The sequence below is a fragment of the Eschrichtius robustus genome, chromosome 4, assembly GCF_028021215.1.
Source record: "Eschrichtius robustus isolate mEscRob2 chromosome 4, mEscRob2.pri, whole genome shotgun sequence".
Lineage (NCBI taxonomy): Eukaryota > Metazoa > Chordata > Mammalia > Artiodactyla > Eschrichtiidae > Eschrichtius > Eschrichtius robustus.
This window is the reverse complement of record NC_090827.1, coordinates 32,516,241-32,725,736: the sequence shown is the minus strand read 5'-3', so window position 1 is coordinate 32,725,736 and position 209,496 is coordinate 32,516,241. Positions and strand designations below refer to the sequence as shown.

Sequence of the window (209,496 nt, the reverse complement as noted above, 5' to 3'; positions counted from 1 at the left end):
GGCAGAAGACCTCAGACCTCCCAAAAGGTAAGAAACTCCCCACGTACCTGGGTAGGGCAAAAGAAAAAACAGAGACAAAAGAATAGGGACGGGCCCTGCACCTCAGCGAGGGAGCCATGAAGGAGGAAAGGTTTCCACACACTAGGAAGCCCCTTCGCGGGCGGAGACTGCGGGTGGTGGAGGGGGAAGCTTCGGAGCCGCGGAGGACAGCACAGCAACAGGGGTGCGGAGGGCAAAGCAGAGAGATTCCCGCAAGGAGGGTCGGTGCCGAGCAGCACTCACCAGCCCGAGAGGCCTGTCTGCTCACCCGCCGGGGCGGGCGGGGCTGGGAGCTGAGGCTCCGGCTTCGGTCGGATCCCAGGGAGAGGACTGGGGTTGACGGCGTGAACACAGCCTGAAGGGGTTAGTGCGCCACAGCTAGCCGGGAGGGAGTCCAGGAAAATGTCTGGAGCTGCCGAAGAGGCAAGAGACTTTTTCTTGCCTCTTTGTTTCCTGGTGCGCGAGGAGAGGGGATTCAGGGCGCCGCCTAAACGAGCTCCAGAGACGGGCACGAGCCGCGGCCATCAGCGCGGACCCCAGAGACGGGCATGAGCTGCTAAGGCTGCTGCTGCCGCCACCAAGAAGCCTGTGTGCGAGCACAGGTCACTCTCCACACCGCCCCTCCCGGGAGCCTGTGCAGCCCGCCACTGCCAGGCTCCCGTGATCCCGGGACAACTTCCCCGGGAGAACGCACGGCGTGCCTCGGGCTGCTGCAACGTCACGACGCCTCTGACGCCGCAGGCTCGCCCCGCCTCCTCTGTACCCCTCCCTCCCCGCGGCCTGAGTGAGCCAGAGCCCCCGAAGCAGCTGCTCCTTTAACCCCGTCCTGTCTGGGCGAAGAACAGATGCCCTCAGGCGACCTACACGCAGAGGCGGGGCCAAATCCAAAGCTGAAACCCAGGAGCTGTGCGAACAAGGAAGAGAAGGGGAAATCTCTCCCAGCAGCCTCAGAAGCAGCGGATTAAAGCTCCACAAACAACTTCAAGTGCCTGCATCTGTTGAATACCTGAATAGACAACGAATCATCCCAAATTGAGGAGGCAGACTTCGGGAGCAATGACATATATATATTTTTCCCTTTCTCTCTTTTTGTGAGTGTGTATATGTATGCTTCTTTGTGTGATTTTGTCTGTATAGCTTTGCTTTTACCATTTGTCCTAGGGTTCTGTCTGTCCGATTTTTGTTTTTTTTTACTTTAAAAAAATTTTTCTTAATAATTATTTTTTATTTTAATAACTTTATTTTATTTTATTTTATTTTACTTTATTTTATTTTATTTTACTTTATTTTATTTTATCTTCTTTCTTTCTTTCTATTTTTTTCTCCCTTTTATTCTGAGCCATGTGGATGAAAGGCCCTTGGTGCTCCAGCCAGGCATCAGGGCTGTGCCACTGAGGTGGGAGAGCCAAGTTCAGGACACTGGTCCACAAGAGACCTCCCAGCTCCACATAATAACAAATGGTGAAAATCTCCCAGAGATCTCCATCTCAATGCCAAGACCCAGCTTCACTCAATGACCAGCAAGCTACAGTGCAAGACATACAATGCCAAACAACTAGCAAGACAGGAACACAACCCCATCCATTAGCAGAGAGGCTGCCTAAAATCATAATAAGGCCACAGACACCCCAAAACACACCACCAAACGTGGACCTGCCCACCAGAAAGACAAGATACAACCTCATCCACTAGAACACAGGCACTAGTCCCCTCCACCAGGAAGCCTACACAACCCACTGAACCAACCTTAGCCACTGGGGACAGACACCAAAAACAACGGGAACTATGAACCTGCAGCCTGTGAAAAGGAGACCCTAAACACAGTAAGTTAAGCAAAATGAGAAGACAGAAAAACACACAGCAGAAGAAGGAGCAAGGCAAACACCCACCAGACCTAACAAATGAAGAGGAAATAGGCAGTCTACCTGAAAAAGAATCCAGAATAATGATAGTAAAGATGATCCAAAATCTTGGAAATAGAATAGAGAAAATATAAGAAACATTTAACAAGAACCTAGAAGAACTAAAGATCAAACAAACAATCATGAACAACACAGTAAATGAAATTAAAAATTCTCTAGAAGGGATCAGTAGCAGAATAACTGAGGCAGAAGAACGGATAAGTGACCTGGAACGTAAAATAATGGAAATAACTACTGCAGAGCAGAATAAAGAAAAAAGAATGAAAAGAATTGAGGACAGTCTCAGAGACCTCTGGGACAACATTAAATGCACCAACATTCGAATTATAGGGGTCCCAGAAGGAGAAAAGAAAAAGAAAGGGACTGAGAAAATATTTGAAGAGATTATAGTTGAAAACTTCCCTAATATGGGAAAGGAAATAGTTAATCAAGTCCAGGAAGCACAGAGTCCCATAAAGGATAAATCCAAGGAGAAACATGCCAAGACACATATTAATCAAACTATCAAAAATTAAATACAAAGAAAAAATATTAAAAGCAGCAAGGGAAAAACAACAAATAACACACAAGGGAATCCCCATAAGGTTAACAGCTGATCTTTCAGCAGAAACTCTGCAAGCCAGAAGGGGGTGGAAGGACATATTTAAAGTGATGAAAGGGAAAAACCTGCAAGCAAGATTACTCTACCCAGCAAGGATCTCATTCAGATTTGATGGAGAAATTAAAACCTTTACAGACAAGCAAAAGCTAAGAGAATTTAGCACCACCAAACCAACTTTACAACAAATGCTAAAGGAACTTCTCTAGGCAGGAAACACAAGAGAAGGAAAAGACCTGCAATAACAAACCCAACACAATGAACAAAATAGTAACAGGATCATACATATCGATAACTACCTTAAATGTAAATGGATTAAATGCTCCAACCAAAAGACATAGACTGGCTGATTGGATACAAAAGCAAGGCCCTTATATATGCTGTCTACAAGAGACCCACTTCAGACCTAGGGACACATACAGACTGAAAGTGAGGGGATGGAAAAAGATATTCCATGCAAATGGAAATCAAAAGAAAGCTGTAGTAGCAATTCTCATCTCAGACAAAATAGACTTTAAAATAAAGACTATTACAAGAGACAAAGAAGGACACTACATAATGATCGAGGGATCGATCCAAGAAGAAGATATAACAATTGTAAATATTTATGCACCCAATATAGGAGCATCTCAATACATAAGGCAAATGCTAACAGCCATAAAAGGGGAAATTGACAGTAACACAATCATAGTAGGGGACTTTAACACCCCACTTTCACCAATGGACAGATCATCCAAAATGAAAATAAATAAGGAAACACAAGCTTTAAATGATACATTAAACAAGATGGACTTAATTGATATTTATAGGACATTCCATCCAAAAACAACAGAATACACATTCTTCTCAAGTGCTCATGGAACATTCTCCAGGATAGATCATATCTTGGGTCACAAATCAAACCTTGGTAAATTTAAGAAAATTGAAATCGTATCAAGTATCTTTTCTGACCACAACACTATGAGACTGGACATCAATTACAGGAAAAAAATCTGTAAAAAATACAAACACATGGAGGCTAAACAATACACTACTTAATAACCAAGAGATCACTGAAGAAATCAAAGAGGAAATCAACAAATACCTAGAAACAAATGACAATGAAAACACGATGACCCAAAAACTATGGGATGCAGCAAACGCAGTTCTAAGAGGGAAGTTTATAGCAATACAATCCTACCTTAAGAAACGAGAAACATCTCAAATAAATAACCGAACCTTACACCAAAAGCAATTAGAGAAAGGAGAACAAAAAACCCCCAAAGTTAGCAGAAGGAAAGAAATCATAAAGATCAAATCAGAAATAAATGAAAAAGAAATGAAGGAAACAATAGCAAAGATCAATAAAACTAAAAGCTGGTTCTTTGAGAAGACAAACAAAATTGATAAACCATCAGCCAGACTCATCAAGAAAATAAGGGAGAAGACTCAAATCAATAGAATTAGAAATGAAAAAGAAGAGGTAACAACTGACACTGCAGAAACACAAAGGATCATGAGAGATTACTACAAGCAACTATATGCCAATAAAATGGACAACCTGGAAGAAATGGACAAATTCTTAGAAATGCACAACCTTCCGAGACTGAACCAGGAAGAAATAGAAAATATGAACAGACCAATCACAAGCCCTGAAATTGAAACTGTGATTAAAAATCTTCCAACAAACAAAAGCCCAGGACCAGATGGCTTCACTGGCGAATTCTATCAAACATTTAGAGAAGAGCTAACACCTATCCTTCTCAAACTCTTCCAAAATATAGCAGAGGGAGGAACACTCCCGAACTCATTCTACAAGGCCACCATCACCCTGATACCAAAACCAGACAAAGATGTCACAGAGAAAGAAAACTACAGGCCAATATCACTGATGAACATAGATGCAAAAATCCTCAACAAAATACTAGCAAACAGAATCCAACAGCACATTCAAAGGATCATACACCATGATCAAGTGGGGTTTATCCCAGGAATGCAAAGATTCTGCAATATATGCAAATCAATCAATGTGATACACCACATTAACAAATTGAAGGAGAAAAACCGTATGATCATCTCAATAGATGCAAAGAAAGCTTTCGACAAAATTCAGCACCCATTTATGATAAAAACCCTCCAGAAAGTAGGCATAGAGGGAACTTACCTCAACATAATAAAGGCCACATATGACAAACCCACAGCCAACATTGTCCTCAATGGTGAAAAACTGAAACCATTTCCACTAAGATCAGGAACAAGACAAGGTTGCCCACTCTCACCACTATTATTCAACATAGTTTTGGAAGTTTTAGCCACAGCAATCAGAGAAGAAAAAGAAATTAAAGGAATCCAAATCGGAAAAGAAGAAGTAAAACTGTCACTATTTGCAGATGACATGATACTATACATAGAGAATCCTAAAGATGCTACCAGAAAACTACTAGAGCTAATCAATGAATTTGGTAAAGTAGCAGGATACAAAATTAATGCACTGAAATCTCTTGCATTCCTATACACTAATGATGAAAAATCTGAAAGTGAAATTAAGAAAACACTCCCATTTATACCTGCAAGAAAAAGAATAAAATATCTAGGAATAAACCTACCTAAGGAGACAAAACACCTGTATGCAGAAAATTATAAGACACTGATGAAAGAAATTAAAGATGATACAAACAGATGGAGAGATATACCATGTTCTTGGATTGGAAGAATCAACACTGTGAAAATGACTCTACTCCCCAAAGCAATCTACAGATTCAATGCAATCCCTATCAAACTACCACTGGTATTTTTCACAGAACTAGAACAAAAAATTTCACAATTTGTATGCAAACACAAAAGACCCCGAATAGCCAAAGCAATCCTGAGAAAGAAAAACTGAGCTGGAGGAATCAGGCTCCCGGACCTCAGACTGTACTACAAAGCTACAGTAATCAAGACAGTATGGTACTGGCACAAAAACAGAAATATATCAATGGAACAGGATAGAAAGCCCAGAGATAAACCCATGCACATATGGTCACCTTATCTTTGATAAAGGAGGCAAGGATATACAGTGGAGAAAAGACAGCCTCTTCAATAAGTGGTGCTGGGAAAACTGGACAGTTACATGTAAAAGTATGAAATTAGAACACTCCCTAACACCATACACAAAAATAAACTCAAAATGGATTAAAGACCTAAATGTAAGGCCAGACACTATCAAACTCTTAGAGGAAAACATAGGCAGAACACTCTATGATATAAATCACAGGAAGATCCCTTTTGACCCACCTCCTAGAGAAATGGAAATAAAAACAAAAATAAACAAATGGGACCTAATGAAACTTAAAAGCTTTTGCACAGCAAAGGAAACCATAAACAAGACCAAAAGACAACCCTCCGAATGGGAGAAAATATTTGCAAATGAAGCAACTGACAAAGGATTAGTCTCCAAAATTTACAAGCAGCTCATGCAGCTCAATATTAAAAAAACGAACAACCCAATCCAAAAATGGGCAGAAGACCTAAATAGACATTTCTCCAAAGAAGATATACAGACTGCCAACAAACACAAGAAAGAATGCTCAACATCATTAATCATTAGAGAAATGCAAATCAAAACTACAATGAGATATCATCTCACACCAGTCAGAATGGCCATCATCAAAAAATCTAGAAACAATAAATGCTGGAGAGGGTGTGGAGAATAGGAAACCTCTTGCACTGTTGGTGGGAATGTAAATTGATACAGCCTCTATGGAGAACAGTATGGAGGTTCCTTAAAAAACTAAAAATAGAACTACCATACATACTACTGGGCATATACCCTGAGAAAAATGTAATTCAAAAAGATACATGTACCAAAATGTTCATTGCAGCTTTATTTACAATAGCCAGGACATGGAAGGAACCTAAGTGTCCATCAACAGATGAATGGATAAAGAAGATGTGGCACATATATACAATGGAATATTACTCAGCCATAAAAAAAACCGAAAGTGAGTTATTTGTAGTGAGGTGGATGGACCTAGAGTCTGTCATACAGAGTGAAGTAAGTCAGAAAGAGAAAAACAAATACAGTATGCTAATACATATATATGGAATCTAAGAAAAAACCAGTGGCCTTGAAGAACCTAGGGGCAAGATGGGAATAAAGACACAGACCTACTAGAGAATGGACTTGAGGATATGGGGAGGGGGAAGGTTAAGCTGTGAGAAAGTGAGAGAGTGGCATGGACATATATACACTACCAAACGTAAAATAGATAGCTAGTGGGAAGCAGCCGCATAGCGCAGGAAGATCAGCTCAGTGCTTTGTGACCACCTAGAGTGGTGGGATAGGGAGGGTTGGAGGGAGGGAGATGCAAGAGGGAAGAAATATGGGAACATATGTATATGTATAAATGATTCACTTTGTTATAAAGCAGAAACTAACACACCACTGTAAAGCAATTATACTCCAATAAAGATGTTAAAAAAAAATGATGCATTCTAGATGGCCCAGAAATTCCACTTTTAAGAGTCTATATTAAGAAAATAATTGGACAAATATGCATAGATACATAGCCAAACATGTTGATCAGACATTCACTTATAATATTTTAAAGAAGCAAATAATTAAGGCAAACAAGTTAAATAAATGAAAGTCCATCAAATAAATAATATGCAGTCAATAAAATTAATGATATAAATGTCCATTTAAAATAATCTGCGGGAGCTTCCCTGGTGGTGCAGTGGTTAAGAGTCCACCTGCCAATGCAGGAGACACGGGTTCGAGCCCTGGTTCGGGAAGATCCCACATGCTGCGGACCAACTAAGCCCGTGTACCACAACTACTGAGCCTGCATTCTAGAGCCCACGAGCCACAACTACTGAGCCTGCATGCCACAACTGCTGAAGCCCACGCACCTAGAGCCCATGCTCTGCAACAAGAGAAGCCACAGTAGTGAGAAGCCCATGCACCACAATGAAGAGTAGCCCCTGCTCACCCCAACTAGAGAAAGCCCACGTGTGGCAACAAAGACCCAACTCAGCCAAAAATAAATAAATAAATAAATTTATAAAATAAAAATTAAAAAAATTTAAAAAAATAAAATAATCTGGGGATGAGTCTTCCCTGGTGGTCCAGTGGTTAAGACTCTGCGCTCCCAATGCAGGGGCCTTGGGTTTGATCCCTGGTCAGGGAACTAGATCCCGCATGCCACAACTAAAGGTCCCGCACACCTCAGCCAAGATGCTGAGTGCTGCAACTAAGACCCAGCGCAGCCAGATAAATAAAAAAATATTTTAAAAATAAAATAAAATAATCTGAGGATGTGCTCACAATATTGTTATGCACCAAAAGCAAGTTACAAAAGTCTATGTGTAGTGTCAACTCATGTCTGTTTGGAAAGAAAATTACACTATACACTGTAGATTTCAACTTTTAAAATTTTTGCTTATCTGTGTTTTCTAACTTTTCTATAATCAACATGATTTACTTGTGTGACTAAAAATTAAACATCAGAAGGAATATTAACTGGAGATATTTAAATTTGTAAAATAGTTCATGTGACCCCCTCTTAAACACACATACACACACACATCTTATAATATAGATGGTTACTTGTTCCACGTTTTGGTAAAGCCTATATATGATGTGACACCAGCTTCAGGGGGTCCCAATGTAGCCGTAAAGATAGTTACATAGAGATGATTTGATCAGATCTAATCTCTAATGCAGCACTGTTTCATCTAACCACCAACCAGCTAACTTTATTTAGAATTCTGTGATTTTCTATTGGCACATCTGAGATAGATTTTAATTTTAGATTTTGTGTTAAAACCCGAGGCCCCAGCTTGTAGAGAAAGATGCATTTGATAGGTATTCGTGTTTTTTTTTCAATATGTGCCTTCTACCTCAGTGTTCTTTAGGTGAGTGAGGGGTGGTTCTGTGTAAGGGAAGAAAGAAGAAATTATGTTTTTAAAACTTCCGTTCAGGGACAGAATGTCTCAGCTTTCAATTTGATTGACTGAGTCATCCCCATTAAAAGCAAACTGTAATTTTCATTGGAATAGAAATCAGTGTGATTTAACACATTTCTCTTTATGGAAGATTGCATTTCACAGCCTATAAGAGGATTGCACGTGACAAAAAAAAAAAAAAAATTCTCACCAGTACAATTTTATGATGGAAATGCCTATTTAGGTCTGTATTTTACAGAAGAAATAAAAGACATCATAGAAGGGCAGTACATCCTGTAAAAGAAACCTCAGTGATAAATGCTTAAGGAGAGTGCTGAGAACCTTGGGACAAATAAATAGCGAGTCATTTTTCGCCTTTTCCTCATTTCTGATAAAGGTAGCTCGACAGCCAGCTCTCATGCTTATCCTTGGGGAATTAAGTGATCGGAACTCTGTTATTTCTCCTTTAGTGCAGTGAATAAGTTCCTTTGCTCATTTCATGTTTTATATCTAAAGTTTTTCAAAGACTTTCGAGTATTCAGATCATATAAATTTTATGATCCGTAATCTTGTTTGAAAGTTCTGAGAGGCTGGAAATTAAAAGGTAAAGGGTTTAAATATAATTCATCAGTTAGAGGGCTTTGGTAGTAAGTTGTTCTTTTGTGTTAGTACTGGTGCCTAGGTATTCTTTCTTATAAATCATTTAGTCAAACACATATAAAAATGTTTGACGATTTGAGATTCAAGATAGACTATAGTATTTCTCCAATGAGAATGTTGTCAGTATAATAGAAAGAGAGCTGAGTTGTATTATTCTGAAAAGGAAACTGCAATTTTCGCCTCAGGTTGTTTTTTAAATTCAATTTATTTAAACTGAAAAAAACCCCTCACAGTTCACCCATTTCTCCCACCTGCTAACCCTCACCTCTTGCTGCCACCAATCTGTTCTCTGTATCTATGAGCTTGGGTTTTGTTTGTTTGCTTTCTAAATTCCACGTATAAGAGAGATCATATGGTATTTCTCTGTCTCACTTATTTCACTTAGCATAATGCCCTTGAGGTGTAAAGTTAGGTTGTTTATTTGAGACTTTTCTTATTTCTTGAGGTGGGCATTTATTGCCATTAACTTCCCTCTTGGGACTGCTTTTGCTGTATCCCATAAATTTTGATATGTTACATTACCATTTTCTTTTGTCTTAAGGTATTTTAAAAATTTATCTCTTTGATTTCTTCTTTGACACATTGGTTGCTCAGTAGCATATTATTTAATCTCCACATATTTGCAAATTTTCCAGTTTTCTAGTTTCATACCACTGCGGTTGGAAAAGATGCTTGATATGATTTCAATCTTCTTAAATTTAAGTAAGACTTGTTTTGTAGGCGAATATATAATCTTTCCTGGAGAATGTTCCTTGTACACTTGAAAAGAATGTATATTCTGCTGCTGTGAGATAGAATGTCCCATAAATATGGTCTAACATGTAGTTTGTATCCAAAGTTTCCTTATTGGTTTTCTGTCTGGATGATCTATCCATTGATGGAAGTGGGGTATTAAAAGTCCTGAACTATTATTGTATTGCTATGTATTTCTTCTTTTAGGTCTGTAAATATTTGCTGTATATATTTTGTTTTGTTTTTCTTTTTCTTTTTTAATTTATTTATTTTGGTTGCACTGGGTCTTAGTTGCAGCACGCGGATCTTCATTGCAGCGGGCGGGATCGTTAGTTGCAGCATGTGGACTCAGTTGCAGCATGCAGGTGTCTTAGTTGTGGCATGCAGACTCTTAGTTGCAGCATGCACGTGGGACGTAGCTCCCTGACCAGGGATCCAATGCGGGCCCCCTGCGTTGGGAGCTTGGAGTCTTACCCACTGGCCCACCAGGGAAGTCCCTGCTCCATATATTTTGGTACCCCTAAATTTAGTGCCTAACTATTTACAAATGTTATATCTTCTTGTTGGATTGACCCCTTTATCAATATGTAACACACTTCTTTTTCTCTTATTATAGTCTTTGTTTTAAAGTCTATTTTGTCTGATATTAGTATAGCTACTCCAGCTTTCTTTTGATTTCCATTTAAATGGATTTCCATACCTTCTCTTTCAGTCTCTTATCTAAAGTGTGTCTCTTTTAGGCAGCATATATGTGGGTTTTGGATTTTTGGGTTTTTTTAATCCATTCAGCCACTCCATGTCTTAGATTAGAGCATTTAGTCCATTTACATTTAAAGTAATTATTGATAGGTCATGTGCTTATTGCTATTTTGGGAATTGCTTTCTAGCTGCTTTTGTTTCGTTCCTCACCGTTCCTTTCTTCTCTTTCTCTCTTCCTTTGTAATTTGATGACTTTCTTTAGTGGTATGCTTATACTCCTTTCTCTTTATCTTTTGTGTATTTACTACAGGTTTTGCTTTGTGGTTACCATGAGGCTTACATATAACAACTTATATCTATAAAAGTCTATTTTAAGTTGATAACAACTTAATTTTGATCCCATTCTAAAGCTCAGCATTTTTACCCCCCGACATTTTAGGAAGTCTTGAAATAGAAAATCTGAATAAAATTTTCTTTCATAAAAACATATGGATGCAAATAAAATTTTATTTCAAAAAGGTCAATAAAAATATTGATTCTTACCCTAAAAGGAAAAAAGTTTGTATTCTTCTATTTTAAAAATAGAAAAAACCTATTTATTAGGTTTATAGACATGTGTGCAATTTAAAAAAAAAAAAAACACTACTGTTACCTTGATATCAATGTCCCAATCTGCTTTTTACCTATATTTACATGTTTGGTACTAGTACCTGTGGCGATTTAAGAAATACTATTCATAGTGGGGTGTGTGTGTGTGTGTGTGTGTGTATGTGTGTGTGTGTGTGTGTGTGTGTTTCATGAGAGATAAAATGGACAAATGGGTCACTGGCAAAAGAAGAGCATGACTGTGTGGGGGCAAAAGGAACTTCATCCCTAAAAAGAATGAGGAGGCTATTTGAGGCTACTTTACAATCATCAGAGTCCACAACTATATACCACATTAAAGAGTGTTTGCCTTCATTGATATGGCTGCTTGGCTTATGTAAAAGAGGGGAGACCTCATACATTTCCCAGCTAGTAGAGTATTTGAATGCCAAGTCAACTCTCATAATGACTCATTTTATACTAAAAATGATCTTTAAGTGAAAATTTGTGAAGTATCAGTTGCACAAAATATGCATACATACATAGCTGCCATGTTTTGGTCATCTGACCAAATGGCAGCCAGTCATAAGCTGGGCAACAACCTGGTCATTGGATGAAAAGGTAAGGTGAGCCCATCAATTTCTCTCTCATGAGTTATAGGTATGAAATACCTAGATAAACTATTTAGTTAATGGTGGGAGCTATAGCTTGAAAGCAATAACAGAAAGATAAATCCAGAGAGGATCTCATGGGTCATGAGTTATGAGGGAACAGAAACTATGGGTAAGGAGAAGAGGTTGGTTGGTGGAGAAAAGATGCTAGAACAAATATATAGAGAGAAGCAGAGATTCAGAGAGAGTGAGAGAGACAGAGGCAGAGACACAAACTGGTCCCAGAACTTTCTGAAGGGCTCTGGTCCTAATTTAGTCTATTTAAGCCTTACAATAACCTCTCTCTCTTTTTTTTTTTTTTTTAAGGTAAATTAAATGACCTCTGACCTTAATTATCAAAAGTGTCAAACCACTAGGTTTCTTAGCATTAAACAAAACAAAATATGTTATATCTATGTAATATAAAATTGCAACCAAGAAGATATAGTCATTAAAAAACAAATTGTAAAGTTTAAAAAAAAAAGAAAGAAAAGAAAAAAGGAAAAGAAAGAGATTGTCAAAAGTGGTTTTCCATTAGATCTCTTGTGCAGGCTTGCCCACAGCTCAGTCACCTTATTCTGATAACAGTTCTCTGGTATTCTTTTAGGGACTATCCCACACCTTCTGACCCCTCCCCTCTGTCACCACCTTCCCAGGGTAAGCATGTGACTCAGTTCTAGCCAATCAGTGGATCCCAACACCTAGACCACAGTGATAGATAATGGCCATGAAAACATTATATAAATAGAAATTATTTTAATTCTTGAGAAAAAAATGTGACAAATAATGTGTGCAGAAAGAAGGAAAAATTGCAGTTAAGTTTGGGGTCATAATAGTTTCCTAAACAATAAGACCAACTTCCAAGTCAAGTCCCTTCCCTTTTCTGAGCTTCAGTTTCCTTGTATACAAAATGAGGAGCTCAGCATTACTGTACTCAGGGTCTCCTAAAAGTCCTTTCCTTTCTAAATCTCTAAACTTTTCTGAAGTTTAGAAACTCAGGAGTCTTGTAAGTGTTTCCGTTTTGGGCATTTACAGAGGCCCCAGTGCTAGGCCTGGGGATATAAGAATGATCTCACAGTCTTGGCCTCAGGGAACTTGTAGTGGATGAGAGTGAAGTAGGCAAAGGGTCTACTCACCCTTCCGTGTGGTCTAAGTTCTTTACCTGTCACTGTTTCCCAACCGTTACAAGGTTCCATTTTCAATGACAGTTAATCAGAAAACAAACCTCTGCTAATACCTTGCTTCATTTTTCTCCCCTGGAGAAGTTGTTGTCTTTGTTTCTTCTTTGATTCCAGGAACACAGATGCATTTGACAGAGGTCATCTGGCCACAGTTTCTCTAACATGAAGAGAAATAATGTTTTACTCAGTTTTGATTTCCAGGGCATCTCAGAATTCAAAGGTGGAGTGATCCACTGAATGGAGGCAAGGTAGAACTATTACATATAGTTTGCAGAATCTTTTCCCTCAAATCCCACTCTATTTAAGGATGGTCCTGGCTGCAGATCTGTTCAGCCACTTACAGCTGATAGAACAAAACTGTGGCTTCTGTACCATCAATTAACTCCATTACTTGCAGACTAGATGGTTGTGGTGACTGGTTGATCTAGTTTTTCCAGTTGGAGTCGCAACTCAGATCCATTGTGAAGGTCTCTATATCAGATATCAAAGCTACTGCAAAGGCTTGGATCTTTGAAACAATGTTAATGTTACTCTTCCCTATCCCAACTGGTTACCCTTCTCCTTCTACCTCACTGGATACTAGAAATCCCAAATACTCTCCTAGAAATATTGCCCTTCCAGGTTGGACAGGGAAGGTCTGGGCATTAAAAAAAAAAAGTCCTCGTTGACATGTTACCTTCAGCATCTAGAAGGCAAGGGAAGGAGTTGGCTTCTTCAGCATTTTATTAATCTGCTGGGTGAGTTCTCACTGCTGAAACGAGAACTGAATTTTCTACTGGCCTGACCACTCCTGGTGCCGCTGGGCAATGGGAGGGTTAGTAGGAGTAGTGTTCTGCAGCCTTCATGCGCTTACTTCTGGGAGAACTGGGCCATGAAGTTGTGGGCACTGCAGTTGGGAGGTGGGTGTAGGCAGAAATAAAATCCCTAAGACTCCATGGTATTTCCAAGGGTAGGCAAGTCCCTAGAAGACAAAGTAGAGGACTTACTGGGAAAGGGGTGAGGATATGGAGGAAAATACACCACTGTGAAGGTGATAGAGCAGGAAAGATGGAAACATGTAGGAATGGGGATGAGAGTTGCCAAAGACAAACTTACTACCCTCGCAATTTTGCTTCAATCAGATCTGCCCACTAAGTAGTAAACCCACTGATTGCTCCAAAGTGGCCCGTCAGAACCCTACTGGAGTAGAATTTTTCCATGGGGGTGGGGGGCAGTAGGAGATCTCAGCTGACATAAAGACTGTGAAGTCACTTACTGCTATCTTATCTAGGCATCTGTCGAATGCCTCTTTAAGTGGTCTGAGACAATCCTTGGGCTTAAAACCAATGAGAATGAATTGAAAGCTAAAAACACTCACCTATTTTACTGAGGAACTGGTTGGATTAATTAGGTTCTTTATCTGTTATTTCTAGTTCGGGCATATTTGATTGTCTTTTTTTTATTTTAATAAGTGAGCTGTTAACAGTATGGGACTGGCAAACTGCCATAAACTGCTCGTAATTTCTTTGGTTCTTTGCAGTGTTCTTTTACCATAGGTTATCACAATTCATTATCATAATGGAAGCCCTGATTTCCTGGACAGAATGTGCTCTAAATCATCCCCAAAAAACCCAAAAAAACCCCCCAGAAAAAAAAAAAAAAACACCCCAGAAAATAGCTAAGGACTTAAAATTTTTTTTCTTCTTTCCTCTTGGTGTCCAATCTTGTTCTCAGAGCAAATTTTTGTTAAGTTCTTTTTATTATTAATTTTACTTTTTAAAAAAATTTTTATTTATTTATTTTTGGCTGTGTTGGGTCTTCGTTTCTGTGCGAGGGCTTTGTCTAGTTGTGGTGAGTGGGGGCCACTCTTCATCGTGGTGCGCGGGCCTCTCACTGTCGCGGCCTCTCTTGTTGCGGAGCACAGGCTCCAGATGTGCAGGCTCAGTAGTTGTGGCTCACGGGCCTAGTTGTTCCGTGGCATGTGGGATCTTCCCAGACCAGGGATCGAACCCATGTCCCCTGCATTGGCAGGCAGATTCTCAACCACTGCGCCACCAGGGAAGCCCCCTTAATTTTACATTTTAATCTTCATGAAGGCAGAGATTTTGGTATGTTATGTTCACTTGTTATCCTCAGGGCCTAGAGTTGAGTAGACATACAATAATTACACTTTGAATGAATTAGTGAATGAACGCAGGAATTATATAAGTAAGTACCATTTTAGCACCAACAGATAAAAAGTGCTAAGCTAAGACCACATTTTAGGGCTAAGGTAGAGATGTCTAGCCACAGCTTTGAGCAGTATGATAAGGACACTCCAAAAGACAGTATGAAGGCACTTAGTGGAGTTTTTAAAAATGCTAATCATATAAAATAAAAGGATGTCTATGGAAGCACTTCAAAATATTAATATTATATAAATATAAAATTAATAATTATACATATGTATGATTTGCAATCTTGTTTATTTTTTTAAATTTGCAATAGATTTTCATGACTGAAGGCACTGTACCTTGACCAAAGGTGCCAAATGACATTTTTGAGTCTGTGTTAAAAATATGACATTTCCACAAATGCCTAGAGATGTAAAATGTTTCCTAAAGAGGCAGAAGACCAGTCAGTGTGATAATGTGAAGGGAGACTTCCATTTCTCCAGAGCCCACCCGGTAGGACACCAACGGGTACAGAGGCAGCCTCATTAAAATGGCTGGCATGTGCTCCCTCGGCCATTTGAAGGAATTCAGCAATCCAAGTGCGAGCTACATAAGTAAAAAATTTGAAGTCCCCACAAGAAAGTCTCATTTGAATGCTTTGCTCATTGGGAAAGGGAGAAGTCCTTAGGATTGTCCAGCTTCCGCGACAAAGCAGAGCTTAGTAAAGTCCCATCATCTGGGAAGAGGAGACTTTTTGCTCAGCTATCTGAAGATCTCCTGGGTGTAAAAAAGAAGTGAGAAAAAGGTCATCAGATACGTAGGTGGATGGGCTGTGATCACCACTAAGAGACTCGAAATACCGGGGGAAAGCAAAACTGTCTAGGGATAAGGATGGCCTGGGTTGTGTGTCTCTAATTTCAATAATTCTTTGAAAAAATTTAAATCCATCTATTAAGTGTGGATAAATCCTTGAATTCTGCCATGTCCTGTCCTCGAAGAGCCAAACGCCTCATATAGGGACAGCTGTGGTGTGAATTAGTTGCTCTAAGCTTTTGGGCTGCTTCCAACTTCGCTCTTGCTCATGCCCTACAGGTCAAGGAAAGAAGTGATGTAATGCACTTAGCTGGGCCATTTTAATTACCATGGAATGCAGAGGGGGCGGGGTTACAGGCGGTGACACATTTGGCTCATGACTTGCCCTAGGGATGCAGGAAACAAAAACATCGACCACCATTGGCTGCGTCCACTTCCGACCCGCGTCTCTTGCTCCAAGTCTGGAACCTTGAAACACATTTCTTGGGAAGAGGGGTGGCGCTAGCCTACTGAGCGTCAACCATAAACACACAGAGAGAGTGCGCGCGCGCGCGCGCGCACACACACACACACACACACACACACACACACACCCACCGAGGTCCTCCCTGCTGGGATGGGCGTGGGGCCCAGTGCTCGCCACCCGGTCCCCAGAAGGTTCCCCCAAAGCCAGCCGCTGCGGCCCGGCTCGGCGCGCAGGGCCCAGGGAGGATTCGCGTCCGCGGAAGCTGGTGTCACTCGGGCTCGCTCCTGGTGAGCCGCGCTGTCGTCATTCATTCGCAGTGTCCGGATCGTCCTTCCAGCTGGGAGCTGGGCTTCACCGAGGGTGCGAGCGGCCCCGACGCGAAGTGTTAACGCGCGGTGACCTCGAGGGCTCTGAGCTGCTAGAGACGGAGGCGGCCCGGACCCTGGGTGGGCGCTGTGGGAGCAGCCGCGTCCCAGCCCACCTCTGCCCGACCCGCGGGGCCGAATCAGCTGGCGGCGCCCGCAACCCTGCCCGGCGCCGAGCCGGATCCCGGGGCTGAGCCACACCACTTCCTCCTCCTCCCGCTCCCCTTCCTTCTCCGCCTCCCGCTCCTCCCGCTACCGTGGGCCCCGGCCGGGCTGCGGAGCGAAGAGCCTGGGCGTCTGCGGCCGCGGGCTCGCGGAAGGCGGCGGCGCCGGGGCGAGGATGCTGCTCGCGGTGCCCGCGTCCTCGCCATCCTCCCCGGCCGCCCGCGGGGGCTTTGTTGTGACCCGGGCGCCGCGGGCCGCCCCCTGGTGAAGTCGCTCTCCGCCGCCGCACCTAGCTGGCGGGCTGGCGAGCGGACGGGCGGGCGCGCGTGTGCCCGGGAGTGCGCGCCGGTGCGCGCGGGACCCGACCTGCCGCCCCATTGTGCGTGCGCCCGCGGCGCCCGGGAACATGTGGGTGAACCCCGAAGAGGTGCTGCTGGCCAACGCGCTGTGGATCACGGAGAGGGCCAACCCCTACTTCATCCTGCAGCGGAGGAAGGGGCACGCGGGCGATGGAGGCGGCGGCGGCGGACTGGCGGGTAAGGACCCGCGGCCGGTCCCTGCGGGAGGGGGGCCGGGAGCTGCGGTGCCGCCCGCCGCCCTGTGCTGCGGGCACCCGAGAGACGCCGCCCTGTCCCTTGGGGCTGGGCGACCCGCCCCGCTCTGCTGCGTGGAAAGCATCAGGAGTCGTAATTTTCAGACTGAAAGAGATGCTTCTTTTCTCACCCTGTCAGGCGATGGGGCCCTTCGTGTCCCGGGCGCCCCATAAGTGGGTGATGTTTATGATAATGGAGATGAGTGAGTCTGGGGAGGGGGGTAGTATCAGTCCTTAGGAATTGAATGCGGTACTTCCCCTCTCCCCCTTTTAAAAAATATTGCTTTCTATATGGACAAGAGAGGGGAAGGGCGGTTAATTTTTACTTCATTCTCTTTTGGTAATGGCAGGATCAGGTATTAAATGCTCTTTTGTTTCCAGGGAAGCAATCAGTAAGGAGCTGGTGTGGTCATTTCCTATGATAGTTACGCCTGAAGAGAAAAGGAAAAAGGAAGGAAAAGGAATTTTGTTGTTGTTGTTGCATCTAATTAGGCATAACAAAGCAAGTTGTCTGGTTATAAAAAGAATCAGAAGTATAACTGCATTTTAATCATTTTAACTCAGTCTCTTCCCCAAACCCCCTCACAAGGTATTGTTAATATTGTAACTATTACTAAAACCATGCCATATCATTCCACATGGTAAAATCAGATGCCTATCCCAAGTAGTGCCCTATTAGAAAGGTCTTCTTTTATTAAGTAACTAGTTTGCATGGTGGGAGATGACAGATAATCTTGAACTCATACCATACTAGAGAAATTGGACCTTCCCCTCTCCCTCTTGGTTAGAATGAACAGAACTGGGATACTTTTTAGAACGAAAAAGTTAGCAGAAGAAACAGGAGAGGTTTAACCAGGAAAGATATTGTAGAAAAGAGATGAACCTTGACCTCTGCAGAGTTCAGAACATATCCCTCACCAGGAGCTTGCATGCTAGGTAAATTGTTGCTTTCAAAATGCCCTGCTATCAACTCAAAATTCTTGATATAGTGTGTATTTAGTTGTGATTCTAATTTATGAACTAGTTTTCTCAAGAGTAAAATTCAAGTGTCACACGGTACAGCATCTACTAGTTTGCTTGCATATCAAGTCGCCTCTAGATAATCTGATTTTTCTACACTTATTCTACCATAAAAGAAGGGAATCTGCAGAGCTCCAGGTTGTGTGCCAGAAATTCTGATTAGTGGCCTAGAATCAGTATTTTCCAGTTCATTTTGTAGAAGTTGTCTAACTATGTACATTAATATGAAACTTGCATATCTAATATTGGTATCAGCCCAGATTGTCCTTAAGTCTAAAGCAACAATGTAGAGTAGATAGTTTATTGTATTAACAAAGAACATTTCCTGCCTGCAGATAACCCTTCCCACACCTTCAACTACTAAGTATTTATTTTCTAGAGTCATTTGCAATAGGTTATAAAAAATAAGAGATGCAGAGCCTTCTTTTTCTAGTTAACTTTTTTACTGTGTTCCTACTGACTCTTAGAGCTGTAATTAACTGCAGTCCACTTGGAATCTCATCATCGATGACTTATTTCAGATAAACAGCTTCTTAACTGAGAAATCATAGCTATTGCTCTTATCGCTAGAATAATTGAAATCATTGAAATGAGTAAAAATATTCCTGACAACAAAGGCTATTTTCAACCAACATAGGAAAAATGTTTGCTCGGATTGGTTGGTGCCACATCAAATGTATGAGGGGCATTTTAGAAATCCTTGTACAATGTATAGTATATTCTAATTCTAATGTGGGCTCATTCATGCATTCATTAACTCACTCTACCATTTAAAATATTGGTTGGTAACTTCTAAGGTGCCAGTGTCATGAAGCTCACAGCCTAGCAGGAGAAGACAGATGCTGATAAAATTATCCTATAAATTAATATAAAATCTCCATTCTGCAGGGTCCCGGCAGAAAACAGAATCCAACCTAGTTCAAGTGAAGAGAATTTAGTGAAAAGACAACTTAGATGAAGGCAGGGTTCCCAGGACCAGTGAAAGGCACAGCAGTGGGGAGTTGTTAGAGGTGGCAGGAATGATGCTGCTGGAAGAGTTTGGGCCTCCAGAGAAGCAGCCATCCCTAGGAACACAGACCACAGCAAAAGAGGGTGGGAAGGACATGTCCGACTTCTCTCTTCTCCTCACCTCCCAGCTTCTGCCGTTGCCTCTCCTCTGTGGAACCCAGTAGAAGCTGGCTGGATGGACTGTCCTGGTGATCTAGTGCCTAGGGATCAGCCTCCCAGGGATAGATCTGGGAGGTGGGGACAAACTGAGAATGACCAGCACTAACGTCAAAAGGAGACGTTACCCCATTCCGGGTAGGGGTAGGAGCAAGGAAGGATTCCCTGTAGAAGTGACCCTGGAACTGAGAACTGAAGAAAGACAAAGATTGGCCTGTGAGGAGAGGAGGGAAGAGCAAGTGTTGGGTATCCATTATTGGAGATCTTCTGGAAGATCTCAGGACCTTTATATAATGTGCATTATCTGGACCAGTGCACCATTGTCCAGTCATCGAATGGATTACGGATGAGTGGGAAACCCACTCATTGTGAACTGGTCAGGAGTGCTCCATGGTTCACAGTGCTTGGTAAGATGTTAGCACAAAAGCTGTAAAAAATAATGGGCCACAATGAGGATACTTGCCCCCCGCCGCTTTTCAAGTTCTCTTTTTGATTCCAGGCAATATACATGGGTATTGACACAATGAAGTTCTTTTTTAAATTGTAGATGCATTTGATTTATTTATTAACCCCCTTTAACTGAGATTTCATACACATACAAAAAAGTGCACAAAATAGAGATGCAGAGTGCAGTGACTTATCACAAGTAACACCTTGTAACCAACACCTTGTAACCAACACGAGGATAAAAATTGGAACACTGCCAGTGCCCTAGAATCCCCTCTTGTGACCCTCTCCCAATCACTACTCACCCTCGCCCAAAGGTAAAAAACAGAAAACCTGTCCTGATGTTTTTCGGTAAACATTTCCTCACTTTTCTTTACAGTTTTTCCGACAAAGCGCCTATCTCTAAACACAATATTTTGGTTTCGCCTGTCTTTTTGAGCAAGGAATGAATGGAATAATGTAGTATGTATTCACATGTGTCTGGATTCTTTGCTTTGTGATATTTATGAATGTTGTTGCTTGTGGCTGTAGTTTTTTCATTTCCCTATGCTGGGCGGAAAACTATTATATGAGTATAACACAATCATTTATCTGCATTTATCCACTGTTTTGTTGGAGGACCTTGGATGGTCCATTTGGGGTCTATGGATAAGGTGGCTGTCATCCTTGTTTGTGTTTCTTGGTACCTGTGGACATGCATTTCTGTTTTGTCTGTACCCAGGAGAGGAATTGCTAACTCATAGGTTATGTGTATCATCAACTTTAGTAGATAATACCAAACTGGTTTCCAAAGTAGTTGTACCAACATACTCCCACCCACAGCATATGGGAATTTCCCTTGCTCCTTATCCTTGCCAACATTGTCAGTCTTTGTAATTTTAGCATTTCTGGTGGTTTTGCAGCAATATCACGTTGTGGAGTTAATTTGCTTTTTTCCTTACTGATGAGGTTGAGCACTTTTTCATGTTTATTGGCCGTTTGCAATATTTTGTGACATGGTTGTTCAAGTCTCTTGTCCCCTTTGTCATTGGGTTGTTTGTCTTTTTCTTACTGATTTGTAGGTATTTTAAAATATTTTCCGGATATGAGCTCACTGTTGGTCGTACGTGTGGCACAATCTTCATTCTGTTGCTTGCCTATTCACTCTCTTAAGGATGAAAAGAGTTATTTTAATAACCAAGTCCTTTACAGATTCCATTTTCCTTTATGGTTAGTGTTTTATTGTGTTCTGTTCAATAAGTCTTTTCCTATTCTGAGGTTATAAACATAGTCTTCTATATTATTTTCTAGAAACTTTTCAGTTTTAACCCCCAAATTTATACTTACAATTCACTGGGAATTAATTTTTGCATATTGTGTGAGATGGGGTTAAAGTTTTAAATTAAAATAATTTATGGACATCCAGTTATCCCAGCATAATTTACTGGTAAGTGCATTCTGTTCTCACTGCCCTATGGGGCTACCTTGTTCATAATTCAAGTGTCCCAATATGTGTTTGGGCTCTCTAGTCTATTCCTTTTGTCTATGAGAATATTTTTGCACCAATACCACACTGTAGTTTTATAATAGGAGTTTATATTCATTAGATCAAGTCCTCTTATTTTGTTCTTTAAGAGTTTCTTGACTAGTCTCTGTCTTTTACATTTATGCAAAATTTTAGAATCAGCTTATTAAGTTCCACCAAAACAAAACAACAGCAACAACAAAGACTTACACTGTTGGGATTTTGATTGAGATCACATTGCGTTTATCAATAAATTTGGGCAAAATTAATATCTTTATAATATTGAATCTTCTGGTCCATGAACATGGTATATGCCTCTATTTATTTAGAGCTTTCAAAATTTCTTTCAATGATGTTTCATAGTTTTGTCTGTAAACGTCTTTCACATCTTGTATTAGATTTATTCCTAGGTATTTTTTTTACTCTGCTGTATATTGTTTCTTTTTTAAAATTTTATTTTCTAATTCTTTTTTTGCTAACCTATAGAAATATAATTGTTTAAAAATTGACTTTGTATCCAGAGCCTAGCTAACTTATGAAATGAATTCTAGTAATTTATCTGTAGATTCTTATGTATCTTATGTATTTTTTACGTACACAATCATATCATCTGAGAAATTTGTTTTTTTCTAATCTTTTCTGCTTAAAATTTTTTTTCTTTGTCATTTTGCACAGGCAGATTGTACAGTGTTGAATAGAAGTGCTGATTGTACATATCCTTTTCCCTTTTGAGGTCTCGAAAGACTTTCAACATTTATCATTTGTTCATCAACTATGGTGATTTTGTAGATTTTTTTTTTTAATTGAAGTGTAGTTGGTTTACAATGTTGTGTTAGTTTCAGGTGTACAGCAAAGTGATTCAGTTATATATATGTCTATTCTTTTTCAGATTCTTTTCCCTTATAGATTATTACAGGATATTGAGTATAGTTCCCTGTATTATACAGTAGGTCCTTGTTAGTTATCTATTTTATATTTAGTAGTGTTTATATGTTAATTCCAAACTCCTAAGTTATCCCTCCCCTCCTTTCCCCTTTGGTAGCCATAAGTTTGTTTTCTATTGTGAGTCTATTTCTGTGAGTCTTTCAGTTTTGTAAATAAGTTCATTTGTGTCATTTTTTTGGATTCCACATGTAAGTGATATCATATGATGTTTATCTTTGTCTGACTTATTTAACTTGGTATGATAATCTCTAGGTCCATCCATGTTGCTGCGATTGGTATTATTTCATTCTTTTTGTAGCTGAGCAATATTCCATTGTATATATGTACCACATTTTCTTCATCCATTCATCTGTTGATGGACATTTAGGTTGCTCCCATGTCTTGGCTATTGTAAATAGTGCTGCAATGAACATTAAGGTGCATGTATCTTTTCAAGTTATAGTTTTCTCCAGATATATGCCCAGGAGTGGACCATATGGTCCACTGGATCATATGGTAACTCTATTTTTAGTTTTTTAAGTAATCTCCATACTGTTCTCCACAATGGCTGCACCATGTAGATAATTTTTTTTTTCATTTAAAGGGAATTCTTATCCCTAGTTTGCTAAAAGTTTTTAATTATATATGGATCCTGAATTTTTTCAAATGCTTTTCTATATCTATTAAGGTAATCGTATGATTTTTCTCTTTTATTCTGTTAGTGTGATGACATATTAACTGATTTTCAGGTGTTAAATCAAACTTGTATATATAAAATAATCCAACTTGGCTGTGACATGTTATTGGGTTTTTTTATATGTTTATTTAATATCACTAGCTAATCTTTTATTTAGGATTTTTGCACCCTGATAAATTAGTAGAATTTTCCTATAATTTTTGTTTTTCTCATTATCCTTGTCAAATTTTGGTATCAAGATTATACTGGCCTTAAAAATAAGTTGTGGAGTGCTCACTCTTCGTTCTGTTTTCTGGAAGAGTTTGTGTGATAGCAGTATTGTTTCACCTTGGCACATTGGCAAAACTCACAGGTGAAGTTATCTGGCCTTGAAGTGTTCTTTGTGGGTTTGTTGAATGGTATGACAGCTATTCAAATGTTTAAAATTTTTCTTTTACTGTCAGTTTTATAAGTTGTTTATTTCTAGGTTTTATCTTTTTCATCCTAGATCTTCAAATATATCGGCATAAGTTTGTTAATGATATTCTCATATTTTTAATGTCTGTAGGATGTACAGTGATAGCCCCCGTTTTTATTCCTGACATTGGTTATTTGTGCCTTCTCTTTCTTAATCGGTCTTTCTAGGAATTTATCAATTTTGTAAAGAATCAGCTTCTAGACCTGTTGACCTTTTCTGTTTACATTTATTTTCTACTTCATTAATATCTACCATTTATTATTTCCTTCTTTCTGTTTTCTTTGAGTATACATTGTTATTTTTCTAGCTTTTGAAAATGATATTAGTTCATTGATATTCAGCCTTATTTTCTAGTATATTTATTCTAGATAATTTTTCCCTCTAAGCATGGCTTTACCTGCACTTCACAGCTAAGTTTTGATATATAGTGTTTTGGTGGTTATTTCACTCAAAATAGTTTTTTTCCATTCTGATCTTTTTTTGCATGTTATCTTGAGTTATTTAGATATATAGTTCTTAATTTTCAAACATTTTGGTATTTATTTTACTGCAGTTAGAAACCATAACCATATTTATATGATTTCAGTGCTTTGAAATTTAGTAAGATTTGTTTTATTTCCTGTTGATGGTCAATTTTTGTAATGTTACATGTTGTGCTTGAGAGGAATAATGTGCCTTGCAGTTGCTGGATAAAAGCTTTATTTATGTTCAGTGGTTAACTTTGCTGCTTGTGTTCAATTCTTCCACCATAATTGTGGTTTTGACTATTTGTCCTTGTAGTACTTCCAATTTTTGTTTTATATGTTTTAAGGCTGTATCATTAGGAATATATACATTTATAATTGTAATATATTTCTGGTGAATTGAACATTTTATCATGAAATGTTTGTATCTCCAGAATTGCTCTTTGCTTCATCATTATAGTTGCAGCAGATTTATTTGGCTAATGTTTGTATGGTTATCTTTTTCATACTTTTACTCTCAACCTTTCTGTATCCATCTATCTATCTATCTATCTATCTATCTATCTATATATATGTGTGTGTGTGTGTGTGTGTGTGTGTGTGTATATATATATATATATATATATATATATATATACACATATATTTTTTTTAATCCATTTTTGGCCATGCCTCAGGGCATGTGGGATCTTAGGTCCCCGACCAGGGATTGAACCCAGGCCCCCTGCATTGGAAGCATGGAGTATTAACCACTGGACCACCAGGGAAGCCCCTGTATCCTTATATTAGATGTCTTTTATAAGTAGTAGATGGTTGATTTTTTTTTCTTAATCCAGTTTGAAAATCTTCACCTTCTAATTGGATTATTTAGTCAATGTACATGTGACTTGGGTTTAAATTTACTATCTTATTAAGTGCTTTCTATTTTTTTCTATTGGCTCTATGTTCTTTTTTATTTGCCTTCCTTCCTTGCCTTTTGATAGCATATGGGTTTTGGGGGTTTTGGTTTTTTTTGTTTTAAAGTAGAGGGAAGGATTTTTTTATTTATTTATTTTTGGCTATGTTGGGTCTTCGTTTCGCACGAGGGCTTTCTCTAGTTGCGGCAAGCGGGGGCCACTCTTCATCGCGGTGCGCAGGCCTTTCACTATCGTGGCCTCTCTTGTTGCGGGGCAGAGGCTCCAGACGTGCAGGCTCCGTAGTTGTGGCTCACGGGTCTAGTTGCTCCGCGGCATGTGGGATCTTCCCAGACCAGGGCTCGAACCGAGTCCCTGCATTGGCAGGCAGATTCTCAACCACTGCGCCACCAGGGAAGCCCCGTTTTTTGTTTTTTTTTAATGCTTACAGTTTTAAGCCTCTATTAGCTAGAAGTTTTTTTTTTTAATTAATTTATTTATTTTTGGCTGCATTGGGTCTTCGTTGCTGAGCACGAGCTTTGTCGGGTTGTGGCGAACGGGGGCTACTCTTCGTTGCGGTGCGTGGGCTTCTCATTGAGGTGGCTTCTCTTATTGCAGAGCATGGGCTCTAGGCGTGCAGGCTTCAGTAGTTGTGGCACACGGGCTCAGTAGTTGTGGCTCGTGGGCTCTAGAGTGCAGGCTCAGTAGTTGTGGCACACGGGCTTAGTTGCTCTGCGGCTTGTGGGATCTTCCCAGACCAGGGCTGGAACCCGTGTTCCCTGCATTGGCAGGCAGATTCTTAACCACTGCGCCACCAGGGAAGTCCAGCCAGAAGTTTTATATTCATTTCTCTATTCTTTTAGTGGTTACTATGGAGATCATAATGCATTCTTGACTTAAAATATATTGTTAATTGGTATTTTCATTTTATTAAACATTTTTTTAATTGGTACTTTTAATCTCTTTCCAGATAATGCAAGGACCTTGGCTACTTTAACTCCATTTACCCCTCACCCCCACCCCACGCCCTCAATTCATATGCCATTGTTGTAATGTATTTTAATTTTTTATATATTTTCCACACAAGAGCATATATATAATTACTACTATTTTTTAAAGTCTGTATTCAGTTAGACTTCCACATATGTTTACCATTTTTATTGTTCTTTCCTCTTCTCTGCTCTTTTTTCTAGAATCATTTTTCTACTGCCTGTAAAACGTCCTTTACTCTTTCCCTTAGTGAGAGCCTACCGGTGACAGATTTTCTCAGCTTTTTTATGTCTGAAAATGTCTTCATTATGCTTTCATTTTTGAAGTACATTTTTGTTTTGAATGGTTGGCAGTTAATTTTTCAAAGCATGGTTAAGATATTGTTCCATTGTCTTCTGATTTGCATTTTCTCTCTCTCTTTTTTTTCTGGAGAAGTAAACCGTCACTCTGAATTATTGCTTCTGTGTAATAATATGTCTTTTTCTCCAGCTGCTTTTAAGGTTTTCTCTTTGACCTTGGCTTCCTGCAGTTTTACTATGATCCAGCTATTTGTGGATTTTAAAAAACTCTGCATGGGGTGGTAGGACTTTTTTGATCTATTGTTCATTGGCTTTGTAAACTTCATCCAATGGCTCTTCAAATATTGCCCTTACCCCATTCTCTTAGTCTTCCTTTCTGGAACTCCAATTACATGTATGTTAGACATCATTGTATGTTCTATGTCTGTTACCTTCTGATTTTTACTTGCTTCATTTTGGTTATTTTCTTCTGATCTGTGTTCCAATTCACTATCTATTTAACTGTATTTAGTCTGTATAAGCCTACCCATTCTTAATTACTTTTCAATTCTAAGATTTCCATTTGGTTCATTTTTATAATTTCCAGTTATCTATCAGAACTCTCCATTTTTAAAATCATTCTTGAGCATGGCAAGCATAGTTATTTTAAAGTCCCTTTGAACTGCAATATCTTCAGCCCATGTGGGTCTATTCTATTGTCTGTCATTTCTCCTAGTTTTCATTAATGCTATTATATCATCCTGTATGCCTGGTTACTTTTCATTATGTAGGGACATTGTACTTCTACTTTGCAAAAGTAATCTGAAATAGAAGACAGTGTAACAGAGAATTTTTTTCTGCCAGTTGCAAACCAAAATCACTTTATTTTTAGGTATTGATATATTTCAAAACTGAGCTCTAACCTGGGTGGTTTTGCCTACTTAAGATTCACACTTACGATTAGGTTGTGGATCTCTAAGGTCTCAACCCAAAGAGAGGGGAGCATCATTACTTTCCTGCCTCTTTGCTGACACTGATTGCTACCCTTGTCTTTCCAGTTTCTGATTCTGTTAAAAGCACATCCAGACTCTCAGCCACGCAGCAGCCCCTTTGGGAAGAAGCACATGCCTCCCCAAATAATAGTTTCCTCCCATGTAGGGCTCTTGTCTCTGAGCCACTTTCCCAGGTAAAGTAATTTATCTCTTTTTAATTCTTTGATATCTTAAAGTACATTTTTGTCCCATATGTATAGTTGTCCTCAGTAGCAGATAGTTGTGCAAATTACCTTGTATGCCATTATAAAGTGGTGCTACTATTATCTCCATTTCATAGGAGAGGAAAGTAAGGCGTTAAAGAGATGGAGTGATTTGCCACAGATCACACAGCTAATAAGTGGGGGCCTATTTGACTTTGTATTTATTTTTCTTTACAAGACTAATTATAGTGACATAGGTTAACTTTATTTTCCTCACTATCCCCCTTGAGAATCTAATAAAAGCAATTGACTCTACCTCCCTAAGAATGAAAACACTGAAAAAAATTTACATGCAACTCTAGGAGCTTCATGGATCCTGGCAAATTAGAATATGGGTGCTTCAAGTTAGAGGACATCACCAAGAGATTGAGACAATTTCTCATTACCCAAAACCAAAAGTGTGAAATCCTCAATTTCTCATTACCCAAAATCAAAAGCTGTTCTGTTAGAAATGTTTGAGTACTAACTGTGTTTGGAAGGCTGCACTTTATAAAGATATAAAAGAAAGAAAAGGCAAGTTTCTGTTGCTGAGCTATTACTAACCTAGCGATCAAACCTAGATGAATAGGGACTTCCCTGGTGGTCCAGTGGTTAAGATTCCATGCTCCCAATGCAAGGGGCCTGAGTTCAATCCCTGGTCAGGGAACTAGATCCCACATGCTGCAGCTAAGACCCAGAGCAGCCAAATAAATAAATAAATATTTTTTTTAAAAACCTGGATGAATAAGTTTGGGAGAGCTAAAAACATAGGCATGGGAATGATACAAGTGCAGACTAAGACTGTATCAGAATATTTTGATCTGAGATTTAGCACTGGACTGTCCAGGAAATGGACTTTTTGCACCACATGGAGACCATCACAACTAGGGAAACATGACATTTGATAAAGGAAGGCAGTTAACAAGCAGTAAACATAGGGAAAGCTCCCCCTTTCCTGCATAAAGGCAGGAAATCAATTCTCCTTTGGCTAGAGACAGACTTATCAGCCCAGAGACAGCACCAGAGGACTCTGCAAACAAACCTTGTTAAACTATCCCTTATCTTTCTAGTTAAGGAAGATGAGGACTACCTAGCCCTAGTTGGATTATACTCCTAGCCCAAACCCCTTTGTTTTGACAATTCTTCACAAATATATTGTTTCTTTGTCTAAAAGTTCTAAGAGTTTCCTCCTTTGGCCACTTCTTTGGGTCTTCATTCTCTTGTGAAGGCTCTTGTGTACATGTACAGATTCACTACAGTTTGTATGCTTTTCTCCTATTAGTCTGTCTTTGTCAGTTTAATTTTCAGACCTAGCCGGGGACTCAAAGAGGGTGGACGAAAACTTCCTCCCTACACCAGAGAACTCCCAGGAGTGAGAGAGATACCAAAGCGATGTTCTAGAAGGCCTCCTGTTTTTAGGGTAAATGCATTCATCTTGCCAATTTGCAAGGTTTTTTTTAATTAATTAATTTTATTTATTTTTATTTTTGGCTGTGTTGTGTCTTCGTGGCTGTGCGCGGGCTTTCTCTAGTTGCGGCGAGTGGGGTCTACTCATTGTGCTGTGCGGACTTCTCACTGCGGTGGCTTCTCTTGCTGGGGAGCACAGGCTCTAGGCGCATGGGCTCAGCAGTTGTGGCTCGCGGGCCCTAGAGCGCAGGCTCAGTAGTTGTGGTGCACGGGCTTAGTTGCTCCGCGGCATGTGGGATCTTCCTGGGCCAGGGCTCGAACCCGTGTCCCCTGAATTGGCAGGCGGATTCTTAACCACTGCGCCACCAGGGAAGCCCCCAATTTCCAAGTATTAATGAAGTTGCTCTTAGTTGCACTTAGCAGTTAACATTTTTCTTTGTAGATTAATTATGTATAAAAGCCAGTAAAATGTGTGATAGTTCCTAATGGAACCTAATGTTATAACTGTGTGTTGTTGTGGGCAGTAATCTATAGTTGTGTATGGGGTTGGCTCATATACTTACTTAATATGCAAGTGCTGCTAGCGAGAAGCACGGTTAGACAAAAGCAGATGTTGCTTGCTTGTTCCATGAATTCCTCCCCCTCTGCTTGTTATTATCAACCTCAAGAGGATTTTGTCCACAGAATGATTTAGTCACCCATTCCAATTTGTCTTGAGACCTTACATTATTCCACAAAAAAAGCTATAAGAACGAATACATGTAATTTGTGTAGGGTTTGAGATGGCTTTTGACATCTTCCGGGTGTTTGTAAACTGATCTCCAAAAGTAGGGAAGAGAAAATTTACTCCAAGCCTCCTTTTCAGAAAGTTGAGGAGTTGAGGCTGACTTCCTGTTCTAGGGACATGGCATTTGTTTTCTGCTTTACCATCATCACACGCAGAGGGGACACACTTTATTTTTTATTTATTTTTTTATTGGAGTATAGTTGATTTACAATGTTGTATTACTTTCTGCTACACAGCACAGTGAATCAGTTATATGTATACATATTTCCACTCTTTTTTAGATTCTTTTCCCATATAGGCCATTACAGGATATTGAAGTAGAGTTCCCTGTGCTATACAGTAGGTCCTTATTAGTTATCTATTTTATATATAGTAGTGTGTATATGTCAATCCCAATCTCCCAATTTATCCCTCCCTCCCTTTCTACTCTGGTAACCGTAAGATTGTTTTCTACATCTGTAAGTCTATTTCTGTTTTGTACATAAGTTCATTTGTACCATTTTTTTAAGATTCCCCATGTAAGTGATATCATATATTTGTCCTTCCCTGTCAGACTTGCTTCACTCAGTATGACAATCTGTAGGTGAGGGGAACCACTTTATGAAGAGATCGGGTTTTAAATTGTGGGATGGTTCCCAGGCCTGCACACAAAAACCTGTTTTGTAGTTGTGTCCAAATCCGGAATTTGTCACTTGGAACTGAGCAGATTGTAATGCTGACGGCTGTGGTGGGTACCACCTCCGGTCTGGGTCTGGGTCTCAGAGGCTAAGCCCAGGCATGCTTCCTGGCGCCCTGAGTGCACCAAATACCACAGGCAAATTGGGAAGCCACCAAGGTTGCTCTTCTCACTACTTCTTTTGTGTTCTCTACCAGCTCGCAGGGCTCTAGTCTTTTTCAGCCCTTCCCTTAGTAAACATACAACCGGAGTCAGAACCTGATTCAAATCCCAGCCCCATCTGTTACCAAGAGATGTGATTTAGGAAGTGTCTCTTCCTTTCTGAGCTTGATTTCCTTATATAATATGGCTTAATCACCTTTCAGCGCCAGGAGTGAGGATTCTGTGAGATAAGTTATGTAAAATACAGGAAACACAAGGAGCCCTTCATAGGTGATGGCCCATCATTGTTCTCCGATTGCTGATGATCTCTATTAGGTGTTAAGAGGCCATTGGCTCTGAGTAATAAACACCGGTGTGTGAGCAACTCAAGTCTTACAGTTTACAGAGACATTGCATTTTTAAAAGGTGCTGATATAGCAAATGGTTATCTGTCTGAGGTTTAGGCGGCTTAAAAAAAGTTAAGTGAATAGTCAGGCTTTTTGGTGAAGGGAATTTTTGATCAGCAACTTTATTTTTTATTTATTTATTTTTAAACATCTTTATTGGAGTATAATTGCTTTACAATGGTGTGTTAGTTCCTGCTGTAAAACAAAGTAAGTCAGCTCTATGCATACATATATCCCCATAACCCCTCCCTCTTGCGTCTCCCTCCCACCCTCCCTATCCCACCCCTCTAGGTGGTCACAAAGCGCCCAGCTGATCTCCCTGTGCTATGCGACTGCTTCCCGAAGCTATTTTACATTTGGTAGTGTATATATGTCAATGCCACTCTCTCACTTCGTCCCAGCTTACCCTTCCCCCTCCCCGTGTCCTCAGGTCCATTCTCTATGTCAGTGTCTTTATTCCTGTCCTGCCCCTAGGTTCTTCAGAACCTTTTTTTTTTTTTTTTAGATTCTATATATATATGTGTTAGCATACGGTATTTGTTTTTCTCTTTCTGACTTACTTCACTCTGTATGACAGACTCTAGGTCCATCCACCTCACTACAAATAACTCAATTTCGTTTCTTTTTATGGCTGAGTAATATTCCATTGTATATATGTGCCACATCTTCTTTATCCATTCATCGGTCACTGGACACTTAGGTTGCTTCCATGTCCTGACTATTGTAAATAAAGCTGCAATGAACATTGTGGTATATGACTCTTTTTGAGTTATGGTTTTCTCAGGGTATATGCCCAGTAGTGGGATTGCTGGGTCGTATGGTAGTTCTATTTTTAGTTTTTTAAGGATCCTCCATACTGTTCTCCATAGTGGCTGTATCAGTTTACATTCCCACCAACAGTGCCAGAGGGTTCCCTTTTCTCCACACCCTCTCCAGCATTTATTGTTTGTAGATTTTTTGACGATGACCTTTCTGATGGGTGTGAGGTGATACCTCATTGTGGTTTTGATTTGCATTTCTCTAATGATTAGTGATGTTGCGCATCCTTTCATGTGTTTGTTGGCAATCTGTATATCTTCTTTGGAGAAATGTCTATTTAGGTCTTCTGTCCAATTTTGGATTGGGTTGTTTGTTTTTTTGATATTGAGCTGCGTGAACTGCTTGTATATTTTGGAGATTGATCAGCAACTTTAAATCATTCTACCTGCATACCTTTCTCCTTCCTTCCCTTCCTTCCTGGGGATGCACATTTTGAAAGCTCTGCCAGGAAACGCAGACCTCTCTCTCCCTCCCTCCTGGCCTCAGTGACTCTGTGGCAAACTGGGGCCACCAGGGAGAGGACCGGGGTGGGAGGAAGGGGAGGGGCCACCTTTTCCTTATATTTCTATATATTTTTGTATGTAAAGATGCATGGTTAGTCATTCAGGAATTTGTAATTTAGAAATGTCGTCACTTAGTAGCTAGGTAAACCAGAGAACTTATAAAGAAATCATTGACCCACTTTCCCCTTTGCTTTGTTTCCCTTTCCTGTCAGGGGATGTGTTCAGAGGACAGCCAGTCATTTTTCAAGTCATTCTGCAATTGCCTCTGGCTTCTGGTTTGCTCCAAATGGCATTTCACAGGGTGCTGTTGGTTATTTACACTTGCTTTCAGGGAGCCAGGGTTCCTTGGCTGTGGGATCCAATCAAGAGATCCATTAAGGTCCTCCTAACTCTCCACGGGAGAATCTGGATTGGAAACTCTCATTGGGATGAATCAAGTCTTCTACTTTCTGTTTGAGCCCAAGGAGCAAAAGGCAAGGTGAATACCTATCCAGCCCCTGAGGTGAGGTCTGTGAAATGCATGCCCACCTTCCAGCTCCATTATTCTAGGCTTGCTGGGCAAGTATTTGCTAGAGGGAAGGTCAAGTAGAACATTAAGGATTTGATCTGTGTTTACCCTCTAAACACAAAAGGTGAACTCTTGTTTTTCTCATTTCGTTTTTTCTAGATTCCTTGCCTTTAATATTTCTTAATAAGGAAACTCTTTACATTTCAGTAGTACAAATGAATTTTTTAAATCTTTGTGTTAACCTAGGAACCAAAGCAATCTCTAATAAAAGTAAGCAGGCCTTAACAGATTTACATTTGGACTCTTTAATTAAAGCTTTTAAAGGAGAAATCTTTAATCTTTTGTTTACTCCATTGGCATTTTATAATATTTGCATATCTATTACTATAATGAATAATGTAAAGTACATTATTTGTAAAAGCATCTTTGTAATAATTTTCAAATCTATGTGGTCTAAAGGCTAATTTTCAAAGTCGTTGTCGTGGTCATATTATTTTATTAATGCTTGATTGTATATATTTTCTATTATTTATACAATTAACAGAGTATAAAGGCAGAGGAGCTAACATTTGTTGAAATTCTTCTGTGGTTCAGGCATTCTGCTGAAGTTGATTTTCATAACAACCCTGTAGGTTAGTTATTCTTTCCTCTGTTATAGATGAGGAAACTGCCTGCTGGAAAAGTTAAGTTTCTTACTTGAGGAGACCCTGCTAGTAACAGACAGAGCTTGGATTTATACTTAGGTTTGCCTACATTTGGAAAGAAAAAAGGATAAAAAGGGAGATAAAGAAAAAGGAGAGAGGAAGATGAAATTGGAATGCACCCTTTGGAAAGCCAAAGGAAACCGAGGCAAAGTCAGTCCCAGTCTTAGAAATGCAACCTTGAGCGTGGAAATGAAAGGAAGAGGCAGAGCCAGGTGTGGTGTCACTGGCTCGTGGCTGTCATGGTTACAGCTAGCTGACTGTATGCCAGGGAGGAAGCCTGAAAACTCTCTCTGGATTTTCCTAAATAAGGTCTTCAAACTTTCCCCATATCCAGCCTTCTAGTTAAGCTGTCTTTGGGACCATGATATAGAGCCATTCCAAGTTATACAACTGAGAGAGCATTGAACCTTTGGATGGAGGACCAGGGAAGGAAAAGGCCTGTTTGTGTGGTTATTGCACAGAGAAAACCAATATCCATGTTTATTGTGTGGGAGGTCAATCTCAAAAAGATTACGGCTACCAAAGGAGGAAAAATGTATATTTGACATACACTATTGATTTTTATTAATGTAATCTGTGTCAAATGTCATAAAGATTTTTTTGAATTTAGTGTCTGCTTCTTTTTTCTTTGTGGATATAAAAATATTGAGTTTTATATAGGATTGTTGTAATAGTTTGGCTCCCCAAACTATTTTTTTTCTTTTAAAGATACGGTAGAAGAAAAGGGGATTTCAGGTCTTTGAACGACCTGAAATTATATACAAGATTTATGGGAATTCATTAGGAAGGTGTATTTTTCTGGAGCTGAGGCTCCACCACTTTCATTGGCTCCTTAAAGTGGATTATGAATCAAAAAAATGAAGAGCCAATACTCTAAAGTCTTACCTTTCTCAACTCTGAATTTTCTACCAAAGTGATTTTTCAGGAATTCATTGCTATTGCTTGCAGCAGGATTATTATAACTTGTAAAAAGTCTTATACCATTTCCGGGTAATTTTGTTAGCCTTCTGACCAGTTAAAGATGTTCAGTTTGCTATATAGTGTTTAAGCAATAGAAATGTATCACTGCCTGAATACAATGATAAAAATGTTAGTGCTTCTTTCTTTCTTTCTTTTTTTAAATTTTTATTGGAGTATAGTTGATTTACAATGTTGTGGTAGTGGTTCTTTCTTACTCTTATCCTGATACCCATATATGTGGCCCTTCAACTATAGTTCTCAGTTTCTCGTTGTGGGGAAGACCCTAGAAGTGTGTGTGTGTGTGTGTGTGTGTGTGTAGAGGGGGGAAGAAGAGGAGGAGCAGGGTCTAGATAAGCCAGGGGAGGGTCTTGCCTTAGTCTAAGGACTGATGTTGCCCCAGCTGCTCCCTTCCTTGCAAGTGCTTCCATCAGGGAGCCCGCCCTGGGATGCTCTGTCACATAGAGCATACAACTCTGACAGCTAAATCCCCTGGTTCTCCCTTGTTAATTCTCCTTCCCTACAGGTGAATGGAGAGAATAATTGGGTCCAAATACAGAACAGTGAGTAGGCATTTCCCTTTTGCGCTATAAAATTCAGCTATCGTATAATTTACAAGATGTGGACACGACCTAAGTGTCCATCAACAGATGAATGGATAAAGAAGATGTGATTTAGATATACAATGGAATACTACTCAGCCATAAAAAAGAATGAAATGTTGCCACTTGTAACAACCTGGATAGATTTGGAAGGTATTATGCTGAGTGAAATAAGTCAGACAGAGAAAGACAAACACTGTCTGATAGCACTTAAATGTAGAATCTAAAAAATAAAACAAACTAGTGAATATAACAAAAAAGAAACATACAGATAAAGAGAACAACCTAGCGGTTAGCAGTGGGGAGAGGGAAGGACAAGATAGGGGTAGGGAATCAAGAGGTACAAACTACTATGTATAAAGTAAATAAGCTACACGGATACGTGTACGTACGTGTTGTACGATAGTACAACACAGGGAATATAGCCAATATTTTATAATAACTATAAATGAAATATAACCTTTAAAATTCGTGAATCATTATGTTGTACACCTAAAACTTATACAATACTGTACATCAGCTACACCTCAATAAAAATAAATAAATCAAATCAAATCAATTTCAGCAGTTCTGATAGGATGGTATGGCTAATCATTAGGGATCATGCACTCCACCCCACTTATTAAACGATCGTCAGGATATTGACCCTCAGGCTAGGAACTGCAAGCTCCTCTTCCTTCCTATGCTCTATTTTGCAAAAGAACCATCTCTGGTCTCTCAAATAGGGCCCTGCTTGGGTGTAACCTGTGAGCTTTAGGAAGAGGGTGCCATATGCCCTCTGACTTTCACCTATTAATCTGCTCTCACCTGTTTATGCGCCCATCATCCCCTCCCCCCTCATTGTTTCCTTGATAAAAGTCAGTATTCCTCTCTTCTGACAACCCGCATCCTCGTGGCAAATTCCATGGAGTCATCATAAAGGCACCACGTGGTTTTGCTTTTGAAAAGATTCATACATTTATGGGCTGTTCTTTTCAGAGTCCTGCTGTTCTCGTCCATATGATTCCAATTTCGGGGTGTACCCCATGACTTTTTCATAACTTCAATAGCTTGGGTTGTACCCTTGATAGAAATATCTATGATGAATTATGATCTGTCTCTCTTTTCTTAGTGCCAATAAAAACTTTGGCTAGCAGAGGGCACCTCTTTGTTTTATATTTTTTTGGACGTTTCAGTTTGTCACAGGACTGAATGCAATTGGATGTTACAGCTGTACTAAACTTTAGCATGTGTGCTTTTAACGGCCACTTGCAGATTTCTATTTCTGTGTGCTCGTAACCCATGTTTTTTAAAGATGAACACAGGGATTTTATAAAGTCCTTAGATGAATTCATTTTTTCCTTGCTCTTACTCACCAACTAGATCTTTGTCTTACAGGATCCATAATTCCTAAACAGAATGGGAGAGAGTATTTTCAAAAAGCTTTGTAAATGGGGACAATCATCTATGAAAGGGCCTTGGAAATGTCCTTCAAATAGAACGTAAATGTCAAAGAGGGTATCTGGTCGTATTTAAGATCATGTACGGCAGATAGAGTTTGATAAAAAGAAATTCTATATTGTCTTTTATTATAAATTATATTTGGGGTGAAGGAGTTTAAACATTTCTGGTGGTTGTTATCTTAAAGGACTTTCTGGAATGGAAGGAGACCCAGCAACGCCATGGTTTTTAACTTCTTTGAGACTGGTTTTCAACTGAAAATGGACATGGTTCCCCCTACCCACCTCACACGTTTATCGTAAGGGCCAAATGAGATGCTGAAAGTCCTTTGAAAGCCAGAAGTGTCAGGTTTAATATGGTATTAGGATTCCGTGTTTCCAAATGAAGTCCTCTCGTCAGAGTATCATCCATCTACCCAGCAAAACCGGGAACAACTCAATGACAGTATCAAAAGTCTACTGGGCAGCTATCGGCTTAGTGGTAGCATGTACCAAGTAAAAATGGTGTGTAAATAAAACGGCCTCACCCACAAGGAGCAGATGTTCACTGAAAGAAGGAAGGAAAGAATGAGAAGAAGAAAAGGAAGAAGAGAGGGAGGTAGGGATGGAGGAAGAAAGAGAAAAGGAAAAAGAAGAGAAGAGAAAGGAAAAGAAAAATGTTTTGTTACAGTAACTGTCTGGGATGGTAAATTGTCAGGTCCTTAGTTTTTTAAATCTAGGTGAAACTGACTATTTCTTATTTCTTTGGAAGTAGTTTAATACCTTATTTTACATCAATCACAGAGTTAAAAATAAGCGTAGGTAGTTCCAAGTACTTTGAGATTTCATGTACCTTTGGATTCCATGTACCTTGTTACGATTTCATTGCAGGATAATCCAAGTAGGAAACAGAGAAAGCCTGCCTAACTGTTCTTGGGGGGCCTTTTGCCCAGGTACAATCAGAGGAATCTGGCTTTATGGAAATGAGTGCAAATTGAGGTAAAAAGAATTTGATGTTGCTTAGTTTAAGGTAGTAGGGTTTTGTGCTGAAATTAAGAGGGAAAACAAAGATCCAGGCGTTAAGAAGTATCAGATCTACAATCCCTAACACCCCCTGAAGGATCTGGAAAACCTCTCTCTGAAAGACATTTCTTTGGAAACTTTTTCTTATTTTCCTGGGCAAGTCTGGTCCTGACACCAGCTAAATAAAGGAGGGATTAGTACCTGGGTATTTAAGAACTCCTGGCATTTAAAACTCAAATAATTATTTTTGAAGGGATTGAGGAAGGAGGGAAGAGGGCTATTGTCTATATCGTAAAGGGCAATTTTTTAAAACATTAAACATTTAGGAATATTCTTCATTGCACAAAGAACTATCTTTTCCCAAATATTATGAAACTCCTAGCCCTTTCAGTCTATATTTTTTTCTTTCCAGCTTTGATGCAGATGTAGTTTATGTTTATAGAGATACATTTCATTCCTATGAACAATGATTGTAGTTTTTTTTAAAGTACAATGTGATAAATGGAAACTGGCACTTGGCCCCAGTCTCGGGACAATAGGGAGTGGTGGGGACCAGGGCAAATTGGGGAGTCCATGCCCTATCGAAATACCTAGCCACAGGCCAATATTTACATTGCAATTGTATTGTATGGTGTCACCATGATGCATATTGTTATAATTTATAAATATATACTGTCAGTTGAATTGTATCAGTAGGGATGTTCATTCCCTGATATTCATTCAGCATGTTTGAAATTAGCTCCAAGGTGCTACGGATTTAAATAATCACACTTTCCACAGAGAAGTGGTTTTCTGGTAACAGGAATGGAATTCTGGGGCTTGATGGAGTGTTGTGTCCTGTGTCCTGTGGTATAAACAACTCTGGAAAGACTTGAGTTCTATGTTGAAACCAGTTTTAACTGGTAATGGTGTGTGTGGCTGATTTTACATGACCAAGACCAGATTTCATTTCAGCTAATTAAATAAGCACTCAGTGAGATGAGAACTGAGCAATGTTTGTTTAGGACTAGGAGAACATGGGTGAATAAATGATAACAATGTCCTAATTGGGAAAGGTGTTCTGGTTTCCTCAAAGTCTTCTTGTGTTTGAGACATCTTACATTAATGTCTTACATTAAGGCAGAATGTGGTTGCACATTTAAATATATTTGCAACTGAACAAAGGTACTGTTAATGTTTGGTTTTCTTTACAAACAAGACCTATGACAGGTGTCTGACAGGGAAGTCAGCCAGAGAAGATTAAGGTATAATTTACCCCATCCCTCTAAATCCCATTCCCCTTTAACCCATTCCGTATTATATATTATTCATACATTTATCAATACTCTTGAGTTTATATTTTCAGCTGGTACTACCTCTCGGGACAGCAGTCAAGTGTTTAAGAGTGTAGACTTGTGGTTAAGAGCATAGCTTTGGAGCCAATACCTGAGCAGGTCCTACACAGGGCACTGTGCACTTAGAAAAATGCATCCCTTCTGAGCTGTGCCACTGTGAAGACAGCCCCCAGGGCAGAGCTGGGGCTACATTTCAGCCCCACCCATCTCTCTTATCCAGGTACCTTTATGCAATGCACGAACAGCTCAGAGATCTAGAATAGCCCCGTATTTGAGTTTGAAACCCACTTGTCACTTCCAAGCTGGTGTGGTTTGGGGCAAATGGTGTTTCCCTACCTCACACTTCTCATCTGTAAGGTGAGGATGAAAGTAGTGCCTATATATTGGAGTTGTCTATATTTATAGTTGGAAAGTGTTGAGAACAGCCATCGGAACCTAGCAAGAGCTCAATATGTCATGGTGATCGTTATAAGGAGTGAGAGTGGGGAGTTTCAACCTATGGCATTTGGCTCCATTCGTATTGGGTGGTGGTTTCTATTAGCTGGAAGAGGTGGAAACTGAAAGTACTCTTGCTTCTTACTGGATTCAGCCTTGAGGTCCAATGCACCAGTTAAGGAACAGTTTCACTTCACAGTGTAGTGGGAAGAGAAGAGGATTTGGAATAAGTTGGCCTGTCTTCAAGTCCCAACTCTACTAACTTCATGTTTACATGTAGGTATAAGGCAAGAAAAATAATACCTACTCAGGATTTTCTCTAAGATCAGCGAGTAATCTTGAGAGCACTGAAGCGCTCTGCAGATGTTTAGTTTAGTTTTACTATGGGATCGCATAGGGTTTTAGACCAGGTGTTCCTTCCGCAAGACAGGCACCAGCTTGCAAACCGTTTACTCTTTTGTGAATCAGTCGTTTCAGTGGTTTCAAAGAAGAAAATTTCTGGATTTTGACAGTGAGATTCCTCATAATAGTTAGCGACCTTCCTTAATAATAACAATACGTAACACCAGCTGAGCGCTTACTGAGAGTCTGGCACTCTCACTTGACCATCACAATGACCCCAATAAGTAGCACTTAACATTATCCTCATTTTGCGGAGGAGGGTTCTGAGCCTAAGGTCACACACGCAGCCGGTAAGTGCTTGAGCTGGTGGTGTGTGAGCCCAGGGCAGCCTGCCTTGAGTGCACCTGCTTCAGCACTCTGCAGCCAACTTCCCTTTCCCCCTTGCGTTTCCCCCTCAAAAGCTAGTTTAAGTGGCCCCATGGTCTGAGTAAGAATGTGGCTGACCCCCTTTGGATAAAGGGCAGGTGTTGGTGTCATTTAACTTGAGTTCATTGAGGATGGACAAGTAATGCCTGATTGATTGCTTAGAATAGCAGCTCAGAACGTATGCAGGGCGGACAGTGGCTGTTCCAGCAGTGGGAAGGGTGGTCTACAGTGTTCTCCATGTTGAGGTGGGGCACACCCACCGTTCACACGCGCTCCTTGTGGTGTTCAGCTGCTTAGCATTGTTTCGGGGGCCTTGGGGTGCAAGCAGATGCGTGTCCTGTTTCTTGTTGCTATCTCGGTGCCATCAGATCCATTCTTTGTCAGGGTATCTGACATCAGATTTCCTCTGGTTCCAGCAGTTAGAGGGAAGGGCTTTTTCCTGACTAGGTGATCTTGGTCTCAGAGTGGCCAGCTTGCACACACCAGACTGTAGGAGAGACGTTAATCACTGGAGTGGTCTGATGATGACCCTTGCAGGCTTACTAGTCATATCCTGGACTGAAAGTGAACCTCAAGGGTAAAGCTCTGTGAAGTTATGGGAAGAGACCAAGTGGGTGGAGTTTTTTGCTACCTAACTAGGAGTCCATGTGGGGGAAGACATAATCCCTGCCACTCACTAATACCAAAATTTTTAGCCCCAGAGAGGCCACAACAAAATGTCTGGGTGAGTTGGTCTTGATATCCCTCCAAAACAGAGTGCTTGCTCAGATCCAAATGACATAATTGCTCAAAGGGGATTTTCGCTAAGGAACACAGCAAGGGAGAAAACCCTGTTGCATCATTATTTCTATTTTGAAAACCAAAAGGAAGGAGAGAACAACCTGTTAAATGGAACTGAAATTATCATCTCCCTGGTGCCATATTGGGCTCTTGGCTGTTGTGATGGACAAGCTGAACTTTGGGGGTGAATCTGAATGCAATCTTATCTTCACACCATCAGAATCCTCTCATTAAAGCTGTAGGGATTTGTTCAGACCATGCATATCTCTAAGATATTAGGAAAAACACATTAGCCAATATCCATCTTTACCATCCTTACTCTTATGAGAGCTTCACATTCTGAAGTCCAGTGACGTGGTGTTGCTGTGTAGTCACGTGAAAACTGAACTTTCACCTGAGAGAGAGGGTAACCAGTTAATGGCAATTCCATAGCTATGGTGAATAAGGACTGTGTGACATAGGGACCACCCAAAAAAGGAGGAAGAGTAAGAATTAAGGATACCGAGGGACTTCCCTGGTGGTCCAGTGGTTAAGACTCTTGAGCGCTTCCGCTGCAGGGGTCACGGGTTCGATTCCCTGGTCGTGGTCGGGGAACAAAGATCCCACATGCCACGTGGTGCAGCCAAAAAAAAAAAAAGAAAGAAAGAAAGAATTAAGGATACAGAGGGGAACAGAGCAGTGATGCCAGGACCCCAGAATGGCACTAAATGCTGCTGTTTATTTGCCTTACATGTGCCTACATTCTCATCAAAGGAAGTAGATTTCCATCTTTTCTACCACAGCTGACTTAAATTAATTGAAAGCTTTAGGAGCATTTTTACTTCTTACTATTTAAAGTAAAAACAAATAAAAAAATTCTCCACTAACTCAGAAACTGCTTGAACATGAGAGAATTGTTTCCTTTCCCCCTTATATTGGGTTGTAGCCAACGTTCCTGGCTGACCTTGAACGTGGTATCAAAAGAATGTGCTACAAAAGAATGTAGCCAGTGACCTTTATTATCACTATACACATTGAGTGGAAGGTGTTTACCATATTACAGTCTCTCTTAACTTCAGTCATATAGAGTCTACTTGTTTTAGCTTTAGCCTTGGCAACAGGCCAACTGTTAGAATGACTCCTGACACTGAACTTGCAAATGCTTTAAAAATAAATGGCCAAGACAACTCTACTACGTTTTTCCAGTAGACTCTGGTTTTTAAAGAACATCATATATGGAGAAAGATTTTAGTTAGAAAAGGGTACTACTGCTTCTGTGTAATCAAAGAAGGGCGTTAGAGATGTAAAAAAGAGGGCAGCTGATGTTTCAGGGGCATGCAGTAGTTGGACGAGCTTTTTTCTTTTCTTCCTTTCCCTATTTTTACTTTCTGGCTAATTCATCACTCACTTTATTCATTTATTCATCCATTCACTCCCTCCCTCATTTATCTGTTGAACAGGTATTAGGCACTTACCATGAGTTAGGCACTGAAGATGCAAAAATGTATGACATCATCCCTTTGCCTGGGAAACTGGATTCAGCAAGAATCTGCACAGATGTTTAACACTGGAATTAGTTTCTTGGGTTTTGTTAAGACCTAATGAGAGAAGCTTTGAAATGCAGATTGAAGTGTGTGTGCCCTCCATGGGGAATTGTTATTTGTGCTAAATGGAGAATATACCATCATGGATGGTCTACGCTCTCATCCCAGTATATGAGTGGTTTGAGACTGCCCCAGGCTCAGGTTTGAGAGTCTGCAAGTGGGCACAGGAATGGGGCCGGGCTGCTTCACAACTGTGGGCAGCAACGCAAAGAAGGAATCGTTGGTGAAGGCAGACTCAGGGGCCAAAGAATCTGACTCGTCAGAGGCTTGAACAGCAAGTCCAAGGCAAAGAGTCTTAAACTGGAGCGGAGACTAGAGGCACTGCCCCTCAAATGTATTAACTAATTACAGCGGTGTTTGGCAGCTAGTTTTGTAGCTAATTTTGCAGCTGTGAACTGCTGGAGGTCTGTGTACACTCTCAGTCTGAGTTCTCTCCAGAATTTTAAAATTTGATGTTTTCATTTTTATTATGTTAATAATTAATAGTGTGAATAAAAGTCAATGCAAGTTATTCTGGGTTATCGGAATGACCACCCTTTGACTGACACGTGTTAGTGATCAAGTTAGCACTTGGATTTACAACTGTGATGGCTCCATATCAGTTGTTTTTGAGCCATGGAGAAAGTGGCGGAGGCGGCTTGAATAGCACAAGATGCATTGGGCCAAAATAAGGTCAGATGATTTCACAGCACTCTACACAAAGGTGTCCTGAATCTGAATAGAGGAAAATGGCTGTAGAGTCACTGCATTGCGTAACAAAAGGTAACTAAGTATGCTGACTTCCACTCAGCCTGTGCAATATTCCTGCTCCAAGCGACAAGTTAGTGTCAACAAAACAACCCAGTCTTTCACAATAAGTTAATGTGGTTATTTCAGACTTCTATTGGTTTCATAATTTTGCTGTATTTGATTTGTAAACATATTTTGGTTTTATAATTGTGGATGAGTTTCGAGCATGAGAAGTTTATACTTGGTTTAATGTGTGTCGGTGTTTGTCACACCATTTTAAGGAAAGGTAGTACTGAGGGGGTTTGTGAGAATGTTTCTACCTTTAAGGTCCATAATTAACATTTGGGAAACTTTTGAGAAGGCTGTAATTGCTGACCCTTACCAGCTCTCCCTCACGCCTCCTCTAATTCTTGAGGTTATCGATTTATTAATGTGTTGAGCAAAACCTGCCTTTGACACAGTCACAAAGACACTCTCTAAAATTTAAATAAATTTTGAGTAATAATATATTCATATGGTTCAAAAATCCAGAGATTTTAAAAAATATATTTATTTATTTGGCTGTGCCGGGTCTTAGTTGCGGCACACAAGATCTTCGTTGTGGCATATGAGATCTTTAGTTGCGGCATGCAGGACCTTTTAGTTGCGGCATGCGGGAACTTCTTTTTAATAGCAACTCTCAGTTGTGGCATGTGGGATCTAGTTCCCTGACCAGGGATCGAACCTGGGCCCCCTGCATTGAGAGCACGGAGCCTTAGCCACTAGACCACCAGGGAAATCCCCTGAAGATATTATTATAAATCTACTATACTTCAATTTTTTAAAAATGAAAAAATAATTATTGAAAAATCCAAAGATATTAAAAGGTCTACAGTGGAAAATGTCTCGGTCCCATTACTCTTGGTAACCACTGTATTCATTTTTTGTGTATCTTCCCCAGATCCTTTTTGCACATTCAAGCAAATACCAAATCTAGCTTTATCCCACCCTTCCCCCAACCCTTTGTACAGAAAGGTTTCCTGCACCACCAGACTCTTTCAGCGAACATGTATCTTTGTGTAGCAGGACAGAGAATGTCGCCATTCTTTTTTTTCTTTCGTATGGCTGCCTATTATTCCATCAATGTCATCATTTATTTAACTGCTTCCCTATTAATATACATTTATACTGTTTTCAAACATTTACTGTAAAACTAATGCTGCAATAAATAATCTTGTCCATGTCATTTAGCCAAGTGAAACATCTGTAGGACAAGCACCAAGAAGTGAAATTACAGGTCCATTGGGTCCGTGCATTTGGAATTTTGATAAATCTTGCCAAATTACCCTCCCTTGAGGTTTTACCAAGTTTCGCTCTCCCAAGCAATGTGTGAGGAATGCCTGTTTTCCCAGTCTTGTTCAAGAGAATGTGTTATCAAACTTTGGATTCTTGCCATTCTGATAAGTGAAAATGGTGTCTCAGTGTATTTTTAATTTGCATGTCTCTTGTGAGTGATGTTGAACAGTTTTTCATCTATTTACAAGCTATTTCTCTTTCCTCTTCTGTAAACTGTCTTTTATTGTTCTTTGCCCATTTTTTATTGAATGGCTGCTCTTTTTCTTTCCAACATTTAGGAACTACTTTTAGGGACGTGAGCCCTTTGTCCGTGACCTGAGTTGCATCTTTTTTTACCCCTAGTTTGTCTTTTGACTTAACGTATAGGGCTTTTGCCATGTAGAGGTTTGGGGGTTTTATGCAGAAGAATATATATATATATATATATATACATATACATATATATATATTATGTGGTTTCTGAATTGTGAAGCATAGTTAGAAAGGCTTCCCACTCCCAGATTCAAAGGGAATTTTGAAAGAACCTTTCAAAGGTGTTGACTCACCCAAAGGTGTTGACTCACCCAAAGGTGTTGCTGCCCTGGGCTACATCATAGCCCCTTGACCTTGACGCTCACTATGGCTCATCCTGTGTCATTCTTGTCTGTGGCATAGTTTTTGGGAACCTAAAGCTGGACAAGGGTATTTTCAGTTGCCTATCGAACTACGAGCAGACCAACTCTGTCAGATTATATCCTGTTTCTTTTTCTTGGGCATTTTTTGAGAGGGTAGTAAGAGGGAAAGGTAGAGCAGAAATGGCCAGCTGACCCTGGAAACTGTGCAATGACCTTCTTAGTCATGCCTGTTTGCGTCAATCAGGCCATTTCACAAATATTCCATCACTTGTTACTTTTGTGATTTTTTTTAATTAACTTTTTTTTCCAGAAAGTAATGCTACTTGTATAGTTAAAAAAGTAGCACTTTGATCATTAAACTTGACATTTTTATGAAGCCCATGCATTAATATTTTCTGATATCAGTCATTCTAAGAGCCTGTCTAGATTGGAAGGAAGCTGTCAAAGACTGGGAAGTAACGATGTGAATCAGTTAGTTTGAGCCTGGCTCTGTTGGTCATGCCTTCTTATAGTAAACCCTTTAAAGAAGGTTGTAATGATCAAGTTGTAGTATATGGACATCTTTTTCTTTATGCCAGCCACCCAGGGTCTTGAGAAGGGAAGCTGCGAGTGCATGGCATAGAAGGGGTAATTACTAGGAGTTATTAGAGTTTGTAATTCAGGACACCATAACCACTGAGACACAGTAAGGCCTTTGTCATGATTTCCATCATACGATGTAATCTGATAGTCTAAGAAAAATAAAAAGCTCACCCCCCTCCCAAAGGAGGTCGAAAGAAATAAAGAAGAGGGAGACAAGGTGGGGGGGTCAAAGGAGAAAGAGAGGGAATGAGAGATGAGGAGAGAGAACCCCAAAGAGTCATTAGCCATAATTCAGTGACCAGGGAGGAGAAATCACTGGCAGAATCTAATTATCTGAGAAGGAAGGAAGTGGGGGGGATCAGAGACACAAGTTGGGGAGGGGGTGGGCCGGGGAAGATGCTGACAGTTCAGACAAAACGGTGATCGGAGCCTTTTCAAAGTAAAATGGAAACAAACAAACAATTCCAGCATTTAGCAGAAAATAAGGGTTTAATTGTTTTAATAACAGTAGAAAAGTGAAAAGAAAGTATAGAATGGTACCACTTTAAAGAATTATAATTAGGCCAGAATCATAGCGTTATCTATCATATATTAGTTACCAGACTGGTTATTCTCCAGTAAACCAAAGGTTTATTAAGATCAACATAACATTGCCATGACCCAGCCCAATACCAGTCATGTGTTAAGTCACTATGTAAATGTTTCTGGATGAATGAATGATTGAATGGTAAATGAATCGTCTGTTTGGGACATATTTAGGTCTCTGGCCTCAGTTCAGATTGAATAAAGATATTTATGGTCTTGGCTTTATTGTGACCGTGATTTACCTGTTTGTAGAACCAGATGGAAAGGTTATTGGAAAGGATTTCAACGACCACACTTGGGTGCCGTTTACATTGCCCCGGCTCCTTCTCTATCTCTGAGGTTTGGGGGCGGGGAGTTGTTTTCTTTTTCCATTTATGGGAAATGAATGAGTGGAGTTGTAAAATGATCAGTGATCAATGGAACGTCTCAAATGACCAAATACCTTTTTTAGCCCTGGCATCTGTAGTGGTCGCTTTGACAAACAATAATTGATTCATACACCCATGTGATATTATGTTCTCGTCCTTGATTTTTATGTCATTGGGAGCTGTTCATTTTTTTAAAATAAATTTATTTATTTATTTTTGGCTGCATTGTGTCTTCTTTGCTGAGTGAGGGCTTTCTCTAGTTGCAGTGAGTGAGGGCTATTCCTTGTTACGGTGCGTGGGCTTCTCATTGAGGTGGCTTCTCTCACTGAAGTGGTTTCTCTTGTCGCGGAGCACAGGCCCTAGGTGCGCGGGCTTCAGTAGTTGTGGCTCGCGGGCTCTAGGGCGCAGGCTCAGTAGTTGTGGCACGTGGGCTTAGTTGCTCCGCGGCATGTGGGATCTTCCCGGACCAGGGCTCAAACCCATCTCCCCTGCATTGGCAGGCGGATTCTTAACCGCTGCGCCACCAGGGAACGTCCCTGGGAGCTATTCTGATTGTTGAAGGTTGGCCTGAGTAAATCTTTTCTCATCCCCCAAAGGTCCCCTGCTTCTATGAATTGGGCATCAGTTATTACTTCCATTGTTTGAAAAAATAGGCTCTAGGTCTTGTGGGGATCCAGGACAGGGGAGGGATAAATCCTGGGTTGGAGATGGGACAGTCCAGCCCTGGGAGACTGGAGGAGGAATTTAGACCCACTGAGGCTAGGCGCGTTGTCTGAGAAAGTCTCGGTAAAAGGCAGCCAGCTAAGACCAGGGCAGAGGTGAGCAGATGTTAGCAAGTAGGGAGATTGTGTGCTCAGGGAATTGGAATGTTGGGGGCAGGATACCAAGCCTGGTATTCAGCCACAGGGGAATAATTCTAGACACTGGGTCAGAATGATCTTGTTATTAATAGGACCAGCAGGAAGATGGCGGTTCCTCAAATACTCTTTGCCTCAAAACAGATCCTATAGCCAAGTGCCAGGGTTTTATGTTCCTCCACTCCGGGGTTTAGGTAGCTGGAGAAAGAGAGGAGATGAAGGAGTTCGTTTGGACCACAGCAGGCTCACAGGCTTGGGGGCCAAGTCAGGGTCAAAAACAGGCTAATCAGCACCCCAGCTGTCTCACGCTTTCCAAGGTGATGCCTGTTGTCAGTGTTTCATCCTAACTGTGAAGCATCTTTATTTATGAAAATTGCTAACAACTACACAAGTGGGAGTTAAGGAGAATACTGTAATTTTTATAGATTGTCAGTTAAAAAAAAAACAGAAAGGATGCTGTGGGATCTAAAGTACATAAGGACATTGAAATAAAGTTGAAGTTTCTGGAAGCTAGAAGTCCTTATTTTTACTCTTTTTATTTGTACTACTTCCCTCTAAGCATCCTCAACCCCCTTAAAGAAATTATTCTAGAAGCTGATGCAGTAAAATGAGCACAGGCTTTGGAGTCTTACCGCCCTAGACCCACTGACTGGGGCTGCCACCCAAGTGGCTGTGTGCCCGTGTTCTCATCCATCAAATAGGGATAAGAGTTGCATACATGTCATAGGATGTTGTGAGGATTAATTAGAAAGTGCTCTATGTAAAGTGATTAGGATAGCAGCTGACATATGGTCAACACCATTATTGGCTTTGTTTGGTTGTTGTTTTAAGGTCAATTGGAAAAATACACATATGCTTGGCATATACAGTACATTTCATTCCATTTCTTCAACCAGAGTATAAACAAGGCTTCTAGTGGAAACATAAATTCTGTTCCCCAGACCCTTAGGATCTCTAGGGTCTTCTCCACCCTTTGGGCCTAGTTGTCTGTTGCCAGTTAGATGCCAGGGTAATTCTGGAAACTTCCTTCGAAGGCTGGCTGAGCCCTAGCGAGGGCACTTATCTCAGAGAGAAATCACCTTCTAGGAACTAGGAAAGGAGTTGTGTGTGTTGTCTGGGCCACAGTGTCTCCCCTCTGGGTGTCCACACAGGAGCTGGTCTCTGGTCTCAGTCACAAGGGTCCATCATTCCGTTCTGGAGAATAAACAGAAAATACCAAACTGTGAGGCCTGAACTTGCCAGTATTGGTAGAAGCTTTGGGGCCACCTTGGAAACCAGTTCTTCAAAGGTTAGTCCCCTCCAGGAGAAGGTGGATGAAGGAGGCTTCTCCCTAATAGAAATAAAAACAGCAGAGATTTTGCCACCTTCCCTGGGGCGGACCATCTTACCTCCCAAGGAGCACAGTGGCACTCGGTTTCCCTTGCTGCACCTGCCAGCCCAAGGCCCTTGTCACCCTGTGAGTGGGAAGCAGCTTAGTGGACTCTCTAGGCCAGTGAAACGGATCCTGACTTCACTCACTTAATGTCTCTGAGCCTCCATTTCCTCATCTGTGAAATGGGGATTTCATCTGGGTTTTTTGCAAGGATTAAAGAGGTGATTCTGTGTAAGGACAGTTCCTAGTATAAAAGAAGGGGCTCAATTAATCTCCTCCTCCTCATAAAGTTTCCTAACTGGTTTTCCCGCTTCCGTTCCCACTTCCCTAACAACTGCATGCTGCCATCAGAGGGATTTCTACGCAACGCGTGTGACTCCCCAGCCCCCAAAACCTTCCCCAGTAGGGTAAAGTCCAAACAGTGCAGCATGGGGCTGCCCAGCTACAATCTGATCTCTATTCCAAACCCGCAGTCATGCCCCAAACATGCCATGTGCGTTCCCACTGTGCTGGGTCACCTTGCCACACGTGGGCAGCTGCAGCCAGGAATATGACTGAACAATTCCCGAGTGCCAGGCACTGTAAATGTTCCATGCGCCTTATCTGCTTAAATCCCCACCACAGCCCTGTCAGGAAGATACCATCATCTTCATTGCATGGGTGAAGAAATTATGATTTTTTTTTTTTCAAATTATACACCTTGCTGCAAGGTCATGACCCTAGGATGCAGTCAAACTGGGATTCCGTCCAGGTTCCTGGTGCTTTTAAGTGCTATCTTCTACCAAGCCCAACACCAGGACACTGTTCGAAACACTCTCTCACATGAGCATCCCAGCCCTGGTTAATCGCCCTGGAGCATCTAGTCTACGTACCCTTGAACTGACCAAGCAAATGAGCATTTTATTTCTGTGAGTTTTTGTTTTTTTTTTTTAATAAATTTATTAATTTTTGGCTGCGTTGGGTCTTCGTTGCTGTGCGCGGGCTTTCTCTAGTTGCAGTGAGAGGGGGCTACTCTTACGTTGCGGTGCACAGGCTTCTCATTGCGGTGGCTTCTCTTGTTGCGGAGCACGGGCTCTAGACACTCGGGCTTCAGTAGTTGTGGCTCACAGGCTGTAGAGCGCAGGCTCAGTAGTTGTGGCGCGCGGGCTTAGTTGCTCCGTGGCATGTGGGATCTTCCTGGACCAGGGCTCGAACCCGTGTCCCCTGCATTGGCAGGTGGATTCTTAACCGCTGCGCCACCAGGGAAGTCCCGAATGAGCATTTTAATGGTTGCTGTTTGTATGTGCTGCTTCTGTCTTCCCAGTTGGATCCTTGTCTCCCCAAAGACAGCAGAGATAGATTGTGTTTCCAGTGCCCAGCAAAGAGAGCTACGGGAGCTCAGTGTACATTTCATAACGACAAAGATGAAAACCCGGCCTCCAGGAATGAGACCGTATTTATTCCTTCACCTCTTCTAGAGACTAATAACCATGGTGACCACTTAACTAAGATTCAAAACGTAACCATGACAAGCGCTTTTCCACCTACCACTCAGTCTCCTTTGTAATGTAAGATGGAAGTGTTATGACCTAAAGCTCTTTTCATGCTGTCAAATTAAGCATTATTTTAAAAAATCCTGCATACATTACATGGACAAGATACTCCACGGTTTATGTAGCACTTCCTTGAACAGTATGTCATCTGATCTACTCAACAACCCTGGGAGATGGGCAAAGAAGATAAATGATTCTTGACTTAGTGGCAGGAAACTGTGGCTCAGAGAGGCCAAGTGACCTGTCTGAAGTCACACAGCTCGTGAGTTAGGGAAGCCAGAACTTGAATTTGCCACCTCTGATTACTTTACACAACCCTGGGTGGGCCCTGCCATGTTAGAAACGTGCCCATTCCCATCAAGGAGATAGACCACTGCCATCTAAATGTTTCCCTTGTATTGCTGGCACTGTCCCAAATTTAAAGGAACTTAGTTTTTTTAGGGGTTTCCCTGATGATCTTTTTGGAAATTATTTGAAATAGGCATGTTGGTAATTTCCTAATCATTTGGCTTGCTAATTGTTAAAGTGTTCAGTCATTGTGGTTGTTTATTCGTTGGGCCTTCTGTGGAGGGCCAGGAGGCCCGAGAGCCTGGGCATTGGTTACATGGGGGCCCTGATTCACTTTTCCTCGGAGTCCATTCAGAGGAGTGAGGACTGATGGTCAGAGAGCCTAAAACTTTTACAAGGAAGGGATTTTTCCGTCCTAATAAAAATTTTCCAAGAATGAGCCCAAAGAGGATCAAAGATCAGGCAAAATGTCACATGAGTCACCTCCCCATGTACATGGCTAGATGTATTCTTTTCCTATTAAAAAAAAAAGAAAAATATGTACATTGCACTTAAATAAAGTAAAGCACGTTTAGCGTAACTTTATAGACAAACTCTTGGAAAACTACATATTATCAACTCGAATGATGTCAGTATGTAACAAAATTAAACATATAGAAATTTTGTAATGTGCTGAAAGGTTTTTGTGCTTTGTTTAGTCTATCCAGAGCTTTCCACCTATTTTCACATCATAACACACTTAGGAATTGATAGTATTTACAGGGCACATGGGGTAAGTGCCCACCCAGCTGCCCTAAAGGGCTGAGGGGTCTGTGTGCTGCCCCATGTGTGTCACCATCTCCCGGGGCACCACTGGGAAGCCCTGTCCTGATAGAGAATTAAGGGCTGGGCACTGGGGGACCCAGAGCCCTGCTTTGCTGTCTCTGTCTCAGAGAATACACTAGTTGCACTGGTGGAAACCCTGAGTGCATGAAGCACACGCCTCTCCCAATCTTATAATCTTCACGCTTTGACAGAGCCATGGAAAGAATCTGTTTTCCTGATCTGTGTTCTAGATTTCAGAGGCCCTGGCCCTCGACCAGCAAAGAAGAAGTTCTGAAGCTGGAAGTGCTGTGCTGGGATGCCCAACACTGCCCAGTTCTCAGCTGGGCCTTTGCCTCACTCAGGACCTTGTAGCCAGTATCTTCCTTGACGTCCCTGAGTCCCTAGTTGTAGCTGACATGCTGCCGGGAAATTAGTCTGAGAGCCGTAAATGAGATGATGTCACAACAGGAAAAGGGGAGGCATGTCTAAAAGGATAAGGGCTGGTGAATTAGCCATCAAGGGAGAATCACTGGCATTCTGGAATCGTCTATGTAATAGCTGTCGAACAGGAAGCCTGTGCAGTTTGAAGAAGCGTCTTAAATATTGTTCATTTACAACTGGAAAATATTTAAAACTTAGGCTTTTTCTCCCTCTATTTCTCCCTCTTCTCTCTCCCTTTCACCCTGAACCAATACGGGTGACAGAAAGAAAAGTTGGGGCAAAAATCTTCTGTCTGTATCTTCTGGATTCAGGGAACATATGGTGACTCTCTACAGAGTCAGGATGTTTAGGGTTGCATAAAAGAATCTGAGGGAGATAGTGTGGAACTGTTATGTGTTTTCAAAAACTGTACTGGTTGAGAAACATTGGCATAAAAGGAGTTCTTGCCTGTGATTATATTTTTAAAAAGTTTTAAAATACTGATTTTGATGTATTCCTGTTCTTTTGTTGCATATTGTGTTCATTAAATCCGAAGATAGAAATCAAAATTTGAGGGTTTTTTTTTTTAAGAGCCTCCCCTACTCTAAGCTCATTTTAAATGAGCATGCTTTAAATGAGCATAGTATAATATGTGTGTATGCATATATATATATATGTGCATACTATATGTCTGTATATGTATGTATGCATATACATTTATGTGTGCATGTGTCATTTTTGCTTAGAGATTAAGAAGCTAGGTACAGAAGATGTAATTCAGGGTGAAAGAAACAAAGCACGACCTTCACTACTTTCAGTTTCCCCATTCCTTGATAAAACAATAATATGAAAAATAATTCCCCCTACCTTTCATCTTTCTTCATCAGTCTCTGCTTGAAGATATATGAGTCAAGTGACATTGCTGGTATTGTATAGTTGGTTGTCATACTGCTCTCTATGTCTATTGTGTCTGGTTTATAGCATGAAAAAAGAACAATTTCTTGGTAATGACTTAGCAGTCACTTTGCAAAAAAATGCCCCCCCCTGCAGTATACTGCTTTTATTATTGCCAGTGAGCCTTTTTTTTTTTTTTGCCATCCATTATTGATATTTTTCAGAGTAGTTTACAAGGACTTTCCAGGCCATCCCTGAACTATTTCTTAAGAAATCTTAATTGGGTTTAATATATTCCATAAGGGACTCACCTACATTTGCAGGTCATTAACGTATATTGAAAAACACATCAGGTCATAATACACAACTTGACGAAATAAGGGCATTCCTTGCTACCGCACACCTGGCTTTGCAAAGTCAAACCATCTTTGGCAGATTTCCTGGTTTGGTTTCTCCCACTTGTTGGTGCCATGGTGTTCTTTTTATTTTCAGATCCTCCCAGCTTAGTTTTCTCTTTAAAGCTTTATCTGGACCTTAGGTGAAGATTGCTTTCACTCGATTCATCACAAACTGAAATGTCTCTGTGAAGTAGCCCTTAGTCTTGTCCAGGTGACTTAAGGCTAAGCTAGAACCAGGATTCTTCTGAAGAGTGCATGCCAGTGGAGTTGGATGCCCTCAAAGGGGTAAAGTCAAGACAAAACACCCAGTGATCAAGCCAGGCTGCTACTGTACCTCTCTCCTGTAAATAGCCTGATTGTTTTAATTACAGTTCTGTAGCCGCTATTTTTATCTGTTCTGGAGTATTTGGATGCAAGTCTGGAAAGCGTATTATTAAATTGCTGTTAATGCCTTGGCACTTTGTTCTGTAACACTTGCCTTGCCAGCGTACAGAAGGGAACATTTATTCCGAGCCCATCTTAGATGGAGCCAGGGGGGTAGTTAGGGTTTTAGTTGGACACTTTTGGTTACAAGGACCAGAGACTCAAGTTACCTCGGGTACCTAGGTTTCCTTGCCAGGATACATGCAACCTGGAACCGGGCCTGGAGAGCTGACAGAGAGCCTGTGACAGCTGTAAGAAGTGGCTCCCCACCTTTCCCTTGGCTCCCTATCACGGCCCGCTCCTCTGCGCTCTGCATTTCTGCTCTCTTCTCCTGAAGACGCCAGGCTTCCTCAGCCTCTGCTGTGTATCTGTTCTTTTTTTTTTTTTTAAACATCTTTATTGAAGTATAATTGCCTTACAATGGTGTGTTAGCTTCTGCTTTATAACAAAGTGAATCAGTTATACACATACAATATGTTCCCATATCTCTTCCCTCTTGCATCTCCCTCCCTCCCACCCTCCCCATCCCACCCCTCTAGGTGGTCACAAAGCACCGAGCTGGTCTCCCTGTGCTATGCGGCTGCTTCCCACTAGCTATCTATTTTACATTTGGTAGTGTATATATGTCCATGCCACTCTCTTACCCTGTCACATCTCACCCCACCCCCTCCCCATATCCTCAAGTCCACTCTCTAGTAGGTCTGTGTCTTTATTCCCGTCTTGCCACTAGGTTCTTCATGGCTTTTTTTTTTTTTTTTCCTTAGATTCCGTATATATGTGTTAGCATACTGTATTTGTTTTTCTCTTTCTGACTTACTTCACAAAAATATGGAACGCTTCACGAATTTGCGTGTCATCCTTGCGCAGGGGCCATGCTAATCTTCTCTATGGTTCCAATTTTAGTATATGTGCTGCCGAAGCGAGCACTGTGTATCTGTTCTTTAGCTCAGTGTTTCTGCCTCTGTGTCATCTGGCTTGTTTGCTGCCTTCCCTTCTCATGGAATCCTTTCAGCTTCCGCTTCTGTAGCTACTTGGCTTTCCTCTTCCTCTGTCTCAGCTCAGATTCCCTTGAGAGGGTGTGATGGGCCGGCCTCAACTTCCACTTAGGCCCCTGTGTGTTTGCCCTGATCGTAGTCACGGGTGAAAGGCAGCCTTATTTTATACAGTGTGACCCCATGCATGCATGCTAAGGGTGACCAGTTCTTAGGGTGGCTGGTACCCATGACGGAAAGTAGCAGGAGCTGACTGGTTACAGAGTCTCATCTTTTATGAAATCTGACTGGCAGGATCTTCCTTATGATATTTTGTATTCCTTTAGTAGTTCTTTTATTATTGCTTTATTATAATATATGCATCTTGTAAGTAATTATGAATACAAAGTTTTATAAAGTATAGTTCTAACAGCATAACAATTACTTTTGAAAATATAGTTCTAACAGTTAAAAGAGTTCCTAATTTCTTCCCTATGGGTCATCTACCCATACGGATGTCATTCTCCAAAGGGAACCATTATTAACAGTTTGATGTACAACCTTCCAGGCATTTCCAGTGTAGGTATAAACACATATTGCCTCTTTATTTGCCTTGCTTATGTGTAGCTAAATGCAACACTGTGGGTACTTAAAATATAATGAATACACAGTTTTAAAATATAATGAGTACTCAGTGATGAAAGTTGAGAAACTAATTTCATTCATTTCACTTTTATGGTTTTTATTTTGGGACTGTAAACTTCCTGACTTAAAGATAAGCTAGTTATTAAAAACACCCAATCACTACAACCGAGTTAAGCCCTGTGTGTATTTGATACACACAAATATGTATCAATTTGTTGTATTGCTGTGCTTTATATGCTAAAGGGAAAAAAATGAACTTTAAACAAAATTACTAAAAGACAAAGGCCAGACCCCTCTCCATCGGAGAGTGTTTTAAGGTTGCCATTCATTTAAATATTGACCCGAAACTGGCATGTTGCATCCTAGCAACAAGATTACTAACCTGTGGTTGCGAAGAGCAGCTTTAATGTAAACACAGTAACCATCTATTTACTTGATGGCTTACTTGATCTCTCTTTGAGTAAATAAAGCCCAAAGTAGAAGGTTGGAAGTAATTGAGAAAACAACAAAAATTTTTTTTATATCATAAAAGTATTGAATGTACCTTCGAGAAACTTTTGGAAACAGAACAACACAAAAGAGAGTAAAATTGTTTTACCCACCAAATATGTTAATTTTTGTAATCTTTAATAATAATGTTATAATTCATAGCATAGACAATATTATACTTGTAATTTGACAGAGTGGGATCATATAGAACAAAAATTAGAGTTTTGTGGGGTTTTTTTCCACATAACAACACTAGATATGTTTTGCCATCTCATTAAATAATTATTCGAGGACATGAGTTTAAATGTCTAAATATCATTGTATAGATGTACTATAATATATATAGACATTCTAGATCATTTCCTAGATGTAATTTTATTTTTTCTAATTTTTAATTTTTAATTTTTAAAAAAATTTTATTTACTTTTGGCTGCGTTGGGTCTTCGTTGCTGTGTGCGGGCTTTCTCTAGTTGTGGCGAATGGGGACTACTCTTTGTTTGATTGCCAGGCTTCTCATTGTGGTGGCTTCTCTTGTTGCGGAGCACGGGCTCTAGGGTGCGCAGGCTTCCGTAGTTGCGGCGCACAGGCTCAGTAGTTGTGTGCACGGCTTAGTTGCTCCACGGCATGTGGGATCTTCCCAGACCAGGGATGGAACCTGGGTCGGTCCCCTGCATTGGCAGGCAGATTCTTAACCACTGAGCCACCAGGGAGGTCCTACCTAGATGTAATTTTAAATTCATAACTGTTTCTATTTCGTGATATTATTTCATGGTGGAGAAGGGGTTAGGTGAATTAGGAGAAGGGTGGGCAGTCATCTTGGGACAGTAAGTGGCTCCTGCAAATTCGGCCCACCTGACAAAAGGAGTCTGAGGAACATCTCGCTTAGGTTTCCTTGAAGTGGTGGGTGTGGCTTATCTGTTAGAAATAGTGGGCTTCTCACCAATGAATTGCTCCCACCATCACCGAAAGAACTCCTGCGTCCTTGCTCTCATGGCTGACCTTGGCCGGCCTTGAGCCATCAGTTTCAGGTGTTCAGACTTGCCTCCACAGACAAGATGAGAATCAATATACCTTCCCATCGTATACACGGAAGCGGCTGTAAATATAATGAATATGCATCTACCTTCCTCTTCCTGGGTTGAGGGCTTATTTGAGGATTTGGATCACAGAGGTGCCTGGAGTGCTTTTGAATAAATTCAGTCCATTGTCCTCATGGGTCTGTATCAGAGCAGACTTGAATCCCTGAAAAAAGTCTGAGAACAACAGCTTGCCTGTGGAGATGAAATCACCGGGGCACTGCCGGGGTCAGGGCTGGCCCCTGGGTATGTGACCCATGCTGGTGCACAGGGACCTGCATTTAGAAGGGCCCCAGCCTTGGTTTAATGTTCTACTGTGGCTGCCTAGGAATTCCTAAGAATTTTTAAGCAAGGGAACATGCATTTTCATTTTGCACAGGACCCCAAAAATTATGTAGCTGGTCTTAACTGGGGTGTAAAGTAAGGTATGAAAAAGATATTTTAATGGTTCCTTCTCAGACACGGAAGAGAAGGAAAAATCAATTCCACCTGCCCTCCCTTTTTGCAGGAGAAGAAGGTGCATGTGACTTTAAGAGACTGGCCTGCAGGGTGAAATGGAGCAGCTACTGGAAGACTTGGCCTTCAAGGGTGCTTGGAAGATTTGAGCAGCACAGAACTAACTGGCTGCTTGACAGAGGCTCTGCAGGAGAAATGCTCTTCCCATTTCAGTTTTCTGCGCAGTCTGTTTAGTTATAAACTAGCCTGTGCTTTATCTTTCGTGATGGAAAATATGAACGTATATTTTGAGCCCTAACTTTCTGGGTACTTATATAAGCATGAAATTCAAAGACCCTGTGATCCAGAATGAGTTTGAAATACTACAGAGGGGGGTGCCCCGCCACTGGGACCTTGTCATTCTACCCCCTCGAGCCTGCTCCCCTATCGGTAAGAAATGAGTCAAGGGTCTCTTCAAGAATCACCTAATAGACTAGTTCAGATTCTCCACACTTATTTATTTTTATTATTTTTTAAAATTGAAATATAACTGATGTGCAATATCATGTTAGTTTCAGGCTGATTCTTCACCACGCTTTTAAACCTAGGCCCCTTGAAATAAATATACAGCGAAAACCTCATGCCTTTCCCTATTCATGTATTCTTGCTTTCAATTGAGAAATGATTTTGTGGGATTTTATTTTAGTTTGCAGTGGCAGAGCTATAATTTTTTTCATTTCCCAAATAAAAAGTTATATCATAGAATTGAACGTACTCTTTAAAACTATACGTGATTCTAGTAAACGCGGTCCCAAGAATATTGCTGCCCTCCAGCCTCCCCTTCCCTAATTCGGTGCTGTTTAAAGTGCTGGTTTGCAACCTATTTGTTTCAACTGCCTTGAGCTAAAGAATAGAAATTGAGATTAAGCATTTAGAAAGCTAGAGCCATTTGTCTGTTGAATTAAATGATGAAAAATTGGAGGCTTGTATTTTCTTCGTCTCTTTTCATATTCTCTAGCTCTATTTTTGTATTTCCTAGGCACTGTATTTTACAGACGTCTCAGTGAGCAACATACTGGAAACTAAAACCAAACTGATTCTTAACTACAGTTTAAGAACTATCCTAATTGACAGAATCAGCAATGTTTTTCCTACACTAGCAGAATTCTCATTAATCCATCTTTCCACAAACAGAAACAAGTTGTGTGTGTGTATGTGTGTGTGTGTGTAGATGCGCCCCCTGCCCTCTAGTAACTTGTCCTATTTCACGGCAACCGTGATGTGAGATACATCTGGCTGGACTAGGGTCCCGAGAGGCAGCTGTGAAGGTGAGAGGGGAAGAGCTGTGTGTGGCCTTTTTCAACCAATAATCATGGTTTGAACTGTGTTGAGAAACCATTTTTACCTAAATATGCGAGAGGGGTTGGAAAAGAAGCAATACTTATGAAAACAAAAACACTCCCAGACTGTTCTAAGCTGAAAGTAGAATTCCAGTGTTGGGATTGGTCTCTCCCTTTTAGCCAGTTATACCCATGCTTGAGAAAGGCTGTTAGGCTCTTTGAGGTTATGACATTGAGAAAACACATTGCTCAACACATTCTCAAATCTTGGTCTCCTTTCGTTGTCCGATTCTTAGACAAGTTTAATTATTTATGGCCAGTTTGCTAGAACTTGTTATATTGGGTTCTGCGGGGCAGAGATGAATAAGCTCTGAAAATAATTCTTGGTTTCTCCCAATGTCCATCAGGTTGAAAACTTTGTGGCCCATTTTTTTTTTTTTTTTTTTTTTTTTAAAGATTTATTGATTGATTGATTGCTATGTTGGGTCTTCGTTTCTGCGCTAGGGCTTTCTCTAGTTGCGGCAAGCGGGGGCCACTCTTCATCGCGGTGCGCGGGCCTCTCACCGTCGCGGCCTCTCTTGTTGCGGAGCACAGGCTCCAGACGCGCAGGCTCAGTAGCTGTGGCTCACGGGCCTAGTTGCTCCGCGGCATGCGGGATCCTCCCAGACCAGGGCACGAACCCGTGTCCCCTGCATTAGCAGGCAGATTCTCGACCACTGCGCCACCAGGGAAGCCCTGTGGCCCATTTTATAAATATTCAGCATGATGTGCAGGACATTATTCCAGGCTTTGGGAATTCCAAGGTAGATAAGGCTGTGCCTGCTTCAAGGAGCTCACAGCCTGGCGGAAAGAAACTAGTTTTTTTTCCAGTAGGAAACAATGTGATAATCGCCTTAGTAATATGAAGTGCAAGGTGGTTGACAGATCACAGACAAGGGGACAGTTAATTGCCAGGAGATTTGTGGGTGGGGGGTTGAGAGGATGGGGAGAGTGTGGGAAGAAAGCAAAACATGCCTGCGGCTTCCCTGGTGGTGCAGTGGTTAAGAATCCACCTGCCAATGCAGGGGACACAGGTTCGAGCCCTGGTCCGGGAAGATCCCACATGCCACGGAGCAGCTAGAGCCCATGCGCCACAACTACTGAACCTGTGCTCTAGAGCCCACGAGCCACAACTACTGAGCCCACGTGCCACAACTACTGAAGCCCGCATGCCTAGAGCCCGTGCTCTGCAACAAGAGAAGCCACCGCAATGAGAAGCCCGTGCACCGCCAGGAAGAGTAGCTCCCGCTCGCCTCAACTAGAGAAAGCCCTCGCCCAGCAACGAAGACCCAACGCAGCCAAAAATAATAAATAAATTAATAAATAAATAAAATAAATTTTTTAAAAAGCACAGACTCTTTTTAAAAAAACAAACAAAAAAAATGCCTTGTGACCCTTGACCTGGATATTGAGGGAAATGGACATTTTCCAGAAAGAAAAAAAAAGAGAGGACATTCCAGATCAAGTAAAATAACTTGGGTGAAGGCTTGAAGGCTTTAAAAACAGACAAACAAACAAAAAAGATTTATTCAGAGAAGTGTAAAAATTATGATGTGGCTGGATTTTGTATATATATCCGTTAGCAACTGCTTCTGGATGTTATTGTTTAAGTGCTTTCTGCCTATTATCATGTAGCTCACATAAGTGCTAAGACATACAGGCAGGGCTCCAATGACAAAGAGGCAGCAGCAGGTAGAAGGACAAGGTGGGAGCCTGTGACCTACAGAAACCTTACATGGGAGAGAGGCAGAGAGGCTTGCAAATACTGATCTCAAGGTCTTGCCTTTATATAGAACATATAAAGAAGTAAATCCAAGTGTACTGCCCCTCTGGCTTTAGAAATATCAGTGTGTATTTGCTGAAGTGAATCGAAATCCAGTGTCTATCTGAGTGAAAGCCTCTAAATAGTAAACTGAATTTCTGATCTGGAAGTTTCAGCAAATGTCAGCATATTAGGAAAGGCAAATAACTCAGAATACGGAACTGGAATGGCCAATAAACAGGAAGAGATACCCAAACTCATTAATCGTCAGAAAAATGCAAATTTCAACAACAAATAGGTATTGCTTCTCATCCTTGAGATTGGTGGAAAAAAACAAACAAACTGACAATACTAAGTGTTGGGGATATTATGGAGAAACGGATATTCTCTCACTTTCCTGGTACGGGTGTAAATTGGCACAATCACTTCGGAAAGCAGTTTTGTAATGACTAATAAAGTCTCAACACACACCCTATGACCCAACGATTCCATTCTAAAGAAAGTGCTCACATGTTTAAGGATCATGTACAGAGAATGACTGCAGTGCCTATTATAGCAAAAAAAAAAAAAAAAAAAAAAAAGAAGAAGATAAACCCAAATACCCTTCCTTAGGAAAATGGATAAGTTACAGTATATTTGAACAGCGGACTATTACACAGTATTTAAAATGAATGAATCAGATTTGCAAGTATAACCTGGGTAAATTTTACAAACATGGGGTGAAAAAGATTGCAGAACAATATCTACTCTTTATCATTAATGTAAATTTTAAAATATACATCAGTGTTAAATCTATATTCATGTACATACATGGGGGGGTCAAAGTATAAGGACCTGGATGGGAAGAATAAAAAACTGGAGGGTGGTGAATGGAGAGGGAAATAGAATTGAGGGTAGCACAGGGGAGACCTTTACCGTGTATGTTGCATTTTCTTCTAAAAAAACAGAACAGATCTGAAGCAGATAAGGCCAAGTGTTAAAGTCAGAGTGGTGGGATATGTGTTTTGTAATTTTCAATACTTTTCTGTGGTTTTGAAATATTTCATTAAACAGTGGTGCTCAGTACATATTAGCTGTGCCGCGTGGCTTGTGGGATCTTAGTTCCCCGACCGGGCATTGAACCCAGGCCACCACAGTGAAAGCACCAAGTCCTAACCACTGGACTGCCAGGGAATTCCCTAGTGTACGGTACTACTGTAGCTTCCATATCAGGAGACAGCCCACTCCCCAGACCACTCCCGCATGGTCTTTGTAGGACTCTATCTCTGACTGGCTACAAAGCTGAGGGAGTAGAGGGAGACCAAGTAAGCTTTAGGATCTTGTCCACTTTAACATTAAATTATCCCAAGATCATCAGTAGATGGATTGATCATTGCCATGGGCACATCCCTATGTGTCCCACACTCTTCTGATACATCCCTGCCCCCAGAGGGGTGAGGCGCCGCCCAGGAGTGGAAATGACTCTGTCTGCATCACATACCCTTTAGCGCCCACAGCTGGTGGGAGGCCTAAATGTACCAATTCTGCAGAGTGTTTTCTGAATCTCCTTGAAAACAGCAGTTTAATGTTACAAGATGCCCCTGAGCTAATGTAATAGGTAGGTGCAGAGAAGAGTTATTTTGAGGACCATAATTTGACTTAGTTATCTCAGGCTATCAAAGATTGTTTAACACCAGAAATAGCTGACTGGAACAGCTGCTAAAACAGTGCTTTGTGTGGGAAATGATGAGAAGTTCAGTATTTTGACAGCCACTTCAGAGGGATGAGTAAGTAATAAGACTTCTAAGAAAATCCTGATTGCTGCTTTTTTTGGGGGGTGGTGGCGGCAGGGATCGTCTAGGCTAGATTTGAGATTTCCTATCTTCTAGTATTCAGCGTAGACAGAGGGTATAGGAGGAGTATTTTCTCTTTTCCAGAGTCTCGACTCCTTGTCTCAATAGAGATTAGACAGCACAGTAATAACTTATTATTTAGGTTTTCTAAAAATACCTAACTTGTCCTTTCATCAGACGTGTGTTCAGGGCTCGCTGTGCTCCAAGCAAAGTGCGGGGTCCGGGGGTCCAAAGCAATCAGTCAGACCTTGCCATCATGGAGCTCCCAGTCTGGAAAGAGGGGAAGAAACGGAACGAGGCACAATGTACATGTAAATTTAAATAAATGCAGTAGGTATAACAGAAGCAGAACTCAGAGGGAGATCAGAGTTAGAAAGAGGTGGCGTGAGATAATTAGGAGTTTGTCGTTTGAGGTGGTGGGAAGTGGTCGTTGACGGGCAAGCACAACATTCCTGGTGGAGGGAAAATCCTGGTCAGTGCTACAAAGTGAATGGCAGAATGTATTTATTGATTTGACCAACTATGAGTCTCAATTCACGACATTACTTTCTGTTGGGATATCCAGTGCCTTAAGTTTTCAAAGAACTTTTGCAAAATGTTTTTAATTGTATATGCACCTAATGTGAGTATCCCAGTATTATATTGTCTATAATTTACTTCCAAATATTTCAGCACGGACCCTGTGGTAAATATGGGCGAACCTGTTAGTATCCATCTAAATCTTCGTGGACGCACGCTCAGGGTCAGTGAGCTGGCATCTCATCAGAAGCCCTCACTCCGGGGGAATCTCCTTGAAACCACTCTGTTTTCTTTACCTCTGAGTAAAGAAAGTACTTCTTTACCAGAGGTTTTGTTAATTAGGATGATGGATGGTGGAGATGGACTGTAGCTGGGGACATTTGTGGTGGTCAAGATGTGCAGATAGGGTTGGACCGTTTCAGAGGTCTTCCCTCCCTTGTGTTACAGAGTACAGAAGTCTAGTGAGACATGAAAGATGGGGAAACTGAGGCTCGGAGAGGTTGGGTCTGGGAGTTGGCAGAGCCAGGACTGAAGAACTCCAGAACCCGGACTGCCTCTTGTTGGTTGCCCTGCCCAGTGAGCTGCGCTCGCCCTTGGAAGAATCTTTATCTACCCTGACACCCCTTTAGAGGCTCATTAAACCACAGAGGCTAACCCTTGACTGTGACTCCCTAAACCCGGGCTGAAGTTTGTGTGCCCTAGAAACAACGTATGTGATACTTCCAGTATTTTGATTCAAGAAGAGGGAAGTATTACCAACATTCGGTTGTTATGAGGGATGAATTTGTATTTCACATGTCCTTGTATTTCTAGTTAACACAGAGGGCAATCCAGTTTAGCTAGCACTCTTCTGCTTTCCCTATTAATACACACTACCATCTGCAGATAACTGAAGAGTAATTAGAGGTCTTTGCGGTAAATCCGAGTCACCGTAGAGAAAACAAAAATGCGCATGTGTGTGTGGTATTATATGGAAGACGACTCCTTGGAAAACTCTGCAGACTCTAAATATTTGATTTTTGATGTATTTCATACAGGCCAGAGCAAACAAATGAATTCATTTACCCTGTAGCGAAAGTTTGTTTTTCCTGGTGTATGCAGGTCAGCTAATGGTCGCTGTGGTCTGCCGTGAACCTAAGTGGATTCCTGGCCTTGGATAAAGACCAAAAGGACACCTGTAGGGCTGCCCCACGTTAACCTGCCCTAGGCTTCTTGCTTAACCCCAGGTTCGGGAAGGCAGGTGCTATTACAACCACTTTACAAATGAGGAAATGAAAGCCACGAGAAGTTAAATGGCCTGTCCATGTGGCCCAGACCTGGTCATAACAGAGTCAGAGCCAGGACGGAGCTGTGGCAGAGCAAGGGAGGCTGGGGGCCTTTACCTCCCCCTCCCGGCCTCAGCTACCATCAGTTCCATACCAAAGCCATCCTTAATAACCATGCAATCTAAGTAAAAGTAAAATTAAAGAAAGGAGGGTCTTGGCAGGTTCTAGAGAGGTTGCCTAACCCCTCCTTCCAACCAGCCTCTTGCCCCCAAACCTTATTGTATTCAGTCTTTAAGAACAATCTTGTGGGACTTCCCTAGTGGTCCAGTAGTTGCCTCCGTGCTTCCACTTCAGGGGCGGGCATGGGTTGGATCCCTGGTCAGGGAATTAAGATCCCACATGGCGCACGGCGCGGCCAAAACAAAACAAAACAAAACAGCAAAAACAAAAAATCTTGTAATCATCATATCATTTCCATTTTACATCATATCATTTTCCATTTTGTGAACACGAAGACATTGGGAAAAAATGTCCTAAGCTTATTCAACTAGCCACAGTTCCTAACTGGTCCTTCTGAGTCCAAACCCTGCTCTATGCTGGGTTGCATCTGACTTTAGAGTAATTACGGGCATTTACATTATGGAAATCTTTTAGATTCATCTTGCCAAGCAAGGAATCCCGTTTATTTGACTTTGTAGAATTTGTGTGTGTGTATCCTTGTAATTTTAGAATAGTATAGAAAATGTTTGGTGTCTAATCCCAGCTTGGTGCGGATAAAGGAGGCACACCTTCCTGGAGGGGGGATGTTGGCTGAAAGGTGGTTATAAGAGAATTTGCACTCCTGGCAAGAGAAGGCACTGCCTCTTCTTAAGTGAGCATCAGTACACCGGACATTTGTATTTCTCACACATAAATTGCTAAGTTCGTTTGTTGAATGTTCCAGCTTGCCTCGACTTGGATGATGTGAGTGAGTTTCCCCCAGGACCTGGCAAGATCACTGAGGTTGCCGACCGGAAGAACTCAACTTCGTGCTACCACAGTACCTTTCCTGATCCTCAGCCTAATTACTACATCTTTGCAGAGCTGAGTGTAGACCAGGCTTCAAGCATCTCTGCTTATAACTATTGATGTGACAAATGGCAAAGGACTCTGCCGTTGAGATGGAGAAATGCTTGTTTCACAGCCCTGTTCACTTCTAAATGCAGCCTTAAAATACTGCTTGGCCCTCTCCCCTACTGGATTATAAATGCCTTAGGGACTCTGTCTTATTCAACTTCGTGCCCACAGGGTTTGCCTTGAACATAGTAGGCACTTATTGTTTGCTGAGCTGAACCGTACCTTCTCAATACAAAAGAAAAATGAGGCGCACGAAAATAGTACATGGGGCAGCCTGGTACACGGACTCAGATGTACGTCAGTGGTACCTGTGGCTTTGTCAAGTTACTCAAATTAAGGATTTGTTTCTAGGATGCTAAAGGGGAGAAAATAATACACATTGGGTGTAGTGTAGGTAAAGCAGAGACCCCAGGATATCAGTGCTTAATACCTTATTTTTTTTGTTTGAAACAGGCATTTATTAATACTACCGTGTGCCAGGGACTGAGCTAGGAGCTTTGCTGGTTTTGTTTCTGAAACCAGCGCTCTTTTAGCTTGTGCAGTGTCTCTTGGAGGTGGGTGGAACAAGTAACGTAGAGTCACCCTCATCACGTCTGAGAGGAAAGTTTTGTCCAGGTGGGATGCTGTGGGAGAGGGCTTGTTGGCAGGTCCCCCAGAAGGGGAGTGTCCACACTGCTGCCTCTGGGGATTTAGAGGAAACCCTTACTCATTTCTCCCTCTTTTCTGCCCTCAGGCCTCCTGGTGGGCACCCTTGATGTCGTGTTGGACTCCAGTGCCCGGGTTGCTCCTTACCGCATCCTGTACCAGACTCCAGATTCTTTGGTCTATTGGACCATCGCCTGTGGTAAGTGCAGTGTTTGGAAATATGGAAAAAAGTTATGATTAACAACTTTCTGTCAGAGGGGAGGAACATTTAATTGTGAGATGCAATCACTTCGTATTTTAGGGTAAGTAACCCGAGCCATTTCGACAGATGAACCCTAAACCTCAGTGCTTAACACAATAAAGGTTTCTTTCTAACTCTGGTGAAGTCTTGTTTGGATCCTGTGGCCATCTCCATCTGTAGTAACACCCTCTAGAACACAAAGGCTCCAAGGTCAACTTACAAGGAAAGTGCGGGAGGTGGAGGCACACCTGTGTTTCACTTGCTTGACCCAGAAGTGCCACCACTTCCACTCACACCCCATTGGCTAGAACTAGTCACATGGCCCCAGCCTGTCTTCAGGGAAGCTGGGAAATGATGGAGTCCTGGGTGGACTAAGTAATACTTACTTATCCCAGTGCAGTCCTTCCTACTGAGTAGGGATAGTTTATTTCTCCTGATGCTAACCTGTAATAATGTGCTGGGATGGTGGTAAACTGTCATGCTGTTATCGGATCTCTCACAAGAACCGCCAGTCCAAAGTGGCTAACATTTTTTTAGTTATTTGTTTGCATGTGGCTTTTCAAATAACCATAGGAAGAGCAAGGGCACTGAACACTTACCTTTTTTCTTTTCATCTTTTCACCTCCACTTGATTTTTTTTTTTAATTAATAGATTTTATTCTTTAGAACAGTTTTAGGTTTACAGGAAAGTTGAACAGATAGTTTGGAAAGCAGCCAAATACCCTCCACACACATAGTTTCCCCTATGATGAACACCTTAGGACGGAACATTTGTTCCAATGGATGAGCCAATATGGATACATGGTTACTAGAATCCTTAATTTATTTAGATTTCCTTAGTTTTTACCAGATGTCCTTTTTCTGTTCCAGGATCCCAGTCAGTGCACCATTTTATATTTAGTTGATGTATCTCTTTAATCTCCTCTTGGCTGTAGAAGTTACTCAGACTTTCCTTGTTTTTGATGACTCTGCCACTTCTGAAGGATAATGGTCAGGTATATTGTAGAATGTCCCTCTGTTGGAATGTGTCTGATGTTTTTCTCATGATTAGGCTGTGGTGATGTATTTTTATGAGGAAGATCACAGAGATAAAGTGCTGTTTTCATCAGGTTATGTCAAGCAAGGGCACCTACTGTCCAGATGATTGATGACTGATGTTTTTTTTTTTAAATAAATTTATTTATTTATTTATTTTTGGCTGTGTTGGGTCTTCGTTTCTGTGCGAGGACTTTCTCCAGTTGTGGCGAGCGGGGGCCACTCTTCATCGCGGTGCGCGGGCCTCTCACTGTCGCGGCCTCTCCCGTTGCGGAGCACAGGCTCCAGACGCACAGGCTCAGTAGTTGTGGCTCACGAGCTTAGTTGCTCCGCGGCATGTGGGATCCTCCCAGACCAGGGCTTGAACCCGTGTTCCCTGCATTGGCAGGCAGATTCTCAACCACTGCGCCACCAGGGAAGCCCCTGATGATGGTTTTGATCGCCTGGCTGGAGTAGTGTTTTTCAGGTTTCTCCACTGTCAAGTTACTCTTTCCTTCCCCTTCCCATACCGTCCTCCTTGGAAGGAAGTCCCCGTGCACAGCCCACACTTACAGAGTGGGGAGTTTTAACTTATTCAATTATTTTTATCACTGTGGACTCATGAATATTTTACTTTGTACTTTGGGTTACAATCCAATACAACTTTATTTTGTTGCTCAAATTATTCCAGCTTTGGCCATTGGGAGCTCTTTCAGTTGACTTTATTCAGTTTTTAAATTGATCTCTGCTTGGTAGGAAGTGTCGTGCTGGGATCTAAAGATATAAAGATAATTAGATCCGGCCCCTGCTTTGGAGAATACAAGGAAATACTCAGTTCTAGCCCAGTGTGAACAAGTACCATACAGTGCCATTGGATGGTGGGGCTTCCAGCTAAGGACAGGAATCTTGGCCGGCCTTCTACAAGGGTAGGGGGAGTTATGTGGCTGTGATTTTAGGCTGCTGGAAGGCTCTGGTGCCCTAGCAATGCACCCTCAAGGATTTAGTAGCACCGAAATTCTAACATTATAGTTGTATCCCTTTAAAGTTATTCTGGTTCAGATGCAAATAGCCCCATGAGAAACGATGAAATGAATCAGCATTTATACACTCCACTGAATGAAGGAATGGCATCTGGAGTGGGCAGGGAGAAAACCACCCAGGAGTGAAGGGGATAAAGGATAAAGGAAGAGAGAGGCTGGGACCCTGAGGAAGACAGACTTATCAGTGTAACCCCATGTAAGATAGAGTTCCAGCCTTCTGTGCGGTTCATTCAACACAAAGGGAAACACCCAATAGCTACTGTAGAAGGGGAGGTGCCCTGTGGAAGTTGGTTGGGAAAATGTCACCTTTAGTTGGCGAACAATGTAGAATGGTGTTAAAATAGACAGGGGAGCCAGCAACTGAAGAAAGAGAAAGGAGATTAGAAATCAGGCAGAACCACCAACGCCCCTGGACTTAATGAGGGTTTGACACTCTCACTCACCTTCCAGCACTTTCATCACTTGTGCCTGGAGGCTTTTGAGAACGTGTGCAGCGTGGAGGTCCTCAGAGCCCTCTGGTCTCCTGGCCTTCCCAGGTCAATGCACATGTATGGGGCTGTGACGAGCTGGTTTCTATCTGTGACTCTTTTTTTTCCACCCCCTCAGCCCATCCTTTTTTTCTCCCCTGTTACCTGACATCACTACTCCTCACTTTGTTTCTGGGGCTTTGCCATTCTACTGTCGACTTTAAAAAAGTACGCAACGTGAGTGTTGCGAGTTAAGTTTTACTGGGGGCAAAATGAGGACTATAGCCCTGGAGACAGCATTTCAGATAGGTCTGAGAAAGTGCGCCAAAGAGGCAGGGGGGAAGGTCAGTAAAGATGTGATTTTTGTGAAGGGGGAGTACATGCAATCAGCACATATTTTTTTGCAGAAGGTTTCTGCCAGTCTTGTGAAGGTTATTGCTAGTCACAAGGAGCAGACATCGCCATGAAGGATTTTAGTGCTTTTCTGGTTATGAGGAGATGCAAGAATTGGGCTTATAAAATCAGCTCCTGAAAATAGCTATCTGAAGACCTGTTCTGCCAGTTTTTCCCAGAGCACAGAGTGCCTATTTTCTGATCTCCACCCTGAACTCCTTTCAGGGGGTGTTGAAAGTCAGCAGCTGCAGTATAGCACAGGATTTAATACTTGTAGAGGTAGATGGCAAGTGCCGGTGGCAAGTGCCAATTTGTAGTTGGCAGAGGCTCTACAAGAGCCTAGCAGAGGCTCCTAGGAAAGCTCCTGTGGGGAAGAGCCCAGAGTTACACAGCCGAGTTATTCCTGAGTTATTTGCCAAGCCAAGGCTAAGGAACACTGGGCAGTAATTGCTGATGTCATAATTTATACCTCAAAGAGATGTACTTTTGTTTTCCCAGTAAGTGATGCCTATCACAAGTGCATGATCTCATTATAATAAACCCAGAGCGGTTTTAGCTTTTGTATATATATTGATTACACGTAGAGACAGCTCCAGAATTTCCTTGTAGAAGACACCACGGAAGTGACAACCATTGTGAAAGTCCCATTCACCCACTAATTGTTCCTTCTTATCAATTTCTCTCTGAAACCCAAGTGCCTGGCTCCCTTTCATGAGAAGATTTTAAAAGCGGAAGTTGCTACCTTAAAAAGGATTCTTTGATAGGCTGACCTTTCAGTTTGTAATTTTAAATGTTGTTTTTTCGTAAACTACAAAGTTGGTATTTGGTGGGACAGTAGGGCAAGGGCTTTTTAATTTGCTCTAGTTTCGTGAATCGTTGCTGTAAGAGAAGCTTCAGCAGAAAATTGGATGTCCAACTCACTGCCCTGTAGAATCCATAGCTTTGCAAAACCTTTGTTTTATGCCATGTGCCTTGTGAATCTTTGCTTTGTGTAAGTTGAGCTAAGGGCACATCTACCATCAATGTCTTCACCTAGGTCACTTTCTGTAGGAGAACAGTAGTCTTAGTGGTAAATCCCAGTCGTATGTTTGCCTTAGACTTGAGCCACATGAAGCCAGGCAGGACCTAGTTTTGGACCTAGTCTAACTTACTCCCAGTATAGTAATCACCCAGCCCTTAACAGTATGAACCATACAGAAAGAAGAGGGGAACAAAACGCAAGAGTTCTTTGGTGAAACATTATTTTCAGATGCTTCTTTTTATTATCTTCTATCATCTGTATCCAGATTGGTTTGAAGAAATTGATTTTTATGTTTCTTTGGCACTGAGACCTTTAATTGGGAAGGGGAGCCAAATCCCTGCCTAAGTAATGACTCTTTCTTTGCACTGCTACCCAAAATGAAGCCATCGGTCTCTTTGGTGGATATTCCATTGTTCCATCAATTCCAGCCTACGGACTTGCGTTTTCTTCAGTGGTTTGTGCGGTAAAGTATCAGTTTTGCCATTTCTTTTATTTTCTTTTTAATTTTTAATTTAATTTCTTTATTTTTGGCCATGCCACACAGCCTGCGGGATCTTAGTTCCCCGACCAGGGATCGAACCCAGGGCCCACGGCAATGAAAGCACTGAGTCCTAACCACTGGACTGCCAGGGAATTCCCTGCCATTTCTAAGAACACAAAGGAAGTAGTACCATAGGAATTGGTCCAGTCTGCTTTGTTGAGCTGGTTATACTCCGACAATTCTGCCTCTCTCCCACCAGTAATTGACTGAGTATTTCACAGCTGTGCTCTCACGAGGGCACTAGACAGCTGCAGGCGTTCCCCCAACAGCTGGTGTTTTGGCATTGGTACCCCAGAGGCAGGAGAGAGCGCAGTCCTTTGCACCCCTCAAGCTTCAAGGTACTTAAGTAGACAGCAACGCATATGGCTCTCCCCATTAGAAGAACTGGAAGGTTTAAACAATAAAAAGGGTTAAACAGCCTCATGAGAATATGGGCACATAGAAATGCAGGTAGTTCCAAGGATATTACTTAAAGGGCTCTGGGACAGAAGAGTTACAGTTGGAAAGATAGAAGGAAATGTTGACAGTTTCCTCTGGATACATCTGACCTTCCAACAGGACTGATAAAGGAAATGGGGTGGAGGGAGTGTGCTTGATGGACACCTCACTGATAACACAGCCCTGAATGGTACCTTGATTCCCCTGCCCATTGATTAATTTCCCTTTTCTTCACCATCTTAGAAGCTCATCTGGGCCTAGATAGGCATTCATTTTCAGAACGGAAAGATAGATTAGCCACCACCTTTTCCAACACTCAGATTGTGATAGGGTATAGGGCCAAAGTGAAGTGCCCAAGTTCACATTGCTAGTTACAGCCAGTTAGCGCAGGGCTGAGATCAAGTTCTCAGGCCTCCCCGCTCCCAGCCCAGTCCTTTTGAAGCAGCACCATGCTGGCTTTTATGATTAAACATTCTTTTAGTTGGCAGCTGGTAAGACCATGAGTTTAATGAAAGGTTGCTAATTGGTTCTGCTTCTGCTGTTTCTCTACACTAGATAGCGAAATGGTGGGTGATTTACTTGCCTTCCACATGAGATATACCTAATGTAGAGGTTGGTCAATGTTTTTTCATCCTTTCTTGGTCTGTGTACCTCAAGAACTATGCTTGTATCCTTGGGAACACAGCAGCATAAAAAAAAAAGAACGTGCTTTTTTTCTTTAAGCAATCATGTTTATTGTAGGAAATTAGAAAATGTAGATAAGCAAAGAAGATAAAATATTATAAAACAATAATACCACATTATAAATCTTCACCTTCCAGACGTTATATATATGTGTGTGTGTGTGTCTATACAGATATATGTCTATACACATATATATGTGTCTGTATATACACATATATGTATAGATTTTCTATGTCAAGAAATACATGTCTATAATGTCAATTTTAACAGGTAGATAATATTTTACTGTGTTTATAATGTAATTTTTCTAACTTATGTGTTATTTTTTGGAAATCTAAGGTTTTATTCCCCTAATGTTAACTGCATTTTGAAAAACCTTAGTGAATATCCTCTGAACAAAATATTTCCACATTACTTTAATTATCACCTTAGGATAAATTTATAGAAGTAGATATGCTGAGTCAAAGACTATGCATGTGTGTGAACCTTTTAGTGTCGTTAGCCTGACTGCCCTCCAGAAAGATAGCCATTTACATTCTGTCCATCAGGGTAGGAAAGGACCTTGGCATTTAAGTAAAATAAACAAAATAACGACATCAACCACTAATTCTTACTGCCAAGGTTGGATGAGTCACCTGGGCCTCTCTTTTCTCAAAGTGATTATAAAGCTATGAACATATTGTTATGACCTGTAAGAGATTATAAGCAGAGTTATGTAAGAAGCTTACAATAGTTACACAAGGATTGTTCAAGTAAAGGCCTGCTTTACTTCAATCATACCTACGCTTTTCAATCAAAACATAATAGTGTCAGGGCCAGAGAGATGTGTGCTGAACATATGGTAGTCTGGCAACAGTTCAGCAACTGGTTTCTTAGTGCTCTGACATCAGAAGTTAGAAATGTCTTCTGCATCACATTTCAAGAAAAGATCTTTGTGTCCTGCTGCTTATGATGATAATAGCAAAGTAACTGTTTATTTAGTGCTTTGTATGTTCCAGACCTGTGCTAAGGACTTTACGTGTATTGTCTTCCTTAATCTCTAGCACAAACTGCTGTGGTAAGTGTTGTCACCTACGTGTTACAGATGAGGAATCTGGAGTACAGAGAGGTTAAGTAACTTCTCTGTGCTCACAAAGATAGTATGTGGCACGGTAGGATTTGAACCCAGGTGTACTTTTTTGACATCAAAGTCTGTGGTCTGAGCCATTAGGTAATATTGTCTCCCTGATAATCAGACCCCTTATTACTGCAGAGGATCTAACCTCTATGCATACTTACCACACGTCTAAAACATGTCAGGAGGGGCTACTGTGTAGCAATTAAGAGTGTAGGTTATGGAGGCAGAAAACTCTGCATTTGATTTCATAGAAACGTGGAAACCTGTTTCCTCATCTATAAAAGGAGTGTAATTGGACCTACTTGTAGGATTGCTGTGAGCTTGGGTGTCTATAGTGAAAGCATGGAGCTGGGCCTTGGTTAAGCACGAATAAGTAATAGAAAACACTTCATTATCACTATTTAACCTGTTTAAAATTTTAGCTTTAGTTGGATGTGGATTTTTAAAACATGAATCTCCCTTTTGTTTCTAAAACTGTTCAAATCACCACATTTGGGGGCGTTGGATCTCTTGCCCTCTCCAAATACAAGTTTGTCCTTTTTTCTGGGTGTAGAGAGTACAGTGGTGGCTTTGTAAATCCTACAGGGACAGCAGGTGTCACTCCGGTGTATTGGGTATTGCCCTTGACTTTATTTGGTATTTAAATTTCAAAATTATCATCTTTGGGGCTAAGGTTGTATGTGGCTAAGGCCATAAAATAGATGGTTCCCTTTATTTAAGTAGCTTCAAGTGCTATTCATTTGAGGACTGGATAGCTCTGGGATCCAAGCAGCCTGTTCCAGTATCTGAAAATACTGGATTGGTTGCATTTTAATCTCTGGGAGGTTTAGTGGGTTTGTTTTGCTTTGTTTTGTTTTGTTTTCTGCTGTGTCACAAGAGGTTATTATTTTTGCTTGTACACACAAATATATACCTACCTGTGTGCATACACATACTCTTGATCGGTAGGAATTTACCATCTTAGATATTCTGGAATTCAGGTTTTTAAGTCAGTGCTGCAGTCCCAGGGCCAAATTGTATTATTATTAATCATGCATCACAAAAAATAATATCCACTGAATAGCTATCAGTGGGGCTGTAAGCCTTTGTTCTTAATCCTCAGAGGCCAGATACAATAGAATCAATTTTGTGGGTCCGTCTTAATGCTTCTTTCTTTTTATTTCAAGTGGACTTCATATACTTTAAGGTACATCTCAAACCAGATGAGAAATTAGACTAGGCTGACTTAGTATTTTCTTTCCATCATCTTAGATAGTCTTTAAGTTTTGCCCAGGTATACGCACAGGGCCTGTGGCTGGTATTCTGAAAACAAAACAAAATGCAACACTGCAAATGATAAAGATTCTCATTTTTCCAAAATTAATTTCTAAATACCCTTAAGCCCGTCAAGTGTTGATCTGGTTTTTCCCACAGCAGAAAGCTTTACCTTGGATTTCCTGAAGGCTTCTCATACCCAACACAGCTTTCTTTGTTGTTTCAGCTGATTGCACAGTTGGGTCAGCTTGTTTTTCCTGCTGTATCTCTGTAAATGCAGCCTTTCCAGAAAGTTGACTGCCAAATCCTTCCTTTCTCTTCTGAGCGCCTACCACATTTTGCTCAAACTGTTGGGTAAATAGACCAGCCCCCTTTTCAGAGTCGTGGCAAAAGAGCTTCCTGTTATCTCACTTTACACAATAACAAAAGGAAAATTCCAGGCTCTTAAATATGGCAGCACTTGTACTTATTTTCTTGAGAAATGAAAGAGCCATTTATAAGGAACATTGAGGATCCCAACATGTTTCTTTTGGAGTTTCGCTGGTTCCTAAAGGGTGGTCCGGCCAAAGTGTCACTTGCTCTTGAACTGTTAGCAGGACGTTTGCTCTGTGATCTCTGAGAGGTACTGTGGACTTTTTGTTTGTTCTGGGATGAGAAGTGGACACCTGCTTTCAGAGATAATTTTTACTCGATTGGCATCTTCAGAATGTGTCTTGTCTGCTGGGGGAGGGAATCCAGCCCTGCCTTTTAGGTATCCTCATGCTTCCTGTCTCCAGAGTCTGGAGTTTTGAACACCTGTCCTCATTTTTTGTGCATTTAGGAAAGTGTTCAGAGAATATGGTGCATTTGCACAGTAAATATAAATGTAAAACGTACATTTACATTTCTCTCCCTGGAAAGTATCTGCTGGGTATAGATCGGAATCCATAGTTAATTCTTGAAACTACCATTGGCTGATGGCATTTGTGTCTTTTTCTTTCCTCAGTTATGGTGCTAATGGTTTCTTATAATGGTATGCAAAGTTCTTCCTTATCTACACCCCAGTCTTCTGTAACTTTGGAATCTTAGATCTGGATATAACCAGAAGAAACCACTGAAACCTCTTTGGTAGCATAGGAGTGGTCCCAAAGCACCCAGCAATCTGAAACAGTTGAAAACTTAAAGATACTGAGCTTTGACATCCCAGCTCCTCTGTGAGCTGGGAGCTGTGAGCGGCCGGTGATGACTCCGAAAGGCCAGCCTTTTCATGTGACAGTGACAAGTGTGGGAGAAGCAACAGGAGATGGAGGGTAGCAGAGAAGCAGCACAAGCAGCAGCAGTGGGGGGAGGGGGCAGTGGTGGTAATTACAGACAGAAATGTGGGGATTTACATCCCAGGCAATGAGAAGTAGAGAAAAGAGCTGGTAGTCGTGTTAGGTGGTGGCAGGTGGAGACTGTGGAAATGACGGACAGTGGGGCAGGTGAAGAGGAGGAGGTCTTGGGGCAACAGAGAAGGCAATTGAGGGGGGGGGGGGAACAATGTGAGTAGTAAACCTGAACTTCGATACAAGTGTGCTGAGATGGCTACTTGAAGACGGGCATCAGCCATATAGACCTTCCTGTAATAACCATGAAGATCGGAGGTATGAGTGAATGTTTGTTGAATGAGTGCATGGACGCATACACCATTTCCACCATGGCTCTGTGTGTGTGTGTGTGTGTGTGTGTGTGTGTGTGTGAGTGAGTGTGTGTGTGTGTTGGGGGTGATGGGGGGGTGGACCTATATGAATAAGCCAAAAAAAACTGAAGGCAGTGTGTGCCAAGGTGAAGGCACACCTGGTCTGCACTGGGTCTGGTAGCCGATGGGCTTTTCTGTCCAGGATAACCAAGGAACAGCGAGGGTGACTTGTGGTTAGATCCCACCACCAGTATAGCAGGGACTCCAAGGTCAGGTACCTGATGTGATCACCTGGTAAAGGGCAGCACATGGTGGGATACTGGTCAACAGCCAGACCGCCCCGGCTGAGCCAAGGGGTGAGTGCAAACCAGCCTCTGGAAGGCACGTCTGCGATCAACATAGGCAGGGGCGGAGGAGAAGCAAAATCAGAGGCTGGGAATTGTGCCCAGTGGGTCTGCAGAAGTCCTGCAGTCCCGTGGGTGGCCGGAAGTGCCTCTGTCCTGAGGTGTGAACATCTGACTGTTGCCAGTAGGTACAGATGGGACGGCGGATGGAGGGCACGTGGCTGGCATTCACTCTGGACTGGGCCCTGTATGACAGCCAGTCACAGCTGGTGATGGGAGTGACTTGTTTACAGACAAGGAAGGGTGCAATATGCTTTAGAAAATTCTCCAATCCCTATTTAAAATTTTAAAGTCTAAAATGTTTAAAACTCTCTGGCTGACTCATTCCCTAACTATTCCAAATGGGCATTGTACTTTGCGTCTGAGCAGTGTTTTCTACTTTCCAAAGTGTATCTATAGACATTATTCCACGTGATTTTTTTACAACGTTGCTCTGATATGAGTAAGGGGTTGGGTATTTTTATCTGTCTCCATGTTACATGTAAAGAGTTTGAGACAGAGAGAGATGAAGCAAACTGTCTAAAGGCACCCAACTGGCTGGTGGCAGAGAGGGAGGGGGACCCAGGTACCCTGAGTTCTACCTCTTGCCATGACAACGTAGTACTGAGTCATCGATTGCTTTTCCATGTGGTTGACTATGGCCCCGAAAGAGTGAGCCATGGAAAGTGCCTGTGAAGGGCTCCAGACAATCTCTTCTTTCGTGTTTCCGTAGGGCTGCCTCTCCCCTCAGAAATTTCCTCTTCATCCTCTACAGAAGCATTCCATGTAGGCAATTTTTGGTGTTTAGGCTTGAAGTAAAAGAAAATGAACGTGGGCTTGGTTTGGTTCGGTTTGGTTTTTCCTTTCCTCGATCAGCGGATCTGACACCCCTCAAGCCTGCCTCTTATTCTCCAAGAGATTTTCCTTCTCCTCCTCGCAATTCTGAGTATCATTGTGGACACATTTGTACCTTCGACCTTTCCCAGTCAGGAACGACAGTGAGATTCTGAGATATATTGAATTGCTGGTGACGAAGAACAGAGAGAAGCCATTTTTAAGAAATCAATTAAAAGATAACTTGGAAATCTAAGGAGACATCTGAAGGGGTGAATCATTCTTTAATTCTGAATTTATGTATATGATATGGATGATTTCTAACACACTGTTCTTCTGCAGGATCGTTAATGATCCCAGAGCAAGAAAAAAAAATTTTTAAAAAGGAAGGCAATTTATTACAGTGTCTTGACAAACACATTGTGTTGGCATCCCTGTAATGCCCTGCATTTGTGAGCAGAGAGCAGGGTGCCAGGTTATCTATGCTTACGAGGCTGAGGTTCTTTCAGTTTAGAAGTTGCCAGGCGAGGTGACTTATGCTTCTGCTTTCTGATTTGGATGGAAGCTATGAGGATGACCTCATCCCATTACAACTCAGGGCAACTGTGCTGCTGGGAGCCGGGCTGCTATTCCCTAGCGATAGTCCATTTTCACATCTCATTCATAATTGAAGGGAGTGAGGATCATTTTTTGCCCATTATAGGAGGTGGTTACGTCAGCTCTCCAGTGACATACCAGAGCCCTCATACTGTTGCAACTTAACAGCTGTAACCTAGTATCCTACAAGATCTGCATTACCCTGAAAAGTGCAGGTCCTCGGGGGGAGAAAAGGGGATAGGGCTAAACCCAGAAAGTGAACAGGAGAAATGTTGCTGCTTCTACTCTGAAAGACTGTCCAAAAAGTTTCCGGACTCACGTGATCAGATGTGACCATAACACAGTACTTACTCTTTGGGCTTCTACATCCTTCAACGTCTTCTGTGTGTCCCTTCTGAAGGAGAGAAAGCGTTTGAAGGCAGAGCTGGTGGGAGCAGTATTCTCCTTTCATGGCACTGCATATGGATGAAGTGAGCCTGGTTTTTAAAGTATCTTTTACTGGCTGACATTTATTATTATCATTTTACATTCGTACAGGTGGTTCCAGAAAAGAAATCACCGAACACTGGGAATGGCTTGAGCAGAATCTGCTGCAGACGCTTTCCATCTTTGAAAATGAGAACGATATCACCACATTTGTGAGAGGAAAAATACAGGTAGTGGTTTATTAACATGGAATCTTTTTTTTAAAAAAACCTTTTCACTGGAAAGAATTTCAAACTTACAGAAAAGTTGCAAAAATAAAAATTGTATAAAACACACCTGTAGACCCTTTACCCATATTCCCCTGTTGTTAACAATTTATCCCATTTACTTTATTATTTGTAGGCTCCATTACTCTATTTTAGAGGAATTTCCCCCAGATGCTTCAGTGTATATTTCTAAGAACAGAGCTCTTCTCTTAAATAACAACACGGTGTTAACAACAGTTATCGCCTGCAGTAAATTTAATATGAATACTATAATTGTTGGCACGTATTCCAATTTTGTTAAATGACCCACTAATGTCATGTATAGCATTTTTTTCCATTCCAGTGCAAGATCCAGTCTAGGAAGCTATTGGATTAGTTTTTTGTCTCCTTCAGTCTGGATCATTCAATTGCCTTTCTTTGTCTTTTATGACATTACTGTTTCTAAGTGTATGGTTCTGTTTTTTTAATAGGACATTTTTCATTTGGGGTTTTGTCAGATGTCCCTTATGATTTGCTTCAGATTATGCATTCCTGGATGGGACACTTCGTAAGTGATCCTGTGTCCCTTTCAGTCTTTTCTGGACGCACGTGACACCCGTCCACCACCCATTGGTGATATAAACCCAGCAAAGTGCTAGCCAGTTTCTCCCCTGTAGAGTTACTAATTTTACCCTTGCAATTTTCTGTAGGAAGATACTTTAAGGCTCCACAAATATCCTGCTGTTTATCAACATTTCTCCCTTGCTTTAGCATCCATCAGTGATTTTTTTTGTTGAACCAATCTTTGTTGTGATGGTTTACAATATGACGATTGTCCAACTCCAGTGTTCCCTCACATTTACTAGTTGGCACTTCCACTCTAAGCAAGAGCCCTCCCTCTATTTACCTTTTTATCCGTTTATTATTGATATGGACTTGTGGTTTCCTATGTTTTTCAGTAGCTTCTGTTTCATTACTGGGCTTATTTTGGTACTCACCCTCTCCCAGATTTGGCTAGAGCCCCTATCAATTGCCTCCTTTTCTAAGTAAGATAAAATACTGAAACATTCATTATATTTTTAAAATTTTTTTATTTTTTATTTATTTATTATTTTTGGCTGCATTGGGTCTTCGTTGCTGTGCGCAGGCTTTCTCTAGTTGCGGCGAGCAGGGGCTGCTTTTTCTTGCGGTGCATGGGCTTCTCATTGCGGTGGCTTCTCTTGTTGCGGAGCATGGGCTCTAGGCATGTGGGCTTCAGTAGTTGTGGCACGTGGGTAGTTGTGGCTCGCGGGCTCTAGAGCGCAGGCTCAGTAGTTGTGGCGCCTGGGCTTTGTTGCTCCGTGGCATGTGGGATCTTCCCGGACCAGGGCTGACACCTGTGCCCCTGCACTGGCAGGCAGATTCTTAACTACTGCACCACCAGGGAAGCCCTACCCTTTTAATAATCTTTTATTAAATGTCTTTTAGTTGCTAGATACTGGTGGTAAAAACTGTTCGAGGCATTATATTTGTTTCTGAAATGTACATTTAGTGGTCGAGGGACATATAAACAAAATACTTTCAGCCAACATATAAAGAGAACACAGAGATGAGAATGCTAGTCCTCATTTGGGATTGGGTTAGTTTCACAGAGGATGTTTACACTGAGCCTGGATAGGTTGATTTGGGCAGATCGAGAAAGGGGTTTTATGGCATGAGATGCAGATTGGACTTTTTCCCTCTTACACTGATAGCCTGTGGGCATTTTAAAGGTGGGAATGCGTGTAGCCATACAAAATATATCACAGTGTGGAAAGATGCCTGATGGCATGTCAGTTGCAAAGCCATTGTGATAATTCCTGAACTATGTAAAGGGGCTAAAGTTGGCTTCTTATTAGAAGAATAGGCTGGAGACTTGTCTTGGGTTGTGTTTGCTGTTATGGTTGTTGTTTACATAGTCTGTTTTTTACTAGAATTGAATGGTGATGGAGATAATGGAAGACTAAAGCCCTCCTTCCCCTCCCTCCCGCCATCACTCCTTAGTACCACAACTGCTGGCAACTAGGGTGGAAGGTCTGGCAGTGAAAATAAAATTCAGGACATTATATGTATTGAAAAATAAATTTCAATACATCAGGCAGAGAGAATCAAAAGCACTTAATGTGAGGAAGGACAGTCATAGCTGGGAGAAGCATTCATAAGGAGGTGGGAATTAGACCAGACTTTGAGACCAGGTAGGATTAGTGAAACAGACAACAGTCTGATTCTAGATTTTAGGCACTCAGAATGGAAGGACCGCAGGCAAGAAGGTGGAAAAGGACAAAAATGACACATTCAGGCCCTGAGTGTGCCTTAGGCTGACTGAGGCAGAAGAAAACAATTGGGAATCTTGTCAGATGTAGTACAGTGAGAGCAAAGGTTGCAGTGTTGGTTGGATCAACAACGTGCATGGTATAGAATTTTAGATTTTATATGGTGATTATAGGGAAACAGAATTTTGATAATAAGAATTTTGTAGATTTTTAATAAGTTTTATGAAGATAAATTTATAGGGAGCATCCAGCATATACTGGGAGCCTAAGAGCCCAAAGGCAGGAATTCTAGGTATGAGGCAATTGCAGTTTTCTATCCTTGGAATACAGAGGGCTCAGTCATGTCAAGGAGAACCTGAGAAGTTGCCCAAATTCACACAGACATGCAGTGGCACCTTTGGGATCGAAACCCAAGACTTTCATGCTCAAAAGCTCATGCTTTTCTAGCTACCTTGTGATCAGAGAAAATGGAGATGAGGTGAGAGGTATTTGGTGATTACAAAGTCAAGGTGGAGTTCCAAGGAGCGTTTTCTGTCAAAGGATATAGGTAGAAGCCATTTTTCAGGGAATTATGAAGGAACTGAGTAACAATGAAACAGCCTCTCAAGCTACTATAATGATTAAATAGTAGATTAAGCCAGTCACATGCCGTGCATATATTTTATTTCCTGTGCAACTGACTAAAAGTTGTGTGTCTACTATAATTTTTGCTCCAATATTCACCGCATTTCTGCTCAGATGGTGGTTTGTTCCTTTTATCTATGTTGCCTGATGTTATTCATGGCCCTGAGACAGTGAGTCTGTGGCCAGTGTCAGTTAGTGGCATGTGTTTTGGTCTTTCTTCCTCTCTTTCCATTCATGATGAAATTTCATTGAGTTTTTGTTTTTGTTTTTTTATTTATTTGGCTGTGCTGGGTCTTAGTTGCCGCATGCAGGATCTAGTTCCCTGACCAGGGATCGAACTCGGGCCCCCTGCATTGGGAGCGTGAAGTCTTAACCACTGGGGCACCAGGGAAGTGCCAATCGAACCTGAGTCCCCTGCATTGGAAGGCGGATCCTTTTTTTTTTTTTTTTTTTTTTTATTTAATTTATTTTATTTTTGGCTGCATTGGGTCTTCGTTGTTGTGTGTGGGCTTTCTCTAGTTGCAGCAAGGGGGGCTACTCTTCGTTGCAGTGCAAGGGCTTCTCATTGCGGTGGCTTCTCTTGTTGCGGAGCACGGGCTCTAGGTGCGCGGGCTTCAGCAGTTGTGGCTCGCAGGCTCTAGATCACAGGCTCAGTAGTTGTAGCACACAGGCTTAGTTGCTCTGCGACATGTGGGATCTTCCCGGACCAGGGCTCAAACCCATGTCCCCTGCATTGGCAGGCGGATTCTTAACCACTGTGCCAGCAGGGAAGCCCTGGAAGGCGGATTCTTAACCCCTGGACCACCGGGGAAGTCCCTCATTGAGTTTTTGAGAAAGGCAGACGTTGGTTGACCTTTGGGATAAGTCTATCATGATAAGCTAGGAAAAGTAGTAGAACTAGCAAAATCTTTTCATCACCTCATTTGTAAAAGAAAACTATGGGCTTCATTCTAAGTGAACTTAAAAAAATGATTAGTACCAATAAACATATTAAAATCTATATTGCTCTTTAGAAATCTTTTAGTACATAAATGCTGCTTGTTAATTGGCTTAGAATTGGGGAGTTGGCTTTGAAAATAATTCAATTTTTTTAAACTCCAGCCTTAGAAATTTTTCGTTCCTTTCCAATTATGTACAAGATATGGGAAAAAGCAGCTCTAGTCATAGTGATACCAGTTGTGTGTTTTGTGCTTTATCGCTTCTTAGGGCATCATTGCAGAGTATAACAAAATCAATGATGTGAAGGAAGATGATGACACAGAGAAGTTCAAGGAAGCCATTGTGAAATTCCATCGGCTGTTTGGAATGCCTGAGGAAGAGAAACTCGTCAACTATTACTCTTGCAGCTACTGGAAGGGGAAGGTTCCCCGCCAGGGTTGGATGTACCTCAGTATTAACCACCTTTGCTTTTATTCTTTTCTGATGGGAAGGGAAGGTGAGTTCTCTAGAATTTCAGAGGGAAGCTTTTGAAAGTCTCCTGAGGTTTGCCTGCCCTGAACGCACAAACCACATCCAAACATCAACAATAATAAATCTGTAGTTGTAACTGAGCCAGCACTATTTTGTGATGACTTAACAGTTGAATCCAATCATTTTTGGCTCAATGGTTGTAACGAAATTAGTTATGAAGTAGTAAAGATTCACCAAAGGTATAATTCATTTAGTAGACCTGGACTTAAATCCGTAATAATTGTAACTCAGAATTTTTGTGGTCCACGTTTGTCTGTTGAAACTAACAAACAGAACAATGATAAATATGGGCACATAAACTCAAGGGAGGTCAGTGAAATTGGGGGGCGGGGTGTTAGTTTCCAGTATCTTGAAAGGATTTTGAGCAGCTGTGTGTTGACCCAGCCTTGTTGCCTGTGCTCAGCCAAGCTGGTCATCCGGTGGGCGGACATCACTCAGCTCGAGAAGAACGCCACGCTGCTGCTGCCTGACGTGATCAAAGTGAACACGAGGTCCAGCGAGCATTTCTTCTCCGTTTTCCTCAACATCAATGAGACCTTCAAGTTAATGGAGCAGCTCGCCAACATCGCCATGAGGCAACTCTTAGACAATGAGGGGTTTGAACAAGATCGATCCCTGCCTAAACTGAAAAAGAAATCTCCTAAAAAAGTGTCTGCTCTAAAACGGTAGGTGTCAGAGACTTAGAGTCTTTTACAGGCTTTAGAAGCAAGAAACACATCTGTTCCTTTATGAAAGTTAACCTTTTCTGAACAACTTCAAGGGTTCAGAACAGTTTTCCAGGTACAGATACAAAACAGAAAAAGACTACCCAAGGCACTCCCAGTTCATGAAGCGAGGCAGACACGACCAGTTCCAGTACAATGGGATGGGACCTCTTCTGTTCCTAGGAGCAGAGCGCCATGAGCACACACATGGGGAGACGGGCAGAGTGTGTAGGAAAGACCTCTCAGCGGAGCTGCTTGGAGCTGGGCTCTCAAGACATGGTAGACATTACTCATTCAGAGTCAGGAGGATGGATATTTCAGGCAGAGGGAATAACATGATGGGAGAAGCACAAGGGAAAAGCACAGAGGGAAGTTAGTCCATCACATGTGTGAAAGGTGACTGGGCATGAGATGAAGCGAGGCTGCAGAGAGACCTGGAAGTCTGGATCTGGGCTAGAGAGAAGGCGAGGGAAAAGTTGGTGCTCTAAAGTGTGACGGTATGCATGGAATTACCCCTAACTGAGGTGGGGATGAGGGAAGGAAGAGCGTGTCCAAGGGATATGAGGGCTCAGTTTTGATCGTGTTGAGTTGAGTTGACTGGAGGACATCGAACTGGAATTGGCAATCATTGCCATACAGCTGGTACCTGACAAGAAGTCACTGCAATTAAAACGCCTTTGGTGATTTGAGACATGTTTTGATAGAGTGACAAGAGGATGGGCTGCTGCGGTAGGTTGAATAGCACGTGAAAGGCAAGGCAAGGGCGTTAGGACAATATGGATTGCTTTTTCAAGAAATTCAGTGGTAAAGGAGGGGGCTTGCTCATTTTAGAATGAAAAAGATTTGACCAGAGGATGGTATGAAGTAGGCAGATGGGAAGAGTTTGTTGGTGACGGGTAAGTGCAGGGACAGAAGGGAGCATGGAGATAAAGCTAGAAGAAAATGAATAATTTAAAAAGTGACATCTCATAGGACATGGAAAAGGATGCTTATGTGTGCTGATACATCTCCCTTTGAAACAGGAAAGGAAGTAGGATGAGATGAGGGTGGCATTGGCTTTGGAGATAGGAGGGAGGGAATTGGAGGGCCTGTCTTTGCCCTGTGAAGCCAGAAACTGGATCGTCAGGGGGCTGAGGTAGCATAAACGCTTGAGCAAAGAGGTTTAAATAACTGCCATGATGAACAGGAAAAAGGAACTCATTAGGGAAAAGATCATAGTTACCTGAGGACCCAGATGAGGTTAGATACTCTGGTTGTCCTGGAGGTGGGTCGTTCCTGTGTTTTGGGCAGTTTTATTGTCTACTCAGTGTGAACAGTGCGAGTCAGCAGATTCACGTGGCTTGCGTGTATTTGCATTAGGTCGTTCTTAAAAGATAAGGCCCCGAGAGTGGCTCTGGATGAGTCATGGATAAATGTACTCATCTCTTAAGAAATTACTGTATTCTTTTAGAAGGAGAATTATTTCCTGTCCAGGACTTGTTTTCCTAAGATCCTTTGACATTCACAGATACTGATTGCAAAATGGCTACACAAGGGACCTAAATATATTAAAATAATTTCATTATGCTTTTGGGTCATAGTTTGGAGTTAACGCCAGTAGAAAGCCAAGAAGGTAGGAATAAGTCTCACAAGATGGAGGAGGGGAAAGATGGGCTGGGGAACCTCCATTGCCACATCATTTAGAGGTACTGAAACTTTTATTTTGTGTGGGGTGAGTTATTTTTGTTGCTTTCCAGCGATCTGGATGCCAGGGCAAAGAGTGAGAGATATCGTGCACTTTTCCGGCTGCCCAAAGATGAAAAATTAGATGGCCACACAGACTGCACCCTCTGGACTCCATTCAACAAAATGCACATTTTGGGGCAGATGTTTGTGTCCACAAACTACATCTGCTTTACCAGCAAGGAAGAAAACCTGTGCAGCCTCATTATCCCACTCCGAGAGGTAAGTGGCAGGTGAAAATGGAACTTTTAGGGTATCTTAAGAGTTTTACTGGTCATACTTTTCTGTGTATCTTTTACCGGCAGTGAGTTGGCTTTTAACCATAGGTGAGTGTTCATAATTCTTTAGTGGAATCTGCCACTCTTTTATTTGTTGTCATGGCTCTAAGTGACCATGGGACCTGCGAGATATTTTCTTCCAGAGACAGCCTGGTATTTTTAAATGTAGATTTCATTCTTGTTCAGGTAAGGTGAGGCCAACAGAGCAGGAGATGACTGTCATTGAAAAGATTGGTTGTTATACTCACGGATTCCACTGGGGGGGGCACACCATGCCGTGGGGACCACGCAGGGAAGCACCAGGGTGAGTCAGCTGGCAGAGGAGCAGGGGAAAACATGGGCAAGAGCCTTTATTGTGGTTTCCATGGGAAGAAACAGGCGAGGCAGGGTAAGCAGGCTTAGGATTGGCAAGTTGAATAATTTTGGCAGGCTCCAGGGCAGAGGGCCTATCCCTAGTTGTCTGGTACCTGGCCCTGGGGTGATGAGGGCAGGTCAATGTGGCCCTGAGTGTGAAAGCAGATATAGGAGGTCACTGGGGTATGGGCTTGGATTGGTTGGTTTGCCTATAAAAGGCCTGCTCACAGGTGAGTCCTTTACTATCTCCAGGAGTTAGCTAACTCTGGGTCAAAAAGGCCCCAAGATGTGAAAACATCAAATACAGAAGCTAGAAAATGTAGTTACTACACCTGACTCACAGCCTGAGCAGCTTGGTCTTTAGAGGAGACAGTCTAGGTTGTGAATCAGAAAGCCAAGTGTTCAGATCTGTCCGGTTTGTCAATTCCTTGCCTTAGAACCACTGGGACCGCTGGCCACAGTGGCAGATTCCTGAGCCCACCCCAGATCTTCTGGATCTCTGCAAGTTTTGGAGTCTGTATTTTAATAGAGTGCCAGGCTGATGCCCATAGACAGTGAAGACTAAGAAACATTATTATTGTATCTGGGGTGGAGGTGGCTTCTGTCGTGTCCTCACAGTGATAGATTATTCTAGTACTTGTATGGAAGCCTTGCTGTTTGGGGTTGAGAAACAACTCAAAGTTAGGATGTCAAGGGCTGGCAGACGCACAGTTTCTGACCTGGTAACTTTCAACCTACTCTGGTCCTTTTCTAGAAATTAAGACGGTTAGAAGCTTTGGCTATTTAATCAAGATTGACCCTTTATTAAGATTCTCTATAGTAAAGGATTCAAGTTTCCTTCTGCCTTCTTTTCTTTTTTTAAAAAAAATCGTTTATGTAAGCAAATTTTCTTGTTTTTCTTTTTTCTTGTTTCAAAAATATTGCATCATTATCACAGAAAATTAGTAAAAATACAAATAAAAAGAAAACAAAATTCAGTCCTAGTCCCACCCTTCAAAGACGACCATGTTAACGTTCTGCTGTACAGCTTTTCAGGCTTTCTATACATTGCTGTGTATATGTCATTTATATTATTTAGATATAAAACATAAAGATTTTTATTTTTTTCTTAATTCCCTTAACAGTGGGTGTACACTAAACTTTTCCCCATATCATAAAATATTCTTTTACAATGTAACTTTTAGTGACTGCATATTATTCCATTAATGGATATGTATAATTTATTTCTTCTTTTTAGGTTACCTGTGCTTGGACCTTTGCATTGTTCTTAGTTTTCTCCCAATCATATGTATAATTTTCCTTAATTGATAAATTCCTAGAAGTTTAATTGGTGGATCAAGAAGAATGCAAAATGTTAAGCAATTGAAAAATCTAGTTCTCCTTCTTATAGGGTGTGCTAACTGGTATTATAACACATTTGGAGGCCAGGAATTGTTGGGAGTGAATTCTGAGACGGATAATTCATCAGGACTTACAATTGGCTCTGAAAGGCATTTCATGACTTTTTCCAGCAAACTTTGTCTTAGGGAGTTACTAAACTCTGTGTGTGTGTGTGTGTGTGTGTGTGTGTGTGTGTGGTGTAATTGACATAACATATTAGTTTCAGGTAAACAAAGTAGTGATTTGGTATTTGTATATATTACAGAATGATCACCACAATAAGTCCAGTTAACATCTATCACCATATGTAGTAACAAGGCTGCCACTAAAAATGTTCTTCATCAAGTACTACCTGAACATAGTAAAGCAAAGGAGTGACCTGGACTGGCTAGGGAAACCCATCCTGGGATAAAGAATGTACCGTGGATGTGTCATTTATGAATCTGAGTGAGTCATCACTCTGTTTATCCAGAGAGAACTCAGGAGCAGAGAGGGGCTGGGAGCTGCTGTCCAGATGTCTTATCTCCTGTTCCCCACCTCCCGGTTTGGTCCAGGCGCTCTGTGTACGTTTTAGTGTGATTGATAATAGGATGGTGAGAGTTTGGGGGAAGTGAGAGAATAGAGGTTAATGTCCTCAGCCCATCTTCTGCTTGCTAGTTTTCCCCAACAGGCAATAGGGCAAAGATCATTCAGTCACATTTCAGGGTAAGTCAGAAGAGGGACAATGGTAGAGGTAGCATTTAAAAATAAAGTGTGTTGTGGTTGGAGGATGCAGCTTTAAAGAAATGCTCAGTGAGACAGCAGTGCCCTGTCCTTTAACCTGATGGATCGTTGAGGTATATTCATGGTAAATCCCGAACCTCGACTAATGGAAGAAGCAAAGGACTTAATGTAATTTTTATTACCTCTAGGTATGATAATGACAGAAAAACACTAGAACGAGGCTCCCACCCTCCGTCCGGGTCTGTCTGAGTAGAGGTGGTGTCTCTGTGAACTGAGTTAAGCTGATTGGTCAGCAGGAGCCTCCATGGGAACACTGCATCCTCCTTGGAACGGCTACTTTTAGGATTGTGTAGACTAGGAATTGTTGTTCTATTTAATTTTTTCTAAATAAGTAGAAATACTGACTGGAGATTGTTAATATATATTCTACATACAGACTTAAGGTAGACCAAATCGATACATGTTAAATATTTACACAGAATCTTATTGCTGTAGATTTTATAGAAATTACTGAGGCAGCAAAGCAGGAGGATAAAGGGAAGTGATCAAGGTCCCCATTAGAGATTCCAGATGAAGTCTCTCTTTTCTTTCAATTATAAATTACCTTGTAAGTGTTCTGTATGACACACCAAGATTTGATTAAATTTGATCTATTTTAAACGCTACTGAAACTACGCTACAGCAGAACTTTTTTTTTTTTTTTTTTTTATGGCTGTGTTGGGTCTTCATTTCTGTGCGAGGGCTTTCTCTAGTTGCGGCAAGTGGGGGCCGCTCTTCATCGCGGTGCGCGGGCCTCTCACTATCGCGGCCTCTCTTGTTGCAGAGCACAGGCTCCAGACGCGCGGGCTCAGTAGTTGTGGCTCACGGGCCTAGTTGCTCCACGGCATGTGGGATCTTCCCAGACCAGGGCTTGAACCCGTGTCCCCTGCATTGGCAGGCAGATTCTCAACCACTGCGCCACCAAGGAAGCCCCAATTTGATCTATTTTATAACCCAAGTTGGTAACTAAAACGTGTCTCATTATTCTGTAGAATATTCGGATATAGCTGTTGCCCGTTCCTGGTGGCACAAAGCTTATGGGGTAGAATTCTACTAGAACTCATTTGCCAGTGAAAAATAGGTTGTAACCCGTGGGAACCTTCCTAGGTTTTCTGAGGGCGCTTTCTTGCTGTCTCTGTATTCATGATCCTGCCAGATACAGGACTTTGCACTTTGACTTCATCACGATGCACGTGATGTCTGTGTTTTAGGCACAGAACTTGAACCTTTCATTCTCTTGACATCTGTCATTTAATCGCAGACGCCTGGTGACTAAAAGAATCAGAAAAAATCTACTGAGAGAAAAGGAAGTTTTCATCAGTCTTTTAAAATAAGCATTGTTTAACACATGTCTGAAGTGTCATGGGAAAATCCTTTTTATGATAAAGAAGTTGGGTTTTTTCCCCCAATTTCTCTAGCTTCTTTTGCATTGGGAGAAAAAGACACTTTTATGTTCAACTCCAGGTATCTTGGAGATTCCTTTTAAAAAGTGTAAATATATATCTAACTTGTACATATTTATGAAGTCTGAGAACAGAAGACAGGTCCTGCAATTTTTCCCTTTATGGACCCCAGTAATACCTGTTTGCACTTGGGACCATGCAACTTTTTAGGCAGTTCCAAGAAGTTCCTTAGCCTTGAAGGGGAGAAAAGTTTTTAAAGTTCTGCTTGGGAGGAAATGTATTTCACATGAAAGTGCTGATGCAGAGGTTGAAGTTGAACCTGTCTAGACTGCTTACGTGTGGAAATGAAAAAGGGAAAGGAACTTAACTCTACAGAGTCAGAGCTGCTGCAAATAAACCATTTATCTAGGGCTGGCCTTGAGATTTTCTTCCTAATGTGCTAAAGAAAAAAATTGTAATGCATTTATCCTAGTTTCCAGTTGATGAAAATCCTATTATAAACCACCAAACATATGTCGTCATTTCAAAGCTAAAACACATGCCCCTCTTTCCTACTTTTCTCCTGACGTGGTAGACTTACTTCACCACACATGCTATGCATGTGTGCGCGCGCACGTGCACACACACACACACACACACACACACAGAGTCAGCCAATGCAGATAGGGTTGCAGTTAAGCTGTTTAAGTCATGTCTGTTCAGAATCGAGCCTTTAAAACTTTGAAGTGGTAAGAGGTGAGGGATGCAAAGCCCTGGAGTCTAAATGAGACGTTTGAAGGATTGGTGGTGTTTTGAAAGCCATCCCCACATTAAGCTGGTAAAAGGACCCAGTGTCATCGGTTGTTTCTGTCTCTTACAGATGAAGCAACAGCTAGGAGTCCTCCCTCTTATGGGTCCATGAAATTTTAATGAAAATCAAAGAATTCCTTTACGACAAGGTTTCTCAACCTTGGCACTATTGGCATCTTGGGCCGGACTTTGTTGGGGGCGGGCCGTCCTGGGTCCTGTGCACTGCAGGATGTTCAGCAGTATCCCTTCCTCTACCTATGAGATGCCAGTGGTGCCCTCCACTTGCGACTACTAGAAGTGCCTCTAGATGTTGCCAAATGTCTCCTAGGGGGCAAAAATCACTCTCGATTTATAACTACTAATTTATAGAAAGACCAGCAAGATGATTCCAGCTCCAGTTTGATTTGTTACGAGCTGTTTTATTTTATTGGAACAGGGCTAAAGAATCTCAACTTGCCTCAGTAAAATAGAGGAGGTTTCTACAGAGATTTAAAAGCGTTGTGTTCTTTCCAGTGCGGCTAAGAGGTTGCTGTCGGATAATCCCTGGAAAGTAATACTCTTGGTGTCCTGTTTCTTTTCAGGTGACGATTGTAGAAAAGGCAGACAGCTCCAGCGTGCTCCCCAGTCCTTTATCCATCAGCACCAAGAACAGGATGACCTTCCTGTTTGCCAATTTGAGAGATAGAGACTTTCTAGTGCAGAGGATCTCTGATTTCCTTCAACAGACGACCTCCAAAATATACTCGGACAAAGAGTTTGCAGGAAGCTACAACAGTTCAGATGATGAGGTCTGTGGAAGGCACCTGCAGGTGTTTTGGCTCATCTTATTACTCTTCCCCGGGGGTGTTCACCTCCCTGTCTGTTAGTTTGATCTTGAAGCTTTGCAGCTGTGCTAAGATGAACCACCTACTCTGATGTCCAGAGCAGTATCTCATTTAAATCTCATGGAGTTTATGTTTGGGATCATAGAGCCGGACAGAACCTTAGAGATCACCTGGTCTAACCCTCTTCTTTCACTGTTGAAAGCATTATTAAGTAATTTGTCCTGGTTACATAGCAAGTGACTCTGGTCTATATAAGTGACCTTGTTGGGAATGGTGCAGAGGTCACTCAAAACTGAAATACAACATCATTATGATGATTTTATGATGATAAAATACAAATTATATCCCTATTGAATTAGGCCCTAGACGTCCAGGGAAACTGGGGCCCTGAAAGATATGTAATTAGCTCAAGTGATAGAGCAACTTGCTAGCAGCTAAAATACATTGCAAAAATGGTGAGCTCATGAGTAACATCCCTGCCCCTGTCTCCCTGCTCCAAGCTTCTGTAAGCATTTCTGAGGCACCAGAAACTAGAGAGGAGGTGAGGGAGGTGGTCCCATGAGCAGCTGATTCAACCACATCATGCTTTACATGCATACTAATCAGAGAGACACGTGGCCAACCAGTTTGTTGTAAAAATGCATCTAAAATACAGAGGAAACCTATTTTGGGCATTGAAGCTCTGTGGCCCATGACCCCATCTAATCCCCATCAAAGTGCTGGCTTGCTGCCTTTCTCCTGTTTTGTCACGTCACAAGAAACCTCCTGGGAACCATGACATAGCTATTGGTGTCTGTCCAGAGGATGCTGAAGAAGTAGATTCTGTAGCCAAAATGGTTCCAGCATCTTGTTGCTCTCTGCATCGGCAGGTGTATTCTCGGCCCAGCAGCCTCGTTTCCTCCAGTCCCCAGAGAAGCACGAGCTCCGATGCTGACGGTGAGCGCCAGTTTAACCTCAATGGCAACAGCGTCCCCACGGCCACACAGACCCTGATGACCATGTATCGGCGGCGGTCTCCCGAGGAGTTCAACCCGAAATTGGTGGGTGCCGCCTCCTCTTGCCCAGAACTTTCTATATTAGAACGATAACGTTTAAAAAATCTTTTCGAATAAAAGTAAACTCATCAATATGTCAATAGATATTTTCCTACAAGTAAAGGATATTTTGTTGAAGAAGCACAAATGACATGTAAATATAACATATAATGACATGGTTATATGTCATTGGGTTTCAGAGTGGCTTCATTGTGGAAGGAGACGAGTTATAGAGGGTACGGCTGACCTTTTTTTGGTCTTGTTTTTAACTATGGTATAAGTCAGCCAACAAGTAAGTACATAATGTCTCAGGCCACGTTTAAAAAACATCCACTGTTTCGATCTTTTTAAATAAAAGTAAACTCATCAATATGTCAATAGATATTTTCCTACAAGTAAAGGATATTTTGTTGAAGAAACACAAATGACATGCAAATATAACATATAATGACATGGTTATATGTCATTGGGTTTCAGAGTGGCTTCATCGTGGAAGGAGACGAGTTATAGAGGGTACAGCTGACAATTTTTGGTCTTGTTTTTAACTATTGTATAAGTCAGCCAACAAATAAGTACATAATGTCTCAGGCCACGTTTAAAAAACATCCACTGTTTCACTTGGAGGTATAGACATAAAGCCATAAATATCATTTGCATTCTGCTGACTCATCTCAGGTAAGTACACTTCTGACTCTAGGCCAGAAAATTTCATGGCAGATCCACGGGCATACATGTGTCATATCTGGGAAGGACTCCAGAAAATCTGAGTTCTTTGTTCTCATGAATTCTGTCCAGAACTTAACTGCTCCATTCACCAGGGAAAGTGTTCTGACCTTCCATCGAACTTGTCCTAACCATTGTCGAAGTACTTTGGGATGTAGTGATGCTTCATTATCCCTTTCAGGCCAAAGAGTTTTTGAAAGAGCAAGCCTGGAAGATTCACTTTGCTGAGTACGGGCAAGGGATTTGCATGTACCGCACGGAAAAGACACGGGACCTGGTGCTGAAGGGCGTACCCGAGAGCATGCGCGGGGAGCTCTGGCTGCTGCTCTCAGGTATGGCCGGGCTCGGGGTGGGAGCAGTGGGGACCCCGGGGCTGCCCTTCCACCTTCCATCGTGCCTCAGGGCTCTTTCAAATATGTAACCCCCTGATTCAGTGCTAGATCGCAGTTCCTTGCCAGAGTGTTGAATTCCCTCAGTAAAAATACAGGACACATATTCAACAGACCAGATGTTGAAGACACCATCCCTCGAGTCCTCATAACCTCTTCTATTCTTTCACTAACTCTGTTTAGGATAAAACGGAGACTGAAGAAAAAGTATAGTTCTTTGTGATTTTTGGAGTCCTTTTTCTCCTTTCCCAGCTGTGTCAACTTCATTGAGGATGTTTAAGTGTGGCACTCCATCAGAGTCTTCGTTGGGATGGGGAAGAGGGTAGAAATGAAGGAATAAAAGAAGCTTCTCCTTGATTTTTGCCACTTCTTGAATTTGCTGGTTATCACTGGAGACCGGGAAGAGAGACCAGAATCAGCCCTGGGAACGAAAGCCTTCCTGGATCATACACGCCAAGCTGGAGATGCCGGGAAGGACAGAAGGGGACATGTCCTGGACCCATGGGAAAGCTGTGTCCATCCTCACTGGCCCACTGCCAGGCTCATACCCAAATACAACACCGTCAGTTTAAACCTTTGAGCCCTGCTACAGAAGCCAGAGGTCCTTCGGGCTAAGCCCATCATTCCTTCCTCCCAGCCTCAACATCCGGTGTATGCCAGGGATCTATTCTGTCACAAACATCAGAGCATTCCTTTGGGTGTCACCAGTCTTTAATATATAAATCAGTTACTTTACCTGGTTAGAAGCTTGAAATGTAATCATCTTAAATAGGCCCATGTGAAAATTTTTATTTGAATGTGAGGTGGTCTGACACAAGTACTATTATCAAAACCGTTTATTTTAAAAATGACATTAAAATTAAAAGCATAGTTACCAGACTTATAAGAAAACCTTTGGAAAAAAAAAAACAAACCTGTAGCTCTTTCTAAAAGTGGATATAAATGGCAATTGCCTATAATGAGATATATTAACATCTCAGAAGTAGGGGGATAGAATCCTGAAAAATAATTGGTTTTATCTGTTTCATGTAAAACTAGTTTGTTCTATCCTCATTTACATGTCTTGTTTTTCATTTGCTTTACGTGCAGCAGCCATAGCTCCTCATTTAGAAACCCAAATTTGAGTCAAGTCATTTCTAGTTACCAATCCAGCCCAAGAAGATCTTTACCATCCAGGCTGCTGTCTTCCTTGTGTGTGGCCGACAGGTCACCTTGACAACCTGATTCCGATCGCTGACAGAGTAAACAAAAAATTCCATTTTCACTTTATTCAAATTGGAAGTTATTTACAGCCACATTTTAGATGAAAATGAAACACATTAGCCACGGGGGAAACAGCCTACGACAGTCCACAGCCTTGTTATAGAGACACATTCAGAGTTAGACCCAGCGTTTTCTTTAACTGTGATGGGCTATGTGAGGCCAAAGGGTATTGTGGTCTACACACCATCTCTGTTGGGTAGAGAACTGAGCCCATATTTCCACCCAGTGCACAGGGCGTGGGGTTCATATGGAGGCCAGCCCACCCACAGGGAGAGCCCAGCCCCCAGCAGGGGAGCCCCGCCTGAGTCCTGCCCTGCTTCCCATAACTCTTAGGACCCCTGTACCAGGGCCTGGTTCACTGTACCCACTGAAGTGAGGTGCAGGCCAGACGGCAAGAAGTCCTTGCAAATCTCCCTTGAGAAGAGAGCCAAAGCCAGTGTTCAGTTGCCGTCAACCAGACTGCCTTTCCAGGGCAAGTGTGAGTGATGAGGCTGGCTCTCTGGGTGACCACCTGTGGCAAGGACTGGGTCAGCCCAGGGGTCTAATTTCTAATCAGTGAAACGCAGATCAGTTTACCCTGTCATTAAATACGTGTGTGTGTGTGTATAGTGTGTATATATATACATATATATATTTAACATATATGTACCTATTCATTATATAATATGTACATATATGTATGTGTATTTTTATCTGTGTATATATATATATGTGTATATATATATAATTTATACTTACGTAAATTATATTTAACTAGATTTAGATTCAAATGTTTGCATCCAGAGTTTTTCTGCCTTTTTTTTTTTTTTTAAACTTTGTTCTCATAGAATTTTTTTTTTTTTAATTTATTAATTTATTTATTTTTGGCTGTGTTGGGTCTTCGTTTCTGTGCGAGGGCTTTCTCTAGTTGTGGCAAGCGGGGGCCACTCTTCATCGCGGTGCGCGGGCCTCTCACTATCGCGGCCTCTCTTGCTGCGGAGCACAGGCTCCAGACGCGCAGGCTCAGTAGTTGTGGCTCACGGGCCCAGCTGCTCTGCGGCATGTGGGATCTTCCCAGACCAGGGCTCAAACCCGTGTCCCCTGCATCGGCAGGCAGACTCTCAACCACTGCGCCACCACGGAAGCCCCTTTTCTGCCTTTAAGGATCATAAAATGCAAATCTCTCACCGCAGTGCTTCTCACCCACCTCTCCGTCCTCAGCCCCAGCACTGAGGAGCTCCCCTCCATAGCAGAAGCTCGTCACTGCCGGGGATACCCTCCCCGCCCCCTGCAATGCTACAACTCCTCCGTGTATCCTAATATCTCCTCTTACTCTTCAGTATGACTGTTTGTGAGCCCTTCGAAGCTTATGCTTTAGCAAACAGTTTTCAAACTTATTATGAGAAGCAGACCCTCCTTTTTCAAGTGAAATCCTAAGGAAAACCCCAATAAAATACAAGCAAAGCTGCTTGGTTGAGGGAGGGCTGAGGCGGGTGAGGCCTCAGTTCGGCTTTCTCTGCCCACCTCCCTTTTTTTCTCTGAGCAGCCCCTCAGGATTGTCGGTGGAAGTTCCTTGGAACACAGTTTTTAGGTTGGAAACCTCTATCTTAGGGAGGTTTTTTTTTTTAATTCATCATTATTATTTTTTTTATTGAAGTATAGTTGATTGTGTTAGTTTCAGGTATACAGCATAGAGATTCAGTTATCTTTTTTCTGATTTTTTTTCATTAAGGTTATTACAAGGTATTGAATATAGTTCCCTGTACTGTACAGTAAATCCTTGTTGCTTATTTATTTTATGTATAGTAGTTTGTTAATCCCATCCTCTTAATTTGTCCCTCCCCCATTCCCTCTCCCCTTTGGTAACCATAAGTTTGTTTTCTATGTCTGTGAGTCTGTTTCTGTATTGCATATACATTCATTTGTATTATTTTTTAGATTCCACGTATAAGTGATATCATATAGTATAGGGAGTTTTTTTTTTTTTTTAATTTATTTTTGGCTGTGTTGGGTCTTCGTTGCTGCATGCGGGCTTTTCTCTAGTTGTGGCGAGTGGGGGCTACTCTTTGTTGCAGTGCGTGGGCTTCTTATTGTGGTGGCTTCTCTTGTTGTGGAGCATGGGCTCTAGGCAGGCAGGCTTCAGTAGTTGTGGCTCATGGGCTCAGTAGTTGTGGCGCATGGACTTAGTTGCTCCGTGGCATGTGGGATCTTCCTGGACCAGGGCTCGAACCCGTGTCCCCTGCATTAGCAGGCGGATTCTCAACCACTGCGCCACCAGGGAGGCCCCTGTAGGGAGGTTTTTAAACAGCCTCTTATTATGGAGTGAGAAGAGGGAAGGAAGACAGAAGTGAATTTACAATCTCGCCGTGATTGCAACGGACACGTCATCATGGGATTTCATAATTATCTCGCAAGTGTCCTTTGAGGGGAAGGAAGGTGAAGAGTCTGGGTCAGTCAGCTGTGGTTACAGACCAAGGGCGGGGCTTCCACTTTCTGATGTTGCGTCTGTTGGGTATTTCCCAGGTGCTATCAACGAGAAGGCCACGCATCCCGGGTACTATGAAGACCTCGTGGAGAAGTCCATGGGGAAGTACAACCTCGCCACGGAGGAGATTGAGAGGGACCTGCACCGCTCCCTCCCAGAACACCCGGCTTTCCAGAACGAAATGGGCATCGCTGCTCTGAGGAGAGTCTTAACGGCTTATGCTTTTCGAAATCCTAACATCGGGTATTGCCAGGTGAATGTCACAGAGGGGTGAGACTTTAAGAAAATGTTTTATTAGCCAGTAAGTAATGAGAAAGGCGTTATGGCTAAGAGAACTATTACTGCACCAGGGTCTCTCGACCTTGGTACTGTTGACATCGTGCACTGAATAATTCTTTGTGTGGGACGGTCCTGTGCTTTGTAGGATGTTTAATAACAATCCTGTTGAGTAACATGTTTAATAGCAACTACCCACTAAATGCCAGTAGAACTCCCCAACTGTGACAACTAAAATGTCTGTAGACGTTGACAAGTGTCTCTCAGAGAGCGAAATCTCCCTGAGCTGAGAACCACTGCGCTGAGGTTCTCAGCCAGGAGACAAGAGTGCCCTTTCTGGATCCACCACCGTCTGGTGACCTAGCTGGTCACTAGCTGTTCCTGAGCATGCCTGGGCACCAGGCCTGGATTCTAGGTTCCACAGTGCCCCTGCTCTGCACCTCCTAAGCAATTAATGTCCTTGAGAATGTAACATTTATATGCTAAGGTTATATTTTAAGGCACTTTTAAGTAAATGCTTAATTCAGTATAAAAAAATGTTGCCCATATACCCGCTACAATTATCTTATATACTAGGTACAGATACCACAATTTGGGAAGCTCCGAGATAATGTCCTTAGATTTAAAGGCCACATACATACTCAGAGAGACCTTCGCTGACCATCTAGCTAAAAGATAAAGCAGGCTTAATTCCTTTACACCTCTACACAAACATACACACACACACACACAGAGCACAGGTCTGCCTGTACCACATTTTATCTTTCTGATAGCACTTAATTTAAATATACATCCAAATTGATTAATCAACCTTTACGTCTTTATTCTCTCTCTCTGACCCCAGCATTTATGCCCTGTGAGACTTGTCACCGCTGTGTCCCCCTTTCCCCAATATTTAGTCCAGAGCCTGTTACCAAGTAGACCCTCAAAAGAACTTACCTTGACTGAATGACTAAGGAACTAACCATGACCATGATCTTGGGCTAGGCAGGTTAATTCTCAAGTAGAATTTTACTAATGATTTCACTTGGGAAGCTATTGAGTAAGGCTTACAAGAAAGAGCCTATTAGACCAAAATTCCTTTTTTTTTTTTTAAATTAATTAATTTATTTTTGGCTGAGTTGGGTCTTCATTGCTGCGCACGGGCTCAGTAGTTATGGCTCACCGGCTCTAGAGCACAGGCTCAGTAGTTGTGGCGCACGGGCTTAGTTGCCCCACAGCATGTGGGATCTTCCCGGACCAGAGCTCAAACCCGTGTCCCCCGCATTGGCAGGTGGATTCTCAACCACTGCGCCACCAGGCAAGTCCCCAAAATTCCTTTTTTGACATTTATATTGTTGAAGCCTGATGAACACTTACTGGTTTCTAGAAGATCAAAAGAAGTACAGGAGTGACTTCCCTTCTAATATAATAGAGTTCATATTTATCTTTTGATCTTCCTCTTTTTAATTAAGAGGACATTAAAGTAGTTGAGCCTTGAGTGGTTGTGAGCTATCTGATAATATCTTTTAATAAAGTAGGTTACTTTAGAATAAAATCCCTGTTACTTATCACTACCATCCTTATCCAGATGGAAATAATGGGCGAGGACTCGGACTTTGAAAGGTTTCATTGTTCCCCGAGGAGAGCCTCAAGCCATGTGTACTTGGTTTAGACACAATTATGGAAGACTAAAAAGGAACTAGTTACCTCACTGAATTAAGGATTAAAAACACCGAGATTTTTAACAGGTTAAAAGCTTTGTCAAATAGCCTTTGGACAAAGCTTTTTTGAATGAGGGTTTGCGTGCACGGGGGGCTCAGCCCTTGGTGAATATTGGTGTTCACGGAGGCTCTTAACAGTTAACAAGCTCAAGGACTAAGGGCTTTAACATTTTTAAAGGGTTGGAAAGAAGACAAAACTTGGAAGAATATGTGTGTGTACTTGCAAAGCCTTTAAAAGTTTATTATCTGTTTTTTTACGGAAAAAGTATGCTGGACCCTGTGGGACTAACTCAGTCATTTTTCAGGTTAACAAAATTGTTTGTATGTTAAAATGTAAAATGTGTTTGATGACATCTTCTCTCATCCCTTTAGGCCATGAACATTGTCACATCAGTGCTGCTGCTTTATGCCAAAGAGGAGGAAGCTTTCTGGTTGCTGGTGGCTTTGTGTGAACGCATGCTTCCTGATTACTACAACACCAGGGTGGTTGGTATGTGAGGATGCAGTTAACATTTTAACCCTTATCTCATCAGGAAAATGTTTCTAGAGCCGGGATACCAGCTGGAACCCCATTTCCAGTCACCGTTGGTCAAAAGAGTTTCAGACTACTGCAGCTTTCTAAGATGCAAACGAGAGGGCTTGAATCAATATAGATTATACACAAAGGAGCCCCATGGACCTTCTCCCCATGGAGAGAATACACGTGTCTCACTCTTTTAGAAAACACTCAATGTGGGTGTCAGTCTGTGCCATGTGAGAGCTACACCAAGCACACAGATCATCAACCCAAAAAGGTTTAACAATTCTTTCATGAAGAGCATGGAATCTATGGAAAGCAGAAGTATTCAAAAAAGGAGTGGGCAGAATAGCATATAAAAATGTATCCAGAGCTCAGTTTCCAAGGTATTTTTCAGAACTGGTTTCATTGCAAAGCAAACAACGGTGGTGAGCATTTAAACAAATTATTGGCATTTCTCCTTATAATCCCCTCCGGTGTTAGACATTCATTTTAGCGGGATAAGCTTTTCATTGCTAGTGTAGCAAAAGGTATGCTGTATGCTCCCCTCTTGTGTTCTGTTTTCATTTCTAAACTTTTGCACACTAATTTGACTCATTGGAAATACTCTCCAGAAATGTCTACAGCTGGAATGCTTTTAAATTGAAAAAACAATTGTTCAGAGAAATGATTCCTATGTGGGGACCATGCATCCAGAAGAGCGATTTTTTTTTTTTTTAAAGAGTTTGCCAAGAAATGAAGCTACTTAGATATACATTTCATGCCTAACCGAACATCATGTTGCCAACAAAAAAAGAAATTGTGTGCCAGGAGAGTTTTGTAAATTGACCTTTTCAACAGCCTTTAGAGTTCTCATGTTATTGCTCTTTTATGGTAAAGAAGCAGGAGAGGAAGACCCCAGAAAGAGAGGATGTAGCCAGAACTCATCTGGTGACTTGGCTGTGCTGACACCTTGGTCTAGTAACATAGTAATTAGAGTTCTGTCTCAGCAGCAGTTGTGGACTGGATTATTTTCGTCAAGCCATTGGGTTGGGTTCATTAGTGAGAAGGTGCAGTTGGTTGACACATGGCCTTTTGCATCCACCTCCACTGCAGGTGCCCTGGTGGACCAGGGTGTCTTCGAGGAACTTGCCCGGGACTATGTCCCACAGCTGTATGACTGCATGCAGGACCTGGGTGTGATTTCTACCATCTCCCTGTCCTGGTTCCTCACACTGTTTCTCAGCGTGATGCCCTTTGAGAGTGCAGTTGTGGTTGTCGACTGTTTCTTCTATGAAGGAATCAAAGTGATATTCCAGTTGGCCCTGGCTGTGCTGGACGCAAATGTGGACAAACTTTTGAACTGCAAGGACGATGGGGAGGCCATGACCGTTTTGGGAAGGTATTTCTCACTTTGAAAACTACCTTTGGGTTTTCTTCCCTGTCCTTTTTTTTTTGTTGTTGTTGTTGTTGTTTTGGCTGTGCCACGCAGCATGCGGGATCTTAGTTCCCCCACCAGGGATCGAACCCAGGCCCCCTGCATTGGAAGCACGGAGTCTTAACCACTGGACCGCCAGGGAAGTCCTCTTCCCTGTACTTTCCATGTATCTTTTTCCTTGGTTTCACGAGTCTTAATTGGCCTGATGGTAATCATAATGCCCACTTTTCTCTGTGGCTGAGGATTTCTTTTCATATGCTTTGTCTTTAGAAGTGAAGGCAATCAACTCTACTTCAATTTAAAAAATAATACAATTTTTAAAAAAAGAAGTGAAGGAAATTTTATTCTGCTCTTAGGGAAATTTTAGTCTTTTGTTCTGATATGCAGAGTTTGCAGCAAATGGGTGGACAGGTGTAAAGGGTTTCGCCTCCCAGTGACGCCAGATTCAATTCTTCTTCCAGGTATTTGGACAGTGTGACCAATAAGGACAGCACGCTGCCCCCCATCCCTCATCTCCACTCCCTGCTCAGTGAGGATGTGGAGCCCTATCCTGAGGTCGACATCTTCAGACTCATCAGAACTTCCTATGAGGTAGGTCACGTTCCCTGCCCGAGCATCACAGCACTCTGAGTGCTGAGCCCGAGGGGCTTGGCTGGACGTATGCCACAGCTTCCATTGCTAACCCAGGGGCGTCCCTGCTTCCCTCCGCCTTCTGAGAACTAGTTGCCGAAGCAAGCAGCTCCCTGCCAGCTGACAGCTTCGAGCTCCAGAGATGGACACTGAATGGATCTAATACCACAGAGCAATTGGCATGACTGGCTCAGGCCCTCCGGTTCTTGGCTTTGCCCGCCCCGAAGCCTGATCGAGTAGCAGCTCCTATTCAACTCTGGGTGGGTTGAGGAGGGACTGTTGAAAGCAAGCGTGGGGAGGTTGGCCTGCACAAATCAGCTCAGTTCCCATGCTCATGCCAAGTCCTTAGGTCTTCTGGGAAGTACACAAGCCAATCCTCTTACGTCCAAGACACATAGAATACTCTACACCATCCTAGAGAAGAACCAGAGTCGTAGGATTCCTCTAAAATCGCTTGGCCTGGGTGTGGGAGGGTGCCTCCTGGTCCGTGATGACCCCAGATGTGGTCCTGAATCCCGTAAAAGAACTAACGAGCGTCTAGAGGTGAAGGAACCACAGTCCTGTGTACCACATAGCACTTGGGGTTTGTGGCGCCCCCCAGGACTCAGTGCCCATAACATCTCACGATTTGTTCATTTCCTGATCATTAAGAAAGAGCATGAATGTTCCGCTCAGCACACTAGGCCCTCTCCTGATGTTTTGGGATCGTATGACTGGCGATTGTCAGCATTTCAATTAGCAACAGCCTGGATACGGGAGAAATGGTGAGGAAAATCTCTCCTACAGAGAGCCGAAAATTTGGTGCTTTTAAAAAAATCGGCATGGATCCAGACATCTTTTCAGAAATGTGTGTCCTTAACTCAAAATGGGAGAAAGACTGGTAATTTATTATTTCAGAAAATTTTCATTGACACTCCATATACATTGAAAACAAAACATTTTTGGTATGTTTTAGAATCATAAAAGTAATACAGGTTTATTGTAAAAAAATGTAGAAACTTTAGAAAAATACGAAAGAAAAAACTATATCCTGTGAGCATCTCACCATATTTCCCTCAAGTATGGGTTGTTGTTTTTTTTTTGTTTTTTTTAAAAATTTATTTTAATTAATTAATTTATTTATTTTTGGCTGTGTTGGGTCTTTGTTGCTGCACGCGGGCTTTCTCTAGTTGTGGCGAGCAGGGGCTACTCTTCGTTGCGGTGAGCGGGCTTCTCATTGTGGTGTCTTCTCTTGTTGCGGAGCATGGGCTCTAGGCGCGCGGGCTTCAGTAGTTGCGGCACACAGGCTCAGTAGTTGTGGTGCACGGGCTTAGTTGCTCCGTGGCATGTGGGATCTTCCCGGACCAGGGCTCGAACGCATGTCCTCTGCATTGGCAGGCGGATTCTAAACCACTGCGCCACCAGGGAAGTCCTCAAATATGTTTTTATTTTTTGCAACTTACACTTAAAAAATAAGTTTATACTAAAAAGTGTTTTGTACCATTCCATTTTTTACTTAAAATATATCACGAGCATTCTCTGATATTTAATATATTGTTTGCAGGTTTTCATAGATTCTTAATAGTCTGCTTTAATGAGGTGCCAAAAGTTATTTAGCTGATCCCTTTTTGTTAGACATTTATTTTGGTTGCTTCCAAATTTTCAGTACCATATGGCAAATTTGTATGGTATTATTATGTATTTACATAGTATATAATATGTATGATATTATATATTATATGATAAACTAGTGCATAAATAATACATCTCTGAATTTTTTCTTAGAGTCCATTCTTAGGAATAGATTTATAGTAGTAGATCAAAAAGTATGAATTATTTCCAAGCTCCTGGCACACAGTCCAATTTCTTTAAAAATTGTCCCAATTTATATTTCCACTAGTAGAGATTAAGGATGGCTGTCACTTCACTCTTTCCAAAACTGGTTATTATCATAATGCATTTTTTTAAAAATCATTGCCCCAGGACTTTTGGGTTGTCCTCCGTCAGAAATTTTGGATGATTATTTTTCCAGAAAAAGAGCCATGTGACTGAAGGCAATAATTATTATAGCTGTGGGTTGTTTTTCTAAAGGCATCCCCTGAAACCTTTATTTTAAAGAGAATTCTAGACCAAAGTAATAAAGCTTGGTATATGGAAACTCAGCTTTGTTCTTGATAGCAGATAAGCTGAGGTCTTGCTGAGGTCAGCACTTGGCCCATTTTTAATAGGAAAGAGAGGAGAATGGAGACAAGACCAGGGCTGGTCTCCATTTCCATCCTGTCTGCCTGGTCCCTAATGGTGACTCTTAGGCTGCCAAATATCCTATCACAGGACACAGCAGCAGTTTCCTTCCTCTGCCTGGGAAGACAACCCCGTTTATTTATAGCAATGCCTACGTTACCTGGCCTTTCAATACATGATGATTGGTTTTTTGTTTTCTCTTCTCTGCTTAGTGTCACTGCCCTGCTCATAAGTTTCCATTGCCTTCCCAATGCCTTCTAGGCCATCCTAAAGAAAACACCACAAACTCTTGCCTTTCTTTTTTTTTTTCCACCTATTAGATTGATGGTCCTCAATTCTGCCTGTGCATTAAAACCACTTAAAAAAATTTTTTTAAGCCAAGCTTTTAAAAATATACATTCCTAGGCTCCATTCTAGACCAGTCAGCTTTGTACCTCTGGTATGAGGCCTAAGAATAAATATTTTTTTAAAGTTCCCAGGTGATTCTAGAGCCTGGTGAGGGTTAAGAATCACTGCCCTAGATGCAGAATGGGGCCACTAGACACAGAGGCCCATTATAACCTGGTTATACGGCACAACACTGGTGTTCTGAAGCAGGCGACTCATTGCTTTCTGTGCTTCAGGATAATTAGTCAGGAAAATAGAAAAGTAGGAAAAATACCGAAAGCACATTCAGCCTTGAGATCCCTAGGTTGATGCCAGTTGATCAGCTTTCTCCTGATAAGTAGAGATGGTAACTTGATTCATAAAGGCCTTGCTCACTGTGAAGTTCTACCGAGCCCCTCCTGGAAGGAAAGGTATGGACAGTCTGAGAGACAGTTTTCTTCTGTGTGCACCCCGTGTGCAGTTTTGTTAGATACACAGACATAGAAGACAAAGTCCCGGCCTTCAGGTTCACCCATAGACTGAGATGAGCTTCCTGGAAGGCACGGGGCACTTTAATAAAAGACCTTCCAGCAGACACATGACCACCACAGTTTCTTCACATTCAAGACGACTTGCCCAGGGCATCTGTGAAATGTTAAGCGGGGAAAGGAGGTGGCTGATAAAACACAAGGAGGAGTTTGTGCAGAAGGACAGACAGTTTTAAAAGTTCAGAATAAAGTGTCAGCTCCTTAAGGGTGATGATAACAGCTGTCACTCAAGGAGAACCCACCTCGTGTGGGACAGGTGCCGGGTGCTTCACAGCCCCACCAGGTACACGATAACACATTTTAAGGTGAAAATTTAACTTGAGAGAGGTAGAACTAGTTTTCCCAAGGCACACAATTAGGAAGTGGCAGTCAGGAGCCAAATAAGAGCTCCCCAGCATTAAAGCCAGAGCCAAGGGGGTTTGTCTGGATAGAACGGAGATGGACTTGTAGATGTACGTACGGACGGGAGTTCAATTGGTCCAGGAGAGGCTGGTTAGTGGAGAGTCTGAAAACCACCAATTGATTTGCAAGGCACCCAAGAGCCACTGGAAACTGAGGGGAGTTTTTCTTCAAGTACATTATTTCTCAAGCTCCCTGTGCAATAAATTAGAGTGGGGAGAGCTGAAGGAATAGACTAGCGAGGGAGATACTACAGTTTGCCATAGTTACCTTATGTGACAATGGCTTTTCTAGCCCTTTCTGCTTGGCAAAGACCTCCAATGACATAGTTCCCCTGAGACACATAAATTTAGTTACAAAATATGGGCCTGCTCTCTGACAGAGTTATGAAGGTGTCCCGTGGGTATGAATATTGCGGTGAGTGGAGACTTCTTTAAGATCAGAGGGCCTTAGAGGGCAGCCCATTCAGCGAACATGGGGCTCCAACAAGCAAGGTCCTCACACTGACTTCATATCCTGGTCCCCTTCTGTCTTCTCCTTCCTCTTCCTCCTCCTCTTTCCTCCTCCCAACTATCTGTTCCCCCCACGCCACCCCGGCACACAAGGACACATGTACAGACAAGTGCCGTCACCACAGAAGGCAGGGCAGAGTCTGGGGGAATCGCTCCTTCAGCTGTACTGGAGAATCTCTCTGCCATCTTGGTCTCAGCCTCCTATAACTTTATGCTGATTTCTGTAAATCCAAAGACCCACATTCCACCCGTTTCTCCACTCTGTCCCCTCAATCTTCCAAGGCAGAGCCTCACTCTCTGCCTTGGGCATTTGGAGATTTTCTGATACAGAAAAAGACTCTCAAATGTGAGTCTCCTTTCATACCCATATTCGTGAGATAGCTCAGTCCTCTGGCTAACAACAGTGAACCCCATACTATATACTGGGAAAATAAGGGCTCCACAAACTAAGAAACATATTAAAGGCAACTTTGGCATAATTTCCGTGACCTAGTCTTATTTAAAAACAGAAATGAACCATAGAGTCTGGATATTAGAAATGACACTTTCTTTTTGTTTCAATAAGTCTTGCTGTGATGGGCAGATTTGTTCAGGTCACTCCATGGACCTATGGCCTAAACTAAGATTTTTTTTTTTTAAGCTTCAGCATTTAAATATTTCTAAGTCCCCTTGAGGATTTAGAAAGGAGGGGCCTATTGCACTTGATGGAGCCCTTGTGGTCTCTTTATCTGTCTGTATCTGTATCTGTCTGTATCTGTCTTCCATCATCCCCGTCTTCCCAACAACGCAAGGGGAAGCTTTGGAGGATGAAGGAGATCACAGAGATGCTGTCCAGCATGGGGGGGAGAACTCTTGTCCCACCCAGGAGTGATGCTGGGGGTGGGAGAGCCCACGGAACAGAAACTGGGAAATTGGGATAGACTTGTCTCCACCTCATTCTTTTATCTGACTTTTTCCTCGTCCTCAGTCTGTCGGGGGAGAAAGGGAACATTGCACGCAGGGCAGGTGAGATGGTACAAAATGAAGGGCTACAAACCTATCTGTTAGTTGGTATCAGCAAGCAGGGGGGCAAAGCAGCACAAAAAGGACGTACCGCCTGCACTAATGGTCTCTCAGCTCATAAAAACATTAGGCATCAGATTGGAAAATGAGACACAGGCCACAGGAACATTCAGAGAAAAATTGAGTTGGAGAAGAGTTGGAAATGACGATGGATGATTTTACTGTTTAAGGAAGGGGAGCTTTTAGAAAATTAAAATAATCTTAGGCTCCCTCACACCCATCACCAAATTCTATTTGTTAGAAAGAGTATTGTTAAATTAGTGAATTCATTCTTTTGCTAGAACTGAAATTCCTCCGGCATTTCCCTTGTTTTGGGTGATGGAAATGCAGCCTCCAGGATCTACTGAGCCAACGTTTGTTTGCCCTATTTTTAGCATTTCATTCTGTCAGAGCCCCTCCAAAAAGGTGGGTGGTGGAGGAGAGGAGACCACAACCCAGTCCTCCTCATTACCCATTTTCCTTTAGAAATCCTCCGGAAATAACTAGGCAGGAACTTGGAGTTTAGGGTTTCCTTTCAGGTTGGGACCATTTGCTCCAGATGGAAGGGCCATTGTATGTATTCCATTGTGTTCTGTGTTCTACTGTGGCCAGTCCCTGGTCCTGCCTAGCAAACTGCAGGGTCCATTTCTAGTCAAGGAACAGACGTTAATTAAATATAAAACATACCGGGCTTTTTGAAGGTCAGGCTTGGGGGGAAATAACTCTTTCTTTACCAATCTGTGAGGATCACCAAGCCAATGTTTACTATGAGTTGCTATTACCAGTACTTTATATTAATATATCTTTATCTCTAATGGCAATTCTGCAAGGACAGCTTTGGGGCCTCATTTTACAGAGGAAGAAACTGGGAGTCCGAAGACTTGACTGAATTGCCCAGAGTCACACAGCTAATTAGTGAAGGAACAAGAATTTGAATCAAATTTTGTCTTGCTCCAAAATTTATGTTCTTTTCTACCCAGAGATAAGGAAAAACCTATTAGCCACTAGAACAGTAGGTGGTGGAGTTATAAAGCCAATGACTGGGCCTCAAATTGCAGCGCAGCCCCTGTGGGATGCTGGGTAGCTTATAGAACCTCTCTGAACCTCGGTTTTCCCATCTGTTAAATGGGAGTAACAGTAGCAACTCATAAGGTTATTGTAAGGAGCCAATTACATGGCCTTTTAATGTCCCTGCCAGTTGTAGTGCAAGAAAATTTAGTTGCCTTCTGTCTCACAGCTAATGTTTTTTTGTTGATCAAAGGCATACTATAGCCTGGTTTGAAGTAAATCCAGTCTTCCATCTTCAGCATGCACTTTGCAGTGGATGCTTTCCACTCTTCTGTTAGGATCAAAAGAGTTACCTTTCCTGGGAGTTTAAATCCCATCCAAGGATTTAACCCAGAGTGAATTAAATATGGTATTTTTCATCACTAGTGGCAACTCCTACTAACAACTTTTGAATTCTGGCTTCTAAGTGGCAGTAAATACTGCGTCTTTCTATATAATGGAGAGGATTCTGGTCTTTAGAAGATGCTTCTCTGGAGATGAGAAAATTCTTGCATAAACCCTGCGTTTGTTAGGTCAAGACCCTCCCACCACATAAGTGGTGAAAGTTCCACTGGCCAGGCTCCAAAATGTCAGTGTACGCTCTTGTCTTAATTATCGGAAAAGAACGCCTGAGTCAAAACTCAGTTCTCTTTCAAAACAGAGGGAAAGTATTGAATAGATAGAAATAGAAAGCACTAGAAAGGTGGGGTTTTTCGCTGTTAACCCCAATTTGGGGAAATTATAAATTATATAGTTCAGAGTCCACCATGTGGAATAACCTATAGAGAGATGCCGTTTCTGGGGTTGTCAGATAAGATACAGGACTGACATGGCCTGGGACGTACTTACAGTAAACAATTACTCTTGTTTATCTGAATCAACAATTTAACTGGGCATCCTGTATCTCCTGTATTTTATTTTCTGAATCTGGCAACCCAAGGCCTTTATTGAGTACCAGCTGTGCTCCGTAGCACGTCAGGGAGGTGACCCCTGGGGAGTCTCCCAGGGGTGGGGCTCTGAGTGCGAATGCTAGAATCAGACAGCCTGTATTCAAACTGGGCTTCACCACCACGGCTCCGGACACCCGGGCAAGTTAATGCCTAGGTAATGATTTTTGTTAAACTTCCGTTCCCTCATCTCTGAAATGGAGATAAGAAGAGCACTTACTTCCTGGAATTATCCTGAGGATTCAGTGTGTCCGGCAAATACGTGTTCAGCGCTTGCTGTGAATCAGCACCTGTCCTCCACTCTGGAGGACACAGTCTCTGCCCTCACAGTAAGGGGTGAGAGGTATGGTGAATTCAAGTAAGAAAGAACACAGCCAGGGCTTCCCTGGTGGCGCAGTGGTTGAGAATCTGCCTGCCAATGCAGGGTATACGGGTTCGAGCCCTGGTCTGGGAAGATCCCACATGCCACGGAGCAACTAGGCCCGTGAGCCACAACTACTGAGCCTGCGCGTCTGGAGCCTGTGCTCTGCAACAAGAGAGGCCGCGACAGTGAGAGGCCCACGCACCTCGATGAAGAGTGGCCCCCGCTTGCCGCAACTAGAGAAAACCCTCGCATAGAAACGAAGACCCAGCACAGCCAAAAATAAAATTAATTAATTAATTAATTTTAAAAAAAATTAGAAAGAACACAGCCAGGTAAAAAAGGTGGGGATATGCTGTTTCTCTGAGGTTTGTGTGTCTGGTGAAGGGACATTCAGCAGAGACACAAATGACATGGGGGAGCCAATGCATTGTATCTGAGGGAAGCAATTTCCAGGCAGAGGAGGGGCCGGTGCAGAAGCCCCCACTGGCGATGGAGCCACCGTGACGTGCTTGAGGAGCAGCAAGGTGACTGAGGGGGTGAGAAAAGGGTGGTGGCAGGTGATCAGAGAAGCAGCTGTGGGAGGGAGGGAGAGGGTGTAGGGCTTGGAGGCCTTGGTAAGACTTGGAATTTGACCCCAAGTGAGCTGTGAAACCGCTGGAGTTGTGAGCAAGGGAGTAGTACCATGTCTCAGGATTTAGAAGGACCACTCTTGCTTGTAAGGGGAAAATAAAGGGGGGCAGTGCCTCAAAGATCAGTTTCGAGGCTATTGTAAGGCAGCAGTGGCTTGGATCAAGGTGGTAACAGTGAAGGCGGCGAACAGTGACAGGGAATCTCTAGGCAGTAGGTGTGTAGAGGTCTGAAGGCTGAGCCCCGGGGCTCCCCAGGGTTTCGAGATGGAGAGGGTGTGCAAAGGAGACAGAAAAGGAGTAGCCAGTGAGGCATAAACAGAACCAGGAGAAAGGAATTAAATGATGGAGAAATGTCTATTTAGGTCTTCCGCCCATTTTTTGGATTGGGTTGTTTGTTTTTTTAAACAGTGAGCTGCATGAGCTGTTTGTATATTTTGGAGATTAAGCCTTTGTTAGTTGCTTCATTTGCAAATATTTTCTCCCATTCTGAGGATTGTCTTTTCGTCTTGTTTATGGTTTCCTTGGCTGTGCAAAAGCTTTTAAGTTCAATTAGGTCCCATTTGCTTATTTTTGTTTTTATTTTCATTACTCTAGGTGGTGGGTCAAAAAAAGATCTTGCTGTGATTTATGTCAAAGAGTGTTTTTCCTATGTTTTCCTCTGAGGGTTTTATACTGTCTGGCCTTACATTTAGGTCTTTAATCCATTTTGAGTTTATTTTTGTGTTTGGTATTAGGGAGTGTTCTAATTTCATTCTTTTACATGTAGCTGTCCAGTTTTCCCAGCACCACTTATTGAAGAGACTGTCTTTTCTCCATTGTATACTCTTGCTTCCTTTGTCATAGATTAGGTGACCATAGGTGCGTGGGTTTATCTCTGGGCTTTCTCTCCTGTTCCATTGATCTGTATGTCTGTTTTTATGCCAGTACCATACTGTCTTGATTACTGTAGCTTTGTAGTATAGCAATCTACAGATTCAATGCAATCCCTATCAAATTACCAATGGCATTTTCCACAGAATTAGAACAAAACATGTTACAATTTGTATGGAAATACAAAAGACCCCAAATAGCCAAAACAATCTTGAGAAAGAAAAACAGAGCTGGAAGAGTCAGGTCCCCTGACTTCAGAGATTTGTCTTTTTTCATTTGGCATAATTTCTTTGAGGTTCATCCAAGTTATTGTCTACGTCAGTAGTTGTTTTCTTTTTTTTCATTTCTGTGTAGTATTCCATGGTATGGAATGTACAAAGGCACTCTTTAAACCTTCTGTTTAACACACCCATGTGACCGTTTTCCAGATCAATGCCACACCCCAAAAGTGCCCTTTGTGTCCCCTTCCTGTCACTATCCATCTAACCAAGGTTAATAATTCTCCTGACTTTTAGCACCATAGATTTTGTTTTTGAACTTCACATAAATGGAATTATACAGAATGTGCTCTTTTGGTTCTGGTTTATTGTGCTCAGCATTATGATTGTGAGATTTGTCCAAATTGTTCCTTTTCATGGCTGCATTGTAACCCATGGTGTGATAATACCACAATGCTACTGTTAATGAGCATTTGAGTGGTTCTTGCTTTTGGCTAATAGTGGCACTATGAATAGTCTACTCTATGTCCTTTGTTAAAAATATACACACCTTTCTTTTGGGTATATACTTAGGGAGGAATTTCTGGGTCATAGGTATGTATCAGATTTAGTAGATGCTGCTAGATAGATTTCCAAAATGGTTGTACCAGTTGATGCTCTGAGCAACAGCATGTGAGAGTTTTGGTTGCACCATGCCCTTGCCAACACTTGATATTGTCTGTCAGCTTTTCCTTTTTCCTTTAAATGTCTTTAACCATTGCAGCATTGCTTCTATGAGTTAAGCTTCATGCTTTATGCAGAATTTCTTTGTTTTTCTTTTGTACCACTAAGAGAGATAAAACCTTATATATTCTTTCTCTGCCTTCAGATTGGAAGACTTGTTTTGCTTTTGAAATTTAGTTCAACAAACATTCAGGCAATGCTAGGCATCTTGATTTTAAAAAGGTTGCTAGCCCTCAGTGTCTGCCAATGAGAGACAAATGCTACTGAACTAGAGATCAGGACAGGAAGCCTCACTCCAACATTTCCTACAACCTCCCAATTTAATAGTTAGCCTTATATACTTCCTTTCTTCCTGCCAAGAAAGTTCTTCCTTTAAAGCATTATTTCATCCACAAAGGGCCCTTGTAGCCTTATTTAACCCTCTCCTTCCCCATGAACTGTTGATTTGAGGAAGACTCGTGTGGCTTTGAAATTTGGTTCAAATGTTAAGAAGCATGAGACTTTTCTGTTAGTTATTTATGGTTGTTTAATGGCTTCAAAATAAACAAAGGCCATATAGTAAATAAAGGTATAGTCTAGGAGGCCTGTCATTTGGCAAGAAATTTCCCACGGGTATCAGGATTTATCTCCATCAGTCCTGCAGACATGATATCGAGTGCTTTAGCAGATTTCTCGAAATACCAATGTTGTTTTTTTCCAGAAATTTGGAACTATCCGGGCGGATTTGATTGAGCAGATGAGATTCAAACAGAGACTGAAGGTGATCCAGACACTGGAGGATACTACAAAACGGAACGTGGTGAGTCTTTTGAGAAATGGCATGTGACCTTCTTTCTCCATCCTTCCTTACACTCCTACCAACTCAAATTCCTGCTTGACAGACTGAAGATGATTTAAAACAAGAAAATCAGGAAGTTTCCCATTATGACATTTTTGAGTTTGTGAAATTCATTGTGTTTATTCTTCTTATAGGTACGAACCATTGTGACAGAAACTTCCTTTACCATTGATGAGCTAGAAGAACTTTATGCTCTTTTCAAAGTGAGTTTCAAACAAAATTCATGTACATTCAGGGGAAAAAGGAGTTCACTTTAATAACTGAGTTCGTTCTAGATTTTTCTGTTAAATTGTGAAGGGATAGCATGAGTGTCAACATGCATAAATAGGAAGATAGAGCTGAGAGTGTAAAAATAGAGTACTTAATATGAAAAATAAAGATATAACTCATTTAAATGGATGTTTTAGCTTTCTTCCACTCCATATAATATTTTAGCTGTTTCCTTGGTCTTAAGAAAATAGGGCATTACTTTATAATTCTCATTGGAATGATGGCAATCAAGTTTAAATTCTTCCTGAAACTCTTGTAAATTGCAATTTCCTATATTAATCTATATTAAAGCACTCTTAAAAAGAGATATGTAGCTAGAATAAGAATAAAGCTACTCAAATGTCTAAGGAAAAGCTTAGTTGTTAAATTTCTGCAATTTTCCTTTCTAAGTCAGCCCATACCAATCTTGATCCTCAATGAGAAAATATTATGTCAGTAAATAAAGCAGTATAGAATGGCTTTTCTTCCAGAAAAAATACTTTTGTCATAACTGTCATTACCAACATGGTAAAAATGCAGCAATTGCCAAGAAAAAAGTTTTAAAAGATGCCTTTTATGCGGGTACTGATTTTATCACAATCTTTAATTGGCTAGCTTCTTGTGTATAGAGCCTTTTACTTCCAGAACTCAGGAAGACGGTCGAGGACTGCAAATGTATTACAGGAACAAACATAAAGGGACAAACATAAAGATCTGAGTTGCACACTAATAGATCTCAGGACCAGAGAATGTGAGAGCTGGGAATATCTTTGCAAATGTTCCCGCTTGCCTCTTAGCTACTGGAGGCACCACTGTTTTATTTCCTTTTGTCTCACTGGTGCCTAGTTTAGTGTCTCTCCCCACTAGGTGTTCCAAACATGTGTGTTGAATACATAGGTGAATTAGTGATCAGTTTTCCATCTAGTATCATCTCTGCGTGCTTCTGGGACGGGCAGAGAGAGGTTGATGGCTTTGTGCAGCCCAGCAGCGTGACCAACAGAGTGGACCACTGCGTCCCCACCAGGCTGCGTTCAGCACTTGACGGCGAAGTGTCTAGCCTGTGCCATCTCATTTGTGTTTTATTCAGACACGTAAAGCGCAGTAGCTAATTGCTCCGCGTACGTTGGTTTTCCGTAAGGAGGGAGTCCCTCTTCGTTTCGTTAAGCAAAAACTACAGTGATCCAACTTGGATCAAAACAAGAAGATACAATGAGCCAGTTGAGATCATATTTTCAAAGGATACTGAGGACTGGAAGAAATCTGCTTCACAGGGTGGTGCCGGTAGGACCAGGATTGGGGGTAACTGAACGGAAGCGGGAGTAGGCGGCAAGACCACGCACAGATAATGGGAAGCGCTATGACCTTATAAAGAGGAGGCTGACTCTGGAGCACACCCGGAAAAGGAAGACCAGGGCTGGTGGTGCAGAAGTCCAAGATCCGGAGATCACTGAAGACACAGAGGCAGGGGTGCCCTTGTCTTCTTACCCGGGCACCCCTGCACTCTCTGGTCTATGCACCTCCAGGTACCAGGTGTGTCATTTGTACGCCGAGGATATTGCCTGAAGAAAGCTTTCTTTACACTCCAAAACCCTGCTCTAAGGGTGTGTTGACAAACACGAGTTCCCCAAGTCTGCTGAGCGCCCCAAGAGAGAACCCGAGATCCTTGGCTGGTGTCAGGGATGGGAAGGATTCTCAGATACTGTGGAACCCAAGACAAAGACTTCAGTTACCGAGTCTTCCTTGAGTCTTTTGAAGACTTTCATTGGCTTTAATTCATCTGAACGAACGTTTATGGAGGCATTACTGTGTCAGACACGCTGCCAGACTCTTAGTCCTTTATAAAGCCAATTTCTGGGGGGGTTCCTTCGGATACAAAGGAAAGAGACAACATTTGTCTTCCACGGAGCTTTCTGCCTTGGGCTTTGGGCTTAAACTTGGTAGAAAAAGGTGAAAGGTTACCACCCTGAGGCAGATTTGATGGAAAATGTGGTTCAGGGCCCCTATGCCTTAGTTTCTCTTGAACTCCTTCTAAATTAGTCCTGTTTCAATCTCGGGTCCCTAGTGCCCAAATGATGGAGTAGGGGGTCTCATCAAAGAAGAGGGTCATGGTCTGCATGGCTTGTCGTTTCCTGAAGGTTGTGAGCACGGTGAAAGTGCCTGCACCACATTCAGGCCTGGTTCCAGAGGAACGTGAGCGCTTTAGTTAGGAGGAAGTGCTTTGGGTAACCTTCATCCACCGACGAAGCTCTGGTAAAGAGGACCCTTCCTGGGGATGTATCACCAACACCGTCCCACCCAGAGGGCTGCTGGGCGTCACTTCAGAGCACAGCTCAACCTGTGCAGTCCCTCGGACCCTCCTCTCCCTGACGTCACCACCATCACCACTCCTCCCAAGCCCACCCCCATCTCCACCCGAAGCCTGGTGGACCTGACACACTTCCTTTATTCTCCCGAGGCTGCCCTGCAGGAACCTCTCTCTTGCCTACTCTCGCTCCGCTCTTTTTGGGGTTATTAGCTACAGTTCCCAGTAAACAGTGAGGACAAAGACATTGGTCCTCTTTGCTCCGTTCTAAGTGAGAACAACACTGAAGTACTACGCACTCACCACTGACTTTCCCTTCTCAGAACCCCTAGGCAGGGGGAGGGGGAGATCTGTTTTGTAAGTGCCTTTTTGCTATTGCAATATTTATACATGCTTATAATGAAATAGTACAACAGAGAATAAAGTAAAAAGTAAAGTCTCCCTCTGGATGCCCCTCCCGTCTCCCCAGGCTACCATTCTGTGCTAACTGTAAATGTCTCCATACAGGGGAGCTGGGGTGTTCTTCCTGGCCTTTCTGTTAGCTGTTTTCTCTTTGCGGTCTTCCTAGAATGGGCGTATATTTCTACCAGAATCAGTATGACCTCATGAATAAAGAGGCAGCCTTCTTTCCAAGGACAGAAACAAGAAGCCTTTTGTTGGATCTCTGTACTCCTCACCCTAGTGGTTCCTACTCATAATTTTCCTGGAGCTATTTTCAGATGCGTGAAACAGGAGGACCGCACACTTGTAGCCTGACTACTGGATGACTAGGATGATATTAATGTGATTTTGATGACCAGGAAGCAGGGGGTTTACAGGACACTAAACTAGGAGTTTGGAGACCCAAAATCGCATGATGATTCTGCTTTGACTAACTGGTTAGATGACCCTGCGGGAGCTACTTACCCTCTGGGCTGTACCATCCTCACTGAGGACACAAGGTGATCAGATTGCCTGAATTACAGATCCTTTTTTCAGGTTAACATTCTATGTATTTCTTTTAAATTAAAAAAAAAAAAATTTGTTTTTATGGGAGTTACTTCGTAAAATGCTTGTGTGTGGGGGGACGGGCGTGGGGAGAAGAAAATGGGGAGGGGGAGGGTTTTCTTTCTTTTCTCACCTACGCCAGTAATTGAACCGGGTTTTCATGCCAGATGTAAACGCAGAGATGGTTGCCATGGAGTTTGTGGGGAGCGGGGTCAAGTGGAGATATATGTAGAAGAGAAGCCGAGGGGCCCTGGGACCAGACCGCTGCCCCCCACCCCCAGGAGATGCACACGGGTGACCTAAAGCCTTTTTCCAAATTTGAGGGAGGGCCTTTCTTCTTGGTATTTGCTGTGAGATGCAGTCCCCAGTAGTCCTCCTGTTCTTTGATTTTTCAGGCGGAACACCTAACCAGCTGCTACTGGGGTGGGAGCAGCAATGCCCTGGACCGGCACGACCCCAGCCTGCCCTACCTCGAGCAGTACCGCATCGACTTTGAGCAGTTCAAGGGCATGTTTGCTCTGCTCTTTCCCTGGGCCTGTGGAACTCACTCTGACGTGCTCGCCTCGCGCTTATTCCAGTTATTAGATGAAAATGGAGATTCTCTGATCAACTTCCGAGAGTTTGTCTCTGGACTGAGTAAGGACGTGATGTTATTGCATGAGTTGGGGCAGGGGGAGGGGGGAATAGGTCAGTAAGCACCGTGGTCCTCATGGTTCTCTGTGCCGCCCTCAGGACCACAGCCCCGCTCGCTTCAGAAGACAAGGTTTACAGGACAGAGAAGCACATTTTAAGGTTTGCAAGCTAACTGTAAAATTCGTTTTTAGTTAATGGATATATTATATGATTAAATTGTTACCTTCTACATTCGATAGTCCTCAGCACTAGTTAAAATACATTATCAGAGAGTTTGCAAGAATGCCAACTTAAACACGAACCACAAATCACAATAACTTTACAAGGGAAGGAATGTTTGGATGGATTTCTTTTCTTTGTCAAAAAATATATTTACAGTACATATGTTTCATAAAATTTTATAAAACATTTCATAATGTTTTTAATAAAGAGCTGAAAAAAAAAAAAATGCAACAGCCCCGCAGTCTAAATGGAAGTCTTTTCTCTCCATTTTGCGGGGAGGAAGGGCGTCCACCCTGAGAACACACACCCTCACCTCACAAGCAGCACGAGTTTCTGCCTGTCCGCCTCACTGTCTGACCTGTTTCCTGTCCTGTATTCCACTGGACTCTTGTTCCATTAATATTTGAGCAGAAAAGCTACATGGTGGTCAGGCTTGGCCCGCCCAGTACGAGGTTGTGGATATAGCAGGCATTGTGTCAGGCTGCCTGAATGAGATAAGAAGGAAGACTTCCTAAAATTCCAATTGTGCCACTCTGTGACCTTGGTCCATGCACTTGAACATGACCTGTGCCCACAAAAGATGAAGGCGTCAGACATAGAGCCAACGATGATTCCAACAGGTACCCTAAATCATTAAGAATGATGACTGCAGGCTTAAAGGCCAGAGAAAGCTGATGGTTGTTAAAAAAGCAAAGGGGTGGGCTTCCCTGGTGGCGCAGTGGTTGAGAATCTGCCTGCCAATGCAGGGGACACGGGTTCGAGCCCTGGTCTGGGAAGATCCCACATGCCGCGGAGCAACTGGGCCCGTGAGCCACAACTACTGAGCTCTGCGCGTCTGGAGCCTGTGCTCCGCAACAAGAGAGGCCGCGACAGTGAGAGGCCCGCGCACCGCGATGAAGAGTGGCCCCCGCTTGCCGCAACTAGAGAAAGCCCTCGCACAGAAACGAAGACCCAACACAGCTAAAAATAAATAAATAATAAAAATAAAGGAATTCCTTTAAAAAAAAAAAAAGCAAAGGGGTGTAGATAAGGTCCTCTTGATAAGTAAAAACTATTTGTATAAAGCACTCAGATATATCATTCAAAGGGGGTACATGGTGGAAACTAGCCTTTTTTAAGTGCAGGCTCTGTTGTGATGCTTTAGAACTTGTACTTTATCACTTAATCCAAACAACAGACCTTTGAGGGTAATAATAGTGTTGATGACTAACATTTATACAGCATTTACTCAGCCGGGCACTGCCCTCATGCTTCATGTGCATTTAATTTACCTAAAGCACACAACTACAAAGTTGGAGTTTGAACTCAGGCACCCGGGGAGCAGCGTTTGTGCAGTTACTATCAATATTATGCTTTATTACCTGTCTGCTTACTATTAATACCCCCATTGTCAGTTAAAGAGATGGAGGTTTAGAAAAGTTAAGCAACTTGCTGGAACATTCATTTTTAGCAAGTCAGTATACGTCTGTTATTGAACTGAAAAGCACAGTTAGTACGTACTGGGCCCAGGATTCAGATGAGGGCTGCTCTCATTACTCTGTGCTAAGGACAACAAATAGGATTTTTTTTGTTTTTTTAGGGAAGAAGGAGGCATTAATTTTTAATTACAAAAGTAACGTAAATACATTCTGCTTTTCAAAAAAGTGAACAAAATAAAATAAAGTAAAACAATCCAGACAAGGCTAAAGACCCTTTTGACCCTCTCCTGATCTTTTCTGCTCCAAAGTATCTATTATTATCACCTTGGTGTCTATCAAAAGGGAGATTTTTTTAAATTACCCTTGGACAAAAATAAGGAGGAGAAAAAAGAGACAGGTTCTGCATGTAGAAAGGGTTCTAGGAATTTTTGCCGTAAACATCTTTGCTGCAGCCAGTTTTGCTGCAAAGCTAATTGGCCATAAGGCCATTTTGCCATAAGAGATAAAAATAATTGGTTGACAGTTACGACACTAGAAAAAGATAACAAATCAGTTTTTATAAATCCTTCGACGAGCGCGGTCATGCTTCCCATTCGTCAAAACCAAAAGTTTACCAAGCTATGGCAAATATAAAAGAAGCAGCTACTAATTCACAACAGCCTTCGAGAACATTAACGACTGATTCTTTAGCTAATTTGGATACAATAGATTGTCCTCTCAGGCCGTCTTTACCAAATTTATCATGCAGTATTAGACGTTGTTGGCAAACGAAGAATCAAGCTCCTCCTATCCCCCCAAAAGGAAATGGTAATGTGATTCCTGATGGGTATAAGTTTCTTGAAAATGGTGAAAATTTTAACACAGTCTGGCTTAGATTAGCTCGCTGAAGGATTTGCAAAAATCGATATCTTATTTTCTAGTGTAAAGTAACCATCAACCAGTTATTTTTATCTTTTATGGCAAAATGGCCTTACGGCCAATTAGTTGTGATGCAGATCTGCTTCTAGCAAAGATGTTCATAACGAAAATACCAGACACGTGTAGAAAGTGATAGGAATAAATATAGATATTTAATTTACTTAAGCCTAGTCAAACCCCAACAAGGTAAATACTCTTCAAAATCTTCCAAAAAGGAAAGAGGTTCGCAGTCCAAGACAGTGAAAACATTGGAGAAGAGTACTTAGGCTTCTTAAAAATGCAGTTGAGTTCTCTGAGCAAAGTAAACTCCACCCAGATTGCCGGGAGGGGTCTCAGAGGTGTAGTCAGTCATGCGGGTTGATTACAGCTATGGAGACAGACAAGTAGACTAGAAAAGAGAAATTCTGTTCAAGTCTTAAGAAACTAAAGAATGAATTCTGGAAGAGATGGATCAGTAATTTCAATGCTCATCTCCAGAAAGATCCCTCTAGAAATTAATGAACAGACCATCTCTATGGAATTAGAGATGAGGGATTACAATCGCAAGCCACAAATAAGCTGGACCTCCTTTCCCAGTGGTATTGCTGGAAGGCAGCATTTCTAAACATGCCATAGATGTCATGAGGCAGCTGGTCACTGGACAGATAACTCATTATAAACGGAAAGTTGGAGGGATATGGATGTTGGTGATTCAATGACTGGCTGAACCCTGCACCCAAAGCATGACGGTCAATGGAGAGTTCTCTAGTATGCTGGGCTTGGTATTTAACCTCTGTGATTGTTCCCTCATTTGCAAAATAGTTATTGTCAGGACTAAAAGAAACAATTCAAGTAAAGTTCCTACAACAGTGCCTGGCTCGAAAAGTGTTCGTTATCGTTGTCACTACAATTCCTGCTTATCCCCCTCTACCTGACTCAGTCAGGGATTTAAGCTATAAAGGGAGAGAAGCTACCACAACCAAATGTGTTGGCTACACAAAGTGAAGAGAGACAGCCATTGTGTTGGAGGACAAAAACAAGATTTAAAGAAATCAGAGGAGGAAATGATTGGCAAAAACAAACTGATAGGGATAAATCAGAAATCTTAAATTTTAAGAAATGACTGTAAAAGAACTGTCTGTCTGCATATATAGTATGGTGGTTTCAACCATGCGATCTAGGGTCAGACAAATCTGAGTTCAAATCCTGGGCCTGCCACTTGCTAGCTTATGACCTTGAACATTACGTAATATCAATAAGCCCGACTTTTCTCATCTGTAAAGTTGGGATAATAATTGTGACCATCTCGTAGAATTATTGTGAGAAGAAAGTGAAATGCATATGGAAAGTAGTTAACATAGGGTTTAACACAAAGTGAATGGTTCATAAATGTCTGTCATTATTTTCATGGTTAGTATTAGTCAGTGTGTAAGCATTTGGGGGTTTAGTTAACTATGTGGTCAATAAGAAACTCCAGAGTGAAAAGTATAAAGAGTTGAATGCAGACTTTTAGGCTAAGAGTCAAGAACAGTTCCACTATTCTCTGCAGTGGACGAGAGGCTTCTGGAACTCTCTGTCCGGAGGGTTATTGATGGACACATTAACACATAAGGTGAATGTGGGTGAGAATAGGGAAGAGTGTACAAACCATGTCGTATAAGAAAGTTGAAAAAACGTAGAGAGGTACAGCCTGGGGGACATAAAGTTGCCTTGAAAAGATAAGCTGGAGAGGAACAGGACAGCTGTCCTTAAAATCTGAAGGACTGCTGTAATGAAGACATAATAGACCTATTCTGTTTGACTTTAAAGAGGAAGGAAAAGGAATAGTTCTAAACCTTTTTTTGAGTTGTGATCTCTTTGAGATCTGATAAGGACTGTGGAGATCTTCCCAAAAAGTGACATCGGCACGTGGCCACATTTTACATTGTTTGTGGTTCATGGAATTTATGCACTTGAGCCTGCAGGTTAAGGGTCCTGACTAAAGTAAAAATGACAGGAGCCCTTTCAGTGTTTCTAGAACTCCCCAGTGAGATGAGATGCCTCTGGTTGTGATGAGTTTCCCGTCCCTGAGGAGGCTCAGACGTCTCTCTGACGTGGATGTGGATGTGTGAAGAGACCCCTACGTTAAGTGGGAGGCCGGACGAGACAACCCCTGGTGTCCCTGCCAACCAATCCAGATCCTGTGATTCCCCTTTTCCCAAATCTGATTAACCTTCAACTAGGTGCTCTGAGAACACGTATTTACAAAGGATTTTCTGATTCCTGAAATACGTATGGACTGTAAGGGAAAAGTAACAGGATTCTTTGGGTTGAAGCAATGGTGATATAATGGCGGCTAGGTTAGGCTAAATTGAACTGAAGAAATATTTAAGAGACCCCAAAAGCAACTAAAAAAGATTTCTAAAATGAGTAATTTGAAGCACTCTTAAACATGTATTGAGATTATTTCTGAACTCTAGCAAGTATTTAGGGTGTTGAGGCCCAGTCACCTGACTTTTCTTATCAATAACACTAGCTTAATTTGTGCCAGCCGCTATTCTAGGTGTTAACACCTTTAGTTCTCACATTTCATGGGCCCTGATATCAAGACCACTGGTAGTATCTTCTAATTTGTCATCCTGCGTCATAGAGGGGAAACTGAGGTATAAAGAGGTTCACTCTCCCAGGGGCACATAGGAAGTACAAAGCATTTGAAACCAGGTGTCCTGGTTCCAGAGCTTTCAACCCAAATACGTCCTGGCCAAACTCTTTGCCACACGACACCTGGGTTTCAATTTGTAAAAGTAGGTGCTTCAGAGGGACGCTGAGCCTGGGGGGGGATTGTAGCACACATGGTGCATTTCACATTGGTACTTATGTGACTTCTAGGTGCCGCGTGCCATGGGGACCTCACAGAGAAGCTCAAACTCCTGTACAAAATGCACGTCTTGCCTGGTAAGCGAGACACACAGAGTAGCACATATACCTGTGACTCTGGCCTGGCTTGAAGTCTTTTTTGGTGAGACCTGTTTGCCTTTTTTTTTGATGTACAAAATCACTCATTGGTCACTAAGAACAAACTGAACGATACTTTTTACATGAGTTCCTGAATCAGCAGGTGCTTGATTCAATGATCATTCACCTGTCTGAAGTGTGAGTTGCAGTAATAGAAAAGAGCAGGCTTCTGCAAGAGAACGGATAGCATTTGGTAACTCATGGGATTCTGAGTTGAGGGGGAGCGGTGTTACCACTGACAGAAACAGTGGGAAAGATGGTGAAGTTGTGAGTTCAGTTTTAAACAAGGATGGCCTCCAGCTGGAAATATCTAGCAAATACTAAAAAAGAAAGGGAGGGAGGGATGGAGGGAAAGAGAAACAGAGAGAGAGAGGAAGGAAGGAAGGGAGGGAAAAAGGGAAGAAGGAAAAAGGGAGGGAAGAGGAAGGGAGGAAGGAAGGGGGATTAGCTCTGAGGATACAGATAGGGTAAAACTATAGATTTGGGAATTATCACTATAGTGTACAATTTCCCAAAATTTGGTTCCTTAAAGCATCATTCCTTAGGATTTAGGAAAAGTCTCCAAAAAAGGCAAATGTGAAAGGGACACTTCAGTGTGGGGTTGTTATAAAGGAAGGTGGAGTTAGAACTGGAGGGAGACCCTCCCCCATAAGGGTTTTGAGGAGGTGGGCATTCAAGGCCCGCACCAGTGATGGGACCCCCCCACCCCAGCCCACCTTCGTAACTTCGGCTTCTCATGAGCCCCATGTCATTTCTTCAACAATGAAAGCACACTTTCATTGAGTCATGGCCCTGCCAATATGAGAATCATCTCTCCTCCCTCTCCAGAGCCATCCTCTGATCAAGACGAGCCAGATTCTGCTTTTGAAGCAACTCAATACTTCTTTGAAGATATCACCCCAGAATGCACACATGGTAAGTGACTTTCCTCGTCAGGGCCTCTCTGTTTCTTTTCTACAGAGCCCCCTGTTATTGGGAAAAGTTGCCTCCAAAGCTAGGCAATCAAAGAAGTATAATGAATACAGGTGCCTAATATGCTACTTTCTTTTTAAATTTTTGAACTTGAGTAACTACTGGGGAGTGGGTACTTCAGCCCACCGAAAGGACCATGTACGTTGTGTCCTGCTGGCTTAGAAAAAGCGTTACCTGTAGGGCATATACTTTGCTCCCCTCTCCTTGATAGGGAGAAACGTTCATTAAGAACGTCATTCTGGTGTACGCTGCTCTCCAGAATCTGGACTAGCATTGATAAAAGATACGCTGCTCTGCAACAGACGTCAGCAAACTTTGGACCAAATCCAGCCCACCACCTATTTGTACGGCCTGTGATAATATAAAATTTATATCAAAGAATTAATATAAAATTTAAACATTACTGCCTATAAATAAAGTTTTATTGGAACACAGCCAGGAACACAGCCAAGCTCATTCAGTTATATATTGCCTATGGCTGCTCTCACGCTACAGTGGTAGAATTGCCTCAGATGTTTGCCATCTGGCCCTTTACAGAGAAAGTTTGCTGACCCCTGCTCTGTGAAGTTGTTAGATCTACACAGACATGATCTGGCTCATTAGAAATATCTCCAGATTTACATTTGAACCTGTTCTGTTGTGCCATGTGTGGATCTAAGCAGCGTCTGGGCTTGCTGCTGCTGTGCGTTATCTCCATTCTATTGATACTTCATCCGTAGGGCAGGCAGCCTCCTGACTTCACCCAAGGTTGAGAGTCAGCATGGGTTGCTCCTGGGTTCTTTTGCCTCTTAAATCTTACAGTCCCCAAATAAGCACAGCTTAGACCTGCTTTTAAACCGTGAGCACATAAGTGATTGAGTGGAGAGGAGCGAGAGCCAGACAGTCTTCTTATTGGTGATACGTGTTAAGGGCAGGAGCTTTGGACAGGATGCTAGCTCTGTTTGTCTAGATGACCTCAGGCAGCTTCGGGCATCCGGGAGCACCAGGGTCCTTGTGTGGAAAGTGGAGATGAGAGCTGTCACATTGGGTATAGTAAGGACTTAGTGAGATAATGTAGTAAGCCTCTTAGCGCAGTGCCTTAGCACATCCGACAATATTCTTCAAATCCTTAGCAATCATATTTTGGCTGCAAAATGTTAGCCGCATCTTTCTTAGTGGGCACTCATCTCAGAAAAGGAGTCACTTGTTTCAGAAATGCTTCAGGAATGGTTACGTGCCAGTAGCATTTAATAGCCTCAAAAGATGCTTTTTAAAAAATGTTTTTTCTAACTCCAAAAGTACTATTGCTTTGTATCAAAATTTTTTAAATATGGGTCAGAATATATAAAATAAGCTAATGATGTCTTAAAACTGCGTGATATAAAGATAACTATCAATAATAATTAATATCTTAAAGTATTTCTTTTCCTTTTTTATCCATATAATTATAATAATATCCATAATATGTATATAAAACTGGGATCAAACTGCCGATACAGTTTTGTTTGTTTGTTTGTTTTGGCTGAAGGATTGTTTTATGAACAACTTAAAAATAGAACAAGTGTGTTCTGGCACATGCCATCTCCACCTCTTCTGCCTATACAGTTTTGTATCCTTTTTTCACTTAAAATCCAGTGAGCCTATTACAATGTCATTTACATTCTCTGAAAACATGGTTTTTAATTGGCTGTATAATATCCATTGCATGGGGCTTACCATAACATTTTGGAATATCTACTTGTTCCCTAAAGCTAGCTCAACATTACGAGGAGAGGACTTTCTCCACGGCATATATAGTGCATTGTCCTCAGTCTGTCTTAAAAGCTGCTGAGATTTTAATTTGACACTAAATACGTAAAGGTTACATATGCGGCAAACCAGCCACCTTTTGAATGGCTGAGGAAGTGCTTGGGATGCATTCTTGCAGCTGACAAACTGAATGAGAAACTGGGGGGATTGTACACCTCTCCCTTTTGAAGCCCTGGGATGTCCTGTTTTAAGAAGAAAGAAGAAAACTATTATAAGTTGTTTTCTTGAAAGTCAAAAAATGCCAGATTATGAATCTGAAGGAATTTAGTAGCACATGACATTTGTTTTCTTTTATTAACATAGATGTCAGTTTCTTTTTAAAAAGTGAGCTCTTGATCTTTTGCAGAGCCTGACAGAAGATCAATCTCATGTATACAAAGTTAAGATGATAATGTAACAGAGGAGGGAAATCAACATTCACTGGGGCCAGCACCACCATTTTTTAAGTACTGAACACCACATGAAATCATTCCTTTAATTCCTATTTATACACCGAGGCCTGCTTGTGAAAAAGAATTCTTGGGGAATCTTTCACCTAGAGATAGAGTTTTTCGATTGTAAAAAAAAAAAATAGTGCACTACCTAAAAGTTGAGAATTACATTTTATTCGGCAGACATACTGAGGATGTAAGCCCAGGAGGCAGCCTCTCGGATAGCTCAGAGGGACTGCTCTGAAGAAATAAGGGAGGAGAGCCAGGATATATAAGATTTTTTTTCCAAAAAAAAAACAGGTAGTGGGAACATCAAAAGATTAGTGTTTTAATGAATTTAGTGCTTTTCTGTGGATGGGAAGATGCAAGAGTCTGGGCTTACTGAAACCACTCCTTTGATATGCACCTTAGCTATCTAGGGCCAGTATCCTATTTTTCTCCATCCTGAATCCCCTCAGGATGGAGATGGCACAGTTGGGGGCAGCTGCAGTGCTGCTGGCTTGATGGCTGCAACATCCTTTGTTTACTGATCTGGCAGGCAACACTCAGTTGTCAGATCAAATATGAGACACCCAGTAAAATTTGAACGTGAGGTGGACAAAAAATAATTTGCTTAGCGTGAGTATGTCCCATGTGATACGTGGGAGCTCACACTTTAAAAAATTATTTGTTGTTTACCTAATTATTTATGTGCTGGGGTTTTGTTTTTGTTTTGTTTTGCTATGTTAGGCAACTCTACCTAGAGGTTTTTCTGTTTTCTACTACACCTGCTAAACCTATGGGTTCATCATGTAACACTCTCCTTTTTTTCTTCTGAATCTTTCTTGGTAGTGGTTGGATTGGACAGCAGAAGCAAACACGGTGCAGACGATGGCTTTGTTACAGTGAGTCTAAAGCCGGACAGAGGTACAGACTTTCTTTCTCTTCTCTGTGTTTCCCTTACTGCTGGTTCAACAGTTGCTTCTTGACCTTTGAACACTTATTTCTTGGCATTTGGGTTTTAGGGAAGAGGGCAAATTCTCAAGAAAATCGTAATTATCTGAGACTCTGGACTCCAGAAAATAAATCCAAATCAAAGAATGCAAAGGATTTACCCAAATTGAATCAGGTGAGTACTGAACAGTGTAGTTCATGCATTTCACACCTTGAAGCTCTGTTTTCTAGTCATACATAAATGTCGAATAAGTACTCCTCAAGGTGCTTAATTAGTACCTGTTTGGATCTATTTTGTGCATGCTTTTGTGCATTAAAAGTATGCTCTGTTGTGAGAAAATGACCTCCTCAGAGAATATGTGAACCACGAAATACTCAAATTTGAGAATACATGCATTCTCATCCCAATCTTTAACAATACCCTCAGATACTCAGAAGACAAGCTCATGCTGTTTTCAAACCACTGTGCTCAGCTATAAAGGCGTCTGACATATTTTTTTCCTTAAACAGCTGAAATGTAATGAGGGCGATAAAACAATATAAATAATTAAAATACAGGATGCAAATGCTGTTTTCTAACAGAAGAACAGATAAATCATCCTGGTGGGGGTGGGAGGCATGACTTCCGTCCGTGGATACCAGCAGGTGTGTCGCGGGAGAGGGGATTGGAGCTGACCTGACCTTGGAAAAATTGGGCTGCCTGCTGTAGTGTGTAGATTTGAGATGAGGTGAGGTCTGCGATTTACGTAAGATACTGCAAGAAAGGATAAAACAGTTAGTGAAACATTTGTATAACGTGGTCCTTCTTTTTTTTCCTTTTTAATATTTCTTTATTTATTTTGGCTGCACCGGGTCTTAGTTGCGGCACGTGGGATCTTCATTGCGGCACGCAGGCTCTTAGTTGCCATGCATGTGGGATCTAGTTCCCCGACCAGGGATGGAACCCAGGCCCCCTGCATTGGGAGTGCAGAGTCTTACTCACTGGGCCACGAGGGAGGTCCCCGTGGTCCTTCTTGACTCTAGAGTGATAGGTACTATTATAAAGGTGTATTATTTCATTCTTTCTACTTTCATGGATGTCAGAAGTTTTCCCAGTTTAAAAAAAGGAAGCATTTAAAGAGACTTTAAACTACACATCCATCCACCCTAGGGTAGGACTCTTCCGGGGTCTTGTAGGAGTCCTGATATTAAATGGCTCTGCAGTCCGCTTGGGTCCTGCCTCCGTGCTCCTCATGAGGTGGCCACATAACGTGTGTTTTCCCTCCATCCCTTTTCAGGGGCAGTTTATCGAGCTGTGTAAGACGATGTATAACATGTTCAGCGAGGACCCCAACGAGCAGGAGCTGTACCACGCCACGGCGGCGGTGACCAGCCTCCTGCTGGAGATCGGGGAAGTGGGCAAGCTCTTCACTCCCCAGCCTGCCAGGGAGGGCGGGAGCGGAGGCGGCGGGCCCTCCGGTAACCAGGGCGTCCCCGGCGGCGTGCTCTTCCCCACCAAAGGGCCGGGCCAGCCTTACGCGCCGGAAGCCGCGGCGCCCCTCCCGGCCAGCTTGGCGGGGGACGGCGAGGAACGCTCCCTGGGGGGCCAGATGGAGGACATCAAGCTAGAGGACTCCTCGCCCCGGGACCACGGGGCCTGCTCCTCCATGCTCATCTCCGACGACGACACCAAGGATGACAGCTCCATGTCCTCGTACTCGGTGCTGAGTGCCGGCTCCCACGAGGAGGACAAGCTGCACTGCGAAGACATCGGCGAGGACACGGTCCTGGTGCGCAGCGGCCAGGGCCCCGCGGCGCTGCCCCAGAGCAGCAGCCTGGACCGGGACTGGGCCATCACCTTCGAGCAGTTCCTGGCCTCCCTCCTGACAGAGCCCGCCCTGGTGAAGTACTTTGACAAGCCCGTGTGCATGATGGCCAGGATCACCAGTGCGAAAAACATCCGGATGATGGGCAAGCCCCTCACCTCGGCCAGTGACTACGAGATCTCGGCCATGTCCGGGTGAATCCCGCGCCTTCTGTAGGGACACGCAGGACGGGGGCGGGGGGGAGGGTCTTTTTTATGTTCTGTGTTGGGGTTTCTTTCTTCCTTTTAAATTAAATATTTATTAGTACCCGGCTTAAAGCCTAGTGTTTTCATAATATAATAACAATGAAAGCTGTTGGAGAAATACTTAAAACACCTCGATGTAGGCACAGTACACGCTCTTGTCGGGGGGGAGGGGGATTTACCAGAATACGGTTTGATTCAATGAATTCCAAAAGAAAGGTGACTCTGTCCGTGATATGTGTGTATTTATAACTTCTTAATCTTGCTGTTGAGCTGTATACGTAGTGCTGTTTAACACTAAATAAGGCAGCAGACGTGTATTTGGGCTTTTTAAGTAAAATTAGAGCTGTAAGGAACGTAGAATGCCACAAACACAGAATGTTCTTAAATGGAAGAGGCACTGTCAGCTGGGGTAAGTCCTATACCGCTTTTAGGGAGCATTAAAACGATTTTTTAAGATTTGAAATATATTTCATAAAAGTCCTCTATTCAAAAATCATGTTTAACAGATGTTCCCTTTTGAGGTTCTAAGCAATTATGAAAGTGTAAGTGATTTTTATGTGATGCCAGAATAACACCTCTATCTGATCAATTTGGACAAATACCAGGCCAATTTTGCATTTTAAAAAACTGATGATTTAAGTCAGCGGGCCAGAATTCAGGGGAAATGAACAGTCTTTTGTTACAGAGAATCTGAAAGTGGCAACAAAAATGATAAGAGGGCTCAGGTTTTTTTTGGGGGGGTGGGGAGTAAAAATACTGATGCTTCTCATACTAGATTTTCAGCTTCTTGTTACTCTTTGCAAATGAAGCAAAAAGTAAAAGAATAAACTTTACCATTTCCATACTCTCCATAGGTTCAAGAAATTATACCATGTATCACATAGGACCATCTTTCCAGTTAAATCCATGTAAAGTAGAGATAATGTAAATTGAAAAAACAACCTGCAAGATAACGTAACTGAACGTTTAAAGCGGAACTTGTCACTTTATATAAAAGAATAGTATGCTCTATTTCCTGAATGGACTTGGAAATGAAAACTATCGCACCTGCACTTTGTATTGTTGCTTCTTTTTTATTCCTATTATAGTTTTGTCTTTTACAGAAGTTGGAGTTTTTTTCTCTTATTGTTGAATTCATAATCATGGTCACGTTTTCTTTGCTTATGCAGAATATTCCTTCCAATGCATTCCTTTATTTTAGTATCCATTGTGTCTTTATTATAGCTGTTGCTGCTCTTTTTTATTTTGTTTACAGAATGATTTTTTAAACTGTCCAATGAAGTAGTGTTAACCTCAAGTAGGATAAATGTGAACAAATAAAATACATCCGATACTCAGATGTGGCTTTTATCTCAGTGCTTGAGTTCCTGTCTAAGGTGATGATAACATTATTCTTTTGACAGTTTTGCAGGGGAAATTATGTTAGGCAACCATTTTGACTTAGGTAACAAATTTTTGTAGGCAAATATTTTGAGATAAGAAATATACAGTATGGGGAATTCCCCGGGCGGTCCAGTGGTTAGGATTCGGCGCTCTCACTGCTGGGGGCCCAGGTTCAATCCCTGGTCAGGGAACTAAGATCCCGAAAGCCTGCAGCATAGCCAAAAAAGAAAAAAGAAAAGAAAAGAAAAGAAATACAGAAATACACTACATAGTGATGTGCATATGAATGTAAAATAAGGAAGAGAATCATTGTCAGTCATCTAATTATTTAACTTATCCTACATAAGTGATAAAAGGGTGAAAGTCCCTCTGTTTAACCCTGATTAGTACACTGTAACACCATGTGATTATGTATTTAATTGAGTAGTTATTCATTTGATTCGACTCTTAGATGGTTATACATTATTCCATTATTCTGTCTATCACTTAAAGATGCCTCAAGAAATAACTCTATACAGTCTGATACTCTCTCTCACCTCCAGAATTAAAGATGGGTTTGGGAGGGGAATGAGCATGTATTTAAATGTGTAGCCCTAGATAAATGAGAGGAGCCAGAATTTTCCATTATCACTGAGAACGGGATTATAACTGAACAGTGCGTCACCCTGAAAGTGTATGTTCCTATTGACGCTCTGTCATAATACTGTCCTTATTTGTTCAAGCACCTCCTAGTGCTTCTATCCCAGTGCCAATATACTATATAACAGCAGATTCTAGTCCGTTTGTTTCTAAAGGCTACCTATGGAGGAGCCGTGAGCCTTTGAGTTGATTCTTTCCAGCTCAATCTCTGAGACCGTCTTGTCAGTGCCTTCCTCCTCAGCCTCCAGAGGCAGACAGGGCATTTCAAAGAGCATTAAACTTCCTGTCTAGTTTTTAATGGTTGTGTGTATGTCTTTTTAGTATCTTCATGGATTATTCTCTTTGATTTCAGTGTATTGTGATTGACCACCTTCTCTGAATGGCCACTTCCCATCTAGTTCTGTGATGCTAATAATCATTACACCAGCACAGATGATGGGCTCAATGTCTATATCCTAATAGACTTGATCTGGCATCCCAGGGAGCTTCTAGCTCCAGAGCCCTGGGCACTGGCCTCAGTGGAGCTTTCATATATGAAAACTCAAAAGAGAAAGCTACTGCTGGGGGAAAAGGGAGAAACCATTTGGAGCCTGGATGCTTGGGAAGTGAGTGCTCCAGAGAAAACACGGATCTAGCCACATCATCCATCCTGCGTTACTTCAAGTCTGATTCTGGGTAGGAGGGGGATAAGCTTTGTGCAAGTGTCACCAAGGGAGCCACGGACAATGAGAAGGTTCACTGCCAACAGCGTCTTCATCCCCCACCAAGGATGCAGGCTGGGAACCTTGGTGGCCAGGCAGAGGGGAGCCCTTTCCTGTCCCCAGAGATAGAGTAGCTTTCCAGTCCTGGTAGAGTGACCTTGACCTGGTCTCCGATGGAAGCTTTGTAGAGGGGACCTCAACTCAGCTACTTAGTTCATGAATCTAACAGTGAAACTCATGGGGTGTCCTGGCCGATGCCTCATTCTCCTGTACATCCGGTTAAGGGCTCCTCTGTGTATTCTTCACGACTCGTCCTGTAAGGCGGCTCTTTTGTTACAGCATCAGCTTCTAACCTGAAAAGAACAGCAACTGATGTGGTGAGTACAACATTTCACGCTGTTTTCTGTTTTAAAATAACTCTTTTACTTAATGTTTAGGGCCCCGTGCCTTTTGTTTGACATATTCGTGACAGTCTAATTCTTTAAAAAGAAATCTTAGGCAGCCAGACAAAGGGATTTATAGAGAGACACAGAGTGAGGAGAAAAGGCAGGGCCTGGGATGCTCTCCCTGTGGGCTTTGGTAATAGGACCGTCTGCCGGGAGATGGGTCTGCACATCGGCTCGGAGTAGACGGCTGAGGGCCAAGCTGTGGGTTATTTGGGCTTCCTGGATTCACAACTACTTCACCTCACCCTCACAGAGAGGCCAGGACTCTGCAGACGTAAATCCTGTAGCTGTTCTTAGAATACCTCAAGGGCAAAATATCAGCTAGACGGATGCCACATCCTAAGGAATAGGTTGGAGATAATCTATTGTCTAGTGAATTCCCTTATTTCATGACTATCCACCACCTACCGTGTTTCAGATACTGTCATGCACTTCAAAAACTGAATGACTTTGTCCCCATAACCTGTTTCACTTCGTTATTTCTTAACTTGATTAGCAATACCAATATCCATCCAGTACCTGACGCCAGAAATGTGAGAGTCACCCTTGATTCCTCCTGCTTGCCTATGTCCCACCTCCAGTTACTGAGACCAATCCATTATTTCTTCTGAGTGCCTCTTAATCTCCGTTCCTCTGTCTATTCCCAATTATACTGTCTTACTCCAGCCTTGTATTTGTCTGTATGTCCAAGAGGGTTTTATTAGACTCATATATTAATATTTGTTCTATCCTCTTCACTGCAGACTGTACTTAAAAAACAAAAATAGGTTATCCTTAAACAAAAGTAGTAATCTCAACTACCTGCCACATAACAGGAGATCAATTGCCTTTTACTTAAAAGAACAAAGCATGCCTCAACCTTGGGTGGATCAAGCAGGTTCTCAGCAGTTTGCCTCTTCTTGACACCTCTGCGTAATATCTGATGGTCCAACCCTTGTGCCCCAAAGTGTGACTCAAAATGAGACTCATAAGTTTATGCTCTGATGGAAGATTATATGTAGATTTATAGTCCCTGAATCTGGCGACTCCAAGGCAACTTTCCTTAATTGGGTCTGTTTTTTAACAATAGGAAGGCAGTCATTCAGGATAGCCCTTTGGCTATGGGTTAGTCTGAGTGGGATATAGTTACTCTTCCATCCACTGGCAAGCAAGAAAGAAATGGTCAATTTTACCAGTGCATGATGCCACGCTTTCCTATGTGTGTATAAATGTTGGCGGCAAGTGTTTGAAAAGAACAAAGATTTGATTACGACAAAGATTGCTGGATTGTAGCCACTTTGTCTGCCCCTAGGCAACCCCCTCACACCCTCCAGTTACTCTTTTAAGCTGCTGCTTACACGATCTTTCTAAAACTTCAGTGTAATCATGTTTTCCTCTGCTTCAAACCTCTTCAGTTTCCTACAGAATAATAAACAAGCATATAAGAATGTTTATAATCGGTTACTGCTTGTTTCTCCATAGAAGTTTATCTTCACTTATTGGTATTCTAAGGGCCAAGGAACCTAAAATGTATGAGGTTCTACAGTTTATTTACTTTTCCCACTTGCTGGTTTTGGTACATAATTTACAGCATCCTTTGTCATACTGTCAAAATCTATGAACCACGTGCAATATTTCAATCCCTCCAACAACTCCTGTCCCAAATTTAGAGCTAAGAGTGAGAAATAGAGGACAGTGTTGACATTTGAAATTTTGGAAGTGAACGAAATCTTGGTATGAAATGATATATGATCCCTATGACATTTCATCAAAAGCCAAAAAGGAGAGTTTAGCATCACATATTTGGACAATATTCCTCTATAATTTGTACTGAAATATCAGCTATTTCCAGTGTAATGCAACACCATATCTCTTCTCACTGTGAGAAAGAACTGTATGTCAGAACAAGGAAAAAAATAAGGGAGTAACATTTGAATTCACTGGGTCCTTCTTGGAGAAATCAGTCAAAGAGATGCTCATATAAGCTGAGAAGACCTTTGAGAGAGTCCATGAAAAAAATAAAAGCACAAAATATTTTGGGGTGAGGCCCTGGGTTATTTCTTCAAGAGCTGCTCTCATAAAGAAGAAGATGCAGCATGCAATAAGGGAATTTGTGAATGCCTGCTGAGGTGACGTTAACCCGGGCATACTGACTTCCTAAAAGACTTCAACAACATATGAAACACCTTTGAAAATGAAATGTAAGGTGGAGTAGCTTTAATAATACACACAAGTTGACATGGAGTTTTCAGAATCTCCTTCGGAATTCCATTTTCTTTCTAAATGGGAGGGGGAAAGGACAATTTTAGAGCAAATTGTCTCCTCGGTGGCTTGACCAGTTTCAGGGGTGTTTGCTGGGAAGAGACGTGATGGTTGGAGTCTCCAAGGTGGCCCTCATCACTCCCCCAGCTCTGCTGCCGCCTCGTCCATCCTAGCCCACTCCAGAGCCCCGAGTAAACAGTGCTGACTCGGGCAGTGATGAAGCCAGGAAAAGATTCGGACTATCTGGAAGATTACAGATCCACTCATTCCTCCAGCAAAATGTTTACCCAATGTGCTGGGATTTCTTGAAAAATGACACTTGGTAGAAAGACGTCACTGGGTTTAGCCTTGCTACGATGCTAAATTTATACTTTCTACACCCCACAGTAGTGAAGTCTCCAATCAGCATCAGTATATCCACAAGAACACCACATAATTATATCTAATTATTTTTGTTTACTTTTTACGCACAAGAAATACACAGATGCAACAATCAAAAAAGAATACCCATATCGAACACTAGAAAATTATCTAGAAAGTCTTCCTTTATTAACGAACTCCTATTTCCCTCATGGTAATATTATTGAGAGACTGAAGCTCATTGGTTCCACAAATTTATATACACATCTATGTACATACACACATAGGTGTTTTTTTCTCTTTCAAATTCTTTTCCCACTTAAGTTATTACAGACTATTGAGCAGAGTTCCTTGTGCTATACGGTAGGTCTTGGTTGATTATCTATTACATACACACATTTTAAAAAATAGATCAAACTAAAAGTATTCTCTGATTTCATTTCTTCACCTAAGTGTCAGAGAGATCGTTCCATGTCAGTATAGATAGATCCACCTCATTTGTTTTAATGGGAGCACAGTTTGCCGTAGAAAGGGAATGTTCCGTGTTTTATTTAACCACACACCAATCCCCCCTCCGAGGTGATGGACTTTCGCTATGGTAGACTCTTCTAATTATAAACCTTGTGGCACTGAATATCACTGTAAAGAGATTTGAGTCATATGTAAGAATATTTCTCTGGGACAGAAGTGAAGGAGTAAAATTATGGGATCAATGCATACACCCGTTAACACAGTAGCGCACCCCGCCTAATGGGCTTTCAAAATAATTCACTTCGTTCACACTCCCAACAACAGCCATATGCGTTCACCGACATTTGAAGTTAACCATCTTTCGATGTATACTAATCTGATAGATGAAAGATGATATTTCATCTCAGTTTGAAGTTCTCTCATAGTAAGGAGGTTGAATATTCTTTGAAATGTTTACTGGTCCTTCCGGCTTCTTTTGGATTTGTCTTCTACCATTGGATGTCACGTGTTCTACAGTAGTGTGTAAATTTTCATAAGAGCCAAGCTGTTACCCGTTTTAAATCTGGCTTCTGGTTTTTGTTTCTCTAGTTCTAAATGCCATTCACTGTGGCAACAAAGAGAGAATAAAATGAAAGAAAATGAGGAGGTTATGAAGCATGATGAATTGCTCCACCCTCACCAAAGGCTAGTGACTTTCCAAACGTGAGATGTATTTTTAAATTTTCTTCTTTCTCTTCTGCTTCTTTCTTTAGTCTTAATAGCCACTTGTATTTGTCACAGAGCCGACCTGACACAAAATCTCCAGCTATACCTGTTCAGCTGCATCTTACAACCTAATTAATATCCATTCTATTGTATCCCACTAGAGGGTAATGTTGGGCTAAAGACCATTCTCTGTGACTAAGTTTGAGGCCCACATTCAATATATTCCGGTTACAGTTTTACATCTCTAGTAAAAAATAAAAGGACATGTTGCCCCTTAATGCTCAATACAAATCGGGCAGAAAAGGAGGGCAGAGCTGTGAATTCAAGTGTAACTCAAAGGATATCAGGAAGAACTTGACAGATGCATCTGCTTCAGGTCACACAGAGCAGAGACGGTGCACTTTATTCTATTTTGAACACAGGAAGCCAAAGGATCAAAGGACGAAAAGATTACAAGGAGGAGAGATGATGTCCTCCATGACGCAAACATTACCTAATGTGAAATATTTCCACAGGATCTTCTTTCTGTTTAAAATGTAATTTCCTCTTGGGTTCATGGCCTTAAACGGGCAACATTTCCTTATAGGCCATGCCAGGGCCAGGCAGTCCCCAGAGGCACAGAGCCCTCAGCTGGCACCTCCCATCAGGTGCCTGGATCACAGATGACTTCTGGTGGCCTCCCCTGACAGTCATAAGCTCAGGGAAAGCATGTACAAAAATCACATCCAAAAGCACAGGTCTAGGTCAGACCTCTTCATCCTCCGAAATGTCCTCCTCCTCTCCAAAGGCACTTCAATCTACTGCACTTAGTATTTTCTCCGCAAAAGAGGCAACCTCAGTTGCTCTTTCAAAAGCTCCTTTAAAAACATGAGAGGTCTGAATGAAGAAACAAAGGTCACAATGATCCACATTCAATGAGACAACCATCTAAAAATTCAAGGGTGCTACTTTTAAAATAATAAAGCCTGAACTCTGACAGAGGGCTCAATGCTGAGTGGACCTTCCACCAGGAAATCTCCCAGACAGCAGCACCAGCAGACAAAGCTGGGTAATGTTCTTTCTCAGTTTGGCAAAGGGGAAACAGGGTGGCAGGTGAGGGGGCCCGGGGGAGAGAAAGAACACAGGAGAGAAGGACATATGTGCTCACTGTCTGAAACAGCTAGGCCAAGATTCAAAATCGTTCGGTCTAGTCCCCTTGAAATGTCCACGTCCTATTTCTGATTGGCACCTCTGGCTGTGATGGGCAGGGACGGGGCAGCGCTGAGTCAGGACCAGCAGGTGAGACAGCCACGCGCTTACCCTCCCTCATATGTTTTCTACGGCTTTCCCTCCCCCATCTACAGTTCGAGCCTTTGAAAGGGGAAGGGATACCCTACACCAGTTTAAAGTCTCTAACCTGAGAACTTAGAGGAAAAAAGAAAGAGTCAACAAAGCAGAGGGCAGATCACTGGAGCCACCTCTTATGGGAAGAAGCATCCTTCCTGCACACAAACTTCTGCCCTTTCCAACTGACTCCCTTTTCTATCTTCTCTTCCTCCTCCCCTCTGACGGCAGCTGCCATGGAAACTCCTGTGGGAAGAAAACAAACCTGGAGAGTTTAGTGACCCCCCTCCTCCTAAGACGAGGAAAGGAGGACATTCAGTAAAACTGCTCCATGAAGCTAAGCTTGTGGGCAGACTTGACCCCAGATATCTGTCCTTCCCTTTGCCTGTATTTTAAAATATGTATTACATATTTAATATAATACAACCCGAAATGCCATGAATCAGCGAGCCACTTGGGTTCAGTCCTGTCCTCAGACATGAGCACTTGGTGTCCTGTCTTGCTTGGGCCCCATCCTTTAGTGGGCCCTGCCTTGTCCACCCAGTTGGGTCATACAGCTCGCTACACACCACATCGGAAGGACCACGGAGACTGTGGTGTGGGGAGCTGCGTCATCCTTACCATCTAGACCACACTCCAGACCCCGGACCCCATTATTCCCCGCCGAGTCCTCTTCCCATCCTGCTGAGATGTGGGCACCCTAGGGCACAAAGGTGCCTGCGAGCTGCCTGTTGGGAAGACTGTTTACAGAGCTACGATGCAGGAGCTGGGGTGTCGCACCATAGACACAAGGCCCCTCCCAGGGAGATATGGAGGGGGTGATAAGAGAAGGGGGCAGGCCTAAGGTCTCCATGTGTGCTCTTCCCCCACCCAAAAATGCTTTGGAGTGGGCCTGCTTGGGTTAACGATCTTTCTTCAAAAAAAGACCACAGTTACTCATTAGTATGAAATCAGTTTATATTGGATAAAGATGATGTGGCACATATATACAATGGAATATTACTCAGCCATAGAAAGAAACGAAATTGAGTTGTTTGCAGTGAGGTGGATGGACCTACCTCACAGGTGAAGGTAGAAGTGAAGTAAGTCAGAAAGAGTGAAGTAAGTCAGAAAGAGAAAAACGAATACCGTATGCTAACGCATATATATGGAATCTAAAAAAAAAATGTTTCTGAAGAGCCTACGGGCAGGACAGGAATAAAGATGCAGACGTAGAGAATGGACTTGAGGACACGGGGAGGGGAAAGGGTAAGCTGGGACGAAGTGAGAGAGTGGCATGGACATATATACACTACCAAATGTAAAACAGATAGCTAGTGGGAAGCAGCCGCATAGCACAGGGAGATCAGCTCAGTGCTTTGTGACCACCTAGAGGGGTGGGATAGGGAGGGTGGGAGGGAGACTCAAGGGGGAGGAGATATGGGGATATATGTATACGTACAGCTGATTCACTTTGTTATACAGCAGCAACTAACACAACATTGTAAAGCAATTATACTCCAATAAAGATGTTAAAAAAAATCAGTTTATAAAGGATTTGTTAGACCATAACACGATGCATAAGTAGGGTCAGGGCAAGGATGGAGGGCAATCCAGCTGTAAGACTGGATCCTGCACTAATGCTGTTTACCATCCAATGTCTAATGATTCTAACCTCTGGGGTGAAACCCTTCTGGGTATTATTCACCTTGTGGAAAGTGGTGACCGGATTTCAAGCCTAATGTCTAAGACGGGCATGGTTGACAGGTTTTATCCTGTAAGCCAGGTCCTGGCTTGTGTATTACATGTGTAAGGATTCTGAGACATTCTCTAGACTCACGAAAAAGAGTGCCATGATCGGTTCCCCAGCTCCACCATCGGTGCAGGATGGCGAAATAGCAGCACACGTGTCAAGTATTTGCTACCACTAGTCAAAGAGGAAACATTTTAAAACTTACTGAGGATGTGCTCTTTAGACTTAATCTTATTTTAGACTGGAAACAGCCTAAGGAGCCTAGAATAGTTGAAGACTGGACTCCCATCCAGAGCATTTGGGTTTTATTTTCTGGAAACCAGAGACACTTCCCTTCTACTAACCCAAAGTTGAGCAGATTTTGGTCATGCATTCATTGTCTTATCCTGAACCCCTCCTTATACTAGTAGAAGCCTGCCTCTCTGTCCTCATCATGTGCCACTCACATGGCACTTCTTGCTGCCACAATCATGCCATTTTTCCTGTATGAGTAGCCTCAGGCTCTTGAGAAATACAGGCAGATGACAAAGTGTTCTCCAAATTCCAGACTATCCTACTTCAGCCCAAATGGCTGGAATAAGGTCAAAATGGCCAGGGTGCCAAGCTCTCAATGGTTTATGTAGTAACAGCGGCAAAAATTTCTTCTACCCACAGTTCAGCAAAATCCATAGGGATGGAATAATATTTTAATATTTAAAAGGATCGCAAAGATTAACCAGTTCAAACTCCCCAATTCCCTTTACTCAATTTGATGTTATAAAAATGGATCTGGCCATCTTCAGTTTCAAGCTTGTCTGATTTCCAGACAAGAAACTCTGAGAGTTTTGGACCTTTTGTGATATGTCAAAACATGTGTTTGGCATAAATATTAATAGTCAAGTTTTCCCTTTGAGAATTGCTAGTATTTCACAGTGCTTTTCTCTACATCCCCCAGGCAGCCTTCCCCCCGAGCTGCTTATGTCCTGAGTATTTTTCCTTAGTACACACTCGACAGATGGGAGGGGAGTATCCTCCTATTATCTTCTCTGTGACCACAGGCCACTTCACCCCCAAGAAACATCAGAGTTCATTTAAAAATGGAAATGTATTTTTTTAAATTTATTTTATTGAAGTATAGTTGATTTACAGTGTTGTGTTAGCTTCTGGTGTACAGCAAAGTGATTCAGTTATACATATATATATATACATATTCTTTTTCATACTCTTTTCCATTATGGTTCATTGCAGGCTATTGAATATAGTTCCTTGTGCTATACAGTAGGACTTTGTTGCATCAGCTAATCCCAAACTCCCAATCCATCCCTGCCCCACCCCCCAATCTAGAGATTATCATACTAAAGCTATGAAAATTTTTAAAACATAAAATTAATAAGTAGCAAAACACTAATGGAAAAGTGGATGTTAAGTAGAACAAGAATGTGAAACCATTAAAAACCATAAACTTGAATATAATATTTTAAAACAATGCTAATACCCAGAAAGTTAAACATTTAAAAGTAAAATAAATATGCCCTTACTAACAAAATCAAAAAACAAAGTACAAATAAAAATGAAATTTTATAAAGCAAGCAATTAATCCTTAAAGATGAGGGGAAAAATATCAATACCATAATCAAAAACACTAAAGTTTCTCAATGATCAAATTGTAAAATATTAACAGCAATATACACCTTTACCCTCTTACACTCATTAAAGCTGCTCAAAATAGAGACAAATTTTAAAAATGGAAATTTAAACTTCTCTGCTGCTTCTCACTATTTACAGTAAGAAGAATCCCTTTTGTTTTTAACTGGCAGTAAAAATGGCTCAATTTGTACCAATGGCATTGAAATGTAAGCTTATGGCTGCAGAGTACAGTACAGACTAATTGGTTTCATATAGATTTTGATTTAGAATGCCTCATATATGCAAACCAAAAACTCAGAGAATGTATGTAAAGGAGATGCTTTACTTCTTTCAGATCATTTGGTATTCTTAAGGATTTCTAGTACAAATCAATTTTCATAATCCAGATAAACTAATTTATGTTTAAAGGTATGAGTCTATTTTAATTTTTCTAGTTAAATAATAACTTCTAATACCATAAAGATCAAGCATCTGCTCACCTTTATTAATCTCCTTAAAAAATATGTTGCTGAGGGGCTTCCCTGGTGGCGCAGTGGTTGAGAATCTGCCTGCCAATGCAGGGGACACGGGTTCGAGCCCTGGTCTGGGAGGATCCCGCATGCCGCGGAGCAACTGGGCCCGTGAGCCACGACTACTGAGCCTGCGCGTCTGGAGCCTGTGCTCTGCAACAAGAGAGGCCGCCATAGTGAGAGGCCTGCGCACCGCGATGAAGAGTGGCCCCCGCTTGCCGCAACTAGAGAAAGCCCTCGCACAGAAACGAAGACCCAATGCAGCCAAAAATTTAAAAAATATAAAAATAAATAAATAAATAAAAGATTACTATTAAAAAAATATATATGTTGCTGAGTACTTCGGCTTCTAGGTACAATAGACTACCTGTGTCAGACTGACTCTACTACAAGAACAACTAGAAAAGCTGCATAAAATACCAAAAACAAAAATAAAAACAAAACAAAACAAAAAACCTATTTGAAATAAGACATGAGGAAGCTATCGAGGCAGCTAAGACTTCAGGGACTAAGGTCCTGGAAAGAAGAAATATGCGTGGAGGTGATCCCTATATGCATGGAGCTGCTTAGCTTTTCTCCTTAGAATTTGTCAATTATTTATCAGTGCAGGGTCAAGAGGGTGAGAAACTGAGCAAAAACTGGTGGTAAAGAGGCAAAGTGCTGAGCAGAGCTTTTAGTAACCTCTCAGGCTGGAGAGGCAAAAATTGGAGTGCAGGAATGACAAGGCAGCAAGGCCTTGAGGAGCCCGGATCCTGGAGAGGGTATCAGCAAAGAGAAGTAAACTCAACCCTGGGTGCTCCTCTCCCTTCAAGGTTTCTTCTGATACCCAAGCAGCAAGTGGGTAAGGTAATTCAGACAGAGAAGGATAAATATCATATGATATCACTTATATGTTGAATCTAAAAAAAATGATAAAAATGAACTTATTTACAAAACAGAAATAGACTCACAGACATAGAAAACTAACCTATGGTTACCAAAGGCGAAAGGTAGAGGGGGGAGGGAAGGATAAATTAGGAGTTTGGGATGAACAGATACACACTACTACATATAAAATGGTTAAACAAAGACTTACTATATAGTGCAGGGAACTATATTCAATATCTTGTAATAACCTATAATGGAAAGGAATCTGAAAAAGATTTTGTATATATATAACTGAGTCACTTTGCTGTACACCTGAAACATTATAAATCAACTATACTTCAGTTAAAAAAAAAAAAAAGAAATGCTGAACAAGAGAGCTTAGCAAAGGATTTAAACAGAGGGCACATCTCAAAAGGGCAAAGAACCAGAAACATGGAGTAGAGCATAGAAAGGACAGCTTCTGAGTAAACTAACCTCACGTGAGCTATTTCATTATGAAATCAAGCAGGGCAAAGAAAGCTCCCCTGGAAAGCCATCAAAAGGTCATTCTAGAAGCCACTGGAAAACAATGGAAAGGAAGCTTTAGTCTCTTGTCTGTGAGATTTGGGCATCTTAAAATTAGTCACATATGTGTTTCCAAATAATCATTTTAACCGCACAGATAAAATGTAAAAGAGAGTGCTTTTACGGAATTTTGAGCGCACAAATATATGTGCACATTATAAACAGTGCATGTACCCTGTCTTTTCCCTTCAGACACAGCACCTTCAGAGGAAAGAGATACTGAATTCCCCTGGGGAGGTTCCTCATTACCTGCCCCCTTAGCATTTTATGTTCCACACTTACACAACAAGGTGAGAATACTTAGAGGCAGTACTTTATTTTGCCCTTCTGCATCATGCTGTGGATGAAATAAAATCCACCTTTTTCTTAGTGTCTTTCCCAGATACTCGGGATCAGCAACTCGTCACAGCTCGTCACACAGGCCTGCAGTGGCTCTGTTCACAGGCAGCGCAAGGCTGAGGGGCTTCCTGGCCCGTGTCTGATTCCCGAGCCACCGCCATGCTGGAAACTGGCAAACTGTGTTTGAAGCAACGGCCTCAGACATCACAAAGAATGCTTCCAGCGTGGATGCAGCTAGAGGTGATCATATATACTATGTAAAGCAAGTCAGAAAGAGAGACACAAATACCATATGATCTCACTTATATGTGGAATCAAAAATAGGACACAAATGAACCTATCTACGAAACAGAAACAGACTCACAGACATAGAGAACAGACTTGTGGTTGCCAAGGGGGAGGGGGATGGGTGAGGGATGGAGTGGGAGTTTGGGATTAGCAGCTGCAAACTATTATACTATTATACATAGGATGGATAAACAACAAGGGAACTATATTCAGTATCCTGTGATAAACCATAATGGAAAAGAATAATGGAAAAGAATATGAAAAAGAATGTGTATGTATATATGTATAACTGAATCACTTTGCTGTAGAGCAGTAATTGACACAACATTGTAATTCAACTTTATTTCAATAAAAAATAAACTAAAAAAAAAAAGTGTTTCCAACATAACCTCAGTTGGTCTTTGCTCCTTTCCCCTGTGTCTGTGTCACATTCACACAAGGTCTGTACTCCCTGACCTTTGGCCAAGTCCTCTCTGCCAGGCAGGACGCACCACTCTGAAATTTCCAGTTGTTCAGGAGATTAGGAAGAGGAGGGATGTGGGAAGGAGAGGGTCCTGGAACTTGGCTTTGACCTCTGACCCGGCAACCACGTCCTCATCAGAACAGTGACCGAACACCCCAAACCCCTGCACCTGGAGCGCATCAAAGCTCTTTCTCAGCTGGAATGTTCCCATGTCACCCTCATGCCACTCCTGGCTGCTCTCAACAAAGAGATTTGGGATCCAGCCCTGCTTCTCCTACATAATAACTGCATCCCAGGGTAGGTCACAGAGTCATAGCCTCAGGAGCTCAGAGCGAGAAGGGGCCTTTCACATCTGTTAGTAAAACCTTTAGCACAGGGCTTTGGTTCCCAACGAGCTGCAAGGCGGTCATCCAGACTGTATTAATAACAAATGTAAGTGTAACAATCACTTCTTATGCCCTTTCTAGGTACCACTGTGTAGTTACCGTGCTAAGATCTTTACCAGTGTTATTTACTGTGTGCTCACAACAGCACTATAATTAAGATTACTGTCCCCATTTCATAGACAGGAAAACAGTAGTGTAAAGAGATTAAATAAGGTGCCGGAGGTCACATAGATGGCAAATGGCAGATTCAAAACCAGGTCCTTCTGACAATAAATCTGACTCTCTGAGTTAATCTTACACCAGATCACCTGAAATTTAATACCTGTAGTGACAGAGAACTCATTACCCAAAACAGTATCCATCTCTAATCACATTGACAAAGTAGAACATTTTTTACACTTACCTAAAATCTGTTCACCTGTACTTTCCGCTCCTCAGTGCTAAGTCTTTTCCTTAGTTGTGTACAGAACTACTCTAACTGTTGGATGGATATGCCTTCGAGTATCTGAGGACAGGAATGTCCTCTTCTCTAAGTCACCTCTTCGTTCTCTGCTCCCTCCACTGGGCCTCAATCCCTATAAATCTCATTTTTCTAAATCTCGTTTATTCCCTTCCCCAACTCTTCCACCAGGTTCAACTGAAGATGGAATGAAATCAAGTGAGTTTTAAAGCAAAAGTGCTGTAATGTTTATTCATGTCTTTGTAAGTCCCCTCGTAAAGTATACAAACAGAGTAAAGGATATGTGTTTCATGCGATTTGGGGGTAACTTTTGATATGACTCATAGAAAAAATATGTTGAGTATATCTAGCCATTACACATCTTCAAAGCATAGTAAAGTATCCTGTCACAAATATATTGGAAAGTTATATATTAGGCATAAAATAGATAACCAACAAGGACCTACTGTATAGCACAGGGAACTATACTCAATACCTTGTAATAGCCTATAGTGCAAAAGAATCTATAAAAGAATATATATATTCTTTATATATACTTTAGAATATATATTCTATATATTCTGAATCACTTTCCTGTACACCTGAAATTAACACAGCATTGTAAATCAACTATATTTCAATGAAAATTTTTAAACAATAAATAAATATATTGAGAAGGCAGTTTGGGCATCATTTAGTGATTGAGAGCCTGGGGGTCAGATAGATCCCAAGCGTACCATGAAGTGGTTACGTGACCTAGAAGTTACTGAACTACTCCGAGCTTCTGCGTTTCCTCATCTGTGAAGTGGATAACAGTCGTACATACCTCAGAGGGCGGCAACGAGGACTAGATGTGTTCAATTCAGTAAAGTGCTTAGAACAGTGTCTAGCACTTGTCAAATGCTGTATAACTATTCATTAAGTACACGAACTGGATAATCTTTCATTGCATTATGAGGATTATATATATCCAGTGCTAAGCACAAGGAGTGATCTGTTAATAACTTAATGACTCATATCCATCATTAAAGTGAAGCATTTGAGGTTCAGAGAAGTTAAGTGATCTGTCCACGCTCAACCAGTTAGTAAGCATCTTAGAATTTGAACGTGGGTCTGTTGTTCTCTTAATCACTAGGCTATGCCACGTTAATCAGAATGGAAATGGAATATTTTCTCCTTAATGTGGATCTCGATAGGCTCCCTCTCTTTGGGCTGGGCTGGACCAAGAAAACCCTTTCCTATCCTCTCCCTACTGTCTCCCTGTTCCTAAGGGCAGTTTCTTTCCCCACTCACACATCAGTGCACACCAGTAGACACTTACAGACACTAACATGCACGGCCCTTCAGACAAAGCCAGACATGCAGACCTGGATCCCAACTGAGGCTGGTACTGCCACTAATTTGCTGTGATAAATATTAGACGAAATAATCATCCTACATATGACTTTTTCATATTTTGTCTAATGATTTTAGGGTAGATACCCAGAAGTAGAATTATTGGAGCAAAGGATATGGACATTTTCTTGGCTCAGTGCATACTGTCAAGTTGTTTTCCAAAAGAATCATGCAAATTTATAATGCCATCCTTCATATCATGGTGATATTATAATTACCATATTTTGAATATTCATAATTTATATTTATAAAAGTAAATTTAAAATGTACATGTAAATGTTAAAATAATAATAATTTTGGTAGAGACGAGGTATTAATTTACTAGGTGAAAGAAGTACATTTTTTATTAGTGATAGTAAATATATCGCCCATTTTAAAGGTTGTATTTCTTTTATAAATTGTCTCTTCTGTCATTTGCACATTTATCTATATAACTACAACACGATATTTCCTACTGGTAGTTAATGAGAAAATTACAGAAACTGTAGAACATTTTTCAAATGCACAGCATTGTTATCCTTATTTATTTTTAACACAAAGACGTTTTGTTCAGAGATTCCTGGTTGACCACAGTTTGTTGTTCTAAATTTTAAAAGAGGGAAATGGGAATTTAGTACAATAGGAACCTGCTGCCACCCCTTAGCTACATCATAAAAGGTCTGCTGTCCTTACTCACACTGACCTATTCTTTACCTCTTTACTTCTCTGTTCTGGAAGAGCAGACGTCTGACCCTTTGGGGACACCACCCTCTCCCCTACTGTTCTCTCCAACCTGAGGCAAACTTTCTCCTACTTCCCAGAGCCTCCCAGAAGGGGTGAGGTAGCTGGTCCTTGGAATCCAGAACCATTTTCTGAATCTTGAACTCCCGTGACCTGTTCAAGGGTCCCCTGCTTCTTCTGGACCCTTAGTACTGGCATCGTGCCTAGCCCACCTCAGATGCTCAGCCACGATTGAATAAACCATACTACCTCTTGGAGAAGACTCTTAACTGACCACGCCTACCCAGCCAGATGTTAATATCCCAGAGCTCATGCTGTCATTCAGCTCACAGTCTCAGATCAATCAGCCTCTTTATCCTGTCACAAGCCCCCTCTCGCTACCTGTCCTTACCTGATTGGGACTACAACATTTCCTGTTTTCTAACAGATCCTCTTCTCGCATTCCCTTCCCTTCTAATAGCTTTCATTTCACCCTCTCCTCTAGCTGTCATACTCTGCCCTTTTAAAACATGTGCCTTGGACTTCCCTTGGTCCGATGGTTAAGACTCCGTGCTTCCACTGCAGGGGGGCACAGGTTCTCTCCCTGGTCAGGGAAGTTCTGCATGCCTCGAGGTGCGGCCAAAAAGAAAAAAAAAAAGAACATCATCAGTTATGGGACAAAAAAATAAAATAAAACATGTGCCTAAAGGAAACAAAACATCTTTTAGTTTACCCTGCTTCTCCTTCAAAAAGTCACTGTGACTTCTTTTTATAGTCCAAATCCAAAAATTCTACACCCACCCACTGCGTCCAACTCCTCATCATGAAGGTAGTGTTGGAGGAAAGGGCAAAGAGTCTATGTCACTCCCAATTTCTCAAAAAAGAAAAGGCGGTTCCAGCTTAAAATCACAACCGCTGCGTTGTATCTCACAATTTCATGGGTCGGGAATTTGGGCAGGGCTCAGCTGGATGATTCTTCTGTCCTACTCCACTGATGGAGATCACCTGGTGTATTTAGCTGACAGGTGGGTTTATCTGAAGAGTCCAAGACGGCTGCATTCTCATGTCTGGTGCCTGGTGGGGAGGGCGAGAAGCGCCTGCCTGGGACCTCTCCAGCAATAACAGCCTCAGAGAAGTTGAATTTCTTACATAATGACCCAGGACTCCAAATGTGCCAGTGAATAAGACAGGAGCTGAAAAGACTTTACGATCCAGCCTCAGAAACCACAGAGCACCAGTTATGTCTTATTCTATTGGTAAAGCACACACAAGCCTGCCCAGATGCAAGGGGAAGGGACATGGACTAACTATCACCTTTTGATGGGAGGAATTTGCAATTATGCTTTAAGACCACTACCGATGGAATCACTGCGAAGGACAGTGGGTAGGGTTGGTAGAGTTGGGTTGTGGGTTGGGGATTGACCAGCTGATAGCAGTTCACTAGAGTTAGTAAGGAGTAATGCCCCCTCTTATACATTTAGTCACATTATACTGAACATTCTCCATCTGCTTAGCCATCAGTCTCTCAACCTAATAACTCCACCGCAGTTGCACCCCCTAAGATGACCATTTATGTTAGAGCCAATTCCAATAATCTTTTCTTTGTTTTTATTCTCTTTTGACATTTTTTTCTAAACATTACACTAGTCGAGACCCAACACTTTGTTAATTATATTCTCAAATGCCATAGTTCTGTGACTGGGTTCACTATTTCTTTCCTAACTTTACCTTTGACAAGCCCATTCTTCCTAGGCCGTAACTCTGGGGACCCCTATGACTTGGCCCTTGACCCCTTTCCCTAGTCCCATTATACTTACCCCCATGTAAAGTGTGGACCCTCCTTTATCACTCTCATATTGCTGACTCTCAAATACCTCCCAGCTCTGATTTCTCACTCTCTTTGTATGTTGTATACAGTTTCCTGCCGTAGCTCTCAACTATGAGAAACACCCTTCTCTTCAAATAATTCCACAACTTTTAAAAGCTGATCTTGTTTCCTTTCCCCTAAATTCACCTCCCCTTACCAACTGCCTCATGACAATCAGCTGGCACCATCACTGAGCCTACTCCCCATGTTCTTAATCATCTCCAAAAAATCTTTGACTTCATACCCAGTCATTCATAAAGCTGTACTGTCTACCAGATGACATGTGACATTTACATGAGGACACGTTACAATCTGTAAAATAGTACACAGGCATGAGGTGATAACATGCGTTCACGTTCAGATGACTTGACCAGGGTCACAGAGAAGGTAAGAGCTGCACCTCGAGCCAAGCGACCTGCCATTGCCCTTTCCACTGCACTCCACTAAGCATGAAAGTAAAAGGAGCCAGTGATATCTCACTTTATATAGTGCTTTAGCAATTTACTACCGATTTGCTTTCTAGTATGTCGATTATTTCATTTGACATCCTCCCACAAAAAGTGTTCAAATGAAACACTTTAAAAGTTCAGAGTCTTCTTGGTTTCTGCCTGGGATTTTTTCGAGGCTGCATTTGGTGGTTGGAAAGGAGTCGAGAGGACAAGTTAAAAAGAGAGGAAAGGGAAGCCAAGCAAAGAAGGTACCTGCAAGGCTCCTGGGGAGTCAGAGGGATAAGGGGAGCCTCACTCTTGCCTTGGAGAGCTCCGGCTGGGCGGGACTTTCTACCAGGATCACTGAGATGGCACTTGTTTCGGGACGCCCCCTCCCAGCCCGTCCAAGGCGCGCACCTGAAGACGCCAGAGGCCTGGGGAGATGCGCGCCAGCTGAGCGCGGGTGGGGCGCTGTTGTGCGCCCTTCCCTACGCGTCGAGGGCAGGGCTCAGACGGCCAGGTGCGCGGCCAGGACTTTTGGGGTGGAGGGCGGCTCCCCAGGGGCCGAGCCAGGATGGGGCGGTGGGAGGGACCTGGCTCCCCAGGGCACACCCCTGCCAGTGCCAGGAGACCTGGAGCGGCTCAGCCCCCGATCGCCGGCGACGTCAAGTCACCCGCGGAGGGCAGAGGGCACCGCGTGGCCGGCCCAGGCGCGGGGGGAGGGCAGGCAGACGCCGCCGATTGGATTCCGCCCCCCCGCCCGCGGCAGCCCACTGCCCCCATCGCCCGGACGTCGGAGAGGGCGGGTTTGCTGCCCGGGCGGCGCAGGAGTGAGGAGCCAGGGAGAGCTGCCACCTTCGGGGCCGGAGCCCTGCTCCCCTTGCACCGGCGCCTGGCTCCGCGCTGAGTCAGGATGCTGGGACTCACAGCCTCAGACGCGCCCCCGACCATGGCGGTCACGATCTTCTCGGCTGGAGTGGCGGCCGGCGTGGCGGATGTGATCACCTTCCCGCTGGACACGGCCAAAGTCCGGCTACAGGTAGGGAGCGCGATGGGGAAGGGGAGGTGTCTGGGGCAGAGAAGGGACCCCTATTGGGTGTGCCCCTTTGACTCCGGCTTTGGTTTAACCATTCTTTCTCACTTTAGGTAGAGCAGGTGGCCACGTTAGAAAAGTTTGACCTGTCACAGGACGGATGCTTTAGGGTAGGAAACTGGAACTTTTCCGGGATTAACTAAAGAAGCAGGGGGGTCATGGAGGCTGGATGACCAGGACTATTGCCAAACCCTGCCGTAGTTAGGGAGCACTCGGTGTTCTAAGAGCTAAGAATATCAGCTTCTCCCGAGTTTCCAAGCCGGGCTCTTTCTCCTTGCTCCTCTGCTTAGACAGGCGCCTCTTCCCGTCCTACTGCCTTAGGGGTTCTGAAGAGTTCATGAGGGTGGGACAGTGGGGTGGGGATGCAGGGAAATGTTCAAAGTAGGCATAGCAGCCAGATTCTCTCCCCTCCCCCTTTCTGTACATAGATAGATAGATAAGGAGAGATGTTGCTGAGAAGGGAAAAGGAATTGAAAATAGAACACAATGCAAAAAAAATCTTGGCTTAAGATTTCTCCATAGCCTGAGGCCGATCTTTGTTTTTTCCTCACTAGGTAGGACTCCCCTACTCAATTTTTACTTCCCTCTGACCTGTACCTTTCTCATTTCCAGATCCAATGCGAATGCCAGACCTCCAGTGCTGTTAGGTGTAAAAGTGTCCTGGGAACAATCACCACTCTGGCAAAAACAAGAGGGCCAATGAAACTCTACAGCGGGCTGCCTGCTGGCCTCCAGAGACAAATAAGCTTTGCTTCTCTTAGGATCAGCCTCTATGAAAGCATCCAGGAGTTCTTCACCACAGGGAAAGAAAGTAAGTAGGGAGCGTTCCCGGGAGGGGAAGAAGTCAGAGAGACATGTCCTGGGCCCAGCTCTGTCCAAAAAAAGGTTACACACAGGGTGGTGGTCTTCATAACACATTGGCAAGCAAACATCAAGGTGTGAACACATGGGGCAGAGAGGGAAGACATGTTGGTGAGGAGGAAGAGGTGAAGTCAGAAAGGCAGGAAAGGGCCAGATCACAAGAGACCTTGCAGGCCATGCTAAGGAGCTTGGATTTTATCTTTAAAGTGATGGGAAGTCATTGAAAAATGATAAGCAAGGGAGTAACACAAACAATTTATATTTTCAAAAGATCACTTTGGCAGCAGTATAAAAGATATATAGAAAAAGGGGAAGAAAGGGGTAAATTAGAAAGTAAGAAAATATAGGGGTATGATAAAGCAACAGTCAATCAGAAGAGAGGTCAATCAGAAAGAGTTTGGAAGTGTAATTGACAACTTGGTGGAAAACTGGAAGTGAGGTGCAAAGGAAAGGAGGGAATGTAAGATGACTTCCCAGTTTCCAGCTAAAGATACCATTCATTGAAGGAGGGAATATAGAAACCGCCTTAAGGGGGAAGGTAAGAAATTCAGGTTAGGATGTGTCGACAGGTAATGGCCAGTCTGCACAAGAGCTTAGGAGACACACCTGGGTTACATTTCACAGAGTCACAGGAGAAAGTATCAGTAGGGCCAAACAGAGCAGAGAGATCTAGTGTGGGAAGGAGTGATCAATGTACCTAACAATAGAAGCTCATGGGTTTCCTTGGCAAAACCATCATGAGCAGAGTAGTGGAGGTGGCAGCTAGATTGCAGAGGACTGAGAAGATGGGCCGTAAGCGAAGACAAAGAATATGGTCTCGCTCCCAAGGAGCTTGATGGGGAAATGAAAAGGGGTTAGAAGCATAGGATGAGTGCATTAAAATAAGATTATAAATGTGGGCCAAAAGTGAAGGGAATTGTAATCATATGATCTTGCCACTTAAAAGATGGTTATTAGTAAATGCTCAGCTCCTAGCCAAGCATAATGAAAAAGGAGTACAACCATACAGTAATGAAAAGAATTGCTGTATTTTCCATATGCAAGACACTGGGTTAAGTGCTGTATTGATATTATTTTATCTCACACAATGACTCTTTGAGGTAGATACTATTACCTCTATACAGATTAGGAAACAGAATTAGAGACTGAGAAAGTCCTTGATGAATAAATGTGATTGATGCATACTTTATATTTAATTATAGGAATAGGCATGAGGCTCTAAGACTATTTGTAGTTTTATTAAATGATATCTGTCTTGAGTAACCTAATTTTTCAAAATTTCCAATTAAAAATCACTTTATCAGCTTCTTTCTTCTTATCTTTGTCCCTTTTGTAGTCTGTTGTAGCCTGGCACCACTTGATGTCCCAAACTGGGGCAGTTTGTCCACTGGGCTTTTCCTAAGATCCCTAAGTCCAATAATTAACATTCTCATTGATGGAAGGAAGACTAAGCATCACTGGTGACTGGTCCCCCCACCCAGTTGGGAAATACTGAAAAATAGAACTAAATATAGGAAAAAACTAAGCAAGATATAGGAAGGAACTAAGCTACTGTTTAAATAGGCATTGTGTTCTTTTTCCTTGAAATTTTTAAAAGATTTCAGTCAACTTTGAAGTCTTCTAGCCCTACTATGCTTTAGTACATACTAGTACATGATCAACACATGCACAAGCATTAGGGAAGTACAAAAGATATAATGACACAATAGTATTAACCACTAAAAATTAAAAAGACATATAGATGCATTCTGGATCTTGATTTTTTTTCTTTCTTTCTTGACACATCTTTTTTTTCTCTGGATAACAACGGCTAGTTTAGGAAGCAGGGTCTCAGCGGGCCTAACGACTGGCAGCATGGCCGTGTTCATTGGGCAACCCACAGAGGTAGTGAAGGTCAGACTTCAAGCGCCAAGCCGTCTACATGGTCCCAAACCTCGCTACACTGGGACTTACAATGCTTACAGAATTATAGCAACAACAGAAGGCTTGACGGGGCTTTGGAAAGGTAACTCACTTCAAGATGGATTTAGTCATCATTAAAACATATATATCCAATTAGCACCTTATCATATAATGGAGCTATTCAATACTTTCTTTTCCTCCAGGTTCTACTCCGAATCTGACAAGAATTGTCATCATCAGCTGTGCAGAGCTAGTAACGTATGACCTAATGAAGGAGGCCCTTGTGAAAAACAATTAACAGGTAACTTTCTTTTTTACATGGCAGGTCTGCACATTTATAATTTCATCTTGGAGTTTCTCCAGCCATATTATACTGAATCCCTTAATTGTAATAATTTTCTCTCTAAAAAAAATAAGCACTTTTGAGCAATAGATATACTATAACCAAAACCCTAAGTTTTAGAAGTTTTGTTGCAACCTTTTTTTTTTTTTTGCAACAAAACTAAGATGCAACTGTATTCTTACATCGGCATTATTCTTATTTAATACTAATATATGGACTTCTGTTAGCATCTTATTCTTATAAAGCAGAATTCAGGAAGTGAGGCATCCTCCGCTATATCCAGATGAGCTAGTGAAATAAGGAGCTTCTTGGTGGTTTCATCCAAAAAGTAGAACCACTGGATAGGTTCCTAAAAATTTTATTCTAACAGGTTCTGGAGACATTGAAATCCTCCTTGGACAATGACTTTAATTCAATAAAAAAGTACTAGATGCCTATATATCAGGCATTATGCCATACCTTAAGGACACAGAGAAAGGTGGCAGGTTATTTTCCTAAAGCACTTACAATCCACTATGCCATTTACTATTTGCCAACTTTTTCTAACGTGAGTATAACCTTCTTTACTGTATTTTATTTATTTATTTTTAATGCTCTCTCTCTCTCTTTTAAATTAATTAATTAATTTATTTATTTATTTATTTTTGGCTGCGTTGGGTCTTCGTTGCTGCGCGCGGGCTTTCTCTAGTTGCGGCGATCGGGGTCTATTCTTCATTGCGGTGTGCAGGCTTCTCACTGCGGTGGCTTCTCTTGTTGCGGAGCATGGGCTCTAGGCGCGCAGGCTTCAGTAGTCCTGGCATGTGGGCTCAGTAGTTGTGGCTCATGGGCTTAGTTGCTCCGTGGCATGTAGGATCTTCCTGGACCAGGGCTTGAACCCGTGTCCCCTGCCTTGGCAGGCGGATTCTTAAGCACTGCCCCACCAGGGAAGTCCACTGTTTTTTATTTATTTATAAGAAATCCACATTGACCTCCTGCTATCAACAGGTTTACAAGGATCTGATAGATAACTAAAAGTCTGGGGTTGACCTGTCTCACTGACCCATTTCAGATGATGTGCCCTGTCACTTTGTGTCTGCTGTTATCGCTGGATTTTGCACAACGGTTCTGTCCTCTCCAGTGGATGTGGTGAAAACCAGATCTGTTAACTGTCTACCGGGACGGTACACAAGTGTGTCCGACTGCTCAATGATGATGCTAAGGAAGGACCATCGGCTTTTTTCAAAGGGTAGGATGTGGTCTTCTGTACCTGTAATGTTGTGTTCAGGGTATCTGTGTGCTATGGAACGCCATCTTATCTAAACAATTGACAGTTAGCTGACCAGCCTTAGAATGTGCAGTATACTTCGTGTCTACTTTTCTTTGCCATAAATTTCTCCAATCCACCAATTCCACTGTGCCAGAAGATTTAAATCTGTGATAGTAAAATTTTCTCAAGCTTGATCAGAGGCTCATTCAAAACCAGCAACCTCTCCCTTGGTCTCAATCTATTGGAAATGTAGACAGTATTTTGCCTTCTCTGGGCAGAAGAACTATAAAATGGAGGGAAAGCATAATAGAGGGCTATGAGAAAGCAAGATTTGATTTTTACTATTTTAATTTAGTGGACTCCATTTTTTTAGATTGTATTAAAGCAAAACTAGAGAAAAATCATTCTCATTGATCAAGAAGAGTGATATAGAAAATGATGTAGTTTAATGATTACACTCACCTAGAAACTAGTATTGTTTCTAGTGAATCATATTTTCCCATAAAGCTATCTTTTATATTATATTATATTGTATTATAAATTACCTTCTTAAGAAAATATAGTATGAACTAATTTATGGATATACTCAATAAGGATTATACTAGTGGTAAAATAACAAGATTCCACAACCTTTAAAAGTTGTAAAGCAATGCCTCAAACCTTATGAAATAAGCATAAATGCACCATACACGTTATACAAAAGGTTCTAATTCACTATAATCTGTATTTATGACATATTAATACAAATGGAATATATTGTAAAATTAACTTAACATAGATATATCAGTTATCAACCAGTAAATATTTAACAATTTTACTTTTTTCAAATTTAAAACCTTTTGGGGGGATACATGCTACAACAAAGATGAACCCTGAAAACATTATGCTAACTAAAATGAGCCAGCTACAGAAGGACAAATATTGTATGACTCTGCTTATATGAGGTACCTATAGTAGTCAGCATCATAGAAACAGAAAGTGTAATGGTGGTTACCAAGGGCTGAGGGGAGGGGGGGAGTGGGGAGTTATTTTTTAATAGGTACAGAGATTCAGTTTGGGATGACCAAAGCTTCTGGACATGGAGGGTGGTGATGATTGCTCACAATGAGAACATATTTAATGCTACTGAATTATACTATTTAAACAAATATATAAACATATACATATATATGGCTAAAATGATAAATTGATGTATATTTTACCACAATAAAAACACACAACACACACATATCCAGGAGTCAGGAGAAATATGTTAAGAGACCCCACAAAATATTTGAGGGTGACTTTTATAGGCCAGATCTCTAAAATATCTATCCAAGGCAGATTTAACTATGACATCTTTTTCTCTGGGAACATTTCATTGCTGCAGATAGGCATTCAAAAATCAGTTATTTGGTCTGCACAGTTTGGCAGAATTCTTAAAAATAACAAGAGCAACAGCAACAACAACATGCAATTAGATCCTTGACAAGCCCTCTTAGGACAAGAATTGCCGAGATCTAGACAGCACTCATTTCTTGACCCTGGAAAATGGTCTAATTACTCATCACTTTGCTTTCTCCACTTACTTCCTCTTTTAAACTATTAGTTTTAACCATTAGTTTCCTACTTCCCATTCAGAAAGCAAAGCAAAACAAAAGTTCCTCTCCCTTCAAAAAAGAAAAGATGGTAAGGAGGAGACAAGCTTTGGTTTGGTTTGGTGGGATCATATTTGTATAGGTGTGATCATTTGGGTTTTGTTGTTTTGAAGAAGGATAGGGCACCTGGATGAAACTTCAGGCAGAGGAGGGAAAGATGAAGACTAGGTACTTTCAAGCATCTGCATTTGAGGAGAGTGGCACCATGAGAAGCATAAACTTGCCTGTGCTATAATAGCTTTAAGAATTTCGAGCAAACTAATAGAATGGTGACATGCATTTTTCTAGATTTGTACCTTCCTTCTTGTGACTGGGATCCTGGAACATCACCGTGTGTGTGCTTTGAACAGCTGAAGCGAGAATTGATGAAGTCGAGGCAGACCATGCACTGTGCTACCTAATCATCTTCAGGGAAAGGATGGAACAGACCAGCGGGAATCTTTGCTAACTGGATAATTTTAAAAAAGCAAACAAACCTATTCACTTTATTTCACACTAAAAAGATAAGAAACTCTGGACTATTTTTTTCAAAGGAAAACTAATACCTATTTCTTGTGACTTTTATTCTCAGTGTTTTAAGGAAGGGAAAGCAAAACATTCAGTATACACCCTGGCAAATGTAATGTCCAGATAAGTTACTGCATTTGATTGACCATTTAATGGGAGAGGGAGTTTATGATTATGAAGATCTTTAACAGGTTTTAATTATTGATTCAAACTGATGGAAAAGGAAAACTGAGTGAAATGCACTTTATAAATACTTAAAAATGAAGTTATCAAAGAAAATTCTACTGTTTCCTTTTTATTTATTAACCCGGTTGTCAGTTAATACATTCAGTAAAGAATTGCTAATACCTTTTAAAGTTTGCCTTTTTGGATCTATATCTAATGTAAGAGTTGAAGTTTGCCTAGATTACAACATTGCCCAAATAGCAAGGGGAGGTCTTTAGAATCAATAAACTCACTTTAAATAGTATTAGTAGAGATTTTTAATTTTTAGAGTCCATATTTTATGGCATCTATAACAACTTCTAAGATACAATATTCATTTGGGCATTGTTAGAATCGTAGTATCTATTCTAGAATCACAGAATTTTAGAGCTAGAAGGTACCTCTGATAAGACAGAGGAACAAACTGAGATGAAAATTAATCTTCACAGCATCTTTCTAGCAAAGCCAGATTCATCATTCACATCCGTAGTAACTTTTGTCATGTCTACAAACTGAGTGCAGAAGAAATAGGGAAAGAATAAACAAGGACTTAAAAGAAGTGTCAAGACAAGGCTCAGCCTTGTCTTAAGCCAAAAACAAGGAGTGGCCGCAAAAGGGCCAACAAGCCCACAGGCATCATAATCAGCTCCACATTACATTTACTGTTGTGTTTCTCCCCCCGTTGACTTCTGAGGTTTCCCTCCTGCTTATTTCCCCCCAGTTGTTAACTGTAAAGTGTCTTGTAGCAGATGCCCTAATATCCAGCACGGCTCACTTGGCTCTGACCACTTTAGTGATGCTGGCCTGACTTCCTATCGTCATGTCAGCACCTGTACTTCTTAGGGTCTTCTTCTGGCCACCAGAGACATATCTGCCCACCTGTGCATGGCACACTAGAAGAACAGGGAAAATAACACACCCCCGAGAGCAGCCCTGAACCAATAACTGATAGGAGTTGGCAGTGAATATCTCAGGTCCCTCATCGTCAGGTGGAATACCTCTGAGCGGTCAAAATCCAGTTACACACAGAGCTATTTTGCTTACCTCTAAAACCATTTATGGGATGACTTCAAGTCCCTCTCTCTGTTCCCCACTCTCTTACCCGTATTTCCTGGGATCACTTCCTGAATGAATTACAAATCTTTGTCTCAAGGCCTGACTCTGGGAGAATCCAAACTAAGTCAAAGCACGACCTTAGAGTAGCATGTTTCTTTCAAGAAACATAAAACTTCACTTGCTGGGATCCTGGTCGGGCAATGGGCAGTAGTGACAAGTCGCTACCAAACTTTAGTCAGGCTCCTCTGAGTTTTTTCTACTAGGTCCTGTCCTTGGGCATTTCCTCAAGAGCCCAGTTTTAGCCAGAATCCTGCTAAATTGGTTTAGCCAGAATCCCTCACCCTCAACATGTGATCACTATTGACACCAAATTCCTCATACCTGCCCTTAATACCCAACCACCAATTCTTTTAGATGTTCTATGTACACTCATATCATTTATAGGCAATAACTTTTCTTTCCATCCACTTGTTTTCCTGCAGTAGGTGGGACCTCTAGCACAGTTTTGAATTTATTTGCTGTAACAACTTGAATGATTTGCTCCTTATCCCTTCTTAATAGAGTACATTTCCCCGCTCTATTGATGTTGGACTTGACCATGTGACCTGCCACAACTAAGGGAATGCTAGTATACATGATGTGAGCAAAGGCTTGAATGTGTTTGAGCAATTGGGTTTATTCTTGTGTTTCTGCCACACCATGAAAAGAGCATGCCTCAGGTAGCCCACTGACCTCAGATGAATTAGTCACACGGAGCTGACTGGAACTGAAACCATGGCCCCAATTTAAGGCCAGCTGAATCCAGCTGAGATTAGCAAAACTGCCTGGCTAGCCTACCCACGTGTGAGGAGGAAATGTTTTTTTGTATGCCACTGAGATTTTTTTTGTGGCTAGTTGTTGTACGTTGTTATTGTGGCAATAACTAACCGATACAAGTGGTGACAGAGGACATCCCTTCTTAATTCTGATCCCAATGTTTTACAATTAAGTATATTTGCTATAGTTTATTTTATAAAGATGCATTTTATAAAATTAAGGTAATCCCTTTCTATTTCTCATTTGGTAAAAGTTTTTAACATGAATGGATGAATTTTTATCAAATGCTTTTTCTACATCTAAGATCATCACATGATAGTCTGACGAATTACAGAGTGTACACTCTAAATTATCAGGATGAGTTTGTGAAAACTAACATTATTTTATTTTTAATGTGTTAACTCACTGATGAAAGCCATATAAAACTGCAGGTTTTTTAGTGGAAAGGTTTTTAGCAGCTGAATCCATTTAATAGCTCTAGGATTTTTGCTTCCCTATTTCTTCTTGGATAGTTTTGTTTTGGTAAGTTGTATATTTCTAGAAATTGTTATATTTCATCTAATTTTCATAATTTTGACAAGGTTACTCAATATATTTTCTTTTCAGTATCTGTAGGATCTGTAGTGATGTTTCATATTTCATTCTTGACAGCATTTATTATTTGCTTTCTTTTTTATTGTTTATTTGCCTCACCAAGGTTTATCAATATTGTTCTTTTTTTTTTATTTTAATATTTTATTTATTTATTTATGGCTGTGTTGGGTCTTTGTTTCTGTGTGAGGGCTTTCTCCAGTTGCGGCAAGTGGGGGCCACTCTTCATCGCGGTGCGCGGGCCTCTCGCTCTCACGGCCTCTCCTGTTGCGGAGCACAGGCTCCAGACGCGCAGGCTCAGCAATTGTGGCTCACGGGCCCAGTCGCTCCGCAGCATGCGGGATCTTCCCAGACCAGGGCTCGAACCCGTGTCCCCTGCATTAGCAGGCAGATTCTCAGCCACTGCGCCACCAGGGAAGCCCATCAATATTGTTCTTTTCAAACATTTTATTTTTGTTGATCCTATCGTATGCATGTTTTCTTTTCTATGCATCTAAGCTCTTGTCTTTAATATTTCCTTCTCTATTTTCTTTAGGTTTGTTTTGTACTTCTTCATCAAACTCCTTGAGATGATTGTCTTGTCTTTAATTTTTAAGCACTGCTTTTCTAATATATACATTTAAAGCTATAATTAGTACTAACTTTAATGAGCACGCACACACACACACACACACACACACAAACACACAGAGGAATGATTTGCAGCTGTAAAAAAAATACGGAAGCTATGTATTAATATAAAAATAGATCTATGATACATTGTGAAGTTAAGAAAAACATATTACACTACAGTATGAATTATTCCTATCCTTTCTAAGAACGGAGGTGGGGTGGGGATGGTAGCTTCTTTTCTGGCCTCATAATCAATTGTTCTTAGCCAATAACATCTTAAATAGGTAATTAGTGGATGAGTTAAAGTCACAAAAATAAAAAAAATTTCTGTATATTCTGATTTACTCTATAGGAACATGATTAAATAAGAAAAGTATTATTTCATGAACATAAATGACTTAAATAAGGGATAAGGAAGATGGGAAGCGAGCAGAAGTATTAACAGAAAAGCTTATAACAATTTCAACACGTTTTTATTTGCTCACAACATTCCAAACAAAACAACATCACATTTCAACTATTGCTTTTACATAAGAAGTTAATTGCTTTATCCAAAGTAGACAAAAATCTATTTCTTTAAGTTGCCAACCAGCACTCTTTCCCCCCAGGGAAAGCTACTGCTTAAATATTTTTTGAATACTTTGTTTAACAAAAACATAGACTCGCCCTATAACAGTAATGCAGTAGTTGGGTCTTACCTGCACTACATTTAACATTTTTCTTAACGAAAGCTGAAGCCAGGAAAAAAAAACAAAAACAACTCTCATGATTTTTCTCAGATTTTTACCAATTCCCTTAATCTTCATTAAAAAAAAATTACTCTGTGGAGAGGTTCATAAATATGAAATGGAAATTAAGCCTCCCCAGAAGTTGGGTGGACCATTTATCCTGAGAAAATAGCTGCTGGTCCCCAATCATTAATTCAAGAAGGATAATAAACATTATTGCCCTCCAAGCCAAATTTCTTCTCTTCTGTGCCAAGATAACATGTAATCTCTTCTGCTCTGGCAATGAGCACTCCACTTTCACACTCATCTAATGCTTCTCTCCTTAGCAAATCTTTGACCAAGTTCTATTTCACTGAATGCAAAGGGGAGAAACAGCACATAAACAATTATGAACACTGGAATAAAAATGAAGAGTACATGTATTTCGCATAGAAAAATACATACAAATCCAAGTTGCTCTTAAAATAGAAAAAAATCAGGACAGGCATTTTTAAGAAAAAGATTCTACTTTCTAAATTGTAAATGGTGCCAGTAAGACACTGATTTTTATATCTAACTATATCACCATATTTATATATAAAAAGGGGTTGGTCTAGGTTCACTGATATCCCCTGATTTCTTTCTCTCAATTCTTTAAAGATTGTCTTTCAGAACATATTTAAACTGCAACCATTGTAATTGTATTTTTAGACTATTCTTATCACTGGTTCACTCTTCAATCTGGCACATACAAAAATTCATTTCAGCACTGATTCACTTTTTTGACGCTAAAACAAACAATTTTCCTGCTACTTCAATTCTATCACTACTTTGGTATTTTATTATTATAGAAACAGGTAAGATTCTAAATATGGATTTTCAGACTACCAAAAATTCTAACATACATATGTTGAAAGCAAGGAAAAGTAGGAAGGCAGAAACAATTATCATATTTTTCTTTTCATGTATGTCATTATCACATGAAAGTCAGAAGGCTCATATTACATTCTAATTTACAACTGGTGACACTTAGCTTGGCTTTCAAACTATCAAACCTCAGAATCTGTTGGTGGCTTTTAGACCAATTTGCTATAGAATTATCTGAAATGGTTACAGATTATTTTAAGCAAAAACAGAACAACACATTATACAAACAGAGGCGGACTTAAATAATATATTATTGAACAAAATTTCTAATAACATTTTAAAAACATTATTAAAAAGTTTTTTTTACTCCCTAGAAGGGGAAAAACTTAATTACTTGAAAAGTTTCCTCTTCCATACTTGAATCATTCTTTTATTAAGCATACAGACAAAGGTTTCAATCAGTTCAAAACCTCATCTGTTAAAAGATTAAAATAGAAAGGTAAACATTTTCTAAAACTAAAAGACTAACAATTGCTTTCCATGTAATGGTAAACACCTTGATAAAATGAACTTTAATGGTTAATACCTGATCCTTATCTCATAGAACTCTGGCTGGATCATAAAGCATAGAAAACATTTAAAGAAGTTAAGATGGTCCCAAGGTTGAGAAGTCTCCTATAAGGAACCAGTTTTAAAATTCCTATAATACTGAAAAGCGTTTTGCCACTATTATAATAAAATGAGCCCAATTTTTAAGTTTCATCTTGTTGAGAAAAGAATTTTAATGCATGCACTTTTAATGTATGTGCTAGACAACACTGCATCTGTTATTTTCCAATTGGATATTTTTTTTAACCACTCTTCTCTTTGGCAAGTTTAAAGAGAGAGGTTTGTCAATAGGCATAAACAAATACTCGAAAGTTTCAGGTCTTGCTATATCACATAAAAGCCAGTCCTTAAACACTTGATACATACCATTTTAAAGGTGTGCTAACTATCCCCATGTTTTAGATTAAATTATGTGTTTAATAGGCTGCATTCCGTAGGATTTAGGGAGAATTTGGTAATCAGTTGAACCTATCTTTAAACTTTTAGTTTTGCCATGAGTACAAATGTCTAAAACAGACAAAGAAGAAATCGTTCCTGTTAGAATCTCATCACTATGTAATCCTTGACAGCACTTGCTGCTCTCCTGAGATTTTCGGAGAATAAAGCTATACAAAAAGCACAGTCATCATGCTTAGGCTACTTTAGAAGCCCACAGACCGTTAACTCAAAGAACACACACGAAGTCCATACATCGTTATCTAGAAACACAGTGGAGTCAAAGCAAAGACAAGCAAGACTTAACAGCAAGTAAAATAAACCAACGATGTTTAACTGAGATGTTTAAAAGTTTTGTTTTCCTCTTGTTAAAACTCAAAGACAGCTTTATTGAAATAGCACCTGCTCTTTGAGTATAATCAAGATTTTCTTAGCAAATGCATCTCTTTTCATAAACATACATCCATAGAGAAGCTTCATGAAAGGCCCTCATACCAAGCACTAACTAAAAGTTCTTCTCTCTAACTGATAAAAAGCAAATACTGAAGATGAGAAAATGTCTTTAAGATTTAAAATTCCACTGTGATATTTCAGTGTGGTATTTAAAAACCAAAAAGCTAATCACTAATACTGTCATTCCCTCATTACCTATTACATGACATAATCAGAGAAACCGAAAAGAAGGCCATAATTCTTTGTCTTCTCTGACTTATCTATATGCTCCTTTTGCTCCTATGAGGCAACGGTATGACGTGTGATTGAAATGCAAACAAAGAAAACCATGAAGAACTAACCTCTCTGTTAATTAACCTACAAATAAAATAAGGCAAAGAAAATTAAAAAACAATCATTTCCAGACTAAAACACAAAAAATCTTAGGAGCTCTGAAAAGATACCAACTTGATAGCTACAATACATAAACATGAAAACTGATTTTTACACATTTTAATCAATCAATTTAATAAAAATACCTGATTTGTACTTTTACGCTAAATGGGTTAAGTCCCAAGTTCCAAACTGTAGTTCACATGACTCTACAGAGGGGATCTTTGGAAGGATAAGGTACCTTTGGAGGACAGTGTATAAACAAGTGTAAACATACACTGATTGTCTACTAGCTTTCTTAAATAGAATTTCTGAAACATTTTTGTAGGAAATTATATATAAGGAGTGTAATTGATCAGATAATTTCTATTACAACTTATAAATTCTGTTGTGTGTGCAAAATGTGGTAGAAATAGAAGATACTACAGAAGATTCATATTTTTAAAGTAAGTGATACATTACAATCCAGTAAGAGTCCTTTAATCTTTTCATGAAACTTCTCTCTGTACACGTTGAAATACATAATACTTTCTGGCTTTTCTTCAAACCAAAACTTGTCAAATTCATACACAAGATAACCTGCAGTTAAAAAGAAACCATAAATACAGTGCTCAATAGTGAAATCACATCCAACCGTCTCATTTTAAAAGTATATCCTAATCCATATTAGGATTCAATGACCAGAAACCATCTTAAACTACTAGAAACCTGAGGAACTTTATAAGAAATATTTTTGTATGTTCAAAATAAATATCAATTTCAATAAGATATTTAGAGTACATATACTCTTTGTCTCAAAAAAAAATCAACAAAATGCCTCAAATTTAAGAGAGACTGTCAAAAGATACCTTGAGAATAGGAGAAAAAGGTTATCCCCAGAGACCCCTGAAACAGAAAAATGAAAGTACAAGAAAATGGATAAAGTATAGAAAAGCTGTTTTCTACTTGATTTATAAATCTAAGTTATTTCTGCTTTTTTCAATGAACTATCACATCAGCACCTTCCCTTTTAGAAAAGAATACATGAACTCGAAATAGGCTTAATATTTTTGTTTTTCAATATCCTTATTACAGTAGCCAAATTAACACTCAAAATGTTAAAAGTATTTCAGATAAATGTGTAAACAGACATATTTACAACAACAAAAAAATGCGAATTTAAAACCGCTCCTAAACCCTATTTGGATTCAACCAAATGTATCTATTTAATTATTTAACAAATGCTTCTATAGCCCTTGCCATGTGCTCATTCACTCTCGTAGCAATCCTATGATGCAGTACTGTTATTCCCACTTTTCTGCAGAGGAAATAGAAGTGCAGAGAAGTTAAATGACTTGCCCAAATCACATAGTTTGCAGGTGGTCTCTATTATGTTGTAAATTAGACTTCGTTTCCACCAGAATCTCATTTCCCCTTCTGAAAAGCTATTCAAGAAGGGACAGAAGTGACTTATATCAGATAAATGGGGGGGATAAAGCCAGTGACTTTACATAAAAGGGTGGCTAAGCTATCATAATTGCCTAGTGTGAAATAAACGTAAATTCAATTTTAAAACATTAGTCATAAAGCAAACATTAACAGGTAAGAACCATGACATTTCAACATTGAAACAGCACTTCGTAAGAAGGTCCACTGAAGAAAGATTTCAGATTAATCCCTTCATATATGATAAAACAGATTTTTGTCAACCAGGATATGTGACAAAATCAAAGAATGAGGCCTCTTTGAGCAGACAGACACCATCTGCTTCCTGTTCCCAAAAGACAAGCTGAGAATGGTAATCTTGTAACTATTTTTAACTAATATTTTAAGTCTTTCATTCAAAATTTATTTTGTGTATACATTAGCACAATAGTACATCTACAGAAATTACTCATCCATATATAAACTGAGTCTGTGTTCTCCAGCACCCTACCCCCAGTATCCTGATAGGGGTGTGCAATCAAAAACTTTGGAGATTAATGTTCTGGGTAGTACGAAAAGTCAGACATCCATCTAAATTTTATAGACTACAACTTGTTTTAGTATTTCTGGCTATCAGGTTTTAGCTGTTTACCATTCCTTTAAATTGCTTTCATTACCTATTCAAATGACTATATAGTCTAGAACAAACTGCTCAAGAGTAAAATACTAGAAATTTCTTGCTTCAGAGTGAGGTTGTTATAATGTAAACTGGTGTCAGAAAAAGACTGACTCAAAAAACTGAGACTGTAATGGCTAAGTTGATTTAATGAGACATGAGGAAACCGCAAGATACCAAAATTCTAGGATGCTGGCAGGGCCATACATGGCATAAGACTCCTAAAGCTTGCCATGAAGTGATGGAAAAGAGTTGTTTCCATAAAGCACCCCTATTGCCCTTTTGACTCTAGGAGTTTAAAACACCAGACTCAAGAGAAACACCATAAAAAATTTCTAAACTTACAATTCCCTGTATGCTTCTACCGCCCCTAACCAAAGCTGCAGGGACGCTTGAGGTTTTCCCACAGGGATTAAAAACAGGAGAACCACAGGAACAGGGATTGACTGTAAACTGGTATGAGGGATCTTACTGGGGTGACAAAAATGTTCTACAACTGGATTATGGTAATGGTTGTACAGCTCAGTAAATTTACTAAAACTCATTGCATTGCACACTTAAAATAGGTGAATTTTATGGTATATAAATTATACCTCAATGAAGCTGTTACTAGTTATAACTTTTTGATTGTAAATTTGAGGAGTTATTTTTTTGGAACCACCAAGCCAGTGGTCAGTGACTTCCCAGGATGACAGTGACTATGTGCTTACACGTTAGACGTACAAAAGGTGACAACAGAGCTAAGGAGCTAAACTACCACTCACTGCTTCCAGCCTTGCCCAGGGAGAACAACAACAACAGAACAGCAGGAGAGACAAGGGGGAGAGGGGAGATGGACACAGATCACAGGGAAATAAAAAATGTGAAACCTAATCTCTTTATATGGTTCTTTTTTTAAAAATTTTTTATTATTTGTTTATTTATTTATGGCTGTGTTGGGTCTTCGTTTCTGTGCGAGGGCTTTCTCCAGTTGCAGCAAGCGGGGGCCCCTCTTCATCGCGGTGCGCGGGCCTCTCACTGTCGCGGCCTCTCTTGTTGCGGAGCACAGGCTCCAGACGCGCAGGCTCAGTAGTGGTGGCTCACGGGCCTAGTTGCTCCGCGGCATGTGGGATCTTCCCAGACCAGGGCTCGAACCCGTGTCCCCGGCATTGGCAGGCAGACTCTCGACCACTGCGCCACCAGGGAAGCCCTAGTTCTTTCTCTTAGATAGAAACTACTACCTTGGAACTGATTCGTACGAATGAGGTGGGCTCAGTCCCCCAACCAAAAAGGTAGGTATGTTTAAAAGATAAAGTTTCACATTATTTTCTAGTCAGAATACGCCCCTTCCTAGAAAAGCAGAACCTTAATTAAGACATGAAACTTTATTGGTAAAGGGTATGAAAATCAATTTTAAGGGGGAAACTTCTGTGTAAAAGATGGATGTACGTACGCGTGTGTGTGTTTGCTTTAAATGTTTCAAGAAATTTGAAAAACATAAGCTTCGTTGTTTTCCTGATGATCTACGCTCTTATGGATATGACTGATAGAAACAAGGCAACTAAGAAGGTCCTATAACGACTTTTCCACCTCACATATTACTGTGATGCTCTTCCTGGTCAGGAGCCAATCAAGAAGCTGGTGTTGAGGGCACTGGGAGCAACAGTATCCAAAGATGCTCCAGTTACCCCTCTGCAGGGGAAAACAGTACTGCACAGAGGTCATTTCGTACTGCTTTCCTACCTGTCACTCTCCTGTATTTATTTAAATATGGTAAAATGCTTGATTGGGGAGAGGCAGTTTTTTGGTTGTTTCTTTTTATACTTGTTTTATGTTCAACAGGCAGCACTACACAAGCATCTATTTCATACAGAAAATAAATATCTGGAGGCAGTTAGCAAAGTCCCAGGAGTTTAGGCACTATGCGCAAAGTCAATGAGAGATTTAGGAGAGGAAATCAAATAAGACTGGTGGGGGGAAAAAACAGTTCCCCAGCAACAAGATGAAAGAAAATGACTAGATTTTCATTTTAAATAACTATACCTTCAATGTGGAGATTTGGAAGAGGGTCATCACTGAAAAACTAGGGAAAAGGCTATTACAGTAACGTAGTAACAAAGGACTGATGTCATGCAGTTACAATGGGATAGGAAAAAGTAGACAAGTGCAAGAGAAATTTAAGAAGTAGACAAATCTGGAATTAGGGATTAAGTAAACACAGGGGAGGTTGTGGGAAAGAGAGACCTGGATGACTCCTTCAAGAATGGAGTTGAAGAAGTTATGATTTGGACACTTATTATCTAAGTAGTTTCCTATATGCTAGTTTCCTATGTCCTATCTAAAGACACAAAAAGATCAAGAAAAAATAGAGTATGAAGCCAAGCTAGAGTTGAATTCTTTGCTTCTGAGCAATATCTTCAGAAGATCGGTTCATTCAATTAAACCTTCAGGGTTCAACTACCATCACAATAAAAGTTAATGGAACAGTAGTGATATGACTGCTTTAGGAACAGTTATGAAATACCCCCAACCTAACACAAGAAAACCTGGCCTTGAAATAAAAGGGGTGTGTGTGAAAGGTTCCTTTAAATTTCCTTACAAGAGCAACCCAATGATCTGTCCTTGACTCAACAGCATTCATTAACCAGCATACAAGAAGAAAAATTCATTTTATAGTTGATTGGAAAACAAATGTCTACAGAAAAACTGTATAAATCCTACATTTGCATACATGTCAAAAATTGCCTCACTGAATTTTTTAAATCGGCAAATATATAAACTGAAGTACAAGATACTCTTGGATACCATCTTCCATTATCTTCCTGTTTTTGAAAGATCCTAAATAGTAAAATGACAAGTATAAGTTATATATTTGATAAAGGTATTACATATAATACTTTCCTACGGATTAAAAAATTCTCTTAGAAATTTCTACTTTTAACTTATTTCAATACTCACAATAAAACTGGTGAAAGTGTTCCATTGTTGGTATACCAGGAACAAAGTTATAGAGGTGAAACTTCAAAGCTTCACTCTTCAGCAAGCTATAAGCCATCTCTGTAAGATTGATTCCAACTATTGCATAAGAATACCTATGTCAGAAACATTACCAGTTATCCCAGCTAGCCAAAATAGCTCATAAAGTAAATTTTTAATTATGCAAGGAATTAGTAAAAAGTAATTTTGATCCATTTCTAACACTGTATTGATTTTACAAAAATTTCTACACATTAATTTTTGTTCTTTAGAGGCTGCTGATTTTCTGGATATTATCTAAGATATGAAAACAAAGCTCTGGCCACATGAATATCTAAAACCAAAATCATTTTAAAAAAAATTAAAAAGAGTACTACATACACCCTCATTGATTTCTAAAATATACTGAGTAATCTGATATTTTCTCCTCCATTATCAGGGTATTTATTTTTATGATGTAATAGTGTTATAATGCTTTTTCAAAGATAGGTATCATTGGAATATAAAAATAATGATAAAGCTAATAATATGATGTCAATTTGCATTTCACTTCACAAGTTTCAAAGCTATTTCTCATTTTCTTATTCCCATTTCAAAGCCATTTCCTATTCCTATTTTCAAATCTATCTCTCAGAAAATTTTTATAAGGTCCTTATCTCCATTTTATAGATAAACTATACCTTGTGATAAAAATATATTGAATTACATACAAAATTGGTTTACGATTTCATTTAGCCATAAAATAATATATCATGAAGTATTCTTATGAAGTTCTTATTAACTAGAATAATCTAATTTTTAAAAATACCCGGAAATACTTTCAATTCAAGAGCTTATGGTTTCTTTAACATATCCAGCTTACCCTAACTTTGGATGATTTGAACGGGAAAGAATCTGATGAGCTTCACTGGTATAATGTTCACTGAAATACCTGAAAAAGTTTAGGAAAAATAATGAAATTAACATGTCATTCAAATTGAAGATATCCAGAAGCAATTTTAAAAGCTACTGTCAAAGTGACAGTCTTACTGCCAAAAGCATCCCAATCTCCATCTCAAGTCACTTCAGTGACTCCGAGATGCTTCTGAATCAAAACTTAATTCTGAGCTATCAGGCCTATCTAGTACAGGACATGGGCCCTTCGCTAGACTTTGAAGTATTTTGACAAATAAATGATTTAACAAGAGACCTTCACCTGTTTTAAAAGAAAATCTAGAGTTCTGTTTATTTGGTTGTTCTAAATTTTCTATAAAGTAGTCATTGTGTACCTGTTAGGACACTTCCTTTCACCTGAGCTCATTCCTTCTGTTGCAACTTGAGTCTATATTGCTTAATGCCACTGTCAATGCAATCAGAAGAAAGTCAATAGCCTTCCTTTTGCACTAAAAAAACCGCTCCTTGATCAGTGGTGTAACTAAGATCCTGGCCACAAAACAGAAGTATTAGCAGGTACAACAGAGAAATATATAAAGGTTCATACATACTGTTGGCTTATACTAATGCAACCTCTTCGAGTTCTTAAAGATAGGGACCAAATCTATTCAAACTTTGGATCACCCCATAATGCACTGATACTCATACACATATGATGACTGGCTGGATGTTTATGTAAGGATAAGAAGTAGAAGAAAAAATGGATTTCCATGGTTTATTTAAATTTTAGAAGGCACAGTCATTGACATTTTCATAAAGCATAGAAATTTCTAACCAAATGTCCCTCTATTTTTCCTTCTGCAAATTAATACTACAGACTTCCATTTTTCTTCATTGGCTCTAATTTTCAACCCATTTAAACAGGGATTGTTAACTCAGAAGTTCATGAATGAATGATCATTCATGAATGAAGGGGGATCCATGAATCACTTTAAATTATTCATACATTTTCTGTGTGTACATTTTCTGGGGAGAGAATATACAAAACTTTCATTTGATTCTCAAAGGGATCTGTAAATCCCCAAACAGAAAAAAGTCCTGTTTTAGTGCAATGCTTTCTTTACATGTTCTAATTTTCTACTTTATCTGGAGGCTGGCTCTAAAATGCCCTTAGTAGACTATTTATATTTCATTTTTTTTTGCATGATACTCAATACAGTTCAGTATTATATTAGTATTTCAATAATCAAGCTACTTTTAAAATATTCGATCTGTAACACAGAGAAACTTTTAATTTCCTTGCTGAACTTACCTAGGAAACCCCTATGTAAACAGTATCTAAGGAAAATAAGCATCTATGCAATAAGGAGACCTATTCCTTACAATAATCTGCACTGACTTACTTCCCTTCTTTCCTTCCTTCCTTCTCCTTTCTTCCTTCCTGCCTTCTCTCCCTTCCTACATACATTTTTGGCCTTAGCTTGTATATTTTACCTTTCTGCTTCTATTTCCTCATTTATTCAGATTTTTCCAGTCTCTCTTCAATTCATTTTCTGCAAAATATCCTTCTTATTTTATACCTGCCTGAGCATTCATTTACCTAAAACATCGTTATCTATCAAACTACCAGCTGTCCTTCAAAGCAACAAAATATTTCAAGAGACTTGATGACAAAGGCCAAGAAATTTTTAAAATTCATTACATAAAGGTATTTGAACAGCTTGCCTGCTTCTTGACTGTATCTTTATTTTGATCCTGAAGAGTTATAGCTCCATACACAGGACAACAAACATAATTATAGAGAAATTAGAGCTAATTTTATGTTTTCAAGCATCTCTAGTACATCAATGGCAATCAAATAATTAATATATCTGAATCTTGGTCATTTTTCAAATTAGTAGATACTAGCTCTAAATAGAGTAAAAATATCTGCAAATTATTTAAAGGTCTATCAGAACTCCTTACCACAGTCTTGAATCAAATTCTATTAAATTATTTAAATTTTAAGCTAAATTAAATTATCTTCTGGCAAATGCTGAAAAATCTTGATTTCTGAGGAAATGAACCAAAAGAAAGGTTACTCAGCAAAAGTTAAGAAAGGAAACATCAGAAGAATGTGTGTGTGTCTGAGTTTCAATTATCTGTGTAGTTTACAAGTACCAAGAAAAAAGATGGTCTTTAAACGCTAAAAACAAAAGATCCATGCGTTCTGAACAATAATGAATTTTAAAATATTTCATAATTTTTCCAAGTGAAAACAAACTGCATTTATTCTAATTAAATTCCCCAAATGGAAGTTTCTGTTTATCAAAGTGGAAAACTGACAATCTCATTTTCTGTAATTATTATTATTATTCAGACAACTGTGTTTTATCTTTGAAAAGTAGATGCGTGGAAAACTTTCATGCTCATACAATTTAGGTATTACAGAAAATGAAATACTTTTGTAACTGGAAAAAATTGTAGATATTGAAGCCCTACTGTTATCTTCTATTTTCCCCTCAAACGGCCTTATCCATATTGACCTAGATATCTTTTCTGAATATTAACATAAATTAGCTCAGTTTCAGGACTAATTTTTCACAGTAACAATTATCCAAACTTTGTTAATGGTTAGCGTTCCCATTCTAGGCATTTTATAGTCTATAAATCACAATTCAAGGACAGACCCAAACACTAGACTATCTTCATTTGCATATTCATAGCCATATTAATCTTCCAGTTTACTTTCTAAAATAGTTTTGGCTATCAATTCTGATTTTAGTTACATATTTTGAGATTTCATACATGTGCCCAAGCATAAATATTAAAGAAGAAAAACAAGAGACAGTTCATATAGGCTCTGAAAAGTCAGGGATTTAAATTACTTGTCACAGATGGCAAAGAAGTGTGAAGAGGCTTTATTATTACCTTATCTGGTTATACCTCCTAAAATGAAGTCAGAGAGCCAAGAGAGAAGAGGCAAGAGGATAAAGAGAGTAAGAAAAGAGTACACACAATTCCTTAAAAGGTATCAGAAAGGCGGTCAGGAAGAGAAAGAAAGAGGCAAGTATTGGTAAGTAAAGAAATCACACACACGCACGCGTGCGCACACACACACACAGTATATGGCTTATGTATTCATATTGTTGCCAGCACATTAGTAAATACCTTTAGCACAGCAGTTATTAAAATTCAGAGATAGTATAAAACTAGATTGATTCTTACTAAAATTTAACAAGATTAGAGATTACATGTGATTTCATTTAGAGAATTAAAGAAAGTTCATTTTCACTTACACAAGATTGATTAATCCAAGTACTCCCATGCCTCTGAAGTCTGTTTTGGGATCATCACCCTGGAAACCAATGTCAGCCCACTGTTTGGAGATTCTAGCCTTCAGTTTTTTCGTGGGCATTAGAAGATTCCAAAGCTGTACAAACATGCTTCCATATTACAAATAATAGTGATGCTCTTAATTTACCAAGACATTTTCCTTCTCATAGCTGATATATTGGTAAGTCGAATGCTTTTAATTAAACAACTTTTGTAGACAAATCATAGGCTCAACAAAGACTATATTTAGAGAACTTTTCAATTAGCCAAAAAAATATAGCATACTTATTCCAATTTAAAAGACTGATACAAAGAACAGTAGACTTTGAAAAGGTAACAAATACACAGAAATCAAAAACAATGAGATGTCTTTACTTACTAAGTAACACATATATACCAGAATTAGTAAACTGCTTCCTTGAGAAGAACACAGTGCCAGGCACTTGGCCCTTGCCTCAAACACTATATACTTAAGTAGGCTCTATTCTAATGGCGGGTGATTATCCTTAATCAGAAGGAAAATAAGTCTGAGATAGGGAGGGGATCATGGAGAAATAACACTGATAGTATTAAAACCTGTATGATCATTATTTTACAAATTTTCATAGTTTTAAAAGAAAAAGAATATGACTTGGTTGTAAGTAAATATATTCCTTAAGATTGAGGATTTAAGAACAGCTATCAAATATTGGATAGCAACAAACCAATTAGTGCAAAATAAAGTTTAAAAAATGTAATCAGTCATTTTCTAAATTCAACACCACAAGTCATCAGACAAAAGAGACTTACAAAAGTTGATAAGAAAGTTTGTGAAAATTTGCAAAACAGAAATACTTGCATTTTTTTTTTTTTTCCCATTTCACTACCATTTCAGGCACTGCTGAGTAAAGGACTCCTAATGAAAGGAGTATCCTGTCACCTCGAATGAAATGTGAAGACTTTGCGACCTTACTGTAAGACAGGGTCAGCACTCTGGCCCTGAAGCTAATCCAATCATCACACTGGGTTTTATCTGGTCCCTTCTCTCATTACTCACACATGCACCTGCTCACCTTAGTGTCTCTCCATGAGCTCAGCAAGGGTTTGATTATGCAAAGGATGAGGCCTCAGTGATGTGGTGAGAGACAAGGTAAGACCACTAAAACTCAAAATTCAGCATGCGTAAATGTCAAATTTCGGGGTTCCACCCCTGAAGATTCTGATTTTGTAGGCAAAGGTGGAAGCTTGGATTCTGAATATTAAACACTGGTTAACTTTAGTGAAGGTGGCTCTTGGACTGTACTTAAAGAAACACAGATCTCCTTAGCCCCTTACCCTGCTGAGCATGCGTGAGGCTGGGTGATTCACTGCCAGCAACTGGCTCTTCACCTCTGAATGAGTTTCATGATGAATCACCGAGATGAAAATTCCCTTGACTCAAATGCTAGGACTTGGGTCTTACCCCTTCTCTAAAGGGAAGGTATTGTGTAGAGAGCGTCTGAAGTTAAGGGAATAATGATGAGGAGGAGGCTATAAAGAGGTCAAGCCTTAGTGAGTGCCAGGCACTATGCTAACACTTGAAACATAAAAATTCAATCCGCAGCAACAGTCCTTTGAGTAGTTTTATTATCCTCACTGACAAAATCAAGTTTTATTTTTAATTTTAAAATTAGGTGAAGTGTATATTTATCTCCTCCTGAAAACAAGTTCTGTTGTTTTTAAACTTGTCTCTTACTGTTACTTGAATACTCTCAATATTTGTTTCTTTCCACAGCACTTTTAGTTTATAACAAACTCCTAACACCAGGTGCCATGTGCTATTTTCCCTAACTATAACCATTTAAAAATATAATTAGAATAGGTGAAGTGGATGGGCAAGCTGATTCAGCTCTATTTCAGAACTGAACTTTCTAAAGCAAATGACTTCATCTCCTCTACGCCTTAGAACTAACCTCATCCCTACAATAAAGGTACTAGATCGGATGATCTGGAAAGCTTACTCCAGGCCCGATATTCTCGAATTTCAGCATCTCACTGGCCTTATGCATTTTTACTTCAGAAATAAGAAATAGGAAGGTTCTAAGTAAATTTCTTTACTCTCTTAATTTTTAAATCTATTGTGGCAATATTTGGCACATTTCATAAATCCCAAAAGATCTGACATAATAATCTGAAAAGGGACATCTATGTTCATAATTCAAGAGTAAGCTGAAAAAAATGCCTAATTTATGTGAGGATTTATATAAAAAGTAGGGGGAAAAAATCTGAAGCTTGTGGACTCATACTTCTCAGTTGAAAAGATCTCCTTTTATAAGTTTATAATTTATTTCAGAATTAAAAGCATTAAAATAAAATTTGAATCTATCTCATTGATGCTTATCAGGAAATTATAAAAATAGTTAACTAAAAATCTTTCACCAATATAATAAAATTCTCTGAGAGGCAAAGAAATCAGATGGCTGTGTAAGCCTCCAGATTCTCCACACAGGCCTTACTAGCTCAAGCCTGATTTATTTTCCAGTGTAACTCCAAATACAGAACACCAAAACTTACCTTGAGAAGCAGCTTTTCATGTTGCAGGTTATCAGAATCATATGGTTTTTTTCTCACACTTTCTACATCCAAATAGAGCTGTTTATAACCAGATATCTGTAGTAAGCATGCCTTCATACAGATTTTAAAACTGAAAATGATAAAAGTTATTATTTTTAAAAAATCGTACCTTCTTATCACAATAAAGTAATGCCTTCCATAGCTTGTGGTTCATATGTCTATTTAGAAAGCATTCCCTAGCTTTTGGTTTACTACAGTAAGCATCAAGAGCCTCTGTAAACACAAAACATTATACAAAGTATCATGCAAGATGTGATAGAACAGGGCCTACAAAGAGGGCAAGACAGGTAGGAAAGGCAAACTTCCAAAACTGCAAACTTTGTAAATCCTTGATTCGTTCACTTCTTTTCATGTTTTCTCTGGGCAATCTCATGCGTTCCCAAATCTTTATTGTGAGACACTACCAGCAGACCTAATTTTCCAAGGATATAGCAACACACAATGCCATGACAGGTTCTCCCAGTTCTTCCAAACACAACAGCTTATCTTCCCTGAAGAAGCATGCTCTTTCTCAACTCTAAATCCATTAATGGAATCACTAAGCACTAGTTCCCCAAGCTAGAACGCTCCGAGTTCTGACCTTCCTTTCCATCAACAATACATCAAAAGGTTCCTGAGCCCTTATCCTTTCTAGCTCTGAAATGTCCCTCAAAGCCCTCATCATATATATCCATTTACCCTGGTGTATTTATGGCTTCATCATCTCTTGCCTGAATGACTCAGTTTCCTGACTGTTTTGTCTTTATTCCTTCTATCAGCCTCCCACTTCTTCAAATTTACCCTTCATCTTCCTAAAATACATATCTGATAATATAGCTTGTTTGCTTAAAAAAAAAAAAAGAATCAGAGGACAACATCTAAATCTCTCAGTGTGGCATGAGAGACTCCTTGCAATATATCTCTGATCTTGCACTCCACTCACTTCTCCAACCTCTGCTCTGTGCCTATTCAACGCTCCGGCTACAAAGGACTCCCTGTCATTCCCAGATACTCAAGGACTCCGTGTCTTGTTGGCACCTTCCTCGGCACGGAATGTCCTCCCCTACCCATTCAACAAGGTCCAGCTCAAACGTCACCTCTTCTGTGGAATTATCGTCACACTTCTCTCCTGTACCCTCCCCTGTTTCAGCCCAAATAAATTACTCCTTCCTCAATATTTACAAAGAAAATACCAAATGCAGAAAAGATTGCTAAATATTTACTATCTCAATATACTTGTGCTGGGAACATAGAAATGTAATAAGTCAAGTCCTCTTATGGAACTCAGAATTTATTTGGGGAAGAAAAAGAGCGAATCAATGACTACAGTACAATGGGTTAAATGTATGATAGAGGACCTTCCTGGAGGAGGACAGAGGAACCGAATTTTGAAGGACAAGAAGGACACAGGAGTCATTATTTAAGTTTGGGAACGTAATGGTAAGTTACCTTCGAGAAGGCAGATGATAAACTGGCAATAGTACTGGACTGGGAACCCAGAGATATAGGTTTTAGTCCTGCTTCCATCACTCACCTCTCTGGACCTCACTTCCTCATCTAGTGAAGTGAAAGGGCTGAATTAGATGATCTCCACAAACCCTTCAGCTCTAACGTTTCACAACTGTGTGAGATCTCCAGCCTCACAGGATGTAAGCATACGATAAATGAGAACACCGTAAAAACACATACCTGGCATCCTTCTCAGGGTTAATATTCTTTTCCTTCATTATATCTACTACACATCTGTCCACTTCACTCTGAACAACAAGTGTCGCTTTCTGTAAGACCTATTTGTGTGAAACAAAGCTGAATGAGAAAAATCCCCTATTGCTGAAAAAGAACAGTATGTTTTGAGGTATTTAGTCAACTTCATAATGCGTGTATTAAAATGCAAAACCAAATGAAACCGAATTTGTTTCAAATTTTCAGTAGGGCTAAAATCATACATACATAAAATAGAAGAGAAGCAGCATGATGTATTAGATGAAGTCTTCCTTAACTGAGAATCAAGAGGGTCTAAGCCAATGAGTTCTTAGCAAATAAGTTCCCACCATAGTATGCTTATGAAGCAAATACTTTTTATAAAATTCTAAAATTACATAATAAAAATATATGTACAAAAATTTTAATGCAGAAGGAAAAAGATTTAAATTTTAAATGCAGAAGAGCAAAAAGAAGAAAAGTCAAATAATCTTGTCAATCCTACCACCAGAGATAGCCACTGGTAACAGATTAGCAGATATCCTTCCAGTCTTTTTTTCTATGCATATAAAACAGATGTCTTAAATAATATGTCTTATAAATGTCCACTGGATCCTTCCTCTCAAGAAATAAGCAAGTTCAGGCCTTCTTTACCCTTAAAAGGTTTCTTTAACTCTTATCCCTCTTTAAGCTACTATCAAAATTCCATCTGATATTCCTTATACTCCAGACAAAATAATCTAATCATACTTGGAGTTATGCTTCTGCATATCCTGGGCCTTTCTTCTGGAATGTTCCTTTTCCCAATCTCTAGACATATCAATTCTTCCCATTTCTAAGCTAGCTCACATACCAGATCTAGGAAGCTTTCCCTGATTCTATTCAAGTGGAAGTAACCTCTCCTCTCTTGGAATCCGCATAATAATGTACCTGTAACCTTTCTGTGACTCTTATCACTTTCTATAGTATAGTTATTTTTATATATTAAGTGGAAAATTCTCTGAGGACAGAGACTGTATCTAACTCATTTTTTCATATCCTGTATAGAAGAGATAACAGACATATAATTATTGAACGGAGATATTTGACAGATGAAAACCTTAAGAAAGGCAACTGTTTCAGTAAAAGTCATGTACAGCAATGCGTAAGATTATTTTAAAGAAAGGAAGGAAGGGAGGGATGGAGGAAGGGAGGGATGGAAGAAAGAAGGAAAGTTAGGATATGAAGGAAAGACAAAAAAAAAAAGGGCTTCCCTGGTGGCGCAGTGGTTAAGAATCTGCCTGCCAATGCAGGGGACACGGGTTCGAGCCCTGGTCCGGGAAGATCCCACATGCCGTGGAGCAACTAAGCCCGTGCGCCACAACTACTGAGCCTGCGTGCCTAGAGCCCGTGCTCCACAACAAGAGAAGCCACCGCAATGAGAAGCCCGTGCACCACAATGAAGAGTAGCCCCCGCTCACCACAACTAGAGAAAGCCTGCACGCAGCAACAAAGACCCAACGCAGCCAAAAATAAATAAATAAAATAAATTTTTTAAAAACCCCGAAAAGACTCTCCAAAGCAAATTAAAAAGTGAGAAGGAAAATGATCGCAGACTAACAATCAGTAGGCTACAGATATGGTCAACGTCTAATTGGTCAAACCCTGGGATAATATGGCTACCGTAAATGTCTTGAAGCTTGAAGACCAGCACTAGTGAAAGGGTTACCTTCACCATGGGTAGAAACCTTTTCCATATATTACAAACTCCTAAAACATGAAAAAACCAGTCAAACGTCCCCTCCTCTGTGAAGTCTTCCTCAGCCCTGGAGTTAGCTGCTCCCTTATGCTCAAACCTCTGTTAGAGAGCAGTTACTCTGCGATATTTCTTTACTCCTCAGCAGACTCTGTCTCTCTCACTTATTCTCACACTATGAATGAATGACTAACCAATTAAATGAACTTGCCCAAAACATACACAAACCTACACACAGTGTTCAGACTAGAAACCATGCCTAATCTCTCAGCAAATACTTTGGCCTGTATACGCTATTCCATTACTTTTCTTTAAATTGAGGTTAATTTAAATACAGTGAAAGGAATGGATGTTACATATTCAGTTTGACCAGTTTTGACAAATGCACATACACAAATAATCCACATCCCTATCAAAATATAGAACATCTCCATCACTGCAGAAAGTTCCCTCATGCCCCTTCCCAATCAATCCCTCCCCCAACAAGCACCCACTGTTCTGCTTTCTATCACCATAACTTTGTGGTGTGCATATAAATGGAATCATAAAGTATGTACTATTCTGTGTCTGCCTTCTTTTGCTCAACATAACGTTTCTAGAATTCATCCACATTCTTGCTTTCATCAGTAATTTGTTCCTTCCAATTGTTGAGTAGTATTCCATTGTATGAATACACCTGAATTTGCTTACTCATTCTCCCGGTGATGGGTATTTGCATTGCTTCCAATTTTAGACTATCATGAATAATATTTTTTGTCTTTGTGACTATTCGAGGCTCTTGTCCTTTTAAAAATTGTGTTGTCTTTTTATTACTGAGCTCTAAAAGTTCTTTGCGAGACATAAGTCCCTAATCAGATATATGTACTGCAAATATTTTCTGTCTTGCCAATTCATTTCTTAAAGGTGTCTCTGATAAGTAGTTTTTATTTTGACACAGTCTAATTTTTCTATTTTTTATTTAAATGGTAACGCTGTGTCTTCTCTAAAAGACATTTTTGCTTAACCCATGGTAGAAGATGCATATTCTCCTACACTTTCTTTGAGAAGTCTTAAAGTTTTGGTTTAAACATAGGTCTAAAGTCCATATCAAATTAATTTTTACATGTAGAGGGAGATAGGAGCCTCCCCTCCCCCAATTTGGACATCCAGTTGTTCCAGCACTATTTATTGGTTTTCCAATATTTTCCTGTCCTCACTGAATTGCTTTAGCATCCTTGTTAAAAATTATATATGGTCTATTTCTGTTCTCTCATCTGTTATATTTATCTATTTGCCTAGAAAGTCTTGAAGTTAGTATAAATCTTCTAACTTTGTTCTTTCAGAAGATTATTTGGGCTATACTAGTTTCCTTAAAATTCTGTATAAACTTTAAATGAGCTTGCCACTCCCTTCAAAAATAGCTTGCTGGGATTTTGACTGGAATTGCATTGAATCCATAGGTCGGTGTGGGGATCAGCATCTTAAGAATATTGACTCTTCCAAGTGATGAACACAGTTTATCTTTCCATTTTAAGTTTTCTCAGGAAAAGGAGTTGTAATGCGGACGTCTCACGTAGCTTTCGTTATATTTATCCCTGAGTATTTTACGTTTCTGGATGCTACTGTTAAGTGGAACTGTTCTTTTTTTGTTTTCCAAAAGTTTGCTCTTAACATACGGGGACATACTGTGTCCTACGACATTGCTAAATTCATTTATCAATAATGCTGGTAATTTTTATAGATTTCTTAGCATTTTCTATACTCACAAACTATGTCATCTGTTAATAAAGACAGTTTAAAAGGAACCATTTTGAGATATGTCAGAGCACACGGTTTTTTGTGTTTTTTTTAAATTTCATTTATTTATGGCTGTGTTGGGTCTTCGTTTCTGTGCGAGGGCTTTCTCTAGTTGTGGCAAGCGGGGGCCACTCTTCATCATGGTGCATGGGCCTCTCACTATCGCAGCCTCTCTTGTTGCGGAGCACAGGCTCCAGATGCGCAGGCTCAGTAATTGTGGCTCACGGGCCCAGTTGCTCTGCGGCATGTGGGATCTTCCCAGACCAGGGCTCGAACCCGTGTCCCCTGCATTGGCAGGCAGACTCTCAACCACTGCGCCACCAGGGAAGCCAAAGACAGTTTATTTCTTTCTTTTCAATCATTATGTCTTAGATTTCCTTTCCTTCCCTTACTACACTGCCTAGGACCTTTAGCACAATGCCGAATAAAAGGAGAGTAAACATCCTCGCCTTGTTCACAACTGAGTGTGGAGAGCGTTCAATATTTCAGTGTTGTATACCTATCATGCTAGCTGCAGGGTTTTCATAGATGGCCTTTAATAGGAGGAGGAAGTTCCTTTTACTCCTAGTTAGTTGAGTGTTTTTGACCATGAATGGGTCTTGAGTTCTGCCAAAACAGTTTTTCAGTACCTACTCAAATGATCTTATTTTTCTAATTTACTTTGTTAATGTGGTAAGTTACATTCATTGATTTTGAAAATGTAGTCATGACATATTATTCTTTTTATATATTACTGGGATCAACTTGCTAATGAAGAATTTTTGTATCTATATTCAGGAAGGATATTGATTTGTAATTTTCATTTATTACAGTGTCCTTGTCTGGTTTTAATATCAGGATTATACTGGCCTCATAAAATATGTTTCTTTCTACTCGATTTTCTAGGAGCTTATGTAATAGCAGTATTATTTTTTCTTCTTAAATGTTTGATAAGAGTTTGCTAGTGAAGCTAATATTGGAAGATTTTTTTTGTGCAAAATGTTTAAATTACAGATTCCATTTATTAGGTATATGGCTATTTCAATTGTTTTATTTCTTTGTGTTAGTTTTGCTAAACTGTGTTTTTCAAGCACTTTGTCTCTTTCATCTAAGCTATAGACTTCATTGGCATCAAGCTGTCCATAGCACCTCCTTATACTTTAGTGACTACAGGCTGTGGTGATGCCCCCTCTATCATTCCTGATATGGGCAATTTGGGCTTTCTCTCTTTCTTGATCAGCGTTCTTAGAGGGTTATTAATATTACTAATTTTTTCAAAGAATCAACTTTTGAGCTTGGTGATATTTCCTATTTTTATCTGTTTACTATTTTGTTAATTTTTTCTTATTTTCATTATATCCTTTCTTTTATTTACTTTGGGTTTAATTTTCTCTCTTCTAGTTTCTTAAGGTATAAGCATAGCTCACTGATTTCAGGCCTTTAAAAACTGCTTTGGGTGTACTCCACAAATTCTGATATGTTGTGTTTTCATTACCATTCACTTCAATTCTCTTTTTAAATTTCCCTTGCGAGCACTTCTGTGATCCATGGGTTACTCAGATTCTTAATTTCCAGATATTTGGGGATTTTCTAGATGTTATATTTTTCTTATTTCTTTTTTTTTAAAATTAATTTATTTTATTTATTTATTTTTTTGGCTGCGTTGGGTCTTCGTTGCTGTGTGCGGGCTTTCTCTAGTTGCGGCAAGTGGGGGCTACTCTTCGTTGTGGTGCATGGGCTTCTCGTTGCAGTGGCTTCTCTTGTTGCAGAGCACAGACTCTAGGCGCGTGGGATTCAGGAGTTGTGGCACGTGGGCTACAGGAGCTGTGGCACGTGGGATTCAGTAGTTGTGGCACGTGGGCTCCAGTAGCTGTGGCACGTGGGCTCAGTAGTTGTGGCTCGCGGGCTCTAGAGCGCAGGCTCAGTAGTTGTGGCACACGGGCTTAGCTGCTCCGTGGCATGTGAGATCTTCCCGGACCAGAGACCGAACCTGTGTCCCCTGCATTGGCGGGCGGATTCTTAACCACTGCACCACCAGGGAAGTCCTCTTATTTCTAACTTAATGCTGTTGGAGACAGAAAACATACTCTGTATGCATTCAGTCCTCTGAAACTTACTGAGACTTAAAAGAAACCAGTATATGATATATCTATATGACTGTTCCATGTGTACTTGGGAATATGTATTTTGCATTTGTTGGGTGTAGCACTCTATAAATATCAATTAGGTCAAGATGGTTAATCGTATGTTCAAATTGTATAGAGCCTTCTGATTTTTTTTTTCTTGTTGTACTATCATTTACTGAGAGAATGCAGTAAAGTTTCCAGCTACAATTGTGGGTTCATATATTTCTCTGTCTAGCTGTGTCTATTTTGGCTTCAAGTATTTGGCAGCTTTGTTAATAAGTGTATACACATTTAATACTGTTATGTTTTCTTGATAAATTAGCCATTTTATCATTACCAAAAAAAAAAAAAGATTTAGTCTCCAGTAACACTCCAGGTTTATATTTTCTAAAAGAAAGCCACAAAAGCTTTGTTATGCTTATTGTTTGCACGGTATATGCTTTTACTTTCTATTTGTTTGTGACTTTATGTTTAGAGTATGCTTCTTGAAATAACATTCAGTTAGTTGGGTCTTGCTTTTTTATCCATCTGTCAATCTCTGGCTTATTCTCTAACCTTTTGGTAGATCTTTGGTTCCTAATCAAAAACAAAATAACAGCTGGATGGAGGAGAAATATAACCCATTACATTTTCTAAGTTCTCATGTATCCCAACGTTGTCTAAGTTCTCATGGAGCTCATGAAGGTATATTCAATACTGGAATATACAGGACTTAAAGAATTTCTTAGGTCAGCAATTCTAAAACTTTCTCTTTTAACCTAAAACTATGTAAGTATCCAAAGACCCTTTTCCCAATGATGTTTACTTTAGAGCTAAAGAAAAAGTAGGTGATAATAAACAAGAAAGCAACATATACAAATCACTTATCATATATTTTGTAAGAAAATAATATATGCTTATGCATATTTTATTACAGAATAACATTCAATAAACATAAAAGTAATCTAGTCTTTTTTATTACACCTACCTTGATGGTAAGTTACAAATTATATGACTAGCCAAATTATATTTATAGCCAACAAACATCAACAGTGAGTTTCACCATGCAAGCAAATCTGGGGAAATTATATATACATTTGTGTTAGTGTAACCACAGAGTGTGAATGTTTCATTTTTGAACCACAATGCCTATGTGGTTATATACTTAAAAGTTAGGTAGTTAAAGTCTAATTTTGGAAAATTAGAGACCAAAAAATATGCAAATGTGCATTACTATACCATCAATGCACAGACAAGTAAACTGATGCTATAAAACTAATTTATCATTCAATAGCTATGTTATCATTACTATTTAAGAGCTAAGACAGCAGCTCTAACCAAACAACAGCCAATCAAAAACACGATTAGACTGACAAAGTGTTCTTTCCCTAAATTTCAAATTTTTCAAATACCCATACATGCATAAGTACAGTGGAGCTCTGCAACATTACCATACATTGAATAGCAGCCAGACCTCTTAGCAGAATACTGAACTAGACTCCTCAAGTTCTAAAAAGGTTTTCATTTTCATTTATAAATCCCAAAGTTTTAGTAATCCTTAATATATAATTGATAAGTGGTTGGTCCTAATGTAAAATACAAGCAAATGAGACTCAATTTTTAACAATCAAGGAAAGAATTTCCACTACAGAACAATTCACAACCCAATAGGACCACACTATCACTGCTTTAGGGAACTGACCTTAATAGATTAAAATCACTTTTATTCACAGCAATCATTGGTAATGTTAAGTATTTAAATAACTAAGAGGTTTTCATGCATATTTTAAACTTCTAAAAATTTTGTAGTGTATGTTGGTTTAATCCCATCATCATTAACGTAATATTAGTGATACCTATCAGGTACTGGGTATTCTCTTAGGCTGCTTTCATTATAATAATATTTCTAATCCTGAAACAACCATGTGGATATTAATACCTCCTTTGACAATGAGAAAATGAGTAACTTGCACAAACAACTAGAAAGTGATACAATCAGAATCTGAACTCAGATTTTTTTCATAGGAATATAAAAGTAGAGCGGGTTAATAGAAATATCACAAAATCAGAATTCAATTTCACTCTACAAAGTAAATGAAATATACAAATGAGACACAATACACACCATAAATTGTATATTTAAACTGATGAGACTTCCTCCATTAGCTTATTGACAAGTTTACCTTAGATTTAAAACCGCAAGAAAGCAAAGCTCCTGTGATTTAATTCAGTAAGTATTTAACTACCCATTTGTTGACTATTCCTTTTTAGTATGCCCTCCAAAACACAATTAGCAATTTATATTTTTAAACAATAAAATCATAAGAATAGAATTTTAATGTTTACTTTTCAAGTGAACTTTGCCAGTAAATGAGATAAAAGAATGAACATTTTATTTTCTTTAACTTGTAACCACTACCTTAAAGCCTCCAAACACTTCAGCCCACATTTACCTCTTCCATCTCTAAATGCCTGTTTTTAATTACATTAGATTTCAGTCTTTTTTTTTTTTTTTTAAGTCCCAAAGACCCTGGTGGAATGTTGAACATATGGCAACCATTCAAATCTTCGGTCAAGGATTTGACCAAGGCACTAGAGTTCTTAAAAAGTATCATCTTGTGTGCAGTCCCACTTAAGTTTGGGGTAATTTTACCACATATAAAATCCCATTAGTAAATTTTACGACCAAAAATGTCATTACAATCCATTTTGGTAATGATGGTTACAGAGATAGATGTGAAAGTGAGTTCCCAGTTCCAGAACCCCTCCAGAGGTTCATCTACAATTTATGATATTGTTACTTTGTGAAATTGCATCCTAAGTTTCAATTAATGGAACTGTATGGGTGGATAGGTATAAACAAATTTTTAGAACAAGCAACTTGTTAACTTTCTAGATCCCTACAGTCTCATTTAAAAAAAAGAATATTAATCACTTTATAGGATTCTAAACAAAGGGGTAGGACTCTAGACTCTTCTCCCCTCCCCGGTATTCATTCACGTATATGAGTTATTCCCATATTGACCACTCATAAATAAAAGACTAACTAAATCAGTAAAGCACCTATTTTATAGGTCACTCTCCAAAACTTAACAGATATGCTTGCAGTATTCAGCAGTGCCCATTTTCTTTCCAGCATGAATCAGTAACTCATATCAATATCACTAGACAGTAGCAAATCAACAATTTTTGACCCTATATTCTCGATCCACATTGTACATCATGACCAAATACAAACATATATACGGATATCTAAAACAGATATAGATGCACACACAGATAACTAAAAGTGAATTTTCATGAAACCATATTTAACCTTACTACGACCACTGTTTTCTAATTATTTTCTATTCCATTCCTTTTGTTGTTGTTGTTGTTGTTTAATGCTGGCTGTGATCTACCACAGGATTTCAAACAATGGTCTACATGTTCCATACTCTAACTTTGCCACACCAAATAATCTATATATAGAGAAAAAAAGTTGCAAAACACTATAGGGAAGCATGTGGTAGACTATATTATTGGTCCCTGTTTTTCACTCCTGTGTAATTGAATTATATACCCACATGCCTAACATGGCCTCATGGTGGGCATAATGTATTTTTCCACCCCTTGACTTGGGCTTGGCCATGTAACTTACTTTAAGGATATTAATGGACATGACACAAGAAAACTTAAAATACACCTCTGTGACTGGACGTTCAATGATCAACTGTGAGAAGAATATTTCCCAGGTACCTTTTCAACCTAGGTCCCACAATGAGACAACTGCAACAGACCTGAACTTGGCACCAGCTTGAAGAAGAGCCTTTCCAGTTGGCCCACAGACACATGAGCAAGAAATAAATAATGCATTTATTTATAATGCATTTATATAATAAACCTATGCCCTGAGATTTTATAAGTTTGTTACACAGCAGCAGCTGACTAATAAACAGTATGAGGTATGACTTATTTTGGATCAAAAGGTACATGACCCAGATTTTCTATAACTATCCAAACCTATCCTAAGGGCACAGTCTATGAGAAAGTTTTCCCCCTAAGACCCTGCTTTCCCAAAAGCTATCAAGTTTTGAGGTAAAATAAACAAGCAAAACCTCAGAACAGAAAAAATTATTCAAATACCTTCTTTGTGCACGAGTAGTGCACACAAACATACACACACACAGAGAAAAAAGGTTTTAAAAAATAGAATATTCCTTCTAAGGTGGGAAAATTTCACTCAATACTCTTTACAGCAAAGACTCTGCTAGTAGGACATTAAAAATAATTCACTCTAAAATTGAGGCATTCTTTTAAAGAAAAAGTATCCCCTAGTTAAGTTGTCTAGAATTATCACCTTGATATGATCCTACCTTATTCTTGGAGTATGTCAAGGAATTTTCTAAAATGAAAAAAAAAAAAAAAGAATATTATTACTTAAATGCTGTTCGTGAATTACTCCGCACACAAATAGTATAAATATCAAGCCAGTAATAAATTACTTTAATAGTTCCAGAAGATATAATTTCTACATGAATAACACAGCAAACATTTAAAAATTTTATCCTTACAGTATGATTCCAAAATTCTCAACCCAACACACATACCGAGCCAAAGAGGTTAAGACCAACCTAACTTCCCCAGAATCATCTGTTTCTGTGCGGATCCCCAAGTGTCTACTAACTGCTGCAAATTCATCCACGGCTGCCTCAGAATAGCTTGGGTTCCAGAAACTCATCTTAAGAATACAGTGAGACTCATCTTAAGAATACAGTGCGAGTGCTCTAAACTACCTTTTCATGTGTTAGCCTTATGAAGTAAGCGTTTAGATTTGAAGAGCTAGCAAACGAAACATACAACAAAGGGGCAAAAAGGAAGACTTTAGATTATCTGGACAACCATTCTCTAACCAGACGAAAAGCAAAACAGCTTTTTCGTTCTTGCTTTCTGCTTCAAGAATCACAAGAACGTTTTTTACTGGTCTATTAACAAATTTTTCTGGCAAATAGTAAACAGTCTCCTTTTCTCAGCAATTTGAAAACTTCAAGAAAAATGTTCTTGCTGCAAAATAAAGTCTTAAGATGTTCTTCCCCCATAATATAAAAAACCAATCAATACTACTAAGAGTTCTTATCAGGAGGTACTTTGCTCTTCTCAGAGCAGTCAAAAGGGCAAATCAAAAGAGCAGGCAATAATTTAAGTCAGCTACAAAGTTGTGAAAAATCTAGGGAAGTAATTAAACTTCAATCATCTAGCTGCCCTGAGGCTCATTCTCTCCTTACTCGCCATTCTTCCCCTGTTGTCTTGGCTACCAACACCCACTCCTCAAATCTTACAGGGGTGGATTTCTTAGTTGAAGCACACTTGTTCAACACAAAAGACGTTGTGGTTAAGTCATGATTTTCCATCTGACACAGTGAACATGAATTGCAGCCCATCCCTGGTCTGCCTCACTCTGGCCAAAGAGAAATGACCTCGATCATATTTCTCACTCATCTGCGTTCTAATTTAAAGCCATATTTTCAAGTAAGTATTGAAAGCTGATCAATTTTAGAAGGTACTAGAGCAGCACTGTTCAATAGAAATATAATGCAAGCCCAAATGCAAACCACATATGTACCTTAACATTTTCTAGTAGCCATATTAGAGTAAAAGAAACAGATAAAAGTAATGTTAATATACCTTAACCCAATAGATCCAAAATATTATCATTTCAACATACAATGAATATAAACAATTATTAATGAGATACCTTTACATTCATATAAAGCCTTTGAAATCCAGAGTATATTTTCTAGTTCTGCACATTCAATTCAGACTAATCATATTTCAAGTGTTCAATAGCCACATGTGGCTATTGGCTACAGTATGGGACAGTGCAGATTTTTAATCTAATAATCTTTCCTAGGGATCACTAGATACCTGTTATTATTCTTTCATGAACTGCATAAGAGATTAAAAGATCGAAGGATGCTGAATATAAAAATGGATCTCCTTCACTGAAGTGAAAATTTCAAAGGGCTTATAGAATAGAGATTTTTCTCTAGAAAGTAGGCTGCAACCATAATCTAAGATAAAACTGATGAATTTCAGGAGCCAGAGAAGGTAATTCTTTGCACAGATGCAGAATTAAATAATAGTTTCTTTTTCTATAGAATCAGTTTTAGCGCTGGAAGGATTCAAAGTGAGATTTCAAAAATCATGAAACTGAGATTAAGTGACTTGATCGTGATACGCAAGCGCTATTGTCACTATCGGTACTGAGAAAAATATTCACGCAGAGTTAAATTTTTATTCGTTTTTAATTACCCTTTTTCGAAAAACATTACCTATCCTGTGTGTCCTTTGTGCACCTACATAGGTATCAAAAATTCGCTGCAATTCACATTTTCCAGTCATCTGTCGTAAGAGCCATTTCATCCAAAATCGAAAGAAGTGCCCATAGAAGAACTCCCACAAAGAAATAAACATTTTTTCCTGGAGAAGGAAATATATGACAGGTTTAACAGCCTTAAATTGGATTTAGAAAAAGAGAAAAAATTAGTTTATCCAACTCATCAAATCCCAAATTATATTAATAGATATAATGTTGTTCCATTGTGTCTATTTTGTAGTAGTGTTTAGGCATCTAAGAAAACAATGCCAGGTGTAATATATACCACTTAGATTAACTAAATGATGCTGGCCAAATGGTTAATTTATCATTTTAAACAATTAACTGTAAAAATCAAACGACTTACTTAGATTCAAGCTCTCAGTTCACTATTTAATTTCTTATTCTTTGAGAACAGGGCTCAACAGTTCAAGAACAAAAGGACCCCACCTAAAGAAACAATTAAATCAAATATACCATATATCAGAATTGTTTGTATAAGGAATGTCTTCTTAACCCCTGTGGATAATCTCAGTTACAGCTGTCCCCCAGTCAGGTGATGGCAGCAAATAAAAACACTACATATGGCTTACAAATGAAGTACACAAACTGAACACGGAGTAGATCACACCCTGGCTAATTGTTGATTTTCCATTCAACAGGTGAAGGGCAGAAATACTAAGAAGAGTAATAGACTACACCCTCGATAAAACTGAATCTTTATGCCATAAGAAAAATCTTCGGCTCCTAAATGAAGCGGGGTCGGGGAAATGAAAGTCAGGGGGAGTTACTTAAAAACAAAAATGCTCATCTCTTTCCTGCCTTAAACATTCCCACAGATAGATCATCTCCCGAGGGACTGTCAAATTCGAGATCCCCGCAGGTCAGTGCAGAATCAGTGCACAGAGACGGGCTGAACTGTGATTTTAAAATGAATCCATCTGGTCCGCGCTCATCAGGACAAAAGAAGCCGAACTGCCAAGCGGAGGGACCGCCAGCCTCACGGCGCCTGAGCTCCCCAGCCCTCGGGGAGCCGCTGCGCCGCCGAGCCCCCCTCCCGGAGCCTGGCTGAGCCCAGCTCGCGCCCTGCCCGCGAGTGGGAGGGAACCGCTCGCACAAAGCCCCGCCGGCCCGGCAGCCCTGCGGGACTTTCCGTAGGACACCGCGGGGCTCGCGCGCCTTCAGCGCAGCCGCACCCAAGCTGCACCAGGCGAGAGGAAAAGAAACAGCAGCCACCTCACGGGAACGGGAAGAACTAGGAGGAGCAGGAGCTGCCTCGGTTTCCCCGACTGCAAACTGCCGGCAACGGAAACGACGCTACTCGCGGTACGCTCCCTGCAAACACCGCGACCCGGAAGTCAGGGAGCGAAGCGGCGGGAACGCCTTCCCCGGCACACTGCCCGGCCCCGCCCCGCCGCCTTCTCCGATTGGCCCGAGCTCCACCAATCGCTATCTCTGAAAGGATGTCAAGCTGGGCTGCCCCGCCGCGCGTGCTCGGATTCTAGGGACGCCCGACGGTTTCCCTGGCAACCACTACCTTGAGGCACGCCCCGCGCCAAAGATCGGTCTTTGGCGGAGCGGCTCCGTAGATTTTTCTCGCCTTAAATTTCAGGTCTTTTGCGCAAGCTGAAACGGTGTACTACTCCTAGATTCTAAGCACGGGAGAAGCGATGTGCTTTGTGTAACTATCATACCGCCAAGGTTACAAAAGCGCTTTCACCTGCATTTAATCTTAATTCTGTGAAGTAATTAGTAACAGTCCCACTTTATGGATGAGGAAACAGAATTTACGTTGAATGACTTGCCCATGGCTACTACGTGGCAGATACGGAGAGCCCTGTACGTTGAGTAAAGAAGTTTAGACTTTGTCCTGTAATGATAAACATCTAATAGTACATGGAACATTTATTCCTTAGCTGGTTTTTTCTTGAAAAAGTAACTTATGCACATGATTTTTTTAAAAAATCCAACCTCAAACAGTACATTCATTAATTCAAGTATCTGTTGATTGGCCGTTGATGCACCAGGCAGTGTTCTAAGAGGGAGTCATACATTAAATAAATGAAAATATTTAGTATGTCAAGTGGTACTAAAGGGGTATTAGGGAAGGGAGGGAGAGTTTCTACATACAGTGTAGACGGGGGAGTCTCCGTGTTAAGGTGACATTTGACCAGTGTTCGGAATGAAGTAAGGGAGTGAGAGTATCTGGAGGAAGAGTATTCCAGACACTAGAAAGGCAAGTGCAAAGACATACTTCATAAGGTGGAGGAATAGCAAGAAGGGCAGTATGCCTGGAGGAGAAAGAACAAGGGGAGAGTAAAATACAAGTACAAAGGACAGTTTACACTAAAAAATAACTTCCACCCACCCATGCACAACTTCTGGTCCCTCAGCCCCGTTTCTCGAAAGCAACTAGTATTAGTTGCTTGTTTGTACCTTCAGGGACATTCTATGCAAATATATATATATACCCCCTCCATCCCCTTGTTAGCACAAACTGAAGAAGCAGTACACACTTTTCCACACCTCAACCAACTTTTTTTAAAAGGTGCTAATTGTAAAACGCTAGACATGTGAAGGGTGCATAAGCCATCATCCCTGCCCCATAGAAGCAACTAACTTGGTAATGAAATCTGGACATATACTATAATAATAAAACAGACTCGTATCTTGAAAGGAACTTAAAGATCATCTCAATGAATATTTTTTGTTGTACATAAAAAGATTCAGAAAGGCAAATTACACAGCCAAATTGGCAAATTAAGAACTAGAAACAAACCTATATTTCAGGTGTCTATTATTACACAAAACCTTCATAGAATAGAAAGTGAGATAATTCTGTAGTACAATTATAAAATCCTTTTACCTTTTCAGTGTGCTACACTGACAGCTGGGGGTGGTGGTGCAGAGAGGAACCCTTCTGCTGGTCTCCATGCTGCCTGTTGGCCCACTTCTATCCATGTTTTTCTCCAAGAGAGGAGAATGCTCACCTGTTTGGTCAGAACCTGAGAAGTTGGTTGAACTGCATTTACTGGAAGCAGGATCACTGTCTATTAAAATGCCATGTGCATATGATTTCCTCTCCTCTCTTCCACGAATTCATTTGCATATAACTAGCAGATACAATAAACCAGTCCTGTGCCTCAGGGAAGATTGGCCTTCTATCTTTCTCATTTTATTGGCTTTCTTCTTTGTGGCTGGCTAAATGGTGGTTAGATCCTAAGATTAGAATTCTGGCTTCAAGGAGAAAGTGGGACCTACTTAGGTCTCTGAACTAAATTGTGTGCTTCTACCAGGCCTTATCAGTTACACCTACATGGAAGAAAGAGGCTATGGTGTAATGGAGTTTGGTTATATTTTTATGTAGTACTGAGGAATCTCTGCTTTTCTTGGATTCTCAGACTAAACAACAAAGGCTCTGTTGATTTTAGAAACTGCTTAATGGAAAGAGTTGTTTGGTATGACTGTTAATCAACAATTTGTTACAGTGTTTGGGGTTTGATCCATGGAGGACCCAAGTAAAATATCAAGCCCTCTTTTGGAGTGTGTGAAGTCTGGAATGCAGCGAGTTTATACTGAGAAGGAAAACTGTATACTCCTTTCACTAACAGTGAAATGGATTACTTCTGCGGAAGCATTAAAAATGTTATGGGCAGTGGCAACCCTGACTGGTTTTATGATGATTTGTGTTGCACTTTCCTGAAACTAAGTTAGACACTGTGCTTAGGGGGAACCCCTCGTGTATGGATTCCCCATATAATTTTTTTTAATGGAAGGACAAGGAAATACACAGAATGCCAAGGCAAATTTGTTCTCACAGCTACTAGTAACGGGGTTTACCAATGAAAAGAAAATTTAAGCTATGCAAAATTAAGCTAATGGGCTGGTGGGAAGATATTAACCAGAACAAAGGAAATAACCATTGAATCAGGTAGAACTATTTATATGATTGTTTTTAAAAAACAAAGGGTGAGGGGGAGTAAAGAAGCAAGAATTTTGACAGATTCCCTACAGAGGGTTTGGTGGCACATAAACAATAGTTGGGAGCAGGGAAAACTATTCAGGCTCCTGTGTCGGCCTCACCTAAGTTAATCTATCAGATCTGTTCCAATTATCCCAGCCTGGATGAGTTTAGGGCTAAGGATGCTGAAATAGGGAAATAAGGTGGATTTAGCACAGGGGAGTTATTTAAATTCATCATTAGGGTTGTGGTAGAAAAGGACAACTAACTTGAGGGTCAAGAAATCGTCAATTGACCCGTTAGGAGGTCCAAGATTGTATGATATAGTTTATGTCGAGCGGCAGAGGACAGTGGAAAACCTCTGGGGGATTATCTAACGATGATGCAAAATGTACCATAATATCATCAGGGGGATGGAAGGGCAATATTAAGGTATGAAAATTGAAGTTTGGAGCAAATGAAAATGTTATGGTAGGCAGCACCAGAATCATGAAGAAGCTGAAGCTGGAGAAATAAGAAAGTAAGAATTGCCCAGTGCCTCCTTTTATCTGAATCTGTAATTACAGTGGATGTGATGAAGTTCCTTGTCACTACCAGCTTAAAGCCAAATGTCTTTTAAGAGACAGAAGAGTCTGCCCTTTATGGATTTTTAATTAGACACACAAAATGGGAGCCCTGAAAATTGCTCAGACCTTCCTTTGGAGTAAATATCAGGCAGTGTCAGATTGGGGAAGGACACAGGAAATCTCACCTCGCATTAGGAAACAATGGGAGCAGAATCTCCACTAATGCTTTCTATTAATCCTCTGTGGCCCAGGAGAAAAGACCCATGGGAATAACTGTTAGCCATCATGATTTGAACAAGGTAGTTACCATGACTTAAATTAGTGTCTGTTCTGCCAAGCACTGTAGAAACTGCCTAAGACGTTCAACAAGCTAACGTTCAACAAGCTAAACAAGCTGCTTTTGTGATAGATTCACCTATGCTACCTTCTTCTTTTTTTAAAATTTACTTAACTATAGTTGATTTACAATATGGTGTTAGTTTCAGGTGTACAGCTTCAGAGTCTTTTCCATTATAGGTTATTATTCAATATGGTTCCATGGGCTATACAGTAAATCCTTGTTGTTTATCTATTTTATATATAGTGGTATGTATCTATTAATCCCAGACTCCTTACTTATTCCCCCTCCCCTTTTCCCTTTGGTAAACATAAATTTGTCTTCTATGTCTGTGAGTCTGTTTCTGTTTTGCAACTAAGTTGATTTGTATTTTTTTTTTTAGATTCCACATGTAAGTGATATCATATGATATTTGTCTTTCTCTGTCTGATTTACTTCGCTTAGTGTGATCATCTCTAGGTCCATCCATGTTGCTGCAGATGGCATTAGTTCATTCTTTTTTATGGCTGAGTCATATTCCATTGTCTATATGTGCCACATCTTCTTTATCCATTCCTCTGTCGTTGGACATTTAGGTTACTTCCATGTCTTGATAATTGTAAATAGTGCTGCTATGAACATTGGGGTGCATGTAACTTTTTTTTCCTGACTTTTCTGGATATATGTCCAGGAGTGGAATTGCTGGATCATATGGTACTATTTTTAGTTTTTTAAGGTACTTCCAGACTGTTTTGCATAGTGGCTGCACCAATTAACATTTCCACCAACAGTGTGGGAGGGTTCCCTTTTCAGCTATGCTATCTTCTTGATCTCACTCTCAGAGTGAGATCGGTTTGCTTGTGCATGAGAAGGAATGTGTAATATATTTATGGTCCTTCTCCAAGGAGGTCTGACCTCTCCAGCTCACTGCTACAATTTGGTGAGAGTGGACTTAGACATGATCACCATCAAAATTAATTCATTATACTGATTACATTATGATCATTCCCCACCTTGGAAGGAGAAACTCAGGAGATTTGAGAGCTGTCATGGCACGTATGACTAGCTGAATCAATCTAGTTAAGATTTAAAGCTTATTTTTTAGACCTCCTTCCCATTTAGGTCACCACAGAGCATTGAGTAGAGTTCCCTGTGCCATAGAGTAGGTTCCCATTAGTTACCTATTTTATACATAGTAGTGTATATATGAAGGGATATCTGTATACGTATAACTGATTCACTATGCTGTACAGCACGAACTAACACAACATTGTAAAGCAATTATACTCCAATAAAAATTAATAAAAAAATAGGACACACACACATTGGTAAGCAAAACAATGCTTGGAAAATAAAGAAGATGGTAGATTAAATAAAAAAGATTTAGAGCTTAGTGAAATCAGTGAAATTTCTAAAAATAACTTTGGGCCACCAGAGGTGTTTTATAAATGGTAAACAATAAATTACTCCCCCTCCAGGACTCTGTCAATAAAAAGGAGACACAACACCTTACAGGAATATTTGGCAAGCTTTGAAAAATATGTAATGGGTAGTGGCCCAAGGATGCTGCTGAGACCCTACGATTCTCACACATTCATACATAATTATACAAGTTTCTGACACCACAATACATGCAAATTGGAGGCTTTGAATGAAATATAACACTGCCACCTCGTGGCGACCACTGGGATTTTGGGACTCAAAAGGTTCCTGATGAGAGGCGGAGTCAAGATGGCTGTGTGGAAACACACGGAGTTAGCATCTCCCCACAACTAGGGTGCCTGATGGCCGCTGGTGGGAGACTCTGAAGCCCAAGGAGAGGGGAGGAACCCCAAAGTGAACCGGCGGCTTGCGGGACCTTGGTTCACGAACCCCGGGTCGGGCCGAAGCTCCTGCGGTGGGAGCTCTGAGTCCAAACTACTGGATTAACAGAGAACCTCAGACCCCAGGGAATATTCATCGGAGTGAGGTCTCACGGAGTTCCTCATCTCAGCACCAAAACCCAGCTCTACCCAATAGCCTACAAACCCCAGTGTTGGAAGCTTCAGGCCAAACAACTGGTAAGACAGGAACACAATCCCACTCATTAAAAAAAAAAAAAAAATGAGATGGCAAAAAAATATGTCACAGATGAAGGAGCAAGGTAAAAACTTACAAGACCAAATAAATGAAGAGAAAATAGGCAATCTACCTGAAAAAGAATTCAGAGTAACGATAGTAAAGATGATGCAGAATCTCAGAAATAAAGTGGAGGCATGGATTGAGAAAATACAAGAAATGTTTAACAAAGATCTAGAAGAAGAAAAGAAGAAACAGATGAACAACACAATAAATGAAATAAAAAATACACTAGAAGGAATCAATAGCAGAATAACTGAGGCAGAAGAACAAATAAGTGAGCTGGAAGACAAAATGGTGGAAATAACTGCGGAGGAGCAGAATAAAGTGAAAAGAATTGAGGACAATCTCAGAGACCACCAGGACAACACTAAATGCACCAACATTCAAATAATAAGGGTCCCAGAAGAAGAAGAGAAAAAGAAAGGGTCTGAGAAAATATTTGAAGAGATTATAGTTGAAAACTTCCCTAAAATGGGAAAGGAAATAGTCACCCAAGTCCAGGAAGCACAGAGAGTCCCACACAGGATAAACCCTAGGAAAAACACAGCAAGACACATATTAATCAAACTAACAAAAATTAAGTTCAAAAAAAAATATTAAAATTTTTAATATTTTAAAAGGAAGGTTATTGGCTGATTTTCCAGCCAATAAGGTTATCAGCTGATTTTGCAGCAGAAACTCTGCAGGCCAGAAGGGAGTGGCAGGATATACTTAAAGTGATGAAAGAGATAAACCTACAACCAAGATTACTCTACCCAGCAAGGATCTCATTCGATGGAGAAGTCAAAAGCTTTTCAGACAAGCAAAAGCTAAGAGAATTCAGCACCACCAAACCAGCTTTACAACAAATGCTAAAGAAACTTCTCTAAGCGGGAAACACAAGAGAAGAAAAAGACCCACAAAACAAACCCAAAACAATTAAGAAAATGGTAATAGGAACATACGTATCAATAATAACCTTGAATGTAAATGGATTAAATGCCCCAACCAAAAGACACAGACTGGCTGAATAGACAAAGAAACAAGACTCATATATATGCTGTCTACAAGCGACCCACTTCAGGCCTAGGGACATACAGACTGAAAGTGAGGGGATGGAAAAAGATATTCCATGCAAATGGAAATCAAAAGAAAGCTGGAGTAGCAATACTCATATCAGACAAAATAGACTTTAAAATAAAGAACATTACAAGAGACAAGGAAGGACACTACATAATGATCAAGGGATCAATCCAAGAAGAAGATATAATAATTATAAACATATGTATCCAACATAGGAGCACCTCAATACACAAGGCAACTGCTAACAGCTATAAAAGAGGAAATCGACAGTAACACCATAATAGTGGGGAAATTTAACACCTCACTTACACCAATGGACAGATCATCCAAACAGAAAATTAATAAGGAAACACAAGCTTTAAATGACACAATAGACCAGATAGATTTAATTGATATTTATAGGACATTCCATCCAAAACCAGCAGATTACACTTTCTTCTCAAGTGCACACAGAACATTCTCCAGGATAGATCACATCTTGGGTCACAAATCAAGCCTCGGTAAATTTAAGAAAATTGAAATCATATCAAGCATCTTTTCTGACCACAATGCTATGAGATTAGAAATCAATTACAGGGGAAAAAACGTAAAAAACACAAACACATGGAGGCTAGACAATACATTACTAAATAACCAAGAGATCACTGAAGAAATCAAAGAGGAAATCAAAAAATACCTAGAGACAAATGACAATGAAAACACGACTATCCAAAACCTATGGGATGCAGCAAAAGCAGTTCTAAGGGGGAAGTTTATAGCACTACAATCCTACCTCAAGAAACAACAAACATATCAAATAAACAATCTAACCTTACACCTAAAGGAACTAGAGAAAGAAGAATAAACAAAACCTAAAGTTAGTAGAAGGAAAGAAATCATAAAGATCAGAGCAGAAATAAACAGAAACAAAGAAAACAATAGCAAAGATCAATAAAACTAAAAGCTGGTTCTTTGAGAAGATAAACAAAATTGATAAACCATTAGCCAGACTCATCAAGAGGGAGAGGACTCAAATCAATACAATTAGAAATGAAAAAGGAGAAGTTACAACAGACACTGCAGAAATACAAAGCATCCTAAGAGACTACTACAAGCAACTCTATGCCAATAAAATGGACAACCTGGAAGAAATGGACAAATTCTTAGAAAGGTATAACCTTCCAAGACTGAACCAGGAAGAAATAGAAAGTATGAACAGACCAATCACAAGTAATGAAATTGAAACTGTGATTAAAAATCTTCCAACAAACAAAAGTCCAGGACCAGATGGCTTCACAGGTGAATTCTATCAAACATTTAGAGAAGAGCTAACACCCATCCTTCTCAAACTCTTCCAAAAAATTGCAGAGGAAGGAACACTCCCAAACTCATTCTATGAGGCCACCATCACCCTGATACCAAAACCAGACAAAGATACAACAAAAAAAAGAAAATTACAGACCAATATCACTCATGAATATAGGGGGAAAAATCCTCAACAAAATACTAGCAAACAGAATCCAACAACACATTAAATGGATCATACACTATGATCAAGTGGGATTTATTCCAGGGATGCAAGGATTCTTCAATATATGCAAATCAATCAATGTGATACACCATATTAACAAATTGAAGAAGAAAAACTATATGATCATCTCAATAGATGCAGAAAAAGCTTTTGACAAAACTCAACACCCATTTATGATAAAAACTCTCCAGAAAGTGGGCATAGAGGGACCTACCTCAACATAATAAAGGCCATATACGACAAACCCACAGCAAACATCATTCTCGGGGCTTCCCTGGTGGCGCAGTGGTTGAGACTATGCCTGCCAATGCAGGGGACACGGGTTCGAGCCCTGGTCTGGGAGGATCCCACATGCCGCGGAGCGACTGGGCCCGTGAGCCACAACTACTGAGCCTGCGCGTCTGGAGCCTGTGCTCCGCAACAAGAGAGGCCGCGATAGTGAGAGGCCCGCGCACCGCGATGAAGAGTGGCCCCCACTTGCCACAACTAGAGAAAGCCCTCGCACAGAAGCGAAGACCCAACACAGCCAAAAATAAATTAATTAATTAATTAATTTTTAAAAAATGTACTTAAAAAAATTAAAAAAGAAAAACAACAAAACATCATTCTCAATGGTGAAAAACTGAAAGCATTTCCTCTAAGATCAGGAACAAGACAAGGATGTCCACTCTCACCACTATTATTCAACATAGTTTTGGAAGTCCTAGCCATGGCAATCAGAGAAGAAAAAGAAATAAAAGGAATACAAATTGGAAAAGAAGAAGTAAAACTGTCACTGTTTGCAGATGACATGATACTATACATAGAGAATCCTGAAGATGCCACCAGAAAACTACTAGAGCTAATCAGTAAATTTGGTAAAGTTGTGGGATACAAAATTAATGCACAGAAATCTCTTGCATTCCTATACACTAATGATGAAAAATCTGAAAGAGAAATTAAGGAAACACTCCCATTTACCATTGCAACAAAAGAATAAAATACCTAGGAATAAACCTACCTAGGGAGACAAAAGACCTGTATGCAGGAAACTATAAGACACTGATGAAAGAAATTAAAGATGATACAAACAGATGGAGGGATATACCATGTTCTTGGATTGGAAGAATCAATACTGTGAAGATGACTATACTACCCAAAGCAATCTACAGATTCAATGCAATCCCTATCAAATTACCAATGGCATTTTTCACAGAACTAGAACAAAAAAATCTTAAAATTTGTATGGAGACACAAAAGACCCCAAATAGACAAAGCGGTCTTGAAGGAAAAAAATGGAGCTGGAGGAATCAGACTCCCTGACTTCAGACTATACTACAAAGCTACAGTAATCAAGACAATGTGGTACTGGCACAAAAACAGAAATATAGATCAATGGAACAGGATAGAAAGCCCAGAGATAAACCCACGCACCTATGGTCAGCTAATCTATGACAAAGGAGGCAAGGATATACAATGGAGAAAAGACAGTCTCTTCAATAAGTGGTGCTGGAAAACTGGACAGCTACATGTAAAAGAATGAAATTAGAACACTCCCTAACACCATACACAAAAATAAACTCAAAATGGATTCGAGACCTAAATGTAAGACCGGACACTATAAAACTCTTAGAGGAAAACTTAGGAAGAACACTCTTTGACATAAATCACAGCAAGATCTTTTTTGATCCACCTCCTAGAGTAATGGAAATAAAAACAAAAATAAACAAATGGGACCTAATGAAACTTAAAAGCTTTTGCACAGCAAAAGAAACTACAAACAAGACGAAGAGACACCCCTCCGAATGGGAGAAAATATCTGCAAACGAATCAATGGACGAAGGATTAATATCCAAAATATATAAACAGCTCATGCAGCTCAATATTAAAAAAACAAACAAGCCAATCCAAAAGTGGGCAGAAGACCTAAATAGACATTTCTCCAAAGAAGACGTACAGATGGCCAAGAAGCACATGAAAAGCTGCTCAACATCACTAATTATTAGAGAAATGCAAATCACAACTACAATGAGATATCATCTCACACCAGTCAGAATGGCCATCATCAAAAAATCTAGAAACAAATGCTGGAGAGGGTGTGGAGAAAAGGGAACCCTCTTGCACTGTTGGTGGGAATGTAAATTGATACAGCCACTATGGAGAACAGTATGGAGGTTCCTTAAAAAACTAAAAATAGAACTACCATATGACCCAGCAATCCCACTACTGGGCATATACCCAGAGAAAACCATAATTCAAAAAGACACACGCACCCCAATGTTCATTGCAGCACTATTTACAATAGCCAGGACATGGAAGCAACCTAAATGCCCATTGACAGACGAATGGATAAAGAAGATGTGGTACATATATACAATGGAATATCACTCAGCCATAAAAAGGAACGAAATTGGGTCATTAGTAGAGACGTGGATGGGCCTAGAGATTGTCATACAGAGTGAAGTAAATCAGAAAGAGAGAAACAAACATCATATATTAACGCATATATGTGGAACCTAGAAAAATGGTACAGATGAATCGGTTTGCAGAGCAGAAATAGAGACACAGATGTAGAGAACAAACGTATGGACACCAAGGGGGGAAAGTGGCGGGGGGGTGGGGGTGGGGGTGTGCTGAATTGGGAGATTGGGATTGACATGTATACACTGATGTGTATAAAATAGATAACTAATAAGAACCTGCTGTATAAAAAAATTAATTAAATTAAATTTTAAAAAAAAAGATGGCATTTGGGAAAATCTCCTGGGAACAGGGATCCAAGCATATAAGCCAGTGAACTGTGTAGGATTACTATTCACAGCCCCTAGAGGATTGAGTTTGACATTTATTCTCTCTTGGGCTAAAGCCCAAACACTGACAAAGGCTATTTGGTTCCCTATCATATATCTTTTTGGACCAAAGAATGCATTCTACATTCCAGTGTGCAAAAATGGCCCCTCACATCCTAACATAATATGGATATATCATATTCCTCACCATCTATAAAGTAGTTGTTAAATTGACACCAGAACTGGTAATTGAAACATTACTGAAAATACAGTGTAAAGATGTGGAGGGCTGGCTGGATCAGTTAGGTGAATGGGTGCTTTGTCCAAATAGGAGGAATAGTAAAGGGGAAACAATTAAAAAGGGTTTTGGGTGCTAGAGATGTGTACGGTTCTGGCCATCAATTCCACCAAGCAATTCTCAGACACAGCTGGGTGACCTCTAATTCAATTCAGTTCTGACACTGTCCACCTGGAGGTAGCGTCAGATCCTAAAAGACTGACACCCTCTCACCACACACACACACTTCACAAGTCCCAATCACAAGTCCAGGTTGTCGCCTATGCTTCTTACCCACCAGCATAGATCGGAGGGTCTAACGACCCCCTCCCTGGGTTTGATTAATTTGCTAGACTGGCTCATAGAATTCAGAGAAAAATTTTACGTTCTAGATTACCAGTTTGTAATAAAAGGATATGACTCAGGAACAGCCAGATGGGAGAGATGATAGGTCAAGGCATGGGGAAAGGGCTGGGAGCTTCCACGCCCCTCCCTAGGCACACCACTCTCCTAGAATCTCTACCTGTTCACCAGCCTGGAAGCTCTGCTCACCCTGTCCTTTTTGGGTTTTATGGAGGTTTCATTGCATAGGCACAGTTGATTAAGTAATTGTCCATTGGTGACTGAACTCAATCTTCAGCCCCTCTCCCGTCCCTGGAGGTTGGGTGCTTGGTTCCCATGTCAAACTCAATCCTCTAGGGGCTGTGAATAGTAATCCTACACAGTTCACTGGCTTATATGCTTGGATCCCTGTTCCCAGGAGATTTTCCCAAATGCCATCTTTTTTTTTAAAATTTAATTTAATTAATTTTTTTATACAGCAGGTTCTTATTAGTTATCTATTTTATACACATCAGTGTATACATGTCAATCCCAATCTCCCAATTCAGCACACCCCCACCCCCACCCCCCCGCCACTTTCCCCCCTTGGTGTCCATACGTTTGTTCTCTACATCTGTGTCTCTATTTCTGCTCTGCAAACCGATTCATCTGTACCATTTTTCTAGGTTCCACATATATGCGTTAATATATGATGTTTGTTTCTCTCTTTCTGATTTACTTCACTCTGTATGACAATCTCTAGGCCCATCCACGTCTCTACTAATGACCCAATTTCGTTCCTTTTTATGGCTGAGTGATATTCCATTGTATATATGTACCACATCTTCTTTATCCATTCGTCTGTCAATGGGCATTTAGGTTGCTTCCATGTCCTGGCTATTGTAAATAGTGCTGCAATGAACATTGGGGTGCGTGTGTCTTTTTGAATTATGGTTTTCTCTGGGTATATGCCCAGTAGTGGGATTGCTGGGTCATATGGTAGTTCTATTTTTAGTTTTTTAAGGAACCTCCATACTGTTCTCCATAGTGGCTGTATCAATTTACATTCCCACCAACAGTGCAAGAGGGTTCCCTTTTCTCCACACCCTCTCCAGCATTTGTTTCTAGATTTTTTGATGATGGCCATTCTGACTGGTGTGAGATGATATCTCATTGTAGTTGTGATTTGCATTTCTCTAATAATTAGTGATGTTGAGCAGCTTTTCATGTGCTTCTTGGCCATCTGTACGTCTTCTTTGGAGAAATGTCTATTTAGGTCTTCTGCCCACTTTTGGATTGGCTTGTTTGTTTTTTTAATATTGAGCTGCATGAGCTGTTTATATATTTTGGATATTAATCCTTCGTCCATTGATTCGTTTGCAAATATTTTCTCCCATTCGGAGGGGTGTCTCTTCGTCTTGTTTGTAGTTTCTTTTGCTGTGCAAAAGCTTTTAAGTTTCATTAGGTCCCATTTGTTTATTTTTGTTTTTATTTCCATTACTCTAGGAGGTGGATCAAAAAAGATCTTGCTGTGATTTATGTCAAAGAGTGTTCTTCCTAAGTTTTCCTCTAAGAGTTTTATAGTGTCCGGTCTTACATTTAGGTCTCGAATCCATTTTGAGTTTATTTTTGTGTATGGTGTTAGGGAGTGTTCTAATTTCATTCTTTTACATGTAGCTGTCCAGTTTTCCAGCACCACTTATTGAAGAGACTGTCTTTTCTCCATTGTATATCCTTGCCTCCTTTGTCATAGATTAGCTGACCATAGGTGCGTGGGTTTATCTCTGGGCTTTCTATCCTGTTCCATTGATCTATATTTCTGTTTTTGTGCCAGTACCACATTGTCTTGATTACTGTAGCTTTGTAGTATAGTCTGAAGTCAGGGAGTCTGATTCCTCCAGCTCCATTTTTTTCCTTCAAGACCGCTTTGTCTATTTGGGGTCTTTTGTGTCTCCATACAAATTTTAAGATTTTTTTGTTCTAGTTCTGTGAAAAATGCCATTGGTAATTTGATAGGGATTGCATTGAATCTGTAGATTGCTTTGGGTAGTATAGTCATCTTCACAGTATTGATTCTTCCAATCCAAGAACATGGTATATCCCTCCATCTGTTTGTATCATCTTTAATTTCTTTCATCAGTGTCTTATAGTTTCCTGCATACAGGTCTTTTGTCTCCCTAGGTAGGTTTATTCCTAGGTATTTTATTCTTTTGTTGCAATGGTAAATGGGAGTGTTTCCTTAATTTCTCTTTCAGATTTTTCATCATTAGTGTATAGGAATGCAAGAGATTTCTGTGCATTAATTTTGTATCCCACAACTTTACCAAATTTACTGATTAGCTCTAGTAGTTTTCTGGTGGCATCTTCAGGATTCTCTATGTATAGTATCATGTCATCTGCAAACAGTGACAGTTTTACTTCTTCTTTTCCAATTTGTATTCCTTTTATTTCTTTTTCTTCTCTGATTGCCATGGCTAGGACTTCCAAAACTATGTTGAATAATAGTGGTGAGAGTGGACATCCTTGTCTTGTTCCTGATCTTAGAGGAAATGCTTTCAGTTTTTCACCATTGAGAATGATGTTTTGTTGTTTTTCTTTTTTAATTTTTTTAAGTACATTTTTTAAAAATTAATTAATTAATTTATTTATTTTTGGCTGTGTTGGGTCTTCGCTTCTGTGCGAGGGCTTTCTCTAGTTGTGGCAAGTGGGGGCCACTCTTCATCGCGGTGCGCGGGCCTCTCACTATCGCGGCCTCTCTTGTTGCGGAGCACAGGCTCCAGACGCGCAGGCTCAGTAGTTGTGGCTCACGGGCCCAGTCGCTCCGCGGCATGTGGGATCCTCCCAGACCAGGGCTCGAACCCGTGTCCCCTGCATTGGCAGGCATATTCTCAACCACTGCGCCACCAGGGAAGCCCCGAGAATGATGTTTGCTGTGGGTTTGTCGTATATGGCCTTTATTTGTAGCACATATTCCTCTTTAGTCTGGCAATTCTCTACTTCCCATGGCCTGAGTGTGACACTAATTTTAGAAAACAAACCATAAAAGGGAAGTCTGAATGCTCCTGCGTTCTTTATCTACTGGATTTCCTGGAGTGGTGTGTATTTTTGGCTTAAATGGTAGCAGGTAGTGGTTAGTTGTGATTAAAGCTCAGTTGTACCACAGGGTTGTGTTTCAATCAATACCTTTGATCTGTAAACCACCCTGAAATGCACAGTGGGGAAAATGATATGAAAATGTGTAAGACATGATCATTAAAGTCCACAAACAAGAAATGCTAGACAGGGTGTGGAGAAAAGGGAACCCTCCTACACTTTTGGTGGGAATGTAAATTGGTGCAGCTGCTATGGAAAACAGCATGGAGGTTCCTCAAAAAACTAAAAATTGAGCTACCGTATGATCCAGCAATCCCACTCCTGGGCATATATCCAGAGAAAACTCTAATTCGAAAAGGTACATGCACCCCAATGTTCACAGCAGCACTATTTTCAACAGCCAAGACATGGAAGCAACCTAAATGTCCATCAACAGAGGAACAGATAAAGAAGATGTGGTATATATATATATATATATATGAAATGGAATATTACTCAGCCATAAAAAAGAATGAAGTAATGCCATTTGCAGCAACATGGATGGACACAGAGATTATCATACTAAGTGAAGTAAGTCAAACAGAGAAAGACAAATATCATATGATATCACTTATAATGTGGAATCTAAAACATGATACAAATGAACTTATTTACAAAAAAGAAACGGACTCACAGACATAGAAAACAAACTTATGGTTACCAAAGAGGATGGGGGAGGGGGGAGGGATAAATTAGGAATTTGGGATTAGCAGATACAAACTACTATATATAAAATAGATAAACAACAAGGACCTACTCTATAGCATGGGGAACTATATTCAATATCTTATAATAACCTATAGTGAAAATGAAAAAAATATATATACATATAACTGAATCACTTTGCTGTACACCAGAAACTAACACAACATTGTAAATCAACTGTACTTCAAGAAAAAGTTTTTAATAAAAAGTAAGTAGCAGTCACATTTAAAATAAAATACAGCTGACCCTCAAACAACATGGGTTTGAACTGCACAGATCCACTTACATGTGGATTTTTTTCAATAAATATGTACTACAGTAGTACATCATCCAAGATTTGTTGAATCCACAGATGTGGGACTGAGGCTACAGAGGAATGCAGGCTACACAGGGCCAACTGTGAAGTTATCTTCAACTGCCCAAACGGTTGATGCCCCTAAACCCCATGTTGTTCAGGGATCAACTGTATGTGCATTACAATTAAACAGGATGCAGATTGGGTCCTGAGAGAGGACCCAAGTGCTGCAAGAGTTCAAAGACGATAGAGATTCCTTTATACAGGTGATCAATGAAGGCTTCATGGAGGAAGTGGCATTTCAGCTGAGTCTTGAATACTTTTGATGGGTAGGAATATGAATGTGTGTGTGGGGTGTAGCCCATGTTTGCTCACGAAGAAGGTGGAGCCAAGAACCTTCTGGTGACTACTTGTATCTCCAGCACCTGGATCAGTGACTGGCACAGAGTAGGTGCCCAGCAAATATCCCATGTTCTGACTCACTGACAAACCATCGAGTGACCAGTAGGTTTTCGTTTTTTCTTTCTTTGGAAAAGGACAAAAGAAGAAATAACTATACAAGATGTAAAGATCAACTGGAAAGCACATGCTTATTTCAAAAACATTAAGATGGGAGAGCAAAGTGCTTTTTTGAATCTTGAAAACATGGTATTTGGTGAATTTGAGTGGAGTGACCTTTTGAGTACGATATCAGAGGCATATACGTAGCTGGAATAGGTAGATGCACCCAGACTGCATAAGGCCCTGGATTCCAGGCTAACACTTTTGACTTTTAACAGGGAGTCGCTGAAGGATTCTTGAGCATAGTCTGCTGTGGAAAAAGTAATAATTGGAGTCAGTGAGAAAATTAGCACTGCTTCTGGTGAATGCCAATAGAGAACTAAAATGCAGTAAGCACTTAATTATGACAGGAAATACGCAAACTGCTTTTGAATGCTATTCTATTTAACTCAGCAACCTTGTACAGATACTATTCATCCCATCTTCCTATAGAGGAACCCAAGCTTAGAGAGGATTAAAAAACGATCCCAACATGATATTGCTGGTGAATGGGCATTGTTTACTTGCCAACACTGTAAAAAGTTCCATATTTAACATGGATAGTCTATTTTCCTTTCTAATAATACCATACTCCTTCTTAGTTATACTGATTTCTTGAACCCAGAAACTAGTACTTGACTTATTTGGGGGGTTTCAATGTTATGAGAAACATTTAATTTTGATTTTGGGGAAACTGATGTGGCAGAGATGGATAGCGGGCCACTGAAGACTTGTAATCTCTTTGCAGGCAAAAGTGTTGATGGGAAGCAGCTGCCCAGCCAGCGACTACCTTACCCAGTTCTTTTGTATCTAGTTCTCACCAATAAAATTTGAGCAAAATTTAAAAAATACAACAAACTAGTGAATATAACAAAAAAGAAGCAGACTCAGAGATATGGAGACCAAACAAGTGGTTACCAGTGGGGAGAGGGGCAAAATAGGCGTAGGAGATTAAGAGGTACAAACTATTAGGTATAAAATAAGCTAGAAAGATAATATTGTACAACATGGGGAATATAGTCAATATTTTATAATAACTATAAATAGAGTATAACCTTTAAAAATTGTGACTCACTATATTGTACAACTGTAAGTTATATAATACTGTACATCAACTGTACTTCAATTAAAAAAAAAAGGGGGGGGTGAATTATGGTCTGAGTTTCTTCTCCATATACTTTCCCTCAACCCCCCAGTGGAATGGAAAGGGTTCCAAAACCCGAGAGGAGAGGGGAGCCACACAATGGAAGGGCCTGGGACTCTGAGGGATCATGTGGAAAGTTGTTGGTCAATCGGACGTGACTTGAGCAAGAACAAAATCTCTATTGTATTAAGCCCTGGGGGTTAGGAGTTCATTTGTTCCTGGAGCTGGTCGTATTTTAATTAATCAGTTGTTAATATGTTTAAATCATCACTATGAAGTAAATAAATAGTGAATATGAAGAAAATGTGTTTCTTTGGATTTGTGACTTGGATTATATAAAGATTTGACTTATAATGGCATACAGTTTATAGTAAAATGTACAGAAATAAGAAAAGCAGTAAGCTTGCCTTTTCACCATTTGGATCTAAGACTCTTGATGCAATTACAAAGTGTTTCTACGACCAAGGAGTTGGTCACACAAAGCCTGGGTGTTATGAATAAATTAATCATTCTTCTGTGCTTAGCATCATGGCCTCCTTGGGTTTTCCAACAGAGATCAACTATGTGGATAAACTAAAGCACTAGCTGTTCTTCCATTAGACCTCCTGGTTTTCTCCCTCTGATACCAATGAAAATCTAGTGATATTCAGAAGCAGTTAGAGACAAATTTAGAAAGATTTAACAATTGGAAACTCTTGGTCATTAAATTACTTTCCTTCACTTTAGCAGTATGGAAAATCATCCCAGGACTTTTTTCTGGGCAAATATATTTTTTCTATTAGACCTGTTTACACTGACGTTTTTCTTTATATATACAGAGTTGGCCTTGTAAATTATCAACGTAACTAAGCCTACCAAAATTTTGTTTGGCTCTCATTGCACTGACCCTTATGCACAAGGTTTATGTATACAGACTTGTTTCAATGAATTTATTGTTTATTTGGGGGGGGGTAGTTAGGCTCTTAAGCAGTTTTTCCTCCTCTGTTTCCCATGATCCCTGTGGAAACAGGCCTCCAGCTTCTGCCCACAGCCAGCTGTTTTTCCCCCAGAGCTTGTCTACATGGCATGGTGAAGTAGGGAGACTTTTTTTTCCCCAGGCATCCATGCACAAATCTCTTCTCTAGACCATTTACCTCCTTAACCATTGACACAAATCCTGGAATTAACATTTCTTAGGACAATCACCAATTACTCAATCTGCTTTGAACATATTTCTCTCTCAACTGTGGATGTAACTTAGGCTCATCTTGGGGACCTCTACCCCTAAGCACATAAGGATATAGAGCAAAATGAAGGGTAGATACCTGACATACTAAAGGAATTCAGAGAAGTGGTCTGCTGTGGTCAGGTTTTGATTCATGAAACAGATAAAACTTGAGTGAGACCTTGAGAGGCAGAAAAGAATTGAATGGTCAGGGAGGAGGCTGGGCATCCTGGGCAGAGGGTAAACATCAAGAGAAAAGGCACAGAAAGAGAAGAGTGAACGTGACATGTTCAGGGTAGAAGAAAGAAGAGCCTGGCAGGTCCTTGAGGCATGTAAGGGAATATTGGGAAATAATCTTGAGAAAACAGAGGGCAGCCTGAGGGACTGAACTTTACCACCAAGGAAGAGTGGAGCTACTTAAACAAGAGCAACAGCTGACACTAGTGAACTGGGAAGATTACCCGGTCATCTACTGGAGTAAAGAGTGGACTGCAGAGGGCAGATACTATAGACAGTGAGGCCAGTTTGAGTATCATTGTAAGACTATGGGTATTGGGGTGGTAGATAGCAATAGAAACGCAAGTCTGGAAAATGAGACATTTCAGAGGAGGGCTCTAAAGATTTATCAATGGTGGGATATAATGAAAAAAAGTAAATTGCTCAGAAGAACTATGGCACCATTGAAAAAAGCCGAAGGACTCTGGGAAGATAGCTAGCTTGGTGAGGAAGTCTGAACATCTTCTTGTGGGACATCCAAGAAGTGCTGAGAAGGCAGCTGAAAATGAGAAACTGGAGTTCAAGTAAGAGAACAATGAAATACTGATTTGGAGATACCTTTGTGCTGGATATCTTCCTTCTCTCACTTCAATCTACTCTACATCTTTCTCCACCCTGCTTCAAATGGCCAGGAGGAAGGTTCGTATAATTTAGCATTTAGTACATCAAGCTGAAATTCCTTTTCTTCTGGCTTCCGGTAGAGCTTAGCCAATAGGAAGCACTGGCAAGTGGTTGAAGGGATGGAGGAGAATAAAGTGTCTTCCTCCTTTGGGATCTGGCTGAATCACTGCTTAACTGAAGGCCACAGCTCTTAGCCATTCACTCATGAGAAAACACAGCTTATTATAACTGCATCCTCAGGCTGGCATGTGTCAAATCTTTCTGCTCTCATGGGGCCAGAAACTAGCCCAGCCAGTGGCGCAGTGCTGCTGTGAAGTAGAAGGCTTGCTACCAGACACTGCCAGGGAATCCCAAATAAGAAGAGTGATCAGAGTGGAGAACCCAAATAGCAAACCATGTGCAAGCTGCCCAGAGAGTACCGCCCTACTGACGTTCTCCTAGTGTTTCCCAGTCGCGGGTAAAGGTCTGAGAAATTGACACCTTGAACTTGGCAGAGCCCAGCCAATCTCCCTTGAGCTGCTGCTCTCTATATTTACAAGTTTTTTCTTTCACAAAAGTTCACTCCTTGCTTCTTTCTTGAGGGAGGGGGTACAAAAATTAGAAAATAAAGGTAAGGAGATTAAGCTGAAGGTCTGGGCTTGGTCACTCCCCACACAAGCATCTAAGCCTCCTAAGTCATTTGGGCACTTGATAGCTACTATTTAAGGCTAGGAAACTCCAAGTAAAGACACATATTTTCTGTGGGAACTTCTTATCCATGTACAAGGTTTGTACAGGAAACACGTCCAGCTGTGCAACCCGCAGCAAGTTGCTCAATGTTACTGTGGCTCCATTTTTTTTAAAGTATAAAATGAAGATAATCGTGGCATATTAGGTAGATGTTATTGGTATCTTCATTTTATACCTTTAAAAAAAGACTGAGGGCTTCCCTGGTGGTGCAGTGGTTGAGAATCCGCCTACCAATGCAGGGGCCACGGGTTCGAGTCCTGGTCTGGGAAGATCCCACATGCCGCGGAGCAACTAGGCCCGTGAGCCACAATTGCTGAGCCTGCGCGTCTGGAGCCTGTGCTCCGCAACAAGAGAGGCCGCGATAGTGAGAGGCCCGCGCACCGCGATGAAGAGTGGCCCCCGCCTGCCACAACTAGAGAAAGCCCTCGCACAGAAACGAAGACCCAACACAGCCATAAATAAATAAATAAATAATAATAATAAATAAATTTAAACAAAAAAGACTGAGATGTTGTGAGGACTTAACGAGATCATATATGCAAACTGTTTAGCCCGGAGTTTGGCACAAATGTCACTTCCTACTACAGGA

At 40.8% G+C, this 209,496-nt stretch overlaps 3 protein-coding genes and 1 non-coding gene across 7 annotated transcripts; 2 read left to right on the top strand and 2 right to left on the bottom strand.

The window, feature by feature from the left end:
* Positions 1–16,783: 16,783 nt before the first annotated feature.
* TBC1D9 (TBC1 domain family member 9) lies at positions 16,784–127,750 on the top strand. 2 transcript variants are annotated; one of them, XM_068542536.1, is made up of 21 exons: positions 16,784–17,450; positions 65,854–65,964; positions 77,984–78,102; positions 82,239–82,467; positions 82,906–83,167; positions 84,943–85,150; positions 90,476–90,682; positions 91,588–91,758; positions 92,657–92,807; positions 96,630–96,844; positions 98,943–99,060; positions 100,183–100,468; positions 100,966–101,095; positions 111,719–111,817; positions 111,991–112,059; positions 115,790–116,030; positions 121,433–121,498; positions 122,387–122,473; positions 125,581–125,655; positions 125,754–125,857; positions 126,960–127,750. In XM_068542536.1, exons 1-21 carry the CDS (start codon positions 17,321–17,323, stop codon positions 127,683–127,685), a joined length of 3,804 nt encoding a protein of 1,267 aa, XP_068398637.1. In that variant the 5' UTR covers positions 16,784–17,320; the 3' UTR covers positions 127,686–127,750. The 2 variants fall into 2 exon arrangements, with proteins under 2 accessions (XP_068398637.1, XP_068398639.1); XM_068542538.1 differs by lacking the exons at positions 121,433–121,498; positions 122,387–122,473; positions 125,581–125,655; positions 125,754–125,857; positions 126,960–127,750 and adding an exon at positions 116,127–116,326.
* On the bottom strand, positions 54,454–54,558 carry LOC137764511 (U6 spliceosomal RNA). The gene has a single exon (XR_011074013.1). It is a non-coding gene; the product is annotated as a U6 spliceosomal RNA (small nuclear RNA).
* A 20,766-nt stretch (positions 127,751–148,516) lies between the features above and the next one.
* Positions 148,517–155,086, top strand: UCP1 (uncoupling protein 1). The gene is given in 8 exon segments (XM_068542076.1): positions 148,517–148,642; positions 149,309–149,511; positions 151,372–151,562; positions 151,663–151,756; positions 152,843–152,994; positions 152,997–153,027; positions 154,974–155,018; positions 155,020–155,086. Coding segments are annotated over 8 exon segments (909 nt in total).
* A 5,424-nt stretch (positions 155,087–160,510) lies between these two features.
* On the bottom strand, positions 160,511–188,703 carry ELMOD2 (ELMO domain containing 2). 3 transcript variants are annotated; one of them, XM_068542533.1, is made up of 10 exons: positions 188,596–188,703; positions 187,727–187,809; positions 187,316–187,463; positions 185,360–185,388; positions 175,398–175,495; positions 173,670–173,799; positions 171,101–171,234; positions 167,812–167,880; positions 166,932–167,065; positions 160,512–162,493 (listed from the first exon to the last, which is right to left on the bottom strand). In XM_068542533.1, the coding sequence occupies exons 3-10, from the start codon at positions 187,455–187,457 to the stop codon at positions 162,348–162,350; spliced, it is 882 nt and encodes a 293-aa protein (XP_068398634.1). In that variant the 5' UTR covers positions 187,458–187,463; positions 187,727–187,809; positions 188,596–188,703; the 3' UTR covers positions 160,512–162,347. The 3 variants fall into 3 exon arrangements, with proteins under 3 accessions (XP_068398635.1, XP_068398634.1, XP_068398636.1); XM_068542535.1 differs by lacking the exon at positions 160,512–162,493 and adding an exon at positions 166,675–166,811; XM_068542534.1 differs by lacking the exon at positions 187,727–187,809 and having other exon boundaries at positions 160,511–162,493.
* Between the last annotated feature and the right edge of the window lie 20,793 nt (positions 188,704–209,496).

Excerpts from the sequence above, each read along its gene's own strand:
- TBC1D9 (XM_068542536.1), top strand. The coding sequence starts at position 17,321 with ATGTGGGTGAACCCCGAAGAGGTGCTGCTGGCCAACGCGCTGTGGATC. Across the intron at positions 17,451-65,853 it reads CGGCGGCGGCGGACTGGCGG|GCCTCCTGGTGGGCACCCTT; the intron begins GTAAGGACCCGC and ends TTCTGCCCTCAG. Across the intron at positions 100,469-100,965 it reads GCCATGACCGTTTTGGGAAG|GTATTTGGACAGTGTGACCA; the intron begins GTATTTCTCACT and ends TTCTTCTTCCAG.
- ELMOD2 (XM_068542534.1), bottom strand. The coding sequence starts at position 187,457 with ATGTTTATTTCTTTGTGGGAGTTCTTCTATGGGCACTTCTTTCGATTT. Across the intron at positions 171,235-173,669 it reads ATGAAAAGCTGCTTCTCAAG|CTTTGGAATCTTCTAATGCC; the intron begins GTAAGTTTTGGT and ends ATGTTTGTACAG. Across the intron at positions 162,494-166,931 it reads ACACTTTCACCAGTTTTATT|GTTATCTTGTGTATGAATTT; the intron begins GTGAGTATTGAA and ends TTTTAACTGCAG.